General features: G+C 37.7%; 3 protein-coding genes across 3 annotated transcripts; 2 read left to right on the forward strand and 1 right to left on the reverse strand.

Moving 5' to 3' along the window:
* Window positions 1–54627: 54627 nt before the first annotated feature.
* On the forward strand, window positions 54628–191854 carry LOC149769595 (uncharacterized). The gene is made up of 24 exons (XM_089949829.1): window positions 54628–54949; window positions 59910–60001; window positions 65149–65304; window positions 69869–69942; window positions 77566–77766; window positions 79892–80095; window positions 80554–80760; window positions 86955–96047; window positions 108273–109110; window positions 112284–112431; window positions 115656–115802; window positions 124793–124857; window positions 127008–127172; window positions 131775–131903; window positions 138610–138808; window positions 144935–145027; window positions 148379–148480; window positions 151263–151464; window positions 151881–152126; window positions 154047–154199; window positions 158235–158270; window positions 178756–179174; window positions 182956–183130; window positions 185885–191854. Exons 3-24 carry the CDS (start codon window positions 65270–65272, stop codon window positions 186052–186054), a joined length of 13101 nt encoding a protein of 4366 aa, XP_089805955.1. The 5' UTR covers window positions 54628–54949; window positions 59910–60001; window positions 65149–65269; the 3' UTR covers window positions 186055–191854.
* On the reverse strand, window positions 191802–243434 carry LOC149769596 (bridging integrator 3-like). The gene is made up of 10 exons (XM_089949830.1): window positions 243310–243434; window positions 231598–231649; window positions 222747–222787; window positions 221079–221140; window positions 219694–219830; window positions 211254–211294; window positions 205751–205811; window positions 204570–204650; window positions 199530–199664; window positions 191802–196044 (listed from the first exon to the last, which is right to left on the reverse strand). Exons 1-10 carry the CDS (start codon window positions 243315–243317, stop codon window positions 195895–195897), a joined length of 768 nt encoding a protein of 255 aa, XP_089805956.1. The 5' UTR covers window positions 243318–243434; the 3' UTR covers window positions 191802–195894.
* Window positions 243435–278854: 35420 nt separating this feature from the next.
* On the forward strand, window positions 278855–283200 carry LOC149769597 (2-aminoethanethiol dioxygenase-like). The gene is made up of 2 exons (XM_089949832.1): window positions 278855–279158; window positions 280754–283200. The coding sequence occupies exons 1-2, from the start codon at window positions 278916–278918 to the stop codon at window positions 281234–281236; spliced, it is 726 nt and encodes a 241-aa protein (XP_089805958.1). The 5' UTR covers window positions 278855–278915; the 3' UTR covers window positions 281237–283200.
* Window positions 283201–283392: the final 192 nt, after the last annotated feature.

The raw sequence follows: 283392 nt of genomic DNA on the forward strand, positions 1-283392 counted from the left end.
ATGTCTTTTTCCTCAATCAGGCCCAAGGGAGAAATCTGCATATTTGGAAATAGAGACTGAAAGAGACCGGTAATTTTGCCAAGCGTCAAATCCTTTTGGATATTGGCATCCACAACTTCTGGTTGTGCTTTAACCGATGGCAAGTTGTTACAACCCGATGTCGATATGGACCCACTATGACCGATGTCAAAGCCCCGAGTGAAACCGTTGATTAGATAAGGTGTTGAGAGGGGGTCGAACACCTGTAACCAAAATTGAAGGCGATGTGGTGCAATTGGCGTATGTAACAACTTACTTGAATTGGGGGGGGGGGGCCGATGTGGTACTTTTAAGACCATTTTATGGGCGGTTTGCTCCGGATATTGCGATCCCACGAAAAAGCAAAGGCTTATTTTGTAATTCCATCTTTTGGGAATAACGTGGCATGACCTTGAAAGGCTGCATTACATTCTGTTTGCATGAAATAAATGGGTGGTTCCCAAGACAATTGAAACATTTGTGTTGGAATGAGCAGGGCAAACCAGCTGTACAGTTTTTTACCTTTGTGATAGAGGAAGCAGACCTCTTTGGAAACTTAACTCTTGGAGAATATTGATGTTGAGATTGTGCAATCCGGTGCAAGTCCAAATCCGGCTGCAGGTACAACTCTAAGTCAGTTGTACCCCATTCGGCTTCATAGCGACTTACCAGTTGACGGAACTGCTCGTCATATTAACGCCAGTTAGCTTTTAAGGTTAGAAAAGGTCATTACAGTTTCCATATGTTGCGACAAACCTGCAATTGATATAGAGCCAATGAGTAAGGGAAAGAGGGTTTTTCTTCTGACTAGAGACCAGTTTAATTCTGAGAGAAGCCTGGTTAATATCAATCTGCAACATAAAGGTCTTCTCATTCCTGTCAAGAAGAAGCATAGCTAAATCAATGCACTGGCATTCCGAAATGAGTTGTTTGACCTTATATGGATAACAGCTGTGATCTGAGTGGATGCACTAACAAATTTGGATTGGTTTTGACATGGCAGTGCCGACTGACTGGGAACGTTTATAGGGGTGCACAAAGTAGCAGTACCTATCAGTGTATTTTACACCAACGGTGATGTTGCCCAATCGGTCAAACACGTGGGCCTTGATGGTGTCAGTCACCTCTCTTGTTATGTTTTTTTAATCGCCTCAGCATGCAGAGATGATGAAGTGCCAGGAGCTGGAACTGAGGAAGTTCTTCTATGCCTGACATTCCTGGTGTCCACCACCCGCTGTACCCCCTTTGAAGCTTTTCATCGCGGATGCGCTCTTTTGGGTGCAGAATTCATAGGGTCTACCACCATCTGTACCCCCTTGGAGTTTTTTTTCTCTGTGGAGCCATTCTGAAAATAAAAAGGGGAACATAAAGCATCATTTACGTATTGTGAAAATAGGAGTGAAATTGTTACATGGTGTACAACTTGCATAAGTCATGGTAACTAACACACTAAATAACTGCTGTAAACACGACCAACTAGATACGAGTTATGAGACACACCAAGTAAGAGAAATTTGTAGCATTGAGATTGAAGCTAGTTGCCAAAATTGAGAACTGAATCGCCCAGAGGATGCAAGTGGAAAAAGATGAATATTAATGATACGATGCAGATGGAAAGAATCAAGTGGTCAGGAGCGACTTGATAACCGGCAGAGTGAAGGAGAAGGACCCTCTTGGGAACTAGCAACATTATGAGCATGTATAGTCGAGGTGGTTGACTCAGGTGATCTCTGGTCAACTTGATAACTGGTAGAGTCAAGTGCAAGTATTCACTTGATAACTTGTAATAATAGCATGTTTAGTCTTGGTAGAGCATAAACTCAAGAAAGGAAGAGTCAAGTGATATACAATGAACTTGAAAACTGCGAGAGGCACACCTGATAAATTGATATAACAGCAGGCAGAATTGAATTTGCAGACAAAGTTCCAGAAATATCAAATCAATAGATGCACGCTGAATGTGAAAACTGGTAGAGTGGAATTGGAGATAGTTGGATAAACTTGGCGACTTTTGTAATTCCAGCATACAGAGTGTGTCTAATGTATGTACTGTAGAACTGAAGAGTCATGGGTGTACTGACATTGATTATCATCTTGCCAAACTAAAGGAATGAGCTCCATACATTTTTACCTGAATTAGGCCCTGTTAAGGACAAGCTAGAAAACGTTCCGAAAAGCAGTCATTATATAAAATGTGTTAATATAGAGTGAAATAACGTAGAAAACAGAAGGAAAATGCAAAGATGCTTAAGGATAAGAAGCAAATACAGAAAATAAATATGAAATATGTTACGTGTTTAGGCTCGAATAAACAGTAACACAAGAAAGAGTGAAAACAGCAAGCTTTGAAAAATATAATAATTTACTTCCCTTTAAAAAAAATTAAAAATGAAAAAATATGAACTTACGGTTTCAACATTTATATCCAAAAATAATCCAATAATAATCCACGAATACAATTTTATAAGTCCTAATAATAATCCGACGAAGGATCCAAGATGGAAGACGATGATGTATGCTGTAACCTGTATAGTGTGTTGAACTCCATAGTTCCTTGTAGAAACAAGAAATATCACTCTGGTTTTGGAAGTCCGAATTTGTATAACAGCTGTCTTTGTTCAAGATTTTCATATGAGCACACGCATATCTCCAGGAAAAAAAGAATTAATCCTTTTGAATCCAAATAATCTGAAATAACTCGAAACCGGACAACAGTCACTTTCCAGAGTAAAAAATAAGCCCAACTGAGAATATTTCTCCAAAACAAAGGTTATATCGCATTCCAAAATGCAGTTTGGAAAATCCCCAAGTTGCGAAATCGAAAGGGGGGGGGGGGGTCACATGATCGTGTTTATATCACGTAGGCCTAACATGACCCTGGCGAAAACCAAATCATTTTATTCTAAGACTTAAAATTTAAAAAATTGTTTACATCTTAAACCACGTAGTCCCATAATTACCTCGACAATAAGCAATCGTTTTAAAATAAAAGTAGAACTTATTTACGTGGCTGCTACTAATGTTGAACCAAGGTCAGGATCTAGGTCAAAATTTGGTTGTTTACGAAAGAATGATTCAGGTCAACTGATTTTCTGGAAAAATATCATCTTTACTGAATAAATGTACATTAAAATAGCATTTAATGAAAACTAAAAGAATTTAAACTCACAAACAGTTAAATTAAAATAAGTATGTCTTGAATCAGATATAAGTAAATCAAATGTACATAATAAATATACATGTAATGAGAACTCAATGGATTCAGTCTTCTAATCTAACTTACAAATTTTCTTGCAAGCAGTTATGATTGCACCGCAAAGTTCAAATATCATTGCCCATTGTTTGACAAGTGCACGCCATCTGCCCGGAATTTATCCCTGCAATCCTTGCTTTCGATGGGGAAAGGAAATTTACCATTGTGTTCCCAGAATATCGTGTATGGATAGGAAGTGACTTCCGTCCTCAGAAATCCTTTCACTGACAGTGCAACGTTGAAATAATTATAAGGTGTATGACCACCAATAAGAAAGAATCAGTTTTCAACTTTCATGTAGTTTAATTCTTTCTAAACTTCTAGTTGATTTAGATTCTGGAGATTCTGGTATCATGAGATAAAATCCATCAAACGGATATTGATAGGCAGTGCTTGAAGAAATTGGACCTTAATGTGAAAACAAAATTAACAATATTAATCAAAAATAAATGTAATACATTTTTATAAACACCAATTGTAGTTATCAAAATCCTGAGACTGAAAAATTAACTGACATTTCTTATGTTAGCACCAAAACTTCCGCATATGGAAGGTGACTGCTCAGGATAAAGAAACTGCATCTTCCCATTTTTATATATTTCATATAATTTTGTATTTCAGGGGAAAATGAAAGAAAACGGCTCATGAAGATTATGCAGTAAATGACAAGCAAGTATATCGTGAAAGAAGATGAATCATTATGCTCCTTGATATTTGGATAAATGTGTTCTAGGATGAAGTACCATGAAACCGATGATAGTACACATTTTATAAAGGCAGTAAATTAACCCCCATTTGGTTAAAAAGATTTATTTGGCTTTTTGTATTGGCTTGTATGTACTATGTTGGGCTATAATATTGCTTTATATTGATTATAAGGAGACTGTTAAAAGTAAGACTTTAAAATAAAAATAAACTAATAAAATTATTCTTTGAATGGATAATACATTTGTATGTTAATTGTGCATGTTGGTTTATTTGTATGTTGAGAGAGAGAGAGAGAGAGAGAGAGAGAGAGAGAGTATGTTGCCAAAGTTGCGATATCCTATTTCAAGCTGAAAATTTGTCACTACATTTTTGACCCCCACATTTTTTATATTTGACTCCCAGCTGTGTCACCAATGTGTTTTTTCTTAACCCTCAATGTTACACCCATGGGGGATACACTGCAGTATACCAGATATGCATACTGCGTATACCAAATATGCATACTGCGTATACCAGATACACATATTGCGTATACCAGATATGCCTATTGCGTATACCAGATATACATATTGTGTGTACAGATATGCCTATTGCGTATACCGGATATACATATTGTGTATACCAGGTATGCATGTTGCTTATACCAGATATGCCTATTACGTATACCAGATATGCATACTGCGTATACCAGATATGCATATTGCGTATAACAGATATACATATTTGTTGAATGAAGAGCATGTATTCAATGTTACATCGATTTGACATTGGCATTTGGATCAGTATCGAGTCTGTGGAAATCACTAGATCACTCTGTGAGAATTTTAACATGACATTTTTGTCTATAGGAATTCTAACATGATGGGTAGATACATATACGCCTTATATCAGATAAGAACCACACTGATATTCACTTACATTGTGTCATCTATTCAGCGGTAATATTAAGGAATTTATACAATCAGCACATTGATAAAGTTTTGAAAACAAGCTGACAAGTCGTAAATTCAATGAAAAGAACTATATTTTTGCACGATTCCTGGTAATCATTACCGTGAAAGAATGAGAGAGAAATAACAAAATGTAATGTCAGAACGTGATGTATTATTTAAAAGAACATGTCATTCGCAACAAGCTCAATAACTCACCAAGAAATGAAGACTGATGATAAACAAAATTTAATTAAAAAGATTATGTACCGTGTGGTAACATTAAAAAGAGTATGTACCGTGTGGTAACATTAAAAGAGTATGTACCGTGTGGTAACATTAAAAATAGTGTACCGTGTGGTAACATTAAAAAGAGTATGTACCGTGTGTAACATTCTGAAGTTCTTTTTCTGTACATTGTTCTTACATTCTCACCTGTAATTTTGCAAAATGTACAACATAATAATTGTAAGATGGTGTATATTATTTTTGTAAGTGAATGACTTTTTTTGCAGAGATCTAGGTAACACAGAATAAACATTATGTCTTTTAGCTTGTAGCTATTGGTTGCCTAAATGCTGGCTTGTGTCGCTTACACTTGGTTATGTACGGATTTTCTGTCGTATATGTGTTCTTAGTGTGTTTGCATAGTCATTTCTTGTACACTATATTTAAAATCGACATGTATATAAATGGCATCTTAAGGATATATTGGACGGCCATTATTTTAACCATAATAACATCATAACACTGCATGTAATTGCAGAGTATATTATATTAATATATTGACTTCTTTGCATTTCATTTTTAATCAGAAAGGGTTATAGCTGAAGCGTGTATTGGCCAGCCAATACGTATGCGTCTTTTTTTTTATATAAATATTTGCATTAGATCCATACACAGATATACAAAACTTACGATAGTAATCACTATATGACTGATTGTTAAATTCTCATATTTTGTTTTTGCAGTCGATATAATAACTAAAATTAGTTAATGTTTCTTACTATATAATGCAACTCTAACTTTAAATAAAATGTAACTATATATATGTCTATGTCTTTTCATCTGTTATTTTCACACGTGTTCCATGAAAACCCCATGCAGAGGAGACGAACATACAGTTTAGCTATCTTCCTGAGGTGAAACGCAACAACAAAAATGAAAATTTGGTTCAGAATATGGTTTTAGTGGCCCTATTTGACAGTTCCCTTTTACGAAAGTGATAAACTGACAGGCAGACAAATACATATAATTACAGACAATATCACTAGGTCACTTATTTTGTCGCCTGCTGAATTGTACATAAATTATATATATATATATATATATATATATATATATATATATATATATATATATATATATATATATATATATGTCCTTAGGACAAGTTACAATTTATGAATTTGCCATAAAATTTATGTCGGGCATGGCTTAATGTTATTGTTAGAGAGACAGAAATAAGAAAACGTCAATGCTTTTGGGGGTAATTTAAAACTCAGAAGGCATACTTTAACATGCTGAAATCAGTGGATGAGTGTGTACGTGTGTGATTTGGATTTTTAACGTAGCTTTAATAATTTTTCAATCATATTGCCTCGATGTCTGCAGTGTGGCAGTTTATTGTGATGTCTAGTACTGGGGCATCATGACGCAGACACATAGCATCATGTACCACCTAGTCACATTATCCTAACACCAGGCTGACCAGTCCTAACACTAACCTCTTAATGCTGAGCGCCAAGCGATGCAACTGTTAGTACCATTTTTATAAGTCTTTGGTATGACTCGGACGGGGATCGAACCCACGACCACCCGCATCCGATGCGAAGGCTCTAACCATCAGTGGATGAATTAGGGAGGATAACCTGGTCGTTGTATGTCATTTATGCAAATTTTTGAGTTATATAAGACTTTGATAACGACAAACTTAAATATCGATGTTAGATACAAAACTGATATAAGAGATTGTGTGGATTTACATGGAAAAATGACACGAAGGAACTTATTCTTACAGTTTCAATAAGCTGATAACTGCGACAGCCATAACGAAGGACCGCATGGTTGTAATGTGCGGGTGTTACAAAGTCAAATTAATGTTTCGAGACATAAGTGATCTGCACTTGGATGCACAAGTTGGAATAGAACAAGCATTGCACCATTTCTTTTAACAATGTAAAAACGACCTAAAAAAGTTAATTGAGCTATCGATTTTAGGCAACTATGTGAGAACTACGGTGAAGACCCTGTCACAAACTTCAAGGACTATATACCAAAATCACGCATGAAACTGGATTACGCGCTTAATCCTTGTTATAAGGAATATGATATGAAAATGAATAGCATCGTTAGATACAACAATTTAAAGACAGCCAGTGACTCCCTTAAACTAGGGTTAATACCCTACTAGCAATACCGAAGTATTAAAAAATGTTATTCCAGTGACTCTTAAAAAGTCTTTGACAGTACAAGAAAATGCGTGGTTTGGGGGTGTGGGTGGGTGGAAAGAAGGAAAAGTGAGTAAACATTATGTATACATGAAGGACTATGGTGATGATTGTCCTTTATGAAAAGGTCATGGCATCTGTGTAAAGCACATCATCCAATACTATCCAAAAAATGGACGTTCAGGTAAAACCCATCATTCTTCTTGATACGACACGTGATAGTGAAGAGATGATAAAATGCAATACTGACCATGAAATGAACAAATAATGATTTATATTAATGGCTGCAAAAGATGCAGTAGTTTAATTTTTGTAATTGGTTTGGTGCCTCTAATTATGTTATCTGCTTTGCGTATACCCCAGATTTTAAATTCAAATAAGAAATTCACTAATGCAAAAAATACTACCGTAAAATGTTCACATTAAAAAGAAACAATTTCTATAGCGTTACAAGGCAAACTGTTTAAACACTGCCAACAGGCAATGCTGCTGCATGACTTTGTCTAACTCAAACCAATAATTACTATTTTGTATCAAAACTCTTCATTTTGTCGCACATAAATCGAATCGCTTTTATGTCCTGACGGAGAAGTAATTATTGTTGCATACATTTCTTTCAACAGGTGGTTTTTTTTAGCCTTTCATCTAGTAGTATTAATTTGTCTCAGACTATTGCATTTATGTTTTAGTATTTCTTTGAAAACTCTCCAAATCTGTTAGATGCACAACTAATTGCACTTTTTCAGCACTTTCCAACTCTTCTTGCAATGCAGTTTTGTTTTCTTTCTTTCTTTGCTGATGCCATATATAACTAGAGAATTAGTCAGTAGTATATGTAATATAAGGTCTGATCCCAACAAGCGATCTTCCACTGGTAAGTAACAACATTATATTCAATGTCACATTGTCATCTGCGATTACATCATCGTCCTGTATTTCACAATCCAACTGAGGACCAAGGGGATATCACTTATTGGGTCATTACGTCACATTACATATACTGCTGACATTGATTGTTTATTTGTGTAGTTTACATAAAATCGCAAGGGATTATTAATGAGACAACTGATGATAGTACAATGCCATTGGAAATGGTTTGTGTTTATCATATTATGACGATGACGCAATATTTAAAATCTCATCGTCCGGCTGTAGCCCATTATCTTCCCACTAACTACACACACACACACACACACACACACACACACACACACACACAGACCATGGAGACGCTTTTAACCCAGCAACGCTAGCCAGTCAAATATTAAGTGTCACTGAATAGAAAAAATCACTAGAATCTGCGACACAAGACTAATCGAGTTAACAACGGATTGGACTTTCATTCATGCAACTCCAACTGTAGAACAACCAAAGATCGTAACGGATTATGACAATAACATTTCGATAACAACACCGTTTAATAATCCTAATCTGGCGACAGCAGCATGGCCATGTGTTAGTTACCTAATTTCATCATCATGTACGTATCTTTTGTCGTCATAACAACTCAAACCGATTTATTGAAAGCGCACATGTACATCGACCTAATCATGATCATCTTGGTTCTATGTAACCCACCTGATAATGCTGTTAAATAATCGTCATGCATTACTCGTTTTTAAAAAAAAAAATCATATTTCTTTTCATTCCCTTAGCTTTTTTATGTTCCTGTCGGAAAGCTGTACTGTGTATATTTTAATTTTTAGTCCGACAAAATTCCGCGATTGGTACCTAGTACGTCCCATCCTTAAAGATTCCAAATTTCCGTCTTATTAACTGGATCATAAAATTCACTATTATGAGGATAACCTGAAAAGTCTATAATCTCTCGCGATCCATATATATTCGCGTACACATTTTCGGTTTTACCTCATAACAGAGATTAACCCTGTATGAGAAGAATAACTTGGTTCTGTTCTGTATTACGTTTTGATAAATCCGTAGTGAAACTCGTACATCATCAGTTTGGATAACTCGAGCACGGCAAATCAACAGTAGATGGATTTATTCAGTTTTATCATTGCCCTCTTTCTATGAATCGCAACTTTGTTATCATCAAATAAATTTATTGAGATGAAACACGGAGATGATACGAGTTTATCGCGACAATTTACATCATTTACCAACTCAACGTTGACATGTTTTTGTAGTTTTTCATGGTCTCCCCACCCAAAAAAAATAAATAAAGCTATTGTTTATCAACTTGAAGAAATTTTTTTCAAAATCCGACTTTGTTTCGGTTTGCCCTTGAGTATTTACTGGCGTCAACGAGATCCACCGCGTGAATATTATCCATCCCCTTCTGTTATTACTCTACGTCGTATAACGCCATTTTTCAGCACACGATAGGCTATACATTGCGGCCAGTATTAATGGTGGAGGAAGAACACGGGAAAACCCCAGAAAGAACAACCGACCTACGAGAAGCGACTGGCAAGCTTTCTTACATATCCACATTGGCTGAATCTGAGACTCGAACCGGCGCAGACAGAGGTGAGATGGCAGTGATCCGTAACGGAAAGCGCTTTAGACCACTCGGCCACTCGGGGCCCCACTTGGTTTAATCTCGCGGAGATCGTCTAATATAACTCGATCACAACTCGATTTATCGTCCAGATAATCACGGTACAAATATCGAGTCGCATCGTTGCAGCATGAATACGGTTATACGGTTCTTGCCCTGGCAACGGTTGGTGATTAGCATCAAGCTGCTTATGCAAAGGGTTATAAGGTCATGCATATTAATAGCCTGATACGGTCCAACCGCCATGACGTTTAGGGAGTTCATCGATGATCTCATGAGTATCTATTGCACGAAGGTTACGTCGTGGACATTTTATGCAGCGCAGCAACGTTAATCTCCCACTAGAACGAAATGTGATTCACAATCATTACAACTTTGAATTAATTAATTGTCAACGTTTTGACATTTATTAATCGTCAGCTGATGTAAATCATCAACCACCTCTATTCGATCTGGCAAACACCCATCGGCGAACTTTGCCATGAATTTCGACTTCTTTTTCCAGCAAACCACATACTTTACTTTGATGATACCTTGACCATTTTTAGATTTAGTCATTTTCTCATCAACGTTATCATCGCCTGGTGATAACATAAACGAATCAAAGTACTCAACATCGAGTTAGTTTTTATCGTGGTATAAACAAACCCAATGAGTTCCGGATCCATCAAAAAAATTCTCGATGTTTGCCACACAATATAGTCCGCGCGCCATCATACCTGGTAATTGATTCTTTGAAAATACGCCATCAGATCCTAGGTTTGTGAAGCACTGTTGAAGGCCAGTATCCTCTCTAAGATAGCTAACTTTGCTATGAGTGTGTTTTTCTGTCAAATTGTTACATGCTGAAACATAATAACATAGGAGGCAAGATAACTTGGGTTGAAAACATACTACTGTAATACAAAATTAATGTTGGATTAAACCTGTTTCAGTTAATTTTCTTAGTCACTGTATGGAATATATAATATATATACAATCATCCTCTGTTATGTAGACATGTCTAAGAATTACATTATTTTTCATAGTCAGTGCATATAGACATTTCCACTTGTAATAATTTTTATAACTTTCTTTTAGGGAGAACATTTTTCCTGAGACATTGATAGCAATCTCCTTTCTGGAAGTGCATTCAAGTGTTTATTATTTGCACAATGTCAAGAGGAACAGGAGCGGGGGGGGGGGGGCTGTATGAGTCGGAACATGCTTGTTCTCTCTAGAGTTTTTTTTAAATTATATATCAATTGCTTTTTTTACACTAAATTGTAAAAACAATACAATTCTCACGAATTGACATTTCAACCAAAATCTCCTTTCTTGTGTGCTCAGTAATTGTGATCGTTTTATGTGAATTTATCTATCAGGAAATTATTTTCCACTCGGACCTATTGCTCGACCGTGCAGCTACCTGAGTCCTACAATGTAAGACCTCGACCCTGATATTTATGTTCTGGGCGTAGATGTCTTGCAGCCGAAATAACGGCGCTGTGTAGCGTGTTTTGATACCGAATAACATCGAAACGACAAGGAATATCTCACACAACTGGTAGCCCGTATCGGTTCTTTTCTACAATTAAAATTATAATGTTTTAGTGTGACTTAACTTACTCTGATGTCCTTTTCCTAACAAATCAAAATTCCCACACATGCAAATGGACCTAGCCTAATATCAACAATTTGAACATATTCCTTGCAAATAATCCAATAAATTAAGTAGTCCTCTAATTTAATACTGAAAGTATCGAAACTCATTGTAGAAATAGTTGTAAAATCTCGTTTACCTTTATATCCGGCATTTTCGTTTAGATCGTCCGCCATATTAGTTCAAATAATGATTACTTCCGTTCTCAGCCTCGTTTGTTTGTGTGCCATATAAGGACATTGAGGCCTTATTTGGAAACGTAAATAAATCGTAGTAAAAATTTGGCACGGTTTGAGTCAGAAATTCTGCGCATTAAAAATAAATACGGTTTATTGGCAACTTTGAAATTCTAACAAGAAGCCATTATTCGCCAGTTGATTGATAATAACATAGCGTAGAATATCCAAATATGGTATGGCGAGCCTTACGTAGAAAAGGGGTCACGGCGAGAGTCTCGCGTTATCTGTCATGGCGGACACGGTGAGGTTAGTGTAATCATGCTAATTTATTTTATCGTGTAAGGGCTTAATAAATTCAAAACAAGCCAAACTTCTTTCACAACATGATTATACTTATGTATAGTCTGATAATACAAACCCGTTTGTTTGGAACACCCCCCCCCCCCCGATTTCAAAAACAAGAACGTTTACTGTGATAAAAAGTGCACATAACTAAGTCAACTGGATCATTGATTTATAATTTCTAACCTGACTGTGACCAGAATGGCACTAATGATGGCATCCCTTGCACCATTTCATGCTTAACGGACTTTCCAAACTAACACAGCGCCATATTGCGTACACTATATGCTAGTTTATTTCCATCAGACAACATAATGATGTAGTTCATCCTGTTCGGCAACTGCTGAATAGTTGCGTAAAATTACATAACCTTGAGAGTTTGGAATTATATCCCTCTGCATACATGAACATAGAAATTAAACCACTTGTTAAATCCACATGAAAATCAAATTTGTAGTTGTCATTATTTTTCATTGCTTGATTCGACATTTTAAATATCGGAAGCAGACGACTTATGTATGTACATCTGTAGTCATGTTACACCCCTTTGCTGAAAATGGACTTGTCCAGAAGCTGGAAATGGATCCGAGCATGTCCGTCTATTACACAGAAAACTTCCGTTAAGCACGAAACGCGCATAAGGGGGGGGGGGGTTTACAAACAAACGGGTTTGTATTATCAGACTAATGTAGATTTCTACACTGTTTGTTTTTCTGACTTTAGTGATGATTGTTTCATTTTTGTGCTTCATTGCATGATATGGGATCAGTTCGTAGCCTCAACTACAACAAATCAAGTTGAGGCTACGACATCGTAGCTAGTCCATTTGTGTGGACACCCAAAACATGAATATCAGGGTCGAGGTCTTAAACTGTTGGACTAGCATCTAACTTAGTCCGATAAATTAACCCTACAAATCCGTGTTGATACTGATGGATGAACATCAATATCATCACGAGTGAAGGGCTGATTTATCGGCCTAGCATCTACCTCTGCCATTATTGCTGTTTGTGAATAAGTTTTTTTCGTCTGTAAAGTTGACAGTCGTGCCGGAAGTTTACGTCACTAAGGACACCTTTATCGCTGAAGGACATAGAACACAATTAATTTTACAATATATTATCTACATTTGTTTCTCAGTACTGAACTTTCCACTGTGTATCAATCAATACAAATCGTATGTTAATCTAAAATACCTTCAAAGATGATTTCACGGTGAAGTTCTTGTCAAATGTTCACCGGCATTTTTTGAAAGGCTGGACTGTAAACAAACCAACGTGCAATGGAACACAGATTACACTTCCGAATCATCACCAAGACCTTATTACTCACTGTACACTGTCGCAAAAACACACACAGACAACAAACCATAAGTTCATATTCTAAAGAACAAACAATTGCCTATCAATCCATACCAAGAATGGTTTAATATAGCTCTTGTATCACCACCAAAAGGAGACAAGACAAAAAAAAAAAAAAAAAAAAAATTGCTCTAAAAATACACTGTGACTACATTCGTGAACCGGAACTATTAATTGTGATCTGATTCCTGAAGAGTCACAGGACTGAACCGTGCGGTAGGTGCGCAAAGTGCAACGGTGTATCAGATTTACTTACACGTTTGAGAAACGCTCACTTTGCGTAAGTTACAGGCATGAGTAGTGAAAGGGGTCACCCTACGTACAATGGGAATTAGCATTACAGGGACCCCTGGGTCACTCTACGTACAATGGAAATTTAACATGGCGAAAAATCGTGGGTCACTCTACGTACAAGGGGAATTTAACATGGCAATAAATCGTGGGTCACTCTACGTACAAGGGGAATTTAACATGGGATTTTTTTTTTAAAAATTTTTTTAAGAAAAGGGTAGGCAATGGAAAGGCTATCTCTTTTCGAGAAATATGGCTGGCCCTGAAAAGGGCCTTTGGGTTTTTCTTCTTCTTCTTTTATCTTCTTAACTTTTTCCAACATCTTCTTAATTTGTCCATCATTCCTTTCTTCTTTTTCTTTTCTGTTTCCGGCAACCAGTCCGGGTGGCCCATGGCCCGGAACTTCTCTTGGATTTTCATCCAGTTTGTGTTCAGTTTTTCGAATTCATCCTTTTTTCTTCTATTTTCTTCGTCTTTTCTTTCATTGGACCATTTTTCTTTGATCTTCTTGACCTCTTTGGTCAGCACATTCCTCATTAGTTCTTCAGCTTTCTTAAGTTTTTCTAACCCCCACTTTGCGAAACACCAATCTGTCCATTCTACAACGTCTTCTAAAAAGCACCTTGCACTTGTCACATGATCTATTGCTTCTTTTAACTTACCCACTTTGACACACGGTGGGTTAATTAAACCTCTGATTCTCTTCTCCTCATCCTCTATCATTTCTTTCACGATGTTTACGGCTAAGTGCAGGCTGTTTACTTGTCTTGACACGAAGTCTTTTGTCACTTCATACCTCCATTCCTGTTCAACCCTTTCTGCTACACTCAATCCATCTACCATCCAATACCAACTTCCCATAAGATCGTTGTATAAAGCTGAAGCTGCTGACATCTTCTTGTTTGCTTATTCCGTAGAATGAGCTCCAATGGCCAACACTGTTAGTTTTATACTGAAAGTGCGGACGTGATGGAAAACATCCCCCTAAGAAACATAAAATTGATCTTACCTAGATCATGACCCAACAACGCGCGGACGTGAAGGAAAACATCCCCCTACTTTTTCATTTCATATAATATAACCCCAACTATTCTCTTCACATACTCTAAGAAACCCATAATCTACTATCCACTCCAACCTACTTTATCACTTACAAACACAAACACACAATCACACAAACACTTACCCTCACATTTTTTAAAGAAAGAGTTAGTGTTTATATTCACACTACTCTACCTACACACATTGGCAAATCGATCGTTATTTCTTTTCTAGAGTATTGGGTAGCCCTGAAAAGGGCTGTTTTGTTTGGAACTTCATGGACACCTGGTTAATGGTGGCACCTTCCGGGCCTGGCGCCACATACACATCTTATCCCCCAGTTACTTTTTACCTTTTGGGGGGAGAGAGCAGAGGCAGGATATGTCGCTTCAGAATCCCAATTTTCGCTCTCTGGGATTTTGAAATTTCTTCTCTCCTTTTCCTCCTCCTCTTCTTTGTTTCTTCTTTCCTCTTTATATCTTCTTTCTTCTTCTTCTTTATATCTTCTCTCCTCCTCTTCTTTGTTTCTTCTTTCCTCCTCTCTTATCCTTCCCTCCTCGACAATGGCTTCCGCGGCCAGTTCATTTAATATGCGCCTGGCATATTCCAGATGCACATGAAGCTCCAACAGTTTCTCAAGTCTCGTGTTCATTTTTTGGTGTTGATCAATCAACAAGGGTAGCTGGACTGCCGAACGAGTTTCAATTTATACTGAAAGCGCGGACGTGATGGAAAACATCCCCCTAATAACATAAAATTCATCTTACCTAGATCATGACCAAAAAACAACAACGCGCGGACCTAAAAGAAACACTCACTCACTTTTTATGCTACCCATCACTATTTTAAAATTTTTTATAAATCACTTCAATAGACTATCCACATACTCAAAGCAATTCAATCTAACTCCAAATATACACCTCAAACACCAAAAAACATCATTTTAATCTACTATCCACACCAACTTACTTGAGCTCTTACAAACACAAACACACCAACACATACCCTCACATTTTTTAAAAGAGTTAGTGTTTATTTTCACACTACTCTACCTACACACATTGGCAAATCGATCGTTATTTCTTTTCTAGAGTATTGGGTAGCCCTGAAAAGGGCTGTTTTTTTTTTGTTTGCTATGGCATTCTTTTTTAGTTTCTAAGAATGCGATGTCCTCTGAGGATAGATTTTCTGGCAATAGGTCTGCTTCTTCGGAAAGAGAAGAAGAACTCTTTGGTGTCAATACGGCAATCGACAAAGCCTCTGTCAGCTTCAGGTTGTTGCTGCTGTTGTTGTTGCTGCTGTTGCTGTTGTTGCTGCTGTCTCTGAAGTCTGTACTTCTCTGTCCATTCTTCTTTTTCCCTGTTCATTTCTTCTCTGAAGAGCTCTTCTATCAGGTCTTCAGTGATTTTTAACATTCTCACATTCTCTATTTCTTCTGGCTTCGGTATCAGACTGTGTCTGACCCTATGCAAATTCACGTAGGCTTCGTTGAGCTTAGCTAGTTTGGAGCACATCTTCGTAGGAGGATGAGTCGACAATGGATGGTTAGACTGGGAACAAACCGGTTCTTAAAGTCAAAGCGCGGACGTGAAGGAAAACATCCCCACACGGTTTTCTAGTCTCAACGTTTCAGTGAGTGTCATGAGAGGGATAGTAAGAAATGAAAGAGCATCAATTCAACATTCTTATAGCTAAACAAACCACAAAGGCATTTTTTTCAAAACACAACATTTTTTATTCAAAAATCACTTAACACTAAACAACAACAACTCTAACATTTTTTAACAATAATCCAACACTATAACATCAAACAATTTTTTTCAAATCACAAACATTTTTTCTCAATTGACAATCTACTTTGAACAGGGCTGACAACGTTGTGAATGAAATTGTGATTTCCACTGTTGGAAATCATTAGGCCATTGATGGACACTACGTTTCCTAGCTTGAGACAAAAGATAAGCATAATGGTCACAGAACCATCGATCTACTTTCACATCGTTTCTAGCAGAAGAACGAGGATCGAAATGAGTCACTAAATGTTCTAAGGAATAGCCCAGGCTGCGATGATGCAGAAAATACACACAGTACTGTCCACACACCAAGGAATATGTGCCTTGTAATTTCACGTTATTGAATCGGGTGGTTTGAGCATTTCTTCTCATAAAGTCGATGATATCGTCTTCCAAAGGGGGCAATCCGTACGAATCGAAATATTCCACACATCCTTCTTGAGGAAAGTAGACGGCTACCCAGTGGGTTCCTGGGAGATGACTGTCGTCCGTGTTGATTACGTAAGCTTGATGGTCTTTAGGTTTGCGATGAGGGAGTTCATCTTTAGCACAGACGACAGGATTCCAAGAAGCCGTATACGAACTGTGGTTCAAAAGGTAATAAAGTTCCCAGGTATCCATTGTTTTGTGTGGTTTTTTTCTTCTTCTTCTTCACAGGTAATAATAAGTCGTCAATTCGATCCTGACTTTTTGCTTGAAAATGTCTGACGAATAAACGGTTATTCGTTCTGTTTCCTCACTCTGATTCAGGAGAGCTTCGATACGATGGATCTCTTGAGTGGTTAATGGTGGACAAGAATGTTCACGCAAGTCTTTATACCACTGGTGCAACACGTCTTTGTTCGAGATGAGACTCCAAGCTTCGTCCAGATACTCGTCCAATTTTTCTTCTTGACTTAACATCAGGCATTTATCGTGTTGAATTTGACTGGGATGATCGTTTTGACATCCATAGCAATTTTTCTTGATCAATTCCGTTATTTTGTCGACCAAGTGTTTGGCAAAACAGGAGACTAAATGGGCTTCTTGTTCTGGCCATCTCGACTTCATCATGACAATTTCTTCGTCTTTGCCTTGGGATTCTCCTTCCACGGTCTCCTCACATTCCATGTCCAAAGTTTCTCCACTTTGTAAAGAGGGATAACAGTCTTCCATGGCTTCTAGTAATCTAGAATGACTTCTCTCAAACTGTTGATTTCTATGGTATTATCGAATTCTGCATACAGGATGACGTTCACTGTGTCTGGTAGATCACTCGCAAACTGAAGTTCCACACGAATCTGGCCAGATTTTAAAGGGTGGAAATGTCCCTCGTCGCTGCCCTGGTCAGGAGTGAAATCAAAAGCCCACAAAGCATAGCCTCCGTCATATTCGTCGTACGTAATGCCGTGACTGGTGTTGGTTCCTAACTGTCCCGTGGCTTCGTACAGGGACAAGTACGATCTCAAGTAATTCGTCTTAGTCTTATCGGCGTCATTAAAGACAGGTTCGAAAGGCCGGGTACACAAGGTCTTGCCATCGCGACTGACTTCGATCTTGGACACTCTGTAATGTTTAAACTCAAAAGGATTTTCGTTGTAGACACCACTGAAAGCTGAATTCTTGACGATGCCAACAATCAAACGTTTGGGTAACTGTCCTTTGAACAGATGATCTTCGATCTTGGATCGGAGTCCAGAGGCAATGGTGAACGTTTTCACTTCCACGCGTCGTATGGGATACTTGGCGGTTGTTCTGCTCAATGTCTGACTGATGTCGTTACCTACTTTAGGTAACACTTCTACGCGACGCACGTAGAGTCTGGCTTCTTGGATGAAGGTTTTGTAAGTGGCATCACCAGCAGCCATCAAATGGAAAGCAGCACTACTGCGATTCAGTCTCAAGCGGATATCCACCCCGTTCAGCAAATACTTTTCTTGTAACCACATGTCCAAATGCAAGCGATCCATCAGTTCTAAACTACGACTTAGATGAATTTTCTTTCGTCGTTCTACAAATCCCGTTGGATTTGAAGCATCCCCAGCAAGTACAACGCCGTTGAACTTAGTCGCTTGGTCAGGTTTCCATACCACGCAAGCATCTAGATGAGTGTTCTTGGCTTCTTTTCCGTACGTCAAGAGATTTTCCAGGTACGCTCGATAAGGGTAAGTATCCATGCTGCTGCTGACCAGTTTGTTATTCAAGTACAAGTCCACTTCGCTAAACAAGGAATGCATGAAATTGTTGACGGGAGCTACTACATCATCATTGTCTATGGCAACGTTGTTCGCTTCGGTTACTTTGACTTTCAAGTACAGGTAACTGCTATTCAGATCGATGTAATCTTCGGGCTGTCCTTTGATTTCAAACTCGATGGGAGCAGAATCGGTCAGTGAGGAGACGGGATTAAATTCCACCCACTGGGATTCTTGCATCGTCATCATGGTGGGGGGCATGGCAAACAGATCCAGTTCCGTCTTGGAACAAGCACAAGACTCTCGGTGCATCATTTTTTTCTCTTTCTCAATAATCGAAAACGTCTAAGTCTCGAACGGTTCTTCTTTTCTTGGCCTTTCTCGCTTGAAGTCTGGTGAAAGGGTGTTTTCTTCGTCGTCTCTTTCTGCCTTGTCCTTGCTGAATGCCTGACTCGGTAGCGTGCAGGGCATTTATAGGTGTGTCTCGTCGGCCCAAAATGTCTTTGCCCGTTTGCAGCAAGACATTTTTGCCAGCCCTCATGAAGGCTTCTTTAGGGTTTTGTTTGTCGATGATGACATTTTGGAGAAATTCTTTGCCTTGCGTCAGTGCCGCATCTTTCAAGGCGTGCAATCCGCGTGTCACCATCGGTTTCAAGACTGGGGCCACCGAACGAAAGGCCGATTTTAACATGTCTCCTAAACCGTGTCCTCGCTGTCGAGCAACCCCTCGGTACACTGGATACATGACTTACTTACTTACGAGTCGTGAGAGAACCGTTTTCGAAAATGGAGTTTCACCGTGACTTTTCCTTTGGTGAATGGAATATTTTGTCCCAAATCTCCTTTTATAGTAATGTTGACCGTGTCCAAATACGACTTGCTGACCGGCAAATAGTGAGGATGGACAAATTCGCGGTGGACGTGGTAAGTGTTTCCACCTTCCTCGTCAGCGTTTGCGGCAGAATCCACTTTGAAAGGAATGACACGCAGTAACGGCACGGAGGTGTGTCCCACCACGTTGTATTCCACCACATCGGAATACACAAACATCAAATTCAGTCCTTGGTTCAGTTCTACCGGGGTACGAAAATACTTGACAAAAGTATCGTTGTCGTAAATGACAACTTTTTCTTTTAGTGTATTTTCTGTTTTTCTCCTCATCTTTACGTCACCACCCAACATGTCAAACAATTCATCATCAATAAAATGGAAACCCATGATTTTGTCTCCCTCAGGAAATTTGATCAGGAAGCGACGAGCTGTTTTGTGGTATTCCATGGTGACAGCTTTGGTCTTGACATTCTTAAAAGCTTCCCCAAACACGCCATTAAACTTGGTGGCTATGGTGTTGACCAAATGTTGACCACTAAAATAATAGCCTGAGGGAATGGACAACTCATAGTCGGTCCAATTTGGATTGACTTTGTTTTGTTTTTTATGGGGATATTTGCTATTGTCATTCATCCACTTTTTCAATGGTTCGTCATAAACTTCCACCACAAATTTATTTTGATTGGCAACGACATTGAGGACTTGAGTCGGGTGAATCATTTCTACTAAAGCCACTTCCCAATGGGCTTCGTGATCTAAGGGGATGGCTTGAGGTAATTGGCCGTGTAACAGCACAACGTGTTATTGGGAAACACCTCCATGGAACTGTCACTGGGTAAGGTTAAGTAAAATTGGTTTTGGTGACTCATAATTCCAGAGTTCTGTGGCTGTCCGAGGGGTTAGTGGATGTCAGAGGCGTGTCTCCGCCCAAAATGGGGTTTTGGTTGTGGTTGTTGTTGGAGTGGTGACTGGCACTGGCACTGGACACAACGTTCCCGTTCGAGGAGAATTTCAGGGAGGGATTGGGAAGCAGGTAACCGATGCAACTGCTCAATAAAATGGTCCACAATTGTTTGTCTCCTTGTTGCAAACTCAAATTGGCGATGGCTGCCCCGATGACACAATACACCACGAAGATTTGGCAGAAAAAGACGATTTGCGTTTTAGGCACACGTTCTCCACACCACACCCACAAGGGTTGTTTTTGTAAATCTTGCACAGAAGAACTAGGTGAAGAAGGAGTGGTCGACGTAGCTGCGTCTGCTGAGTGAAAGGGCATGATGGTCACTTTTTCTTTTTATAGTCGATGACTTGCGAAGCGTCGATCCAAGAATCGAAACTGGGTGGATATCCTTTCCAACGTACTTTGACTTCTTTGACACGTCGTTTGCCCACTTTACGGGTTCTGCGTTCGAGAATGCTTTCGATGTCGTACACGTCGTCTTCTTTTTTGGTGACACGTTGTAACTCGGGCAAATAAAACGATCCTTTGAGTACTTCTCCGTTCATGTCTTCCAATTTATAGACGGCAGGATGACGGCCATGCACTCGTCCAGTGACGCGAAACAATTCGGTCGTCCAGTTAGGTAAGTAACCTTTGTCGAAAGTGCGTTTGGTTTTGCCAATGCGCACCCAATCTCCTACGGTCAACTCTCCACTTTTCTTGGGGACAGCCCTCGTCGGGGACGTACCGAACAGGCGCTCAAACACCAACACTTCGTTGTCGGGAGTCACGTCTTGCGGGGCACGTCCGATGCTTCGATGGTAAGATTGGTTGTACGCTTGCACCAGGTGCGGTAAGATGTCGATGTACTTCAGAGTGTGGTGATGTGTAAAATATTTCCACATGCGTTCTTTCAAAGTGCGTTGAAAACGTTCCACGATGCTGGCTTTGGTTTCGGGATTCTCGGTGGTAAAAAAATGAATGTCACGTTTCTTTAATTCTTTTTGGAAAGCTTGGTTCAGAAATTCGGTGCCTTTGTCCGTTTGCCATCGAAGAGGGTGACGACCGCTTTGTTTCAACACCCGTTGCAGGGCTCGCACTAACTCGCTGCTCGATTTGGAAGTCAAGGGTACGACCCAAGCAAATTTGGAAAAGACGTCGATGACACAAAACAAATATTTGTAGCCACGATTGTAGCTGGCCAAATGTGAGACATCGGCTAAATCGGCTTGCCATTGATGATCGATGCCTTCCACTTGGGTGCGACTTCTGGCAAACTTGCGTCGAATGGGTTTGTGTAAAGTGTAGGTAGCTTGTTCTTGTAACCATCGTTGCACTTGAGGTAAACGGAGACTTTTCAGTCGCGTTTTGGCAGCACGATACAATTTTTGAACTCCTGCGTAACCTGCAGGATGGGAGGGATCGTAGTAAATGCTGGCTAAGACTTTTTCCATTTTTTTATTTTGTGTTGGTGTGTTAATAAGTCACCCACTCTTCGGTGATGCTACCTTGGGTGGGTCGAAAGGGTGGTTTGGAAACGGATTTACGTGTCCGATGGGCTACGGGAGTAGAAGTCGAAGGTAGTGGTGGTGGAGGTGGCAATGGAATGGCTTTGGTTTTCTTTTCTTTTTTCGCTTCTGGTTTCCCTTCTTTCTTTTTCACTTCTGTCGAAGGAGGCGTGGACATCATCTTTTTAACCCAAGCTTTCATTTCTTCTCGTTGGGGTGTGGGGGACGGGGTCAACAAGGATGCTGCAATCTTACTCGAAATGGGAGCTGCTGACGGTGTTTGAAACACTTCGCGCGTCTCTTCTTCCTCAGGTCTTTGTGGGGTAGCATCTCTGGTGACGGTTGGGGATGACAGTAGTGGTGGTAATGATGATGATGGTGCTGGACTTTTCATTAAGGTCTTAAAATCTTTCAGAGTGGGTAGAGCTGTTTCGTCTAAAGCTTTCTGGTGAAAGAGTTGCAGTCGTTGCAAGAGTTGACCGTACTTTTGCGATTTTTCTGTTTCGGACAAATCTTGGCGATCCATCAAGGATTGCAATTCGTGTTGTAACTGGGACATCTCGCTCAAATTGGGATTGGGAGGTAAATGCGGGGTGCGTTGTTCTTGCCACCGATGGTATTCCATCCATCGTTTGTAAGGCACTAAAGCTAGTTTTCGTCCTTCCATGGGGTTGTCAGGGGTGAATTCTGAGATCTTGGGACTTCCGAAGGCCTTTTTATCTTGCTCCCACCAGTCCTCCCAACATGGTTCCCAAGACTCCTTTCAGTATGGGGCCTAACAAGAGAGGTAAAATGCCTCCACGTTGGACCAACATCTTCTTTTTCTGACGAATGGGAACTTTCTTTTGAACCATTTTCCGAAGAACGTGACGATGTTTGCCTAAGCATTGTTTCTGGTGTTTGGACAAAGGGATCGTGCCTTTCAAAACGTTCAAACAACATTCGCACACGGTATCGATGACCTCTTTGGAGGCCGTTTGAATGAGTTTTTTTCGTAGGGGTGGAGAAGCTTTGGACAGGACAGATAACATATCCCCATGTTTGGCTAAACGTGGTGGTAGTCCTTTTCTTTTCTTTCCTTGGGGTTTTCTGGAGGGTGACATTTTTGCTTGTGGGTTCCGGGACATTCACCGAACAGACACTAACGTCGATGACTTAACACACACCCTTTTATCTTTTTTTCTGGGACTATCGCTTTGTCATAAAGGTGACAATGTTTTTCCTAAAATCGCCAAGGAATCCTCCCCTTTGTTGACGCCTCTTTTTCTTGGAACGACTGTGTCTTTTCTGAGGGTAACGTCGATGCTTGGCTAAGCACTTTGTCGGATGACGCGTCTGCCTTTGTCTCTTTCTTTTGTGGCTTCTTGGAGGTGACATCTTTTTACAAGTTCACTGATACCCCCGACTTGGTCACAGGTCTTTTTATACTGGAACGCGTCGCCACTGATTGTCTTTACGTTTTATCAGTTTGAGGACAGGCATGACACGTCGTGCAGGGGTACGTAACGGACTAAATCGAGCCAGTTCTTGCTTGGACAAATCCAGTAAACTTTGTAACATGCCCGATCTTTCATGGACTTTGATTTTGGGAGAAGGTACTTTGTGAGCAGCAGCCACTGCCGCTAAATGGGAGGGTCCTGCCACTGGGGAAGTTCTTTTGGGGGTCATCAACGGAGAAGTTCTTGGTGTGATCAACGTCTCCAAGTACTCTTCAGTTCCTGGTGACATCAACGGAGAAGTGGACAAACGTGAGGCTGACGGAGACGCTGTGGCAGGTCGTGGTTTGCGAGTGTAAGGTTGCGTCCTGGCCGAAGTGCCTCTCTTGCGACTAGTTTTCTTCTGTGGACTTTTCTTTTTCTGAGGACTTTTTCTGTTTCTTTTTCTGGGGGCTTCTTTTCTTTTTCCGGGGTGGTGGTGTCTGGTAAGAGGAGGGTCCTGCCACTGGAGAAGTTATTCTTCTTGGGGACTTGGTCTTTTTCTTTTTCTTCTTGGGGCTTCGTTGGACTTTTGTCTTGGGGATAACTTTGGGGGCATTAGGATCCCATCTTAAGAGTGAGCGAATGATGACCCCTCCTAGAGTACCGCTCCCTCCAGGTTTCAAAATGATTTGTTTTTTGGTTTGAGTGTCGATGCGGGGATCGGCCAGTTGGACCAAAGCGACTTTGTTTCGATCGAAAAAGCGTTGGGTTTGATGAGGAATCTGAATGATTCCTTGGAGTAATTGACGTGCCGTCACCGTGAACCATCTTAAGACTTCTTTGAGACTAGCTTCTAAGACACGGGCTCGTGTTTGTGGATCTTTTTCTCGACTGATGCCATACAAGGCACGAATCAATTTGACGGGAAGATGTGACTGAAGGGACGTCATGTTCACACTGTGTGAGACAGACGAAAAAGGGTTTGAGGTTTTTATAGATTTTTTTCATGGGGAGTGAAATGAAGTCGAGGACGGAGACGTGTACAGGACAGGCCCTCCGTCTTGGCACCAGTGGTGAAACAAGTGGGTACGAAATCGCAAATCCTCGGGAGTCGTAGGTTTCAAATCGACGAGTAAATAGGCGTGTGGCGTTTGAGTGGCATCGTCGTACGCCTGAGTCAGCCAAGGCGTTCCTAACTGTTTGGCTAAGACTTGCACTTGCGATTTATCTCGAGGGCTTTTAAACAAGACCACGTAATGCGCATTGAGACTGATGGTGCGATGGGCTTTACTTTGTTGAAACAAATTTTGGGTGATGTAAACGACACTGGCATTACGGTGATGCCCTTTGCGCGTGAACCACAATTTAATTTCTTCTTCGTCTTCTCCTAACATGTCGTCGAAAATGACCAAATGGGTTTGACGGGAGTCAGAGACGATGCCGTCGTCTTCTTTAGGAATGCCTTCCACAAACACGATAGAATCGCCTTGACTTTCTCGCAAGAGGCTGTACGCCGATTGCCACTCTTTGTAACACCACACGATCCGTTGAGGGGGCCGATCGATCAAATGATGTTTATGTTCGATCAAACGTTTAACGAATTCGGTTTTGCCTGAACCGCTAGGTCCAGCAATGAGCATGTTAAAGGGATGGCGAAGATACAAAGCCTCCCAACTGGCACGATCTAAGTGTTCGTCGATGACTTTGACAGTAGAGGAAGAGGGAGCAGAGACAGCAGAGGTAGCCATGGCGTCAGAAATGTCGACCCAAATTGAATGGATACAGTTCTTGTAATAATCGATGGTAATGATCCACGGTTTGAATATGGTCATTGAGTTCCTTCCACGGAATCTGTTGGATTACATACGACATAAGTCGTGGCATAGCTGCCTGTTTTTATAGTCTCTTTGTTTCGAAAAGAATACACGTACTTTCTAGCCAGTGATCTTCGTTCTCCAGTGGGGAATGTAAATCTTGCATACTGTAACCGAAACGTCAGAGTTCGATTAGAAGTTTCCTCTTCCGCTAAGTATATTCCACGTAACAAATGTTGGTAATCCTTTACCTCGTCTTCCTCAATGGGTTGCTCTAGGTGAATCTCGAAGTAACCAAAATGATCAACACGTGAATCATCGGGGGCCTGGAAGTATTGAACAAGGTCTGACCACTGAAACAATTTCTGACGAATCAGTTCTCTTATACCCTTCAGATACCAGTGGTTAAAGATCTGGTGACGTAACGGATGCAATTGTTCTTTACGTTTCACTTGTATTTTGACCAGCTCTCGGTAAATGCGTTCTCTCAACTCCACAGGCAAAGCACGAATGTTCTCTTGTAAAATATCCATGAATAGGTCATACTAAATCCTCTTTGGTCTGACACAAGAAATGTACTCTTTGCACAAACATGGTTTCACTTCAGTGTCGAATTTAAATCGTTGAGTCACTAATCTACACATTACAATTCGTTCAGAAGTTTCCTCTTTCACTAAGTTGACATTGTGTTCAAGATGTTGGTAATTCGTTAACTCTTCCTCTGGAATTCGATGCAGTACGTTTACAATGATGTAACTACAATCGTCCATACCAAACCAATCCTTTTTAAAACTAGAGGATCGTTGATCAATGTCTGTCCGATGGAACACTTTCAATTGAATCAATCCTTGTATAGCTTTCAGGTACCAGTGGTTCAAACACCGGTGACGTAACGGATGCAATTGTTCTTTACGTTTCACTTGTATTTTGACCAGTTCTCGATAAATGCGTTCTCTCAACTCCACAGGCAAAGCACAAATGTTCTCTTGTAAAGTATCCATGAACAGATTATTATGGTAAGAAGTTACTTCAATGTCTCGGTCCCACTAAGGGTAAGTAATGACAATTCGGTGACCATCGAGCATGTTCTACGTAGGCCGAATCTTGCGGTTCCCAGTGGTGAAGTGACACACCGCAACTGAAGCACTTGACTTTATCTCCTTCGCCCAAGTAGAAAAATCCGGCTCTGGCTAATTCTTCGGGGGTCGGTCCTCCCAGATACTTAGGCCATTTTCCTTTGAACGATTGAAGACGATTTTCAAAGTCGCAGTATTCCGACAAACGCACAGGGAACGAATATTCGTCTTTCACAGGTTCGTTTCGATGAGGGTTGAGTGACATGGGTAGGAGTTTGCTCAGGGCTGGATGACATCCGTAGGGGGGTAGACGTGAAGGTGAACATTCCCCTTTAAAACGAAACCCAGTAAAATGTCCAAGAGGACGAGCGGCATCACTTTCGCATCCCACAGGTTTGACACGCACAGCATCACTTTCCATGATAGGGGTAGGGGCACTAAAGTTCCCATGATGCTTTACGGCATCGCTCAGGTCACAAGGTACAGCATCGTATCCATCGCAAGGCTCACAATCGCACTCGTCTGCAAACTCCGTTACGCAATTACAATGGTAACCACATGGACAATCGCAGTTTCCTTCCGGACATTTTCCGTCGCAATGCCTGGGTCTTATCCATCCAATATTAGTCACACTAGAGGAAGATACAACTTTTTACAATCCCCAAACTGGAACGATGCCTCTTTCAAAGTATTCATCTTGTTCGCTCGGTCTTGGTAGTCACAATGAACTATCGATCTTGCCTAGGGTTCCTTTTTTATATACAGACCAATACCGACGTGACCGTACGGTAAGGTGAAATGATTGGGAAGTCGAACTCGCTTCTGGTATACAATTTGATAGACTTTTTCCAGGGGTCGACTGACGATGTGGTGAGTGGGTAAACGTACAATCTTGTTCGGTTGATAGGTGGTCACTTTAAAGTTTCCATCCTCTCCCGATTGCAAGGCTTCTTTCAATACCCCAAAGTTGACCACTCGACTGGTACGATAATTCAGAGTCAGTCCTTTCACTTTGCACGTCGTGTGCACTTCTCCTTGTTTGTCCCGGTATTCGTAGCCGTAATTTTTGGGACCGCCACTGACGAAACTTAGAATCTTGTCGTCGGGATGCTCGTCTGTCCAGGCTCCTAAACGGTCTCCTTCGATGTTAGGGTGATGTTGAATCGGGTGATGGATGTAAATGCAGCTGTCCGTGTCAAAGTACAGGACACGTTCCCCTAACAGTTCTAAAGCTTCGTACAATTTTAAGCGAGCATGGGCTGTCACGTAAGCCGCAATGATGACATTTCCAAAAGGGTCGTCTTGTACAAAGTCCAGATCTTCTTCGTAATTGACCAAGATCAAATTCTCTCGAACGACGTCCACGTGTTTCATGTATTTGGTTTTGTCGTGAATCATCTGGAAGTAGCGGGAAGGTTCTGTCAAATATTCCGTCTTGGGTAAACATGGTCGTTGTGCCATTTTACCCCACAAGCAATTTAACATCACTTTGGCAAACGATCGCCTGCCTTCGTTTTTCTCGATGTGGTCTAAAGTGATGCCTTCTTGTTCGTAGTATTTCTCTTTGAATTTTATTTGGTCTTCGGGAGTGTGACACCAGGAAGGATAGCCGCTGGCTTCTTGCTTCAGTTTCAAAAAGGCATCCACGTAGTCGGCGAAAATGCCTTTCTGACTGGGGTCACCCTTGCGGTATTGTTGTGTCTTGGGAAAGTGGCAAATTTCGTACACTTCTAACAGTTGATATCCCATGTCCAGAGCTTTGAACAATTCTACGCTGACCCAGGTTCCCGTCAAGGCCCGTTCTTCTTGGGTGTGCTGACAAGGCTGGTCTTGGTTGCACGTTTCGGCACAAGTACGGCACAATGGAAACATTAGTTTGCCTTGACAATGGTGAGGTAAGACGGGATGGTATAGGTTCGTGGGAGGCAAAACTTTACACTTGATCAAGCCTTCGTATTGTCGAATGTTTTTCAGGTCGATGTGTTCAGTTAACAATTGTGGGTGCCCTACAGGAAAGCGACAATATTTGCACACGTAGGGATACAGCGAACACACGTCCAAGTATTTGATTTCTTCTCCTTTCTCTTCGTCGGCTTGGTACAGCAAACAGGTGGCATTGGTCCTTCCTCCGTACAAACTATCCCTCGGGTTCAGCGGGTCCATGAACTGGTAACTTTCCACGAGGCGTTTAAACTCGGGATCGGTTTTCATACGGTGATCGTACTCGTGTTCCCACATTTCCACCACTTGGTATCCTTGCTGTTCTAACTTTAGGCGTCGCTGACAAGTGTCCTGGTACAAGTCTTCCATGGTTCGTTGCAAAAACTGATTTTTAGTGCCACGGTCAGGGTAACAGACGGGACATCCATGAAATAAGCAACCGTTAAACTCGTACACGATCTTGGGGTTTTCTAAGTCCCAGCCATCGACCGAATGCGTTCCGATGGTCTTTTCGCCCCCTCCGTTGCGGGCATGCTGAATCCACTTGTCTTCCTTGTCGCACAAGTAATGTAACCAGCGTAGGGCTTTGACCGAGTACTGACGCTTGACATAGTGGGTCGTTTGAGGGCTGATGACAGCCACGGTCTTTTCAGGCATGAATCGTTGTCGATACACTAAGGAACACGCTTTGGCAATGGTGCAAGCTTCTTTCAAAGGATCGACCCCTCCGTGTTCCATGAACAGTTCTCGAAATTTTCCACAGCAACGCCGTAAAATGTCCACGTCGGAACGACAATACTTTAGCATTTCTTCCTGAAAGTCGAAAGGGTCCGAGGCGTGAATCTGGTACCAAGTGTAGAAAGCGTCTCGTTGTTCGGTACGCATGTTGTCGGGGTCGTAATAGTGAGCCTCTGGTAAATGGGGTAGAACGGCGTGTTGATTGGCTTCCGTATTGAAAAAGTGTGGAAAATACCCTTTAGCCATTTCTGTCATTCCAAACGTTTTAGGCATTCGACTCAAAGGCATGGCCAAATAGCTCATCGAATCTTTAAACTGTACTTGTCCCACTTGCATGAAAATGATTTTGGCTCCGTTCAAAGTCACTTTAGGACGTTCGGTGCCATGTTCCGTATAGTATCTGAGAAGAAACTGTCCATCGTCTCCGGAGAAATTGTGAGCCATCACCGTGGCATGACGATGACAATCTCCGTAACGTTCGATGTCCTCTTGGCTCCACGTCTTGTCGACGGGGTCTAAGACCCATTGGGCAAAATCGGCTAACGTGTTCGGTCCCCGAACGATTTTTTCACGCCCTCCGGCAATCTTTCTGCAGTGAGGGCAATGACTGAAGATAGGTTCTTGAATGCACTTTTCGCACGCTCGATGAGCCACGCAGAAATTAGGAATGTGAATGCCAGTCTCTTGCATGCATTCGAAATCGAAAAAGATGAAATTGCCTTTCTTCTTGTGACCGTCCTCTTTCTCTGGTGGGGGTTGGTATTTTTGCACGTAACATTGGTGTTCCAAGTCCACGATGTGGTGACAAATGTGACATTTTTTCTTTCCTGAACATACGTGTGCCTTGGTATTATTGGTACGTATGACTTGTCCACACGCGGGGCACAATCTCAGCAGTTGACAAGCGCATTTCTTCTGTGAACCTTGCGTCTTCAAATGTTGTTGGTAACAGGTAGGGCTGACAAACGTGCGCAGACAAGTGGAACAAGGCACTGGTTCTTCGCTCAGACAGGGTGGAGATGCCAAACATCCTGAGCATTTCCATCCACAATGTTTGTGTTGCTCTCGATTATTATAACCATAGTCACATTTCTCACAATAATAAACATATCCCAGGAATCCAGTGATACTGGTAATGGTATCGAAATGGTCATCGTGATGATAAAGGTGAATGTATTTTCCGTCCTTAAAATCTTGGCCTCGAAACAATAGAGGCCCGCGCATTTCTTGAGGGTGCACTTTCAAGGTGTATCGTGGAGCTAGGACATCTTGCAATTTTTGCATCTCGGGAATGCCACAGGGTGTGTCTTTGGGCAGTCCGGCTTGTTGTAACAGGAGTTCTGCTTCGTTTCGTTGTTTGGCTCGGTCGGAACGTTGAATAGTGTTCCAGGTTCTTTTCCATTCTACCGTGTCGTTCTTGTTGGCATAGGTTCGTCCCACCACGATGGCACGGGCTAAACACATCTGGTCATGAGGGTTGTTAATTCGGACGAGACTCGTTTTGGTGTTGCGAAGGTCGTCCACCAATAACATCTTTTTGCGTCCTGTCCCTTGAGGAGGAGAGACGTGGGTCATGTCCAGTGTGGCTTTACCATCGGTGATGTCAAACTGATCATTAGATTGTTGTACGTGTTGAATCTTGTCCATGACTTTGGAAGCAGTCAATTCTGCAGGGGTGCTAAACTCGATCCAAACAGGGGATTTCAAACCGTCGTGTTGTATGGAAAGTCTCAAGCGATCGTCTTCTTTGGGTTGACATTGTCGCTTGAGTGCAGTGAGCAAAGAATCCCACACCTCGGTGATGAACACTTCTGCTTTCTCTAACGGCACTTCAGCCTTGAAATCTTTAAACTTCACCGTGTATTTGTAAGCCGTGGTTCTAAATTTTCTAGAGGAGCGCTTTTCCGTCTCTCGAATGGAATAGTACTTTTCAGGGTTGACAAAGGGTGGTGGACTTGGTTTAGAGGGTTCGGATTCTGGTTCACTCATGTCCTCTTCAAAATCACTGGCATGAATTTGTGCCAAGATTTCAGCCCTGGTACGAGGCGATAGATCACGTTTCTGCCTCTTACTTTCTTCTTCTTCTTTCTTCTCGAATGAATGGGATCGTTTCATCTTGAAAGCAAAAAGTCAAATGACTCAAGTTCAAACACCATAAACTACTTTATAGTCATAGCAGACCAGCGTATATAAAAGGGTGTGTGTCTTGTCCTTTCACTATTCATTTCACTCTCAAGCCGAGCACAACGATGGAAGAGACTAACCAGATGGAACGTTTCGTCAGAGCTTTGCGAGGGGTCATTAGAAAATTCTCTTCAGACCAGCCTACGGACTACTCTCCTTCCTTTAGAGATAAAAGTCAAGATACTTGCTATATCTGTCAGAAGAAAGGGCATTGGTCTTCAGAGTGTCCAGACCGTCAAAAAAGAAAAAAAACAGGGGATAAAAAAGACAAAAGTCAAGATACCTGTTATTATTGTAAAGAAAAAGGACATTGGTCTCCAGATTGCCCAAAAAAGAAACAAGAGGAGTCAGAAGAAAAGAGGAATTCTTCAGAAGAAGAAGAGAGGGATTCTTCAGAGGAAGAGAGGGATTCTTCTGAGGAAGAAAGAAGACAGGTGAAGAAAAAGAAACAGGAGAAAAAAAGAAGAAGGGAAGAAAGCGAGGAGGAAGAAGAGGAAAAGAGTGTGACGGTGAAGAAATTCAAAAAACAGAGAGACTAAACAAGGAGAAAAGAAGAAATCAATGAACTTTTTATTAAAGTGTTGTGTTGTGAATTGTGAATTGGATTGTAAAAAATGGATACAAGAATAAATGAATGATATAAGGTAAGTGTCTTTGAGTTGTGATTTTAAAATAAGAAGCTACACTCACGCACTCATACACAGACACGTACTATAAGGGTAAAATGGGTGAGTTTTTTTTTTTTGAGTTATTGGCAAATTGAAATTGTATTTCTTTTCGAGAAATGTGGGTGGCCCTGAAAAGGGCCTTTTTTTCTTCATGGTGTAGGGGTGAGTTTAAGCAATCAATTTTAACTGCCTTAAGCCTTTGCCACGGCCAAGGCCTACTTCTGGACTGCGTAATGTTGATGATGATTGGGTTGAAATCACTAAGGGTGGTACGGTAGGCTTAGTCACAGGGTTGACATGTTTGGCTCGGGAAGGTCGTATTCTCTTCGGTCGTGATAAAGAAGTCTGATACATTTGTTTCAGACTTCTTAACTCCGCTAAAATGTCCAACAGTACCGTGACCGTTTGATTTTCACCCTCTTGTTTCTTTGCTGCTACTTCTTCTTGCTGTTGTTTTTTTCTTACCTCTTCTTCTTGTTGCTGTTGCTGTAGGAGAAAAGCCTGTTCCGCTTCCTTTTGTCGTTGTATAAATTTCTCCAATTCTTCTTTCTGTCTCTGTCTAAAATTCTCCACTTGCGGTAATGAAGAAGGTAACGAAGGTTCCGGAACAAATTCTTGCGATGAGAGAAAATCCACAAAATCCCAATTCACCTCTTCTGAAAGTAAGTCCCCTTGGTTCCCTTGGGCGGTCTCCCCTGCTGGTGCACCCCACTGGATCGTTTTCTGAGTTTCCGTCATGTTGAATCACTATCGCATAGATTGACTGCACACAAGCGCTAGCGAATCTATATTGACTACGTGACGTCACAGACTGCTCTCTTCGGATTGGATGCGGGCTGACTGAATTCTGTAACGCGTGTTCGGATTGGTGAATGAACTCAATCCGTTTCAATCCTTCCTGTCCCTATAAATAAGCGCCGTTCACTGCATTGATTGACCTATTCTCGGAGCCTCAACATGTGGACCGACGTTGAATCTTCAACCCTTGTGTCAACAATGATGTTCAGGACGGACATGCTCATGTATGTCCGATCCAAGTGGACCGTTGTCCACAGGACCACCAGCAGCCTGTGGATAAGAAGAGTCTATATAGAGAGACAAGGTTGCCTCAAGAGGACTCTGATGTATGGCCCTGCTGTAAGACGAAGTTTGAGGACAAGAAGATGTCGCAAATGCCCTTTATGTTAAGGGCATATTAACATAAACCAAAGGCCCTTTTCAGGGCCAGCCATATTTCTCGAAAAGAGATAGCCTTTCCATTGCCTACCCTTTTTTTAAAAAAATTTTTAAAAAAAAAAATCCCATGTTAAATTCCCCTTGTACGTAGAGTGACCCACGATTTATTGCCATGTTAAATTCCCCTTGTACGTAGAGTGACCCACGATTTTTCTCCATGTTAAATTTCCATTGTACGTAGAGTGACCCAGGGGTCCCTGTAATGCTAATTCCCATTGTACGTAAGTAGTGAAGGGGGGCACTTTACGGTCAATGGGAATTAGCATTACAAGACCCCTTGGGCAAGATTACCGTCAAGGGAAAATTAACATGGAGAAAAATCGTGGGTAAGATTACCGTCAAGGGAAATTAACATGGAGAAAGAAAAAATCGTGGGGCACTTTAGCGTCAAAGGAAATTAAACAGGGTGGGCCTTTATAGCGTCAAGGGCTTTTACTAAAGTGGGCCTTTATAGCGTCAAGGGAAATTGAACATGGGATTTTTATATATTTTTTTAAAAAAGGGGTAGGCAATTCAAAGACTATCTCTTTTCGAGAAATATGGCTGGCCCTGAAAAGGGCCTTTGGGTTTTCTTCTTCTTCTTCTTCTAATTTCTTCTTTTCCTCCACCAAGTTCTTATTTTATCTCCTACACTCTTCTTCTCTTTCTTTTTTTTCTTCTCCTCCTCTTCTTTCTTCTTCTCTTCCTCCTCTTCTTTCTTCCTCTTTTCATTTACTTCTTCTTTTTCAATTTTTTCGTTCCATTCTCTCATCCTTATCCTTTCCTCTTCATCCTCCTTTTCCTCCTTTATTTCTTTCAACAGATCACTGATGATTACCTTCATTTTTCGTAAATTGTTTATCTCCATCTTCACTCTATGGGGACTATATGAGTAGTGATCCTCGTTTAGGTTAACCAACATTTGCTCAAACATTCCTAAATTGTCCATGACGTTTTGCAATTTTTCCATTTTGTTAAGGTGGTTTGAAGCCATCTTCTTTTTTTATTCTTTGCAGAATGGTTTGAACCACGAATACTGTGGGTTCTTATACAAAAAGCGCGGACATGATGGAAAACATCCCCCTAAAAAACATAAAATGGATCTTACCTAGATCATGACCCAATAACGCGCGGACGTGAAGGAAAACATCCCCACTTTTCTCATTTCATATAATCAAGCCCAAACTATACTCTCCACATACTCTAAGAAACAATAAAGAAACCCATAATCTACTATTCACACAAACTTACTTCATCATTTACAAACACAAACACACAAACACTTACACTTCCACTATTAATAAAGAGTTAGTGTTTATATTCACACTACTCTACCTACACACATTGGCAAATTGATGGTTATTTCTTTTCTAGAGTATTGGGTAGCCCTGAAAAGGGCTGTTTTGTTTGGAACTTCATGGGCACCTGGTTAATGGTGGCACCTTCCAGGCCTGGCGCCACATACGCATCTTATCCCCCAGTTACTTTTTACCTTTTGGGGGGAGAGAGCAGAGGCAGGATATGTTGCTTCAAAATCCCAATTTTCGCTCTCTGGGATTTTGAAATTTCTTCTCTCCTTTTCCTCCTCCTCTTCTTTGTTTCTTCTTTCCTCTTTATATCTTCTTTCTTCTTCTTCTTCTTTATATCTTCTCTCCTCCTCTTCTTTGTTTCTTCTTTCCTCCTCTCTTATCCTTCCCTCCTCGACAATGGCTTCCGCGGCCAGTTCATTTAATATGCGCCTGGCATATTCCAGATGCACATGAAGCTCCAACAGTTTCTCAAGTCTCGTGTTCATTTTTTTTTTGGTGTTGATCAATCAACAAGGGTAGCTGGACTGCCCAGTGAGTTTCAATTTATACTGAAAGCGCGGACGTGAAGGAAAACATCCCCTAAAACATAAAATTCATCTTACCTAGATCATGACCAAAAAAACAACAACGCGCGGACCTAAAAGAAACACTCACTCACTTTTTTATGCTACCCATCACTATTTTAAAATTTTTTATAAATCACTTCAATAGACTATCCACATAAGCAAAGCAATCCAATCTAACCCCAAATATACACCTCAAACACCAAAAAACATCATTTTAATCTACTATCCACACCATCCTACTTTATCACTTACAAACACACAAACACACAATCCTATACACAAACACATACCCTCAAATTTTTTGAAAATGAGTTAGTGTTTATTTTCACACTACTCTACCTACTCACATTGGCAAATTAATAGTTATTTCTTTTCTAGAGTATTGGTTAGCCCTGAAAAGGGCTGTTTTTTTGTTTTGCTATGGCATTCTTTTTTTAGTTTCTAAGAATGCGATGTCCTCTGAGGATAGACTTTCTGGCAATAGGTCTGCTTCTTCGGAAAGAGAAGAAGAACTCTTTGGTGTCGATACGGCAATCGACAAAGCCTCTGTCAGGTTCAGGTTGCTGCTGCTGTTCTTGTTGTTGCTGTTGCTGCTGTTTTTGAAGTCTGTACTTCTCTGTCCATTCTTCTTTTTCCCTGTTCACTTCTTCTCTGAAGAGCTCTTCTATTAGGTCTTCAGTGATTTTTAACATTCTCACATTCTCTATTTCTTCTGGCTTCGGTATCAGACTGTGTCTGACCCTATGCAAATTCACGTAGGCTTCGTTGAGCTTAGCTAGTTTGGAGCACATCTTCTTAGGAGGATGAGTCGACAATGGATGGTTAGACTGGGAACAAACCGGTTCTTAAAGTCAAAGCGCGGACGTGAAGGAAAACATCCCCCACACGGTTTTTCGAGCCGCAACGTTCATGAGAGAGATAGTAAGAAATGAAAGAGCATCAATCCAACAGTCTTATAGCTGAACAAACCACAAAAGCATTTTTTTCAAAACACAACATTTTTTATTCAAAAATCACTTAACACTTAACAACAACATTTCTAACATTTTTAACAATAATCCATCACTATAACATCAAACAATTTTTTCAAATCACAAACATTTTTTTCTCAATGGACAATCTACTTTAAACAGGGCTGACAACGTTGTGAATGAAATTGTGATTTCCACTGTTGGAAATCATTAGGCCATTGATGGACACTACGTTTCCTAGCTTGAGACAAAAGATAAGCATAATGGTCACAAAACCATCGATCTACTTTCACATCGTTTCTAGCAGAAGAACGAGGATCGAAATGAGTCACTAAATGTTCTAAGGAATAGCCCAGGCTGCGATGATGCAGAAAATACACACAGTACTGTCCACACACCAAGGAATCTGTGCCTTGTAATTTCACATTATTGAATCGGGTGGTTTGAGCATTTCTTCTCATAAAGTCAATGATATCGTCTTCCAAAGGGGGCAATCCGTACGAATCGAAATATTCCACACATCCTTCTTGAGGAAAGTAGACGGCTACCCAGTGGGTTCCTGGGAGATGACTGTCGTCCGTGTTGATCACGTAAGCTTGATGGTCTTTAGGTTTGCGATGAGGGAGTTCATCTTTAGCACAGACGACAGGATTCCAAGAAGCCGTATACGAACTGTGGTTCAAAAGGTAATAAAGTTCCCAGGTATCCATTTGTGTTGTTTTCTTCTTCTTCACAGGTAATAATAAGTCGTCAATTCGATCCTGACTTTTTGCTTGAAAATGTCTGACGAATAAACGGTTATTCGTTCTGTTTCCTCACTCTGATTTAGGAGAGCTTCGATACGATGGATCTCTTGAGTGGTTAATGGTGGACAAGAATGTTCACGCAAGTCTTTATACCACTGGTGCAACACGTCTTTGTTTGAGATGAGACTCCAAGCTTCGTCCAGATACTCGTCCAATTTTTCTTCTTGACTTAACATCAGGCATTTATCGTGTTGAATTTGACTGGGATGATCGTTTTGACATCCATAACAATTTTTCTTGTTCAATTCCGTCATTTTGTCAACCAAGTGTTTGGCAAAACAGGAGACTAAATGGGCTTCTTGTTCTGGCCATCTCGATTTCATCATGATCACTTCTTCTTCCACAGTCTCCTCACATTCCATCTCCAAAGTTTCTCCACTAGGTAAAGAGGGATAACAGTCTTCCATGGCTTCTAATAATCTAGAATGACTTCTCTCAAACTGTTGATTTCTATGGTATTATCGAATTCTGCATACAGGATGACGTTCACTGTCTGTTTCAGTGTTTCTGCAAACTGAAGTTCCACACGAATCTGGCCAGATTTTATAGGGTGGAAATGTCCCTCGTCGCTGCCTTGGTCTGGAGTGAAATCGAAAGCCCACAAAGCATAGCCTCCTGCATAATCGTCGTACTCAATGCCGTGACTGGTGTTGGTTCCTAACTGACCGGTGGCTTCGTACAGGGACAAGTACGATCTCAAGTAATTCTTCGCGTCACCAAAGTCAGGTTCGAAAGGTCGGGTACACAAGGTCTTGCCATCGCGACTGACTTCGATTTTCTTCACTAAAAAGTGTTGAAAGTTGAAAGGATTTTCTTTGAAGGCTCCGTTGAAGGCTGAATTCGAGACCATACCAAGGATTAAACGTTTGGGTAACTGTGCTTGGAACAGATGATCTTCGGTTATGGATTGCAGTCCAGCAGAAATGGTGAACGTTTTCACTTCCACACGTCGTATGGGATACTTGGCGGTCGTTCTGCTCAACGTCTGACTGATGTCGTTTCCCACTTTAGGTAACACTTCCACGCGTCGTACGTAGAGTTTGGCTTCTTGGATTATGCTTTTAGGAACCTTAGTAGCATCAGCAGCTATCAAATGGAAAGCGGCACTGCTGCGATTCAGTCTCAAGCGGACATTCACCCCGTTCAGCAAATATTTCTCTTGCAACCACATGTCCAAATGCAAACGATCCATCAGTTCTAAACTGTTCCTGTTTAAGATTTTGTCTTCTCTTGCCTCAAAGCCGGAATTGCTTCCATCTGTTTTGTCGAACTTGCCCGCTTCGTCAGCTACCCACAGCACGCAGGCATTGAGATGACTATCCTTGGCATCTATTCCGTACGTCAAGAGATTTTCCAAGTAGGCACGGTAAGGGTATGTATCCATGCTGCTGCTGACTAGTTTGTTATTCAAGTACAAATCCACTGAGCTGAACAAGGAATGCATGAAATTGTTGACGGGAGCTATTTCGTCAGCGTCATCTACTCCACCATTATCTTTTTCTAGAACTTGGACTTTCAAGTACAAGTAACTGCTATTCAGATCGATGTAATCTTCGGGCTGTCCCTTGATTTCAAACTCGATGGGAGCGAAATCGGTCAGTGAGGAGACGGGGTGAAATTCCACCCACTGGGATTCTTGCATCGTCATCATGGTGGGGGGCATGGCAAACAGATCCAGTTCCGTCTTGGAACAAGCGCAAGACTCTCGGTGCATCATTTTGTTCTGTGTTTCAATAATCGAAAACGTCTAAGTCTCGAACGGTTCTTCTTTTCTTGGCCTTTCTCGCTTGAAGTCTGGTGAAAGGGTGTTTTCTTCGTCGTCTCTTTCTTCCTTGTCCTTGCTGAATGCTTGACTCGGTAGCGTGCAGGGCATTTATAGGTGTCTCTCGTCGGCCCAAAATGTCTTTGCCCGTTTGCAGCAAGACATTTTTGCCAGCCCTCATGAAGGCTTCTTTAGGGTTTTGTTTGTCGATGATGACATTTTGGAGAAATTCTTTGCCTTGTGTCAGTGCCGCATCTTTCAAGGCGTGCAATCCTCGTGTCACCATCGGTTTCAACACCGGGGCCACCGAACGAAAGGCCGATTTTAACATGTCTCCTAAACCGTGTCCTCGTTGTCGAGCCACCCCTTGGTACACTGGATACATGACTTACTTACGAGTCGTGAGAGAACCGTTTTCGAAAATGGAGTTTCACCGTGACTTTTCCTTTGGTGAATGGAATATTTTGTCCCAAATCTCCTTTTATAGTAATGTTGACCGTGTCCAAATACGACTTGCTGACCGGCAAATAGTGAGGATGGACAAATTCGCGGTGGACGTGATAAGTGTTTCCACCTTCCTCGTCAGCGTTTGTGGCAGAATCCACTTTGAAAGGAATGACACGCAGTAACGGCACGGAGGTGTGTCCCACCACGTTGTATTCCACCACATCGGAATACACGAACATCAAATTCAGTCCTTGGTTCAGTTCTACCGGGGTACGAAAATACTTGGCAAAAGAGTCGTTGTCATAAATGACTGGTAATTCGGGGCTTTTTTTTGTTCTCCTATCTTCCTCATCTCCGTGTCACCGCCCAACATGTCAAACAATTCAGGACAAAATAAGAAAGACATGAATTTTTTGGACCCCTCAGAAAATTTCATCAGAAAGCGACGAGCTATTTTGTGGTATTCCAGGGTGACACTTTTTTGGACATTCCCCAAAGCTTTATGGAACACGCCATTAAACTTGGAGGCTATGACGCTGACCAAATGATGACCACTGAAATAATAGCCTGGGAGAATGGACAAGTTGTAGGTCCACGTTTTAGTTTTCTCATCATAGGTTCTATTGCTATATGTGCCAATCTTATCCAACTCCTCTTGCAATTGTTTGTCATGAACTTCCACCTTAAAATAATTTTGATTGGGAATGACATTGTGGACTTGGGTTGGGTGAATCATTTCCACTAAAGCCACTTCCCAATGGGCTTCGTGATCTAAGGGGATGGCTTGAGGTAATTTGGCCGTGTAACAGCACAACGTGTTGTGGGGAAACACCTCCATGGAACTGTCACTGGGTAAGGTTAAGTAAAATTGGTTTTGGTGACTCATAATTCCAGAGTTCTGTGGCTGTCCGAGGGAATATTAGTGGATGTCACAGGTGTGTCTCCGCCCAAAATGGGGTTCTGGTTGTGGTTGTTGTTGGAGTGGTGACTGGCACTGGCACTGGACACAACGTTCCCGTTCGAGGAGAATTTCAGGGAGGGATTAGGAAGCAGGTAACCGATGCAACTGCTCAATAAAATGGTCCACAATTGTTTGTCTCCTTGTTGCAAACTCAAATTGGCGATGGCTGCCCCGATGACACAATACACCACGAAGATTTGGCAGAAAAAGACGATTTGCGTTTTAGGCACACGTTCTCCACACCACACCCACAAGGGTTGTTTTTGTAAATCTTGCACAGAAGAACTAGGGGAAGAAGGAGTGGTCGACGTAGCTGCGTCTGATGTGTGAAAGGGCATGATGGTCACTTCTTCTTTTTATAGTCGATGACTTGCGAAGCGTCGATCCAAGAATCGAAACTGGGTGGATATCCTTTCCAACGTACTTTGACTTCTTTGACACGTCGTTTGCCCACTTTACGGGTTCTGCGTTCGAGAATGCTTTCGATGTCGTACACGTCGTCTTCTTTTTTGGTGACACGTTGTAACTCGGGCAAATAAAACGTTCCTTTGAGTACTTCTCCGTTCATGTCTTCCAATTTATAGACGGCAGGATGACGGCCATGCACTCGTCCAGTGACGCGAAACAATTCGGTCGTCCAGTTAGGTAAGTAACCTTTGTCGAAAGTGCGTTTGGTTTTGCCAATGCGCACCCAATCTCCTACGGTCAACTCTCCACTTTTCTCGGTGACAGCCCTCGTCGGGGACGTACCAAACAGACGCTCAAACACCAACACTTCGTTGTCGGGAGTCACGTCTTGCGGGGCACGTCCGATGCTTCGATGGTAAGATTGGTTGTACGCTTGCACCAGGTGCGGTAAGATGTCGATGTACTTCAGAGTGTGGTGATGCGTAAAATATTTCCACATGCGTTCTTTCAAAGTACGTTGAGAACGTTCCACGATGCTGGCTTTGGTTTCGGGATTCTCGGTGGTAAAAAAATGAATGTCACGTTTCTTTAATTCTTTTTGGAAAGCTTGGTTCAGAAATTCGGTGCCTTTGTCCGTTTGCCATCGAAGAGGGTGACGACCGCTTTGTTTCAACACCCGTTGCAGGGCTCGCACTAACTCGCTGCTCGATTTGGAAGTCAAGGGCACGACCCAGGCAAATTTGGAAAAGACGTCGATGACACAAAACAAATATTTGTAGCCACGATTGTAGCTGGCCAAATGAGAGACATCGGCTAAATCGGCTTGCCATTTATGATCGATGCCTTCCACTCGGGTGCGATTTCTGGCAAACTTGCGTCGAATGGGTTTGTGTAAAGTGTAGGTAGCTTGTTCTTGTAACCATCGTTGCACTTGAGGTAAACGGAGACTTTTCAGTCGAGTTTTGGCAGCACGATACAATTTTTGAACTCCTGCGTAACCTGCAGGATGCGAGGGATCGTAGTAAATGCTGGCTAAGACTTTTTCCATTTTTTTGTGTTGATTGGTGTGTTAATAAGGCACCCACTCTTGGAAGAGGCTACTCTTTTTCTCTTGGGGTATTTTCTTGGATTGCAAGGCTTTGCGTGTGCGACCGGCAATAGGTGTCGAAGAGGAGGAGGATGTCTGAGCGGGGGATATCGGTTCTTGTTTCACTTCTGTCTTCACTTTCTTTTTCTCTTGTGAGGAAGAAGGGGTGGCCATCATCTTTTTAATCCATCCAATTCTGGAGGTAGGTGGTGTTGTTAACTTGCGTACTTTTTCTGGTGGAGTTTGAAACCCTTCTTCTTCTTCTCCTTTTTCTGTCTTGGTCACGGGTACTGATGGTACTGGTACTGGTACTGGTACTGGTGATGGTGTTGGACTTTTCATCAAGGTCTTAAAATCTTTCAGAGTGGGTAGAGCTGTTTCGTCTAAAGCTTTCTGGTGAAAGAGTTGCAGTCGTTGCAAGAGTTGACCGTACTTTTGCGATTTTTCTGTTTCGGACAAATCTTGGCGATCCATCAAAGATTGCAATTCGTGTTGTAACTGGGACATCTCGCTCAAATTGGGATTGGGAGGTAAATGCGGGGTGCGTTGTTCTTGCCACCGATGGTATTCCATCCATCGTTTGTAAGGCACTAAAGCTAGTTTTCGTCCTTCCATGAGGTTGTCAGGGGTCGATTCTGAGATCTTGGGACTTTCGAAGGCCTTTTTATCTGGCTCCCATCAGTCCTCCAACATGGTTCCCAAGACTCCTTTCAGTATGGGGCCTAACAAGAGAGGTAAAATGCCTCCACGTTGGACCAACATCTTCTTTTTTTGACGAATGGGAATTTTCTTTTGAACCATTTGGCGAAGAACGTGACGATGTTTGCCTAAGCATTGTTTCTGGTGTTTGGACAAAGGGATCGTGCCTTTCAAAACGTTCAAACAACATTCGCACACGGTATCGATGACCTCTTTGGAGGCCGTTTGAATGAGTTTTTTTCGTAGGGGTGGAGAAGCTTTGGACAGGACAGATAACATGTCCCCATGTTTGGCTAAACGTGGTGGCAGTCCTTTCCTTTTCTTTCCTTGGGGTTTTCTGGAGGGTGACATCTTTGAGTCTTCAGGAGCACCAAAAGAACACTGATACCCGACTTGGTCACAGGCCTTTTTTATACTGGAACGCGTCGCCACTGATTGTTTTTACGGCGTATCAACTTCATGACAGGCATGACACGTCGTGCAGGGGTACGCAACGGAATAAATCGAGCCAGTTCTTGCTTGGACAAATCCAGTAAACTTTGTAACATGCCCGATCTTTCTTGGACTTTGATTTTGGGAGAAGGTACTTTGTGAGCAGCAGCCACTGCCACTAAATTGGAAGGTCCTGCCACTGGGGAAGTTCTTTTGGGGGTCATCAACGGAGATGTTCTTGGTGTAATCAACGTCTCCAAGTACTCTTCAGTTCTGGGTGTCATCAACGGAGAAGTGGATGAACGTGAGGATGCTGGAGACGCAGTCACTGCCGTGGCAGGTCGTGGTTTGCGAGTGTAAGGCTGCGTCCTGGCCGCAGTGCCTCTCTTGCGACTAGTTTTCTTCTGTGGACTTTTCTTTTTCTGAGGACTTTTTCTCTGTTTCTTTTTCTGGGGGCTTCTTTTCTTTTTCCGGGGTGGTGTCTGGTAAGAGGAGGGTCCCGCCACTGGAGAAGTTCTTCTCTTTGGGGACTTGGTCTTTTTCTTCTTGGGGCTTCGTTGGACTTTTGTCTTAGGGATAACTTTGGGGGCATTAGGATCCCATCTTAAGAGTGAGCGAATGATGACCCCTCCTAGAGTACCGCTTCCTCCAGGTTTCAAAATGATTTGTTTTTTGGTTTGAGTGTCGATGCGGGGATCGGCCAGTTGGACCAAAGCGACTTTGTTTCGATCGAAAAAGCGTTGGGTTTGATGAGGAATCTGAATGATTCCTTGGAGTAATTGACGTGCCGTCACCGTGAACCATCGTAAGACTTCTTTGAGACTAGCTTCTAAGACACGGGCTCGTGTTTGTGGATCTTTTTCTCGACTGATGCCATACAAGGCACGAATCAATTTGACGGGAAGATGCGACTGAAGGGACGTCATGTTCACACTGTGTGAGACAGACGAAAAAGGGTCTGAGGTTTTTATAGATTTTTTCATTGGGAGTGAAATGAAGTCGAGGACGGAGACGTGTACAGGACAGGCCCTCCGTCTTGGCACCAGTGGTGAAACAAGTGGGTACGAAATCGCAAATCCTCGGGGGTCGTAGGTTTCAAATCGACGAGTAAATAGGCGTGTGGAGTTTGAGTGGCATCGTCGTACGCCTGAGTCAGCCAAGGCGTTCCTAACTGTTTGGCTAAGACTTGCACTTGCGATTTATCTCGAGGGCTTTTAAACAAGACCACGTAATGCGCATTGAGACTGATGGTCCGATGGGCTTTACTTTGTTGAAACAAATTTTGGGTGATGTAAATGACACTGGCATTACGGTGATGCCCTTTGCGCGTGAACCACAATTTAATTTCTTCTTCGTCTTCTCCTAACATGTCGTCGAAAATGACCAAATGGGTTTGACGGGAGTCAGAGACGATGCCGTCGTCTTATTTAGGAATGCCTTCCACAAACACGATAGAATCGCCTTGACTTTCTCGCAAGAGGCTGTACGCCGATTGCCACTCTTTGTAACACCACACGATCCGTTGAGGGGGCCGATCGATCAAATGATGTTTATGTTCGATCAAACGTTTGACGAATTCGGTTTTGCCTGAACCGCTAGGTCCAGCAATGAGCATGTTAAAGGGATGGCGAAGATACAAAGCCTCCCAACTGACACGATCTAAGTGTTCGTCGATGACTTTGACAGTAGAGGAAGAGGGAGCAGAGACAGCAGAGGTAGCCATGGTGTGAGAAATGTCACTTGTGACACGAAAAACAAACAGGACAAGAGTTTATATACTTTTTTCAGAACACGTTTATTGAATGTTTCAAATATGAACGCGAAAGACAAAAATACATACAACCCAAATAGTGATGTACAGGAATATAAAACACAGCAAAGCGATCAAAGTGGAATATAAACAAGTGTCTGTACAACATGTTTTGGGTAACCAAGATGTCCTAGGGACAGTGTGTAATGTTCTTACAGTCTCTACATGAGGTATTGTCACACAAGTGTCCTCCCGGAATGACCTTTCAGGAATGTCCATGACAGTCCTGTCCTGAAGCGAGTGGTTGTTCTCGGTGACGGGTTCTTCTGGCACCGTCACTAACACAGGTTGAAAAGTAACTTTTTTCCTTGAACAACTCTTGTGCATACTGGGCCACTTCTTGGGTCCAAGCCTCAAAACCCCCCTTTTTCCAGTCACGAACATCTGTCCAATGAGGGTGTAAGTCACAAGCTACACACACATCGTCATACACGTCTTGGGTAGCTAAAAGTTGACGAATCTTTTTTTCCCGTAGAGGTCGAGAAGTATCCAGATGAAAACGCAAGGCTTTGAGCAAAAGGAGTTTTTCGTGACCATTTAAGGCCATGGAGGTGGTAAGTACTGATCGTAAAGAGTCCACAAAGAATCGGCTGGTAAACGAAATCCCAAAAAACAAGTCACTAAGACACACACCACTTGTCGTCCCAAATTGAATGGATACAGTTCTTGTAATAATCGATGGTAATGATCCACGGTTTGAATATGGTCATTGAGTTCCTTCCACGGAATCTGTTGGATGACATGTGACATAAGTCGTGGCATGGCTGCCTGTTTTTATAGTCTCTTTGTTTCGGAAACAATACACGTACTTTCTAGCCAGAGATCTTCGTTCTCCAGTAGGGAATCTAAATCTTGCATACTGTAACCGAAACTTCAGAGTTCGTTTAGAAGTTTCCTCTTCCTCTAAGTAGATTCCACGTAAAATATGTTGATAATCCTTTAACTTGTCTTCCTCAATGTATTGCTGTAGGTGAATCTCGAAGTAACCAAAATAATGAACATTTCGATCATTCAATAACTCAAAGTGTTGAACAAGGTCTGACCACTGAAACAATTTCTGACGAATCAGTTCTCTTATACCATTCAGGTACCAGTGGTTAAAGATCTGGTGACGTAACGGATGCAATTGTTCTTTACGTTTGACTTGTATTTTCACCAGCTCTCGGTAAATGCGTTCTCTCAACTCCACAGGCAAAGCACGAATGTTCTCTAGCAAAGTATCCATGAATAGGTCATACTAAATCCTCTTTGGTCTGACACAAGAAATGTACTCTTTGCACAAACATGGTTTCACTTCAGTGTCAAATTTAAATCGTTGAGTCACTAATCTACACATTACAATTCGTTCAGAAGTTTCCTCTTTCACTAAGTTGACATTGTGTTCAAGATGTTGGTAATTCGTTAACTCTTCCTCTGGAATTCGATGCAGTACGTTTACAATGATGTAACTAGAATCGTCCATACCAAACCAATCCTTTTTAAAACTAGAGGATCGTTGATCAATGTCTGTCCGATGGAACACTTTCAATTGAATCAATCCTTGTATAGCCTTCAGGTACCAGTGGTTCAAACACCGGTGACGTAACGGATGCAATTGTTCTTTACGTTTCACTTGTATTTTGACCAGCTCTCGGTAAATGCGTTCTCTCAACTCCACAGGCAAAGCACGAATGTTCTCTTGTAAAGTATTCATGAACAGATTATTATGGTAAGAAGTTACTTCAATGTCTCGGTCCCACTAAGGGTAAGTAATGACAATTCGGTGACCATCGAGCATGTTCTACGTAGGCCGAATCTTGCGGTTCCCAGTGGTGAAGTGTCACATCGCAACTGAAGCACCTGACTTTATCTCCTTCACCCAAGTAGAAAAATCCGGCTCTGGCTAATTCTTCGGGGGTCGGTCCTCCCAGATACTTAGGCCATTTTCCTTTGAACGATTGAAGACGATTTTCAAAGTCGCAGTATTCCGACAAACGCACAGGAAACGAATATTCGTCTTTCACAGGTTCGTTTCGATGAGGGTTGAGTGACATGGGTAGGAGTTTGCTCAGGGCTGGATGACATCCGTAGGGAGGTAAACGTGAAGGTCGACATTCCCCTTTAAACCCGGTAAAATGTCTAAGAGGACGAGCGGCATCGCTTTCGCATCCCTCAGGTTTGACACGCACAGCATCACTTTCCATGATAGGGGCAGTGAGAACAAAGTTCCCATGATGCTTTACGGCATCGCTCAGGTCACAAGGTACAGCATCGTATCCATCGCAAGGCTCACAATCGCACTCGTCTGCAAACTCCGTTACGCAATTACAATGGTAACCACATGGACAATCGCAGTTTCCTTCCGGACATTTTCCGTCGCAATGCATGGGTCTTATCCATCCAATATTAGTCACACTAGAGGAAGATACAACTTTTTTACAATCCCCAAACTGGAACGATGTCTTTTTCAAAGTATTCATCTTGTTCGCTCGGTCTTGGTAGTCACAATGAACTATCGATCTTGACCATAGCCCCCTTTTTATACTAGTCGCAATGCAGTCTCCAGCTTGTACATCTTTCCTTTTTTACGTTTTTTATGTCTTGTTTCGGAAGGTACCGTCTCTAAGGTACCGTCAACATTGTACCGTAGTGTAATGGGTGGAAAGGCCATATAAAGGTAAGGGCAGTGCGGAGACCATCGAGTATGTTCCAGAATAGCTGAATCTTTATAGATACATAGATCCATTCGTAACTTCAGTCCACAAGCGAAACACTGTACCTCGTATCCCAATCCTGACTCAGGTCCCAAGTAGACAAATCCTGTTCTAGCTAAAACATGCGAAGAAGGTAATCCTTCCCTATCCGCAGGCCATTTCTGAAACGTGTCCAATCGACGGGCACAATCACAATAGTCAGGTAAGAAGACTGAAAAATGGTAGGGTTTGAACTTGGAGTTCTCATCGGGTTTCTCACTCGATTCTTGCTGTGGTGAAGTCATCTTTCTGGTGAGTGGCTATCCTCTTACAACCAATGTTTTATACCAACGTGTCCATACGGTAAGGTGAAATGATTGGGAAGTCGAACTCGCTTCTGGTACACGATTTGATAAACTTTTTCCAAAGGTCGACTGACGATGTGGTGAGTGGGTAAACGTACAATCTTGTTCGGTTGGTGAGTGGTCACTTTAAAGTTTCCATCCTCTCCCGATTGCAAGGCTTCTTTCAATACCCCAAAGTTGACCACTCGACTGGTACGATAATTCAGAGTCAGTCCTTTCACTTTGCACGTCGTGTGCACTTCTCCTTGTTTGTCACGGTATTCGTAGCCGTAATTTTTGGGACCGCCACTGACGAAACTTAGAATCTTGTCGTCGGGATGCTCGTCTGTCCAGGCTCCTAAACGGTCTCCTTCGATGTTAGGGTGATGTTGAATCGGGTGATGGATGTAAATGCAACTGTCCGTGTCAAAGTACAGGACACGTTCTTCTAACAGTTCTAAAGCTTCGTACAATTTTAAGCGAGCATGGGCTGTCACGTAAGCCGCAATGATGACATTTCCAAAAGGGTCGTCTTGTACAAAGTCCAGATCTTCTTCGTAATTGACCAAGATCAAATTCTCTCGAACGACGTCCACGTGTTTCATGTATTTGGTTTTGTCGTGAATCATCTGGAAGTAGCGGGAAGGTTCTGTCAAATATTCCGTCTTGGGTAAACACGGTCGTTGTGCCATTTTACCCCACAAGCAATTTAACATCACTTTGGCAAACGATCGCCTGCCTTCGTTTTTCTCGATGTGGTCTAAAGTGATGCCTTCTTGTTCGTAGTATTTCTCTTTGAATTGTATTTGGTCTTCGGGAGTGTGACACCAGGAAGGATAGCCACTGGCTTCTTGCTTCAGTTTCAAAAAGGCATCCACGTAGTCTGCGAAAATGCCTTTCTGCGTGGGGTCACCCTTGCGGTATTGTTGTGTCTTGGGAAAGTGGCAAATTTCGTACACTTCTAACAGTTGGTATCCCATGTCCAGAGCTTTAAACAATTCCACGCTGACCCAGGTTCCCGTCAAGGCCCGTTCTTCTTGGGTGTGCTGACAAGGTTGGTCTTGGTTGCACGTTTCGGCACAAGTACGGCACAAGGGAAACATCAGTTTGCCTTGACAATGGTGAGGTAAGACGGGATGGTATAGGTTCGTGGGAGGCAAAACTTTACACTTGATCAAGCCTTCGTATTGTCGAATGTTTTTCAGGTCGATGTGTTCCGTCAGCAATTGCGGGTGGCCTACAGGAAAGCGACAATATTTGCACACGTAGGGATACAGCGAACACACGTCCAAGTATTTGATTTCTTCTCCTTTCTCTTCGTCGGCTTGGTACAGCAAACAGGTGGCATTGGTCCTTCCTCCGTACAAACTATCCCTCGGGTTCAGCGGGTCCATGAACTGGTAACTTTCCACGAGGCGTTTAAACTCGGGATCGGTTTTCATACGGTGATCGTACTCGTGTTCCCACATTTCCACCACTTGGTATCCTTGCTGTTCTAACTTTAGGCGTCGCTGACAAGTGTCCTGGTACAAGTCTTCCATGGTTCGTTGTAAAAACTGATTTTTAGTGCCACGGTCAGGGTAACAGACGGGACATCCGTGAAATAAGCAACCGTTAAACTCGTACACGATCTTGGGGTTTTCTAAGTCCCAGCCATCGACCGAATACGTTCCGATGGTCTTTTCGCCCCCTCCGTTGCGGGCATGCTGAATCCACTTGTCTTCCTTGTCGCACAAGTAATGTAACCAGCGTAGGGCTTTCACCGAGTATTGACGTTTGACATAGTGGGTCGTTTGAGGGCTGATGACAGCCACGGTGTTTTCAGGCATGAATCGTTGTCGATACACTAAGGAACACGCTTTGGCAATGGTGCAAGCTTCTTTCAAAGGATCGACCCCTCCGTGTTCCATGAACAGTTCTCGAAATTTTCCACAGCAACGCCGTAAAATGTCCACGTCGGAACGACAATACTTTAGCATTTCTTCCTGAAAGTCGAAAGGGTCCGAGGCGTGAGCCTGGTACCAAGCGTAGAAAGCTTCTCGTTGTTCGGTACGCATGTTGTCGGGGTCGTAATAGTGAGCCTCAGGCAAATGGGGTAGAACGGCGTGTTGATTGGCTTCCGTATTGAAAAAGTGTGGAAAGTACCCTTTAGCCATTTCTGTCATTCCAAACGTTTTAGGCATTCGACTCAAAGGCATGGCCAAATAGCTCATCGAATCTTTAAACTGCACTTGTCCCACTTGCATGAAAATGATTTTGGCTCCGTTCAAAGTCACTTTAGGACGCTCGGTGCCTTGTTCCGTATAGTACCTCAAAAGAAACTGTCCATCGTATCCGGAGAAATTGTGAGCCATCACCGTGGCATGACGATGACAATCTCCGTAACGTTCGATGTCCTCTTGGCTCCACGTCTTGTCGATGGGGTCTAAGACCCATTGGGCAAAATCGGCTAACGTGTTCGGTCCCCGAAAGATTTTTTCACGCCCTCCAGGAATCTTGCTGCAGTGAGGGCAATGACTGAAGATAGGTTCTTGAATGCACTTCTCGCACGCTCGATGAGCCACGCAGAAATTAGGGATGTGAATGCCGGTCTCTTGCATGCATTCGAAATCGAAAAAGATGAAATTGCCTTTCTTCTTGTGACCGTCCTCTTTCTCTGGTGGGGGTTGGTATTTTTGCACGTAACATTGGTGTTCCAAGTCCACGATGTGGTGACAAATGTGACATTTTTTCTTTCCTGAACATACGTGTGCCTTGGTATTATTGGTACGTATGACTTGTTCACACGTAGAGCACAATCTCAGCAGTTGACAAGCACATTTCTTCTGTGAACCTTGCGTCTTCAGATGTTGTTGGTAACAGGTAGGGCTGACAAACGTGCGCAGACAAGTTGAACAAGGCACTGGTTCTTCGCTCAGACAGGGTGAAGAGGCCAAACATCCTGTGCATTTCCATCCACAATGCTTGTGTTGCTCTCGATTGTTATAACCATGGTCACATTTCTCACAGTAATAACTGTATCCCAGGAATCCAGTGATAGTGGTAATCGTATCGAAATGGTCATCGTGATAATAGACGTGAATGTATTTTCCGTCCTTAAAGTCTTGCCCTCGAAACAATAGAGGTCCGCGCACTTCTTGAGGGTGCACTTTCAAGGTGTATCGTGGAGCTAGGACATCTTGCAATTTTTGCATCTCAGGAATGCCACAGGGTGTGTCTTTGGACAGGCCAGCTTGTTGCAACAGGAGTTCTGCTTCGTTTCGTTGTTTGGCTCGGTCCGATTGTTGAATAGTGTTCCAGGTTCTTTTCCATTCTACCGTGTCGTTCTTGTTGGCATAGGTTCGTCCCACCACGATGGCACGGGCTAAACACATCTGGTCATGAGGGTTGCGAATTCGGACGAGACTCTTTTTGGTGTTGCGAAGGTCGTCCACCAATAACATCTTTTTGCGTCCAGTCCCTTGAGGAGGAGAGACGTGGGTCATATCCAGTGTGGCTTTACCATCGGTGATGTCAAACTGGTCATTAGATTGTTGCACGTGTTGAATCTTGTCCATGACTTTGGAAGCAGTCAATTCTGCCGGGGTGCTAAACTCGATCCAAACAGGGGATTTCAAACCGTCGTGTTGTATGGAAAGTCTCAAGCGATCGTCTTCTTTGGGTTGACATTGTTGCTTGAGTGAAGTGAGCAAAGAATCCCACACCCCAGTGATGAACACTTCTGCTTTCTCTAACGGCACTTCAGCCTTGAAATCTTTAAACTTCACCGTGTATTTGTAGGCCGTGGTTCTAAATTTTCTAGAGGAGCGCTTTTCCGTCTCTCGAATGGAATAGTACTTTTCAGGGTTGACTAAGGGTGGTGAACTTGGTTTAGAGGGTTCGGATTCTGGTTCACTCATGTCCTCTTCAAAATCACTGGCATGAATTTGTGCCAAGATTTCAGCCCTGGTACGAGGCGATAGATCACGTTTCTGCCTCTTACTTCTTTCTTCTTCTTCTTTCTTCTCGAATGAATGGGATCGTTTCATCTTGAAAGCAAAAAGTCAAATGACTCAAGTTCAAACACCATAAACTACTTTATAGTCATGGCAGACCAGCGTATATAAAAGGGTGTGTGTCTTGTCCTTTCACTATTCATTTCACTCTCAAGCCGAGCACAACGATGGAAGAGACTAACCAGATGGAACGTTTCGTCAGAGCTTTGCGAGGGGTCTTTAGAAAATTCTCTTCAGACCAGCCTACGGACTACTCTCCTTCCTTTAGAGATAAAAGTCAAGATACTTGCTATATCTGTCAGAAGAAAGGGCATTGGTCTTCAGAGTGTCCAGACCGTGAAAAAAGAACAAAAACAGGGACTAAAAAAGACAAAAGTCAAGATACCTGTTATTATTGTAAAGAAAAAGGACATTGGTCTCCAGATTGCCCAAAAAAGAAACAAGAGGAGTCAGAAGAAAAAAAGGATTCTTCAGAAGAAGAGAGGGATTCTTCGAAAGAAGAGAGGGATTCTTTAGAGGAAGAAGAGGAAGAAAAAAGACAATTCTATTTACAAGAGGCAAAGAAACAGGAGAAGAAGAAAAGAAGAAGGGAAGAAAATGAGGAAAAGACGGTGAAGAAATTCAAAAAACAGAGAGACTAAACAAGGAGAAAGAAGAAGTCAATGAACTTTTAATTAAAGTGTTGTGTTGTGAATTGTGAATTGAATTGTAAAAAATGGAGAAAAGAATAAATGAATGATATAAGGTAAGTGTCTTTGAGTTATGATTTTAAAATAAGAACGTACACTCACGCACTCATACACAGACACGTACTATAAGGGTAAAATGGGTGGGGTTTTTTGAGTTATTGGCAAATTGAAATTGTATTTCTTTTCGAGAAATGTGGGTGGCCCTGAAAAGGGCCTTTTTTTCTTCATGGTGAAGGGGTGAGTTTAAGCAATCAACTTTAACTGCCTTATGCCTTTGCCACGGCCAAGGCCTACTTCTGGACTGCGTAATGTTGATGATGATAATGATTGGGTTGAAATCACTAAGGGTGGTACGGTAGGCTTAGTCACAGGGTTGACGTGTTTAGCTCGGGAAGGTCGTATTCTCTTCGGTCGTGATAAAGAAGTCTGATACATTTGTTTCAGACTTCTTAACTCCGCTAAAATGTCCAACAGTACCGTGGCCGTTTGATTTTCACCCTCTTGTTTCTTTGCTGCTACTTCTTCTTGCTGTTGCTGCTGTTGTTTTTTTCTTACCTCTTCTTCTTGTTGCTGTTGCTGTAGGAGAAAAGCTTGTTCCGCTTCCTTTTGTCGTTGCATAAATTTCTCCAATTCTTCTTTCTGTCTCTGTCTAAAATTCTCCACTTGCGGTAATGAAGAAGGTAACGAAGGTTCCGGAACAAATTCTTGCGAGGAGAGAAAATCCACAAAATCCCAATTCACTTCTTCTGAAAGTAAGTCCGAGTTCCCTTGGGCAGTCTCCCCTGCTGGTGCACCCCAATGGATCGTTTTCTGAGTTTCCGTCATGTTGAATCACTGTCGCATAGATTGACTGCACACAAGCGCTAGCGAATCTATATTGACTACGTGACGTCACAGACTGCTCTCTTCGGATTGGATGCGGGCTGACTGAATTCTGTAACGCGTGTTCGGATTGGTGAATGAACTCAATCCGTTTCAATCCTTCCTGTCCCTATAAATAAGCGCCGTTCAATGCATTGATTCACCTGTTCTCGTCGCTTCAAGATGTGGACTACAGTTGAGTCATCCACCCTTGTGTCTTCCATGATGTTTCGGACAGACTTGCTCATGTATGTCCGATCGAAGTGGACCGTTGTCCACAGGACAAACACCAGCCTGTGGATACGTAGGATCTACGTCGAAAGACAAGGATGCCTGAAAAGAGTGCTGATGTACGGACCAACAGTAAGACGCAGCCTAAGGAGAAGAAGAAGACCAATGCGGTGCCATTTATGTTTATGAATACATTAACATAAACCCAAAGGCCCTTTTCAGGGCCAGCCATATTTCTCGAAAAGAGATAGTCTTTGAATTGCCTACCCCTTTTTTAAAAAAATATATAAAAATATATAAAAATCCCATGTTCAATTTCCCTTGACGCTATAAAGGCCCACTTTAGTAAAAGCCCTTGACGCTATAAAGGCCCACCTTGTTTAATTTCCTTTGACGCTAAAGTGCCCCACGATTTTTCTTTCTCCATGTTAATTTCCCTTGACGGTAATCTTACCCACGATTTTTCTCCATGTTAATTTTCCCTTGACGGTAATCTTGCCCAAGGGGTCTTGTAATGCTAATTCCCATTGACCGTAAAGTGCCCCCCTTCACTACTTACGTAGGGTGACCCCTTTCACTACTGGCATGCCTTAACTTCTTACTTTGTGCTTAATTTACGCCAGTTTAGTGAAACAATCACAACATTATTATTGTTATATTTTATTATTACACAACTTTCAATAATAATAATAATAATAATAATAATGATAATAATAATAATAATATTGTTATTGTCTTAATGTTCCAAATTATTATTATTATTATTATGTCGTGAAAAACACTTTTAATGTCAGGTTGCACAAATATTAAATAATATCACCACGATTTAGATTCTTTTAATAATGAATATTAGAAATCGCCGATTAATCGCCGATCTTTCAAAATCTTTCAAATGGGGAGTATATTTTTTCTAACATTAATTCAGAAAATGCATATTTGAGATGAAATGTATAAAAATTAACAAAAAAAGTATTATTAAGAAGAATTTGTAAAAATTAGAACAAACAATATTGTCTTGGTCATATACGTACTGTTTTGTTTTTTTGTTTTTGTTTTGTTTTTTTAAAGGCTGTACAGCACGATTCTCATTTCTATGGAAATAGGTCAGCGTTTTCTGATACAGTCCTTAAAATTGTGTTATGATGTCAATAATTTACAGTCAGTAAAGTCCATAGTTGAATGAAACTAAAGGTAATGTACGATTGTCATACAAGTCCGAGTTTAGCATCGAGTCATGTATATTTTTTATGTTTTAGTGATTAGCAGACTGTTGACATCAATGTGATCAACCACTGCTGAATCATGGACTATTCAGTGATCATCTTTTGAAAATTACTAGAAATTAAATTTGTAAAAAATATTTAAAAAATGTATTCACAATCCGATGTCACTGAGATGTGGCAACAAACTCATCATGCTCACGATTAAATTTTCCAATGGTGTTCACTTTCTAATTTTTCATCCCGTATCGGGTTTTTGGAGATGCCATAAATTACGCGGGGAATAGTATACCCAGAATTCAGTGCTCTCACGCCATGTTCTAGATGTTTACGATACCCGTTCCAAATTTCTAGAACACTTAGCAGCATATACAATGATTATTTTACCGACTGCAGAATTGCATTTCAATATTACATGTTAGTTTGATTATTTGACAGTCAATACAGGTATAACATGGACGAACTCAGTGTGTACATATATTTGTAGCTGTTGCCTATATTCTCCCATGCTACCGGAAGTTGGTCTAAGTTTTGAGTAGGCACTGTTGTATGAGATATTGTACACAGGCACTTGATTGTGTCAGTTGAAAGATGGAAACGAATTAAAACACCATCACCTACCCCCAATAAACATAAGGTAACAAACTCACAGTCTTGCCTATCTAAATTGTCCTAAACATTTAAAACAAATTTCAACAATCGTGAAGACTTTCCAGACCTCTTATCCATGTACCATTTAAGTGCCTTGTTGATTTTTAATAGCCACACTAAACGAAGTTTATAATTTGCTTCTTGTATTGCCCACTATTGGTCATCGAAGCTAGATATCTGGTCTACTTAAGAGAAAACGAGACAGTTTGAACATTTCAATATGGAATACCCTAGTCCTACAATGTAAGACCTGGCACATATTTTGTTTGTTCTAGTGCCATGTCTTACTACCAAAATAACGGCCTTGTATAGCGTGTTAACCAACATCAGAATGAGCAAAGTTTCAGGAGTATCTAGCACACTTGGCACCCAGTATCGACACTCTTCCACTAATCTATGTGTAGTTAATATACTTATTGTGCAGTCTTTATCCTGGTGGAATGAAAATATGACACTAGCAAATGGATGTATTTTCATGTTCTGTTGACAATGACATGCATCTGAATTTGTTGCAATGCGATGGTAGTCAAGGTATGCCGAAGTATGTCTAAGTAGGTTCATGTGGGAGATATGTTTCTTGAACGAAACGAAACATTGCTTACAGTTCCAATAGGTATAATATATTTTTATATTTGTTTCATTAGAGAATAATATTTCAACTTAACCCGATTTCTGCATTCCTGGTTTTCATAGCTTTTCAGTTGGCTGAAATATAGACCATTGAAACGTGAAAACATGGCGTGAATATTATGAGTGAACGACTTTAATGACAACTACAACAGTGTGCATATATATATATATATATTTTTATGGAAATCGGTCAGTGTTTTCTGATACAGGTCTTAAAATTGTGTTATGATGTCAATAATTTACAGTCAATAAAGTCCATAGTTGAATGAAACTAAAGGTAATGTACGATTGTCATACAAGCCCAAGTTTAGCATCGAGTCATGTATATTTTGTATGTTTTAGTGATTAGCAGACTGTTGACATCAATGTGATCAACCACTGCTGAATCATGGACTATTCAATGATTATCTTTTGAAAATTACTAGAAATTAAATTTGTAAAAAATATTTAAAAAATGTATTCACAACCCGGTGTCACTGAGATGTGGCAACAAACTCACCATGCTCACGATTAAATTTTCCGATGGTGTTCACTTTTTATGCATATATATTCCAATGGATGAAATCAAACGTCGTAATTAAGAGAAACATATTTAGAGATGACAGTTAAGACTTAATTCATAGATGCAGACCTGCCAACCCTTATGATTTTGCCACAAGTCTTATGAAAATTACACTTAAAATATGGACTTAACAGCATAAAAGGAAAAACTACAGAGAAATGATCCTTGTCAAAAAAATTCGGATAATTGGTTCATCCATGTTCGATTTGGATCCGGGTTACATATTAGGATTAATGGAATTAGCCAGCGAACCAGACTGACTTTACAGCAGCACCTCATAAGCTTTAAACTGCATCTATTTTTTCATGTGAAGTGCCTGCCTCATCAAACTTTTGATTATATTTTTGTATATATATAAAAATGGCATCTAGCAAGCAATGCATTCTTAAGATCAGAAGGAAAGTAAGCCTCTTGAAAGTGTTAACAGTCAACACAGAAGAATAAAAAGGAATATAAAGATTCTTGTGAATTAAAGCAGGAAGGGACACAATTACATTTATTGTGAATTAAAGCAGGAAGGGGGACATGTTTATTGGACATCACCAATCAATTTGAATACATCTCATGGCAGTAGATATGATTGCCGTCGTCGTGTGAAACGGAAAAAGAATTTCCAAGAATTACATAAAGTTAAGAGATAGCAACACTCCATTGAGCCGCATTGGTTTGGAAATAAAGTTTGTGCAACTCTAGTAGTGGTAAATAAAGTCTAAGAGTACTTTACATACTTTTCAGTTAAACATAATGTCTATTGTCGCTGCATGTTTTGAATACTGAACTTTAATTATGTTTTCAGGCTTTACAGTAGCAGTTTATGATATTTTGTTACACCTTGCTGAAAATTGGACAAACATACGGTGAAAAAATCAATTGCCTTACTGAGACGGACTCGTTGGGGTTGGCAGGTCTGCACTTTTCAGTTGAACATAATATAATGTTCATTGTTGCTGCATGTTTCGAATACCGAACCTTTAATTCAGGGTTGGCATGTCTGCAGATGATGTAAATGAATCAACGCCATAAACAAAGGGTGTATTGTGGCAAGCTGATGATGACTTGGTGTGTGAGTTGTAATCACTATAACAAAATACAACCTATTAGTCCATGACTGTTCCCTTTCAGAAAAGAAAGGTTATCTGAAATGGTATTCACAAGACTTCTGCACTAACATGGCTGATAGTAGCATGTACATTACTCTGATTTACAGTCTTTAACAAATGGCTGGCATGACCCATAAAAGTCAGGAAAACCATTTGATACCCAAACTTTTACTTTTTTGCGTTGTTGTTTAAGCAGCCTTTATTTTTCAAGTGATCATAGCTAAAGAAGTAGGTGGCATTTGTCTTTTTTTTGCGACAAGGTTCTTATAGCAGTGCTGTTAAGAACAGGGTTAGGGTTAAAGGTGGCGCTGTACAGTTTTGTATTTTGCATAGGTTAGAATTTGGAAGAAAAAGAATTTCCCCGGCTTTCCTCTCTGGTTATACTGGCTTTTAAAAAGACCTTGTATGTCTTATATATAGTTAAAGAACTTTTAATTTCCTTTATTTTGGAGGGGCCTTGAGTGGTCTAGTGGTCTAAAGAGCTCACCGTTACGGATCACTGCCATCTCACCTCAGTCTGCGTTGGTTTGAGTCGCGGGTTCGGCCTATGTTGGTATGTGAGAAAGCTTTCCAGTAACTTCTCGTGGGTCTGTGGTTCTTTTCGGGGGTTTTCCTGGGTACTTCCTCCACCATTAATACTGGCCACTGTGTATAGCCTATCGTGTGCTGAAAAATGGCGTTAAACCCTACAACAACAACAGCAACAACTAGGTCAGTGGTGTTTATCATCCATCTCTGCAATCTTCAAACACAGAAGCCACACCAACACTATCAGCAGAATAAAAAGGATGTTTATTGTTTTATTCTGTTTTTGAAATTAGCAGGTAAATTGTCTTGCCCTGCTTTAGCCAGTTTGAGGTGAAAGAATTCCAGGGAGTCTTATTGTAAATATTGGAAACAAGATGTGATAATAAATCTGGAAAAGAATTTAATTTTTTTAATAATTTGCAGAAGTTGGAGATTTCAACAGGAGGGACTGGAAATACTCCTTATCTTGGAAGGAAAATCTTCATGTATGGGAGGTTCACCTGTTTGAATGTGTAATGTTGCAGCCCAAAACTATGGCAGTTGATGTGATATCAAGCAAAGCATAGTGAACAAAGGGTGATGCATGTGTTGGCAAAATGACCGACTCAATTGCGACCTTTTACTCAAGTCACCATTTTCATGGTCCCTGTGTTAAATGTCCAAAAAGGCTTCATATCTTCACCTACGTCCTAATGCCGTCAAAATGAATTAAAACAATTGTTTCAGACATATAAAGGGTATCAGCAGTGTATCCCCAGGAGTGTAAAATTGAGGGTACAAAAAAAACCTTGGTGTCAAAAGTGGGGGTCAAATAATAAATGTGGGGGTCAAAAATGTACTGACAAATTTTCATTCGACTCGTCTTTTTCAGATTGAAATAGGATATTGCAACTTGCACAACATACTCTCTCTCTTTCTCTAAACATACAAATACACCAACATGCACAATTAACAAACAAATGCATTTTCCTTTTAAAGAATAATTTTATTTGTTCATTTTTCTTTTAAAGTCTTTTAACAGTCTCCTCAAGCAATATTATAGCCCAACACATTGCATATAAGCCAATACAAAAAGCCAAATAAATCTTTTTAACCAAATGGGAGTTAATTTACTGCCTTTTATAAAATTTGTACTATCATAGGTTTCATTGTTCTTCGTCGTAGAACACATTTATCCAAATATCAAGGAGGATAATGATTCATCTTCTTTCTAATCAGTTACACTTGAACTTTAAGATCTTTCTTTTATTGCAGCAAAAGTTAAAAACCAACAAAATCTGCAATGACCCGCTGACTTTGTAATCCAAATAATGCATTTGTCTCTGCAAGTTTACTGATTTCTTTGTTGTGAAATAATGTCTTAGGTTATAATGTGTTCTCCAGATATTTTATGGCGAAAGATGGCAGATTTTTAAAAATTCTAAAATCTTGTCACCAAAGGATTATTCACTTTTGGAATCACGCAATCAGAAGTCACACCGGTAATCATAATGAATGTGCCATATTCCAGTCAAGGGAATTATTTTTTCCATTTTTCATTAAAGTTAGATCCATAGTTACTCTTTTGTGTCCTGCTTCTTTCACTTTCTTCGCTAATGCTTTTTAGTGCATGACGTTTTAATCTGGAGATCACTTTCTAGTGCAACAAGCCTTGAGGTTAAACATCTAGATGACAGCTTGCTGAGCTCAATGGAAATCGGAGAAGCTCGTGAAATTAGGGGAAGCTACTCCATCATAACATTGCCTGTGCTAGTCTGGTTCATTGTTTTATATGTTCCCTGCGTTGCACTTTGCTATACGAATAGAAGAGAGCAAGGCAGGGAGCAAACAAACCAGGGAACCAGTCAGTGCCTATACTCTAAGTATATATGATACCATCCATCGTCCAATACATTGGGTATTAAATAAATCCTGATCATATTATGAAAATCCTTTGCATCAAAAAAACGCACGCAACAAAATGTGTGCATCAGTTTTCTCCAGCGTGTGCCCCTGACACACAAATGTGCGTAAAGGGGAAACACTGGTATCAGTATTTAAAACATCATAACATTGTTTGAATTAGTGATTTATAATAAGTTATATCATTTTCCCAGTTCATAAATCATTTTGAATTCTTTTTTCAGATGTAAGGACTTGTGGTTCATCCTGAATCAGAAGAATGAAGGATGTCAAAAGCCGAATGGCTTTAAGGCAAGACTAGAACATCACAAATCAGGTATTGATTTTGGAGGCAAGACATTTGTATCAAAAGCTGCATTGTTGCTGTCAGTGTCATTCTTTGGATATCAGCATTCAGAAATTGGATGGCCTGTTCCCATGTTACATAAATACCTTTTAGTTTGATTGATCTTTTTGTTTCACACAGTACACTGTCATGGTCAGTCTTGTATTTCCTTTTGAAAATGTAATAATGTATATACTAGTTACTTGAAGCAAGTTTTGACAAATAGTTATTTAAATTGCAGCTTGACATAATATATGGAAGTACAAAAAGATTCATTGACTTCAAAGTTAAAGCATAGCCATGGGCATTATCAAGTAGACTTCTCCCTAATCATTATGCTGTCGGGCTGGCTTAAGATTGCTTTCAAAAGATTAGATTGACGCATGGTGTTGATTTCAAGGTGACTGATAATTCTAATGACAAAACATGCAAAATTTCTGTTGTAACTGTGTTTCAAAGTAAAACATGCTTGTATCAAATGATTAGTCCTATTGATTTCTCTGCATTCACTATAGACTTTGATAATGCCTCATTATGTCTCGGATGGCATATGCTGCGTTGAGGGTCTGTTGTCCTACACCTACAGTGATAGTGTTCCATGTCAGGACACGTTCCTTAATCTTGGTCCATTATGGCTTCTTGGGTTGGAGTGCTGTCATGGGAAGTGTATGTGGTGACATTTTGCATACATGACCCAGGCATCACCATCACATTCTGCATACATGCCCCAGGCATCACCATTACATTTTGCATACATGTCCCAGGCATCACCATCACATTTTGCATACATGTCCCAGGCATCACCATCACATTTTGCATACATGTCCCAGGCATCACCATCACATTCTGCATACATGTCCCAGGCATCACCATCACATTTTGAATACATGTCCCAGGCATCACCATTACATTTTGCATACATGACCCAGGCATCACCATCACATTCTGCATACATGTCCCAGGCATCACCATTACATTTTGCATACATGTCCCAGGCATCACCATCACATTTTGCATACATGTCCCAGGCATCACCATCACATTTTGCATACATGTCCCAGGCATCACCATCACATTCTGCATACATGTCCCAGGCATCACCATCACATTTTGAATACATGTCCCAGGCATCACCATTACATTTTGCATACATGTCCCAGGCATCACCATCACATTTTGCATACATGTCCCAGGCATCACCATTACATTTTGAATACATGTCCCAGGCATCACCATTACATTTTGCATACATGTCCCAGGCATCACCATCACATTTTGCATTCATGTCCCAGGCATCACCATCACATTTTGAATACATGTCCCAGGCATCACCATCACATTTTGCATACATGTCCCAGGCATCACCATCTTTTCTTCACGATGTGAATAAGAGAAATTGATTCTTTTCTTTGTTATATATCTTTATATATATATATTTTTTTGGCAGGAAAATTCAAGGGAATTTTCCTCATACTTGTTTCGGAAGATTTCAGACTTTTTTTGCCATCACAAGTGTTAGCTTTCATCTTTCTGAGCTGGACAGCAGCTCTCTGAGTACATGCTTCAGTAAATTTTCAGATTGGTCATGAGTCCAATTTGTATGGGCTTCCATCTGTATTTCATGATGCTGAAGGTTTGATTGACTTTGTTGATCCTGGTTGCCGCCTTTTTGAGTTGATGCCTGTAGTCACTTTGCTTACATTGCATGTGAATTTCTTCACCACCTCAGTGACCTCAATTGGTTTGTTATTCACTGTCTTGAGATCATTGGTCGATCTTTGTTGGTCATGTAGCAGAAGAGCTTGTGGGATGATATGTGTCTGTCCTTTTGTACAAATTTGTTATCAATACTGCCAGACAACGTGGAGTATTGCAATGAAATTTTACTCACATACATTCATCATGCAATGATCTAGTTGGTCTTAAATTGTCCTGCTTGAAAATTATGTTATTGTTATAAACCGGGGGCCCTGAGTGTTCTAAAGCACTCACTGTTCCGGATCACTGCCATCTCACCTCTGTCTGTGTGGGTTCGAGTCTCAGACTCGGCTAACGTGGGTATGTGAGAAAGCCTGCCAGTAGGTTCTCGTGGGTCAAGTGTTCTTCCTGGGGTTTTCCAGGGTTCTTCCTCCGCCAGTTATACTGGATGCCATGTATAGCCTATCTTGTGCAGAAAAAATGGCATTAAACACTACAACAACAACAGAAAATATTGTTATAAACCTGGATTGATGGCTATATCAACATGGTGCTTTTACTAAAGATATCTAACTCTGTTTAGCAGATCTTAAGTACAAAAAATAATACAGATCTGATATGCCACCGCTAGCCAATCCCATCTACGCTTTGGTGAATCAAGCAGACATTTGAGTGCTTTGTCCTGGTGACATCTATTGGATATAATAAGTATATGAAGTGCAGACAATATCCATCCACTGGAAATAAATATCCCACTGATAAGAAATAAGGATAATATAATGCAGAAATTCTGTTTCTAATTTTTTCCTTTGCATGTCAACATTTGTTTCAGGTTTTAACATCTTGAGTAGATTTAATATTGTGATATATTGTTGTCTTTCTTACTCAGTCTGATATGCATGAAGTGTCAAATTAACAATTTTTTAGTTCTACTTGTACACAGAACCCAATAATCTGCCAATGTATGATATTAAATAACTATTAAACTGTCGTTCCAAAATAAGATTTAGTAATATTTATTTGTAAATAAAATTATTATATGTTCATTCATCCTGCAACAGATTATGACGTTAATGGCGTTTAGAAATGGATAGCTTTCTGCAAACTTCTTTGCTACTGAAATTAGCTCTTTTAAAATGCATCAGTATTTACTTTAATCTGTGAATGAAATCTTACATAATTAAACTTGACTAAGGAAGATGAGGTGTACAAATCATCATAAATTGAAATATGTATTGAAAATGTATGCTAATCAGAGCAGACTCATGGCTGATATCACAGGAGCTATACATCATGTCATGTGCAGACCTTTTTCTGTTTATCTCTTGCACTAATTAGAACGTCCAGTTTTCATTATGCTTGGAGGAACTAATTAGAACAAAACCGTTTATCATACAGTTATGTTACACAGCTAGATAGCATGTGGTTACGGATCAGAGGTTATGTATGCTAGTAGTGTTGAATAGTGTGCTTAATATTAAAGGCTGTATTGGATTGAGTATACAGTACACAATGGTAAAGCAACTAAAGGCATGGCAATAGTTTTATAGCTAATTAGAAATAAAATATTAACTTTGAAACTAACGGCAAACAGACACATCAAGCTCAAATGTAATTAAACATTTAATTGTAATTAGTAGTATTGCTGACATTAACTCTGAAGTATTTCCCACATCGAGTTTACAGCAGAAGATATCATGTGAAGACACAAGATCTGGATAACATTTTTTAAAAAATATCCGTACCTAAATTCATACCCTACATTTTCTCCCTATTTTTCAGAACCGCACATTTATGTTTTAGCCCTACCATTGTAAAAGTTCGTAGCGGTCAATAATTTTTGTCTGGATGTTTTATGATGCGATTTTAAGGGTGCAAAGCATTCAATAATCAGGTTTGAACAGACTTGGTTTATCAGTTTACGTTTTAAATTTTATACGAACCATTCATATTTAATTTTGTTTGATTGAATAAATGCACATACACTTTAGGCCTCTTCAGGCTCCTCCATATGATTGGGTGCTGGACTTGTCTTGGCCACCAGACCATTTGTATGCACAGCATGAAACCATATTAGTCATTTCTGTCTGTAGAAAAGGAAATTAGTATGTATAAATTAACACACAAGTGGTCATTAAATGATCAGTAAATTACTTGCATCATAAATGGAGAACGAATCTGGAATGTCTTCTACACCCTTATATATGCTATCATTGGCTGGACATGCTTTCAAAATAAAATAATGAACATGCAATCGGGGGCAGGGGGGTAGAATTAGAAATCATGCAGGTCCCCTTATGCTGACAGAAATGAATAAATGTGCCTGCTAGAGCTGTCTCAGATGAATTCTCAATGTAAAGAATAAAAAGCCATGTGACTAATAAGAATTTATATACAGCAAGTATCATTTTGTGTTTATTCTTCACATCTTATATTGATATGGTGTCATTATGTGGATAAAGTATCGATTAATCATTTCTCCACTAATGATAAGGGCAACCAGGAGCAATTGGCTTTTGTCCCTCTGGTCCCCTGATCAGGTTTGCAGCTTGATACCCCACAGGGGGAGCATCCCCAAAACTATGTTCACATTTTTAGTTCATTTAATATAAACTACGAAAACTCTGTGATATGTGTACCACAGAAGCTAATTAAAAAGATTGCTGTCATTGAAGACTGTCACAGATGGTTTCAACACTCAACAGGTACAGTTATGAAATGTTCTTACCTTGAATTCTTGGAAATCTTTTTCGCTCAGTAGTATCAGTCCCATGATGGAACTGGTATTTAAACAGCATAATTCAAATGTTAACGAGGGCTGTATTTACATATACTTTTTGTGTAGAAGGCCTCAAGGGAGACAAGTTATTTAATGAGTTACCCTCTTTAAATAAAGACATTATTATTATTATTGTGACTGTTCAATCTGAAGTGCACATTCTAAGTGTGAGATATAAATACAAAAACATTGGATAGTATTGAAGCATTCTTACTTTGAATCAATGGACGTTATATGAAAGTAACAACTCGTTTTGTTTATAAGGAAAAGTTTTAACTTTTAATGTGCTTCCTACACATGTTGTGGGTAGCATGTGGACACTTTGGCTGAACAACCATACCAAGATGAGAAATAAACCAGTAAATATGGTACATCAGCTAGGGTTCTTAGGCACATGGGTGAGAATAATAATTATACCATTATCTTTAGAAAGCATCTTGATCAGGATAGAGTAAATTTGCAAAATTGGCGTAAGCCAGCTTACTGAAAAGGTGAACTGTTTTGTTTGGCAAGTCAGGTGAACAGTATTAGACCTTTTGGATCTGTTTGTATCTGTGGTCACCAATGTAAGGTCAAGTTCATTGGTTATGTCAAAAGTTGAATAAAATCTCAAAATTGACATTATCATGGAACATTTACAGTTTAAACTTTCTGATTACAGCAAACGGTGCCAATGAAGTGGAGCCATCAGCTCTATACAAGAAATATTGCAGACAGAGATGATGCTGAAAAGAAGGTCAAGGTTATAGAAACAAGAGAATTTAGGGATACCATAACTAGTGATGAAGGAAAAAAGATGGAGTCTTCAGGAGAAAAGGTGAGAAGCTTGTTGTAACTTGACTGAGACAGTAAGGTATTTCTAGTATGCAGGTTACAGACAGACAGTAATGTATTTCCAGTATGCAGGTTACAGACAGACAGTAATGTAATTCCAGTATGCAGATTACAGACAGGCAGTAATGTATTTCCAGTATGCAGGTTACAGACAGACATAGATTTATAATCTGTTTGTATGCCATTCTTTGTCTTGTAAAGATTTTTAAAAAATATACTTCCAAACAGACCACCTATTTTTCAGTGATTTTAATTCATCTATTTATGCCATTTCATTTGATCAGATGCAAGACTCAGCTTGCTCAGCAAGCCCTATGTTTTGCATTGTACGAATGTTTTGAAAGTGTTTTAAGTAGACAAGATACAAAGCAACAGGGAAGCTTGTAAAAGTGGTTAATAAATGACCATTAAAATATTTAAATCATACATGATGAACAAATCTGGAATATCTCCTTTATGTTGATGTATGTTATTAGTGGCTGAAAATGCTGACACGATGAAATAATTTGCATGGAAATGTGGGGAGATTATAGACCATGCGAGTCCAAACCACATTATATTAACTTGTAGAAGGCATGTGTGTGTTTTCAATATTTTTATTAATCTGACAAATGATTACCTTTGCCTTTGACATTTGTCTTGGATCAATTCTCAACAAGTAAAATGGCAAACAACTAATTCAGGCTGCAGAAGATTAAAGAAAATTGTATGGAGTTAATATTGTTTTGTATTGGTTCTTCACCACTTGTATCAGTATGGGTATCAGCATGGAAAAAGTATCAATGGATCAATATATTTATTAATCTTTTCACCCCTAGTCACCTGTCACTAGACCATACCCTTTGAGCAACAGGTTACTGGCTTATTATTATCTTCGTGGAGACAGGGAACAGTGATCTGTCTGATATCTCCTTTCTCTATTTTAATGTCCAGTCCATGTGGTGATGGAGAGTTCGGGTTTGCTTGAGAACAGAATTGAAAAAGGCATCTCTCTCTCTCTTTCATACACAATTTGGGAACCTGTCTTTACTTAGTAGCGAGTAATTTCCCTTGAGTATCATGCTTGCCTTGGTTTCAAGATGTGCTGGATATGACAGGCACAGGATGTGCTCAGTTCCTCAGTTGATGCCAACCAAAACTGAGTTCATCTGCCACTCTCCTCTAAAACAATAAAGAAGAGATTGATGATCCCATTTGCCAGGAAGGACATTTAATAGAATTAGTCCTGTTACTCGCCCGCTACTCACAACATAACATCTCTTGAATGAATGGTTATCTAAACATTGTGTTTTTACTGAAAGATTTCTTATGTCTAGATAGTCCTAAATTAAATCTGAAACCAATATGGCCATGATGGCAGCCATTTTGAAAATCTTGACATGGCTGCTCCTGATTGGAAAGTCATATCAATGTCGATTTTCACCTAGACTTCTTCTGATTTCTAGTTTGTTCAAATGAAGATGATGTGGCTTTGAAGGTCCTTGTGGCTGCTGTTGAGAAGATCTTGTTTTCAGTACTCCTCCTAAACGGATTGACCTGGGGTTTTCACAGAAGGTTTTATAAAATGAAAATGGCTGTAACAATAACTAATTTGAAGAAGAAAAAATGTGAAAAATATGAAAGATGGTTTCAGCATTCAACAGTTGAAAAGTAAGAAGTGGTCTTGTACTCGTGCAAGTTCTTTTCTGCAATTCACACGTTATTAATCATAAATTGGTAGGGGTGGGATACAGGAGGGGTTCGGTTATATTTATCTGAATAGTTACTCACCATTACTCAAATTTGGTTATTAATAGATTGTTAGCATTGCTTGTATTTGCCATCTAGTTAATAACATTTGACTAGGGAAATGGCTGTTCGCAGAAAATAAGAAGTCTTGCAGTAATGGTGTTATTCCAGTTGGTATCACATTCCAAGTTAATGCATTTTGTTGTTACTCAAATTGGTTTACACATTTTTGGTGTCCATGTTTGCACATAGCTGTTGTTCTGATTGATGTAGGAATCAGGTTTACACATTCAGCTTCATTTTTGTTACCCTGCCAGCAGCTTCAGCCATAATTGTGTTATTGCAGTTAGTGTTGGTGTCCACGAATTTCTGCAGTTTAACACTTTAGCAGCTACAGCCATGAAAACCAAAGTATGCATGGGTAACTTCCTCTAGGACACGTGACAGATATGTGATTTTTAAAGCCACACCCTATGATGTAAATTAACAGATGAAACCAAGTCACAGTCTAGGTTCTGCCTGTTGAACATGTTTTCCCAACCCCAAGGTTGCATTGTTGCTGAAGTTACTAATTATTGCTAGCATGAGTAGGTTGATGTTACCTACTTTCAGGTAAGCATACATGCCAACCATTATGCTTTTGGCGTAATCATTATGCTTTTTTCCACTAAATTAAGCCTTATACGTAACTGTTTGGGTTACGTATTTTCTGTATATCGTCCTCCAAAAAAATTAATAATTTGCTTTCTCATTTTTTTATTAACATCCCATTAATCCCACAGACCATATTTTAGAAAAGACGGCTTCTATGTAACTACGACATTAGAGTATGCTTGTCCGAAGACTTGCATGCACTTTCCTAACAGTATTATGTTCTATTTATACCAGTTGCCCTACTTCAAGAAGCAAGCTGGTTTCTACTTTTGACTTTTGACCTCAGTTTCTATTTATAGCAGCTGTATAGCTTAGGAGAGAACAGACTGGTTTTCTAACTTTTAATCTTTGCTCGCAGATTCTTTGCTCTAATTCAGAACAGAACCAGTCTGTAGGTATTTGGTGGTAAAAGTCAGATTTATTTTAGTTGATGCGTTTTAGAGCAAAAATATTTTTCAAATAATTTCACAGATGGATTAGGAAAAGACGAAAAATTGATTCAGAGACGAATACGTGAGTTCAACAATCCAGCATTCCATTTTAGGGATTTTCTTGCCCCTTGCAGGCTGCATGCAAAGGGTTAGAATACTGGTCATGGTGGTGAAACAAGAAACATTGAATTAGCTCGTTTACTAACTCCAGTACTGAGGTAGCTTCTTTTTATACAGCAGAACTAAATTGTGGACACGAATTTTGTAAATGCAGATGCAGACTTAAAATTGCAGAAGCCATGAAAATTGGGCCGTTCAGTATTGCAACAGACAGGAGTAGTGATTGTGATAAAAAGTTGTAACCAGTCTGTGTAAGAGACATTGACAACGAAAGGGCGAAGTCAGAGTGCTTTTCTTTCATTACCAGAATTAACAGTAGATTCCAATGGAGAAAACAATTTTTTATTTGCTTGATAATGCTTTGAATATGTTGGCAGAACTGTATGGGGTTTTCAGCTGACGCTGCATCAGTGATGACTGAAATTCATAAAGGAGTTACATAATATATTTTGAAAAATGTCCCCATCATTGTACATATCAGGTTGTCATATGATGCACCATGTTGCAGGAAAAGCTGCTGATAAATTAGAAGAACTGCTGAAGTATCAAGTTCGCACTCCACTCTACCTGAAATGTACTTCACATGGATAGAGTTGATTTTTTTCATCTTATTTCCCAGCTAAAAGACCCAGTAGCTGTAAGATATAAATTTCCTCCTCTTTGTCAGGGTTTGAAAGGAATTTTGTTTCTTGACCATTCTAATGCTGACTGAGAGAGATTGTTCAGTATTGTTCACAAAAATAAAACTGAATTCAGATCCAGGCTCTGTAACCCAGCACATAGTGCTTTACTGGTGTGCAGAACATTCATAATTTCAGCTGGTACGTGTTTTGAAATGAGAGTCAGTTGCTTTTTAAAGCTCAAAGTGTTATATACAAAAACTTGAAACAGTAATTGATGTTAAAATTCCAGAGGGATAAATAAATCATTTTGTACATATGCTCATTGAATTTGTATCATGTTATATGTGGATTACTCTTTTTTTGCTCGGATTGCTCTTTTAGTCCACTTGGATTACACTTTTTCCTTGCCAGGTGTTGGCATGTATGGGTAGAGTTAAGATCATTTAGTTAAGATTTAATGTTACTCTGAATTTATATTTCATTTACTGCAGGTTCTTTTCACATCGATAGAAAAATAAGAGTTAAGAGTTGCATTTTTTTTAAAAAATTTATACTGTGCTGAGTATCAGAGATGGTTGGCTGAGATGGAGTGAAAGTTGTTTTGGTTACCTGACAGTTATTTGTTCCTTTGCAATCTTAAGAAAATTATTGTTAAATTTAGGACACCAGTAGCACTTTGTATTTCATCTTCTCCTCGACTGGCAAGATCTGGAACACTTAGGTCTTGTGTATTATGCATTAGAAAGATATTACACTATTTACAAGTTTCATTTCTGTTTTGACAAAACCTTGAAAGGGTAAAGAAACATAATAAATGTTGCACGAACAAAGAAAAAACATTGCGTTATGTATGTTCATACTGTTGAAAGAGTTTATGAGTGCACAAAACTTGAACATTGTTAATTGATTGACAATGTGCATTGTTAAAAAAATTAAATCCTTCTTGCCAGTCCAAAGGAATTTGTGTATTTTTCACTTGCTTGTGTTGCAGGTGCAGGCGTAAGAAATATTTGCCAGAGGAAATTGAAGCCGGAGGGTATTTTACAGACACTGAACTGAATTACAGTAAGTTGTCTTTTGATATCATCATGCCCAGTACCTTAATGCATGATTATGAACAGCTAATTAGGGCCACACTCAATGCATGATTATGGACAGCTAATTAGGGCCACACTAAATGCATGATTATGGACGACTAAAAGAGACACACTAAATGCATGATTATGGTCAGCTAATTAGGGCCACACTCAGTGCATGATTATGAACAGCTAATTAGGGCCACACTCAATGCATGATTATGGACAGCTAATTAGGGCCACACTCAGTGCATGATTATGGACAGCTAATTAGGGCCACACTCAGTGCATGATTATAGACAGCTAATTAGGGCCACACTCAATGCATGATTATGGACAGATAATTAGGGCCACACTCAATGCATGATTATGGACAGATAATTAGGGCCACACTTAATGCATGATTATGGACAGATAATTAGGGCCACACTAAATGCATGATTATGGACAGATAATTAGGGCCACACTAAATGCATGATTATGGACAGATAATTAGGGTCACACACAGTGCTGTAGGTAGAACCAGACAGTAATCACGTCCATATGACTGGCTGTCCAAATTTTGGTGTTTGTATGATAACTTTACTAGATTGTTTTACCAAATTTGTCATTCTAATATTAACACCTTGAATGAATTGGATTTCCATCATCCAAAGTCATTATTTACAGAAGTCGTAGCCCTTGATGACACATTTGAATAGCAGTAATGCAATACATATACACACATGCCAACCATTACTCTTTTGGCATTCTCATTACTCCTTTTTTGTCACTAAATTATGCCTTACGCATAACTGTATTCGGATTATGCATTTTCGATATATCCCCCTCAGAAGAAAAAAATTATAATTTGCATTCTCATTTTTATTAACATCCCATTAATCTCACTGACCATATTCTAGAATAGACATAAGAGTACACTTGTCCAAAGACTTTCCTAACAGTATTCTATTTATAGCAGTTGTCCTATTTCCAAGAAACAGGCTGGTTTCTATTTATAGTAGCTGTATGGCTTAGGAGAGAACAGTCTGGTTTTCTAACTTTTAATCTTTGCTCAGTTTCTTTGTTCTAATTCATATCTGGTACAGAACCAGTCTGTAGGTATTTGGTGCTAAATGTCAAGTCAGATTTATTCTAGTTGATGCATGTGTTAGAGCAAAAATATCTTGAAAATAATTTCACAGATGGATTAGGAACAGACGAAAAACCAATTCAGAGATGAATACATGAATTACACAGTACAGTGTTCCATTCTAGGGCAGCTTCACACATCTTGCAGGCTGCGTTGAAAGGATTTTAATATTGGTCATGGTTGTAAAACAAAGAAACCTTGAATTAACTTGTTTTACTAACTCCATTACTAAGGTAATTTCTTTTTACAGCAGAACTAAGTTGTGGGCACAAATTTTATAAGTGCAGAGGCATTTTCTACCAAGTTCTTAATCGAACATGGACTACCCCTAGCAGTAAATGACTACATTGTTCCTTTGTTCAAACGAATGTTTCCTGATTTCAAAATTGTGGAAAATATGCATGTGTAAAAACAAAATCGTCTAATTAGGTGTTTAGCAGAAGACACTTCACTTAAAATTGCAGAAATCATGGGCTGTTTAGTATTGACAGACAGGATAAGTGATTATGACAGTGACAAAAAGTTGTACCCAGTCTGTGTAAGAGACTGCGACAACGAAAAGGGCGAAGTCAGAGTGTTCTTTCATTACCAGAATTAATAGCAAATTCCATTGGAGAAAACATTTTTTTAATTCCTTGAATGAACATAAGTTGGCAGAACTGTGGTTTTTTATAGCTGATACGGCATCAGTGATGACTAGAAATCATAAGGGAGCTGCATTCTGTATTTTGAAAAAATGTCTCCATCATTGTACATATCAGGTTGTCTATGCTATTTGATGCATCATGCTGCAGGAAAGGCTGTTGGTACATTAGAAGGAGAACTCCTGAAGTATCAAGTTGGCACTCTAACTGAAAATGTACTTCATGCAGACAGAGTTGATTTTTTTTCATCTTACTTCCCAGCTAAAATACCCAATTACTTACTGAAGATATAAATTTCCTTTTCTTTGTCAGGTTATGAAAAGAATATTGGTTCTTTACCATTCTAATGCTGAGTGAGAGAGAGTGTTCAGTATTGTTAAAACCAGTGTATCCCCCAGGGGTGTAAAACTGAGGGTAAAATTAACCTTTGGTGTCAGAACTGGGGGTCAAATAAAAAATGTGGGGGTAAAAAATATACTGACAAATTTTCATCCAACTCGTACTTTTTCAGCTTGAAATAGGATATTGCAACTTGCACACCATATGCTCTCTCTCTCTCTCTCTAAACATACCAATAAACCAACATGCACAATTAAATTTAACAAACAAATGCATTGTCCATTCAAAAAGTAATTTTATTAGTTCGTTTTTCTTTTAAAATCATTTTTTAAACAGTCTCCTTATAATCTTTTCGAAGCAGTATTATAGACCAACATATTACATACAAGCCAATACAAAAAGCCTAATAAATCTTTATAACCGAATGACAATTTACTGCCTGTCATAAATTGTGTACTGTCATCGGTTTCATTATACTTCATCCCGGACCAAATTTATCCAAAAATCAAGAAGGCTAATGATTCATCTTGTTTCTGATAAGTTACACTTGAACTTTAAGGTCTTTATTTCATTACAGCAAAATTAAAAACCAACAAAATCTGCAATCCCCCACCCCCCCGACAATGTAATCCAAATAAACGCATTTGTCTCTGCAAGTTTACTGATTTCTATGTTGTGAAAGAATGTTTTGGGTTATAATGTGTTCTCCATATATCTTGTGATGAACGAGGGCAGATTTGTTACAATTCTTAAATCCTGTCACGAAAGGATGATTCACTTATGCAGTCTTCGCAATCGCGCTATCATAAGTCACACCGTTAATCCTAGTACTAATATTAGGACCCTTACTCGTACCTCGTGGACAGCCACAACAAATCAAGTTAAGGCTATGACATCGTAGCTACGGTAATCCTAATGGATGTGCCATATTCCAGTCAAGGGAATTATTTTCTCCATTTTTCATTAAAGTTAGATCCACAGTTACTCTTTTGTGTTCTGCTTCTTTCACTTTCTTCGCTAATGATTTTTAGTGCACGATGTTTTAATCTGGAGATCGCTTTCTAGTGCAGCAAGTATTGAGGTTAAACATCAAGATGACTCTTGCTGAGCTCAATGGAAATCACGTGGGAGCTCGCGAGATATGGGGAAGCTACTCTGTCATAACATTGCCTATGCTAGTCTGGTTCCTTATAGAGGAGCCCAACACGGGGAGTAAACAAAGCGGGGAACCAGTCAATGTCTATTCGCGAAGTATACATGATGCCACCCTTCATCCAACGCATTGGATATTAAATAAATCCTGATTGCATTATGCGAATCCCTTGCGTCAAAAAAACGCACGACAACAAAATGTGTGCGTAAATTTTCTCCAGCGTCCGAAATTGTGAGAGCATTAAAATCGTTATGTATTTAATCTGCTGAAAGACAATGAAACTAATGTGTTGATGAAACTTGAGCTGGTACTAGCGATTTCAATAGCATTTCGCAAAAGCACACAGAATCTCACAACCGTTGTTTGCAAATATTGTAGAAAAAATATTAAGTAAAAGTCATATGCTGCTTGATATAAAAATGCAAAAATGAAAGAGCACGAAATTTATATTCATTCTGAGAGTAACTTCAGAGCTTTGTTGTATCACGTGACTACCACATTGACATGTGTGCTCTGTCACGTAGCGAACATAAGAAGCAGGGAACCAATCTACTCTGCTTGATGAATCAGACTGGCCAAGTTTGTTCTTCTTGTTCTTGAAATAAATATGTTGAAAATTATATGTTCTTTCTGGTTTTTACAAAAGGTATTAAACTTTCATTTAATATAATTAAAATTGAGATTTGATATGTAATTCCACACTCCATCCAAAATGCCTAAATGTGAAAAATGGGGTTGGAATATTCTGCTGAAACCTGGATTTGAAAACATTTGAATATCTGAGCTGAACTTTCGTGCAAAACTATTACACAGTGACATGTAGTTTGAAGCATTGGTTTCAGATCTTAAATGGAATGCAGGAGAAATTGGAAATTGTCGTCCCTTTTATTATATATTAAGAAATGATAAGAGCCCATGTATCAATATAGGCCTGGGGACTGGTTTATTGAACTACACGAAGACAAGTTGATTTTACAGACAATTCAGTCCTTGTTTATACAACAGTATTTAATTTTGAAGGTTTCTTGTCGAAATTTAAATCAATCCTTTTGTAAATGTCTTTAAATGATGGAATTTTTAATCAAATCGTCTTAAGGAGTTTAGGTTGGTTGAAAAATCTTGTTTGAGATTTTATTGGCACACACAATTTCAGGGTTAAACTTTCGTTACAAGATAAGATTCTAATCCTTTGCATTTATTGGGTTATTTCATACTGTGATAGGAAATGTTTACTTTGTATGACATGCACACATATTGCTCTTGAATTCTTTAGAATTAAAAGTTTGAAAGAAAACAAAATAACTTATGCTCATTATGTTGTTTCCACGTAGCAACATAATATAGGTCAGCAAAGTAAAGCTATAATTTATATATTGTACAATGAAATGGCTTTACATGCCAATTTATGGGAATATAGTCAAATTGTTTTGTGTGACTCATTTTCTGGTTTTCTACATAATCATCTTTTCTGACATATATGTTTTGGAGTCTTGAAATAGAAACATCTTCAGATACGGAAAATGCATATTTTTATAATCCAAAATGTTGTTTAATTCCATGCAGTAATGGTCATTTGTTAACCATGAAAAAATTAATTTCATCCTGGAAAAATCCTGGAAAAGACCTGGAAATTTATACTTAGAAAAGCATGGGAACCATGTATGTCCCTATATATGAAATTGTATTTACACTCCCTATTTCCTTTCATATCACAGACAGACAAGATGTCATGTAAAAGACTAAGCCTTCTGATAAGGACTTTAAAAGCCATCTCCATTCTTTAAATAAAATCGAAATCCATCTTTCTTACTCTTGTTGTTTAATAATTTTGGCACTGTTGGAGATATCTTCATGAAATTTGGTATGCATTTCTATTAGAGGTGAAACGAAATATATATCAATGGTTTTGATACAAAAGCAGAAGAATAAATACAAAAACATACCATATACAAGTTTCTTCAGTTTCAGTAGTCATTAATAATTATTAGCAGTTTGCCTTTTTATTCTTTAAATTGAGAATTCATCATACATGGCTGTAGCTGGCACATGCACTTATTTCTGTTGGCAGGAAAGAAAAACTTGACATCAATGAAGCACCAACCTACTTCAGATTAACACCGGGTGTCTAAATCGTGTGTTTCATACTCTTGCCCACAACCCATCTCAACTTCCAATTCCATGCGATGTATTAATTTAACCTGACGGCATGTCCAGCCACTGATAACATATGTAAACATAAATAAAACATTCTAGATTTGTTCTGCATGTAAGATTTAAGTATTTGACTGTCATTTAAGGGCTGCTTTTATGCAGTGTTTTTATGTTGCTTCACATCTTGCCCACTTGATTAGAATTCAAAGGCTATACTTATAGTATGTCACAAAGTGACATCTGCTGCATTCAGATCTAATTGTTTTAAGTCCAGGTAAAACCATAACCATGAATCAGAACTGTAGCTGGTTCACTGCATGACCGCTGAAGTATTGGCATCCAAACTTGATCCAGAGAGATACATAGAAACAGAGAAACTTAACACAGAAGTATTGGCATCCAAACTTGATCCAGAGAGAATTATAGCAACAGAGAAACTTAAAACAGAAGTATTGGCATCCAAACTTGATCCAGAGAGATACATAGCAACAGAGAAACTTAACACAGAAGTATTGGCATCCAGACTTAATCCAGAGAGATACATAGCAACAGAGAAACTTAACACAGAAGTATTGGCATCCAGACTTGATCCAGAGAGATACATAGCAACAGAGAAACTTAACACAGAAGTATTGGCATCCAAACTTGATCCAGAGAGATGCATAGGAACAGAGTGGCAAGGGGGCAGGTTGCAAAACAAAACAATTTATAGTAACCTTGTTGTAGAAGGGAAGTGGACACCAATAATTTCCTATTTTACTGACAGAAAAGACTAACAAAGCGTTTTCAAAGTATTCATGCAGTGCAAACAAAGGGCGTGGTGACCAAGATGAGTCCTAATTATGTTAATATGGAGCAACCTGAAAAGGCTTGAAGGTCAAATTAAAGTCAATGACAACTAACAGGTAGTGTGTTTGGATATATTTTTTTGAATTCTTGACCAGGACGAGAATGGCATTTGAACAGATGACAAGTACATGTCTCTAATGTGCATACTGGAAATACAACTTTTATGTCAACACATATAAAACGTCACCACCATAGCACTGGCAGATGTTACAAAGATCAAAAGACCATCAAGTTGATATGTGTATCAATAATGTATCATTGTAGGCTGTGTATCATGAATCATATAAATAATGTATCAGTGTAGGCTGTGTATCATGAATCATATAAATAATGTATCAGTGTAGGCTGTGTATCATGAATCATATAAATGTATCAGTGTAGGCTGTGTATCATGAATCGTAAATAATGTATCAGTGTAGGCTGTGTATCATGAATCATAAAAATAATGTATCAGTGTAGGCTGTGTATCATGAATCATATCAATATGCATCAGGTTATGTAAGATATAAGAATGGGCATAGTCATACTTACTGGTAGAGCATGTGGTATTCCATGAGGTCTTAGTGGTAGATCCGGTGATATTCCATGAGTATTAAGTGGTAGAGCAGGTGGTATTCCATGAGTACTTAGTGGTAGAGCAGGTGGTATTCCATGAGTATTAAGTGGTAGAGCAGGTGGTATTCCATGAGTACTTAGTGGTATAGTAGGTGGTATTCCATGAGTACTTAGTGGTATAGTAGGTGGTATTCCATGAGTACTTAGTGGTATAGTAGGTGGTATTCCATGAGTACTTAGTGGTAGAGCAGGCAGTATTCCATGAGTACTTAGTGGTAGAGCAGGTGGTATTCCATGAGTACTTAGTGGTAGAGCAGGTGGTATTCCATGAGTACTTAGTGGTATACTTAGTGGTATAGTAGGTGGTATTCCATGAGTACTTGGTGGTATAGTAGGTGGTATTCCATGAGTATTTAGTGGTAGAGCAGGCGGTATTCCATGAGTACTTAGTGGTAGAGCAGGTGGTATTCCATGAGTACTTAGTGGTAGAGCAGGCGGTATTCCATGAGTACTTGGTGGTAGAGCAGATGGTATTCCATGAGTACTTAATGGTAGATCTGGTGGTATTCCATGGGTACTTAGTGGTAGGACAGGTGGTATTCCATGAGTACTTACTGGTAGAGAAGGTGGTATTCCATGAGTACTTACTGGTAGAGAAGGTGGTATTCCATGAGTACTCAGTGGTAGAACATGTGTTATTCTGTGAGTACTTAGTGGCAAAAGGCAAGTTGTCTCACTTCTTTTCTTGACACATAGGGATATTTTTGTAATAAACATTATTTCTTTCAGCAATAACAAAAAGTGCTGCTTATGTCTGTAGTAGGCAGGAGTCACCATCCCCTGTCAAACCAGGAAAGAGGTCTAAGTCATGTGATAGGATATCCAGGAACAAGACATACTTATTGAATGATGTAACTTCCTTGAAAGAAAGTACTAGCCCTGAAAAGGGCAAGAAGGTCAAAAAGGGACTTGTCCATGCTGAGGATGGAGGTAAGTATTCCATGGGTAATTTCTGATAGATACACTTTGGAGGGACAGGGTTCCTACGCTGCCGGGAAAAAGTCTGGAGAAATGATATTTTTTTCCTGACCGTAAAAAGTCCTTGAATTTTGCAAATATTGACGAAAGTTGGGAAGACCACTGGAATTTTCCCCCACAACTTGATGCCCGAAACGATTTTGTAATTGAGTCGTAACTGAACTGATTGTGAGTTAAATTTATCGAGTTCTAACCAGAATATTAGGAGGTTGGCAGTATGGAACATTTGGCTGCTTGCCATAAATATATTTGTTGAGACAATCCAAACACTCAGTGGATAGACTTTTTTTTTCGAAGACAGCTTGATATCCATATTTTATTTTTCATGGCAGGTATGAAAACCAGTCTAGCATCACAAGATGCCAACATGTCATTAAAGCATAGCCACTTAGCAGATGGGCTAGCAAATTTAAACGTTAAATCGAGTTATATCTGCATGAAATCGATATGAAAATTATTTATTTTCTCAGAAATTGCAAGTAATAAAATCATTATGTCTTTAATCTGCTGAAAGTAGATAAAACTAATGTGTTAATGAAATTTGAGCTGGTGCTAGCAATTTCGATTGCTAGTGGCATGAGCACACAGAATCTCACAACCGTAATTTTCAAACATTGTAGAAAAAATATTAAATGAAAGTCTTATACTGGTTGTAATAAAAAAATACAAGAACGAAAGAACACAAAATTCTCTACATTTATTCCGAGACCAGCTTTCGGAGTTTTGTTGTATCACGTGACTACCATGTTGATATGTGTTTTCTCATGCAGGGAGCATACGATGCAGAGAAAAAAGACTACTCTGCTTGATGAATCAGACTGGTTAAGTTTCTTGGGACTGGTCTGTTTAATGGCTGAATACTTGTTTTATAATCACTTTGAAAATAATTGTCAATAAAGCATTTTTTCTAATGAAGTTGTAAATTAATCTGTAATAATTGCATTTTTTCTCTTCAAGATGCCCAACATTTGAAAAATCATTAACATTATTCCAACTGGTTTTGATGACCTTCACATGTGCATGAAAACAATGGTGTATTATGTCACTGAATTTTATTGTTCAGCAGTCTGGTTCATTGCATATTATAACTGCGTGTGAAGCAGGAAATCTTAAAAACAGGGAACCAGACTACCTGTGTATATACAACGAAACAAGTTCTTTTTTATGAAAATCTAGCAACATTTACTTCGTGAAACAATTGTCTACATAAAAATTAAATTTTTGTATTGTTAGTAAAAATATTTTGATACCATTGCAAGTGATAATGAAACTCCTCTCATCCTTGTGGATATCTCTAATACAGGAAATGAACTGAAATGAGTTTAGCCGACATATAACTGGCGCCACTAGATCTTAAGAATGTAGGATTTGCATAACTGTTTTATTCCACATCCATTGATACAAAAGATGTTATTAACATGGTTATACAAAGGAGGGCAGCTTTTAATTCAGTGCAGCAATATTTGTTGTTAAGCAAGTCCAATACCAAAACAGTAGACACTTGATTGGGTTCTCAGACATAGCTGTTATGGTAAAGTGACACATATGTTTGAATACAAGGGGCACATTGCAGTTATGATGATTACACATAAACCTAACTAAAAGATAAAACTAAAACACAAATGTCACTTGATAAAAAAACTTATTTAATTGGTTTTTGTTTATTAAAATACTACTGTCTCCAGTAGGTTTGACATTTTTATTGGTAAAAATTTTGTTGAATATCATTATTTACAGTGAACTAAGAATGTTGTTAGGAAAGAAAATATAACAAGATATATGACTTCTTATTAAAAGTTCATAATTTCATATTGTTGATAAAAATTTCACCTATCTACTGATTATCTTCAAATTCAGCAAATAGGGGTCAACTTTTGGGGTAATTTCAAGACAAAATAAAACTGGGATCTACACCTGACTCCATATTATAAGCTGGTTCACGAGTTGTTAGAGCACGAGTTATCAAGGGGATAGAAATGCGATCCGTGTCTGACCCTGCATTATAATCGGGTTCATGAGTTTTTGAGGGAATAGTGTACATAGGGATACATATAACAAGCATTGTTATCTATTTCAGCAGAAAGAAGTGCTGCAGATGTCTATAGTAGACGGCAGTCACCATCCCCAGCCAAAGCAAGAAAGAAGTCTAGATCTTGCGATAGGATGTCCAGGAAGAAAGACAAATCGGACTTAAAGAATCAAGAAGCTTCATTGAAAGAAAGTCCTAGCCATGATACTGGAGGGAAAATCCCAAGAGCACTTGTCCATACTGAGGATGGAGGTAAGTATTCTGTGAGCACAATTTGATATTTTCAGTTTCAAGGCAGCTGGTCTTGTCTTTGTTTTCAGTCGAGATTGTAATTTGGACTCTCTTTCTATCATGACGTAGGTTTTGTTTTGTGGGGTTTAATGTCGTTTTTCTGCACATGATAGGCTTATACATGGCATCCAGTAGATTTGGTGAATGAAGACCCCAGGAAAAAACAGCATCAAATGAGAAGTTTCTTGCCGACTTTCTCACATACCCATGTTGGTGCATTCAAGACTTGAATCCACGCAGACAGAGGTTATGATCTGTAAAGGCAAATGCCGCAGACCACTTTGTCACCCAGGGTTGTTCTTTGCATAGCAGTAGTATTTAAGAAAGATATATCTGTGTGAGAAAATTGTTGCCATTTCCCTAGTTTTGACTAGGAGTGACACTCATAGTAATATGTTATTATCTAATATGTATTTCAGAAAGAGGAAAAAGTGCTGCTAATGTCTGTAGTAGGCAGGAGTCACCATCCCCTGTCAAAGCAGGAAAGAGGTCCAAGTCATGTGATAGGGTATCCAGGAAGAAAGACAAGCCAGATTTTATGATCCAAGAAACATCCATGAAAGAAAGAACTAAAAATGCAAAGGACATGAAGGTCCAAAAGGCACTTTTTAACACTGAGGATGAAGGTACATATTCCATGAGTACTGTTCCATTAAAACATACATGGGACATGGGGAAGGTAGTTTTGAATTTGGGTACCCACCCTTAGGTGTTATTAAGGCCTTTCAGGACCCCCGAAAGGGGCTGTATGTGTGTGCAGATGAATTAAGATATATATATATCAGACCTGCCAACTCAAGATTTTGCCGTAAGTCTTAAGAAAATTACCCTTAAAATACAGATTTACAGCATAATCGCAAAAACTACAGAAAAATGATAATTGCCGAAAAATTTGGATAATTGGTTCATCTTTGATTTATTTGGATCTGGGTTTCATCTTAGAATTAGTGAAATTAGTCAGGGAACCAGGTTAACTTTACAGCAACAACCCAGATGCTTTAAACTGTACTATTTGTTCATGCAAGACATGGCATGATAAAAACTGTTGATTATAGAATTTTTTAAATGGTGTCCAGAAAGCGGTGCATGTTTAAGATCAAAGGGAACATAAGCTTCTAGAAAAGTGTTGATAATCAACAAAGAAAAATAAAAAGGAGTATTCAGATTCTTCTGAATAAAAGCTGGAAAGGACACAATTACGCTTATTTGACATATGTGCCAATTTGAGTATGTCTTCTGGTGGGAGATATGATTGCTGTCGTCATGTGAAATGGAAAAGAATTTCCAAGAATTATGTCAAGTCAAGGAATAGCAACATGGCATTGAGCTGCATAGGGTTTGGAACTAGAGCTTGTGCAACTGTACTAGTGGTCAATAAAGTGTACATGTACTTTACAAACGTTTCAGTTGAACATAACTTCGATGCGTCAAACATTTAATTACGTTTTCCAGCTTGACAATAGCAGTTATTGATAATCTGTTATGCCTTACTGAAAACCAGTCAGTCTTACAGAAAAAAATCAACTGCCTTACTGAGACGGACTTGTCAGGGTTGGCAGGTCTGAAATACTTTTATTATAATATTTAACAGGAAGTGGGGATTTTTGCAACATCATAACTTAGAAAACATTCATATTCATGGTTTATTTTTCATAAGTTTTATGTACTTAATTGTTATGATAACATGATTACTTTGAGAAAAATTTATTTCAACTCGTATGAAATTGTAGTCATTTACATAAATACATATGATTATGAAAAAACACTAAACCAGTAAGTGTCAGCACATATGAACTAGCCGGTGAATCATAAAAATCATGTTTGTGTGGAAAAGTCTCTGTTCAGTAACTTAACAAGTAAATTATTCCTTTATTTATTTATTTGGATGGATCATAATTGTCAATAGTTTTGGTTTATTATTTATCTGAGATTTGTTTTCTTTACACATTTTGTAATGACATGCAGAAGTCATAACAAAACTGTCAGTATGAGCTGTACTTAATTGTTCAACCTACAGGTATATCTATAAATTAAAACATTTCTCTTTATGCTTTAACTGAATCAGCAATCTGTGATTCTAAATTAATGATATGAATTAAGGTTTTCAAGTTGGCCACTGTAGCCATATAGCACAAGTTGTGTCCACCAGGTCACAGATTAGTGTGAAGACATAACCAGTAATTTAATATTTCAGTTGCAATTATATACTTTCTGACCCCCTTGAAAATAAACTCAATGATCTTGAGCAGCTACAAGGCATTAGCCATGATCAAATTTCCATCATTAAAAATGGGGCAAAATTCCAACTCAGTTTTTTACAATAACATTTGTTAGTATCTAAAATAAAAAAATTAAAATAATTTTGTAAGAAAAAGAAAAATTTCATTATCTTTTCCAATCCTTACATTAAAAAAAGAAAAACAGACTGCTGACACTTTTTGTCTCATCATCAATACTAGTCTAATAAGAGATGTTACACCAGGTGTAGGTAAGGAGCTGTCTGTTTATTATGTATGCAAACTGTAATTTTTCGACCCCTCCTCTCCCCCATTGATTGGTGTACTTTTTTCTATCCCCTCCTAAATGCGTACATACAGCTTTGCTTAGTAACATGTGACCATATTTGCATGGGTAGATCTCTGCTTTCAAAGCAACAGATGTGTTTATTCACCATATTTAATAATCTCGCTAATTCAGTAAATTTTGGAGTTACATATCTTTGATCAAATACGAACAGTACATCCTTTTTATTTGTTCATGGGAAGGGGGAAATATTAAAATTGTACACTGCAAATATTGTATGCAGATGACACAGTTTTGACTGTAATGCATCATCCTCACAACCAGAAAAGGACAGAGGGTCTCATCTCATTGGTTACTATTTACCTATCATTCATATATGTACTATATGATTGAAAGTAATGATATGGCTGAAAAATTGCTAAAGCTACATTAAAATCCAAATCACTCCCTCCCTCACTATATGTACTATAAAAAACTAAAAGGGAGGACACTTCTCCCTTTTAAAATCGATAAGGGGTATAAATGAATTAAAACACACTTGGTACCAAGGGAAGGCAGCTTTTTTTAAAATATGTGACAGGGTACTTTTTATTCACAGAATTCATATTAAAATGATAAGAAAATTCTAAATTGCATCAATAGGTGAGTACCCTACTTTAAAAGTACCTTCCCTGGGGGGCCCCGAGTGGCCGAGTGGTCTAAAGCGCTCTTCGTTACGGATCACTGCCATCTCACCTCTGTCTGCGGCGGTTCGAGTCTAAGATTCAGCCAATGTGGGCATGTGAGAAAGCTTGCCAGTAGCTTCTCGTGGGTCGGTGGTTCTTTCCGGGGTTTTCCGGGTTCTTCCTCCACCATTAATACTGGCCGCCATGTATAGCCTATCGTGCTGAAAAATGGCGTTAAACCCCACAACAACAACAACCTTCCCTGGGTCCCATGTATGTTTTAATGGAACAGACCTCAGTATTGTCTTGGATTTGTTTCATAATAAATTAAGTTCCTCTCACATTTTCTTTTATAACTTTGATAATTAAATTATTTGTTAAGGTTTACATAACTTTCTATTTTTGCCTCATTTAATTAGTTTTTTACTACAGAGTTACACCTGATGTGTGCATAGACAAAATCTAAACATGAAGTCTACCTGCTACTATGATATCATTGTGCTTAAAATTTTCGGAGTAAATGAGGCAGGATACTAAGCAGAAAGTTGTAATAAGCATTTTTTATATATACAAGCCACAACTGACCATGTTGTTACTAAATACTTGCATTGTTATGACCACCACCAATTAAAATAGAACTATTGCTATAACTTACCTATTAAGAATCTGAAGCATAAATATATATATAAAAAAAAAACATTTGACTTGGATCAACTAAAGTTGCTTTTTTAACTAGGTATGCATAATGTCATTTATGTGTAGAAATAATTGTAAGATTGAGTGATAAATTCCTTAATTTTGTTTCTTAATTTTGTTCTTAAACTTAAACTTCCTTTCCAGATATTGCCATTTATTACAATAGTTCCAATATTTATTTTAAACTGTCAGTAATTAAACATAAATAATGCAACTGAATCCATGAAACTAGTTAATTTAAAGTGTCACATTAGACAATTCAAACATACCAACGGTACTGCCAGTGTTATTATGCTCTTCAATGCTTCCGTTCTCAAAGAATCATCAATTAGATTTTTCTTCTAATTTTAAATGTTCAAATTTTATGAAGCTGTATTCCAAAACATAAGAATTATCTACTGGAACTGGATTTGGAATGATTGCAGTTTGGAGTTAAATCTCCAGTGGAGACTTCATTACACACAGGCATTCGTTATTTGTTTCTGTAAGTAAAGAAGAAAGAAAAATTGGCCAATACCTGTTCAATCAGTTTACACAAGGTAACTAATGCAAAATCCGCCCCATCACTAATTCTCTGCGCACCAGTCATCTTGTGTTAATTGCAAGAAGAGAAGAATTGTTGTTTTAATGGTTTTTGACTGATAGAAATGAGTTCTCCCACAACTAATTTTGCAGTAAATGAATGAACAGAATTTCATTTGCCTTTTACCACTTTTTGATAAGCTTGCTAAAAAATAAACAGAACTTACCGCTAAAGGGGTCACATTTCTCTAAGTCATGCTTTTAAAAAAAAAAAACTGCCATCCACAAGTCGACCGCTCCGATGGCCTAATGGTTAGAGCATCTGCCTCGGAGGTGGAAGGTCGTGGGTTCGATCCCCGGCCGAGTCATACCAATGACTTAGAGAAAGGGTAGTAACAGCTGCCTTGCTTGGCGCTCAGCATTAAGAGGTTAGTGTTAGGACTGGTCATTCTGGTGTCAGGATAATGTGACTGGGTGGACATCATGCTACATGTCTGCGGCATGATGCCCCAGTGCTAGACATCACTATAAACTGTCACACTGCAGACATCGTAGCAATATGACTGAATTTTTTTTAAAGCTATGTTAAAAATCCGAATCACACATACACACACGCCATCCACAAGTCCCATGTATGTTAAAATGGAACTGCCCTCTCAGCAATTTCTGACAGATCTAATTTGAGACAGCTACTTCCACAGTTGTTTTTTATTGAGACTATGATAAACTTTTAATATCATATGATAGACTCATTTTAATATCAGTAATACATTATCTGTCGAGGTTGAACAGGTTGTTGGTCATGGATGGAATCACTGTCATTCTTATAAAAAGGATTTATCCTCCTACAGAGGGACCCCGCGTGGTCTAAAGCGCTCACCGTTACAGATAACTGCGATCTCACCTCTGTTTGTGTGAGTTTGAGTCTCAGCCTCAGCTAACTTTGGTATGTGAGAAAGCCTGCCAGTAGCTTCTCGTGGGTCAGTGGTTCTTCCCAGGGTTTTCCATAATTCTTCCTCCACCAATTATACTGGCCACCATGTATAGCCTATCTTGTGCTGAAAAATGGCTTTAAACCCTACAACAACTACAACAATAAAATCCTCCTACAGATAAACCCCTATAGCAAGGTCTGGAAAGAATTCAAAACATAACACAGACCCAATCTGATGCCCCACATATACTATCGTTTCATCTTTTCCTTGGTTCCATTTGCATTTGCAACATTAAGTATTACATTGTTAAAATAAGTTTAAGTCCCCACCCCTACTTGAAAATCAAACCCTGGGTGATGGAGTGGTCTAAAGTGCTCACCTTTACTGATCACCACCATCCCTTGTAGGTTCAAGACTTGAGCTCAGCCAGTGTAGATATCTGAGAAAGCTGCTTCCCTTGGGTTGGTGGTTCATACTGTGGTTTTCCTGGTATCTTCTTCACCACCTGTCAACCAATGCACTTTTTGGCATAATTGTTACGTCTCCCCCCCTTACTCTTTAGAGTGTATATGGATCACACATTATTTGGTTCATCAAAAAATAAAATTAAGCAATAAAAAGTTGTTTTTGTAATTTTTATTATCATCTCTTTCATAGAATTACTTTCCTTATTTGCTATTTATAGGACTGGATATGACCCATTTCCAAGAAAACAGGTTTCGAACTCAAATGTTAACTTTGCCTAACAGATTTAATTTTTTGTGATAAGCTTATTAGTGAACCAGTCTCTAGTTTTAAAGAAATTGGCACTAGATGTTAAGTGAAATGCTTTATTGTGTGAGTTGTGGATGTTACATGATGGAAAATGTTAAGAGCACATGTATCTTTCCAAACTTCAAAACGTGAGATCAGAAAAAAAGGACAAATCAACACCGCTTTACAAACTTTAAAAAATAACATGAGAGTAATTTAATACAGCACTCTGAGCACCTGACCATGATCATTGTAGAATTCCAGTTACTGTCATCAGGGAAAGTTACAAATGTAGACCAGTTGAAGTGAGTGGTGAATATAAATATCTTTTGGGTATATTTTGTGTGTTTTCTGGTTCTAATCCATACAGATTTTTCCCCTTTGTGAATTGTGGCCAGCTGCAGAACCAGTTAGTAGTAAAAATGTATATTTTTTGTATGTGCTGTAATTCTGGCATGTAATGTCCAAATTACACTTTTTAACCCTTTATAATAGCAATAATTACTCTTACCTGGGTGGGGAGGCATTATGCTTACACTGGATGCTGAGAAATGGCATTAAACCCCAAAACAGCAACAACAAGAAACAAAAAATGCTACATTTCCTTCTTGGGGTAAGTACAAAAGTATGTGAGAGGTACATTTGCATGAGAAAATATTTCACCATTCTTCCCTTTTTGTGTTGGGAATTGGTGACAACTGTAATAAATGTTATTATCTATTTCAGCAAAAAAGGACAAATCAAGAGCCAAAGCAGGAAAGAGGTCCAAGTCATGTGAAAGGGTCTCTTTGAAGAAAGACAAGTCAAATTTTAAGAATCAACAAACTTCCATGAAAGACAGTCTTACTTATGTTAAGGGCAAGAAAGTCAGAAAGAGACTCGTGGGAGTAGTTGATGGGAATGAAGCATTGCCAGTCAAAGAAAGGCATAATTGCAGTCATTGTGACAAGACTTTCACATCTTTGCAGACTTTGAGAAAGCACATATTTGGAAAGCATCAACCATATTTAGAACATTTGTTTGGTGGAAAATTATATATGTCTGATGAAAATAAGCCAGAGAAGGGTGAGATTGATCGGCACTTTTTTGCTGAAGAACATGGGTTGTTAAATAATAAACCATTACGCAAATGTACTTATCCACACTGTGGAAAAACTTTCTTAAGCGCAGGTGGTTTATGGAAGCACCGTAGGAGTTATCACAATGATTCAGCCTCCTACAAATGCAAACTTTGTGGCAAGAAATATTTTTCTTCCTACGTTTTGAAAGTGCATGAAGTAAGTGATCATGGCATGGCGAAGATTAGTCTAGCTTCAGAAACTCTGTTAAACAAACCTGCTGATGGTACTAGTAAATCACGATCATCACAGAAGAAGACAGTACGATTCTTAATACCATCATATCATTCTAGAATAAAATGTGAGTATATTAAAAAGAAAATGCAAAATTTAAGAGGCATTCTAAAATTACCCAAAGGAGCAAAAAGTGCATCAGAAACTGCTGCAAAACAGTCATTTCATGAGGAAGTGGCATTTGCTTCCTCACGGCAACAGCCAGTGACATCTCTTGTCACAAATAAGGAAGACATTGTAGTTTCAAGAGAGTCTGATAGCAGTTGTGATAGTTCTGATGTTATGTCACCTTTTCAGGCTTTATTGTCAGACAAACGGCCATTCCTATCCAGTAAACTTTCTTCACAAAATCTTCCCAAATTCAGGAAGGACAATGTTGTTTGTTGCCATTCTCTCAAATCAGGCTCCAAATCTCCAGTAGGATCAGCAGAAAAGAGTGACAGTTGGTTGGAAAATTATGGCAGTCATATAATTCAGACTGGAGAAAGCTGTAGCCATGTTCCCTATGCATTGCCTACTTTTCACTCGGATCAAAAGTTTGCCCAGGAAGATGCAGATTCAAAGCCAAGTGCAGTTGGTTTTCAAGACTGTGTTTCTGGTAATGATTCTGAAAAGGATTCTAGTGGAACACCTGAAGACCTTGTGTCTATGAACTGTTCCAAAGAGGAGTGCTGTGGGATGACTGCTGTTTATACTTCAGATGATTCCAGTAGTGACAAAAGTCTCGCTGATCTGCAACAGGAACTAATTTCCATCAGGGAGTTCAGGTCTAAAAAAAATAATGGAATAAATTCTTCAAAATCTGGGACGGAGAATAGAACAAAAAGAGCAAGCAAAACAATTTTCAAAGTGTCATCTGAAGAGTCTAGTTATAATTTAGCTCTCGGTCAGACCAATTTTAGAGTAAATGATGCAGAAACCAGATCAAAATATTGGACAGCAGATTGCACAAAAAATATGACCAGGAGAGTTTTAAAAATATTGTCTAAAAAGTTGAGTCATAATTTGGTGACCAGCAAGACTGATTCCAGAGTAAAATCTGCAAAAGCCAAATTAGACTCTAGGACAGGGAATGTAACTAAATGTATGAACTTCTTAAATTCGTCAATGAATGAATCAAGTCATAATTTATTTGTTGTGCAAAATAGAGCTGCAGTAGAAAACCAGGCAAATAATGCAGTCATTTCAGATAACAAGTCAAAGAATATGAAATATGAAGCTGGTAAGAAAAACAATCATATTTCAAATGAGGTGAAACAGAGAAGGTCATCACAAAATAAAGAAGATTGTAATGTGAGCCTGTCATCAGCGGCCGACTTTAACAAAAAAAATTTGCCCATGGTGCATTCATTTGTGGACATAAAGTCTGGACATGTAAAAATTCCTGGAGAATATTCCCATAAACTTCCTATTGTTATGCTAAACAAGTTGAACCTTAAGAACTACGATCCTTTGCATATTTTCCATATTGATTTTGGAAATGGTGCTGAGTGTGCAGGTGTTTTGACAAAAGAGGAAGATATTGATTTGCAGCATGTGAAACAGAGTCTCAGATGTAATGGGTCACCACAGGACCAAGTTGAGGACAGAAACACTTATGATAGTTTGGATCTTGCACAGTCTTTAGAAAGTGTAGCAAGCCCCCAGATATGGGGTAGTGATGACAACAAAATTGATAAAGTCTCTGACACTGAGATCAGTAAAGATGTCCTACCATCAAATGAAATTCTCAGTAACTGTATAGTATTTACAAATGTGTCAGTGAAAAAGAAGAGTGGCAGGCAACCACACAGAAATGTAGTGTTAGCAAGTGGACACGAGACCCATAAGAATGAGCCAAAAGAAAATAAGAAAACAGATGTTTGTCATAATGCAAAAACTAGAAGGGGTTCAAAATCCCCATGCAGCAAGCCTGTTAGCTTGTTACCTGAAGCAAAGAACAGGAAAGATACAGACTGTAATAGAAAAGAAATAGACCCTAGAGAAACTACTGTTTTTATTAAAAAAAGCAGTGGAGAGCATAACTGGAAAAGTCAAGACGTGGCAACAGAGATTGTTTATGTTGATGTTGGGGCTGCAAAACATACAAAATTGGAGTCTTCAGGAGATAAAAGTCTTAATGATTGTATAGTAATTACAAATATGTCAGAGAAAAAGAAAAGGGTTAGGCAACCCCAGAAACGTGTAGTGTTAGCAAGCGGGCAAAAGACACATCATGTGGATGAGCTAATAGAAAATAAGAAAACAGATGATTGTCATGATACAAAAACTAGAAGAGGCTTGAAATGCAGCAAGACTCTTAGCTTGGAACCCGAAGTAAAGGACAGGAATGTTACAGACACTGATAGGGAAAAAAATGACTCGGGAGAAACTAGTTTTTTAAAAAAAACAAGTGGAGAGCATAACTGGGGAAGTCAAGACTTAGGAACAAAGTTGTTTTCTGGGACAGCAAAACAGACAAAATTTGAGTCTTTCCGGGATATATCACAAACTTCACAAAGCGATAGCATAGTATGTAATCAGACAGAGTCAAGTCAAGGGAAAGAAATTGACAGAAATACTCCCATCCCCGATGCAAATGAAACTTTAAAGACACCATACAGAAGTGCAGTGAAGAAAGATTACAAAATTAAAGCAGGAAAACTCTGTTCAAGAGTAGTTGTGACAAGAAACAAAAATGATGAGCCTGCTGAGAAAGTTAAAACGGTGAAAAAAAATATCAAAACTGGAACAGTGACCAACCAGTCTCAAAATAACTCATTAAAAGAAAAACCATTTGATGAAAATTTGATCATAGAGGAAAAACAAAATGCTACAAAGTTAAACAAAGTCTCATATAAACAGAAAAAGAATTCAAAGGATTTAAAATCAGTAACAGGTAGAAGAGACTCTGTCAAATCGGAGCTGTCAGAAATAACAGAAAATGATGTGGGGGAAAAAAGTGGCAGAAGGACTCGTTCTAGATCAAGCAAAAGGATTCATTGCAAATTCCTCACGTCGGAATTTATTGAGAATGATAGTTCAGATGGAGAAGTTGTGCTCAATTTTAATAAAAAAATGGACTCTAATGATTCTGCAGCTAGCGAGTCCAGTTCATTTGCATTGTGTGCACAAGACAAGAGTCGAGAATCAGAGAAGAAATTTCGAACTTTATTGGACTCTAGTGCAGATTCAGTTAATAGTATTAAATTCTCTGAAGAAAAAGAAGGTAATAAATCAGATGATACTTGCACTGTAGGCCAAAATTACACTGGTTCAAAAGTGTCGTCTGATCGTAAGGTGAAAAATAAGATGAAAAGAACTGCAGATTTTATTAATTCTTTGGGAAGTGCTACCAGCTTCGAAGAAGAAAATGATACATTATTGAGAGAAAAGAAAAGGAAGGCTGAAGACTTGCAATTTAAAGCATATCTTTTAGGCGTAGTTCAGCCAGATCTGGAGAAGACTGGGGACTGTGTGGCAAAGACTAAAGATTTCAGAGAAGAGATGGATTTAGCAGTGTGTACCAGTGCAAACAGTCATAGCCTAGAACCACAGCAGCCCAACAACATAAATAACGAAGCATATGGTATAAACGAAGACAAGTGTAAGGTGAAGGTGAATGCAGACAAAAAGTCTTTAAAAGTCACCTTGGGAAAAAATAAGAAATTTTCTAAAGACAACTTGAAATATAACAAGAAATCTTGTAAAGATGGCTCAAAATCAGGCATGTTCTCCCATAAAGATCTATTGAAAACAAACATAACTGAGATCACCAAGTCTACTAAGCAGGCAAAGCCCAAGTTGAGGGCTTCTCTTGAGATCTCTGCTTCACTTTTTACTCCCAAAAGGCTGAGGCAAAATAGCAACTCGAATCAGTCAAAATGTAAGAAGTCCCTTAGCAAAGTTCTTTACTCAGACAAGACTTTACACACATCGCATTCTTTGGCCCCTGAAGACTCAGCAGCAGAAGACTACAACTCAGAAACAGTGGGGAAAATTAATAATATGAAGTTGGACAGCATAGACAAGAATGCACAAAATGAGAGAATTCAAGGGCGATTGAGAGATCTATATGAGAAAATGACGAATGTTCACTTTATTAGCAAGAAAGAAGTTGTTAACTGCAATATATCTGAGTCAGCAAAAAACGTGGAGCACACATGCCTTGAAACAAAAAATGTGGATGAAGTTCCCAAAAATCGTAATGAAAATGCTCAGACAGAGAAAACTGGCATGCTTGATGAAAATTTAGAAAAGCAAAAGAAACCTCAGGTTACAAAACTGTTAACAGATGGAACTCAGCCTGATGATGGAGACGTGATTTGTGTTGAAAATATAGTTTGGAATGATGAAACAGATGGTTTATCATTATCATCTTCATCATTTAGAACTGATATCTTGGTCCCAAATATTAGCAATACTGAATCAAGAAAGAAATTGACACCTGTCTCTTCAGAGGAACCAGTTCCTGATGTGTCCCAAGAGAATGATAGTTCTGTGACTTTTGAAGGGCTTTTGGAAAAAGTGCAGCCTTTCCATCCAGAGGACCTTGTTTCTCTGGTGAATATAGAGGATCCAACAGTAATGGCTGTAAATGATTCAATTCAGCAGTCAAAAAGTTTCGAGTATGAGGATGAAGAGGATATGGAAACAGAGCTGGATTTGACTGTCTTGAAGCAGACAACACCAAACAAACAGACAGCACTGGATGGATTCACTTCCAGTGACCTTTTGGAGCTGATTTGCCTCAGTGACTATCAACTAGAACTGGTGAATCAAATATCTTCAAACGCTGAACAGGAAATGAGAGAGAAGGATGTTGAGAAGGGTGATGCAATTAGTTCCAAAGAAGGAATTTCCTCAGTACATACTGAAACTAATTTTCACTCAAATTCCACAGAAAATATGAATTTTAAAGAAGCAGACGTGTCCTTGCCAGAAGGTGTACTGTGTCAAAATTATATGATCAAAAAGCAAAATAATTTAACCATTCAGAATTCACAGGCAAAAACACCAGAAAAAGAACAGAATACAGTGATGTCTGCAAAGAGTTCTACTCTAAAGTTATTAAACAAATCAGATTCAGAAGCACTTTCAAACACTTGTCAGTCATCGGGAACTGATGAGGACTTACCAACAGATCTTGATGCGTCCAGTTCCTTAAAGACAAATATGGAAGCAGTCTTTCCTAAGAAAGAAGATTTACAGATGCAGAGAAACAAATCACAGATAGAGCACATTACAGAACCAAAAGGGGAATCGGTTCATACTGTCGCAACATTAATTCCCCAGGAAGGAACAGCTAAGAATGAAGAGGTTTCATATACAGTGGTGGCATGCTTGGGTAGGTACTCAGAAAAGTTAAGTCATGCTGAAGAAAATCACCAGCAATTCAAATCAACAAGCACCATGAAATGTGACAATGACCTAGCAGAAGAGACAAAAGGCAAGTCTCAGAAAAGAGTTCTCAAAAAGCATAAAATTCACAATGTCCAACAAATGAGGGAATATACTGATAAAGGCCAGGAGAGTTCACAAAAAGTAATTGAAATAAGAAAAAGGTCATTGATATCTGAATTGTTGTCAGGTGCCCAGTTAGTTCCTTCTAAACCTTTTACAGCTCAGCCATTGAGTCCATTGAATAAATCACAGGATAATTTACAATTATGTACAAATTCGTCAGTAGGATCTGTCAGGACAGAACATTCGTTAAATTCTACATCTAGTAATAAAGTCAACCGTGGAGCTGTTACAGAATATGCGCCAAGTTCTAGACACCATAGAACTCCAGTACTTGAAACCCAGGGGCTTACAATTGCAGAGCAGGTGGGGACAGCAGTGTTAACAGACAGTAGTGGTGATTTAAACCTGCTTTCATCATCATCCACTCCAACAGTTGAGCTTTATGACAACATAGTAACTGGAAGCACTGCAACAGACATTGAGGTTGAAATTGTTGACCCATCTTCTCAATACAGATGTGAATTATGTGGAAATGGTTATAAGAGTTTTGCACTCCTTGCAAAACACTTAAAGATACTTCACCAAGAGCACAATGGAAAGCTTGGTCGGGTTAAAAATGCAAAGTCATTTGCGTGCCACTTCTGTAAGTCAGATTACACAACCAAAAAAGCTATGTATGTTCACATGGAAAATTTTCATTCTGACAAATCATGGACACGCCCTCGGAAAAAAGAGAGAAGTGCTCAGATTAGGCATGTATGTAAATGTGGGCTTGGATACCAGCACAAGAGATTTTACAAGCAACATGTATTGCAATGTGCATTATCTTCAGGTGTTGCAAACATTGAAAACTCTGATCAAAAGACGGCAGAAGCTGCCAGGTGTTTGCAGGTTCAAGCTTTTCAGGATGGTAGTATGGAACAAGATTTTCATGAGCAAGCATCTAATTTTATAAAGAAATTTTCTGAGATTGAAACTGATTTTAATACTGTCTCTGATGTCATTTGTCAGCAATGTGGAAGCAAGTTTCTAAATTTAGAAGCACTTCTTAATCACCAGCGTTTCTGTGGCCAGAAGGAACCAAGTACATTATCTACCATTTCTGAACGTCCCATGAAAAAAAGTTTTAAATTGGCATGTAAGAATTATAGAGGAAAGACAGAAGTTCAGGCAGTTACCAACACACTGCCTTTAACTGAAGTTGGAATATCGTCTATCCTGGCTATTGATCTGGAAAACACTGAAGCCATGCCTCAAGAATTGGAGGTTATGGAACAAACAGATACGATGAAGCAAAAGGTCATCAATAGCTCTATTTCACATTCCTTTATTACAGAGAGCAATGAAAATAATGAAATCGGCAAAAAGAAGGAGACTTTGATGGTAGATGTATATGAATCATTTGTTCTGTTGTATAAGATTCCGCTGGGCAACATATTCAGTTGGAAAAGTTACAAATTCAAGAGGTGTGGTAGCAAAAAAACACAGTGCTGGAAAATGTGTAACAGGAAGGTTTTAAGTTGTAACTCAGTAGAACCCTGTATACACCAGTTTGGAAGTCATGATTCGAAGAAGACAGCTCTGGCTTATTCTAGAGAAGAGCAGGTTACTGATTTCGAGAGGGCCATTAGTAGACCAAGGGATAAAGTGGTAAAGGTCAAAAGAGCTAAGAAGAGAGATCGACAATCATCCAGTGATAGCATTCAGAGTGACCCTGTTGTAGAGAATAAGCTGTATACCATACGAGTGAGGTCAGAAGAGTCCGTTTCACTTGATAGCTCAGTTAAGTCAAAGTTGGCTTCATGTATTTTGAAAAAGAAAGAGATTAAGAAGAAAAGCATGGAAGACCCACTCCTTCATATCAATAGTAGTCATCAAACCTTGCCACCACTTTTACCGCCGACAATAAAAACTGATGTACAGAGCAGTTTCAAGTTAAAAAGTTTTAAGAAAACTGGAGCTACTGCATCCTCAAATTCAAGTGAAGATATGTTCTATAAGTCGCCACTCGATAGAACCTTTGGGAACAGCAAGGAAAAGACTTGGTCTACATACTTTGGAACTTGGGGTCATGCAAGACCTACAGATTCTAGAAAAGACAGGTTACTGAAGGATTTGGAGGACACAGGAATTTCGCTGCCATATAGTCATACTTCTCCAAAGGTATGTAAACCAGCACATCCTGGAGATTTGATGAAATTCAAACAAGAAAGTGATAATTTAGGCAGAACAAGCTTGACCGGTCTTCTAAATCGTTCAATGGACAGTGCATTTCAATCCACTTTGACAAGCTCCTCTTTGGACCATCTTACGAGATTTAAATTCAGCAGGATGCCGTTTATGGATTCGTTCAGGTCATGTAGTTTTAGAGTCAGTAGCCCATTAGAAGCAGATCTGTTTGATGTAAGTTCAATAAGTAAAGACAGCTCTTTGCTTGACGAAAAGGACACCTCTCTGGATTCTGCAATAGTGCCAAGTCCTTTGGCTGAGAGGGGGCGATGTCTGTCCACCAGTACAATGAAAGATGGTTTTATCTTTGAAGGTTCAAAACTGCCTGCATCATTCAGCCAAACAGTGAAATATGAGAGTCCCACAAAACCTAGACCAACAGGTTCTTTATTTGAGTTGGTTAATCAGAATTCCAGAGAGATATCTACTAATAAAAATGCTTTAGATCAGGAAATGAAAAGTGTTGAGTTAAAATCTACACATGAAGCTAATTCAGGGACACATCGGAAAAGATCATGGAAAAAGCGTCCATCATGCCTAGTTTCTGGCGAAGAAAATGATAAAAAACGTCGAAGATTGATAAGATTTAATATGGATGAAGACAGTCGTGATTCCATGGAACTATGTGAAACAACATCCTTGACTTCAGGAAGTGAAAGTAGTGGGAGAACTCAAATCTCAGTTGAGAAACAAACTGAAAAGATTTCAGTTGAGTTTCGTCCAGCACAGCAGGATTGTAGTGAAATTCAGGTCTGCAGCAACACATACCTGAGGGACAGTCTAAAGAACCAAGGTAAGAGTTGGTAATTATACAAGTCGTTACAGCCAAACCTGCTGTAGCAACCAATAAATGCCAGTGTATTAAATGTCATTTAAAATAGAACCCATTTGTACAAACCTGTTCTAAAGAAGTCTTTAGAAACTGTCCTGTAAGACTCTTTTCTAGATGAAAAGAACACTTCACTGGATTGTACAGTATATAAAATTGTATAGGTGCAGTACAGTTGCCATGGAACTTTGATGGCATACAATCCACTGCATAATTTTTTTAGCTCACTTGGATGTAAGGCCTGCCTGTTCAGCTTATCCACCTCATCCATTTTAGAATATAGCTTTATATTGTCAAAATCAGTTTGGTTTTTTGCTTCGTGGCACTAACACAAATAGGTTATTTAATATGAGCGAGATCTGTGCATTCACTGAGCTTGTTGACGTTCTGGACACCATATTTTATAGAGCTGGATACCACAAAAAATGTTTACTGCAGTATACCACTGTAAAATACATACATACCACAGTATACCCCAATTATATTAGGGACCCATAATTTAATGTTCTGGGGCAAGAACTCCACACTTTTTATGTTTAGTTCCATCTGTCAATAACTGGAAAAATTATCTTACTCGAATTTACAGTAATATAACACCGTGATTATATCCATGACTTTATTAGGAACAAAATATTAATTATCTTGAAATAACAGAAAAGAATATATTTCATCTCGAAAGAAAATCACATCCCTCCCAATAACACTGGACAACAAATTTTTACAAAAGTCATGTTACTGAAATAAAATTAGTCAATTCTTATCAATTTTTATGTGCTGAACACGAATATGACAGTCAAATTGCAAAATTGGCTCTAGTTTTTTTGTAATCTGCAAGAAATTAATGTTTACATAACGAAATGCATTCCAATAGTAAAAGGTCAACTGTAATAGCCTACCTATAAAAAATCAAGTCATTGACTACATCTTAGATTTCTTCGCCTGTCTCTTGTACAGCTGTTCGGGAGCATCTCTGAGGAGTGTCCAGCAGTAGTCAGCCAGCATTGTAGTGGACCATTTTCCCTGGTATCTTTGTTCCATTGTTGCGATATCTTGATGAAAACGTTCGCCGTGTTCATCACTAACAATACCACAGTTGCTAGGAAAGAAATCCAAATGGGAATGAAGGAAGTGAATCTTTAGAGACATATTGCAGCCAAGTTTCTTATACTTCATCAACATGTCTTCTACTAGTTCCTTATAGTTTTCTGCCCTAACATTTCCGAGGAAGTTTGTAGAAACTAGGCGAAAAGCATTCCATGCTTGTTTCGCGTCACCTTCCAGCAAGTTGTTGAACTGGTCATCTTTGAAAAGCTCTCGAATCTGAGGACCCACAAAAACTCCCTCTTTAATCTTTGCTTCGCTGAGTCGAGGGAATTTTTCATGCAGGTATCGGAATGCTGGCAAAGTCCGGTCAATGGCTTTCACGAAGTTCTTCATCAAACCTAGTTTGATGTGAAGGGGTGGTAGCAAGATTTTCTGAGCCTCAACCAGAGCTGGGTGTTGGATATTCTTCTCTCCAATGGCTACATTCTGCCTGTGAGTCCATTCCTTCCTCATGTAGTGCATTTCCCTTGCTCGGCTATCCCACTCGCATAAGAAACACATGTATTTTGTATATCCTTGCTGCAGTCCCATTAAAAGGGCAACTACCTTCAAATCACCACAGAGGTGCCAGCTGTACTTGTTATACTCAATGGAATTCAGTAGCTGCCTTAAGTTATCGTATGTCTCTTTCATGTGGACAGCATACGCTACTGGAATAGATGGAAGAATGTTTCCCCATTGTGCAAAAGCACAGCCTTGAGACTCAGTTTCGAAGAGTCCACAAATAGTCTCCATTCTTGTGGGTCATGAGTGATTTTTAAAGCATTCATGAGGCCATCAGTATCGGAACAGAATATCAGATTACTTTCCTTTCTGAAGAAAGGCTCCAATTGCTGGTGGCGCTTTCGATATGCAGTAATTGTGACATCTTCTTCTAGAAGATTCCATTGTTGGAGTCTTGATCCTAGCAATTCTGCCTTGTTCTTTGATAAGTCCAAATCACGAATCAGGTCATTTAGTTCTTCCTGTGTTATTCTGTGTGGGGTTGATGATGCACCACAGTGAAAATCTGGATCACTGCATGCTGATGGACCAGGAGAAGAACAGGTCGACTCACCTTTGTCTTCGTCAGATGAATCAAGAGAATATTCTGCTGGAGGTTCTGGAATAGGAAGTCCCTCACCATGTGGAACTGGTCTCAATGCAGACGGAATGTTTGGGTAGACTATTCTCGACTTCTTTCACTTCGTTATTCCGCCGGAAAGAGGAGGAACCAAGCAGAAGTAACAGTCATTTAGGTGGTTGCTTGGCTCTCTCCACACCATTGGGACTGCAAACGGCATTGATGACCTTTTGCAATTCAACCACTGTGAAAGCTGTGTTGTACATGTAGCACAGCATATATGCGGAGCCCAAGGCTTGTCTTGGTCACCAACCTTGCATCCAAAGTAAAGATGATATGCCTTCTTCACTTGAGAATTGATACTTTTCTTCTGGTTGGCAAATGTCACTTCCCCACAAATATAGCAAAAATTGTCCGCGGTATTAACACACTTTCGAGGCATTACTGTTCTTTATTGTACGTAAATGGATAAAATAATAAGTTTTATGTAACAGTAGCTTGAACTGTCTCGCACAACGTCTAAAATATTTTAAATGCTGAACCTATCTGATTGGGCTTTATATAGTACACTGCTTACGTCAGCTTCAGCAGCCGCCTGGCATTAGTATAATAGGCCTACACATGTATAGTACACTGCTGACGTCAACTTACTTCAGCAGCCGCATGGCATTAGTATTGCATTGCATCAGAAAATGATGCAATCAACTGTGGATGATGTGAGCATGATGGTATTATGCAATGTTACATCATTATTCCGGATGTTGCTGCAGTCCTACTGGAGAAATTTACACAGTGAAACATAGAAAATGAGGTATATGAATATCTTCAAAACGAGAGCCAATACAAATTTTTCACGGTTATATTCGTGTTCGGCACACCAAAATACTACAGATTAGGGCCTTTTCAAGTCAGTAATGATTTCACTGTTGACCAGTGTAATTAAATGGTCAGTGCCTTACATTAGATGAATTTGCTATGTGTACATTAATTGTTTTATAAGTTGCAGTCTAAACACATAACTAAAATGGGATGATCAACCTTACACTATAACTTATACCAGGGGTTGGCAACCTTTTTTACATAGCGTGCCACTTTTTTTCTGGATTAATTACAAAATGAACGAGCGCGTGCCATCAGTAAAAGAGTAACACTGTTAAAATTGAGATTTTTGGCTGCTCTTTGCGTGCCACAAAAAACCTCTTGATGTGCCACCTATGGCATGTGTGCCTTAGGTTGCCGACCCCTGGCTTATACATTGACCTTACATTAGATGAATTTGCTATGTGTATGTTAATGGTTTTATAAGTTGCAGTCTAAACACATAAGTAAAATGGGATGATCAACCTTACACTATACCTTATACATTGAAATACATCTTGCTTACAGTAGACAGCCTGTTGATAAAAATATGAAGTGTTGATACTGAAGCCTACAATTTTCTAGTTGATGTAATAGGCAGAAAAACTTTGGGCTATCAACATTTGGACGTGATATTTGACAGAGATAGCCAGTAAATATTAAACACACTCAACAAATGAGATAATATTTTATGGACTTGAGAAATTAGGCATTGTTCCGACAGAAAAGTGGTGCACTACTGAAAATTGAAGGATGATTTACAGTCATGAAAAGGAACAAATATACTCAACAAATTCACTTGAGCTAGTAGATAACAAAACCATAACATGTTGTTTAGGGTTTATTTGTTTGGGGGTTTTTTACCAAAAATTTTCTGTAAGTTGGATTTTGCCTAAATCTATTTCACAGTTCATTTGGCTGCAGCATTGGCATATGTGTCAGGTGTCAACATTGGCATATGTGTCAGGTGTCAACATTGACATATGTGTCAGGTGTCAACATTGGCATATGTGTCAGGTGTCAACATTGGCATATGTGTCAGGTGTCAACATTGGCATACATGTCAGGTGTCAACATTGGCATACGTGTCAGGTGTCAACATTGGCATATGTGTCAGGTGTCAAAAATGTGATTAAAGGATCATAAATAGAATTATATTTTTCACCGTTAAATTGTGACATCCACCCATTTTGAAGAAGAAGAAAAAATAATTTAAAAATGTTTTCTCACAAATAAAGGAAACACTGTTAATATCATTAGAGTCTTAAAATGTTCTTCTGGAATTTCTGTACAGTCCTTACTGATGGAAAATACCGACGTACCGGTACAGTGAAAAAATGCTTTGGTATATTCCACTGAAAAAATGCTGTGGTATACCAGTAATCCTTAGCACCACTTTTTTATGATATGATTTTGACTTCAAACATTTGCTTGTATTGCCAAGATCTTGGACAAGCTTGATAAAGGGCGAGATTCACTTTTAGTAAGTTTATCTTGCATCTGATTGGTTCAGCTTTTTAGCATTCTTGAAGCTGTTTGTCCATGCAGTTTCCAAACAGTCTTAACAAATGTATTGTCTAGGCCTGCTGACATTATGCATCTAAAGTCAACAATATAAAGTGGAAAATCATCTGTGATTTTTTTTGCACTAGAAAACTCCTAAATCTGAATCACCCCTCTTGCCGCAAGAGTTGATTATTATAGCCTTCAGCAGTCAGAATATTATTATTAGTTGCCTTGTTATTCTGTAAAATTGTAATCCATTGAAACATCATTTGCAGGCACTCATGTTTATTAGTAAAAACAAAAACGACTATTTGAAAATACCCATATGCTGTCTACAAGTGAACACAATTCTACCTTGAATTGTAACTAGACTCCTTTGGTCGATTTCAGAGCTACACTACCGCAGTGTATCCCCCAGGGGTGTAAAACTGAGGGTAAAAAAAAAAACCTTGGTGTCAGAACTGGGGTCAAATAAAAAATGTGGGAGTCAAAAATGTACTGACAAATTTTCATCTGACTCGTACTTTTTCAGCTTGAAATATTGTATTGCAACTTGCACAGCATACTCTCTCTCACTCTCTAAATATACAAATAAACCAACATGCACAATTAACAAACAAATGCCATTGTCCATTCAAGAATAATTGTATTAGTTCATTTTTCTTTCAAAGTCGTACTTTTAACAGTCTCCTTTTCAATCATTTTCAAGCAGTATTATAGACCAACACATTACATACAAGCCAATACAAAAAAACCAAATAAATCTTTTTAACCAAATGGCAGTTAATTTACTGCCTGTTATAAAACGTGTACTGTCATAGGTTTCATTGTACTTCGTCCTAAAACAAATGTATCTAAAAATCAAGGAGACTAATGATTCATCTTGTTTTTAATAAGTTACACTTGAACTTCAAAATCTTTCTATTTTGAAGCAAAGTTAAAAACCAACAAAATCTGTAATGACCCCCTGACTGTGTAATCCAAACAAACGCATTCGTCTCAGCAAGTTTACTGATTTATTTGTTGTGAAAGAATGTATTGGGTTATAATGTGTTCTCCTTACAAATTTTGGTGAATGAGGGCAGATTTTTTAAATTCTTAAACCCTGTCACGAAAGGATTATTCACTTTTGCAGTCTTCGCAATCACGCGACCAGAAGTCAAACCAGTAATCCTAATGGATGTGCCGTATTCCAGTCAAGGGAATTATTTTCTCCTTTTTTCATTAAAGTTAGATCCACAGTTATTCTTTTGTCTTCTGCTTCTTTCACTTTCTTCGCTTATGATTCTTAGTGCACAACGTTTTAACTTTCTAGTGCAACAAGCATTGAGGTTAAACATTAAGATGACATCTTGCTGAGATTGATGGAAATTGCCTGAGAGTTCGCGAGGTTAGGGAAAGCTACTCCATCATAACACTGCCTATGTTGGTCTGGTTCCTTATTTCGTATGTTCCCTGCGTTGCACTCCACTATACGAATAGAGGAGCGCAACACGGAGTAAACAAAGCGGGGAACCAGTCAATGCCTACGCTCGAAGTATGAGCGATGCCACCCCTTGTCCAATTCATTGAATGTTAAATAAATCCTGATTGCATTATGCGAATCCTATGCATAAAAAAAATGAATGGCAACAAAATGTGTGCGTCAGTTTTCTCCAGTGTGTGTCCCAGACGCAAAAATGTACATAAAGGGAGACACTGCTAACGGTTTGTTGCATGATGAAATATGTTACATTAATGATTGAATTCTCATTTGTGGTTATTGCTTGTTCTGGTCCAGGTTAAACAATAACCGCCAATCAGAAATCAATGTAGCTTATTCTCTGTGTGACAAATGGAAAATATTGGCAGAGCAAGTCTTCGCGGGTAAGTCATTAGATACATCAAGTACTTAAACAGAGATACTGTAAGGGTGTGCTATTGCATGAATCATGCAAAATTTTTACGAATTGTTGCACTTGGAGAACAGTGAAACATGAGAACTCGTGCAAATTCATTAAAAGTCCCACATGAAAATGTACTCTGCGAAGTATACAATTTTTATTTAATTGTTCTTGCCACATCTGTTTTTCTAATAGCAATTGTTCCACATCTGGGCTCTTCAACCACGATGTGAATCATTGTGAAACTTAATTTGATTAGCACAACATGCCCAGTAATAAGCATTATGGCGTAGTTTGAAACCATTCATGAACAAAGTTTTTCAAATGCATGTTTAAAATACGGACTACCTGCTAAACCCAAAATGTCTGTTTCCCAGCGTGGTTCATTATGATTTAATTAAGCAAATACTTGATGATGATATCGATGATGACAAAAAAATTTAAAATTATGAAGTATATCAGATTAATGGAGCTGGGAAAGTTATTAAGGGAGATACGAATGGGTGATTTTGAGCTCGAAATGGTGTACGAGTCATGAACATGCTGGACAGACAAAAATAGATGGCATTACCCTTTCATTGGTACAGTGCGGCCCCACTATAATGCGAATTCGGATATAATGCGGTGGTGGCATGGCTCCATAAAAAGTTTATCTTTTTGGGGAAGAGATTGTGTATGAATTTGAATGTAATACGATCGTGGTGTGGTTCCTGAATTTTAATTAGATTACATACACAATAACATTTATAACAGTGTTCGACTGATCAACTGAAATGAGTTCAGAGGTCTCGCTAGGATTTTAAAACTTGGAGTGCAGGACTCCCATTTTGGTAAAAATAGGAGTCCCACCATCAAAAGTTGCAGTCCCTTCTTTCCTACAGAATCAATACAGACGTGAATGCATCTATTTTTAGATGGAGAGGTTTTCGTAATCTAATCACTCACTATAATATAGCTTTATTACAACAGTCCATTGACGGGATCACAAATTTATGGCTTATTTATTTGCATACGTACTGGTAATAATTTTAGGCAAATAAATAGTATCTGATTTGATTTTTTTCCCCGTATTTTTGCAAATACGTGTTGAGTCAGAAAACAGCTTAGACCTTAAAGCGCATCTCGCGAATTCCACAACATAGTATTGTCCCACACAATTCTGACCAACATAATTTGCATTTTAAAGTTAAATCTTTAATAAAATAATACCTAGGTTTTGGTTTCAATGATTTGTATATTTTTTCTGAATATATTTGCCTGATGATTTAAGAAAACAGACAATCTAATGAACTGGTGCATCCCAGACTTAGCAAAGTCCGCCATTATTTCCCGTTAGGCCGACTGGTTCACTTACAGTTTCAAACAAATTTTATGACGAAATAGTGCATAAGAGGCAGTTAATAAATATCCAGATCACCGATTCTGATCTTAAAACACAAGTTTGTGTGTTTTATAATCAAAGGATATCATGCAGGAAATTGATAGTTGCTACCTTACTCGGAAAAGGGTTATGGGTCAGTCAGCTATCAAAACATAATGCTTGTGAATGGGCAAGAGTTTGTTTGACAACGTAATTGTTATGAAAACTTGGCCTAGCTACTGATGCCTTGATGAATACATTTTGCTACAACACTAGAACTAACTGAGCTAAGGCGAGAGGCACTTAAAAAAATATGGTATGGTCAGTTTATGTACCTTTTAAATAATCACAGGGCAAAGTCGTTTTCACTTTCCTAACAGAAGAAGGTGAAGTTTACATTTTTAGGCGAGTCACCCACTAACAAATGGCATTTTGTCAGTCTCAACATGTCTTGATTCTGAGGTCACGTGCACTGCTTATTCCGCTACATTCGGAAATGAACACAATAGCGAAAGCTAAAGTTGTTTATTTTATGTACTTTTATAAATTACCATATGTACATCTCTGGGTCTTTCTGCTTCTGAATTCAATCACTGTAAATATCAGTACATTTTCCCATCTGGCCACCAGTCAAAGCCTTTGAACTTGCTGCCCAGCTATTGCATCATGTTCTTTTTTATGTACTCTTATAAAATGGCAGCATGTATATACATCAAGGTGCTTTTCAGTCACTGAATTCTGTCATTGTAAATATCAGCACAGCTAACTGAACAACACATTTTCCAAACAGCGCAGGTGGCTGATACAGGACTGGCAAGTTTTTGAATTTTGCCGCGCACCTATTACATGCGTACGGAGGACTCTTGCCTCAGTGATTTTCTGCATCCTAGATCAAAAATTGGCGCCCAGATACACGTAATTAAGCATTTCCGAGATCTTTGGAGTTACCCGACATACGACTGGGGCCGCTGGTTCTTAAGCATGTAGGATTTGTAATCCTTATAACCTTTTTTTTTATTCCACCTCCTTTATTTGATTTAGAAGACACTACAACAAATGCTTATGCTAGTCTGATATCAAAACGTGTTCAGCACTTAATTAATTAGGTTCTCCAAGAAATGCTTGCGGACATAGCTGTTATGGTAGATTGACACATTTTATGTTTAATGAGAAGAGGACACATTGCATTTATGATCACACTTAAACAAAACTAAAGATGGAACTTTAACACAAATTTCAGTTGATGAAAATATTTAATTGGTATTTACTTTTTAAAGTACTGCCTCCACTAGGCATAAGTGATGTTTTCATTGATAAAAATTTCCTTGAATATTGTTAATTACGGTGTACTAAGAATGTTTGTTTGGAAAGAAAATGTAACCAATTTTATGACTTCTTTCTAATGTTGATATTTCATAATGTTGATTAAAATTTCAAGGTCCTATTTACTGTTTTTGATAATAAAATGAGCGATATATCAGAGTTTCCGTTACCAATTTTGACTGTAATTTTCTTCAAGTTCAACAAATAGAGATCAGTTTTTTGGTATATTCTGGTTTGAAAGATGAGATCCACACCTGACCCCGTGTTATAAGTGGGTTCGTGAGTTATCAGGGCGTGGTGTATCTGCTCAAGCTCATCACCATGTGTAAGTTTAAAAAATTGTTGAATAGGACTGGGTGTAGTCAGTAGTTTTCCTTCTTCGCTAACGAATACAAGTGCATGTGACTGCAACAGTCTTTTGCATTTGCAGGAAGTAAGATGTTATAAATTTTGTTGGTATTTAACCCTTTACCTCATACAACCGTCTTTGGACGCCTCTACAAGAGTCGCATCGAAGCGACGTTTGACGCTTCTACAAAAGTCCCATAGAAGCACCTTTTGACGTCTGCTGTAAACATCAGCCATTTTAAGCCGGTTTTCGTAGCGCCACCTTCGGGGAAAACCCCTTATTAGATACTACATTCATTTCTGTGAATGACAATTACGTCAGATCACGTGGTCACTGTTTATGTACTGGTCGATATCTGCTATTTAAAGTAACTGGGTCGTAATCTCCACTCTCCAAAATGGCAGTCGCGGATTTCATTCAGTACTTATGAAGTTTTCATGATTAGAATCACAACTATGAAAGATTCAATAACCTAGGTAAAGGCTCTGATATTGATATAGGCTGCAATTAGTTTTTATAAATTATCAAATTTAGATGACTTAGTGATGTAGACACAGATGAAAAACTTGTAAATTTCGAGTATGAGAAATGGCAGCTCTACGGTTGGTCACACGGCCTCACTGACATGACGGTGAACGAATTCTCTCCAGATTTTAAAGCACATAACAAATTCTTCCGTGATAAATAATTACACAGCTATAACAATCGGACTTTACTCTTAAATTGTTCCACATGTAATAGATGTGTACCAAAAATGTAAAATGGTTAAAATTGCTTTTAAACGTAACATACACTACATTGCTTAATAGTTCACAGGCAAGCTATGCATATGCGGTCGACTAGGTAAGCTGTGTTCTATGTACAGCGAGCTGCACTTTGTCACTGTGCTCTATGAGGTAAAGGGTTAACCTTATTACCAGGCCTGAATTCTGATTTTTTTTTGCACGAGGAAATTGCATTGTGTGTAAAACTGAGACACGAAATTGGTAATGAGATGTTTTCAAATCATTCATGTTTTACAAAACAAAGGGAGTTAAATGGAGCCACCATTAAATGGCCATGTTGGATAAAACTGCAATCAACAGGTAGTCTGTTCGAAAGTATTGTTGTTATCTTTTTATCAGTGAGAATTGCATATAAATATATTATTACTATATGTCTGTCTTTAGTCTTCATGCTGGAAATAGGACCAGAATATCAATATACATGAAAGGGCACCACCTACTTTCCAAAGATGGAAAGACCATCAAGTTCATATGTGTATCGATATTTATCATATCGATATGCATTACAGGTGTATCGTTTCACCCCTACAAACTACAGAGACCAAAGTTTTGCATGTTAACATATCAATGGAATTTATCATTTGTCATGTGGGTATTGACAAAAACAATTTGCAAACCTTTGAGTGAGTCTTTTGAAAATTGTGCTTAAAACGATCTTTCTGCTAGCTGTTCCATCAGCATGGAGAATGATGAATATCTATGCTTCAGAGCTAATTATAATAAGAAGTTGTATAGGTTTTAAAAGTTTCTTTGCATATAAAGAAAAACATTGGACTGCTCAGGGGGCCTAAGTGGTTAAAGCATCTGCCTCAGATGCTGGAGGTCACCAGTTCAAGCCCCGACCGAGTCATACCAAAGACTTTTGCAAATTATACTTACAGCTGCCTCAATTGGCACTCAGCATTAAGAGGTTAGTGTTAGGACTGTTTGGCCTGGTGTCAGTGATAATATGACTGGGTGGGACATGATGCCTCATGTCTGTGGCATTATGCCCTGTATATTTACTGGATGCTCTCCCCATACATTTCCAACCATAAAAGAATTTTTAAAAACTGCTTACAGACAGATTAAAGATTTTTTAATATTCTGACATATTGTTTCATTCATAATTAACATTAACCACTGGATGTTTTTGTCGTTTTCGTGTAAAATTCGAGTAGGAAACCCATTTTGAAAACTATTTCTGAATAAATCCTAAAACACCAACTTCCAGGTGATCTTCCAATAACATACTGCCTAGTTGTGTTAGAAACATAATTTTTCATTGGCTGTTTGGAGTTCTTTAGGTTTTTTTCTTCTTTTTTTTTTTTTTTTTTGTTTTGTTTTTGCTAAACGGACCCATTATTTTTGTTTGTATCGAGACCACTCTTTATTCCAAATGCCCATCTTATCCTATTTTTTACAAAGATTCATCTGACTGTTTGTATTTCATACCAGTTTGCCTTAGATCCGAGACCAAAAAGTCTAAAATCCAGACACAAAATCAGATTCTGACCACGGGCATATTTTGGGTAGAATTTTTTTTTTCTTCTGTATTTTTTAGTGCAACTAGAAATTCCAGATTATTTGGTATAATTGTAAAGCTACAACTGTCTACCTTTCTATAATACCACCCACTTTAGTGAATCATGCATGACCATCATGCTACAGAGCACGGCAGTAGGCTACTACCTCCTGCCACGTTAACTCATCGCCATGGGTTAATGTGTTAATAGTATCATTAACACTAACATGAACAAAACACTGAAATATTTGGGCCATGAGTGATTATTATAGTAGCGGTTTATAGGTATTTTCTCACAGTTGTACTCATTGGCAGTGGTCATGTGAACTTCGATATAACCACTGATCTGTTGTATGTAGTCCATTTTGAATTTGTGCACATGTAAATTATTTATGACTTCTTTCAAATAAACACTCCATCACCATTATGAAAATTTCCAAGATTTTGATTGCAGCACTTAACTCTGATGAGGAAGACTTAGAGGATTTGGACATTCGGTCAGCTGAGTGTAGCCAGATAGATGAGCTGGAGGAAAGCCTCATCTCCACCATACACTTCACAGCGTCTTCAAGTCATCCTGTCAGCCCTGTAAAGAGACCTTCACATGAAAGTGCTTTGAGAATGTGTAACCACACAACCAAATCCCCTCCCTTCAGCAGCAATATCAAGGTAACTGTTCAGGATCAGAATTGTAATATAATTGATGTTACAGAATCTCGGAAGTCTAACGGCCTGGATGACATTGAAAATTTTGAACCTGACTATGCAGATGACATCGAGGTATCATCGGTCCGAAATTACACATTGGATTCTGATGACATTGAGGTATCATCGGTCCGAAATGACACATTGGATTATGATGATTGTAGAGTCTCATGTTGTGAATCTGAGGGAAAAAAAGGACTTGATCAGGAACTAAAAACCTCCATGGAAGAAAAGGCTTCCAGCAACAATGATAACACTAAGGTATTACAGGGTGAGATACTCCAAGGAAAGACATGTAGAGATAGGCCTGAAAGTCTAGAATTTGTGACAGGGGTGAAATTGGATCTAAATTCTGAGGCTGGGGAGATTGAAGTTGTTCAGGTGGAGCAGGATGGAGGGGAGACAGACAAGGTAGCAGAAAATGTGGTAAAGTTTGATTGTGAGAAGTCATTGGTGCAGGAGGAGAAGACTGTGGAAAAGGGTCTAGAGTGTGAAGGAGATGATGAAGATGCTTTGTCAATCTATGCATCTTCAGAAGCCTCCTTCCTGGATGATACTGGGGAGGAAGAGGAACAACCTCAACTTCAGTAAGTGCAACTTTTTCATTTTCTCTATATGCACTTAAAGTTTTACTTTAATTTTTGCCAGGAGGTAGGTTACATGATTTACATGCGTCTTGCCTGCCTTATCTTGATCATACCAGCACAAGCTATCTTATCTGTTGCAAGTATGCACAGTACATGTACACTGTCTTATCCACATCTCCAGCAGAAATCAATCAGTATTCACAATAAAAGGTCCAATCACCAGGTCACCTCTAATAGCTTCACTCCTTCACAAAACCAGTTATAATAGCAGTTAATATTACCTGCTATTATTGCATTGACTGTCTTCACTATAGTAACTGATACCCTTTCCAAGCAGATTATTTTCTCTGCTAATTAATAACTGGAAATCGTAATTCCAGTTTGATACCTTAGTCCACTTCCAAAAATCTTTCTTCCTTTTTCCCTGAACTTGGTGGACTTCTGTATTTGCCTCTTTGGGTGCTCTAGATTTAGCATTAAAGACATATTAATTAATTCTTTTTTTATTTGTTGTATTTTTATTCTCCAAAGACCTTAGTTAATTTTCATGTACTTGTGTCTATTTTGAATTAATTTCAAGGTGCTTTGTATTTGTTTTGTTTTTTCTGGGGGTTTTTTTTGGGGGGGCGGATTATCTCTTTAATAGTAACTGTTGTTACGGTATGTATTAGTTTACCAATTTTTTTCTCTGGTTATTATATACAGGGTTCCCATGCCCTCTGATTTTTAAGGAGGTCTTGGAGTCCAACTGGAATTCATATTCAATGAAAATATCCTGGAAACCTAATTGAAAATTACTTTTATCACAAAATATAGAGGAATTTGATATTAAAAAGCTTTACATTGCAACATAGCGGTAATGTTTTTGTATATATTTCCATTCAGTATTCAGTATACCTGAAGGTGCGGGTAATTGCTATAAAAAAGGCATGCATCAGCTTATTGTGTAGTATATACCTACCTACCTACTTACCTATCTACCTACAGATGGTTCTAGTTTTGTTTTTGGACTATAAGGAGAACATTGCCATCTTACAGTCACTCTTGGAAGATTTTGCATCCAATATGTCACTAATGGATCATCATTTTGAGATGACTTTTCACCAAAAGACTAATGATGTTTTTTTGGTCCACAATGAAACTGGTGCCAACCTAATTCCCAGTAGGTCTCCACAGCAGCTAATTTGAAAATCTTGTTATTGCTGAAATGGCTCAGAGTTGGTTTCAACATTATGAATTTTAAAGGAAGAAATGAGCATATTAATTTTGCAAAAGCCTACTTTAGAACATCACACCCACTATTGATGAATGTATCTGTTATGTATTGTGTCTAACATTTGCCCTTGATTGTAGATTGTAAGGGTCATTTGTAAGCAGCATATTAAAAAGCTAACATATGTCCATGATTGTCGATTATAATTTAAGATAATGATAATTTGTAAAACAACATGTTTACTTGGATTTGAATTCAGGACATAGGTTTTTCCATTGGAAAAAGTATGGTCTTCCAGATTTTTTGTCAGTTGGTTTGATAAAGTTTAAGTAAACAGACCTGACTTAGTTTACAAGTTTTATGGAAATTTCCATAGGAAATGACCCAAGTCCAGGGCATTTTGTTGTGTCACAAGTCAGGTGACTGTCCGTATGTAAGAAAGAATAAGTGAATCGTTATTAAACAATTATTCATTCCTATTTTAAAATCAGTGTGGAATCACTTTTAGTTGTGTTCAGGTATAATTTGAGAGGAATTATTTATTTTAATTATCGTTTGGCATTACAAAGTATTCATTAACCCCTCATGATTTTCACCTGAAATGCGAGTAGGATACACATTTTGGGTCCTGGTTTTGAATACATCAAAATAAATACATGTCCAAGAAATTTCTGATGCCTAGTTATGTTAGAAACATTAATTTTCAATTGCTATTTTGCTCACGCATGTGCAGAAAGTAAAAATTGGTGCTTTTTTTTGGACCCATCATTTTCATGTCCTGGCTAATTTTTACTTGAAATCCCTAACTTATTCTACTTTTTCCAAAGGTTCGCCTATCTATGTGCAATTCAGACCAGTCTGCCTTTGATTTGTAGCCAAAAGGTATCAAATCTGGACACAAATTCTGATACTGACAACAAGCGAATCTTTGGTGTAAAAAAATCAGGTTTAAAAAAATGTTTTTCCCTTTGTATTTTGTAATGTGAGTAAAAGTCCAGATTATTTGGTATCCTTGTAGAGCCACGTCTGTCTACTTTTCTGTAATACCACCCGTTTTGTACATCTTAAATGACTTTGACGCTACAGAGCTTGTAAGTAGGGTACTAGTTCCTGGCGCACAAATGTGGCGCCAGGGGTTAATGAGTTAACGTTTTGGACTATTTTGGGATTATTGTGAATTCATTGAAAGACACTCTGGATTATATCATTGTGATACATCAAGACTTGGCACGTGAGCACATTCAAGACCTGGAATTCTTTTGGAACTATAGTTTTGGACTTAAAGAATATTTAGGATTATTTTGGATTTAATTCACAATACTATAAGTTCCTTTTAAACTTTCACTTTGTATTCTTGAGAATTTTACTAGTTGGTTTTGCTTTTTCTGTTGTTTTTTATTATGTAGTTTTAAGACCATAGAGTTGTAACAGTTTCCTTAGGATAAAACAGTTGAGAGATGATGTAGTATTTTGCCAATTTCATGTCCGATACATTTGCATTACATGTGCATTATCTAGAACAGAGTAAGATCCAGAATTTGTCAGGAGCACATTCTTGTTGAGTTTACATTAAAGTGGGACAGATACATTTGGGACAATAAAGTGGGACAGATACATTTGGACATGAACTGCATTGAGGGCGTGCCACCTTTGATATAATTTTGTCATTGGAGGGGATTGTGATTTATACAACAAAATTCTAATCGTGTTTTTAGGGACTTTACATGTGATACCATTATTAGTTTTTTCAATATACCTTTTTCAGAGTTTTTGCAACTTTGTGTTTTATTTATTTTCCTTTACTTCAATACATATTTAGTTAGAGTTTTTGAGTAATTTAGTTTACAGTTTTCGAACTTGACCTTTTTTTGGCATGATTTGGTCATTTTTGTGTTGTAAAACACTGCTACATACACAGTATACTTGTGTAAAAAAAAAATATTTTTTTTTGTGTTGAAAGATCCAGAACGCCATCTCCTGTGGAAGAATATACAAACAATAGAAATTCCCATGATCCCAAGGTTGTCACTGAACGGGTTGTGGAGGAACTAAAGGAAATCACAGAGATGAACAATGATGATCAGTCTGCGGTAACTTCTGACCTTCAGGTATATTTTTCTCAAGTAGTTCTGATTAAGAAACCTGAAAACTCATATGAAATCTGTATCACTATAATTTTAAAAAAAATGCAATTACTTTACATGATACACATGTTAGGGACCAGCTTCGCACTGCTAAAAGAGACCGCCGTAAAGCTGAGAGGTTTTGGCTTTCCACCAGACTCACTATTCATAGGCAGATCTATGAAGCCTCTAACAAGAATGTCACAGATATAGTCCATGCAGCGAAATCAGCCCACTACACTACTAAGATCGTGGAAAGTTCCAGCTGCAGAGAGCTCTTCGAGATTACTAACAAGTTAATGTCAAGGAACAATCTACACCACTTCCAACTACCTTCTCTCCAGTCGACCTTCTGGACATGTTTGCAAATTTCTTCCGTAACAAAGTACAAACCATTAGAGATAAGCTTGACACCACAGTTTCAGTTGACTCGTCATCACCATACAGTTGGGATACAGAATTTGAGTGGCAACCATTAGCAGCATTTGAACCTGTCTCTGTGGATTTCGTACGTATAATCGTGTTGAAGAGTGCACCAGTCATGTGAACTTGATCCAATTCCAACATCACTGCAGCTTGAGTGCTTAGATCCAGTATTGCCTTCACTAACTGATGTTATTAATACCTCTCTCTGATGTGGGGAATTCCCATCATTTTTCAAAACTGCCATTGTAAAGCCTCTGCTGAAGAAACCAACACTGGACCATAACGATTTAAAGAACTACCGCCGAGTTTCTAATCTCCCATTCATATAAAAAATGTTACAAAAGGTTGTTCTATCCCAGCTTGTATCTCATCTGAATTCAAACATTCTTTTTAGCAATGTACAATCTGCATATCACCCTTGCCACAGTACTGAAACTACTCTTCTAAAAGTAGTTAATGACATTCTCTCTGCATTGGATAGTGGAAAGATTACAGTCCTCACCCTCCTTGATTTGTCTGCAGCATTTGACAAAATAGACCATGATATATTACTTCACCGTCTCCAGCATGCATTTGGCATTCATGATACAGCCTTATTGTGGTTCAAGTCCTACTTGTCAACAAGGCACAAATTGTATCTGCAAATGGAATACACTCCAGCCCAGTTGATCTATGTTGTGGTGTTCCACAGGGGTCTGTTCTTGGACCTGTTCTCTTCATTCTATACACTCAGTCGCTCTCAAGTGTCATAGATCATCATCCAGTGTCTCACCAGTTGTGTGCTGATGACACCCTAATATACAAATCTAGCCACTCAGCTGAAGTTGATGCTACCATCCAAGGTGTAGAGAGGTGCATTTCTGATGTGAAATCATGGATGACATGTAGCAAGCTGCAGATGAATGATGATAAAACTGAGGCCATTCTGATCACAACACAAAGACTTTCTCATTCACATCCTTTACCTCAAGCAATAAATATCAGCAACACCAACATTAAATTCACACAATCATTACGAAACCTAGGTGTTACTCTGGACAGTATTCTCATAATTGCACCAACATGTCATGAACATATGCAAGGCTGCACATCTTGAGCTGAGACGCATCAGCTCCATTTGCAAATATCTTTCAATTGATGCACTTGTGTGTTCATTAGTACTTTCAAGACTGGACTATTGTAACTCAACTCTGTCTGGTTCATCTCAATATCTAATCCAGAAACATCAAAAAGTTCAAAACACAGTTGCTCGGATCATACTTAGAGTACCACAATCAGAGCACACCTCCCTGCTGCTCTGTACCCTACACTGGCTATCCATTCGATCTAGAATCAAACAAAAAATTTGTTCTCTGTGCTACGTTTCCCTGTCAGACTCTAGTCCAACATACCTATCCGACCTTACCCATGTGTACACACCAGCAAGATACTTATGCTCCTCTTCTGACAATCATATACTCATTATTCCCACTACGAAAACAAAGTCATATGGACAGCGTTCTTTTGCATACCAGGGCCCAGCAACGTGGAATGAATTGCCCACTGAACTTAGACACAAAGACATAGTGATAACATTCAAGAGTGCTCTCATTATATGTTGTCTAATGTTGTAAAGCGCTCAGAGCTTTTAAAGATTAGGCGCTATACAAAGTCCTCATTATTATTATTATTATTATTATTATTATTATTATATACTGAATGATACTGTCAAGAGACTGACACGGATCACCTTAGATGTACTTGATATTTTTTATTATGATGGCATTAATACATTGCTTACCTTTTATGGAGTCCTGTAATCTCGGTCCAAGACAACAAAAAAGGTATTTTGTTTGTTGGGTTTGACTAAGGAATCGGACTGGGATCATGTTCTTTTCATTTCTCTTGATTACTGCTTGGCAGAGAGAGTATTTAGTTTGGATTGGAAACTTGGCATCTTGGAAACATTAAGCTTTGCAATTGTAAAAGTATAGTATTAATTAAAATTAGTTTTATGCCATCCACCCATAATACATTATGGATTAAATGGACAAAACTGCAAATGAAATTCAGAAGTAAATTTGTAATTTGACCTGTATTAAGAAGTTAGTGCAAATATGATAAAGTTACATATGTGACAAGTTCAGACCATGACTGTCATTTTTCATATCTTGTTTAAGTATCTGTTATGCAAAAAGATTTAAATATAGGCAATTTTAAAATGAATTAATTTTTTATTTCTTTTCTTCAAATATTCAGCATTTAGGGATCTTGTAATACTAAGCCATATTTCAATTTTGTGAGTTAAGCTGCTGCCTTGCTTGGTGCTCAGCATTAAGAAGTTAAGACTAGTCGGCCTGTTGTCAGGATAATGTGACTGGGTGGGACCTGATGCTACATGTATGTGGCATGATGCTGCAGTGCTAGACATCAGTATAAAGTGCCACACTGCTCACATCATAACGATGTGACTCAGATTGTTAAAGCTATGTAAATAATAAAAAATGGAGAAAAAAAATACACTTTTGTGAATTATAAATGTTATCACACTGTGTGTATATTGGTGGTGTTTGAGAGAAGGTTAATGATTTTCTATCCATGATATCAGATTCAAAGATATTGACCAGGATGAAGAATTTGGTCTGCATGTAGAAAAATGTTAACTAGGACGTGAGAATGTTGGAATTTCTCAAATGTAAATGTTTTCAGTACTCATAGGTAAAAAAGAAGAATTGATCTTGTCTCAAATTTCTGGTAATTCGTTTTTGAGCATCAGTCCCAATTGAATCTTGTTTATTTTCCAGGTTAACATCTCTGTAAAGAGTAGCTCAGAGGATAGGAGACCCCGTTTTAATGCTGATCTATACCCTAAAGGATGCTGTTTCCATTTCCTGGCTCATGGCCGATGTCAAAAGCCTAACTGTAACTTTTCCCACAAACAGCCATCACAGGTTAGAGGATTCCTTTTAACACCAGTCTTGCAGAGCTGCATAGATTCGATCATTGAATCCTGGCTATATTAAGTGGAGTTGTAGATGAAAAATAATAAATTGGGTACACCTCTTACATAGTTTATATAGAGATGAATACATAAAATAGACTGCAACATGACCAATTGCATGAGTTGCCTCTGAAAAATTCAAAAGAGGATGGAGATAAATGAGTACAGTTGGGGGAGGGGGTTATAATTGCATTAGGAGTAATTGTCAGTAAATGGCTTTTTCTTCTTTGAATTCGTTTATCAGTCACATTACATTAGGGAACATGAGCCTGCTACATCACAAATCAAGCCCTACTAAAAGATGAAAATGTCTTTTTCTGTCATTTCAATAGACAAAGGACAGTAACTTTTGCCCATTACCTTCCTTTGGCACTGCCAGGCGTCGCTAGTTGTTAGCTTCGCTGCTGTACTGTAGAAGACTTGGCTTAACTTGGTTATTTTTCGCTTCCTCTGTTTGTAACAGAGTTGGTTTTAGCAAGTTATTAACATGCTGCATTTCTAATTTGTGCTTTATATTTTTCTCTTCCTGCGTAGTTTCACTAGAATGGTCAACTAAATATTTGAAATGCACAAGTTCAAGCATAGTCTATATGTTTTGAATGCAATGCTGATTTCAATTCCTTCGTTACTAACGGGGAATATATTTATATTAGCAAGTTAGTAACTTGATGATTACTAATTTATACTTTGCTTTCTGTTCTTGTGTCTTTTCATTGGAATGCCATCCTAATGCTTCTAAATGTTTACTAAATGCATGATATGCAAGTTCAAAACAATAGTCCATTTGGCATTGAAGGGAGGGAAAGATGAATAAGTCAAGGAAGACAACCTACAATTTGTTTTAAGTGATACTGACTCATTGGGGAGTATTCCATAATTTTAGGCTGCTTAGTGGGCTTAGGTCCCCCTGCATGTCTGAGCATGACCTTCAGGCCTGTAAGTTAGGCACAATATCGCTTGTACCAGATCAATTTGATCCACGTCCATATACCAATGCACCGTTAATGACCATCCAGCCAATGCTGACCGTCTTGCACAAGAGACCTTTTGAGAAGCTGGCCCAGCCAACTAGTTCATTGCTTGCCTTTGCAACTCTTTAGGAGAGTGTTTCCCAATTTTAGCAAGCCCGGTGTGCGCAAGTCCCCAACATATCTGAACATGGTATCCAGGCCTGTAAGTCCGGACACATGCTGTTTGTATAGGATCCATTTGATCCAATGCATAAAAAACCCACAGTGTCGCAGGCCGTCCAACCACATCTCTAGCCATTCCAGCATGGTCACCTCTTCATTGAATCAGTCTAGCATATGATTTAGGGGGATCTTGGTGACAGGTTCATCCTTCTGTCTATACCATCACTGACGTATCCTTTTAATGAAGGAGGTTTCGTTGAGAAATCTGTCCAGCTTGTCTATAGCTAATGGTAGCCAGACCATCTTTTATATCACCAGCTTCCAGGCTGACCATTCTCCAGGCAAATCCAGACCTGCCAACCTTTATGAAAATGACCCTTAAAATACAGACATGGAATAAAAGTAAAATCATGGAAATATGATCATTGTAGTAAAATGCAGATCATTGGCTTGTCCATATTCATTTGGATCTTAGTTTGAAATTAAATATTGTGGCATTATTTAGGGAACCAGATTAACTTTACTTAAAGATGGTTTAAATTAAAGTTGGGGAAAATCCGTGAATTTTCTGCCACCACTTGATGCCTGAAACAATCATGTAATTGAGTTGTAACTAAACTGATCGTGAGTTAAATTTATCGAGTTCTAACCAGAATATTTGGAGGGTGCAGTATGTATCATTTAGGTGCATGTAATAAACATATATGCTGAGTCAATCCAAACGCCCAGTGGATTAGATTTGTCTAGTAGAATTATTTTCAAAGTTCAGCACGATATCCATATCTTTCCTTACATGGAAGGTATGAAAATCAGTCTAGCATCACAAGTTTTGCATTGCTAGTCGCATGAGTACACAATCTAACAACCCACATTTTCAAATGCTGTAGAGAAAAGAAAAAAAAAATATTAAATGAAAGTCGTACACTGGTTGTAATACAAATACAAAAGCGAAAGAACACAAAATTTCCCATCTTTATGTATTCCAAAAAACTTACGGAGTTCTGTTGTATCACATGACAACCACATTGACATGTGCTCTCTGCTTGATAAATCAGACTGGCCAGATTACTGGTTTTTACTAAAAGTATCAGACTTTAATATCATATGATTGAATTTCTGTTGAACAATATTATAAAGAAGTTTGTTGTTGATATCACGTGACTAATAGACTTCCGATGTCGTCATTTAAGATTTGTGAAGTCATGTGACTAGTTAGGCAAATGGTGAGTACTGGGTCAGTTTTCATCTATGCTGTAGTTTCGTCTTGCCTGTCAGCAGATTAATGACATAACGATTATAATACTTGATATTTCTGAGAAAATAAATCATTTTCCTATTGATTTCATGCAGATATGAGTCTATGAAACATAAGTTTAAATTTTCTATGCCCTCTGGTAAGCGACTACCATATGTTGCTACCGCACAATGGCTGCAAATTCCAAATTTTTTATGAGCAGTTGCGATGATCCTGACCTAAATGTCCAAATATGACAAACGGGGTGGGAATATTCGGAGGAAACTCGGATTAGAAAATGGACTTCTGTTCGTTTTAAGCCAAATTTGTAGTTCAAATTGTTGAATCGCAGAGCTGAAATGAGAAATTGTCGTCCCTTGTATAATGTATTAAAAAACAATATGAGCCCCTGTATCATTACAGGTTTGGGAACTGGTTTAATGAATTACAAGAAGACAAGTTGATTTTACAGAAAATTTAGTCCTTGTTTATACAACAGTATATAAATTTGAAGGTCTTTGGTCAAACTTTAAATCAACCCTTTTGAAAATGTTATTTAAATAATGGGTTTTTAACCAGATCGTCTTAAGGAGATTAGTTTGTTTGAAAAATCTTGCTTGTGATTTTATTAGCAGAGTACTAGGGGCTGCAGCAGCTGCTGAGGTTAACTGCACAGCATCCTTTTCTTTTTTTGTCTGCCAGAAACAGTCCATGCAGTGCAAGTGCTGGACAAGATTTGATGATGTATAGTTTTTGGAATCCTTTCCACCATTCTTTGCAGAGTGTGCAATTTGCTTTGGACTCGTCCACTGCATTTACTTTGAAGTAATTCCAGATTGTGAGTCGCGCGCTGAAGCAACTCAGCAGCTGGGGTATCCAGGGATAACGTTGCTGGCACTGGCATGCCAATGCCAATGCTGCACAATATTTGTATGTCAGCGTTCAGCTGCTTCATCATGTGACTGCTATTCGTTGATTAGCAGAATTGCAGTACTGGCTAAAGAACAGATTAACTTTAGTGAGTCATAGTTTCGTAGTAGTTGGAAATTTTGCTAGCTATCTAATCTGCCTAGCTATCTGCTAATGTGTATGCAGGAAGTTCAACAGCCACACAAGGCCTCATTGGCTGGTTGGCTGCTGTGATTGGGATGAGTGCATGAATGGTATTGATAATTTGTTGTGTGCAGACAATCAGCGGTAGTTTACAGCAAGTTTGTTAAAAAGTATTTACTTTTAAGAATATATTTTCTTTCGATTAACCCCCAAATCAAATGTTTATACCTTAATTTCAACTATTTAATTCTGATTTAAAATTCAAACCATGTCAAGATGAATGTTATGATTGAATTTATGTTTTGGAAATTTGTTTACATCGGCACCTATTATTTTTGCTGATACTGATTATACTGATTGTTCTAATAATCAGCCCGATTATGAGTATGGCCAATTAATCGGTACAGCTTCAGTGAAATGGTAAAAAATGCCAAGAATTATGTAATGTTGAGAGATAGCAACATGTCATTGCACTGCATAACGTTTGGAACTGAAGATTGTGCAACTGTACTAGTGATGAATAAGATCTCTGTGTACTTTAAAAACTTTGAAGTTGAACATGTTTACCATTGCTACATGTTTCATATACCAAACTTTTTAAATACGTTTGACAACTTTACAATAGCAGTATATGACATTTCACCTGCCTTAGTGAGATGGTCTATTTAGGGTTGGTAGGTTTGCAAACCAGCCAGCAATCCAGTCAGTGCCGGACCTCCGTATGTTTACTGCTTGTCCACAACAGAGAGCTAATGATGATTTTGTTGGGATGGAATTGAGTCCTCATGCCGCCTGGTATGTCTTCTCCAGATCTGCAAGTAGACTCAGATTGAGCCTCGACACAGTGAGTGTGATGAAACTTCAGATCCACTATCCTTCGCATGATACTTAGATCAGACCTTGGAACGGAATAAAGTTTAGCTTCCAAGCCGCTGTTGAAGACATTTATAGGGTGTTGGCTACTTCAAAGTGCCCTCCACACCATACTGCTACTCTAAAGAATTGGTAGATCTTGATGAGGAGGAAGAGATTCTTTCCCAAATTGGCATGCTTTAAGGCAGCAGGCACCATCTCTCTGCACTTGAGAAGAATATAGTAGCTGTTATATGTCCACTCATTTGTTTTATAAGGTGGGCAAATATGCTCCATGCCATGTCAGAGCTGGTTCAGGATGTCTTTGCACCTTCTTCATTGTTGGATTTGGTCTCATTGGCACCTCTTAGACTCTACAGAGACACCCAGTAGTAACCACACTTGGGAGGTTACAGTCAGGATTGTTAGGATCATTGACCAGGGCTGCTCACCGTACCATGGCCATTACTTTGAATGCTTCACCTAGTTTAAACCGGATATGACATGTCGCATGTCTATGATCCATGTTGTGCAAACCTTGTCATACCCTGCCCATCCAGATGACCCTGTTTGGATCACTTTGTTTCAGAGGAAGAAGAGAGGAAGTTCAGATGCAGGCAGCTAGGAACTGCCCCTCTACTTCACCATTTAACTCACATAGGCATTTGGAACCACTCAGCCCCAGTAGTTAAGTGGCCTCAGGACAAGATCTTCTGTCTCATGTGCACCAGTATTGATCCCTAGGAAGCAATCATACAGAGATAGTAAGAAACCGAATTTTGAGCTCACTAGATCTCCTTATTTCTTTAGAAAATTGTTTCTGTAAGAACAGGGTGCGGGTGTGTATGAGCCAGGTCATTCAGAGGGTCTTGGGTTTCATTCATCAACAACCCCTCCCTCCCTTCATGGATGCACCATCAGATCTGGAGAAGGATGCCTTTCTACAGCAGGAGATAATAATTGCTCTTCAAAAAGTAAATGGAGCTTGTGCGAAGACCACAATCCCCTGCATTGTATTCAAGGCTATTTCTTTTTCAGAAAGCAAACAGTAAGTTGAGACCCATCATTGACTTCAGTCACCTCAACCACTTCATTGCGCCTCCAAATTCAAGATGGAGATAGTGAGTTCAATGCATCTATTGTTCTTTGGGATGAATATTTTGACATCCTCAATCTATCCACCCAATGTCACGAACATTTTCTCCGTTTTGTTTACCGCAACTCAGTTCAAAGTTCTCCCTTTGGCCTGAATATCAGCCCTTGGACTTTTACAGAGATTATGGATTATGTCCTCACCCTGTTCTGATCAGCTTCAATGACAGTCATGATCACACTCAAGATTTGATCATTACTGCGTCAGTGGGGTATCCCAGGTTGGTTGACCATGGTAATCCCACTGGTGAAGACCCAAGCAGAAATAATGTTATGTACTGACACAGTGCGCATGGTTGGGGTGCCCACATGTTAATGACTTTACTCAGTGGGAGCCAGGGGAACAGCCTGTACACATCATCCTAGAAATGAAGGCAGCCGTCAATGCTTTTCACTTCTGAAAAGACTGACTCATGCAGAAACGGTCGAAATTATGTCCGACAACTCCATGGTGGTTACCTATCTCCACAAACAGGGAGGCACCAAATCACCTGACGTGTGTTTGGAGCTGGCATTGGTGTGACAATTTCCATATCAGAGTACAAATCTGATTTATTCTGAGCAGACTCAAAGTCTTGCAAGAATTAAAGCCTTTCATTACTAGTTTCAGGTGGTTTGAGATGTTCAAGGCCCAGCATGGTTTTGATTACCAAAAAAACAAGGGATGAATCTGCTGTAGCAGATAGCGTTGCTGTGGAAAAAAATTCCCAGGTTTTGAAAACCATGATGAAGGTCATACTGTGGTCTCCCTCTTATACAGCCAAAATTATTAAAAGGTTTTTCTTGTCTTAAGAAAAGGCTTATTTAAACTGAATGGACATTAATAGTATTTATTCTTTATGCAAACGTGGTATGTGATCAGTTATTGTTGTCATGCACATTACAGAACCATTCAAAAACGTCATTTCAGTTTTGGTACATGCATAATTTTCTTTCCATTTGCTCCATTTTCCCACTGCTGCTGAACCGGTTATGATGTCGTTTATTGTAGTCTTTTCAGCATAAAATTGTTTTATTCGAGTCTACATAAAATCGCTTGGCAAGTCCTCCTTCCCCACCCCCCGATGTCGTTGAGTAGAATAACCTACTTATAAAGTAATATGTTTCTGTTTGCATGATAATATGTTAATGTTCGGTAATGATTTATTCAGATGTTGCTAACTGTATGCAATTTAATTATGCAGACAAAGCTTCATGAAGGAAACGATAGATGTATAGTCACATGATTTTTCAGTCTTTATCTGTTACGCTGTTTTGTTCAAGGTTAATTTCTCTGTGTGTGCTAATCCATAAAATCTATTTAGCCTATGCTGACCATGTTATGATCTTGACAATTACGTTCGGTTGTAATCATCAAAGAGAAGAACTCAACAGAAGTGTGAAGCCCAAAACTCTGTCACAACATTGTTGAGCACATTTCCTGTAAACATCAGTTTTTATAGATAATGATATAATATTAATCTTAGTGTTACGTGTACTTTAGTCACAGGAGGCTAACCATTCATCACTAAAATGCAATGAAATCTCGGAACAACATGAAATTATAGTACTGGTTGTCAGAGATTTCATTGTACTTGTTTGATACAATGTAAGATTCCTGTGCTTTAGCCAACACTTCTTTTAGTAACGGAAACCTGACATTGGGAGACTGGGCTCGACGGTAGAGATAATCTGATTACTTACCTTATAATATGAATGAATTATTAGTTCTGGACACATTTAAAATAAAAAGTGGCTGTTTGTGAGGGGAACATTTTACATTTTTGTACTATTATGTTAATAGCGTTTGAGGGGTGGCCATTCTCAAGGGGTACTTTTGAATGCAAATTCGTTAGTGCCAAGGGATTCTCACCGTAAAAAGCAGGTGGCCGCTGGTCGGGGGGGTGGGGGTGGCATTCAAGATGGGGACCAATGTACAACAAAGCAGGTTTTAAGCCCAGATGAAAGAGGTCTTTATTTGAGCCATATATTGGCAAAAATAGGGTGAGGTGGGTGTATAATGTTTAAAATTGTTGATGCTGTAGACTGATGTTTTTGCATATTTTTGTATCTGATTATAAAATGATGGTGAAATACTGCTTAAAGTTTATAAAAAATATTAAAGCATTTTGTCACATCACTACAATTTTTGTTATAACTTACAAGGCAACCTCTCAAATATACTAAAAGATCTGCAACATCTTCCATGTCAGAAGTGCCATTTTCATTGGTTCATATGATGAAATATTCAATAAACATCAATTTTGTTTCAGATTGGGCAGGAAATCTTGAAGTTTTTACTTTGTGTTCACGGCTAATGTGCAATAGTTGATACCAATGTAATTTCTGGTATTTATGATCATCGGATGAACTTGACTACAGAACATGTGACTTTCCCTCCATCTTTTCTCCCCACCTCTTGGAAGGGAAAATTGAGGCAAAAGTCATTGATGTAGTTTAATTACTCATTATATTCAAACAAATGGGATGAGGGTAATGTTTATAAACCACTTTTGGGGCCTGTTCAGGTGAAGTGACAGATTCTAATGTGACTATCCACATAAATTGCCTTGTTTTGACCCATTAAGTACTGGGATTCTCCAACATGCATTGCTATATGTTCCTTCCATATTTAGAAATCGTTCCTTATTCTTTGGCGAGATAATACATATTGGTAATAATTGGTGCTTTGAATTGCTTATATTCATCATATGGCCTGAGATTCATTTGCCACGGTATGTTTGGTCTAGTTTGCAATGCTACATAACTTATCTATTACATGTACTTCACTTCTTACGAACCAAATAATGTTTTTTCTATTTCATGCTTGTAATATAGTTTAAATAACGTTCAGTATTCTTATATGTTGATTTATGTCTTGATAAATATGCTGCATGGATTCTAGTACATGAAAACAGTACTTCAATTTGAGTTGAAAATAACTAATGATACCATTTGATGATTGGGCAATTTATTTCAATAGCACCTGTAAAAAAAAAAAATCAAACAGAACCGATACAAGTTTTCTGTTAGAACCAGAATACTTGACTGTAATGAATGTAAATAATGTCAGGCGGTTTCACTCTATATTATTTTGTTGATTCGTGCAGAATTTAAGTGCATTAATTTCTGTCTATTACTTTACAAAAAATGTGTTTGACCCATTCTGCTCCCAAACACCACAGATGTTTTTGGACAAGAGAGACAGTTCAGGGAAATTTTAAGAGACAGTTCAGGAAAATAAAAGAGACTGTTGAGGGAAATAATAGTTTTCCCAGTAGGTGGCTGGTGGAAGATAGTGTTTGGTCAAAAGTTCTAGGGACCATTTATTGATTTTTCCCATAACTCAGAAAAAGTTGAGACTGCTTTAAGTAGAACCCTTGTGTTCAGTATTTAGCACATTTATTATGAATTAGAAAATTTTCAAGAATAGGAAACAATTTATTTTCAACCTTAGAGAACAATTTTAGCATCAGGTAAAAACATTTATATCACTGTTGCACAAAAATAAGCAAGTATTTTCTTACATCTATCCAGGAAGAGATGCTGCAGCATTGTTTGAAGAAGATTAAGCTGCTGCGACATGAAGGTGATGTTGAAAGGTATTTATAGCATTTCTGGTTGACTGGTTAGTAGTTGAAAGGTATTGATAGCATTTCTGGTTGACTGGTTATAGCATTTCTGGTTGACTGGTTATAGCATTTCTAGTTGACTGGTTAGCAGTTGAAAGGTATTGATAGCATTTCTGGTTGACTGGTTAGCAGTTGAAAGGTATTGATATCATTTCTAGTTGACTGGTTAGCAGCCTGAAACATGTTTTTAAGAATGATCTGGCTTTTGTTTCATGTCTTCCGCATGTCCATGTATCCATTGCTATTGTGTGGCTTTTTGTTTCATGTCTTCCACATGTCCATGTATCCATTGCTATTGTGTGGCTTTTTGTTTCATGTCTTCCGCATGTCCATGTATCCATTGCTATTGGGTGGCTTTTTGTTTCATGTCTTCCACTTGTCCATGTATCCATTGCTATTGGGAGAAGAGAGGCTGTTACCAAGAATAGTATTTGTTTCTAATAATAGGAGACTTACTATATATAGTTCATGTGGCTTTTGATCTTGGAAAGCGAGGTGCAATATGTAAAGGGTAATATCTTGAATCCATCGAGGAAATTATTGATAGTGAACTCCTTTTGTATTATTTGATACCTAAGTAGCTGTTCAGACAGTGAACTCCTATTGTATTATTTGATACCCATGTAGCTGTTCATACAGTAAACTCCCTTTGTATTATTTGATACCTGTGTAGCTGTTCATACAGTGAACTCCCTTTGTATTATTTGATACCTGTGTAGCTGTTCATACAGTAAACTCCCATTGTATTATTTGATACCTGTGTAGCTGTTCATAAAGTGAACTCCCCTTTGTATTATTTGATACCTGTGTAGCTGTTCATACAGTGAGATTCACTTCAAAAGAAAATAATCATCTTGAGTGATTGAAAAAATATGTTCTCAAAGATTTTTTAATTAACTCTCTTTTGTTATAAAGAGGGGCCCTGAGTGGCCTAGCGGTTTAAAGCGCTAACCTTTATGAATCACTGCCATCTCACCTCTGTCTGTGTGGGTTCGAGTCTCGGGTTTGGCCAGTGTGGGTATGCGAGAAAGCTTGCCAGTAGATTCTTATGGGTCAGTGGTTCTTTCCGAGGTTTTCCTAGGTTCTACCTCCATCATTAATAGAAGCTGCTGGCAAGCTTTCTCACATAACCACACTGGTCAAACCCGAGACTCGAATAAAAATAACCTATCTTGTGCTGAAAAATGGCATTAAGCCCTATAACAATAACAATAACAGTTGTTATAAAGAAAGGACTTTAAACATAAAGCTGACATGGAGATGGTATTGGTTTTTGATCATAAATAAAGAAACTTGGTTATCAACATCTTGTAAGTTCTGTTCATCTTTTTGATCCTTGTTAATGTAGTACAGATCTCCCTCATGATAATGCAGTAGTCTGGGTTCAAAACTGCATTAAGTACCAAACCATATTATAACAGCATCAAATACTTTAATGCCATAAAGGGAGATTTTTTTTAAATAATAGTGTTTTGAAAAGGAATAAAGATACAATACTAAGCTTAAAGTTTTTTGTTCAACTGTTATTTATTATTATCACTTTGGTAATGGACTCCATGATGGTACTGCACTGTATCCAGAATCACCTTATAATGAAGCGTGTTGAAACAAGGGAGAGATATATTGCCCAACACTTCAAGCTATCTGTATTCTGAGTAGAATGATTGTTGAAAATGGGCTGCCATATTTGATACACATGTAATGATCGTATATTGTTTTCCTAGTCCATCCTTCTGTCCACTCTTAACTTTTGGAATTTGGAGAACTTTGTGACTTGAAATATAAATGAGGCTTTGTATTAAGAAGAACTTGATCAAGTTCAGGCCCACTTTGATTGAGAACTGTGCCATTGAATGTTGAAGTAGGTTCTCTTCCAAACCACTAATTTGGCATCCGTGCCATATGAATACATTTCTATTTTGTAATGTAAATAGCAATTCTTATGAAAATTTTGATTATTTACATCAATTAATTTGGATATTTTCTGATATCTTTACAGTTACCACACCTAAATTACCATGAACTATATTTTATATTTGGCATAACAAACCATTGGCATAAGTATGTACTAAAATTACAATACTTTGTCCAGTTTAAAAATAAGACATGTTTCTTTGTAGATTATTTACTCTGTATGAAGACTTTAGAAGCAAGGACATGGGCCATCTCCCACCACAGTTGCTGGAATCATTGTATCAGGAAGCTGTTTTGCGAGGAATGGTGTACCAGTCCTATAGCCTGCTTGAGGACCTCATCAGACACCATTGCTCTTTTGTTACAGACAGGTGGGGAGGGGGAGAGAGGATATATATGTTTGTTTAAAGGCACATATGCACATTCCTGTCTACAGTGTGGCAAGCAGAAGCTATGTAGCACAATTAGTAAAGGCAAGATAAAAATGTTGCAGATAGCATATATATAAACAACATCTGTAGTTTAGCTGGTGTCATTTAGCCACTGTTGTACAGAAATGCCATAAAAACTACTGCATAATACTTAAAGGGTTAAGACTTTCTCATTGTGGAATGCATCCCATGGCAGTCAGGTTGCCTCTCTTAGTTTTCTCTTATGACATGATGTATAAAGGCAGACCTGTCAACTCTTACGATTTTGGTTTAAGTCTTAATAAAATTACTCTTAAAATATGGACTTACAGCCTACTAGCAAAAACTACAGAAAGTGATAATTGCTGAAAAGTCCAGATAATTTGTTCATCCATGTTTTATTTGGATCCAGGTTTTGTCTTAAAATTAGTAAAATTAGTCAGGGAACCAGACTTACTTTACAGCAGAACCCCAGATGCTTTAAACTGCACCTATTAGTTCATGCGAAGCGCCTTCATGATCAAACTGTTAATTATATAATTTGAATAAAAAAATCCAGAAAGCGATGCATGTTTAAGACGAAAGGGAAAGTAAGCTTCTATAAAAATGTTAATAATCAACACAGAAGAATAAAAAGGAGTATTCAGATTCTTGTTAATAAAAGCTGGAAATGAAATAATTAACTTTCTTGGACATCATGTGTCAATTTGAGTATGTCTCGTGGTGGTAGATACGATTGTCATGTGAAATGGAAAAGAATTTCCAAGAATTATGTCAAATCAAGAAATAGCAACAAGCCATTGAAAAACATAATGTTTACTGTCATATCATGTTTCAATTAACAAATCTTTCAAATATGTTGTCCATTTTTACAATAGCATTATATGATACTCTGTTACACCTTACTGAAAATTGGTAAAACCTGGGGGAAGCCTGAGATGGTCTTGTTAGGGTTGGTAAGTCTGACAACTGCCTTACTGAGATGGTCTTGTTAGGGTTGGTAGGTCTGACAACTGCCTTACTGAGATGGTCTTGTTAGGGTTGGTAGGTCTGACAGCTGCCTTACTGAGATGGTCTTGTTAGGGTTGGTAGGTCTGACAGCTGCCTTACTGAGATGGTCTTGTTAGGGTTGGTAGGTCTGACAACTGCCTTACTGAGATGGTCTTGTTAGGGTTGGTAGGTCTGACAACTGCCTTACTGAGATGGTCTTGTTAGGATTGGTAGGTCTGACAACTGCCTTACTGAGATGGTCTTGTTAGGGTTGGTAGGTCTGACACCTGCCTTACTGAGATGGTCTTGTTAGGGTTGGTAGGTCTGACAACTGCCTTACTGAGATGGTCTTGTTAGGGTTGGTAAGTCTGACAACTGCCTTACTGAGATGGTCTTGTTAGGGTTGGTAAGTCTGACAACTGCCTTACTGAGATGGTCTTGTTAGGGTTGGTAAGTCTGACAACTGCATTACTGAGATGGTCTTGTTGGGGTTGGTAGGTCTGACAACTGCCTTACTGAGATGGTCTTGTTAGAGCTGGCAAGTCTGACAACTGCTTCACATCAACCAGATGTTGACTTCCAGCAATCCTTATTTACAGATCAGGAAGTAAAATCATGATACAGAGCAAGTAACTCATCTTTGGCTGGTATTAGAATTACTGGTCATCTTGTTAAATGTGTCTATGTTTTGAACACTGGGAAGTTTCACTGCAATGCCTGCTGACAAAATGTTCAGACCACTGAAGTGAATTGTTTTATCACGAGTTACACAAAGCAGAAATGGGTAGAACAACACCCTCAAGAGCCAGTGATTCTTGGGAAACTAAAACACCAGGCACATGAGCAAATTTGAGATAAAACTAGATTAGGGAGACGTGCGAGACCAGACTGCTTGCAGCAACGGGCATGTACAGAAACGGTCCATAAAGTTACAAGAGTTTCCCGTTTTTACATATTGCAGTGTAGGTGCTAGAAGTTCATATGCCAGCCCTACCAAATCAATGTGACAAAGAACTTGAGCTGAATTCCACGCTGTCTAAAATGTGTCAAAAATTTATGATGAACATCTTTGCTTAATTAAAAGATTTAGCATCTGGAGCTGAAACTGAACATTACTGACTAAAGTACAAAGACATGAAAAATTAAACAAACCTTGCAATGTGATCTCAATTGAAGAAAATGCAAACTACATGGAAAGACTTATAAACAACAGCCTATAATGGAAAATCAAGATCAAATCCAGCTCTAATCCAGACCTGCCAACTCTTACGATTTTGCTACAAGTTTTACATAATAATAACTTCTTGGAATAAATACACAAATTATGGAAATATGTTTGGGGTAAAATCTGGATATTGGCTAAGAACTGTAGTACACCAAAAACAGATTTTAAGTAACGTTACTGGCAGCAGGTTGCACTGTGCCAACACATTGTCTAGATACAAAATGAATAAGTATCTAATACTGGCAGCAGGTTGCACTGTGCCAACACCTTGTCTAGATGCAAAATGAATAGGTATCTAATACTGGCAGCAGGTTGCACTGTGCCAACACCTTGTCTAGATACAAAATGGATAGGTATCTAATACTGGCAGCAGGTTGCACTGTGCCAACACCTTGTCTAGATGCAAAATGAATAGGTATCTAATACTGGCAGCAGGTTGCACTGTGCCAACACCTTGTCTAGATACAAAATGGATAGGTATCTAATACTGGCAGCAGGTTGCACTGTGCCAACACCTTGTCTAGATACAAAATGGATAGGTATCTAATACTGGCAGCAGGTTGCACTGTGCCAACACCTTGTCTAGATGCAAAATGAATAGGTATCTAATACTGGCAGCAGGTTGCACTGTGCCAACACCTTGTCTAGATACAAAATGGATAGGTATCTAATACTGGCAGCAGGTTGCACTGTGCCAACACCTTGTCTAGATACAAAATGAATAGGTATCTAATACTGGCAGCAGGTTGCACTGTGCCAACACCTTGTCTAGATACAAAATGGATAGGTATCTAATACTGGCAGCAGGTTGCACTGTGCCAACACCTTGTCTAGATACAAAATGGATAGGTATCTAATACTGGCAGCAGGTTGCACTGTGCCGACACCTTGTCTAGATACAAAATGGATAGGTATCTAATACTGGCAGCAGGTTGCACTGTGCCGACACCTTGTCTAGATGCAAAATGGATAGGTATCTAATACTGGCAGCAGGTTGCACTGTGCCGACACCTTGTCTAGATACAAAATGAATAGGTATCTAATACTGGCAGCAGGTTGCACTGTGCCGACACCTTGTCTAGATACAAAATGAATAGGTATCTAATACTGGCAGCAGGTTGCACTGTGCCGACACCTTGTCTAGATGCAAAATGGATAGGTATCTAATACTGGCAGCAGGTTGCACTGTGCCAACACCTTGTCTAGATGCAAAATGGATAGGTATCTAATACTGGCAGCAGGTTGCACTGTGCCGACACCTTGTCTAGATACAAAATGGATAGGTATCTAATACTGGCAGCAGGTTGCACTGTGCCAACACCATGTCTAGATACAAAATGGATAGGTATCTAATACTGGCAGCAGGTTGCACTGTGCCGACACCTTGTCTAGATGCAAAATGGATAGGTATCTAATACTGGCAGCAGGTTGCACTGTGCCGACACCTTGTCTAGATACAAAATGAATAGGTATCTAATACTGGCAGCAGGTTGCACTGTGCCAACACCTTGTCTAGATACAAAATGAATAGGTATCTAATACTGGCAGCAGGTTGCACTGTGCCGACACCTTGTCTAGATGCAAAATGGATAGGTATCTAATACTGGCAGCAGGTTGCACTGTGCCAACACCTTGTCTAGATGCAAAATGGATAGGTATCTAATACTGGCAGCAGGTTGCACTGTGCCGACACCTTGTCTAGATACAAAATGGATAGGTATCTAATACTGGCAGCAGGTTGCACTGTGCCAACACCATGTCTAGATACAAAATGGATAGGTATCTAATACTGGCAGCAGGTTGCACTGTGCCAACACCTTGTCTAGATACAAAATGGATAGGTATCTAATACTGGCAGCAGGTTGCACTGTGCCGACACCTTGTCTAGATGCAAAATGGATAGGTATCTAATACTGGCAGCAGGTTGCACTGTGCTGACACCTTGTCTAGATACAAAATGGATAGATATATATAAGGAGCAGAGTATTTTTTATGGAGGCTTTCTGGTTTGCAGTATAATACTATTTAATCAAAGACATTTTAAAATGTCAACACTTTTGATTCACTAAACTTTTTCAAAAAGGCAGACAATATTTTCATTGCTTTCATATATGAAAACTAATTGGTATTCTGGTATATAATTTATTCAAAGAACAAAAATTAGCTACTGGATTGTTCTAAAATTCAAATGGAGTGGTGGAAGTCTGTTCTAACAGTATTGCATGTTTTGTTTATGTGTCAAACATTTTTTGAAAATTTCAGTCATCTGTGCATGATGTGGATGTTATATTCATGAACATTCGGGGTTTTCACAGAAGTTAATATACATATCTGTTTGGCATTTCCAGGGTGTGCACTGACTTCATCCGTCTTTGTGGATCTAATTCTCAGCATTTTGATATGGTTTGGAATATTATGAAGACGATGATGGCTTTGCAGTACCTGCCAGAGGGAGATGTTCTAATTATGACACTAAGGTATGTTATACAGTAGGTTGTATTGTGTGAGTGACATATATTTCATGAAGTGGGTGATGTTATGTATATTTAATTTGCCTGGTTTGTTAGTTTTTTTTTTTTTTTGTTTTTTTTTTTTTACACCATGGGTTATGTAAAATTTTGTTTTGTAGCTGACCTTGCTGTATTCAGATTTTGACAGGAGGAAATTATTTATTCTCTGGAAATACAAATGCCATATAATATTTTTGGAAAGATACATTAGCTGGGAATTAAGGTGAATTCAGACAAGGAAACCATGGATTATGTTAGTGTGATTTAACTAAAAACTTTGGCACATCAGTACAGTTCATGACATTGGTACATTAGTACATTAGAGACTACTGGCCACTAAGGCACATCAACACCTTGAGCAATGGAAGTTATTTGGAATAATGCTAAAGATATTCAGAACTTTATTCATTAGGAATTGTATTAGTAATTCTAGGGTTAATTTGCAATACTCGGCATTTTTTTTATGTATATATTTTCACTTTGTGATCTATGGAAATAAATTATTTGTTGAATTTTAAAAAGCTTGTTTCTCACTTTTTTTCTGTTATTTTAAGACCATAGAGGTGTGGTAGTGAAAATCTCTGTATTTTAATATTAGTAATTTTGTACTGTCACTGTTGCATTGTTTAACTTTTCCATATTGGAAAATATTTTCATCTGAAAAAAATTCCATCTCCTATTAGATTCAAAGTTATGCAAGTCTAGAAAGAACACAGTCCTAGTCTCCACTTACACCCACCCACCCATCCCATACACTTCATAGGCCTGGGTAAAGTAACCATCCCCTTCATTACAGAACCCATTTGTATTCTATCAAATTCAGTTATGCTAAAAAAAAAAACCCACTGCCTTCTTGCGTTTAATATGCATTCATGCATTCAAATCTATTTTTCTGAATTGTTAGATTGTTTACACCCTTGGTCCATGATTTATTGTCAGATAAGCTCTGTTATGACCATTCAGACACTTTTTCAAACTGTCTTGTTATATTTACTCTTCCCCCTTGGTGATTGGGTAGTTATATCTATACCTATTGGGTGGTTATATCTATTCCTATTGGGTGGTTATATCTATTCCTATTTTAATCAATAGTCCAATTATTGTTAGATATTTTGAGGCTTCTAGGGTAGGTATTGTTTTGCCATTCATATCCAGATTTATTTGGGACCTCTGTTTTTTGTCTGTATATTTTCAAAATATACCTGGTTTGATGGTACTTAACTATTGTTGTTTGATGAGTCTAGGATGTCACACACATCATTATTAATTGTTTAGGAAGTCTCACATTGCCCATTATTATCAGTACTATATTAACAGATAATTTATTGCTGCTGTTAAATTGTGTTCAGATAGAGGTTCACTGATTTATTATCATTATATTTATTTATTGTTGTTTCAGAAACTTTTGCTTTTGTAGGAATTTAATGCCACAGAATGTTGGTAAATGTGGGCATTAGAAAGCCCCTTGGAATACATGCACTGTTAGCTGTTCAAGCATATGTGAATGTATGGACAGTTGTCTGTTACATTATTCGTGGTCAGATGAGATATGGGACCTCACTTAAGTATCTGTATGAAAGGCAGACCTGACAACCCTCATGCTGTGACCATACGTCTTTCTTAAATTGGGGTCCTGGATGGCTGAGTGGCCTAAGGCTTAAACTCCACAGATCACTTACATCTGACCACTCTTCATGTGGATTTACTTATTGGATCAACCAATATGGGTACGCGAGAAACCTTTACAGCAGCTTCCTGAGGGTCAATGGTTCTTTCCAGGGTTTTCCTGGTCTCTTCGTCACAAAATATACTGGTGACCACATATGGCCTATCATGTGCTAAAAATGGCGTTGAACCCCCAAAATTACAATCACTTACTAAAACTTTCCTTAAATTATGGAATTGTGGAATAATAACAAAATTAGGACAAGAAAACGATTAAGGTCTAATCCAGATACAGGCATTTCTGTATTTGATTCTGATCCATTTTTTCTATTGGAGTCATTGGAGATGGTCAGGGAGTCAGAATCACTTGACAGGATTACCATGAACACTTTAAACTGCCCATCAGGCATTTTGCTTTTAGTATGTTTTGGAAATGGCATCCAGCAAATGGAAACGCTATGAAGGCAGAAGTGACAGCCTCTTAAAAAGTTTTAAATAGTAGGTATATACAGGAAGGATCAGATTTGGATTAGGAAAGGCTGCAGTTAAATTTATTGGAAATTACATTTTTTGGACATCATATCATGTTGATTAGAGTATCACTTATTGTGGGAGAGATGATTGCTATCACCATAGCAAAAAGACATTGAGCACCTTGCAATTTGGAACCTGTGGTTTCTGAAACTATACTGTAGATAATTAAGGTCTGAGGTCTGCATTATTCTTTGTGCATAGTACAGGAGATGATTGTGACAACATTGGTCTTTTGATAAAGCAGAAAATGAAGTATACCACCACTTCCTCTTGATGTCCCAAGCTCTCAGGTTGAGAAGGCCAAGAAATTCTCTCATTTTTGGAGAGACTTGGGGTTTGCCTTAGGCCCAATTTCCTTTTACTTCCAAATTAGTTGGTTGGGGCACTTTCTTGAAGGTTTTGTTGACAGGAGTTTGCTATGCAGCTTAAGTTAATGTTCATTCCTGCCTCAATACTGAGACCTGGCTCCTAAATCCTTCTCCTTGGAATCTTGGGTGTCAGAAATGGTAATTTCATTGTGGACCTGTGCTTACCTTCCAGTTAGAATGGTAGAGGTGCAGGAACTTAAGGCTGGTATTATGACTTTGTTCTCTTAAAATAAGTGACAGAAAGATTGAAAACCAACAAGTTTTGTAAAATTCAACAAATTATTTATTTCTCCAGAATACAGAGTGAAAATATTAAATGAACTTACAGTATTGTGAGTTAAATTCCAAACAGACCTAAAACTTCTGTCCATTTACAAAAGTATAGTTAAATTCCAAATAGACCTAAAACTTCTGTCCAAGTACAAAAGTATAGTTATATTCCAAATGAATTAATGTGTTAATGTGCCTTAGTCTGGTTTGATGTGCATATAGTATTGATGTATCAAAATGATATAATCCAAAATATCCTTCAGTGAATTCACAATAGTTCCAAAATAGTGATTTAGTCCTAAATTTAAGAACACTTTGTAATTCCAGTGAATAATTTGAATAAATACAAAAAATCCTTTCAACTGGATGCAACTAAAATTGATTCCTCTAAATACTGATGTTAAGACTAGGAAAGAGTAATTTTGAAATAAGAACATTTATATATAAAAAACTAAGACACAATTACAGAACTATGATTAGGGTCAAAAGTTCATTTACCCATCAAATAAATAAACATGATTACTTCTGTAACATTCCTAATTTCACAAATAAGATAGACCCTTGAATTCAACATCGGTAAATATGTTTACCTCCATATAATTTTTTTTATATATAATTTACAATCTGTCCTCAATTGCTGAGCAAGGTCATCCACACAATATATGCATAACACTAGGTACTTATTACCATAGTCTTTCATGTCCAGATGGTGGTGGGGTGGTGATAGCTTCCCATGCTGAAACGCATACTGGAAGCAGTTTCCAAAACCTCAAGCCATGCTTTGTCGATGTCCTTGATGCTGTCAGCAGAGTTGCTCTTTTTCGTGAGGGATGTTGCCCTGGACACTTACAAATTACTAGGGCTGATCTCTTGACAGCAGAGAACACCTTCAGAGGTCTCAGGACCAGAAGGACCCAAAACACTGGTCTCTTTCAACTGCTCTGAACCTTTCAAAACTGACCAGGAAGTGTGTTACTCATAATTTCCCCTTTAGGCCTTCAGCCAAGATTTTTTGAAGATATGCAGGCCCAGTCTAGGAAGCAACTCCATTTTAAGCCTACCTTATGTCTACCTGTATCTAGACGAGGTAGCAAGAAAGGACCATCAAGGAAGTAGTACATGGAATTCTGTTGCTGTTGACAGAAGAGGTGTACTTTCTAATACAAAATTCGCACTAGAAAATGTGTTAAATGAACAGTTTCCAGGCTCTAACTCACAATTTATTTTTTTACTGGTATCTAAAAAGCAGAAAATTTCAGTTGATTATCAATATTTCTGGCTTAAATAAGATTCTTTAAGAGAAACCATTTAAGATGGAGACCACAGCTTTAATGGGTTTTCAGAAATTGGTTGAACCACAGTGGACTCTTAGAATTACTCAGAGATTTGTCTCACTCCTGGTCCATGGTGACCTTGCTTGGTCTCTTCCCAACCTGAATTTGGAGCTAGTTCCATCTCAGGATTTTGTATACATGAGGATGAATCTCCTCACCAAAAGGGGATTATTTTGTATCCTTCTCTAATCGTGACCTTGAACTTGGCAGCAGACCCGGTTCCCCACAGAAAACTGCACTTGTGCCTCTAGAGGTTCTCCTTTGGTGAAATTCAAACTGCACAGGGATCCTCTGAAAGCTTGGGTTTCTCTAGGATCAGAATTTCACTGCCACTGGAGTTGGTTCTCTTAAGAACCGTACCAACTCTTTTACTTTTCTCATTAGCATCTGCGAAACAAAGGACCTAGCTTCATGCATTATCATCAGAGGTTTTTTACAACTTCCCTCGGTTACTCTACTCCAACAAAAATATCCAATCACAGTCTTATATGATGGGGATGATCAGGATAGTTGTAAATCCCCAATCACGGTCATATAAGCTGGGGATGATCAAGATAGACTCTTAAACCCAGTTAGGACTTCACTGTTTTAATTGTCTGTTTCTGCAGGGAGAAGGAATGATAGGAAGGGTCTGCTTTTTTTTTTGCATCTGCCATTTCAAGTTGGATTGTTCTCGTGACCAAGAGACATATTGGTTCCATATTTCATTTTTCAACCCCGTGAAGTTTGGGTTTTTCCTAACTTGTGGGCTTATCTAACTCATTCATCATTGGAGGATGTTATTAGAGCATCGATTTGGTAGTCACAAACTACTTTCTTCTCCTGCTTGTGATCGGTATTTGCATCACAAAACCTGTAACAAGCTGATGCCAGTTTAAGTGGTGAGTACTGGTGAAAATATCATTTTTATACTAGTTTGAGGTCATCAGCCTCCTACCACAGTGGCAAATTCAGCAAACAGTAGTGACAGGTAAACTATTGCTAGTATTAGAATGTAGTGTCTGTCTGTATCTAGTTTTTAACTTCCAGAACTTTCCATCGAATTGGAGGATTTGTTCACGTGGGGATTGTTTTGTCTTGAACTTTACATTGAAGCAATAAGGAACAGTTTCTTTGTTTTATATTTTAAAACAGAATGTGTATATGTACATGTTTGTCTGAAATGTGTGGTTGGGGAAAATAAGTCATCCATCCTGGTGAAGTTTGAGGATTTTAGTCTTACTAACTAGTGGAAACCCTGTGGGCACATTTATAACTTGCACCTTGTATTAGGTTGATAGAATGACCAAGATGTCATTATTGGGATGGGTGCAGTTGAAGGAAGTCATCTTTAATGGACACAAGGGAACAGAATTTTTTCCATTGTGATTAGGTGTCCTATGTAATTGCAATTAATTAAGGCACATTTATAACTTGCAACTTGTATTAGGTTGATAGAATGACCAAGATGTCATCATTGGGATGGGTGCAGTTGAAGGAAAGTCATCTTTAATGGACACAAGGGAACAGAGAATTTTTTCCATTGTGATCAGGTGTCCTATGTAATTGCAACTTGTATTAGGTTGATAGAATGAACAAGATGCCATTATTGGGATGGCTGCACTTGAAGGATAATCATCTTAATGGACACAAGGGAACGGAGAATTTTTTCCATTGTGATCAGGTGTCCTTAGTAAGGCAATTAATTAAGGCATATTTATAACTTGAAACTTGTATTAGGTTGATAGAATGACCAAGATGTCATTATTGGGATGGGTTTATTTGAAGGAAAGTCATCTTTAATGGACACAAGGGAACAGAGAATTTTTTTATTTTGATCAGGATGTCCTTTAATAGTAAGGCAATTAATTATTTCCAGTCCATTACCACATTATGCATAGAGGCAAACATTGTGGATTTCAGACAGTTTGGCCCCCTTTTACTCCATACCTGGATTGAACACGGGCTTCCACTGGAATATGCTAGAGGCATTCAAAAGTTATTATGCAAGGTAAGGGTTTATGATCTAGCCCTATATCCAGTTTGAGAAGAGCATGGGATTAACTGAATCATTCAAAGGTCCAATATACCCTGTCTGTAATGGATGCCAAAGGGACTACTTAAATTTGTCCTTTATTTAGATGTGTCCTATATTATGAAACCCACCTTGTTGGAAACTCAACAGAATTATCACTTTGGTGTCTATGTGCATGTCTGTACATCCATCATGTACATCTATGACACCTGTATTTACTTCATTATTAAAGTTGTTTTATGTGGTCATTTTTTTCAAGTACATTTGGCTACATAGTCATGCTACTTGGTATGTGCTATCACAAGAACAGTCATTAAACAAAAGTTGGTTCAGCATGCAGGCCATGGTCAACTTCTAGTTTACATGTTTGTTAAAAATACAAGAGTGACATTTAAATGTTAATCTTTTATGAAAGCATTTGTGTAATCAGGTTTCATTTTACCAGTATCAACTTTGATGACTCATTTTCAAAACTGTCTTTTGTTTAGGGGCTGTGTGGATCGTGAGGATTGGGATAAGCTATGGGAGCTTATGCTGAAATGCCTCGACTACAATGGCTTCATGATTCCAGTCACTTTCCAGGCTATGGCTCTACAGGCCTTTGTCCATCGACCTGGAAGATTCATTGAATATGCCTTCAAGTGGCTGATGGTGGAACCAGATAGTCTAAACAAACTTGATAAAGAGGTATGATTAAACATTCATTGATGCCTTCACATCTTCACACAAGATAGTCTTTTATTTTAGATACAGTAAGACATAATTTATGTCCTTGTAGCTTCATGCAAAATAAATTAAGATAGTAATTGTGAGCCCACCTAGCGATAAGAACAGATGAGTTCCTGGTACAGCCCAGCATTCTGTTCATGTCAGCTGTCCATCAAACCTTGCTTGTTGCAACTCTGGAGGCAAAATAGACATTTCTTGAAAATACATTTTAGATTGCCTAATTACAAGACCTGGAGTGCTTATGGTATGGCCCAGCATCCCATTTGGGTCATCCATTGATCAAACATTGCTTGTTCCAATTCTGGAAGCCATACTTCTGGTCTGATTTCAGTCTTTTGGCTTCTGTCATCAAGAATTGGATGTGTTTGATTAACATTGAGATCCATGCATATTAATGAGGTGATCTTACATTTGATTGGTTGAGGTCATATTGCACATCTGATTTTGATCGGATGTAGATTGTAGGTTTGTATCATTAAGATTTTAGAAAAATGGAAGATGAATATGATTCATATGCATTAATTAGGTGAACTTGCATATGATTGGCTGAGCATGTTCCACTCTAGAGGCTATATTTATTATATTTCTGATGTGTTTTTGATCAAACATGGAACCAGCTTCTGTCTTAAGGATCATGGACATTTTTGATAATGAGCAGGACCATGAATCTAATTGCTGATCTGTTACCACTCTTGAGTCCACATTACCATGAATCTAATTGCTGATCTGTTACCACTCTTGAGTCCACATTACCATGAATCTAATTGCTGATCTGTTACCACTCTTGAGTCCACATTACCATGAATCTAATTGCTGATCTGTTACCACTCTTGAGTCCACATTACCATGAATCTAATTGCTGATCTGTTACCACTCTTGAGTCCACATTACCATGAATCTAATTGCTGATCTGTTACCACTCTTGAGTCCACATTACCATGAATCTAATTGCTGATCTGTTACCACTCTTGAGTCCACATTACCATGAATCTAATTGCTGATCTGTTACCACTCTTGAGTCCACATTACCATGAATCTAATTGCTGATCTGTTACCACTATTGAGTCCACATTACCATGAATCTAATTGCTGATCTGTTACCACTCTTGAGCCCACATTACCATGAATCTAATTGCTGATCTGTTACCACTCTTGAGTCCACATTACCATGAATCTAATTGCTGATCTGTTACCACTCTTGAGTCCATATTACCATGAATCTAATTGCTGATCTGTTACCACTCTTGAGTCCATATTACCATGAATCTAATTGCTGATCTGTTACCACTCTTGAGTCCACATTACCATGAATCTAACTGCTGATCGGTTACCACTCTTGAGCCCATATTTCTAAACACATTTTTTAGACTTAACTATTGGCTGTTTAAGCCTATATATACATCAAGATCTCTTAAGATTTCTCTGATGAGCAAGAGCCACTAGTTTTAAGGTGATCATGCATCTTAAGGGCTGCTACCACTACAGGGATTTACAAACCTATTAAATGTCAGCTTGCCCAGGGCAATCTGACTGGAAAATTCAACTGTCCCCATGGAAAATCTGAGCTTGCCCCAAACATAATTTCCCAATTCAAGCAAAACAATAATATTAAATGTACTTTATTTAAACTTCTGATTTCTTTTTATCGTTATAGGCACATTAAAACCATTCACTGACAGTTAAGTTATAAAAAATATATTTGTAAAGAATACATATAGAATGTAAATTAGAAATAGACTGCAGATATAGTTAAAACAGCAGCAACAGACGTTCATGTATATAGAGGAGGATAAATGGATAGATAGAAAAAGTTTTGTAAATAGCTAGATCTGTATGTATAGAGGAGGATAAATGGATAGACAGAAAAAGTTTTGTAAATAGCTAGATCTGTATGTATAGAGGAGGATAAATGGATAGATAGAAAAAGTTTTGTAAATAGCTAGATCTGTATATATAGAGGAGGATAAATGGATAGATAGAAAAAGTTTTGTAAATAGCTAGATCTGTATGTATAGAGGAGGATAAATGGATAGATAGAAAAAGTTTTGTAAATAGCTAGATCTATATGTGCAAGAGATGGAGAGAATGAATACTCGAATGTAATGATTTATATTTAAGCCTGGTTTAGAGTCCACTATCTGCCGGAGGCTAATTTGGTGACCTGAAAATTGGCAAATCCCTGATTTAAACAAATGTTATGAGAAAATAAAACCATTAAGTTAAAATACAAATATATATTGTTTATTTGTCAAAAATTGCACATATTCACATTAATATGTCTGCACTAAAAAATGCAAGGCTGACTTTGACTACAAGATGGAATGGAAAATGACACTTACATTTGATGAAACAAACTGTTTAAAAAATATATTAGACAAAGCTAGTGTTTCTTTTTACTCAGACCACCAACTTTTTAAAAAAATCTTGTTTATTGTATTTTTACTTGCCCATGGGCAAGTGTCTTGCAAACTTGAGCTTGCCTGAACCAGATGTTAGCTTGTCGTGGGAGTTGGGCAAGTGGATTTGTTAATCCCTGCACTATAGAGACTGTCTTTCCGATTGATCATGATCAGACTTGGCTTATTAGTGCCAAGGCAGTTAGAGAAGAGTGCCATGATCAAGGACACTCCATGTTAGCTGACCCGATGTTAAGCTAAGACATGCTATCCCAGTGTTAAGAGTCAAGCCAAAATCTTTTGAGTCATCTGTCATGCTAACCACTCAGCCATCTCTGCTCTTGCAAGTTTTAGCTTTACCTTTTTGGAAGTTACATTTTAGTCTGCACTATATAGCCATGATTGTGATTGTGATTACATGCCAATAATTGCAGTTGCATCAGTTGATAGATGTGGGGAAGATTTCTGTTTGTCAGAACCTATCCATATGATCAGACCCAATTGTGTTTATTTCTGTATTAACTGTGCAGTGAACTGTGTTTTAAATGGAGTCATGTGCATACATATGACTTTAAAACGAAATAAAAATTGGTGGGTTTGTATTTTATTTTGAAGATTCAATAAATTGATTTGACAATATCAAATAACAAACCTTTGTAGCTTTTCTGAATATAAATAATTCATTCATTGACTCAACATTTGAAAAAAGGCTGGAAAACTCAGAATCTTCCAAGAAGAACATTGGGGCTACAGCACTTTCACTGTTGCTCATTACAAATGAATTTAAGCTACATGGATGTAGATATTGCAGACCTGACAACTTTTATGATTAAGCCATGTCTTATGAAAATTACCCTTAAAATATGGACTTAACGTCATGCAAGCAAAAGCTACAGAAAAATGGTTGTTGCCAAAAAAATTGGATAATTGGTTCATTCTTGTTTGATTTAGATCCAGGTTTCATATTAGAATTAGTGAAATTAGTCAGGGAACCAGATTAACTTTACAGCAGCACACCAGATGCTTTAAACTGCACCTGTTTGTTCATGTGAATCGTCTGCATAATCAAACTGTTGATTATAGAATTTTTTAAAAAATGGCCTCCAGAGAGTGATGCATGTTTAAGACAAAAGGGAAAATAAGTTTCTAGAAAAAAGTTAATCAACACAGAGGAATAAAAAGGAGTATTCAGTATCTGATGAATATAAGCAGGAAAGGACACAATTACGTTTATTGGACATCACTTGCCAATTTGAACATGTCTCATAGTGGGAGATATGATTGCCATCATCATGTGAAATGGAAAAAGAATTTCCAAGAATTACATCAAGTTGAGAGATAGCAACAAGCAGTTGAGTTGCATAGGGTTGGAACTAAAGTTTGTGCAACTGTACTAGTGGTCAATAAAGTCTGCATACATTACAAACATTTCAGTTGAATGTAATGTTTATCGTCACTGCGTCAAACTTTTAATTATGTTTTCCAGCTTTACAGTAGCAGTTATTGATATTTTGTTACACATTACTGAAAACTAGTTAGTCTTACAGAAAAAAATGTTGACTGCCTTATTGAGATAGACTCATCAGGATTGGCAGGTCTTGTGTTGGAAGAAGGGAGGTTCAAAGATTAACAGTTTGACAACTGGACTCACAGTCCTATAATATAAGACACCATCCCTGATAGTTACAACATGTGGGCTGGGTGGGAGATAGATACTGCCATTGTAATTGTCAGGATTGATGTCCTGCACTGGTTGACTATTTGACCCCCATCACTATAGCCATTTACCAATATTCTTAATCCATTTGTAAGTAGCCCTCGTAGGTAGCCTACACTGTTAATGAAAAAAATTGATTTAAAAAAAGAAAATTGGTTCCTCACATGTCTGGACAATAATAATTCTGCCAAGTTTCAGTCAGCTCATGAAAGCATTAGATCTAAGAGTCATGTGCCCATTGAAGAAGGCAACACATCCTTTGCTTTGAATATTGAACTTTTACCAAGAACACATGCGCCAATTTAGATAAAATATTAAGACCCTGCTGTGAAATGTTCAAAACCTTGGACTTCCATTGGTAGAATTGTTTGATAATGTTGCAGTTATGGATGGAGAATCCCTTGTTCTGTAAATAGCTATGTAGCAAAGTCCTGCAGCCTTTAACAATAATTCATACACTTTAACAAGGTTCTAAAAATGATTGGCAGTATCTTTGAAAAACAAAATAAAAATAAAAGCAGTAACAAAATTATAAAGACATGCAATTACAGGAGTTTAATGTCATCATTTTCTGAGTTTATCATGGTAAATACTGGTAGTTGCCAACTCACACAGCTTACAAAAAGCCGTTATTTGGTCCGCAAGTTGGTAACTGAGTTTATACCATGATAACCTCAGAGAAAACAACATTACACTCTTATCGAAACCTTGTACATACCTAACATTCTAATGGCTCTTCATGGTCTATTTTTGAGCAGACTTCTTAAATGATATTATATCGTCGAGACATGTGGATCCGTGCAGGTTTAGTAGGTAATTTTATGTTTTATTCACTGAGCTTGTTGACACTGGAGATCAAAATTTGCTCAAACTTGGTAAATAGGATATTTTCGTAGTTTTAGACGTGATCTGTAGCTAGTGAGATATGTGGATATTAGTAAGGTAGACCTGACATTCCTTACAATTTGACAAGTTTTATGGAAATGATTCTTAAAATACAAACTTAAGCATAATAGCAAAAATTAAGGAAATACAATTGCTGCAGTAATATCTGAATACTGGCTTGTCCTTACCTGATTCGGATCTGGGTTTCATATAATTACGATTCTGTCCAACCATCCATTAGCTACAATTTCATTTGCAACTGGAGTTCTCGACCATGCTCAGTTACCAGTCATTGTTGATGACTTGCTCTTAGGTTTAAGAAGAAGCTTGTTGATTTCAGATTTCAGTGGTCAGGATTTTTGTGGCTAAAAGAAAATACATGATTTCCACACAATAACAGTAATTCTGTATCGCAGATCTAGTCCAATCTTTGCGGATTGCTTTCACTTGGAGTAAGGAAGAAACCTATTAATGTTGGGGTCAAATGGTGGTGTTGCAACTTGAATGCAGTATAGTGGGGTTCCCACAATCTTTAATGCCATGTCTTTCAAAATCTTGACCACTCTGCACCTTTGGACACCGTTTCATTATAACATAAACAGTTATTTGCCCCTTTTTAAAGATGGGCAACACTGGGGACAGTGGGATATGTCCCTAGTTCACTGGATCCTGGGTTCAATGCTGAGCAGTCAAGGTCACTAACTGAAAGAAGAAAAATGGTTTTTGCATAATAACCTTTGATCAAATTTTGTGAAAGACTTGTACTTGATGTATCGAAGAGGCATTAAGATTTCAGAGTTGGAAAGCCAAAGGACATTGTCATCATGACTGAAAGTAATGAAGGTTTTGCAGAATAACTTTTGTTCTAAATTTCATTGTTTTAACTTTGTGGATGGATTGCACATAACTAAGAGGTTAGTGTGCTCGATCCAGTCACTAGAGGCAGGTCGAAATTTTGTCAGAGAAGCCGAGGTTGGCCACATATGCGTCCCCTTTAATAATGTTGTTAAACTCCAGACTAAAGTCTACATAAATGACTAATAAACATGAATACATAACATGCCATTCATGGTACTCTTGTTGCAGTTGCTGCTGAAGGTTGCGGGCATCTTTGATGAGTGTGGTCATAGGCCTTTAGCGGAAAAGCTTAGAGCTGCAACAAAAAGAAGTAGTCAACAGGTACAGTATATGTCTCGACTGTGTGAAAAGCTATCTATATTCTCCTCTTACTTTATCAGGTAAACTTTAAACTGATTTTTTTTGTGCAGAAAAGTCTCATTTTTCCCTACATATATATACAACTTCAGACAAAGAATGGCGGACAAGAAGTTTCCAAAGGTTAAATTATGGTTAACATTTCTCTATACACCATTATTACTTTATTGCTCCACACCATCCCAGTAATGTATCAAAATTTGCAATTCAAAGTTATTTGGTTTGATAAGTTTTTGTTTTTTTACTCTGACAGGTTTAAATAGTAGATTCACAAGTAGTTTAATAGAATTTTTAAAAGGACAATGGTCATTAGCACCCTGTGCAGGATGCCAACTGGTCAGTCAGAATTTTGTGGGGAACTAGAATGTGATCAGTGTCAAGCCCATCAATCATAGTGATTATTTGGTGTCCTCAGTATGTCAGTGTACGTTTGACCACATCCTAAATAAAGTTAATATTAATGTCTTTTTAGCTTCACTTAGCCATATGGCCAAGTGATTTTGTGACAGTGATTTGATCCAACATCAAATATTTGCTTATGTGATCAAGGTTTTGGATGAGTTCAATAATTAGTAAGATCCACACTCATATTAATGACTTGGTCTTGCATAGGATTTTAGCAGAGATTTTTACCACCCTATAGGCCATATTTCTGATTTTATTTTGATTGGACTTGGAATATGAACTTGAATTGTCAAAGTCATGGATGAGTGTGAGGAGTAAGATCTGCAGAGCATTGACAGGTTCAATAATTATCAAGATTCACAAGTAAAAATGAAATCTTGCTTCAGATTGGCAGAGCTTATTATCACTCGGAAAGCGGTACTTCACTTCCATTTTGCTCAGACTTAAATGTAGGCTTATATGATCAAGTTCTTGCGTAAATTTGATAATGTGCTGGATAGATGCATACTACTGAGGTAGTTGGCTGTGCTTGTTTCCATTCTGGAGACCATGTTTCTGATCAGACTTTGATTGATCTTGGAATCTATGCTTGTACCATCAAGATCCATGCATATTAATGAGGTAGTCTTGCATCCATTTTGACTCTGCTTGTTACCTCTCTGGAAGTCATAATTCTGATCTGATTTTGATCAGATTGGGAAAATAGGCTTAAATCATGAAAATCTTGGATGAGTAGAAAATTGTGAGCAAGATCATCCATATTATTTAGGTGATATTTTATGAGATTGGTTGAGCTTGCAAAAAACTTTGATATTTTTTTATCAAACTTGGCCAATAGGTTTATATCATCAAGATGTATATTGCATTTTATTGTAAGCAAGATCGGTGCATATTGATGAGGTGGTGTGACTGGTGAGACTATTACCACATAAGATTTTTTTTCTGACCTGATTTTCGTCAGACTTGGTATATAATATTGTATGATTTTTTTTTTGTTATATGCAAGACATGTACATACTTGTGTAGTGATCGAGCTTGCATCTGATGGATTATGTTGGTTGTGTTACTTCTTACCCCAGTTAGTGAAATTGCCAACTGCTATTATGTAAGTCAGGTGACTGTTATGTAAGTCAGGTGACTATTATGTAAGTCAGGTGACTGCTATTATGTATGTCATGTGACTATTGTACAAGTCCGGTGACTATTATGTAAGTCAGGTGACCAAAATCACACCCACTTGGGCTTCTTGCTTTAGATAAAGTGCAGTGTTAAAGTGATTACTTTTTACCTAAATAAAGATGGAGTCTCTGTATAAATTTGATGGATCCTAAGTATCAGACTTTAAGATCAATTTGTCGAAAGCAAAATGCAACTTTATTATTAATGATGTTCTTCTGGATTAATAGTTATGATTATCTGCCACCCCTACCCCACAATCTCCACCAGGAAGGAGGTGTCTGAAGACAAATTGATTTCATAGTTTTTGTTTTTCCTTCCAAGCATCATATTTGTCTTACCTATTATTGGAGGCCGAAGTCTATTCAAGTTGAGGCTGCTCTGTCCAAGGTCAAGGTCATTCAGACTAAAAATGAGTTTCCATGGCCTCGTGTTCATCAAATTAATGGTTGACTATTTTTAGCCACAGCAAGGTCCATGTTGATTTTGGAGCTTTAATGTCAAGGTCAGTTGATCTGACACTGGAAATTTGGGTGAGCCATTGTTAGTGGGGAAATGAGACTGTCACTGTCCTTGCAGTAAGGTCATTGTTAGAGGTTTGTTAAAATTGTAGTTCTTAGCTTTTCATTAGCCAGTTTTACTTAAACCCCATGATAGATTATTGTTGTACTTAACATGAATAATGATAAAGCTAAGACATTTCATTCTGTAGCAAGTTCACTTGCCCCTATGACATTGCCTTAAAGTTAGTCATCAACAGTTTGCATAAAGGTGTTGGACAGAAATCATCTTGATGTAGAATATTTTTGTATTTATATTAATGATGCCAATATGTCATTAAATATGGCTCGAGTTACAAATTCGTTTATAGAAAAACTTATGATGATCTCAAAACTTAGCTCAAAAGAATTTGATAAAATTTGATTGTAACAGCAGTGGTTCTGCTCTTATAAGACCATCCCTTCTGCAGTGAGAGGGTGGCCTACTTAGGGGGACAGTAGTTAAAATTTACTATTAGGGTGTCGGGTAAGATGGTCTAATGACTGGTTACCTCTTAAAAGTGGTCTTTCAAGGGACCACTGTGTCCTTTTATCAGGGTTCTAATCTGATCTCAAATATGGCTGAACTGTAATAGAATTTTAGGAATATTTCATTTAAGCTTCCCGATGACTCCAATTTCTTTGCCAACTGCTCTTGCATTGGACTTGTACATGGGTGTCAGTCTGAAGAGTAGTCTGATGCCCACTTGGGTGAACCTCATCCAGACTGCTTACCATGCCAGTATCAATTGGCGGTGGAATACATTCTTGTTGTGTCATGATGTTCAACTAAATTATTTTGATGTCAACAGCAAGAAGAAATTTTATGATCATGTATCACTTGAGAAAATCTTACATTTTTGGGGAATATGGTTTGTATTGTAAATTCTGATGTATACTTTAAGGATTTTACATAAGCTGTCATTTTGTGTACATTTTACAGCAATTTTACATCTTTATATTTTATATTTTTTATCTGGTACTTCATGTTTACTTTTTAGGGAAGATTTTATATTCCTATTTTTTTTCTGCAGTTCATTTTTAGTTTTCAAAGTTTATTTTACTTTATGCTGTGTAGTCACTATTGAGATGATGTGCCATAAATTGATATTGCATACATACCTAGATTCTTCTTAAATTAATTGTTCGTAACAATATATAATATAGCTCATAATATCACAAACAATGCCATTAGGTAAAATCCAGGAGTATCAGCCCAACTGAGGATGCCTGCCTACAGGACACCATTACAGAGATAGACAATGAAATCATGAAGGAAAACCAGCACAAAATACAGGTAAATGCACACATTGGTTTCACCTGTCTTCCCTAATACCATTATGTTGTACAATTCCAAAGATAAATGGCCATAACATAAAAGTTGTAACTCTCCCAGAAGTGAAAATTATTACACAATAAAGTTTTCAGATGCATCCATTATCAGAGTGGTTCCCAACCATTTTAGCTGTGACCCAAAATAGGCCACCCACAGTAGTGTGCAACCCTTGGGGCATTAAAAAAGCAACCAAAAAATGTTAGGGTGACCATTCATTACCCTGCTGAGAACAACCCACAACCCTAATTTGGATCATGATAAGGTTAGGAACTTCTGCACAAGCTCAAGAGGCTAATAGGAATGAATGAATTCAAGCCTTTTTCAAACTTTACTAGCTGGAAATAAATAGCTTTAATCCCTCTGGGTCTGAAGGGTTAGTGTTTGGGTAGCTTTGTATACATATGCATCTAATTCCATTTGTGATTAATACCTACAGTGTGCACTTAATTAACAGTTGTGTAAGGTTGAAGGTTGTGTAAGGTTGAAACTAATTATTAGAATAACTCCTAAATAATGTCCTAAACAATATCTGCATCATGTGTACATGAAGAGGTAGCTTCCGTTCAGTACTTGTCAGCTTCACACTGATGAACTAGATTACAGTGGTTTTGGTTACAAACAAAAGAATTCAAATACAGATGTGAAGTTCTTGGTCTTGTTAGAGTAGTCCAGTAACTGTAAAGATGGAGAAAGTAGTTCCTAATTTGTTGACAGTTGTCATCAGATTTTATAGGTTGACAAGAATAGATGCCACCAGTAATGTTGCCTATGCAGACTAAAAAATATTATTGCTCTGTGTTATTTACCATGTTTTCATATCAGTATAAAAACATTATGTATTTAAAATCAGTGCTGATATAAAAAATTGAAACATGATTAAGATCTAGAGCATTCCATAAAATTGGAATTAGTATATGAAAATATTAAAGTAACGTGGGTTTGGAGGTAATATGTCAGTGGCAGTAGAAGCAAAAAGTAGGCAATTGCTGTATTAGATTTAGGCAGGTAAATTACCTTGCTACCAGTACTTAGGGAATGACTCAAAATACCTTAAGGGTTTTCCTACAGGGATAAATTACAGATTGTTTCTAATCTGTTACAAGCACAAAACTTAGTCTTTTCATCATCAGTTCATCTGATCTTTGCCATGGGGTCCTTAACATTGTCATCTTGTTCACATTTTAAACCAAATGGGAGTTTCTTTACTAACGGTCAGAACATATGTGTGGATGAGTCAATGTTTTCCCCGACAACAGATGTGATGTAGTTAGCCATCTTTGATAAGCTTAGAAAAATTCCTTATATTTCTGTAAATTTGGGAGTTATATCCCTTTGAACAAGTATATGTAAGAGTTCAAACCTTTTTTTGTTCAGTTTATTTTAGAAATGTTATAGCGAGACATCACAAATATTGGATGCAGACGACACTTTTTTTACTGAAAATGAACTGTTATAGAAACAGAAAAATAAGTGATTAGTCTGTCAGGTCTGGTTTTAAATTTGAACAGGATAATTATGTTCAGGGCCACCTGACAACAAACAGATAGAAATTATAAATTGATGAATAAAACAACTAATTTTTTTGCATATATTATATCCATGATGCTTTTTAGCATTCCTGCTCACAGAGTAGAAGAGCTTATTGGATGGCAGGGTTGCATCTAGGACACGAAATTGTGCAAATCTTCATGTAAATTTAAGATTTTCCACAAGATTTTTAATCCTGAGCAGGCAGAATCGTGCAAAAAATTCGAATTATGCGGATTTTTTGGTTAAGAATGTGTTATTTTATTTAAATTTTTTTTGCTATAAAATTTCTGGTTGTCACTCTCTGCGAATATGTTTTACTTGTATAGTTGTAAATACATCACGTATTTCTGTGTGCCATGTGCTCAGTTCTGATTGGTTAATAAGAAAGGTCAGAAGAGCACGTTTGATACAGAGGCTGGCTTGGTGGGACGATGTGTCAAATGGCTAAATCAGTTAGAACTTTTTCATTATTTCAGCAGTAACAGTTCTAATAACAGTCAGGGTGCAGAAGTTTCACTAACCTCTTAATGCTGAGCGCTTAGCGAGGCAGCTGTTTTTACCATTTTTATAAGTCGTTGGTACTTGGCAGGTGTTCAAACCTGCCAACTCCCACATGGTGGATGCTCTAACCACTAGGCCACTGGAGTGGTTATTTTAGAGAATGATTTAACCAATAGGTGGCAGCAGTGTAATACAGGGTTTTTAGCAGCTTTCATTGGATGAGAAATGTTGGGGTCAAGAGCATTACACTTCGTAATTATTTTATGCATATTTTGAGCAAATGTGGGAATTTGTGTTTATTATGGCATGTGCCATCATTACATCAAATACTGTATATAGTTGATAGTTGATGCTAGCTATATGACAATTTAATGTATGCTATTTATTTTAATGACATTTATAATGAAGAAATCACATTCACTTCTTGCTACTATGGTTATTTTTTACGCCATTGATGGCACCATGTGCTGTGGCTTGCACACAGCTTGCATACATGCATGCACATGCACCTCATCTGAGAGCAGTTATTTTTTATTTATGCGAATAATTGATTTACGTCATAATCTCATGAGTGCATCTGTGGTGTTAAATCAAACATGACGTGTACACTCATTTGTCCTTGCAAAATGCTTTAGTATATAAATGTTCTGTTTGTGTCTTTTAAAATGTTATATGCAGAACACTAAGCTATCTGGATATTTTGTTTTGACAGACTTGTAAGCTGACCAGTAACTGGCATTACTTGGGACGCATCTTTGTTGATGTGTTAACTATGGAAACTCTTAATAATTCAATCCTGATAGAAAACTACACAGATGCTTTGGAGCAGAAAATCCACAGGCAAAGTGATCCTGGTTGTGTCGGAAGAGCTTTTAAAGAATTTATAGTAACAATTCTGACAGAATTTCAAGAAGGTACTGTATATACCTTATTAAAGCCACCATGACCTATGTCTTATGCTTTTTAAAATAAAGTATATTTTCTTTAAACATATTTATAACATCACTGTTTTTCTTCAAATCAGTTGAATTGGTATATTGGTGACAATTTATTTTCGTGGTTTACCTATTGTCTGCCTAAGACTCTTGATATTGTTGAATAATAATTAGCTTATTTAAATTAGCCACTGGAAAAAGTTATTTATCACTTAACTGGTAATAAGTATATTATCATTAATGATTCTTAAAATGTGTCAGATTTTTTTTAGCCATTATACTGCAGAAGTATATCCTGAAATGGTTTGTTCTGTCAAAAAGTCTTACCAAATTGGCAAATATTCTGTGCTTGTGAAAAGGTTTCTAATCTGTGCATGCCATTTCTTTTTAAACAGAAAAAAATGTGAATGTGTTTGCAAAGCTTGACATTCGTACTTTGTCCTGGATTGGGAATAATTTGCTCCTTGTGTGTTTTGACAACCAGCTGTGGGAGTCTGGGTATGAAGTTTTGTCCACACTTGTAAAGGCCAAGATCCCCTACCTTAAGTACAAGAGACATGAACACCGGAATATTCCATTTATCACCATCCTCATTTACCTGCAGAATAATGATTCCAAGGGAGCAATCGGGATTCTTGATGGTAAATTTCTGGATTTCTTTCTCTTGTTATGACTCAATGGTCTTAAACTAAGTAGCAGAAAAAAGCAAAAGCCAACATGTTTTGAAAATTCCACAACTGATTTATTTTTCTAGAATGTAAAGTGAAAATTTAAAAAGAAATTAAAGTATTGGGAATTAATCACTATAATTCCAAATTAATATTTCTGTCCAAGAATATTGGGTACTTTGTAATTCCAATGAATAGTAATTTGAACAAATAATTCAACCCAAATTAAGAAATGAATACAACAATAATACTGATTCTCCTTTAGAAGTTAGGGCAAGAATGAATAATTCTTATGTAAACAAGATTTTATTCCCCTCTGCTTGACCTAGGTCATAATTACCATTTTCTGAAAATACTGTTACTTTATAAGAAATTTCCATTCAGGAAGTTTGTATGGTCAGAATCAAGACTATCATTCACTCAAATTGAAGTAAGCATGTTTTCTAATAATATTGATCTAAATATTTAATCCACAGTGGCAGAGAAATATTTGCTATGTATTATATTATTTTTAAAAAAATTGTCACAAGTCAGGTACTAGCTTCTCGTGGGTCAGTGGTTCTTTCCGGGGTTTTCCCCGGGTTCTTCCTCCACCATTTAATGCTGGCCGCCATGTATGGCCTATCATGTGCTGAAAAATGGCATTAAACCCCACAACAACAACAAGTCAGGTACACCATTAACTTGATTTTGGACAAAAGTCCCGTATAAAACACAGATGTACATATAAAGAATTGCTAGTGTTAAGACTGGTTAGCCTGATGTCATGATAATGTGACTGGGTGGGCCATCATGCTACATGTTTGTCGCATGATGCCCCAGTGCTAGACATTATTAAAAACCGCCACAATGCAGACATCATAGGGATATGGCTGAAAGTTTTTTAAAGCTGCATTAAACATCAAATCATGCACACAATTAAGAAAAGCCAACAAACAATACAGATTAGATATACATAACACTTTAACTAGCTTCCACTTGTCCTCTGTGGTCGTCAAGATTAGATTATCAAAAAATTGGTTCCTTTCCTCACACTTTAGTATTCTGTATGCCCCCACCTTGTTAATGTCTTTTTCATTTTTTGGGGGGGGAGGGGATGTGTTCTGTTGGCTATAATAGTACCTATACTTATTTAGTTACATCATGCTTTAGAAATCCAAATGCCTTTCCAAAGACACTGAGGTAGTCAATGTGAGCTTCCGTGGGTGGATATCGAACCTGTGATCCTTAAATTATAAATGGAACATATAATTTTACCCTTGTCCATCTGTCCCATCCAGTTATGTCGCATTCCACCTCATCCTGTTCATTACAGATTTTGTTTCTGCAGAGCTCATGTTAGTAAAAAAATCGTATTTTGGAGGAGAGAATTTTTTTTCAAATGTTCCTATGACCATAGCATCGCTGGACTTCATTATATGATCTGTTTGTATTAGAGCTAGTGGTTGACTTTGCTAGGAACAATTTTGCATATGTTTTCATAGTGTGCTTACCTTTATGTCTCTAATGTTTTTTTCTGGCAGTCTGATTAAAAGATCTCCAATATATAACTGAAATTTGACTGGCATTAGTAAAAATACATGTTCTGATGATTTTCATGTAAACTTATTTTAGTAGCCTGTCATAAAAGGATTGCATGGGGGGGGTATAATGAGCAATAATATATCCTGAATAATATTTTCACTTCCTGCAGGCTGTAATTTGTTTTGGGAATTAGAAAGTCAGCGAAATATGACCTTGAATTGGTGCCTGTCAGTTATATGTGTTGATCAGCAGCTATTTACTTCAATTAGACTGTCAGATACACTTGTTGATCAAGTGCTATTAGCTTTAATTAGACTGGTTTTGCTGACAGTTAAAATTCTGCTTATCTTATCTATCTCTCACAAATAGCTGTGTGTTGGGACCAGTTTGAAAAGCAACATTCGGGAGACTGGCGATTCATGTTGGATGTCTTGATCAAACTGTTTCGTTATGTGCTGGAGGACAGGTCACATATCAGTGCTAGAAAAGTTCTGGTAGCTATATTGGAGCAGAGCAAGAAGGGTAAGTTCTCCATGTCAGTTTTTCTTCCTTTTTTATTCCCACTTTTGACAGAAAGAGGGGAGGGATTAAATTGGGTCATTTCATCTGCTGGTCTTACTTTTGTTTATCACTTTATCTTTATCCATTATTACTGGTTTTAAATCAGTTTTTTTTATTATTTAGCTTGATATTGATGAGACCTTGTCTAAACATCATTGTTTGCATGGTGTACCGTCATTTAGCAGAGTTGTCCTCCTTGATTGTCGGACCTAGGCTATTCTGTTCTCACAGCATCTGTATCATTACAAGTGAGGCAAAATAGCATTGTGAATTCCAAGAGATCAATGTTGTGCTGAACTGTTGATTTAAAAAAAAATTAAAATAATGAAATTTGTTATCATTCTGAATAACAAATGATTTTAAGGAAGTGAATATATGATAGAAGAGATGTGACTTTTTAACAGCAAACTTGAGGAAACCACTCTTGATGTAGACAAAGCTGGTGGGCATTTAGTCATAGAAAATCAGTTATGCTTGAAACAGTTACATGCATTCTTAAAAAAATATTGGATTTTGATTCAGCTGTCAGTGTGAGTATGGTAACTATGTACAGGTGGCTAGAAGTATGTATTGGACTTTGATATCACCATGGGGTTTTCACCAAAAGACTTGGATGTCTTGTTACTCTTAAATGAAAATGACTTTGATCTTGTAGCCAATAAGGCTGCTACAGCATCCTGAAAATCTTCTGTGAATGGTTGGTCATAGGGAATTTTTGACGAAAACTTTTTATTATAATGCCAAATTAATAAATGCAAATCGTGTCGTTATGGCATGTGATATGTCTGGCATGGCGGCTTTCTTAAAAACTTATTATCAATACTTCTTCTTAATGGATTATAATATATATAAATGGGATTTTCACAACAAGACTTACTGTAACATCTGGTTGGTCTTAAATGATATTCGCGCTAACCAGTTTTGTCTCTAGAATATCTTGTCATCATTTCTGTTCCTGAAAGGATGATCAAATTGACTTTTCTCTAAGACACTTCTCACTACAGGTGTTTGACCTCGATGAAAATGATATGAGTGTTACCTCCTAGTATATTACAGATCTTGTAACAGCTACTTCTCGATGGATGGCCATACCTACAACAACAATAAAAACATTCTTGCAATATGTAGTTTGTTTCTATATTAAAACAATGTTGATCTGACCACAAAAATGGTTGCTTTGCCAGCTGTTTTAACTCTTCATCCGTCTACTTTTAACTCTTCATCTGGCATAAATGATAGCATTGACCTGGGACTTGTTTTTAGTAGCATAAATGATAGCATTGTCCTGGGACTTGTTTTTAGTAGCATAAGTGATAGCATTGTCCTGGGATATGTTTTTAGTATCATAAATGATAGCATTGTCCTGGGACATGTTTTAATAGCATCAATGATAGCATTGTCCTGGGACTTGTTTTTAGTAGCATAAATAATAGCATTGTCCTGGGATATGTTTTTAGTAGCATAAATGATAGCATTGTCCTGGGACTTGTTTTTAGTAGCATCAATGATTGCATTGTCCTGGGACATGTTTTTATAAGCATAAATGATAGTATTGTCCTGGGACGTGTTTTAATAGCATCAATGATATTGTCATGGAACATGTATTTTTAGTAGCATCAATGATGGCATTGTCAGGGTTACATCTAGAACGCGTGATCGTGCAAATCCCCCCCCCCAAAAAAAAAACAGATTTCCCGCAAGATTTTTAATCCTGTGCAGGCGGAATTGCACAAAAAATAAGAATTGTGCTAATTTTTTCATGAAGAATGCGCTATTTTATTACTTTTTTTTTTTGCTGTATAATTCCCAGTTGTCACTCTTGGCGAATATGTTGTACTTGTATAGTTGTAAATACGTCACTTATTTCTGTGTGTCATGTGCTCCATTCTGATTGGTTAATGAGAAAGGTCAGAAGAGCACGTTTGATGCAGAGGTAGGCTTGGTGGGACGTAAAATGGCAAAACTCTGACACTTTTTCATTATTTTAGAAGTAACACTTTTAATAACAGTCAGAGTGCAGATGTTTGTCAAAAGGCACAATGACAGCAAACAAACAATTCCTCAGGCAAATTCCGTATCGGACAATGCTAGTGATGATGTGCGTAAAGATGGTGGCGATGAAACTAAGGATCCATTGAATGCCAAGAAAAAAAGTACTCTTTCAATTCAGACGGAAACAGAATTGACCATGGCTGAAAATGAATGAAAAAATTAGATGCTTTGCAGATGGTGTGTAAAAACTGGCAAAAACATTCTTTCACACTTGGACATAATAATTTCAGGACATCAACCCTTGACAGTAATTTGAATTACCTGCTTGCAAACAGGCGATTCAGGATTTGAAACTAAGTGAAAATCTTAAAACTACATGCATGGCAGCTTTCAGCTATGAACCAGAATCAATTATGTCATGTCAGTCGTTCAGTTAAGAGTTAACTGTTATATAAACTGTATATATACTTTCCCTAATTCATTTTGAGCATTGGACTTTTCATTAAAAATTATTTTTTCTCGTCCTTGAAAGGAAATTATGTGCTCTTCTAACTTTTTTTTAGAATGAATTTGTAACCAATCAGAATTGAGCATTTGACACGCAGGAAGTACATGACAATGTTTTTTAAGATTGGCCAGAACAGTGACACTTTTTGCAGTCTATGGTTTGATTCTTTAATGGTTAGTGTGTGGATATAATATTGTTATTAGAAAACAGAAGACATGATATGCATTTAATGCACTTATTATACTTGCTATTGCTCTTTTTGAATACATTGAAAGTTTTTTTACACCATACTTGAAGGCCCCCCCCATATGAATACATTGCCCCCCCCCTCCTTTTTTTTCTTTCTTCTTCATATTTAGTGGGGGCAAGAACCCACATTTATCAAATTCTAGTAGCATCAATGATAGCATTGTCATGGGATGTGTTTTTAGTAGTATCAGTGATAGCATTGTCATGGGATGTATTTTTAGTAGCATAAATGATAGCATTGTCATGGGACGTGTTTTTAGTAGCATAAATGATAGCATTGTCAAGGGATATGTTTTTAGTAGCATCAATGATAGCATTGTCAAGGGACATGTTTTTAGTAGCATCAATGATAGCATTGTCATGGGACATGTTTTTAGTAACAGATCATAGTATTGTCATGGGGACATATTTGAGTAACATAAATTTTAGCATCGTCATGTTTTACTAACATCAGGTGAAGTGCAACATTTTGTGTGTGTGTGTGTGCAACATTTTGTGTAATAGGGAGTTTTCATTAATGATATAACATATATTTCACTTTCAGAAAGATACAATCTCTGATTTGATTGGTGAATGAAAAGGTCAACAAAAATGTCCTTATATTGGTGCCCCTTAGATCAACAGGTTTTAATAAAGATGGCCAGTGCACATTTTTAATGTCACACACATTTGATTTGTATACAAGTCATGCATCTTTTTTGTTATGCACATTGTGATGTCATAATCTTGATGGCAATATTTTCTCAATGGATGAGATAAAATGTATTTATTTGTTGAAACCAAAATTCAAGGGGTGTGGTTTTTTTGGCGTTTTGTTTTCATGACTGATACCTGCAAAGTCTCTATACAGATACAGCTTGCACAGGCTGACCCTACTGTATGCCCATACTAATGTATTATGCTACTCGTGGATGTATTGGAGAACAAGGTAAACATACTTTATTAACCATGTCTTGAAGGCAGTATTGTAGGAGGGGATGTGTTAATATGCTAATCAAGGTCGCATTGGAGAACAAGGTACATATATTTTGTCAGCCTATTCTGAAGGGTATTACTGGAGGAGGAGCTGTTTTGTCTGCTGGACAAGGAGTACCTTGGGTACCATGGTAAAAATGAAACATTTTGTATTATCTTTTTTTAAATAATTTTCTAAAGGAAATGTTAAGTTTCTTTGGGGTGTTTGCATGTTTATAACTACTTTATGCTTATTGTTAGTTTGACCAGAAATTCAACAATTTTTTTTTCAGCCAGCAGATTTACAGTGGACATAAACTCCCACATATGTAAGTATCGTACTCCTTTTTTTGGTTCTGCTTGTGGAATTCCTCTTTTTGATAGGTATTCATTCTGACTGTGTAGTTGTTAATGCTTGTGGAATTCCTCTTTTTGATAGGTATTCATTCTAGACTGTATAGTTGTTAATGCTTGTGGAATTCCTCTTTTTGATAGGTATTCATTCTGTGTAGTTGTTAATGCTTGTGGAATTCCTCTTTTTGATAGGTATTCATTCTGACTGTGTAGTTGTTAATGCTTGTGGAATTCCTCTTTTTGATAGGTATTCATTCTGACTGTGTAGTTGTTAATGCTTGTGGAATTCCTCTTTTTGATAGGTATTCATTCTGACTGTATAGTTGTTAATGCTTGTGGAATTCCTCTTTTTGATAGGTATTCATTCTGACTGTGTAGTTGTTAATGCTTGTGGAATTCCTCTTTTTGATAGGTATTCATTCTAGACTGTATAGTTGTTAATGCTTGTGGAATTCCTCTTTTTGATAGGTATTCATTCTGACTGTGTAGTTGTTAATGCTTGTGGAATTCCTCTTTTTGATAGGTATTCATTCTGACTGTGTAGTTGTTAATGCTTGTGGAATTCCTCTTTTTGATAGGTATTCATTCTGACTGTGTAGTTGTTAATGCTTGTGGAATTCCTCTTTTTGATAGGTATTCATTCTGACTGTATAGTTGTTAATGCTTGTGGAATTCCTCTTTTTGATAGGTATTCGTTCTAGACTGTATAGTTGTTAATGCTTGTGGAATTCCTCTTTTTGATAGGTATTCATTCTAGACTGTGTAGTTGTTAATGCTTGTGGAATTCCTCTTTTTGATAGGTATTCATTCTGACTGTGTAGTTGTTAATGCTTGTGGAATTCCTCTTTTTGATAGGTATTCATTCTGACTGTGTAGTTGTTAATGCTTGTGGAATTCCTCTTTTTGATAGGTATTCATTCTGACTGTGTAGTTGTTAATGCTTGTGGAATTCCTCTTTTTGATAGGTATTCATTCTGACTGTGTAGTTGTTAATGCTTGTGGAATTCCTCTTTTTGATAGGTATTCATTCTGACTGTGTAGTTGTTAATGCTTGTGGAATTCCTCTTTTTGATAGGTATTCATTCTGACTGTGTAGTTGTTAATGCTTGTGGAATTCCTCTTTTTGATAGGTATTCATTCTGACTGTATAGTTGTTAATGCTTGTGGAATTCCTCTTTTTGATAGGTATTCATTCTGACTGTGTAGTTGTTAATGCTTGTGGAATTCCTCTTTTTGATAGGTATTCATTCTAGACTGTATAGTTGTTAATGCTTGTGGAATTCCTCTTTTTGATAGGTATTCATTCTGACTGTGTAGTTGTTAATGCTTGTGGAATTCCTCTTTTTGATAGGTATTCATTCTGACTGTGTAGTTGTTAATGCTTGTGGAATTCCTCTTTTTGATAGGTATTCATTCTGACTGTATAGTTGTTAATGCTTGTGGAATTCCTCTTTTTGATAGGTATTCATTCTAGACTGTATAGTTGTTAATGCTTGTGGAATTCCTCTTTTTGATAGGTATTCATTCTAGACTGTGTATTTGTTAATGCTTGTGGAATTCCTCTTTTTGATAGGTATTCATTCTGACTGTGTAGTTGTTAATGCTTGTGGAATTCCTCTTTTTGATAGGTATTCATTCTGACTGTGTAGTTGTTAATGCTTGTGGAATTCCTCTTTTTGATAGGTATTCATTCTGACTGTGTAGTTGTTAATGCTTGTGGAATTCCTCTTTTTGATAGGTATTCATTCTGACTGTGTAGTTGTTAATGCTTGTGGAATTCCTCTTTTTGATAGGTATTCATTCTGACTGTGTAGTTGTTAATGCTTGGGTGATCCTTTCTTAAGTACTCACAGATTAGTGGGAGAAACTTTGGCTGGTTCAGGAAATGAATAAAATTATGTAGATGAAATGGAAAGAAGGGAATATTGGACCCTGGATGAATATCAGAACTTGACTCTTATGTAAGTTGACATTGTTATGTTAAGATACACAAATTCAGGCTAATTTTTCTATGGAGTTTTATATTGTTTTAATAATGGGTACATATTCTTCTAATATAGGACAGTAATAAACCCTGCAATCATTTAATCAGTTTAATAGATTTCTTGTTCAGAAACAAGGTACACCTTTCCCTCAATAACTCACGCACAATGGGGTCCACAAACACAGACCGCACTAAAAGCGAGGCATGAGTTACTGAGGGACCTCCAGAAATTGAAAAAAAATCACTTTTACATCAAGAAAATCATTGGGGGTGGGGCAACATTAGGGAGCCGGGCTGTTTATTGACTGAATCCTCTTTTAAAATCTTGTTGATAATAATTTTTAATAACGCACTTTTTCTAATGAAGTTGTTTGTTATTCTGTTTAAATAACATTTATTTTCAAAATATCCTACATATGAACGATAGTTTCAACTGGCTTCAGCAACCATCACTTGCACACGAAAAAATCTGTCTATTGCGTCACTGCATTTGGTTTTCTTGATGAGTCTGGTTCCCATAGTGACATTTACTATTATCCTGCTAAATTGGGAGTCCACAGTGCAGGTAACTAGACTAACTGTTGAAACACCACCAAAAAAGATTCCTTTTTTTCAAAAACATGCAACATTTATTTCGTGAGACAATTGTCTACATTGAAACTCAATTTTTTTTATTGCTCAATTAGTACAATATTGATGTCGTGATTTAATGAATTGGAATTAATAATGAAACTTCTTATCATCCATGAGGATATCCCTAAGTGCCAGTTCAAGAATTCTCTGAAACTCACTTGCCCACAATGGTCCATATCTGTAAAATCAAGCTCTTTATTTTATGAAGGATTCGTTTCGCTTGGCTGCCTTATCTTTGATCAGTTATGAAAGAGTCAGTTAATTTAAGGTAGTTTATGTTACATGCACAATAACATTTATAAGTGTTTGATTGATGAAATGAAATGAGTTCACCTGACATACACCTGGGGCTGCTAGATTTTTAAGTTTGTAGGATTTTTGTGCCTTTTAACTTTTCTTATATTCCACATCCTTTATTTGATTCAAAAGTCATAATTAACATGATAATACAGAGGAGGCCAGCTTTTAATTCAGTGCAACAATACAACAAATATTTCCGGAAGTAAGTTATCAAAACACGGTCGGCACTTAATTAGGTTCTCAGAGAAACGCTCGCGGACATATCTGTTATGGTAGATGCATTTTACGTTTAATTACAAGAGGACACATTGCATTTATGATGATTACACAGTGTATCCCCTAGGGATGCAAGGCTGAGAGTTAAAAATCTCCTTGGTGTCAAAATTGGGGGTCAGACTGAGTACCAAAAAAACGGGGGGCAATTAAAAAAATTGTGCATCTCTGAAGCGCAAATGAGGGTAAAGGGAAACACTGATTACACTTAAAAGGAACTAAAACATAGAACTAGAACACAAATTTCAATTGATACAAAATTATTTCATTTGTTATTAAAGTACTGCCTCCACTCGGAGTGAGTGACATTTTCAATGATCGAAATTTCCTTACATATTGTTAATTGCAGTGTACTAGGAATTTGGATCACGATTTTCTTCAAGTTCAACAAATAGGGATCATTTTTTGGGTTATTTTCCAGTTTAAAAATGGGATCCACGCCGGACCCCACTTTATAAGCAGGGTCGTGAGTTATCAGGGCGCAAGTTATCGAGGGAGTGGTGTAGAAGACTTGGGTACCTCTAGTATATCATGAAGTCATGCCAAATATTGACCATATATACTCAACCATATATACTCACTTTTAAGTCAAGTCCAACTGCATACTGCACAGATCTATCACATAATGTGCCTGCAAATCTGGGTCTGTGCAGTTAGGAGGGAATAAATGGCAGAACAAACATAAACTCTGATCTGATGGCAGATTATGGTAAAGGCAGATCAAGGTCAGTTTTGTTTGCAGTTCAACTTGACTAGTAAGCAAGAATTATAGGTTACTGCATTTGTACGGGAAAATAGGAATGAGTTTTTCGGAATGAATACTGCACGAACTTGTGAGTGCAGTATATCCTTCCGACAAAACGAGTTCCTATTTTCCCATACAAATGCAGTAACCTTTTTATTATATGCTCCTTTTTTATTCAACCTAAGGTTTAATTATATACACAAAATACACTACAAGAAACAATATAAATGAATGAATGCCGTATTCCAAACTAAATACACAAGCGCATATTTGACATTACAAAATGACATCATTATTATTGCGCACATAGCTCCGCCCAGATAAATTTGAACTTAGTCGCACGGTCGACAAAACTTTCGAAAGAAAATGGCATGTCTAGTTAAAATTGAAATTTGCAGTCATATTGTGAATGAATGCACATTGCAGCGACTTTTCCATTTGATCTGGAGTGAATATATTTTGGTATTTTGTTTCGATTCGACGAAAGTTTGTGATTTTGGACTGGATTCATCTGTACAAATTATACATGAAATACATTGGATTGAAGTGGCGCTGGAGAAGCGTGTTTATGTCTGCAAATGTGTTTTTGTTTCTGTCACTGAATGTTTGAAAACATAACTTGGGGAAAATATGAAGTCTTTCAATTGCAATTTTCAAAAAGACACTATGGAATTTAATGTGTATTTCATTTTGAGTGCAGTAAGGAGGATGCAATTGCACTTATCATCGAAATTACAGTACACTTTCGAAATGTGTGATCCAGATTGAAAACCTATGACATGGCTCATGTAATTCGGATTTGCAGAATTAAGAAAAAACAGTTTGAGGAAATTCAGGATGTAAAACTGTAAGTATATTTTATTTTGCCATTCTTATCACCAGCTAAAGAAAACAGTATATGCCTTGTTATTTGTAAGGACCAAATCCGTCATTTATACAAGGTAGCTAGCCTAAATCCGTAACATTGTATCAACGCAAAATGTGAAGACATCGGGGGTTTTTTGCAGTCCACAAAACATGTTTTAGTTCATTCAGAAACAAATAAACAACCACAACGTAAAGAGCCACTTACTTGAGTGTACATGATTTGTTTACAAATCAAAAGTGCTGGTGTCTGAGTCCATTGTTTATTTACAAAATCAAGTAGTTCGTTTATTCACGTGAATGCTATATGTGTATTATCGCGCGCGTTCAGTATCGGGGAATATTGAACGATTCTGTCAATGTAAAGTTAACGGGGAAAAAATTGAGCATATAATAATATAGAGTATTTTATCAATTATATGAAGTCATACTGATTTGGTCTTCTTTATACTTTCTATGTAAGGAATGATATTCATAACATTTTCTTTGAATTGAAGTCACACTGACATTCCAATATGGTATTGAGTCAAACCAGATTTAAATTAAAATTGCGGGTAAGAGTCTTTCTGTCTTTGAAAGGAAATAACCACAGTACAGTTCAGGGTTAATGTGATTTGTACTTTTAACGTAGCTTTCACAATTTTTCAGTCATATTGCTACAATGTCTGCATTGTGACAGTTTATAGTGTAGCACTGGGGCATCCTGCTGCAGACATGTAGCATCATGTACCAGCCAGTTACATTATCCTGACATCATTTTGACCGGTCCTAGCACTGACCTCTTAATGCTCAGCGTAGCAGCAAGGGTTAATTGTACTGTAGTAATTGGTGTTGAAAAATCAAGTCCATCTTGTCTAGCTGGTCCTAACTGAAAATTGTGTGCAATCTGACATCTAGTATGGCCACCATGGCAGCCATTGTGTTGATATTGTGGCAGTCTTGCTGTTCATGAATGACTGCTCCAAACTGAATTAAACAATGCACCAGAGTCCTGCTGTTCAGTTGATGCTGGTGCAACTTATGCTTTTGGTTGTGGGATATATTTTTTCTTCTATATATAAAAAACAATTAGTTTGGACACAATGGTATACAAAAAAGCACATTTATTCCTATTCTTATATCATGAAGTGAAGTCCTGAACAAGAAATCCCTTCTTCCCACCCCCAGTTTCTGGTAATATTTATGTAACAATTGGGTTATCAGGGCCTTTCCATCATGAATTTTGTGATCCATTTCAACTTCATATTTATAAAAAGAGATTTCATTTCGGTGTATTTTTTGTCCATGACCGAGTTTGACCTTTAGAGATTATCATTTATGTTGTGAAGCTTATTATCTGAAATGGAGAAAGAGTTTACATTTGTACCATTTTTACCTTATGGGTATCCAACCTAATGATGTACTAAAGAGGGACGTGTGGTGTTATGACTATGGTCATAATCCATGTAACAGAAAGAAGCAAAACCAACAAGTTTTGTAAAATTTCACAATCAGTCTATTTCTTTTGAATACAAAGTGAAAATTTAAGAGGAATATACAGTATTGTGAATTAAATCCCAAATAATCCTAAATGTCCTTTCACAAGTCGAAAAGTATAGAATGTTCTGAATGAATTCCAGTAGTCTTGAATGTGCTGATATACCAGTATTCTCCATGTACCATAATGCTATAATTCAGGATGTCATTGAACAAGTCCTTAACAATCCCAAGGTAGTGTTTTAGTCCAAAAGTCAGTGAACACTTTTTAAATTTAATGAATAATTTAAATAACTCATCTCAAATTATGTCTGAATACAACAAAAAAATGAGTGAACTTGAAATGGGAACCAGTAATGTTTACCTGGTTTTCTTTATATACAGTCACCTGGCTTGTGGGGAATTCCCAGAATGGGGGTCATTTCAAATGGGAAATTTCATAAATTTGTAAATAAGGTCAGGTCTTGAACTTAAATTCAAGTAAACCTCGTTTTTAACAAAAATGACATAAGTCAGGTAGGCCAAGACTCTACCACCTTCAGTCACAAGCACATAAATCAAATATTCAGTGGAATATCAAAAATAATTTGTTGGATTACTTAACCAAAGGGAAGTCAAAGAAAATCTTGGTGAAACAGAATCCAATGATTCGAACATCATACACCAAAACAGCAGGAATAAGGCAAAAATTAAAGCACAATTTCTAATCAAACTGGCATAGAAAATGATTATCGTTAGAAAAGTCATAGATGTGAATGGTATGTAATCATTGTGTGAAGCACAGACAAACAAGCACTTTAAATGTAAGATGCACAGAGGAACAGTGCAATAGACTGGTATAATTCATCTGGTCATGTGACAGTTGTTTAGGCAAAAGCCATTAAATAGGATTTCGAGTAGGTAATACTGGCCTAAACAAAACTTGCTGCTGTGGGTTTTCATTCTATGTTGGTACTGCTCTAGGTTTTCATTCTATATTGGTACTGCTGTGGGTTTTCATTCTATATTGGTACTGCTGTGGGTTTTCATTCTTTATTGGTACTGCTGTGGGTTTTCATTCTTTATTGGTACTGTGTGGGTTTTCATTTTATGTTGGTACTGCTCTGGGTTTTCATTCTATATTGGTACTGCTGTGGGTTTTCATTCTGTATTGGTACTGCTGTGGGTTTTCATTCTATATTGGTACTGCTGTGGGTTTTCATTCTATATTGGTACTGCTGAGGGTTTTCATTCTGTATTGGTACTGCTGTGGGTTTTCATTCTATATTGGTACTGCTCTAGGTTTTCATTCTGTATTGGTACTGCTCTGGGTTTTCATTCTATATTGGTACTGCTCTGGGTTTTCATTCTATATTGGTACTGCTGAGGGTTTTCATTCTGTATTGGTGCTGCTGAGGGTTTTCATTCTATATTGGTACTGCTCTAGGTTTTCATTCTATATTGGTACTGCTCTGGGTTTTCATTCTATATTGGTACTGCTGTGGGTTTTCATTCTGTATTGGTACTGCTGTGGGTTTTCATTCTATATTGGTACTGCTGAGGGTTTTCATTCTGTATTGGTACTGCTGAGGGTTTTCATTCTGTATTGGTACTGCTATGGGTTTTCATTCTATATTGGTACTGCTGTGGGTTTTCATTCTATATTGGTACTGCTGTGGGTTTTCATTCTATATTGGTACTGCTGTGGGTTTTCATTCTGTATTGGTACTGCTGTGGGTTTTCATTCTATATTGGTACTGCTCTAGGTTTTCATTCTATATTGGTACTGCTGTGGGTTTTCATTCTATATTGGTACTGCTGTGGGTTTTCATTCTATATTGGTACTGCTGTGGGTTTTCATTCTATATTGGTACTGCTGTGAGTTTTCATTCTATATTGGTACTGCTGTGGGTTTTCATTCTATATTGGTACTGCTGTGGGTTTTCATTCTATATTGGTACTGCTGTGGGTTTTCATTCTATATTGGTACTGCTGTGGGTTTTCATTCTTTATTGGTACTGCTGTGGGTTTTCATTCTTTATTGGTACTGCTGTGGGTTTTCATTCTGTATTGGTACTGCTGTGGGTTTTCATTCTATATTGGTACTGCTGTGGGTTTTCATTCTATATTGGTACTGCTGTGGGTTTTCATTCTTTATTGGTACTGCTGTGGGTTTTCATTCTTTATTGGTACTGCTGTGGGTTTTCATTCTTTATTGGTACTGCTGTGGGTTTTCATTCTATGTTGGTACTGCTGTGGGTTTTCATTCTATATTGGTACTGCTCTGGGTTTTCATTCTATGTTGGTACTGCTCTGGGTTTTCATTCTATGTTGGTACTGCTGTGGGTTTTCATTCTATGTTGGTACTGCTGTGGGTTTTCATTCTATATTGGTACTGCTAAGGGTTTTCATTCTATGTTGGTACTGCTCTGGGTTTTCATTCTATGTTGGTACTGCTCTGGGTTTTCATTCTATGTTGGTACTGCTCTGGGTTTTCATTCTATATTGGTACTGCTCTGGGTTTTCATTCTATATTGGTACTGCTCTGGGTTTTCATTCTATGTTGGTACTGCTCTGGGCTTTCATTCTATATTGGTACTGCTGTGGGTTTTCATTCTATATTGGTACTGCTGTGGGTTTTCATTCTATATTGGTACTGCTGTGGGTTTTCATTCTATATTGGTACTGCTGTGGGTTTTCATTCTTTATTGGTACTGCTATGGGTTTTCATTCTTTATTGGTACTGCTATGGGTTTTCATTCTATATTGGTACTGCTGTGGGTTTTCATTCTATATTGGTACTGCTGTGGGTTTTCATTCTGTATTGGTACTGCTGTGGGTTTTGATTCTATGTTGGTACTGGTGTGGGTTTTCATTCTATGTTGGTACTGCTGTGGGTTTTCATTCTATATTGGTACTGCTCTGGGTTTTCATTCTGTATTGGTACTGCTGAGGGTTTTCATTCTATATTGGTACTGCTGAGGGTTTTCATTCTATATTGGTACTGCTCTGGGTTTTCATTCTATATTGGTACTGCTCTGGGTTTTCATTCTTTATTGGTACTGCTGTGGGTTTTCATTCTTTATTGGTACTGCTGTGGGTTTTCATTCTATGTTGGTACTGCTGTGGGTTTTCATTCTATATTGGTACTGCTGTGGGTTTTCATTCTATGTTGGTACTGCTCTGGGTTTTCATTCTATATTGGTACTGCTGTGGGTTTTCATTCTATATTGGTACTGCTGAGGGTTTTCATTCTATATTGGTACTGCTGAGGGTTTTCATTCTATATTGGTACTGCTGTGGGTTTTCATTCTATATTGGTACTGCTGTGGGTTTTCATTCTTTATTGGTACTGCTGTGGGTTTTCATTCTTTATTGGTACTGCTGTGGGTTTTCATTTTATGTTGGTACTGCTCTGGGTTTTCATTCTATATTGGTACTGCTGTGGGTTTTCATTCTATATTGGTACTGCTGTGGGTTTTCATTCTGTATTGGTACTGCTCTGGGTTTTCATTCTGTATTGGTACTGCTGTGGGTTTTCATTCTTTATTGGTACTGCTGTGGGTTTTCATTCTATATTGGTACTGCTGTGGGTTTTCATTCTATATTGGTACTGCTCTGGGTTTTCATTCTATGTTGGTACTGCTCTAGGTTTTCATTCTATGTTGGTACTACTGTGGGTTTTCATTCTATGTTGGTACTGCTCTGGGTTTTCATTCTATGTTGGTACTGCTCTGGGTTTTCTTTCTATATTGGTACTGCTCTGGGTTTTCATTCTATATTGGTACTGCTCTGGGTTTTCATTCTATATTGGTACTGCTGTGGGTTTTCATTCTATATTGGTACTGCTGAGGGTTTTCATTCTGTATTGGTACTGCTCTGGGTTTTCATTCTATATTGGTACTGCTGTGGGTTTTCATTCTTTATTGGTACTGCTGTGGGTTTTCATTCTATATTGGTACTGCTCTGGGTTTTCATTCTATATTGGTACTGCTCTGGGTTTCATTCTATATTGGTACTGCTCTGGGTTTTTATTCTATATTGGTACTGCTGAAGTCAGTACTAATCCAAGTTGTTTGTAAAGTTCTTTCAGAAGGCTTGTCATATTGTTTTTCAGTTTTCCTGTGTTTCATTAATTACTTTCAAAATTTAAAAAAAAATCATTTCTGCCAGTCATTTTCACCTGTACAGTTCCATTACACCCATGCTTGATACACATGAACACAATCAGAAAGGAACACATTAGTTAATATTTTGGAAAATTTGGATCAGGTATATGGGCCATGAAGTTACTTAGATGCAATAAATCACACAGTTACCTTTTGCTTAGTTGTTCTGAGGATGCTGCAGCCACTTAAAAAGTTATTTTGTGTAATTCTTATTTTTCAAGTAAGAGGACCAAATTTGTTCCATTGAATTTAGAATTGGCCCTGTTTTGGAAGTCCTAAAAGGAATTCCATTGAATTTAGAATTGGCACTATTTTAGAAAGTCCTAGAAGGGATGCTGTAGCCATCTTAAAAATCTTATTGCTACTCATAAATGGAAAGTTGTGTTGACAGGGAGAGGGGGAAGCACCAGAAGACAAATTATGATATCGAGTTGGTCCTGAATGAAAAAGGTGCCGATTAAACCTTAGACAGTGACACTGGCCAGTCCTTTCACAAATCTTGCTGAAATGAACCTTAAATTATGAAGTTTAAAGAACAATAGCAGAACTGTTGAAAATATGATTGTCAAATTCTAGATGTTGGTTTGTCATATTAGATCCAGTAGAATTGGTCAAGGAACAAAACAAACTTTATAGGAGTACCTCTGACCCTGAAATGGCCCATATTTTTCACACAAAACTCCTACATGATCAAGCTGCTACTCATTAATTTCAAGACATAACATCAGACAAATGATATTGAAGGCAAAAGTGACAATAAACTTCCTGGAATGTTTGAATAGTTGTCACAGAAGTAGTGAAAGGAATATTCAGAAGCTAGTATGCGAGTAGAAAATGCAACAGTTCAATTTATTGGACATCAAGTTGTGTTGATTGGAGTCTGTCTTATTGTGTGTGAGATGACTGCCATTGACACATGAAATAGAGGAAGAGCACAAATAATAACATCAGGTTAAGATATCTGGTAAGAGCCATTGAGCTCCATGGGGTCTGGATTTGACATTTCTCAATAATAATAAATAACACAAATAATAACATCAAGTTAAGATATCTGGTAAGAACCATTGAGCTCCATGGGGTCTGGATTTGACATTTCTCAATAATAATAAATAACACAAATAATAACATCAAGTTAAGATATCTGGTAAGAGCCATTGAGCTCCATGGGGTCTGGATTTGACATTTCTCAATAATAATAAATAACACAAATAATAACATCAAGTTAAGATATCTGGTAAGAGCCATTGAGCTCCATGGGGTCTGGATTTGACATTTCTCAATAATAATAAATAACACAAATAATAACATCAAGTTAAGATATCTGGTAAGAGCCACTGAGCTCCATGGGGTCTGGATTTGACATTTCTCAATAATTGAACTGGAGGTAATTAAGGTCTAGGCGTACTTTACATTGTACAGAATGTATACCTTCTCCAGGCAGTCTTAGGAACGTATTAAATACATGTTTTCCAAGTTGACAATAGCAGGACATGATATTTCATTACACCTTGCTGCATATTAGTGTGACTTAAATATTGACTGCCTTACTGCATATTAGTGTGATTTAAACATTGACTGCCTTACTGCATATTAGTGTGACTTAAATATTGACTGCCTTACATTGACTGCCTTACTGCATATTAGTGTGACTTAAACAATGACTGCCTTACTGCATATTAGTGTGACTTAAACAATGACTGCCTTACTGCATATTAGTGTGATTTAAACATTGACTGCCTTACTGCATATTAGTGTGATTTAAACATTGACTGCCTTACTGCATATTAGTGTGATTTAAACATTGACTGTCTTACTGCATATTAGTGTGACTTAAACATTGACTGCCTTACTGCATATTAGTGTGATTTAAACATTGACTGCCTTACTGCATATTAGTGTGATTTAAACAATGACTGCCTTACTGCATATTAGTGTGATTTAAACATTGACTGCCTTACTGCATATTAGTGTGACTTAAACATTGACTGCCTTACTGCATATTAGTGTGATTTAAACATTGACTGCCTTACTGCATATTAGTGTGATTTAAACATTGACTGCCTTACTGCATATTAGTGTGACTTAAACATTGACTGCCTTACTGCATATTAATGTGACTTAAACATTGACTGCCTTACTGCATATTAGTGTGACTTAAACATTGATTGCCTTACTGCATATTAGTGTGACTTAAACTTTGACTGCCTTACTGCATATTAGTGTGACTTAAACATTGACTGCCTTACTGCATATTAGTGTGACTTAAACATTCACTGCCTTACTGCATATTAGTGTGACTTAAACATTGACTGCCTTACTGGATATTAGTGTGACTTAAACAGTGACTGCCTTACTGCCTATTAGTGTGACTTAAACATTGACTGCCTTACTGCCTATTAGTGTGATTTAAACATTGACTGCCTTACTGCATATTTGTGTGATTTAAACATTGACTGTCTTACTGCATATTAGTGTGACTTAAACATTGACTGCCTTACTGCATATTAGTGTGATTTAAACATTGACTGCCTTACTGCATATTAGTGTGACTTAAACAATGACTGCCTTACTGCATATTAGTGTGACTTGATCAATGACTGCCTTACTGCATATTAGTGTGACTTAAACATTGAATGCCTTACTGCATATTAGTGTGACTTAAACAATGACTGCCTTACTGCATATTAGTGTGACTAAAACATTGACTGCCTTACTGCATATTAGTGTGACTTAAACATTGACTGCCTTACTGCATATTACTGTGACTTGAACAGTGACTGCCTTACTGCGTATTAGTGTGACTTAAACATTGAATGCCTTACTGCATATTAGTGTGACTTAAACAATGACTGTTTTACTGCATATTAGTGTGATTTAAACAATGACTGTCTTACTGCATATTAGTGACTTAAACATTGACTGCCTTACTGCATATTAGTGACTTAAACATTGACTGCCTTACTGCATATTAGTGTGATTTAAACATTGACTGCCTTACTGCATATTAGTGTGACTTAAACAATGACTGCCTTACTGCATATTAGTGTGACTTGAACAATGACTGCCTTACTGCATGTTAGTGTGACTTCAACAATGACTGCCTTACTGCATATTAGTGTGACTAAAACATTGACTGCCTTACTGCATATTAGTGTGATTTAAACATTGACTGCCTTACTGCATATTAGTGTGATTTAAACATTGACTGTCTTACTGCATATTAGTGTGACTTAAACATTGACTGCCTTACTGCATATTAGTGTGATTTAAACATTGACTGCCTTACTGCATATTAGTGTGACTTAAACAATGACTGCCTTACTGCATATTAGTGTGACTTGAACAATGACTGCCTTACTGCATTTTAGTGTGACTTAAACATTCACTGCCTTACTGCATATTAGTGTGACTTAAACATTGACTGCCTTACTGGATATTAGTGTGACTTAAACAGTGACTGCCTTACTGCCTGTTAGTGTGACTTAAACATTGACTGCCTTACTGCCTATTAGTGTGATTTAAACATTGACTGCCTTACTGCATATTAGTGTGATTTAAACATTGACTGTCTTACTGCATATTAGTGTGACTTAAACATTGACTGCCTTACTGCATATTAGTGTGATTTAAACATTGACTGTCTTACTGCATATTAGTGTGACTTAAACAATGACTGCCTTACTGCATATTAGTGTGACTTGATCAATGACTGCCTTACTGCATATTAGTGTGATTTAAACATTGAATGCCTTACTGCATATTAGTGTGACTTAAACAATGACTGCCTTACTGCATATTAGTGTGACTAAAACATTGACTGCCTTACTGCATATTAGTGTGACTTAAACATTGACTGCCTTACTGCATATTACTGTGACTTGAACAATGACTGCCTTACTGCATATTAGTGTGACTTAAACATTGAATGCCTTACTGCATATTAGTGTGACTTAAACAATGACTGTTTTACTGCATATTAGTGTGATTTAAACAATGACTGTCTTACTGCATATTAGTGACTTAAACATTGACTGCCTTACTGCATATTAGTGTGATTTAAACATTGAATGCCTTACTGCATATTAGTGTGACTTAAACATTGACTGCCTTACTGCATATTAGTGTGATTTAAACATTGACTGCCTTACTGCATATTAGTGTGATTTAAACATTGACTGTCTTGCTGCATATTAATGTGACTTAAACATTGACTGCCTTACTGCATATTAGTGTGATTTAAACATTGACTGCCTTACTGCATATTAGTGTGACTTAAACAATGACTGCCTTACTGCATATTAGTGTGACTTGAACAATGACTGCCTTACTGCATATTAGTGTGACTTAAACATTGAATGCCTTACTGCATATTAGTGTGACTTAAACATTGACTGCCTTACTGCATATTAGTGTGACTTAAACATTGAATGCCTTGCTGCATATTAGTGTGACTTAAACATTGACTGCTTTACTGCATATTAGTGTGACTAGAACATTGACTGCCTTACTGCATATTAGTGTGACTTCAACAATGACTGCCTTACTGCATATTAGTGTGACTTCAACAATGACTGCCTTACTGCATATTAGTGTGACTTCAACAATGACTGCCTTACTGCATATTAGTGTGACTAAAACATTGACTGCCTTACTGCATATTAGTGTGACTTCAACAATGACTGCCTTACTGCATATTAGTGTGACTTAAACATTGACTGCCTTACTGGATATTAGTGTGACTTAAACATTGACTGCCTTACTGCATATTAGTGTGACTTAAACATTGACTGCCTTACTGCATATTAGTGTGACTTAAACATTGACTGCCTTACTGCATATTAGTGTGACTTAAACATTGAATGCCTTACTGCATGTTAGTGTGACTTAAACATTGACTGCCTTACTGCATATTAGTGTGATTTAAACATTGACTGCCTTACTGCATATTAGTGTGATTTAAACATTGACTGTCTTACTGCATATTAATGTGACTTAAACATTGACTGCCTTACTGCATATTAGTGTGATTTAAACATTGACTGCCTTACTGCATATTAGTGTGACTTAAACAATGACTGCCTTACTGCATATTAGTGTGACTTGAACAATGACTACCTTACTGCATATTAGTGTGACTTAAACATTGAATGCCTTACTGCATATTAGTGTGACTTAAACATTGACTGCCTTACTGCATATTAGTGTGACTTAAACATTGAATGCCTTGCTGCATATTAGTGTGACTTAAACAATGACTGCTTTACTGCATATTAGTGTGACTAGAACATTGACTGCCTTACTGCATATTAGTGTGACTTCAACAATGACTGCCTTACTGCATATTAGTGTGACTTAAACATTGACTGCCTTACTGCATATTAGTATGACTTAAACATTGACTGCCTTACTGCATATTAGTGTGACTTAAACATTGACTGCCTTACTGCATATTAGTGTGACTTAAACATTGACTGCCTTACTGCATATTAGTGTGACTTAAACATTGAATGCCTTACTGCATATTAGTGTGACTTAAACATTGACTGCCTTACTGCATATTAGTGTGATTTAAACATTGACTGCCTTACTGCATATTAGTGTGATTTAAACATTGACTGTCTTACTGCATATTAATGTGACTTAAACATTGACTGCCTTACTGCATATTAGTGTGATTTAAACATTGACTGCCTTACTGCATATTAGTGTGACTTAAACAATGACTGCCTTACTGCATATTAGTGTGACTTGAACAATGACTGCCTTACTGCATATTAGTGTGACTTAAACATTGAATGCCTTACTGCATATTAGTGTGACTTAAACATTGACTGCCTTACTGCATATTAGTGTGACTTAAACATTGAATGCCTTGCTGCATATTAGTGTGACTTAAACAATGACTGCTTTACTGCATATTAGTGTGACTAGAACATTGACTGCCTTACTGCATATTAGTGTGACTTCAACAATGACTGCCTTACTGCATATTAGTGTGACTTAAACATTGACTGCCTTACTGCATATTAGTGTGACTTAAACATTGACTGCCTTACTGCATATTAGTGTGACTTAAACATTGACTGCCTTACTGCATATTAGTGTGACTTAAACATTGACTGCCTTACTGCATATTAGTGTGACTTAAACATTAACTGCCTTACTGCATATTCGTGTGACAAACAATGACTGCCTTACTGCATATTAGTGTGACTTAAACATTGACTGCCTTACTGGATATTAGTGGACTTAAACATTGACTGCCTTACTGCATATTAGTGTGACTTAAACAATGACTGCCTTACTGTATATTAGTGTGATTTAAACATTGACTGCCTTACTGTATATTAGTGTGACTAAAACATTGGCTGCCTTACTGCATATTAGTGTGATTTAAACATTGACTGCCTTACTGCATATTAGTGTGATTTAAACATTGACTGTCTTACTGCATATTAGTGTGACTAAAACATTGGCTGCCTTACTGCATATTAGTGTGACTTAAACATTGACTGCCTTACTGGATATTAGTGTGACTTAAACAGTGACTGCCTTACTGCATATTAGTGTGACTTAAACATTGACTGCCTTACTGCATATTAGTGTGACTTAAACATTGACTGCCTTACTGCATATTAGTGTGACTTAAACAATGACTGCCGTACTGCATATTAGTGTGACTAAAACATTGACTGCCTTACTGCATATTAGTGTGACTTCAACAATGACTGCCTTACTGCATATTAGTGTGACATAAATATCTGCAGTTCATGTTAAAAAATGGATTGTAACAGGATGAAAATGAATTCATCTAAAACAGAATTTATTCTATTTAGCTCTAAGCAACAACTCCAAAAATTGGTGACTTGAAAAAATGTATTGTGAATGATGAATACATTCAAAGAGCAGATCAAATCAGATACCATGGAAACGTCGCATAACAATCATATGCAAAACAGCAATGTAGAATATTCAACAAATAAAGAGCATTAAAAATCTTCTGACAAAAGAATCCTGTGAAAGTTTAATTCATGGACTAGTTATTTCATATCTGGATTATGTTAGCTCCATATTGACTGTCACAGGATGAAGCCGTGTTAGGACTGGATTAGTGAAGACACCCAAAGCAACTGCGTTAATAAGATGTTTATTTATGAACGCAAATTAAATATTAACACATCTGACACCATTTTAAACAAAAAGATAAGAAAAATTATAAAGTTCCTAAAGTTGGAACTATCAACAAAAAGTAACTCAACGAAAAAAAATGGAATTTCAAACAAACGTGAATTAAGTCCTATCACCGATCAACAAAATAAAAGTATATGATTTACACTCCAATATAAACAAAGTCTTGAATGTATCGTTCATATACAGATATTGAAATGCATGTAAATTTGCTTAGATAGCAATAGTGAAAATAACAACATGGAACACATAATATATATAATTATTGTGGCGCCCATTTGACGTCCAAGATGTAACTCCGGTTCCACTCGCTCTAGTCAAGGGCCAGAGAAGCGCCCATGCACGGTCTGCCCCTCTCAGTCTGTTGAAGGGTACCTCGAGAGCCCTCACATTTAATACAGACCCGATGGTCGCTAAGCCCTGGTCCGTCGCATCGAGAAAACCAGTACACACTTCTGAACCAATGTCACCAGACATAGCGTACACGTCACAAGAAACCACACAGAGGTCTGTGACTCCACATCAAACCATGTATAAGGCAGCTAAAATTATAACAACTAAACCGTGTAGTACATATGACACCTTTAAGTACTTCTGCATTGATATATGTTGCGCATGCGCACACATGAATTCGTTACTCATTCCATTAATCGTTCAAAGCATGTAGCGTATAATTAAATTTCAATTTGCCTGTTCAGTTACAACAAATAGCTAACTCGAACCCGACTATAGTATTTCTAATATGGCATTGTATAACCTAGGTATTGACTCTCTGTAGAATTTAGAATAAATTCTAAAACATCTAAAGTATGAAACAGTTCTGTCATATAAAACGAATAGTAATAAAGAATACTTAAATTTCATGACCTCTACAGCTGGAGATTTGCTCCCATAAAGGGGTAAGCTTCCTGACAAGACTCGTCGTAATGTAATTCGTTTATAGAGAATTTGCTCTATATGTATACTAGCTGTGACAGATATGAGCAGCTAGGTACTTAGGTTTTTCCGCTGCAGGCAATTTGCACATGCAGCATGGTTTGAGTTTCACTCAGTATTTCGAAATAACTAGAGCCGAAAAAAATATAACACCTTCGGGTGAAGCGGCAACAAAACCCGAGTACATTTTTGACAACATATACATATTGATATAACTCGTACACAATTCTGTGACATGCATGTGATCTAAAGAGGCTACAACGGGTGCAGAGCATCGCAGCAAACCTCATGCTTAACTCTAATAATAATTCATATGAATGCCTCAAAGAGCTACACTGGTCGCCCATTGAAATAAGGATAAAATATCAAGTCCTCATGTGTTCACTCAGAAAGGTAATTCACCACACTATTTCAAAAACATGGTTGAGCTACTTGTAAGGGTGAGAGAAGGTCTTTGACTGATGACATAGCTGTATGTTTAAAGATACCATTTACAGAAAGAAAAACATTTGCAAATCGTTCATATAGTGCAATGGCACTCTTATGGTGAAATGAACTTACAAACCATACAAAAATGTCCTCAGATGTGGATTAATTCAAGTCCAAGTTGAAAATGTTTCGTTTTGATAAGTTCTAGCAAAATAATTAGTAATTTGTTGTCTATCCACAACATTAACTACCAGCTTTTGTTCTTCAATAAGATTGGTAAAGCTTACATGTACGCACGTCTGTGTTTATATGTGTGTGTGTGAGTGCTTGTCAGTGTGTATAATCCTTTTATCATCAATGTACACAACCTCTGAAAATTGTTATCATAGATCATCCTATAAAGTTCTACTAATGCCAGTATGCCTCAAGCTTTTACATGTTTAATGTAATTATGCCAATATGCCTCAAGCTTTTACATGTTTCATGTTAATTATGCCAATATGCCTCAAGCTTTTACATGTTTCATGTTAATTATGCCAATATGCCTCAAGCTTTTACATGTTTCATGTTAATTATGTCAATATGCCTCAAGTTTTTACATGTTTAATGTTATTTATGCCAGTATGCCTCAAACTTTTACATGTTTCATGTTATTTATGCCAGTACGCCTCAAGCTTTTACATGTTTCATGTTAATTATGCCAATATGCCTCAAGCTTTTACATGTTTCATGTTAATTATGTCAATATGCCTGAAGCTTTTACATGTTTCATGTTATTTATGCCAGTATGCCTGAAGCTTTTACATGTTTCATGTTATTTATGCCAGTATGCCTCAAGCTTTTACATGTTTCATTTTAATTATGTCAATATGCCTCAAGCTTTTACGTTTCATGTTAATTATGCCAGTATGCCTCAGGCTCTTATATATTCCATTTTATAATAGACCGCTCCGGTGGCCTAGTGGTTAGAGCATCCGTGTCGGATGAAGGAGGTCATGGGTTCAATTCCCAGTCGAGTCATACCAAAGACTTACAAAAATGGTACTCACAGCTGCCTTGCTTGGCACTCAGCATTAAGAGGTTAGTGTTAGGACTGGTTGGCCTGGTGTCAGGATAATGTATCTAGGTGGGACATAATGCTACATGTCTGCGGCATGATGCCCCAGTGCTAGACATAACTATAAACTGCCACACTGCAGACATCGTAGTGATATGACTGCAAAATTATTCAAGCTAGGTTAAAAATCCAAATCACACACACACAGATGCACATTTTATAATAATACCAATATGTTTTACACTATGCTTTTATACATTTCCTTTTTAAGATGTGTGTGTGTGTGTGTGTGCGTGTGTGCTTGTCTGCAAGTATAATCTTTCATCATCAATGTACATCACTTGTGAAGATATTTAATCATAGATTGTGATACATCAAATAAAGTAATTGTTTTCTTTAAAATGGAATTCTTATCTTCATATTTCAGATTTTCAAGAGTATTTCAACGCTTTATTATACTGTTCTCTGAAAGTTGGTGATATAGACAGTGCTCTTGAAACATACAAACTGCACGAGAGGAGCAACCAGCTTCAACCGATTGACCCACTTCTGCTGCGTGCCATCGTGATTGGTCTTGTCCGTTCTCAGCATATGATTGAGGCAAAGGATTTCTTTGAACAGTGCAAAGCAATGCATTTGTACGAGAATCAATCAATTGTGAAACCTCGTAGGGTCAAACTCAATGTGACTTACAATCCAGAGGAGATTTACCTCAGTATTCATGACTACCTTTGCTGCTTGTACAATTATTGCTGTGATCAGGTGTATGAAAGGAAGACTCTGACACAGGAGGACTTGGATCTTGAAATACTTGTACAAGGAAATGTTGACCAGCAGTTATTCTCAGTAAGCAAATTTCTTTTTCAATTCAACAAAAGAAGACAATATTTCGGTCATGATGAAAACTTGTTTATTTACTGTGGTCATTTCAGTTTCTGTAATGACTTTCAGCAAGAATGTAGACATGAAAATTGTCAGCTAATTGGCTGAAATCTGCCAATTAGATGAAAAAGTCTAAATCTGTCTTACGAGCTACACCCAAAAATTGCTTTTGGCATCTGCACAGATAAAGCATATACATATGATTACCCTCAATGATTTCAACCATTCTTATAGGTGGCATTTTGGAGTTGGTACCATAACAAGGATCCCTGATTAAAGGGGCTTTCAGGAGTTGATATCTTACTCAATTGCACATTCTTGGTTAAGTTTTCTTTAACATGTTGTTGTTGTTGTTGTTGTTGTGGGGTTTAACACCATTTTTCAGCACGATAGGCTATACATGGCGGCCAGTATTAATGGTGGAGGAAGAACCCGGAAAACCCCAGAAAGAACCACCGACCCACGAGAAGCTACTGGCAAGCTTTCTCACATGCCCACATTGGCTGAATCTTAGACTCGAACCGCCGCAGACAGAGGTGAGATGGCAGTGATCCGTAACGAAGAGCGCTTTAGACCACTCGGCCACTCGGGGCCCCCTTCTTTAACATGATAAATATGGTTATACTTGTGAGGGAATTCATTTTGATCACCTTGGATCAGTGGAGCTGGAAGTAGAAATAAAAATGTTATTCAGTGGTAAACATTCCATTATAATGACTGTACATTGTATGCTGTCATATGCTGCCCACAGCAGGTAAACTGTATACCACATTCTCACCACAGTGGAATGATCTAATGTGTTACATTTTATTGGCTTGGTTTAAATTTTACATTCAACCATTTCACATTTCGCTTTTTGCATTTTTCAAGTTATGTCTCAGGTTCTGTTCCATGTAGAAATGTCATACTAGATGATTATCTCTCTTTGTGTCACACCCAAGAGTGCCACTGTGAGCTACATTTCATACTGCATTGTCTTAAGTTCTTTCATTTAGTAAATTACAGTGGGGTTTTTTTTGCATTTACTTCATGAGCAAATGGGGGGGGGGTGTATCCTGAATATATGCTGATTTATCTTGATTCTCGAAATTTGTGAAGGAATACATCATCATGACTACTACTTCATCATATAATTAAGTCACAGTGACTTGTATCTCACTGACTTTGGATCATTTTTACATTTTTATAGTTTGTGCTTTAATCATTGAACTAGACAATTTTTTTACATAATTTAGTACTACGTTCATACCCAACAGAAGGTCACTGTGGCTGATAGTTAACATTTTAATAGCTTAGGTTAAATTTTTGTATTTATTTTGTGAGTACATAGGTGTTTGGCTTGCTGTGTACGTACTGTCCTATCTAGAATCATGAAACCTGCATCTTAATGTGCACTGATGCTTCATTTCAGTAATAGGTCATTATAACTGATATTTTATGCTTCACAAATTTTGGGTTTCAGTTTGTTTTCATTTTTCATTTCTCAACACTTTTCATGATAGAATGATGAAATTGATGATGATTTGCATCTCTGTTCCTACCATGCAACAAGCCCCGAGTGGCCAAGTGGTCTGAAGCGCTCTCCGTTACTGATCACTGCCATCTCACCTCTGTCTGCGTGGGCTCGAGTCTAGGATTCGACCAATGTGGGTATGTGAGAAAGCTTGCCAGTAGCTTCTCGTGGGTTGGTGGTTCTTCCCGGGGTTTTCCTGGGTTCTTCATCCACCATTAATACTGGCCTCCATACATAGCCTATCGTGTGCTGAAAAATGGCGTTAAACCCCACAACAACAACAACAACAACCACCATGCAACAAAAGAGATTCATCATCATCTATATTTAATATTTTATCAAATTCGGTTTAGTTTTGGCATTTGTTCATGGTCGCATTTTTTACACCTACATGTTATATGCTTGGTTAGAATCATAAAAGTTGGTAAGTGGGTGCATTTTGATTGCATGGTGAGTGGCTGCATGCTACAAGTTATACTTCAATTATGCAAAAGATAGTCTTGATGTCCTATATTTCATGCTTCTGTGACTTTGTTGACATTTTCTGTTAAAAGTTCAGTTATTGAACAGCAAGACATTTTATATTTAGATAAAAGAAAGGTCACTGTAGCCGATATTTTATTCTTACTAACATGGGGTTAAATACGGGCTTGTGATCATTTTCATTCGTCTAGGCCAATATTCATCCCAGCGTACATAGAAGGCCCTTTCTAACCACAGGAGTTGAAAGTAGAAATAAATATGCTTATTCAGTGGTAAACATTATATAATAATGACTATACATTGCATGTTATGATATGCTGCCCACAACAGGGAAACTATGTAAATCGGTATAGGAATTAGATCCTTTGTATGTGAAGCCTCGAGGACCTGTAGTGGGTTCATATTCATGCATGAACATGTACTGCTTGCCTTTCACTCTAAGGTTACTTGAAGGGTGCAACTTTCTCCTAGTGAAATTACTTCTTGGGGTGGACAGTGATAATAGCATTTCAGTCATGTTGTGAGAACAATGATTTTAAACAAAATAATGCAAAAAAATTCAAATGTGTTGTGTTTACAAAAAAAAACAATTATTGTACCTCCATTTTCATATTATAGAAGGGAAAAATGGCCTTTTTAAATTGTTTTGTGTCTTATATCTGTTCAAAATAGGTAGATGGGTGGGTGATTGTGCAGCTTGATAGGTGGCTTATAAATATGTTGGCTTGATAGTGCCAACTGAAAGTTCAAATTTGAAAATGAAAAATGTTAAGATATAAAGAAAAAAGATTGCCAAAAAATTTCAATTACAAAGCGGCCATGAACACTAAACTCAAAATTTATTTTCAGCATAATGATGTTTACAATGGCTGCTGTAGATTATTAAAAATAGATTTGAGGTGTTGGGTATTTTTAATCTCCATTTATGATGATAAAATCTCACCAAATTTGAAGCAAGAGAATGGAAAAAAGAAGTTACACTGTCTTTTCATGCAAAGTTATCTTGTGTTCTTTATGAAATGCTGTAATTTTGTATAAATAATGTTGTACAGTTACATCAGCACTAGCAAACACCTGCATACAAGACAATCACCAGAATATAAAGACTAAGGGTTTTTTGGTCCAATTAATCAATAAATAAATACATATTTACCTTTATTTAAAATGTACCTGCTAATCAAAATCTACTTGCCTGGTCTGGACAGTGGTAGTTTTACACAGCTCTGACTGTATTTGTATTTAAGTTGGAACTTGGGGATACCCTGTTTACAAAGAAAATATTCAGCTTCATTGTGGAATCTGTACAGAAAATTCATATTCGTCTTCTTTATTTGATACAGGTCCTTCAGATCATATCTTTTGTCATTAATCTGGTCCAAATGATTTGTGATTTGAGAGTTTAACACCATTTTTAGATTTTGATAGACTGTACTTAGCGTGTATATTCAGTAGAGGAAGATCCTGGGAAGAAACGCTGGCCCAAGGGAAGCTCCTCTTGGGCTTTTTTACATACCCACATTGGTAGAGCCAAGACTCAAACCAGTGTAGATAGAGATGCAATGTGGATGATCTGTAAAAGCAGGTGCTTTGGACATCTCAGCCAGGGCCTCTTACTCAGGTCAATACACTGTTTGTAAGGTATAAAGTCATTATGACAACTATATTGTTTGATTTCGGATAATGACTTTTATCATTGTATATTGCTGCATTAGAGGTTAGTCTCAGCTGTTCATGGTTTTTGTTCTGTAGATGCCATATATCAGCGGAGCACCTCGGTCATACCACCTGGCAGTGAAGATGATCAGAAGGGTTCTACAGCTGGAGTTCAAACCACCCCTGGAGACGAATATTATAACACCGGATCTTATTCAGATTTCTCCAAGCTGTCTAGAGAAATATCTGAAGGAATATGATCAGAAATTTGGTAAGTTTTGGAATGGAAGAAAGATTACTGTGAGCTCACTGTATTTTCAGGGAGGTGCCAATTTTTGTGGATGCTACATTACATGAATTTTAGATCCAGCAAACAATGATAATTCTGTTGAACCAGTATGAATCCTTGCCCGATTCATGAATTTAAATGCACACCAAAATGAAATTGTTTACAAAACAAGAAAATTGATTTCCATGACTGTTGGCAAATTCACAGTACTTTTAAACTACTGTATATACATGCCTATAAGTCAAGTCCAACTATAAACTGGAAAGACCCAGATCTGCCATTACATAATGCATCTGTGCAGTTAGGAGTAATCAAGAGAAAACAGTATAGAACCCAATCTGCCATTGCATAATGTACAGGACTATCTGGGTCGAAGCAGTTTGTTAGGAGTAATCAGTAGAATAAAGAACATGGATAATGTTTTGGAATTAGACTTTGAATTAATGTGGTATTTACAAGGTCCATAATTATAAATTATTACATTCTTGATTCACAAGCATTGTTCCCATGCTACCAAGAAATTGGAAAAAGTCAGGAGAAATGATAATTACTTTCTGGACTGTGAAAAGTCCTTGAATGTTGAAAACAGTGATGAAAGTTGGAAAAAAAACAGGAATTTTCTGCCACCACTTAAAGCCAGAAACAGTTATGTAACTGAATCGTAACTGAACTCATTGTGAGTTAAATTTAATGACATCTAACCATTTTTTTTGGAGATAGTATGGATAGTTTGGGTGCTTCCCATAAGCATATTTGTAGAGTCAATCCAAACGCTTAGTGCATTAGATTCATCTAGTAGATTTTTTCCACAGCTTGATATCCTTATTTTACCTTACTTGGAAGATATGAAACCAGTCTAGCATCTTAAGTGGCCAACATGGTGGTGGCAAAGCTTAGTCGGTTCCCAGATGGCCTTTGTTTAAATTGTTTGTTAAATCGAGTCATACCTGCATGAAATTGATATGAAAATATTTATTTTCACCGAAATTGAGAGCATTAAAATCCTTATTTCTTAAATCTTCTGAAAGACAAGATAAAACTATGGCATTCATGAAATTTGACCTGATACTTGGATTTGCATTGATAGTCGCATGAGTACACAAATCTCACAACCCACATTTTTAAAGGTTGTAGCAAAAAATAAAACATTAAATAAAAGTTGTATACTGGTTGTAATAAAAATACAAAAATGAATAAGCACAAAATTTTCTATATCTATTCTGTGAATGGATACCAGGGTTTTGTTGTATCACGTTGATTTGCTCTCTGCTTGATGAATCTGACTGGCCAGATTGCTCTGACAGCGACAGGTTTCTTTTCATTGTTCTCGAAATAAATACGTTGAGAATTATGTTCTTTCTGGTTTTTACAAAAGGTATCTGACTTTTATTTAATATAACTCCATTTCAATCCTACCCACCGAAAGAGTGTCACCACTAGAAATGCATTCTCTGAACCAAAGAAGAAGCAAATTAAAGAATCTGTTAGATCTGAGAAGGATCTGACAATCCAATCAAACTCATTAAGATCTTTTTTTTAAGTCTAGAAAATAGGAATACTGGAGAGATCCCTGATACTTTCCCTCCCAGAAGTTATGTACTTCCAGCACTTCCATAAATATGTCTGATACAGTGGAATTGCTGGAGTTTTAATGCAGATATTGAAACAAGTTTTCACTTAAAATAACATGACACAGTAGACTTTTTAAAGAAAGTGAAATTGAATTAAAAAAATATCATATCCCTTTAGTTTTAAAAGAAATATTGATAAAGTTGCTAAGAGTGACCATCATAAGTAATAAAACTCCTCACAGATATATTGTTGGAGCCTTTAGCCACACTTTGTTAAGTATACTGCAATCCAATTACTCCAGTCATCAATCTTTTTCTTGACCATTTTATTAAAGGTAGCAGCACCTTTTGTTCTACTTGACTTCAGTGGCCACCATTCACTTTAGGGCTGTAGAAAGATCACTGAATAAGAGAAAACAATAAAACTTGTTTCAAAACAAAAGATTTGTCTTTTTAAAGCTCAATTATATACCAAACTGCATTCTAACCATCTGCAGTACATCTCTTATCTTCTCCTGAGCCAGTGACAATGTCTGTGGTAGTGACTACTTTTTAGTATTGACTGTTCTTCAGAAGTAGTACTCCCAAACCTCAAGGGCTTTGGCTAAAATGGAAATCAAACAATAGAAGATTGAGAAATGTTTCAGTGCCACTATGAATCAATATTAGCAGTTGGGTTGACAGTGGATCCAAAAACAATCCAAGTCAAAGAAAGCTGATATTCCACATGGTGGAAGTAACTAAGGCTAGAGTCATGACTCTGGTCTGGACCTCCAATTGAAGGAGGGAATTTTCACATTGGACTGGAAGGTAATAAAAAACAGGCAAGTACATAATAACAACTAGTTTTAAAAAATGACCCATCTCTTCCACTACCATCACGATACATTTTATTTTTCACAGAAAAAAGTGAAACATAGTCCAAAACTTCCAAGGCATTAATGTTTTTGGCAAATATTTTTTGGTGTCTTAAGACAAATGGTATCAAGAAATTATGATCAGTACATTTTTCTGCCAGAATTTAAAGATTTCAAATTAGTATACGATATGGAAGGATATCAAATTTGGGTACTAAATTATGCACTGGTCCAGTTGACTAATATAAGTGAAACATATTTGTCAAACACTGGGCATCTCTATATATCTCTGATCCCTTTCGTTGCAGGAAGACGTCAGGGTCTGATGTTCAAGAATGTACTTCACATGTCTCTGCCACTCATGCCAGCCCCAAGGGTACCAAGGCCAGGTCCCCGAGCCTACAGAGGCCGAAGGGGAGTGATTAGGGCAGAACCACCCTTCAGGATTGGTGGGAGGGGACACATTAAACCTATGTAGAAGATGCATGATTGTAAGATGAATATTCTGTAATGCTTACAATTGGCTGATGTCTAATATAACAGTATTAGTGTGGCAGATGTAGAATGTGATGGAGTTGAGGGAAAATGCCAGCCACCCAAGAATTAACAACCACTGATAGTATTAAACTTGCATCATGAGTGTGCTGAAATGTTAGCTATGATTACTGCAGATGTGTTCATCTTTGAGGGGAAAACCCAAATTTGGCACTAGTATGCATGGCAATATTATGGAGTACCTTTAAAAAAGGGAGAAAAAACCTGGAAGCAAGCGAACCTTTTCAAGAAGACGGAGACCAATCCTGAAATGAATTTAACGGTTCTTATATTAATTCACCCGATAAAAAGACAGCTTGCTTCATGAAGATTTATCTGTCATATAAAGAAATGAAGTGCATTATTTTCAATTGTCTTGAGCAACATATGCTAAAGATGCTCACGCAAGATGTGTATGGTGGATCTATTCAAAGGATATTATTAATAATTTTTAAAGCCATGTAGATTTTTCTTGGACAACTGCAGTAATTTGTGCATCACAGCCAGACTTGGTACAGTCTCACATTACGGGTTGTCCTGGTGAGTGCCTTAGTCTCGATGAGTACTCAAAAGTCACCCATGGGGCACGATCTTAAAGTAATAAATAATAGATGGATCAGGCAGTACCAATCAAAAATATTTACTTAATCAGATGACTGGTAGAACTGTCCTTCGTTGTTAAAAGAGATTAGATGTCAGAATATTTTACAGTGGCAAGATTTTCCTTGATATGAAATACTTACAGTATGGAACTGAAATAAAAGCATGCAAGATGGCTGCAAATTACCATAGTGGTATGACATAACTTGAAAAAGTCATTGCCTTACCATTTTATGTTACTTTTTACTATTTTACCTTGAGGAGACTATCTGCTATGACTTAGAACAGTGTTTTAAGATGTGAGCAAAGTTATCAAACTTTTGCATCTTGAGGACTAAATACACCAAGGTGCATTATATTTTGTAAATAAGGAACTCAGCAAGAAGATTATTAGCTACTGCAACAGAAAGAAGACACAACAGAAGTGGAATACAGCGTCAAAATTGTAGACTTGACAAACACAAATGAAGTGTCACTAGATGGCTGCCTTCTCAAATGCAGCTTTTTATAGGCAGAGTGTAGAATGTTATGACATCCATCTGTTACCTTTTTTTTTATTTCTGCACAAAAAACTTAAGTTCTACACTATCTGCCTTTACTTAGCTTTGCAGATGGATTGCAGGTGGGATAAGGAGGATAATTAACTCCCCATCACTCACACCCACAACCAAATATATTTCTGCAACCAAGAAATACATTTATGCACAAACCAGGACTAAACTTTGTTGATCGCATGTATTTGAAGTTAGGAAGAAACCAATCCATTTTGGGGGTCAACAGATCAAAGGTCAAGGTCTCTGGCATACAGATAAGACTGGTGAATTTTTTTTCTGCATTATGTACCTTCAGTAAGGTTTGTTTGCTGATTGGGAATGTAAGAGGCTATTGATTTTAGTCCAAAGTAACTGTGACTGAAGAAGAAAAATGATTTTCATGTAGTAACATTTAACTGACCAAGGTTTGTAAAGGGTATGCACTTCGGGCAGAGAAGAGGCCTGTTGAGTTTTTGTTCCAAGGTAAAGGTCATTGTGACTCCTTGAAAAAGGATCTGCAGAAGAAATTTTTTCTTTTTTTTCTTGAGCAAGTTCATTGACCAAACTTTGAGGATGGCTTTGCACTTAAAGATACTGTATATTTTTTTGGTCCAAAGGTCAATGGTTTTAATAAGTCTGTTAAGAAAGTCTATTGTTTAAGACACCATACCTTGAAGTCCAAATCTTTAGGTTTTATGTGAAAATCTAAATTCCAGTTGTATCAGTCTCTGTGAATGCCATACCTCTTCCACTGGATATACTTTCTACAGCAACCCAGGTGTTTCCTAATATTTTTGTCAGACTATATTTTTTCTTTTTTAAAATGGCCCTAATATCGCAATTTCTGCAGGGGAGTGTGTGCAATTGAAAGTCAATTACTGCATGACTGACCGTAAGTAAAGCCATGGTAAAGTGAATTCAGGTATAGTTTCTGGGATGTGGAGTAGAGTCTTAAATTTCCATGTACCTCTTCTGTTCATTTCACCTTATGACTTCAAAAAATCACGGCAGAAACTCTAGATTGTAATTTGTTAAAAATGAGGTACCCAGATTATATTTTTTTAAATCTGAATATGTACAGATGTTTAACAAATTGCCACTAGAAGAAGCGATTTAATGTTTGTAGTTTCTAAAACATCACTAAAACATGATAGAACTCCATGAATGAACAAGAGATTCATGTACTGATGTCTTGATAATGATCATCTGTTCTGTGCACAAAATAAAATTGTGTAATGGTGAGAGCATAGAGGCAATAAAACTAAAAAGGGGGATAACGTAGTGACCAAATGGGCATATAAACCATAAGACATACTATACTGACGGGGCTAACTTGGTGACCAAATGGACATATAAACCGCAAGAACATACTAAACTAACAGGGCTAATGTATTGTCCAAGTGTACATATAAGCCTCAAAAACATACTAAACTGACAGGGCTAACTTAGTGACCAAATGGGTATATAAACCTCAAGAACTTTGAGGCATACTAAATTAACAGGGCTAACGTAGTGACTAGATGGGCATAAATGTAAATATAATATGAGCTGTTCTATTTAAACATACATGGTACCATGGGGAGGCAGTTTTTAAAAAATATATGCCAGGATACTTTGATTTCACAGAGTTCATAGTAAAATGATAAGAAAATTCTGAATTGCATCAATAGGTGATTACCCAACTTTAAAAGTGCCTTCCCTGTTTCCCATGTATGTTTTAGTGGGACAGCCCTAATAAGATGTGTGTCTGGCTTCCTACAGCAGGAAGTGTTTTTACTTCCAAGTACATTTTATACTGTTTGTACTCGTATACACTGGAATGAATATGTACGTTTTAATATCTCTCAGATATGGAATTCAAATGTCCGTCCTGTTGAGCACACAATCTTGTGTATGTAGATAATCTGAAGCCATGAAACTTTATAAATGTTATGATTCTCAATCATTAGATGTGCATGTTAACAAATTTTTTGTAGGCATTATTGCCCCATTTGTCTAGCAGCTAAATGTAATGCAGGCCAGAATCTTGGGAACTTGTCTTACAGTTTTGTGTTGCTCACTCTTACGTTACTGTTGGCATCATCTAAAGATGCACACCTTTTTTTTTTCATTTTGCTTCCTCGAGTTTTGGAAGGTTAATGCCTGTTTTGACTTACACTAGATATATTGTACAATGGAATTTTGTGAATGCAGCTGGTCAGTTTTCATTGGGTCTCAGTGAGACTGATAATATGGTCATTGTTAGAAGATAGGTATGTTGACCAGTCATTGTATGTTGACCAGTCATTGTATGTGCCCGTTTTCAGACAAGTTGTGCACTTTTTCAACTTTTGACTCCTTTTCGTCATGGGTGTAATGGTTGGATGCAGAAGAAGCAGGGGTACATTTACGTGAACAAATTAGTAATGAGTCTTTTCATCAGCATTCCCACTACTATTCCAGAAGGCAGAACCAAGGACAGGGTTAGGGAACGGTACATTTGGGGTTGGAGCACTTGTGCATATATTTAAGAGATATAAGGTGGGTAGGGGTAGCTTTAAAAAGGCATAGGATATTGATAGTCTTCAGACTAATAGTATGAATTTTGGAATAGTATTTAGGTAATGGATTTTCAATTCCTTTTCACCATATATGATAATCATATAAATTTTTCCGTCATTGAATTTATGGGAAAGTGTGCATTTGTGTTTCTTCATTAATAGTGGAGCGACTTCAAAGATTGATATTTTTTTGTTTGTTCATTGTGTATTAACCTTAAGTGCCAAATTGCTACAGTGCATGTTAAATTGATAAAACATTTGTGAGGTAATTTGTAACAGATGATATTACATTGTCATAGCAACTTACCATATTAATGTGCTAGTCAGTACAGTTGATTGATTGCAATTGACAGCACAACTTTGACTACATTTTTTTATACAGTTGACCAGAGTTCTTAAATTGATAACAGACACTGAAAAGATGATAACAGAAGTTCCACTCTACAAAATATACCAAGAACTATTCTTCCAAATTATTATACTAGTCATGTAAATAAAACTTACTGCTATTTTGACGAGTGTCATCAATAATACATTTTAAGAGCAATATTCAGCTTCGGTGCTATCTTTGGAAGGTGGTCTTTGTACATAATCTCAGTATGTATGTATGTATGTATATATATGTGTCTATGTTTATTTTCAGTTTTATGTGTGAAAAAGCACATTGCTACCTCGTGCAATTTTTAAATTTGTGTTGGATTATGTACATTTACGTCGTATAATGCCTTGTCCTGTATCTGAAAATGATCTGAAAAATTAATGTCTTGTCCTGGAAGCAAAGGCATTGCGTACTATAATTTGCATTTCTGTTAAAAAGAATTTTTTTCCTGTAATATCCCAAAACAGATAGAATAGGATTAGTTGTAACACTGTATATCAACTTTGATTGCTGTCTCTATAGTTCTGCAAATCATGTTTACGAAAATAATGTCATACTTAATCAGGTATAACAGTAAATATTGTACCTGAATAGAATGCATTAGCCTTATTCATACAATATGTTAGGCTACATTATTGTCCACAAGGTGTTTTTGACCTAAATATGCACTTTATTATATGTTCCCACTTAAGTAAATGTACCTTTTATGCCCACACAGTTTCTAGTTAAGTCATCAGTATTAATCTTGTACCGTACCAAGGAGCAGCAGTGGCTAAGTGGTTAGCCTGTTAGACTTTAAATCAGAGCGTAGCTGGCTTGAATCCTTTTATTGGGTCAGCCAAAGTTGGCTGCCATGGTGTGTCCCTGACTTGGGCATTTTACTGTACTTCCCAGAGTATGATATAACCTTCATGTGTTGATGTGCATAAAATATAGCCTAAATTGGCTGCCGTGGTGTGTTCCTGAGTAAGGCATTTCACTTTACTTCCCTGAGTAAAACATAACCTTGACGTGTTGATGTGCATAAAATACAGGCTAAGTTGGCTCCCATGGTGTGTCCCTGAGTAAGACATTTTACTTTACTTCCCTGAGTATGATATAACCTCCATGTGTTGACATGCATAAAATGCCAGAAAACCAATTTAAATTATGTTTACCAGGAAGCTCATTAAAATAATTGTACCATCACTAGCTAATGAGCCACCATGTCTCCAGTGTTTGTAGTGGAGGATGGATAATACTGGAAAATTTTGTTAGTTGAAATTGCTTTTCAATAGCAATTTGCCAGAAGTAAGAAATGAAAGGATATCTTAAGAGACAACAGGGTATAAAAGATGTACAAAGTAAATGTAAACATTACTGTATGATAGAAAACAAAACAAAAATGGTAAAATTTGGACGTGTTATTGCCAATATACATTCAGAGAATTTCTTTTTTCTTTCTTTTTAAAGTTCTAATACACTTTAAACTAAGGAAGAAGAGAAATCATTTACGAATTTTTCTTTGAAAATGGTTAATGCTTTGACATTTATTTGTAAGCTTTATAATGTTTGTTGATTTTTCTGTCTTGTGTAGTCTTAGTATATGGCTTTGTAAATACTTGCTTTTATATGCTAGTGTAAAGAAATAGAACATGCATCAAAAGATATTTGTTTTATTGAAGAATTACAATAAAATATTTTAAAAAATTAGTGTTGTTTGTTGTTCCATCACTTTAAGAAAAAAGGATGTGTTACATATTGTATCTATATACCATTATTACCAAACAACAATAATAAAGACATGAGCTTTTTTATCAGAGTAATCCAGTTATTTCCTAACAGAACTTGTATTGCCAAAGTTTTTTTTTTTTACCAGGGTCAGTTTGTTTCTCAAAATAACTAATACACCCCAAGGCTTTACTTGACCAGGTTACCATAATAGAACTGAATTCCCTAAGGCTTTTATTTTACCCAGGTACCATAACAGAACTGAATTCCCTAAGGCTTTTATTTTACCAGGGTACCCTAATCAAACTGAATACCTGAACGCTTTTATTTTACCAAGGTACCCTAATAGAACTAAATACCCCAAGGCCTGACTTTACCAACATAGCCTAACTGAATGGTCTGATACGACATCCATCAACAATTCCTATTTTCATCTTTTCAAAACTGCGGTACCAAATTTTACCAATCTCAGCAGGTGCACATCCTAGTCTGAAAACGTTTCAAGTGATGCTGATCTGGCATCATCTATGACCAACATTACTTAAAATGGATAAACCTTTAATTTTATTTGACTAATTCATTACCTGTCACTGTTATTGAGCTTACCCTTTCTGAAAACTCATGCATGTATATAGATGAACTCTAGGCCCATACACAAATGCATCTCTTCATTCTTTTCCGGACAACATCGTGTCAACAGTGGAAAATTCTCAAGGAAGAAAAACAACTTTAGCAACGGTTTATTGCTGTTCAGGAACTCGTATTCATATTTCTCCTGATTAGTGACCATTATTCCTCAGTCCATAACTTGTCAAACATTTTTTTATATAGTCAAGAGATGAAAATTTCAATGTTTTTGCTCACTACAAGGCCCCTTTTTGTGGGGCAAGAATTACCATGCAGGAAGATGAAATTTTTAGCAAGTCAAAATTCACATGAATAAGATAATAAACGTTTTCAATCTCAGTTTTTACATTTAGCATAGGGGTACATGTTTTTTTTTTTTCATATTCATTGCTGTTGTTGAATGCAATGTGGAGAAAAAAAATGGGAGAAAGTGTTGGTTTGTTCCTGACTGGAGAGGAATTTCGCAAATACTAATCAAAGTCAGGGAAATGCAACAGCATTAGTTGCTTTTTTTGTGTTCTTGGCATAAAAACAATTTTTAAAAAATAAGTCTTCAATATGAAGTAAATTTATATCGTCAGCATAATGTAAATTTAGGTTGCATTATAATATTTTGCTTGTTGATGTACTTGTAGGTGTTACTGGAATAAAGGTTCCCTATGATTATATTGTGCCACAAATTTCACATTGAATTACAGTTCTGTTCTGTTTTAAAGGATAGGAATTGGCAGGCACAAGTCAACAAACATGATTACTGTATGCTCAATTTTTTCTCCATTGAATTTACCTTGTCAGAATCATGCAGTATTTTTCCTTACTACATGGCTTCATATTGCACTATACATCTAAAAATAGTACCATGTATTAGGAACTACTTTGATTGTAAAAAATGTATGCTCATATAGCAGATGCTTTAGCTTTTGGTTTCTAGATTTCTTTGTGGAGGAGCGTGTATGATTTGGATTTTTAACGTAGCTTCAACAATTTTTCAGTCATATCGCTACGATGACTGTAGTGTTATGGTTTATAGTGATGTCTAGCACTGGAACATCATGCCGCAGACGTGTAGCATGATGTCCCACCCAGTCACATTATTCTGACACCAGGTCGACCAGTCCTAACACTAACCTCTTAATGCTAAGTACTGAGCAAGGCAGCTGTTAGTAACAATTTTTTAAGTCATTGGTATGACTCAGCCGGGGATCGAACACATGACCTCCCACATCCAAGGCACATGCTCTAATCACAAGGCCACCGCAGCGGTCTAGGCCAGAAGATGATCTGCCTACAAGGTCTAAATGTAAAGTGGACAAGCTTCTGTGATTGGTGCACTAGGAGGTGTGTTCGAGTTTATCCTCTTCCCTTTGAACAGAAACAATCCCCAGCCTTACTACTAAGGGCTAGAGGGCAGGCCTATCCAACATATTAGAATTTCTAAGGCTTTGAAATCAGTTTGGATTTTCATTTTGCCAACTAATCGGTACTTCAAGCTGCAGAACTTTAAATTATCTTTGGAAATGGTTTTACAACTTTAGTGTGTTTATTCATTCAAATCACAGTTATATCTAGAACCACACATCTCTTTTTATAGGTTATATTCTACATATATATATATCATAGGTTATATTATACATATACATATCATAGGTTATATTCCACATAAACATGCTTAAACAGAGTGACTATTATTAACTCCTTATTTAAGCTACTCTGCTCTGCTTCAGGCAAGTGAGATTAGTACCCTAGGAATGATGTCAGCTAGAGTTTTTATTTTACATTGTGTTGTGTGGATAATTTTTTGTTGTAGAAAGTCCTTTTAAATACAACCTTTAAAGAACTTCTGAAAAAATATGATGCATACAAGTTGACCACATTTCACAGAAAGAACCCTGGCATGAATGTTTTCAAGTTAGTACAAATGATTATCAGCTATCCAATACAGCTATCAGTAATACAAAGGTAAAAAACCCCATTAAATGTCCAAGTATACCAGACCAAATTTCTTTGCCAAATGCACTCGCTTTCTGCCTTTTAGATAAATATTTGCCAGGAAAGCAATCTCTGGCACACTTGAGTATCTTGTTACAAGTACAAATGTCAGTTTCTCCAGAGTAAGTAAATAAAATGGGTAGAAAACACTTCTTACTGTTGACCAATTCGAAGAAGAATTTACCATCAGATTTTATTGAGGATTAAACACATAATAATGTGTTCAGTGCTGGAACCCTCAACCATTATGTTAGAACTCTTGAATTTATGCCATGTGCACCCATTTCCTAACCAAACAAGAAAGATCCATTATCCATGAATTTTATGGCAATGTAGCTCTGGTTTTGATTAACAAAGTCCTGCATTTACTACCTCTCTACTATCTAACAGCCTGTAATGTCTTTTCATTTTCTTTTTGAATTCATAAATAACTTGATTCATTTGCATCCAGAAGCACAATGCTGTGTACTTTTAAAAAAAGTTATAAACAGTTTGTAAATCCACTGTAAATATTAAATTTGATAAAAGAATGTTGCTAGATTGCATATTAGGTACCATATAAGAATAAATTTCCTCCAATTAATGATCTTGGAAAACTCGGGATTTAATTTTCAGGATTCATCATGTTGTGACACTCATTTCACTACCAAAGTGTAATTGTGGTTTACATATCTGGATTCTCCACCTGACTACAAAGTAATACAAAGAAATTTACGCAGGAATTTTCAATAATAAAAATCATGAAATACATCTGTTTGGGAGGAGAGTCTATAAGCTATACCATTTATACCAGTGACAGCTCTGAATGGCATGGGAAATGCAAACACGTGTCACCAATATGTCTTCTATTTCTTCAGAAATTATTAAACAGATGTATGATACATTTTAAGGAATGTGCATTCAAGATACTGTTAAATATGATATTGCTGTTATTGGAGTTTACCATTACATAGCTGCCCATTTTGTAAAATAGATTTATCCGCTGCAGTACAAATCTGGGAAATATCTTAGCAGGACCTTTCACTGCAATTCTGATGTACTGTCAATAAACAACACTTGAGGTTCCCTTCAAGAAAAATGAACAATACTGAACAATCATAGTGGATTCTGTAGATAAGATTGCCATGAGTGACAGTACACAGCACACAAGACCATTGTCTTGGTCTTCGATTTTACAAGGCACTAACTTCTAACTGGTAAGTTCCAATACATTGTTACAGAACACAATCTCCATTGTTTTTGATCACTGAAACTGTCCACACTATAACACTGGAACTCCTCAGCAGAGAGTGAGCTGGAATTGCAGTACACAACTGTTCACTGTTTGCAACCAGTTGACATTAAAAAAGGCATTATGGCTTCAATACACGAGCTCCATTTAGTCTGTAGAACCGAATCATCCTGTGTCAATCATCCACAGTAAGAGAAAGCCCTTTGATTTCAGTCAGCAGTTTTTTATTGTGTTCTTTACATTCTTCAAGAGTCTGGTTGGTATTGTTAGATAACTGGCTGAACACGTTACTGTATATTTTAAAGGTTTCTGAGTTATATGACACCTGCAAATAAATCAGGAAATTAAAAAAAATATTGACAGTTCATGACTTTAACAAAATTGTCTATTAAAAATGACAAAATTCAAACTTATCACAGCATGAAGGAATTGAGCAGCATGTAAAAAGCATATTCTATTTAGAAAATATTTAAAATAAATTGGGGGTAACAATAAACAATCCTATCATGTGCAGCAAAAAGTGCGAGAAAGTTCAAATAGAATTTTGGTTTCAAGATCTTCCAAAATGTATTAGTGTAAACCTTTGTGGTTTCTAGGTATTCTTGATGATGCATAGTGAATTCATATGCATATCTTGTGTGCTTTAATAATGTTTGCAAAGAAAAGTTATTTTCTATTTCTTGAGTTTCACTATTATTTTTACACCTGCTTATAATTATAAAAATTGTACTTCATTGTACAAGACTCATTAAGTCATGAAGCCTGACAATTTATTAAATACCACATGAACAGTTTTTACTGTAGCCATTCAGGCAAAGTGAATAACTGACTTTCAACATTCATGACTAACTGAATCCTGTAAATTGTGAATCATGTAATATGTGAATATTGTAAAATGTGAAGTTAAATTCTTAAAATGTTTTAACCAGAATTGTTTCCATTAAAATTACAGTGAAGTCTGCCTGTAAATGATATTCAATGGTTAAGCCTGCACGTACACAACATTCAATGGCCACAAACATTTGTGTTTATAGGTTAAACAACACTGCCCTCTATAAGCAAGCACCCTTATCTAGGTAGTGTCCACCCTGGTGGGTTTTACTGTCCTGTTCAACTGCAATACCAAATTCTCACGACTGTAAACACTGCACTCGATTAATTTGCAAACATTACACTAGCTTGGGAAAAGAATGGACAGGATAAGATCCTTTAAATTACAGAGATCATATTGTTCTTATTATTTTACACACTTGTATGCCACGTCTCAAAATGTAAGTCTTCAGTAAAGTTAAAGAACTTTGCAAATCAAAAATATTCATATATGTAAGTTGTGGAAATAGTTTCCACTCCAGAGTTACAGATTATCCCACAAGTCAGGAATAAATGAAAAAATAAATAATGTAAGTTGAGAGCTAGTACTGCCATTTTTAAGGAATGGAAATGTAGTTCCAGTTCTAGTCATTATATGAAAGAATGGAAATGCAGTTCCAGCAGAGCTAGTACTGCCATTTTTAAGGAATGGAAATGTAGTTCCAGCTCAAATTATATGAAAGAATGGAAATGCAGTTCCAGCTCTAGTCATTATATGAAAGAATAGAAGTGCAGTTCCAGCTCTAGTCATTACTCAAATGAATGGAAATGCAGTTCCAGCTCTAGTCATTATCTGAAGAAATAGAAGTGCAGTTCCAGCTCTAGTCATTACTCAAATGAATGGAAATGCAGTTCCAGCTCTAGTCATTACTCAAATGAATGGAAATGCAGTTCAAGATCAAGTCATTGCTCGAATGAATGGAAATACAGTTCAAGCTCGAGTCATTACTCAAATGAATACAGTTCCAGCTCTAGTCATTTTCTGATGGAATGGAAATGCAGTTACAGCTCTATTCATTTTATGAAAGAATGGAAGTAAAGTTCCAGCTCTAGTCATTATCTGAAGGAATGGAAATGCAGTTACAGCTCTAGTCATTATATGAAAGAATATAAGTCCAGTTCCAGCTCTGGTCATTATCTGAAGAAACAGAAATGCAGTTCCAGCTCTACTCATTACTCAAATGAATGGAAATGCAGTTCCAGCTCTAGTCATTATATGAAGGAACAGAAATGCAGTTCCAGCTCTAGTCATTATCTGAAGGAATAGAAATGCAGTTCCAGCTCTAGTCATTATTTGGAGGAAGAGAAATGCAGTTCCAGCTCTAGTCATTATCTGAAGAAATATAAATGCAGTTCCAGCTCAAGTCATTACACAAATGAATGGAAATGCAGTTCCAGCTCTAGTCATTATCTGAAGGAACAGAAATGCAGTTCCAGCTCTAGTCATTACTCAAATGAATGGAAATGCAGTTCCAGCTCTAGTCATTACTAAAATTAATGGAAATGCAGTTCCAGCTCTAGTCATTACATGAAAGAATGGAAATGCAGTTCCAGCTCTAGTCATTATATGAAAGAATGGAAATGCAGTTCCAGCTCGTCATTATATGAAAGAATGGAAATGCAGTTCCAGCTGTAGTCATTATCTGAAGGAATAGAAATGCAGTTCCAGCTCTAGCCATTACTCAAATGAATGGAAATGCAGCTTCAGCTTCAGTCTTTATTTACACAAATGGAAATGCAATTCCAGCTCTAGTCATTATATAAAAGAACAGAAATGCAGTTCCAACTCTAGTCATTACTCAAATGAATGGAAATGCAGCTCCAGCTCTAGTCATTATGTAAAAGAATGGAAATGCAGTTCCAGCTCTAGTCATAATATGAAAGAATGGTAATGCAGTTCTAGCTCTAGTCATTACTCAAATTAATGGAAATGCAGCTCCAGTTCTAGTCTTTATTTTCACTAATGGAATTGCAGTTCCAGCTCTAGTCATTATCTGAAGGAATAGAAATGCAGTTCCAGCTCTAGTCATTATCTGAAGAAATAGAAATGCAGTTCCAGCTCTAGTCATTATCTGAAGGAATAGAAATGCAGTTCCAGCTCTAGTCATTATCTGAAGGAATAGAAATGCAGTTCCAGCTCTAGTCATTATCTGAAGGAATAGAAATGCAGTTCCAGCTCTAGTCATTATCTGAAGGAATAGAAATGCAGTTCCAGCTCTAGTCATTATCTGAAGGAATAGAAATGCAGTTCCAGCTCTAGTCATTATCTGAAGGAACAGAAATGCAGTTCCAGCTCTAGTCATTATCTGAAGGAATAGAAATGCAGTTCCAGCTCTAGTCATTATCTGAAGGAACAGAAATGCAGTTCCAGCTCTAGTCATTATCTGAAGGAACAGAAATGCAGTTCCAGCTCTAGTCATTATCTGAAGGAACAGAAATGCAGTTCCAGCTCTAGTCATTATCTGAAGGAATAGAAATGCAGTTCCAGCTCTAGTCATTATCTGAAGGAATAGAAATGCAGTTCCAGCTCTAGTCATTATCTGAAGGAATAGAAATGCAGTTCCAGCTCTAGTCATTATCTGAAGGAATAGAAATGCAGTTCCAGCTCTAGTCATTATCTGAAGAAATAGAAATGCAGTTCCAGCTCTAGTCATTATCTGACAGGATTAATGGCAAAGGTTTGCAACCTTCTTGATTTAAAGTATTGATTCAAAGGTATTGATATTTATGGCAATTGATACATTAACGATTCTAGAGCTGTGATTGGTGAACTTGCTAGATTTGCAATCAGAACTCATGTCCAGATGTGCCATTAAAAGACCAAACAGACAAATTCATGTATAATTCATGTCCAGATGTGCCATTAAAGGACCAAACAGACAAATTCATGTATAATTCATGTTAACAATAGACTGGTTTCTGGTACATAAGATTCCATACCTGGGACTTAATCAAAGCCTCTAAGCAAGATTCAAAATATTCTATCCTTCCCTCGTACAGCTTCGGAAGGTCCTGCTTCAGTGCTGTGTCATGCATCAGGAACTCATCTCGGGCCACCTCCAGTGCCTTGCGACTCTAGAAAATATATTGATAAAGTACAATTTACAAACATCATTCCAAATATGTAAATAATTTTACATGCTTAAATTTTGTTTTTGGGATATGAAATTTTTGTGGATTTCACAACTGGTTGTTGCCAAAACATTTGAAGAACAGCCACAGATGAAAAGTACAATTATGGATAAAACCTTAAAAATAAATCTACATTTTTCTTGCTTTTTGTAGAATATGTGCAGATAAAAAATCCACTTCTCATGTAAATGTTTTATTCCAGCCAACTTATCAAATTATCTATATTTACAGCTAAAATAAGTGATTTAAATTCTCCAAAATGTCTCACTGTAATTTACAGTGTTTAATGATCCCATTGCAGTTATATGCAGTTATCATTCTATAATCAAATGAGCAGCCATTGATGTAGCATTGTATTTATTACACAGTCATTTCAAGTACAATAATGGATTTTGTGCAATATACAGTCAGAAGTCACTATGAGGAGCTTTCTCATTAGGACCGACTACTTGTTTTCTTTCCAAGCATTTTACAATTGATCAGATGATCACAAATTCTTCTAATCACTAACAAAGAGGTACTAAAATATATCACTGAGGCAATCATTTGAGAAAACAAGAGGGAGAAAAAGAAGAAGTAATGTTGAAAATAAAGTCATTCCCATTTATAGCATAGATAATTTTGAAGTAAAACATGAGAACTTCATTTAACTTTTGCTTTAAAGATTTTTAATGAGAAATAAGAGCAACAAATAGAAATTAGCTGATAAGTATCACAAATGGCTGCCCTCACAAGATCTAACTGGCTGATAAGTATCACAAATGGCTGCCCTCACAAGATCTAAAAGTGGCTGATAAGTATTGCAAATGGCTGCTGTCACAAGCTCTAATTGGCTGATACATATTGCAAATGGCTGCGGTCACAAGCTCTAATTGGCTGATACATATTGCAAATGGCTGCCCTCACAAGTTCTAATTGGCTGACAAGTACTGCAAATGGCTGCCCTCACAAGATCTATTTGGCTGATAAGTAATGCAAATTGCTGCCCTCACAAAATCTAATTGGGTGATGCACGTTGCAAATGGCTGTGTGTGTGTGTATGATTTGAATTTTTAAGGTAGCTTTAAAAAAATTCCAGTCATATTGCTACAATGTCTGCAGTGTGGCAGTTTATAGTGATGCCTAGCACTGGGGCATCATGTCGCAGAAATGTAGCATGATGTCCCATCCAGTCACATTATCCTTACACCAGGCCGACCAGTCCTAACACTAACCTCTTAATGCTGAATGCCAAGCGAGGCAGCTGTTAGTACCATTTCTGTAAGTCATTGGTATGACTTGGCTGGGGATCAAACCCACAACCTCCTGCTTCCAAGGCAGACGCTCAAACCACTAGGCCACCGGAGCAGTCCAAATGGCTGCCCTCACAAGATTTAATTGGCTGACAAGTACTGTAAATGGCTGCCCTTCCAAGATCTTATTGGCTGATAAGTATTGTAAAGGGCTGCCCTCCCAAGATACCACGTCATTTGCATGCTGTGAATGTGACCCACAGGAATCAGACATTCTGTCTTTGAAATGGGCCTAGAATTAAAAATTACCCCCCCCCCCAGTCATGGGTTTCACCTGGCATACTAATGAACTGTACAACTGTGTGTGATCATTATTGGCTAGACTATGAATAACAAGTCATACTAATGAACTGTACAGCTGTGATCATTATTGCCTAGACTACAAATAACAAGACATGGGTATCGCCGACATACAGTTGTACAGTTCATAACTATACCAGGTGATACCCATGTCTTGTTATCATAGTCTAGATAGTAATGATCACATACAGTTGTACAGTTCATAACTATACCAGGTGATACCCATGTCTTGTTATCCATAATCTAGATAGTAATGATCACATACAACTGTAGTTCATAACTATACCAGGTGATACCCATGTCTTGTTATCATAGTCTAGATAGTAATGATCACATACAGTTGTACAGTTCATAACTATACCAGGTGATACCCATGTCTTGTTATCATAGTCTAGATAGTAATGATCACATACAGTTGTACAGTTCATAACTATACCAGGTGATACCCATGTCTTGTTATCATAGTCTAGATAATAATGATCACATACAGTTGTACAGTTCATAACTATACCAGGTGATACCCATGTCTTGTTATCATAGTCTAGATAGTAATGATCACATACAGTTGTACAGTTCATAACTATACCAGGTGATACCCATGTCTTGTTATCATAGTCTAGATAGTAATGATCACATACAGTTGTACAGTTCATAACTATACCAGGTGATACCCATGTCTTGTCATCATAGTCTAGATAGTAATGATCACATACAGTTGTACAGTTCATAACTATACCAGGTGATACCCATGTCTTGTTATCCATAATCTAGATAGTAATGATCACATACAGTTGTACAGTTCATAACTATACCAGGTGATACCCATGTCTTGTTATCATAGTCTAGATAGTAATGATCACATACAGTTGTACAGTTCATAACTATACCAGGTGATACCCATGTCTTGTTATCATAGTCTAGATAGTAATGATCACATACAGTTGTACAGTTCATAACTATACCGGGTGATACCCATGTCTTGTTATCATAGTCTAGATAGTAATGATCACATACAGTTGTACAGTTCATAACTATACCAGGTGATACCCATGTCTTGTTATCCATAATCTAGATAGTAATGATCAAATACAATTGTACAGTTCATAACTATACCAGGTGATACCCATGTCTTGTTATCATAGTCTAGATAGTAATGATCACATACAGTTGTACAGTTCATAACTATACCAGGTGATACCCATGTCTTGTTATCATAGTCTAGATAGTAATGATCACATACAGTTGTACAGTTCATAACTATACCAGGTGATACCCATGTCTTGTTATCCATAATCTAGATAGTAATGATCACATACAATTGTACAGTTCATAACTATACCAGGTGATACCCATGTCTTGTTATCAGTCTAGATAGTAATGATCACATACAGTTGTACAGTTCATAACTATACCAGGTGATACCCATGTCTTGTTATCCATAATCTAGATAGTAATGATCACATACAATTGTACAGTTCATAACTATACCAGGTGATACCCATGTCTTGTTATCATAGTCTAGATAGTAATGATCACATACAGTTGTACAGTTCATAACTATACCAGGTGATACCCATGTCTTGTCATCCATAGTCTAGACAGTAATGATCAAAGACAGTTGTACAGTTCATAACTATACCAGGTGATACCCATGTCTTGTCATCCATAGTCTAGACAGTAATGATCACATACAGTTGTAGAGTTCATAACTATACCAGGTGATACCCATGTCTTGTTATCCATGGTCTAGATAGTAATGATCAAATACAGTTGTACAGTTCATAACTATACCAGGTGATACCCATGTCTTGTCATCCATAGTCTAGACAGTAATGATCACATAGTTGTACAATTCATAACTTTACCAGGTGATACCCATGTCTTGTCATCCATGGTCTAGACAGTAATGATCAAATACAATTGTACAGTTCATAACTATACCAGGTGATACCCATGTCTTGTCATCCATAGTCGAGACAGTAATGATCAAATACAATTGTACAGTTCATAACTATACCAGGTGATACCCATGTCTGGTCATCCATGGTCTAGACAGTAATGATCAAATACAATTGTACAGTTCATAACTATACCAGGTGATACCCATGTCTTGTCATCCATAGTCTAGACAGTAATGATCAAATACAATTGTACAGTTCATAACTATACCAGGTGATACCCATGTCTTGTTATCCATGGTCTAGATAGTAATGATCACATACAGTTGTACAGTTCATAACCATACCAGGTGATACCTATGTCTTACAGTCCATGGTCTCAACAATAATGTTATCTGCTTAGTTCATAAGTATGCCAGGTGATAACTGTTGCTGTTCATATATATGCCAGGTGATAACTGTTGCTGTTCATATATATGCCAGGTGATAACTGTTGCTGTTCAATATATGCCAGGTGATAACTGTTGCTGTTCAGTCCCAATCATAATAATAACAAACTGTCTGCATAGTTCTTAAATATGCTAGATGATACCTATTGATGTTGACAGTCACAATAATAATAATCACAAACTGATTGCAAAGTTCATAAGTGTGCCAGTTTTTAATGAAAAATGTCAATCTCCGGTTTTACAATGAAGTTAAAAACCTCCCTTTTATGCTGGCAAACATTTGTGATCTTCACAAACTGTGTGGGATCTCTGTATTACATCATAACATAAAGATAGGCACATGATAAAATCTATCTCACCATGTGATCTCTGTATTACATCATAAACATGGGCACATGATAAAATCTATCTCACCATGTGATCTCTGTATTACATCATAAACATGGGCACATGATAAAATCTATCTCACCATGTGATCTCTGTATTACATCATAAACATGGGCACATGATAAAATCTATCTCACCATGTGATCTCTGTATTACATCATAAACATGGGCACATGATAAAATCTATCTCACCATGTGATCTCTGTATTACATCATAAACATGGGCACATGATAAAATCTATCTCACCATGTGATCTCTGTATTACATCATAAACATGGGCACATGATAAAATCTATCTCACCATGTGATCTCTGTATTACATCATAAACATGGGCACATGATAAAATCTATCTCACCATGTGATCTCTGTATTACATCATAAACATGGGCACATGATAAAATCTATCTCACCATGTGATCTCTGTATTACATCATAAACATGGGCACATGATAAAATCTATCTCACCATGTGATCTCTGTATTACATCATAAACATAGGCACATGATAAAATCTATCTCACCATGTCAAGCTTGACCACATTCTGTCCTGTTCTTTCTCTATCCTGGTATTTGTTAACTTTGACCTGGCACCTGTTGTACTCCTAAGAATGACAAAAGCATGAGTCTTAATTTTGTCTCAAATTACTGAAGAATTAAGATGATGTTATCAGAAAACATGAAAAAGTAACAAGAGCATACAGATATGAAAATAACAATAAAAAATGAATGCATAATGTTCACATAGACAATTTGCATCAGCTCTATCTCACTAATTACCATGTTAAACTTTTTGTTCTGAGTTTTGAGTTTGTAAGCTGATAAATTCTAATGGGAATTATTTGTCATTGCAATTTGACTGTAAGATCTCAATCGTTACAATTTCTCAACTGATGAAATTACTCTCTATACTCATCATCATGCATTTGATATTACTTTAAATGAGTGCTATCAATATTATAACACTGAACAAGTCCAAAATCATGCACTGTTCTAATGTCTATGTTGTTTTAGATAGTGCTACCTCAGTCTACAGATTACACTAAATATGATGACAAAGCAAGGACAGAGCTAATTGTTCCTGGTTGACTGGATCTCACATCCTTTTTGATTTACCATCCTACCATAAAAACCCTTCAGATAATTAACAGAATATAGAACAGTGGAAAAATTAATACTTACAGTTCTTATCATTGCAATTGCATCAAACAAGAAACTGCCCCCATTTCCGTCAAATAGACTTTCCTTTATATGTGAAGTCTGTATTATCATTCCTAGTGTGAACTGTAGATGCTAAAAAATTTTACATGAGCGTAAGAGGTATGAAAATCATGCAATTTATAAGAGAGTAGTACCATGACTGCATGATCTTCCAGGGTACATATAATTTATAAGAGTGTAATAAGAGTGTAATACCATGACTGCATGATCTTTCAGGGTACATGCAATTTATAAGACAGTAGTACCATGATTGCATGATCTTCCAGGGTACATATAATTTATAAGAGTGTAATACCATGACTGCATGATCTTCCAGGGTACATGTAATTTATAAGACAGTAGTACCATGACTGCATGATCTTCCAGGGTATATGCAATTTATAAGACAGTAGTACCATGACTGCATGATCTTCCAGGGTACATGCAATTTATAAGACAGCAGTACCATGATTGCATTGTATTTCTTCCATCTGCAGAAACTTGCCTGTAAACTCTGCTCCCTTTTTTTAATTGCACTCTGGACATTTGGAAATATACTGCAAAATCTGAAACAAAGCAATTAACAGAAATAATATCCTTATTTCCTTCATTTGTAAAAAGTTTGAATAATTTGTTATTCATTAGTCTAATTGGAATAATGACTGGTAAAAAATTGTAATTAAGTGTAAAATTTCCAACTGTAACTTTTCTGATTTGCAAATTCACTGCACATATCTGAAATACTACACTGTTTTATCTTTAGTTCCTCCCCACAAGTACTAAACAAAACCATAAACACAAACTTTAACCTAAACATTTTCACATAATCTGCCACAAAGAATCAATGAAACAGGGTAACAAATTGGGATTTGGCACATGCTATTTACCACACACTAGTGAAATTCAAATGTACCTTTCCTTTCTACAAGCAAATAACAAAATATTAAGCACAAACTGTTACTTGCTGTCAGCATATATCTTATCCAACCTCTAACTTTTCCACCATAACTGCCAAAAGCAATTATTATAGCAAAAGTTAAAAAGGTACTGAATAAGGTTTAACTCAAAGCTTTTTACCCATGAACTGCAAAAAAAGATCAATAAAACGAGGTAAAAAATAGTATTAGGAAAGGCAAATGCTATTAACACACAGCAGTCACATTTAATGCACAAATCCTTCATCAGCGATAATCAAAACCTTTAACACAGACTGGAAACTATGGCTACATCTACTGATGCTGTGGTAAAAAAACAAAGGTTCAGTAGTGCATGAGGACAAGTTAAAAACTGGATGAAATATGGATGACGGATAGATGACTGGATGATATACACAGGGCCAAACTAAAAGGTCACTTGGCCCTAATGTCAGGTAAAAACTGAAAATGGGCAAAAGTGGAACATTAGCTGTAGTTCTTTGAAAAATGTAATCAGTGTCACAGAATTATGTATGGGTTATATCAATATGCATATGTTGTCAAAAATGTACACGGGGTTTTGTTGCCGCGTACAGCTTCACCCGAGGGTGGTATATTTTTTCGGCTCGAGTTATTTCGAAATCCTGAGCAAAACTCAGACCCCTGTACGTGCAAATTGCCTACAGTGGGAAACCTAAGTACCTAGCTGTGCATATCTGTCACAGCTAGTGTACATATAGAGCAAATTCTCTATAACAAAATCACATTACGCTGAGTCTTGTCAGGAAGCTTACCCCTTTACAGAAGCAAATCTCCAGCTGTAAAGGTAATGAAATTTTCTTTATTACTATTCGTTTATATGACATAATTGTTTCCATACTTTAGATGTTTTAGAACCTTAATTAATGTTTCAAAAAGACTTGTATCTGCAAACATATTCATTGAATGCAGTAGCTAACGAGCAGGAAACATATATTTATTCTAAATTCTACAGAGTCAATACCTAGGTTATACAACACCATATTAGAAATACTATAGTCTGGTTCGAGTTAGCTATTTGTTGTAACTGAACAGACAAATTGATATTTAATTATACGCTGCATGCATTAAACGATTAATGGAATGGGTAACGAATTCATGTGCGTGCATGCACAACATATATCAATGCAGAAGTACTTAACCATGTCATATGTACTACACGGTTTAGTTGTTATAATTTTAGCTGCATTATACCTGCCTTATACATGCCGCCATGCCTTATGCCGTGCCTTATAATGGTTTGATGTGAAGTCACAGAACTCTTGTATGGTTTCATGTGACATATACGCTGTGTTATGGTGACGTTGGATCGGAAGAGTATACTGGTTTACTGGCTTCGCGACCATCGGGTCTGTAATGTGAAGGCTCTCGAGGGATCCTTCAACAGACTGAGAGGAGCAGACCGTGCGTGGGTGCTTCTGGCCATAGACTATAGTGCGTGGAACTGGAACATCTTGGACATCAAATGGGCACCACAATAGTTATATAGTGTTCCATGTTATTTCCACAATTGCATTTCATAATTTCATTCATTCCTATTGTTATATCGTTATGTGAACGATCGATAGGTTCATAATTTCATTCATTCCTATTGCTATATCATTATGTGAACGATCGATAGGTCATAATTTACACTGCTTTTCAATATCGTTTTATGAACGATATGTTCAAATTTACCTGCTTTTCTAAATCGTTATTTGAACAAAACATTCATAATTACATTCTTTTCTAAATCATTATTTGAACGATACATAATTACATTCTTTTCTAAAACGTTATTTGAAAGATACATAATTACATTCTTTTCTAAATCGTTATTTGAACGATACATAATTACATTCTTTTCTAAATCATTATTTGAATGATACATTCATAATTACATTCTTTTCTAAATTGTTATTTGAACGATACATTCAAGACTCTTTATATTGGGGTGTAGGTCACTTTTATTGTTGATCGGTGATAGGAATTCATGTTTGTTTTGAAATTCTATTTGTTAAATTCATGTTTGAGTTTTTTTCCCGTTGAGTTAATTGTTGTTGATAGTTCCATGTTAGGAACTTTATGATTTTCTTTATCTTTTTGTTTATAATGGTGTCAGATTTGTTAATATTTAGATTGCGTTTATAAATAAACATCTTGTAAACACAGTTGCTTTTGGTGTCTTCCCTAATCCAGTTCCAGCTCGGCTTCATCCTGTGACAATCAGGTCATCCAAGAATGAATATAAATATGCTTACCAAATTTCATGTCGCTTCTGCATAACTGTACTAACAAGAACTTTGTTCAAAAAGTCAAAAATGTATTTAAAAATGGGTACAGTCTATCTTAAATGGTTTTTGTTTAATAATGCTAACACGTTTTCTGTCAAAAATGTTCAATAATGTGTAAAACAAGCACTGTAACAGCCTGAAAATCTAATTATGTCCTTTAATACTGAACTTGTTATTTTACAGGATTATAATCAAAAGGCTACTCATGTGGTGTGTAAATTTGTTTCCAACTTCATCGCTTCATGAGCTCTGTATAATATGAAGTTCAATTCTTACGATTAAGTCTAAATGCAAACTCCACAGACCAGGATCTACCACTGCATAATACACAAAATCTTTTTGTTTTCAAATAGAATTGCCACCTTAAGTTTTATTACCTTTTGCAACTTTGACTATTGATATTGCAAAGAGAGACACGAGTCAACATCATCTAATAAAAAATTTTAGGTGTATTTTTCTATTAATTTCCTACGAAAAAGTGGGCCCAAGAGGGCATTCTGGGTTAAGATTTAGGGGACTCAAAAATAAACAATTGTGGGAAACCCACAACCTTATGCTCAATGCACATTATTGCAGCTGGACTCAACTTGAAAGCCAGTACATAAAGTAGACAGAAAAAATATAACAAGAAACAAATAGTTGATTTGTATTGTAACTATTGTTTACCAACATTGTCAAAGTAGTTCCTTTCTGGAGTTATAAGCTAATAGCTAGTTCTCTGGATCACATGATGCAATTGAAATGTTTCTTATAAAGGCTCGATAAAAATGTGTAAATGTATAATGATGACTGTAACGAAACATCTAAAAATGTTGGGCTATAAGTTTCATCGTCCTTGTGCTACAACACCAAATAGGATTAAGGACTGATATATGAATGTCTGGCTGGACAATAGAAAAACCATTTGCTATCACAACAAAAGCACACAAATACAGACAGCATGACCTGATTTCCCATTTTATGGACTGGTCACAAAATATAAATTTCACATTTAGTTTCATCAACAATACTTACACAGGACACACTCTATACAGTAATTCTACTGAACTAGTTGCCACACTTAAACACATTTTTATACAGTAATTTTACAGACCTAGTAGCCACACTTCAACACTGTTTTGTATACAAAGACTGTACAAACCTAGCCAAGCTTCAACAATATCGTAGACAGTAATTTGACTGACCTAACAGCCAAGCTTTAACACTGTTTTATATACAGCCAATATTGTAGACAGTAATTTGACTGACCTAACAGCCAAGCTTTAACACTGTTTTATATACAGCCAATATTGTATACAGTAATTTTACTGACCTAACAGCCAAGCTCTAACACTTTTATATACAGCCAATATTGTAGACAGTAATTTGACTGACCTAACAGCCAAGCTTTAACACTTGTATATACAGCCAATATTGTTGACAGTAATTTGACTGACCTAACAACCAAGCTTTAACACTGTTTTATACACATTAATTTTATGGATATAATAACCAAACTTTTATATACAGTGGTGCTGCTCAGGAATGGCCCCCTGACCAGCGGCCACCCACTCTTTATGGCCATATGTGTCCAATATTTAACCATGGTAAGGTAAGTAATCTGATTATCTTTCCCTATGTGAGTTTTTCACTATTGAAAGAAGTGTTGGCTAAAGTACACATACCACAAATATTATTATATCATTAAGGCCGACGTTTACAGGAAATAGGGTGAGCAATGTTTTGATAGAGTTTGGGCTTCACACAGTGGATTTTTTTAAAAGTGACAATTACGACAGGACGTAATTGTCAAGAATATAACATGATCAGAATAGAAATGGGGTCAGCAATGTTTGTATAGAGTTTTGGGCTTCACATGACAAGACTATTTTTTGTTGTAATTGACGATTATGACTGGATGTAAATGTCAAGATCATAACATGGTCAGATAGGCTAGGCTAAATATAGATTCTGGAGATTAACACGCACACAGAAATTAACTTTGAACAAAACAGGGTACCAGACAAAGACCAGACATTCATGTGACAGTAATTGTATCACTTCCTTTGGAACAAGGCATTTCATTTGCAAAATTAAACTGCAGTACTGTACAACTAGTAACATAGGAGTAAATTGCTGCAAAACTTTAACATGTCATCACATGAACAAAGAAATAATACTTTAGAAGATAAAGTATAAGTTATTCGACTTGACGATAATGGGTGGATTTCACCTGCCAACAAATTTTGTTTGGAGACTCAAACAAAAACGATTGTAAAAGATAAGGAAAATATTCTGTAACAGTGGAAAAATGGAATAAATGGAAAGAAAATTATTTTAAATACAAAACAATAAATGTACCAAGATTTATATAATGTTTTCGAATGGTTTTCAAATGTGCAAACCAACAATACCCCACTCACATTCTGCATCTAAGAATAAGAACTATTAATTTATGTTACCTTGAAATAACTGTTTTTAAGACAAGAAGAACATTTTAATAATTAATGCTACTTTTAAATGAAGATATTAACTGATTTAAGTTGTAAGTAAATTTCCTACTATATACACATATATATACATATACATTTCATCTCACAAATATAGTCCCATGTCTAGAAAGGCCACCCATCTTATAAGGCCGCTTTCCCAGTGTAAAAGGGGCGGTTGTATAAAAGGGGGACCACTGTACACTAATTATACTGACCTACTAGCCAAGCTTTAACATTTTACATCTCCTTTTTACATAAAAACACAACAATGGAGTTAATTGATGTAATTAATGTGTCAAATAAATACTTACTTTTTCATTGGCTCTACAACAGTCCTCTGAGCATTGGAATTCTGAAATAAAACACAAAGGCTTGGTTGTTAAAATAGGTCATCTTGACCTAGTGTTTGAATGTTATCGAGATTACCAATATTATATAAAATTTCTTTTATCTTGTATCTATGTTTTGGTATCTATCATGTTAAGCAATACAGCTTGATTGTCATTTCATCTGCCAGTATAGGATCATTTTATTTTTAGATAGGTCTGGGTGACCTACATTGTCAATACTAGGGTGATAATCATTCTTGAATGCATATAGTTAACTTGCATTACAATGATATTTGTTATAAAAGAATATTAAATAATTATCAGAAATGTTGGTACACACTAATAAATGAGAATGTTACTATGGAACATATTTAAATGCTAACACAAACACTGTTACTATGGAACATATTTAAATGCTAACGCAAACACGGTTACTATGGAACATATTTAAATGCTAACACAAACACTGAATGTTACTATGGAACATATTTAAATGCTAACACAAACACTGACTGTTACTATGGAACATATTTAAATGCTAACACAAACACGGTTACTATGGAACATATTTAAATGCTAACACAAACACGGTTACTGTGGAACATATTTAAATGCTAACACAAACACTGACTGTTACTATGGAACATATTTAAATGCTAACACAAACACTGACTGTTACTATGGAACATATTTAAATGCTAACACAAACACTGACTGTTACTATGGAACATATTTAAATGCTAACACAAACACGGTTACTATGGAACATATTTAAATGCTAATACGAACACTGACTGTTACTATGGAACATATTTAAATGCTAACACAAACACGGTTACTATGGAACATATTAAAATGCTAATACGAACACTGACTGTTACTATGGAAGATATTTAAATGCTAACACAAACACTGATACTATGGAACATATTTAAATGCTAACACAAACACGGTTACTATGGAACATATTTAAATGCTAAAACGAACACTGACTGTTACTATGGAACATATTTAAATGCTAACACAAACACGGTTAATATGGAACATATTTAAATGCTAACACAAACATCGACTGTTACTATGGAACATATTTAATTGCTAACGCAAACACCCATTGTTCACATGAGTGCAAATTACAAAAACAAACTGACCATTACAACAAACCTGATCCAAGTTTGCTCCACATGCTAAAACTTATTGACAAAAGTTTACTTACCTATTTGGATTTATGATCTACCTATGACACTCTGATGTGGCTGTGTGCACATCATGTCTATCTATGACATTCTGATGTAGCTGAGTGTGCACATCATGTCTACCTATGACACTGTGATGTGGATGTGTGCACATCATGTCTACCTATGACACTGATGTGGTTGAGTGTGCACATCATGTCTACCTATGACACTCTGATGTGTCTGAGTGTGCACATCATGTCTACCTATGACACTCTTATGTGGCTGTGTGCACATCATGTCTACGTGTGACACTGATGTGGCTGAGTGTGCACATGTCTACCTATGGCATTCTGATGTGGCTGAGTGTGCACATCATGTCTACCTATGACACTCTGATGTGGCTGAGTGTGAACAACATGTTGTCTACCTAAGATTCTCTAATGGTTGCATAAGTCTACCTTTGACTCTTTGATGTTACTGATTATGCACATTATGATCTAATTATGACTCTGATGTGGCTGTGTGCACAACATGTCTACTTGTGGCTGATATTGCTGAGTGTACACAACATGTCTACTTGTGACTGATATGGCTGAGTGTGCACAACATGTCTACTTGTGGCTGATATGGCTGAGTGTACACAACACGTCTACTTGTGACTGATATGGCTGAGTGTACACAACATGTCTACTTGTGACTGATGTGGCTGAGTGTATTCTGGCTCAAATTGGAAGGAAGAGGTGTTTGTGTGTGCCATAAATTGTCTCTGTGTGTTTCAAGTACTGCTTTTTGCATGGCTGCTGTTCTCGACTTGTCCATGGAAGAGATTAAATGAGTTATGACTCTTGGTCACCAACCAATGATAATTTATTTTGGGCTACAAAGCTTGGTTGTGTCAAGAGAACCACTGAACCTTCCGATCTGAACTGAAGAGAGCTCAGGTCAACATGTGACTTGCTTATCCTGCACGTGGAAGCTAAAGCTATCAGGAAACATGACTTGAAGTATGACAGTGACTTCATCAAATTGTGGGCTAGAGTTCTGAATGAATTTGAATCAAACCATGTTAAAACTCAGGACTGATTATATTTGGAAACATAGACCAAAAAGGGTTAAAGATCCGATTGGCTGATATCATGCCTGCCAAGATGCTGGAATGTGTCCAATGTCATGGGATGATAGACTTTGAGAGACTGGGGCCAACTGTTTCACCTCCCAGAGCCAGAGAAAAAAGTTGGCCAGTTGAGGGATTGAGGCACACTAAGGCATGATGTTGTTGGTATGTCACCAGTCCCTGAAAACATGCCACTTGTCCTCGTAAGCCTTTATACTGGAGAGGCCTTTATGCTTTTGAGATTCTCAACACAACTGAAGGTTTAAACCATTTGTCTCACAAGGCTGTCCTGATAAAAGCCAAGTGTGTAGAAGAGGATGACAGTTCAGGCAGGGAAGGACCACCCATGACTGTCATTGCTGGAGAAGATTTGGGTTGGCCAGAATCTTCCTCAGCAGCAGATGTATTGCTAGAAGAAGTAGATCAGTGACTTTTATGTTCATATGGAGATCGTCAAACCAGTGTAGAAACTGCTAAATCTGAACACACAGGTCAGGTGATATGGTGCCTCCCTGTTTGAGAAGATAGGTCAGATCTAATGAGAACCATTTTGTCTGAGAGTCAATGTTTACATAAATGAAATGCACTGGTAGCTACCTTAATTTCTGGGAAGTTGATTTGTAGAGGCTGTTCTCCTGGTTCCCACTGGCCATTGACAATAATGAAGGCCTGCAATAGGTGGGCACCCCAAATGTGCATGCTAGCATCAGTACATAACGTTGTTTTCGCTTAGGGCTTCTCCAGCAAGATTACCATGGTCAGCCAACCTGGGCTGCCCCACTATGCAGGGCTTCCTTATCCTGCATGTGGAAACATGACAGGTGTGATCATAACATCTTGATTGGGGGGACTTGAAAAAGGCTGCCATTGTGCTCGCAATGTCGGCATAAAAAAAATTGCCAAAGAGGATCAAGTCTGCTGAAGGTGCAACAACATCCAGAACCAGCTCTGATAGACATGTAACACATCTGTACACCTTATAAAACAGATGAGTGGACATATGAACAGCTGCTATATTCTTGTCAAATGCTGGGAGATCAATACTAAAGGTGTCTGTCGCCTTAAGTCTGTCTGACTGGGGAAAGAACCAGGAGGATGGCATCTCTTCCTCCTAATCTAGACTCATATAGATCTACTGATTACCATTAGGGATGGAGGGCATTCTAAAGGAGCCTACACCCTATAAATGTCCTCAATGGTGGCTTGAACGCTAAACTTCAGTCCATTCCATGGTCAGATCTGAGTATGATGTGAAGGATTGTGGATTTGAAGGCGTTTCGTCACACTCACTGTGTATCAAGACCCAATCTGGGTTTAACTGCTAATCTGGAGAAGACATACCTGGTGGTATGAAGACTCAATTCCATCCCTATGAAAACATCACTAGCTATCCCTTGTGACCAAACAGTGAACACACATAAGCCTGGCAATGCCAGCTGGTTTGCCTAGTAACTGGTTGTACTGCTGGTGCTATAGAATATGGTTTATCATTGCTACCTGCCGCTCCAAGGGCCTAGCTGGACAGACAGGTTTCTCAATGAAATCTCCATCATAGAAAATGTATGTTGTTGGCGGTATGGTTAGACAGACAGATCTGTCATGAAGATTCCTGTAAATCATAGTTGACTGGATCAATTCAATGAAAAGGTGCCCACAATGGAATGGCCATACAGCCAGTGATGGTTGGATGGACAGCAACAGTGTTGTTTTATTATGCATGGGATCCAATAGATCCAGTACAAACTCCATGAATCCTGACTTATAGGCCTCAAGACCATGCTGGGACATACAAGGGTTCTAACACTAATGGGGTTGCCTAAAATTGGGAAACACCCCCCCTCCCAATGAGTCAGAAATGCAAGCAATGAACCAGTTGGCTGGGCTATCTTCTCAAATGGTTTCCTGTGCTGGATAGTTGGTGATGGCTGGAATGCAAGTAATGGTACAGTGGATCCAACTGACCCGGTATGAACCCCATGCGCTCTGACTTACAGGCCTGAAGGCCATGCTCGGACATGCAGAGTGGTGGGGCTTACGATCACTGCCCTGCCTCAAATTGGGGAGTACTCCCCACTGAGTTGGTATCACCAACAATGAACCATAGGTTGCCTTCCCTGACTTATCCATCTCTCTTTCCCTTCAATGTCAAATGGACTACTGCTTTGAACATGCATTTCATGCAATTAGTCAATCTTTCTCCTGAAACTACACAAGAAAACAAAACAAAGCACAGATGAACAAATCAGTATGTGACTAACAATCTAATACAGTAGCTGAGAATTCCTCCGACCACATATTACAGATGGTGTGTATCACAGACAGTGTATACTTAGTATAAGCAAAACAAAATTCATGGTAGACTTCCATGCTCTGAAATTGCATATATAGCATTAAATACATTCTGCTGAGATGACACAAGAAGAGAAAGCAAAGAATAAATTAGTACAATCAAACCTGTTATGAGCAGCCTCTGCTATAAGCAACCACCTGTAATTTCCAACCACAATCGTAATGCACAGATCGATTTTATTATATAAACGCTGTCATGAGCGACCACCTGCTGAATGCAACCAGCTACCACGATATCTTGGCAAAATATGAATTCTGACACTGCTATAAACAACCGCATCGCAAAAACAGGGATAAATTCCACCGACCTTTATTTACTCTCTGTAACAATGACCACTTATACCAGTCTAAAAAGAAAAAAGAAAAATATTGGCTGGCTACCAATATCTGATATTTTTTAAGTATGTTCATAGTGTTTTATAGTTTCTATTGTAAACCAGACTAAAGTACATGTAGATTATTCCAGACTGCACTAAGCCTAATCCAAGCTTTATCATAGCTAGTACCCTTATGTACGAGTAGAACCCAGTATCCATATGAACAACCATACTGCGAGAACATAGACACCACTGACTTATATGAAATCATTTGTAACAATGACCGCTTGATTAGTAATGATTGTTCTGATCAAAAACAAGCAAAAAAGGAAAAGGATTCTGGTTAGTGGTGATAGATGATACAGTCCATAAACAAGGCTAATACACATGCAGCAAATTGCAATTTAGTACCAAAATTAATGGTGTCGCGTATATTGTTTGTCTTTAGAGTTAATCCATATTGCCTGGGGGTGAATAAGGTCTTTGTATATTAAACCAGCAAGAGAGAATCATTTGCGGGATTCGATTGATAGTTACAGTGATTACATCCCAATCAGCAAACTGTCATCTATTCAAGTTGATGTGACCAGGTTACACACTTTGTTTACAGAGTTAATCCCTGTATGTCTTCTTTAAATTAAGCCACTGACTTTTGTCTCTGAGTAAATGATTCTGTTTCTGGCTGAGATAACTTTCTTTTTTTAAAATGAATTGTTAGATATGCAATGTACATGTATAGATTTTTTGTACTTTCCCAAAGCCCAGTCAAAACCATCTTTATCGTTGATATTACAACTGAACACTTAGTACCTTAATAACAATGGGTGAACCTCCAACTAAAAAGAGACAAATTTTAATACTGGAGAAAGTAATTATTGTAACTGAAAGAAGTGAAAAAGAGCAGACCACTCGCAAAATAGCAATCTGAACGTTGGTAAAAGAAATTTAGGGTGTTATAAAGGAAAAGGAGTAAATCAGAAATGATTTCATATGCTAATAATGTGATATTCAAATGTAAATGTGATTTCATGTTTAATGATCGAAGTATATCTTTATTGCTATAAAATTTTGTTTTTATATGAATGCATACAATATTTTAGCAAGAACTATTAATAAAAAATAGAATATATGTACAGTGATTGTGGTTATTTTTCTTTAAATTGTTCTGAAACTGGACCTTGGAAACTAGTCTCTTTGTACAAACCTGTTATGAGAGACCACCTGTCTTGTGAGACCATTTTCTGTTGGCAGAAGTAGCAGTCTCCCATAACAGGTTTTATTGTAATTCATCAAGTTACTAACTTGCTAATTTAAACATATTCCCCATTACTAATGAAGGAATAAAAAAAGACAGTGTTGCACTCAAAACTTATTGACTATACTTTGAATTTATGCATTAAAAACTATTTAGTTAACCATTCTACTGAAACTACACAAGAAGGGAAAAACAAAGCATAAATTAGCAATGCAGCATGTTAATAACACACTACAACCAACTCCATTATGAATGAAGGTAGTGAAAAATTCAAAGTCATGCTAACTCATAATGACCTTGCAGAGGTCAAAGACAGGGTGGTGTGATATAGTCATAAAAAGGCAAAGTCATTAAAGGTGAAAAAGCATTCAGAGTCAGCAAAAATTGAAAAACAAAGTATAAAACCTGCAGCAGAATAACTAATCCACACAACATATCCAAAAAGGAATGTTCAATTATAACACAAAATTGGCTTGGATTATCGGTTATTAAACTGTACGATGTGATCAGTACAATAGCAAAGCTAAAAACTTGTGACACCTGGCAGTGCCAAGGGGAAGTAACAGACACGAGTTATTGCCCTTTGTCTATTGGAATTAGACATGAAAAGACAATTTTTGTCTTTTATTAGGGCTAGACTCACACAGTAGTGGACTCATATTCCTATCATATTGTGATTGGGGAACATATTCAATGGAGACCTGATATTGCTTGCAACCAAGTTAGTCATCATTACATGAGCCAACTTTATAAGTCTGTTTATCAGAACCCTAAATATTCAAACCACCCTCTGAAATGAACTGAAACCTTTGTTTACTGACGTTTTCACACGACAGTTGCATAACTCACATATCCAATCACATTAATGGAGTTAAAAATCAAATCAGGACAAGTCACTGTTTCAAAGTAACTTGCTTATGTAAAATATTTGAACATCATCGAACTCCACGATTACAATGATTTCTGAAAAGTTATCTACAGTTCTATATGTTTTATAAAGTACTCCCATATTAATGTGTGTGTGTGTGATTTAGATTTTTAATGTAGCTTTAAAACAAAATCAGTCATATCGCTACAATGTCTGCAGTGTGACAGTTCATAGTGATGTCTAGCACTGGGGCATCATGCCACAGACATGTAGCATGATGCCCCACCCAGTCACATTATCTTGACACCAGGATGCCCAGTCCTAACACTAACCTCTTAATGCTGAGCACCAAGCGAGGCAGCTGTTAATACCAATTTTTTAAGTCTTTGGTATGACTCGGCCAGGGTTTGAACCCGCAACCTCCTGCTCTAAAGACTAGGCCACTGGAGCGGTACTCCCATATTATAATACTGTCCATAAGAGTCATGGAGCATACTGCCTTACAGTGAGACCACCTTTTAATGAAGTACATGATAAACAAAGAACCATAGAGTATACTGACTTCTAGTGGGACCACCTATTAAGTACATCATACAGTACTACCTCATTTTAATGATGTCCCAGAGAACCATGGAGTACTGTCTTATAATTATTAGACCTTATAATGAACTACATCATACAGTACTCCCTCATTATAATACTGTTCATGCAAACCACTAAGTATGCTGTCTTAAAGTGAAACTGCCTTATAATGAAGTAAATGATATGATGCTCCTTCATTTAAATGCTGTCCTAGAGAACCATGGAGTACTGTCTTATAATTATTATACCTTATAATGAACTATATTATACAGTACTCCTTCATTATAATACTGTCCATGCAAACCACTAAGTATGCTGTCTTATAGTGAAACTGCCTTATAATGAAGTACATGATATGATACTCCCTCATTATAACACTGTTAGTGAGAACCACAACACTGCCTAAAAATGAAGTACATTATACACATGATTCTGCTACCACTTGATTAAATGGGATCCATGAACACACTTGCCTTATAAAAGGAACCATATAGTAGTGAGCATCCTTATAATGAGGGTATGCTTTATATAAAAGTTGAGTTAATTCAAAGGATTTTTGTTGGACATATCAGAATAATGAGAGTGAGTAGAACTTGATGAAGAAAGATTTAGGTACTGTAAACATCAATAAACATGTGCATGCATGAAAGAAAGTCTATTCACATACATCTGCCATTTCTTCTTCGAAATTGCACATTAGTAATTGAGTAGAGTGAAATGTTAATGTTTTTCTCTATAAAAGTTATGCAGTGAGATTACCATCTCCATCCGATATCTCTCTAGACTATCAAGGGCATGGCTCCATTGTTCAATGTGAAAACGGAACTCGTCCTCCTGCTGGTTAAGCCCGCTAATTGACAAGTCCTGCACTATCTTGTGCTCCACTTTGGACAGGGCTGAAATGTCACCACAAAGCATTTCATACATAAACTGAAATGGTCTAATCTTATGATACATAACCAGACCAATTATTTCATACATAAACTCAAGCTCATAATTATAGTCTGCAAGTTCACTGACAACAAAATTAGAATAAAATTTCCATAATTCTCTAGTTAGGTATCCTTGTTAGTCTGCTGGGAGAAATTCTCCATCAAATATACTTGTATGGTGGCCACCATATATATCATGTATTGAAAAATGGTATTAAACAACATTATTATACCAGTAACAACTCAGATGCATCCCAAGTATTTGATGTGATGTGGTCATTATAATATAGTCAATGACACAGATCTATACTAAATGTATCAAATCTGATGTTAACATTATTATACCATTAATGACTCAGATATACCCTAAGTATCCCATCTGATGTTGACAGTATTATACCATTAATGACACAGATATACCCTAAGTATCCCATCTGATGTTGACATTATTATACCATTAATGACACAGATATACCCTAAGTATCCCATCTGATGTTGACATTGTTATATCAGTAATGACATTATAATATCGGTAATGAATTAATGTACTCCAAGTATCCAATCTGGTGCAGACATTATTATATCAGTAATGAATAGATGCATTCCAAGTATATAACTTGATGCAGACATTATTACACCAGTAATGACTTGGAGGCACTACTCAGCAAGAACAGAAGTAGAAACTGGAGTATTCACAGTATTTGGTACCAATATCTGTATCAAGGGGAGGTCACTCTATCAAACCACCACCTATGTGGGCAAATAGCTAAAAAGCTTTAGCCTAGGATTGCTGGATTTACGAGGTAGTAGAAAATCTCCTAAAATATTATGATTGGGTAGCATATCTGAAGTAGAAAAATACATAGTAACAATACTGTATACATATAAATAAAGATGTTGCCAAATCTATTATTACTTGTACATTTTCATTCTATTTGAGTATACACCTAAAAGCTGTTTCTGCATCATTTTAAGTTCATTGCTATGAATGCCAAAATAAAAGTCTCCTATGAAACTGACTGTTCTCATAAGCATGCCTCATACATTCAGAAAAGACGGTCAATACTTGCATGACCTTATCAACTCTTGATAATAGATTAATGGCATGGACATACAACCGAGTGAGGACGGTATCCTATTAGTACTCAATCTGACATGTTTTTAACCCTACAGATTTATCAGCTAAAAGCACTTCCTGATGAAGTCTCCTACCATTATTTGCCTCCACACATCTTTTCATGTCCTTGTACAACTTCCTGCTTGCTTCATCCAATCTGGAAAAATATAATATAATAGTATAAATTAAAATATGATAACAATATAAGTAAAAATAAAATAAATGTGTAAATAATGTGACAGTATAAATAAGAACAATACACTGAAACCCTAAAAAGTGAAAAACCTTGGGACCAAATTTTCTGTGTGGATTTGGCAGGCTCTCAATCTCTGAGGTTTACATAGACTTGAAAAAAATGTCTTTTTCTAGGTGCTTGTGAGAAAAGAGAGATATAGGGAGTACAATTATGAGAGAACATCAGTGTATGTTTGCATATGAGTGCACAAAATTAAGAATGCTGTTGGTCTTGTTTATAAATACATTTAATGAAAAATGAGCTAAACAACCATTTCCATTAGTAGAAATTCAACACTAAAAGAAGTATTTTGATGAAATCAATTTCCATTAGTACCAATCTGACACTAAAAGAAGTCTTTTGGTGAAATCAACTTCCATTAGTACCAATTTGCCACTAGAAGAAGTCTTTTGGTGAAATCAATTTCCATTAGTACCAATTTGACACTAAAAGAAGTCTTTTGGTGAAATCATAATGCTGATATGACCAGCCACCCAGAAAAAAGAGAGATAACAACAATTTCAAGATGGCCATTGCGGCAGTCATATTAGAAGTTGAATTGGCACAATTTTCATTTACAACCAACTAGTGAAGCCTTGAAGTGAAACCCCATTGCAATATTACTTTTCGTTCTGGTGGATTAGAAATAATAAAATGTATAACATGGTCACTGTAGCAGCCATATAAGACATCAGATCATCATTTAGGACCAACCAGACATCACAAGAAGTCTTTTCGTGAAAAACACCATGTTGAAATGACCATCCTTTCAAAAGGATCAGCAATAACAAGATTTTCAAGATGGCCACTATCACAGCATTACTGGGTGTCCAAGAGGCACCATTTTCATATAAGACCAGCTACATATCATACGAAGTCTTTCAGTAAAAATAACCATGTAGAAATAACCATCCCTTCAGCTGAAGTATAGATAATAAGATTTTCAAGACTGGTCATATTGATTGTCTGAGCAGCACCATTTTCATTAAGACCAACTAGATATCACAAGAAGTCTCTTAGTGAGAGAGAGCGTCATGTCGATATGACCGTCCATTCAGGAGGAGTAACACTAATTAGCTGACCATTACATACAAATATAAGCAAAGGAAGAAACACATACTGCAAAGAATATAAATACAAGAAATACACCTACTAAACAATTAGAAGCAGCTTTGAATATATTTTTATATTTTGTCTCTTCCAAATCCTTTGAAGCTTCTATTGTTAAAAGGGTACCAATTGTTTTGTTACCAATTTTAAATTATCATGAGTAACAATTATCATTGATTTTGTGGTTATCATAAACCGTAAATTAAAAAACCCAACGAACAATGATCCTGTTGTGGAAACATTAATACATCTTCCTTCTCCTACCATTTAATTTCAGTAACAACAAAAAAATATAATCGTTATCAAAACCATAAAAACAACTAATTAAGTCCTAGTATTCTGGTTCTTTATCAAAGTAAATTTTAACAGGAATAAAATAATCCAGTCATTTAGTTACAATACATCAATGATTACTTACTCTTCAAGTCTTTTCACTTCCCTCTCTAATTCCTTCTCTGCCTACAACGACAGAATAAAGTGCAGATTTGAGTACAATGCATCCAAATGAGCTTTTACCTTGGACAGCATAATGATCAACAGACATGAAAAATACATTAAATACATTTTCAAGGTGTTTTTTGTTGACAAGAATGACTAATTAAAAATGATAGAGAACACTTTTTCATTCATCTGAATAAGAGCTTTCAGTAGTGAGAGTCCCTGCTTCCAGAAATTCCACTTTATGGTCCTAAACTTTCAACAACCAAAAATCTGATTTAATTTCCTAGTTTGAAGAAATGCATGCAAGGACCTAAAGTTCTTAATTCTATGGCTCTGAAAATACCATTGGAATAATTATTTTTCATATAACAAGAGACTCATTTTTTTTATTAAATTACCTTTATTTAGCTAGACTGTACAACACTTTAACACAGATCATAATATAATAAAACTTTATCATGGACCTTAATCTGGAGTGTGGACAGATGGACATTCAGACATGCACAAAAATGCCAGTTTCATTGCTATATAGAGCTTCCACCAAGGCGGGCTATAATAAACCACATCCTAAGCATTATAGTCAATATAGTTACCTCAGTGGTGTACATACCCTATTTTTCTTACAATCCTGTAATTTAAACAAATATAAACTTCTGATAAGCATGAAATAATGTATTAAATCATTTCAGTGTCAAACATTTAAAAAAAATTAAAACTTCAAAATGTGCCATTTAAAAAATTTCAAAAAATTTCTTGTTGTTAACCGAATCGATCTTCAATTAACATAAAAGTATTCATCATCAGCATTCGACTGTCTTTAAAATACAAAAGTGAAAATAATGAGTTACGTTACCATGACTACTTGTCTAAAACTATTTCCAGGCAAAAGAGCATGTGACCCAAATGAAAACAAGGAGAGTCATATGAACACACTGTATGCTTACAGTCTAGGGACACTAAGTCTTGTTTTCAACACATCCATGCCACAGCATGTAATCAATACCAATTTAAGTCCATAACAATGAGGTTTCCCAAAAACCAAACAAACTGGAAGAGAATTTTGTGGTAACAGGTTCATTGCAAATAGTTAGTAACTACAAAGAACACAACTTAACTAGTTAAAAACTAGTTTGGCATAAAATGCAGCTACCGAACTTAATATCATTTATATAAATCCGCAACATATAGAACAAAAAAAAAAGAAACTCCAAGCAACAGGTTAAGATTGGCCCCGTACACAATGTGATAAAAAGATGATTATATGTAAATAAAAGAAATTGTTCTCATTCAATGATTTTGTATCTGAATTTTGAGTGACAGTCAATTGGTACATGCATGTTCACGCAACTATAATTACCACTAACGATAAGGCATCACACAAAAAGCTTGTAGCATGCAGTCACTCATCTAATTCCTATTCAGTTTTACAATATGAGTTAAACTGCTGAGGGAAATATATCACAGTTTGCATTATCAAGTTAATGAAATGGAAACACTACCCTGGAGGAATTTGCGGATGCTTGATGATTCTAGCTTTACAGCTCTCCCTCTTTATAACATGTCAAATTTAATAACACACATTGTTATAACATGCCAAATTTAATAACACACATTGTTATAACATGATTCTGGAGACAACAAATACCAATATGGACCCACGACCAAACCTCATACCAATGTATAACAATATGAGCCAAAATAAAAAAACAATGTAAAGCATAGTGTTACATCTTTAATTCCTTTTCAAAAAACTTATTTAAACAAATTGATCATTCCTGATATACCACAGCTCAGTATACAATGCTGTTTTCAGTATACAATATACTAGTACCCTCAACAAGTTTCATGATTTTAATTTATAACAGTATGTATTCAGGGTGCCAAAAACCTACTTGGTCATGAGCTAAATGCAAAAACTTTGAAATATAGGTCACAATGACCTTTTGTTACAAGCATTTGATACTAAACAAGATGCATACAATCATATAGTTTAATGATTCTTGCATGAACAGAGATTAAGAAATAAACTTAAAATTCCTTAAACCAGTCCCACTAAAAGACAAAAATTCAAATTTTCTGTCAATATCATTAAACAATGGCAATAACTCTTGCTCATTACCTCCCCGTGCCACATCTAGCTGTAGCTCGATTTTAAGTTCAGGAAAACAGCAATGAGGATACTCACATAGTGGGGTTGCTGGAAGGGTTTTAAGTAATGTGATCAGGTAAATATTCTCAAAGAAACAATTACTAGAAAAACTGGTTTCTCCTTTGAATACATTTCCCAATCGTATTAATGTTAGGAGAATAAGTTGTTACTGTTTTTGTAGGGTTTAACGCCATTTTTCAGCACACGATAGGCTATACATAGCGGCCAGTATTGATGGTGGAGGAAGAACCCAGGAAAACCCCAGAAAGAACCACCAACCCATGAGAAGCTACTGGCAAGCTTTTTCAAATACCCACATTGGCCAAATCCGAGACTCAAACCCACGCAGACAGAGGTGAGATGGCAGTGATCTGTGACGGACATCGCTTTAGACCACTTGGCCACTCGGGGCCCCCAGGAGAATAAGTAAAAGGAGGAAGGAATGCTGAGCATTCTCCCTATGCTTTGGCTATCTTTCTAGAGAAGAAAGATTGGATTCTCATCATGAACTATCCAACAAAAAACAACACAACCTATGATCACATGACCTATGACACCTTTATCAGGTTAAGAAGGTGATTACTGAATGTCAAAATTCACTAGTGAATCCAGCAAAGCTAAGAGGCTGTGCTGGTTTAATTGTGTCTGGTGTTCATATGTGCTGCAGCCACAGGACACACCAGATTCAAGTTTTGTCTCTGTGGAACTAAATCCCCCAGTTATAACCCTGAAAAGGTTGACTCTGCATGTCCACCAACAGCAATGTGTCTTGGATTAAAATGATGCATTTGAATGTATGACTCACACAGATCACTCTAATTTCATGAACTGAAATCCTCATGATACAACTGATCTTTTGAGACTTTAGAGTGTATAACCCACTTAAGCCATGAAGATGGGGCTTGTGAGGTGATATCCAGCTTTCCTGACTTCATGGGAAGAAAGAGTTGTTTGCAGTTGCCACAACTTGTCTCCATGTGCTTCGGGTAGTGCTGGAGGGTACAGACAGGATCTTGCATGGCCACTGTTCCTGACTGATCCACAAACAAGAGGTAATGTATGACAACTCTAATTGCCCACTGATGGTAACCAGTTCTTTGCTACAACGCCAGTTGTGTTTTGAGGATCAACAAAAATGATCTGAACTGGAGATACTTAGGGTCGACTGAAAGGACTTGTAACTCGCTCATCCTGCATGCTAAAGCTATCAGGAAACAGGCTATGTACAATAACATCTTCAGCAAGGTCTGGGATGACATCTTGCATTTATCTGAATTGAGTTATGTTATGACCAAACACAGATTCTATTTTGGAAACAGGGTGAGGGGTTTTGATCTATTCAAATCAAAACTGGCCAGCAGATCTGATAGATATTTTTTATGACTGATATCTCCTCTGCCATCTTTTTCTCCTTGTATTGCCAGAAAAATAATGTCAGCAAATTGCATGACTGATGTACTCAAAGGAACAATGTTATTGACTCTGCCCCAGTCTGTGAAAACATTCCATTTTCCCTCATAAGCCCTCAGAATGGAGGTCTTTATTGTCTCAAGATTCTCTCCACATCTAAAGGCCTAAATTCTTCTCCAACAGAACTGTCCTGACATGAGCCAGGCTTGAAGGAGACAATGGTCCTGGCAGGGGTGGAACACCTGTGACAGTGTCACTGTCAGCTTGTTTCTTTACTTAGTTGACTTTTGCAAAATCCATAGCCTATACACATTTGGACTAAATGGCACACACACTAAATGGTACTGATGAAATACATGTTGTACATGCAAGGTACAACTCATGCGTGTTCACAGATCTGGCAACACATGTCAGTGGCAAGGGGAGGTAATGGGCAAGCATTTTGTGCTCTGTCTATATGATAGTCAAAAAAGACAAATGGATTCAGAAGGTAGCAGTTTTATATTCCTAATGTTAATGTGATCACAAAATATATTTAAAGGGGAAACAAAATTGTTTCTACTTGAACCTAATATTGCCAATAAAAATTATGTTTGAATTTGTAAAGGTTTCAGATTTTTCATAGGTTTTACTATATTCTTTATTCTACACAGAGGTGGGTAGTAGATATCATTTGTCACTTGGGGCAGCTCTTTTGGAGAAGACAACATGTGGGTGTGGCAGCCATCTATGTACATGTGAATTCATATATTTCCATTTTAAAAAATGGGGTAAGGCCATAGTCACCCCAGTTCCAACACAAGTATACTAATGAACTTCTTAAATATGGTTTAAAACAACAACAAAAAACAAAACTTTTGTTATGAATTGGGACTAGAATTATATTAGGACATACCACTCCTTTTCTCCTTTACACACCACTTGACAGTACATCATTTGTATACCACACTCCATCTTTGTTTGTCTTTAAATTTAAAAAGATAATAGAAAATCTTCACATTTATAAAAGATAAGAAAATGTTTACACATACTTTATTTTGACCTTCATGTCCTTATTATAATGAAATGATAGTGAAACATTTGCATTGTGAAACCTTCACATTGTGAGACCTTTGCACTGATTGAAACTTTTGTTCATTACTCACAATAGATAAATTATACAACTCTGCTCCTCCTATATCTGTAACAGAGGAATGACATTTTTACCATGATTATGTTTTCTATTTTTGCAATTTTAAGGGAATCTGAAATTTGTATTTCAAATTTAGAATGAGGAACAAAACAAAACCACCCCGTCTATCACAGAACCAAATTTCACCAAGGAAGTCACTTCCATAGGTAGCAAAGAGTCAGGGCCTGGTTTCGCTAAACTTCCAAAATTTTCATCCTCAAGTTGAGTGTTACAATATCTTTCTTACATTGCTTGGAAATGATTAATGTTTTAATAGAACATTTAGAAGGTATCAGGGATTACAAAATGCATGTAATCAAATTTTCAATTTCCCTTAAAGTAAGTAGTCTTTCTTTAAGCCTGAGGAAATTTTCATGCTTTCTTCATGTTTGAGGAATTCCTCAACTTTTTTTTCAAGAATAGAAGGGTTTCTGTAATGAATTTTAATGCATCCTGTCTGCTATCCCTCATCTTCACTAGCCAAGGTTCCGATAACCCCACCTACACCTTGGTGGACCGAACAGCTGTATTGGTGCTTTGTCCTAGCGACATCTATTGGATTTCATGTGTTGCCTCCCTTAGTATGTAATGCCACCTAACCAACAGCTAGTCTGCAGTTTCATAAACAAGATAATATCATTTGGAGGAAAAGGTCTAAGGATTTTATTGTGACCTAAGGAATAGATACACTGCTGTTCATTTTATCTCAAGTGCAAAAGCAGTGAATGGGAGAGGGATCAGTTACCAGAGAGGTTCAGAAAGGGTTTATATACCAATCCTTGCATAGTGTTAGTGCCAGAATAGATATAACTGTCTAGTTTGAAAATTAACTAAATCATTGTATCCCCTACATGCTGTGTTTATCTGCAACTTTTGTGGGAATGTAGAATGGGCCAAAATTAACCAAATCATTGTATCCCCTACATGCTGTGTTTATCTGCAACTTTTGTGGGAATGTAGAATGGGCCAACATTAACTAAATCATTATATCCCCTACATAATGTGTTTATCTGCAACTTTTGTGGGAATGTAGAATGGGCCAAAATTAACTAAATAATTATATCCCCTACATAAAGTGTTTATCTGCAACTTTTGTGGGAATGTAAAATGGGCCAAAATTAACTAAATAATTATATCCCCTACATAAAGTGTTTATCTGCAACTTTTGTGGGAATGCAGAATGGGCCAAAATTAAACAAATCATTATATCCCCTACATGCTGTGTTTGTCTGCAACTTTTGTGGGAATGTAGAATGGGCCAAAATTAACCAAATCATTATATCCCCTACATAATGTGTTTATCTGCAACTTTTGTGGGAATGCAGAATGGGCCAAAATTAAACAAATCATTATATCCCCTACATGCTGTGTTTATCTGCAACTTTTGTGGGAATGTAGAATGGGCCAAAATTAACCAAATCATTGTATCCCCTACATGCTGTGTTTATCTGCAACTTTTGTGGGAATGTAGAATGGGCCAAAATTAACCAAATAATTGTATCCCCTACATGCTGTGTTTATCTGCAACTTTTCTGGGAATGTAGAATGGGCCAAAATTAACCAAATCATTTTATCCCTATACATGCTGTGTTTATCTGCAACTTTTGTGGGAATGTAGAATGGGCCAAAATTAACCAAATCATTATATCCCCTACATAAAGTGTTTATCTGCAACTTTTGTGGGAATGTAGAATGGGCCAAAATTAACTAAATAATTATATTCCCTACATAAAGTGTTTATCTGCAACTTTTGTGGGAATGTAGAATGGGCCAAAATTAACTAAATCATTATATCCCCTACATAAAGTGTTTATCTGCAACTTTTGTGGGAATGTAGAATGGGCCAAAATTAACCAAATCATTATATCCCCTACATAATGTGTTTATCTGCAACTTTTGTGGGAATGTAGAATGGGCCAAAATTAACTAAATCATTATATCCCTTACATGCTGTGTTTATCTGCAACTTTTGTGGGAATGTAGAATGGGCCAAAATTAACTAAATCATTATATCCCAATACATGCTGTGTTTATCTGCAACTTTTGTGGGAATGTAGAATGGGCCAAAATTAAACAAATCATTTTATCCCCTACATAATGTGTTTATCTGCAACTTTTGTGGGAATGTAGAATGGGCCAAAATTAAACAAATCATTTTATCCCCTACATAATGTGTTTATCTGCAACTTTTGTGGGAATGTAGAATGGGCCAAAATTAACCAAATCATTATATCCCCTACATAAAGTGTTTATCTGCAACTTTTGTGGGAATGCAGAATGGGCCAAAATTAAACAAATCATTATATCCCCTACATGCTGTGTTTCTCTGCAACTTTTGTGGGAATGCAGAATGGGCCAAAATTAACTAAATCATTATATCCCCTACATGCTGTGTTTGTCTGCATCTTTTGTGGGAATGTAGAATGGGCCAAAATTAACCAAATCATTATATCCCCTACATAAAGTGTTTATCTGCAACTTTTGTGGGAATGTAGAATGGGCCAAAATTAACCAAATCATTATATCCCCTACATAATGTGTTTATCTGCAACTTTTGTGGGAATGCAGAATGGGCCAAAATTAACCAAATCATTATATCCCCTACATGCTGTGTTTATCTGCAACTTTTGTGGGAATGTAGAATGGGCCAAAATTAACCAAATCATTATATCCCCTACATGCTGTGTTGATCTGCAACTTTTGTGGGAATGTAGAATGGGCCAAAATTAACTAAATCATTATATCCCCTACATAATGTGTTTATCTGCAACTTTTGTGGGAATGTAGAATGGGCCAAAATTAACTAAATCATTATATCCCCTACATAAAGTGTTTATCTGCAACTTTTGTGGGAATGTAGAATGGGCCAAAATTAACCAAATCATTATATCCCCTACATGCTGTGTTGATCTGCAACTTTTGTGGGAATGTAGAATGGGCCAAAATTAACCAAATCATTATATCCCCTACATAATGTGTTTATCTGCAACTTTTGTGGGAATGTAGAATGGGCCAAAATTAACTAAATCATTATATCCCCTACATAAAGTGTTTATCTGCAACTTTTGTGGGAATGTAGAATGGGCCAAAATTAACCAAATCATTGTATCCCCTACATGCTGTGTTGATCTGCAACTTTTGTGGGAATGTAGAATGGGTCAAAATTAACTAAATCATTATATCCCCTACATAATGTGTTTATCTGCAACTTTTGTGGGAATGTAGAATGGGCCAAAATTAACTAAATCATTATATCCCCTACATAATGTGTTTATCTGCAACTTTTGTGGGGTTTGCCGGAGGCAACGAATGGAGGAAACCTTCTGATCTGAATTGTGGCCAATATTATGTTAACACTGACGTCTTTGACTTTTTAAATGAGTCTTCTGAGTTTGCATTTAGCGATTAAACCCTGTTTGCATTATCTTTGTTTTGTATAGCTTTTTTGAGGAGGCCTGAACTTATTTGGCACTATATAACCTGGATTGTGTTGATGTGGCATCACACCATATACAGAGTACTGTGTACATTGCGACTGCATGCTAATGATAAATAATATCACATTAGGTTCTACTACAGTGTACACAGGGTGTAATTAATTAATTAATAAGCTGACCTTCAAAGACAATGCCATTCTAGATCAAGAAAGTAGGGAATTTAATTACGCTTAAGCTATAAATAAAATAACATACATGTAGGTCTCTGCATGATCTTCAAAATTGAAAGCCCAGAGCCATATTTCTTCAGGACAAGCTAGTCAAAGTGCATCTAAAAGGGACTTTCATTGCTCAGTCCGGCATCTATGAAAAGTGGACTTATATTGGTGGCAATGCCATGCTACTTGAATGCTTACTAATACATCTATGTAATGTGGACTCCTAGGGGTGGCAATTTCAATCTACTTCAATGCTTACCAATACACGTAAAGTGGACTTTTCATGGTGGCAATGCCATGCTCCTTGCATGCTTACCAATACATCTGTGTAAAGTGGACTTTTTGTGGTGGCAATTCCAAGCTACTTGTATGCTTACCATTATATCTTCAAATAAAATATTTGTCGAGAAGTCTGAATAACAGTAACTGAGCAAAATACTTACAGCTTTGGAAACCACACTCTTTTTGGACACTGCATGCCGACTGAAGGGATTCCTGTCAAGATAATGATAGAAGATATGAACAATATGGTATGAACAAATTTCCATTTTTGTATTTTTTAAAGTTCTGCAGCAAGGCAGTGGATCTCTACACACTGATGATCTCCCATGATATGCAAAGAATTCATGATAAACAAGACTTTGGGATGCTAAATTTCCAGGTACATGTAGCTGTCAAAGAAGTCTCAAGTTACAAACAATAACTGTATTGCCTAGTGACCTTGAAATCAGTGGCATGCATTGGGACAATCTTTGACAAAATGACTGTTTTATGAACTACGTGTGAAGGCTGGAATTTTTAAAAAATATATTCTTGTTCTGCTTTATAACACCAAACAAAATAAATCCATTATATTAGCTGAAACAAAATTGGGAAAATAAATAAGTAATATTCACATAATCATATCTGTATGAGAAAATGGGAGACTGACATTGACAATTACTGCAAGGTGGAACTAACACTGACAGTATAGGATTTACAGATTATAAAAAAGGCAATGATGTGTTTGATGAATGTGAAATATATAAATGTGAAATAAAGGTCTGACGCAAACTGTAGTGATATCATAGATTATAAAATTTGCAGAACATAAAGCCTTACTTTCTGAATAGCTCTTGCCCATTACCTACCCTTGGCACAACCAGGAGTCACTAGTTTTGAGCTAACCAAGATACTAACAAGGTTGCTCGCATGGCAGGGTGGTTGGGAGGGTTTTTAGGTAATGTGATTGGGTAAATTTGGTAAAAATTTGCTTTCTCCTTCAAATATAATCAAAAATCACATTATATTAGGAGAATAAGTAATAGGAGGTAGGGAAGCTGAGCAACCAAACCCTACCATAGGTAACTTCTATTTTAGAATAGCCGATTCTCCATGTGAATGATAACCCATTCTCCTAAATTACATAAGCAACACTGCCTGGGGTCCCTTGACATGTGACCCTAACAAACGGTGAAAAAGATGAATACTGAAATCTTCTTACCTACAAAATTTCACTGGCAAATCCAGCAAAGCTAACAGGTTGTGTTGATTGATCTAGTTGGATCTGATGGCCATCTGTGCTGCTACCACCAGACCAACAAGATGTAAGGTTTTTATCTGTGGTGCTAAATCTTTGAGATTAAAACTTGAGAAGGCTGATTCTGCATGCCAGCCAACAGCTTCTATTATATCCTAGATCAAAACATCTCACGTCTGAACACAAGGCTCACAGAGATGGTTCGAAGCTTCTGAGCCGTAATCTTTGTGAGGCAACTCTGATCTGGTGATACATCACTACAGTGAGCATTAGACCCATGTCATGCAACAAAGCAAAGGCTTGAGGGGTGATATCCTATATCCCAGCTTTTGTTGGAAGGAAGAGGAGTTTGCTGACATGCCACAAATTGTCTCTTTGCATTTCAGGTGGCGCTCTACAGTTTCATATTTTGCATAGGGTTAGAATTTTAAAGAAAAAGAATTTCCCTGGCTTTCCTCACTGGTTATACTGGCTATTTAAAAAAGACCTTGCATATTTTAGGCATAGTTTAAAGAACCTTTAATTCCCTTTATTTTGGTGTATCATTGATGGGTGTAATATGGGTTATAGAGTATACAGCTTAGCCTTACTTAAGATGTGCACCTTTCGAAAACGTGCTAGCTCCACTTGGTCATTTTCACTTCAGAGGTAAATTGTATAAAAAAAAAGAGCCAATAACTTTTTTTCCATTTTATATATTTGGTAATTCATTCATTGCACTTTCAGAATGTGGTATGGTCTAGTCTGGCAAAATTAATTTTCCTTTTTTTTAATAGCTGCTATGGATAGTGTACTTTAGACTAATTCAAGCTGACTTTTTAGCACAAGGGAGCAGTCATTTTAGTTAGCAGTGTGCTAAGATCAAGTACAATTTCCAAAAAGTACAATATCCAAAGAAATATCATCCACATTACATTAATGTAGCATACAGGTATGCCAACATTCTCTCTATTGCACATGTTTTAGATGCAAACAACTTCACCATATATAAGTCACTCTCTCAAAAATACATAATAACTGGTGAGCGCCCTCCTTAAAGCAGTGCTTGAAAAAGAGCAAACAGGATCTTGCATGGCTGTTGTTCTTGACCTAACTATGGAAGAGAGTGAGCAAGTGACAACTCTTTGGTGACAGATGGACAGTAACATATTGTGTCTACAAAGCCTGGAGCCTGGTTGTGTCCAGAGTACCACGGAACACTCTGATTTGAACTGAAGAGAGTATGGGTTGTCAGAAAGGGCATGCAATTCATGCCATGTGGAAGCTAAAGCTATCTGGAAACATTTCTTGCATGATAGGAACTTGAGTGAAGTGTGGGCTAGAGGTTCTAACTGAAATGACCCCTCCAAAATGGCACCCATACATGTTGGTTGGGTAGCTAGCGAGGTGATGGGACAGTTCCTGAGCTGCCTGCCTCCAAACTTCCTCTATTCTTTCTCCAAGAGTAATGGTGGCCCAGAGAAGGTCATCCAGAAAGGGAAGGTATGACAAGATGGAGCAATGTGGATCGCAGTCATGCAAAACATCATATCAGGTATAAATTGGCCCAAACCATCAAGGTATTGATCAAAGTATGGTGAACAATCCTGGTCAATGAACCTAGCAATCCTGGATGCTGTCTCCCAAACGTGACTATTGCCTGCATTGAGGTGGCGCTCTACAGTTTCATATTTTGCATAGGGTTACAATTTTAAAAATAAAGAATTTCCCAGGATTTCTTCACCGGTTATACTGGCTATATAATAAAGACTTTGCATATCATAGGTGTTGTTAAACGAATTTTTAATTCCCTTTATTTTAATGTATGATTGATGGATGTAATTTAGGTTCTAGAGTATACAGCTTGGGCTCACTTAAGATGCGCTTGTATAAAAAAACTGCACTTCCTGGACTTCAGAGGTAAACTGTAGTAAAAAGAGCTGATAACTTTTTTTACTTTTCAGATATTTTGTAATTCGTTCATTGTACTTTCAGAAGCTGCTATTGCCTACTTCAGCAAAATTCATTTTCCCTATCTTAATAACTGCTAAAGTTAGTGTACTTTTGATTAATTCTGGTTAATTTGTCAAGCACACGGGAGCATCCATTTAGTTTTACTGTGTGCTTCGATCATGTACAATTTCCACAAGTACAGTATCCAAAGAAATGTCAGCCACATTACATCAAAGTAGCATAGTGGTATGCCAATATTCTCTCCATTGTGCATGTTACAAATGCAAACAACTTCATCTTACATACATCACTCTCTGAAAAGTACACAATAACTGGTGAGCGACCCCTGAGTCTGAAATGTGCCAATGGAGCCAAATCCAAGATGAAAGATGCAGCAACAACATCCCCAATCGAGCACATTTTGTCCACCATATAAAACAGACGAGCTGAACAGCTGCTATATTCTTGTTAAGTGCCAGAGATCAGTACGAAAGGCATCTGTCACCGTAACTCTAGCTGAGTGGGGAAGGAACCAGAAGGATGGCGTCTTTTCCTCATTGTCAAGCTCTACTGATTCTTTAGCATTATACTACTGAGTAGCAACAGGGGGTGGAGGACATTTCTGAAGTAGCCAGAACTCTATCAATGTCCTCAACGGTGGCTTGAAAGCTTAACTTCAGTCCATTCCATGGTCGGATCTGAGTATGATGTGAAGGATGGTTGATTTGAAGGTCTATCATTACATTCAATGTGCATTGAGGCCCAATCTGAGTTTATTGCAGATCTGGAAAAAGCATAATAGGTCACATGAATTCCATCACATTGAAAACAACACTAGCTCTCCCTTGTGGACAAGCAGTGAACATTTGAAAGTCTAGTACTCACAGAATCGCTGGTTGATTTGCCCAGTGAATGGTCAGCCTGGAAGCTCGTGGTGAAGAAGATGGTCCAGCTATCACCAGTACCGGTTGCTCCAAAGGCCTGACAGATTTCTTGTCGAAATCTCTGTCATATCATGGTTAGAGGGACAGATCTGTCACTAAGATCTCCGTAAATCATAGATCATTAAACATATTAAATGAAAATATCTCCATGCTAGAATGACTGGATGGCTGGTTTCAGTTGGACAGTCAGTGACAGTGTGGTTTTATTATGCATTGGATCCAAAAGATCCAGTACAAACCCCATGCATCTGGACTTACAGGCTTGAAGATCATGCTCTGTCACATGAAGTGACTTATGCCTAAAAGTGGGAACACTGCCTAAAAGTAGGAACACTGCTCCAATGAGTCAGAAATGCAAGCATTAAACTAGCTGGCTTGGACATCTTCTCAAAAGGTCTCCTGTGTCAGATGTTAGGTGAAGGCTGAACGGTTGGTGACAGCTGTATAGCATGTGATGGCTTGATGGCCAGTAATGGTTTGGTGGTATAATGAGGTGGATCCAATGGATCCAGTACAAACCCCATGTACCCTGACTTGCATTCCCGATGGCAATGCTCTGAAATTTGAGGGATTTAAGCCCACTAAGCTGCACAAAACTGTGGAACATTCCCCACTGAGTCAGTATCACCAAAAACAAAATGTAGGTTATCTTTCTTGTCTTATTTCATCTTTCCTTCCCTTTAATGCCATGTGGACTATTGCCTTGAACATGCATTTCATGCATTAGTAGACATTTCTCCTGAAACAACTCGAGAGAAAACAAAGCTGATTAGTAAATCAATATGTGGCTAACTAGCTAATACTGTAGATAAGACTTTCTCTGACCACGAATTACACACGCTAGATGTTACAGACACATAGTATATACAAAACAAGATTCATCGTAGACGCTAGATGTTACAGACACATAGTATATACAGAACAAGATTCATCGTAGACGCTAGATGTTACAGACACATAGTATATACAAAACAAGATTCATCGTAGATTTCCATTCTTTGAAGATGCATTATAGCATCTAATGACATTCTGCTGAAATGGCACAAGAACAGAATGCAAAGCATAAATTAGTAATCATCAGGTTACTAACTCACTAATATATATATATATATATATATATATATATATATATATATATATATATACACACACACACACACATGTATATATATATTAACCTTTACCAAAGGAGTGATCTAAAAAGCCAATGTTACATTAGAAAATTACATACTATGCTTTGAACTTATGCATCCATGTATTTAATTGACCTTTCTACAAAGCACATAGAAAGGAAAAAAACGAGCATAAATTAGCAATGCAGCATGTAAATAGCTCACTAAAACCAACTCCAGTTATAAAGTGAGCAAGCCAAGAAATGTCAAAGTCACGCTAACTCATAATGACCTTGTGAAAGTCAATGATAACATGGGTGATGTGGTCTTAAAAGTCCCTAAAGCTGACAAAACCTATCAAATGGGTAAATAATATAAAAGAGAATGTATACAACCCACAGCAGAATGATTAATCCACACAATAAATCCAAAAGGAATGTTTGACAAGTCAAGTAGAAGACAAAATTGGCTTGGACTGTTGGAGGATAAATTGTACAATGTCATCCAGTACAGAAGCAAAGTTTAAAATCTAGCAACACCTAGTGGTACCAAGGGGAGGTAATTGGCAAGAGTTATTGCCCATTGTGTATTGAAATAGACATTAAAAGATGATTTTCAACTTCCAGTAGGGCAAGATTCACAAGGTAGCAGGCTATTTTTCCTAATGTAATGTGATGTGGGAACATATTCAAAGGACATGCTATAATGGTCCACATTCAGCAGAAACTTGTAATATTATAAGTGTCTGTCAGTGTTGGTGCATATATAACCGAATCAGTAGGCTACACACTAAATTGCATTGATCATAGTAAAGCAGCTTTTATCTGTTTCAGAATTATAGGTCTTGTGCTAAATTTATGTATTTGAAGATGTTTTGCTAATCACAATATATATTCCAATTAATTACAGAAGATCACATTTATTATGGCTAATAAGGAAGAGTGCATTTCATGCCTTAGACTTTACTTCTGTACAAGCATTAGCCCTTTCAGGCGCTACATATGGATAGCAGGATAACTTTAACCCCATGTGAACATTCCTCATTTTTATCTCATTTATTCTGTTAGAAAAATATTGATAGCAAAATTTCACTGCAAGTAATAATGAAGTTCTCATCCTTGAGGAAATCTCTGAGTGCTAATTCAGGAATTATAAGTTCACTACAAACTCTGGAACTAGCCTCAACTCTGGAACTAGCCTCACCATAATGAACCATATCTGTGAAACAGCTTTTTATTGTACTCATCTCACTTGGTTGTCTTTGATCACATCTGTGAAGGAGTTGGCTAATTTATGGTACTCTAATTATATTATTTATACAATAATATTTCAAACAGTGTTTGATTGATCAGTTGACCTGACACATGACCCTGGCTGCTATCTCTTATACAGGTATGATTTACATGCCTTTTTATTTTTCTCTCATTCTACCCCATTTATTTCATTTGATACAAAATAAGTCATTAAAATGATAATATGAAGCAGGTCTGCTTTTAACTGAGTGTAACAAAACAATAAATGCAAACACTGCCAACACTTAATTAGGTTATCACATAAATTCTAGTGGACATAGCTGTGACAGTAAATTTAAATTTTACATGTCCAAATACAAGACAGCATACTGAGATATACTTATTAAAGTGTTGCCACCAGTTTGCATTTGTGACATTTTTTCACTGACCAAAATTTCATCCAATATTGTTATGTACAATGTAATGATACTGTTGTTTGGATATAGCAAAATTTATGACTTTATTAAAAGTTAAGAATTTCTTGACAGTGATTCAAATTTTCAGGTACTATATACCATTCTGTCAATAAAACGAGGGATATAACAAGGCTTAAGTAACCAATTTTCACTATTTTCTTCATATTAAAATATTAGGGGCCGATTCCTTGGGGTTTTTTTTTTAGCTTTTAAAAATGGGATCCATTCCTAAGACACAAAAAAACATGAAACTGATATCCAAAGTTTTATTTAGAGGAATCATTCTGACGCTGATCAATTTTGTGATGACTGTTCTGCTTTACTTAGTGTGTTGATGACTGTTCTGCTTTACTTAGTGTGTTGATGACTGTTCTGCTTTACTTAGTGTGTTGATGACTGTTCTGCTTTATTTAGTGTGTTGATGACTGTTCTGCTTTACTTAGTGTGTTGATGACTGTTCTGCTTTACTTAGTGTGTTGATGACTGTTCTGCTTTACTTAGTGTGTTTCAGAAGTAGTCAACTGGTCAATACCACCAGGGAAAAATTTAACCAAGAAATATAATTGGCCTTTTGTATATTTTCAGCCTATGTTTTTTTCATATATATTTTTATACATCAGACTGTTGTTTTACAAACACATCATATTAGATATAGGTTTATCTCTCCTTATAACCAGACAAAGATATACCCTGTCCTGCTACCCAAATGTTACTTTCAGATAAGACCTTCTATTATTGGAGCAGGTCATTTTGAGGCAACATCATTTGTACTGGGATTGGAATTTACCTTTATCTCATTCACATTTTCATGTAAACAGAACAAAGCCACTTTTCATGTCATGTATATACAGTATCCCACAGCTGCACCTCTGTAGCACACGACATGTCTGTGGTTGGAATTACCCCCAACGGTCAGAATTTGACCTATGTACCTGGATGTGAGTCACCATTTGGTTAAATCACCATGCTTGTTTATCCTACCCATTTACCTAGCTGAATACTGATATAGGTAGCTGGAAAAAACATACCCAAATCAAATATACCAAAGCCAAAATCTACTCGAGAAAAACAATGTACTCCAACCAAAACATACCCAAGTCAAATGTACACGAAACAAACATAACTCAAAATGTACTCAAGTCAGAATAAACCAAAGCCACAGCAAGTCAAGACCATGGGATTCAGACATACAAGAATTGCAAATACATTTATATTAATGCCCCAACAAATGTTCCACCTGGTGCCACTGTTCTAACACCTGTTGCAACTCTGTGGTTTAAAACTAAGTAACAAAAAAGAACAAAAAAGAGCAAAACCAGCAAGTTTTGTAAAATTGAATATGTAATTTATTTCCCTAAAAAACAAAGTGAAAAATAAAAATAACTTACAGCATGGTGAATGAAATCCTAAATAGTCATAAATGTTCTATCAAGTCCAAAAGTATCAAGTAATCCAAATGAGTTCCAGTGGTATTCCAAATAATGTTCACTATGGTACTAATAGTACTGATGAATCACAACAATATAATCCAAAAATGTCTTTAAATGATTTCAGTTTCTCAAACAACAATATTTCCAAGTAATCCAAACACACTGCAGTTCCAAAGAATGATTGAATTAAATTAATCTAATCAAGCAAACATGACTAAATGTCTTCCAAGACTGATATTATTACAAGGAATAATTAATCCTTAAATAAACATCTTGTATATAGATAACAAAGTCATAACAAAACTGAAAGATGCATATTCCTTCTAGAGTGATTTGAACTCATAAACAAGGTCAGGTGCTTACACAAACCAAATTGCAATCAGGTCAGCTTGGCCTTTCAAGGACTAATGTCCTGAAGTCAGATTCCATGATGTTTACTTGGATAATAGAACTCAACCTCAAATCAATTAATGAACTTACACATTATGATTACAAAAATGACCTCTTCTTTTTAAAGTGCAAATCTACGTTCACAAAGAATACTGCCATTAAAATAAATGTCATTAACTAAAAAACCTTTACAAACTTATATGATAAAAATAATAAACATAATATAGATATACATAACAAACCTTCAAGTAATCCTGCTGCAAGATGATCGTCAGCCTGTGAGCATTTTATGAGAATTAGCCATCATACAAAAATCACAACAACGTAAGTGGATAAATTATGATACTGACAACATCATGTAATCTCAGTTCAGTTCTGTAACAAATAACTGCTTAATGGATATTTAGCCACTTCAACAAGTTTCTGAGAGGGAACTGCAACTTTTGCTGATGGGATTCCGATTTTTACCAAGTTAGGAGTTATGGGCTCCTAGTTTTAAAATCCTAGTGAGACCTCTGGGCTGGATTATTGCATGTGTGTACTCATATATCTCACTTGTCACTAAGTTCAAATCTGATTAATGTAAAAATTTCATTTTGTTGGAACAAGTTAATTCTATTGTAGCTACACAAAAGAAAATTATTACATATTACATTAAGATTAAAAATGTACAAATGTAGTGTGATCTACTTGTTTGGAAAGTTTATTTAAATACTGCTGACGGCTGATGTAGTACAAAATTATAATTTATCATAATTTTGGTCACAGATGATCAGTCATAAAGAAAATATTAACAGTTAAAAGAAAATATTGTCATGATGAAAGAAAATTGATAATAAAACATAAACTGATAGGCAAAATGTAATTTGTTGCAAATGCTCCCTAATTATAAATAGTTAAATAAATATGACATTAATGAATGTAGGTGCATTTACTCATCTTAAATTAAATATTAATTGCTTTTCTAAAATTTAATGATAATATAGTTTGGCCAAAGTTTATCTGATCCAGATTGCTGACTGGTCTGCACATTACATGTCAATAAAAAAAACTCCTAGACAAAAATTACTGACTACTATGTACTTTTACAAAGATGGCCAGGTTCTAAGTTGGATCATAATAAAAGACATGTAGGAGTCAAATGATATCAGGGAAGTACATTTTTTGTAATACACCAGGAAGTACATTTAATTTAATGCACAGGGAAGTACGTTTAATTAAATGCACATAGCTTTAATTGTGACATCAGACACATATGTCTTGGAAACAATTACGCATATTTGGATGCAATTGTTTTATCTGGGACACAGAAAATCACTTATGCAGGAGTCTTCTGTACACACGCAATAGCTAGTTGGCAAATTCAAAACCTCGCCAGTATTGCTTCAACCACATGCTGAGTGTGAAAACGTATTGTTCAATTAATCATTTTAGCTGTGCTGATATGTACAATGACATAATTCAGTAGGTGAAAGGCCCCCAGATGTACATGTTGTCATTATAAGAGTACATCAAAAGAACATGATGCAATAGCTGGGCGGCAAGTTCAAAGACTTTGAGTAGCTGCTAAGAGGTGGGAAAATGTACTGATATTTACAGTGACTGAATTCTGAGGCAGAAAGATCGAGAATATGTAGTGCATCTGACCTTGAAATCAAGACATGTCAAGACTTAGACAAAATGCCATTTGCAAATTTGGATAAGTAGTTGGGTTTAAACTGCAAGCTGAAGAAGATTGTAATGAGATTCAGAAGAGTGTTGAAGTTGCTAGAACTAATAGTTTGGAAGGAACAGCAGCCAAGTGTAAGAAAGTGGGTGATGCCTGGCTTAGTGTTTGGAATTAGATCTTTCGTTGGATTGACAAAATTCAGTCTTATTCTAATGGACAGTCAAGAGCTATGTCAGTGGTGTAAAGAATTTGGAAAATTAAACTCAATGACAACCACTGTTTCTTCTCATTGGGACATTTAGTTTCTTCAGGTATGCCCAATGTGATAATGGGACTGCAACTTTTGTTGGTGGGTCTCTCATTTTTACCATTATAGGAGTCCTAAACTCCTATATTTAAAATCCTAGCAAGACCTCTGACACAAAAAGATATTCAATACAGTTTGTACTCAATCTCACCTTTAGGTTGAATTGGTCCAAATGAGGTCCACATACTTTAACATGGATTTTGACATATGTATTTCTTGGGGTATGTATATAATGAAATTCTAAAAGGAATATAGATATATGGGGATCAAAACAAAGTGAATAATCACCACTTAAACATATGTGTGATCAAATTCTAAAATAGTCAGTACTGAATGCCCATATGACTTTCACATCAGCTGTACTCTTTGAAGCATGCAGCATGCAAACAGAGCTGAATGTTTTTTCATGCAGGTCTTTAACAAAACAAACATTATCTGTCAACTCAATATTAAACAAGCATCTAAGTGCCCTTTTGTTTCAGAACTATGTCACTGATAAACTGCATAGATTATCAGGCCAAAGCAAAGTTTCTGTAAATTATTATGGTTTACTGTATGCCAATGACAATACACTTCGTTTTTTTTTTTCATCTGGCTGGATGAGCTGCAAAACAGGAAGCAATTCAACATTTTTATTTTGAATCTATTGCATAAATCAGTTGCGTTTTGGTACGGTAACGTTTTGGCACAGTAACGTTTTGGCGAGAATATAGTTTTCCTACATGAGTACGTTTTTCAACCAGTACGATTCGGCTTTCATATATGTTTTGATTGGGGACTACATTTTGGTTTAGGTTCGTCTTGACTAGAAATCCAGATTCGTCTAAAACGCTTCAGAAAACAATGGCTTCAGCTAAAATCAGAATATTTAGGATAATAACGGAAGAAACTAGTGGTGGAAGGGAGAGTGGCAACTATATGTCTACATTGATAAAGGTTCTTCCTCCACCACTAGTCCCTCTGTTTTCCAAATTCCTTGAAGTACAATAGGGCCAACTGTACTGTGCACAGCTATTTCATAAAGAGTGCTTCGCTTTGTCGTGGGTGTTTCTTTTCACAGAGTTAAATATTTGGCAATCTCAGACGAAGCAATACGTGAGGACAAGTATGTATTAAACATCCTGTCTTCTTCAAGAATACGTACCAACTCATTTCTTTTATATTCGATGTTAGAGTACCAAGCTGTCTCCGTCCAAGTCCCTATTTGTTGTTATTTTTGCTGGGCGACAACTTGGAATAACGCAACAATTCCGAATTCCGAGTTTCTGCGACCTTTCTTGAGAAATTACGTGAGCGTGAGAATATATATTTGAAACCGATGCATTGCAGCATATTCAATCATCCTATGACCATATTGATTCCTTTTAAATTTTTAGAACATTTTTCGAAAAGCCAAGAGGTAGCAGCAGAGGGGGCGAATCCGACATTTTGTCCAATCGTTATTTTGCTTAATTAGTACTTTCTGCACTCAACGGATCCGGTGTAGTCAGCGCCTGGTAAAAAAAAAAACGACGTCGTCGTCGGGGGATCGTCCAATCGTCATTTGGTTTAATTAATACCTTCTGCGCGCCGATCCCAGCGTCGTCAGCGTCCGGTAAACACAGCGACGACCGCGTCGATGTCATTGCCCCCCTGCTGCTAAGGGGCTATTTACAATGAAAATTATTTACAACTAACCGAATATTTGGTCAAGTCCAATACGATATCGTGTCCGAGGATCATGTAAATTTATCGTTACAAATCCATGTGGGGTCGACTGAGCATGACTAAAAAAGTTTCGAAAAACATTAAAGTCCATGTCACCGCCGCACCATGTCTGCCAAATATTTCGTAGCGTGTGTGTATCAACGCCGTTGAACACAGCAAGAATATTACAGTTATCTCTGATTACTTTTGGAATCTGAGTGTATCGTTGAGTGACATATATCACGTCAGTGTTTTTATCGTTGAGTGACATATATCACGTCAGTGTTTTTATGCCTGCCTCTGGAAAATATCCTAGCTGGGTTTTTTTGATTGTCTAACATAACATCATCGTACACGACTAGATTGTTAACGTCGCCATCAATATCATCAATACCTGGTGCATCATTGATATCTTTAATAAACTCAATAACATTTTTTTTAGCGATCGCTGATGCATTCTCGTTGAAATCTTTCAACACCTCGTAGCATCGTTGATCATCTACGCTAGGAGCAACCAAATACAACTTATCCCACTTCATCCATCTCATTATTAAATTGAGTAACAATTGCGTCTTGCCGGATCCAGATGGTCCGATGATAATCATCCGGATCGAGTTTGGTAACGCTGCAACATGCTTAACTGGTTCTCTTGTTTTAGTTGCCGAAAAATCAATTATATTCATATCTCTATACATAAATTATGGATCTATATTGTGTGAAGTGTAGAGTACGTACTGGCACAAATGATATGACAACCGCTACAACAAGAAATAACAGATCGGCCCTTACTGGCAAGTGTGCACAATGCGGTACAAAGAAATTTAGATTTATTTCTATTAGACCCGGAGATGTTTTAAAAAAAAGCGAGGAGGTGATATTGCAGCCAAGTTATCAAAACTCCCCGGAACCCCGTGGGCAAAGTATCCAGGAGAAAAGCACCTCCCAGGATATAGCTACTGTGGCCCCGGAACACGATTAGATATCAGACTCGATGATCAAAATCAGCCCAAACCCGGTGAGTATCCAATAAACGCTATCGATAAGGCGTGTCATGCTCATGATGTTGCTTACAAAAGTAGCGATCTGCAACAGCGTCATATCGCGGACGTAAAATTAATTCACGCGCTAAATGCTATTCCTGATAAATCCGTCAAAGAAAAATTGGCCTCATGGTTGGTAAAATCGGCTATGAAAGGTAAATTAATGATTGGAGGCGGAGCTTCTCGCGCTGGTAATTGAAAACGCTAGCGTTTATAATAACAACATGGAATCCATCTATTATTCTCCGAGAGGATACTGGAAGGGGAAGGCCGCAATTGGTAAGCTTGCAAGCGCTACAAAAGTAACGAGGGTCACTGCGGCTAATTGGTTATCCAAACAGGCTATATGGCAAATTTATCTACCACCGCCTAAACAAATCAACTTTTCGCGCTTTGATGTCAGCGTACCTAATGAAGTTCATCAGGCTGATATACTATTTCTGCCGCATGACAACGGTTACAAATACGCGCTAACCGTAGTTGATGTTGCGAGTCGATACAAACAAGCGGAGCCGTTAAAAACAAAGTCAGCAACTGAAGTAGCCGCTGCGTTTAAAAGAATTTATCGAAGAGGTCCTCTGCGCTGGCCAAATCTACTACAAGTTGATCCCGGTAGTGAATTTCGCGGCGCTGTTTTATCAACGCTGAAACATCATAGCGTCGCAGTACGACGAGGTCATACTGCGCTACATCGTGATCAGGCAATTGTTGAACGATTCAATCGGACTCTTGCTGAACGGTTATTTGGATATCAATACGCGAAGGAATTCATCCAAGAAAAACGATCTCGTGAATGGGTCAAAAGGTTGCCAGGCGTAATTGCAGCGTTAAATAACGAGATTACCCGAGCAATCAACATGAAGCCCAGCGACGCGATTAAATACGAGTATATACCCGGAAGATCAAAAATAGATAGCGTTTCCAAGCCGATTCTCGGCGATGTTACCGTGAGATATCTATATGAACCAGGAGAGCTTGAAGGCGGTAAAAAAAGAGCTACTGATCCTATTTGGAGTGTTACCACACATAACATATCAACGATAACACGATCAACTGGTAGACCACCGATCTATAGACTGGATTCAACTGCCCCACAGCGCGGATTTACACGCGAGCAACTACAAGTGATACCTGACGATACTCAATTACCCCCGCGTGGTCTTAACTAGCGCCGTTGCGTCTATTACACTCAAGACAAGTCAACCTCACATTGTTTTTGACATGACCGAGACTGTTATCGATCCTGTCCACGGTAAATTGGCGAGCGTCTTTATCCGAATAGCGCCAACTCATTACACAATTACAACTCGCGCAGTGATTATTCTGTTGTTGTCGTAACGCAATTATTAATTCGGCATCAATATCAAAACGCCGCTGTTTTTTTTATCCTGTTGGCGGTAACCCGAGAGTTTTCTATCAATGACGCTTGCATCGATGATGTCGTTGTCGTTGGTGACTCCGTCACTGACTCCGTCAATAACAATTCTTCGAAGCTGATTTATCCTCCGTACTCTGGACACTGCAAGATAGACTAGATTTGACCATTCGATGCGATTATCAACTATCCAAACAATTGTGTCCGTGATGGTTAGTCCCTGCGAGGAATGTATTGTTGTTGCGTATCCTAGCGTCCACGGGGATTTATCAGCACGTAGCGCGTCCTCGACGACGCTGATATCAACGAGCACAATATCATTCAGCACGAGAATTTGTTTTTCTGTCCGGCCCGGGATTTCAACTTCAATGTTCTGCCGCCGTGTATCCGCGGGTCTATAACATAACGGCACTGGACGCGCTGGAAACTTTTCCTTATGCAACGTAAACAACTTCCGCTGAAGTGTGTCCCTGACTATCTTTCTACTCGCTACAATCAAATCGTTTGGTCTCCATGTTTCCCAGAATTCATTTAACGGCGTTTCCGGAATCACCTCGCGGATTATTTCACACTGAATTCTATCCGGCTGTAATCTGATTAATTTTTTAACCCCGCGCAGTTGTTCATCAAGTGCTCGGTAATCAGTATCGGTTTCTTCATAATAGTCCACAAAATTCTTTAACCAATCATGTGGACCCTCGCCGACAAATGGTGGTGGTTGGCCATGGTCGCCACACATGATCACCGCTGTATTCGCGAGCAGCAACCAATCAAGAAACATTTGTAAAACATCTAACGAAACAGTACATATCTCATCCCAGATGATAACCCCAGGAATAAATTTTTCACCCATTCGATCAGGAGTCCACTCACCGCCGCTGTATCGAAAAAAGCTGTGATAAGTAACGGCGTCAACATTTCGTTGTTTTATCTCTCGCGCTAGTCTATGGGTCGGTGTAAGCACGATTATACTTGCCCGCGCTCGAAATAATTCAATTGCCCGAGTCGTCTTTCCCGACCCGCCACAGCCGCTTAAATAAACTGTTTTGTGTCTACAAATTGGATCAGAACACGGTGGTGCATTAGACCATTCTGATAAATTATCACCGCGTAAGTAGTCGTTCTCAACGGTGACATCCGCTGACGGGGAATAATCGCGTCGTATTTCATTTTTAATTCTCCATGTACCCCAACTCTCGTCCGGACTAGTAAACCCGGCTACGTTTTCCTTATACGCTACGTCAACATAAAACGAATCAACGGCTACTCTAACCGCGGTATCGGGAAATTTATTTATCATCGAGAATAAATTGATAGCGGCATAACCCAGCATAGACGCCCTCAAATGCGGGTATGCTGGGCTGTCTCCATCGCTGTAGGTAACAACTGTACCCAACCTTGTTCCATTGGACAAGAAAGCTGTTTTGCAGTTCACGTATCTATTTTTTGCCACTGCGTCCTTGATTACGAAATCATATTCTGCGTCATCTATAATCAGCCGTGAGCAATATCGTTTGTAGTCGTGGTTTTTTCCACCTTGTGTGAACTTACCAATTATTCTTCTACCGAGATCTTTTGCCTCGCGGTTTCGTTGGTTAAATATCCTCCTGGACCATTCGATGATATATTCCTCGTCGGCATCAATGTTTTTTCTGGACTCGTCAATTATGCTATCTAGACGCTCCGGTTCTGGTAACCAGACTTCAGTCTGTGCCCGGTATGATATAATCGCGTCACTGACAATCAACGATACAAGCATGCTACAATCAATCATATACCGTAGCAGCGCTATTGGCAGCCACTTCTTTTCAGCCATGTGTCTACCGATCCAAATATAACAACAGCGATGAAGTCCTGCCGCGAATTCAAATGATACTATGCGAGCGAATCCGGTTAAATCAAAATCAGGCAGTGGTCCATTAATAGCAACACGAGTCATTTCATGTCTGGGGTGTCCAAATCGTTTGAAATACTCAACGGCGGATCCATACCCGATAAAACTCGCTGGATAACAGGCAACCATATCAACGGAAATCATAGCGTCGCGGTTGTATTCAGTGTTCCATAGTCCACCGTGATAATATTCCAAACAACTGGATTGTACATCCGGTAGAAATTCCTTGCGCGTTGGTCTCCACGCATTTTTCCTTGCTGCAACATGAGCCGCAACCGATGGAATCGTAAAACAATTTGTTAGCAGTTGTTCATCATGCTCTTCAAATTCCATGGCGGTTTTTTTCATCTTGTTGTGAAACGCTTCAGTGCGATATAATTCACCGTTTGGTCTTACAAACTGATCAAAGGTATCCATGTCGTTTTCAGCGCTGCGAAGTAACCACACTGATACAGGGTCGTTTTTACACAAGCAGGCAATAGCATCAAATAGTTTCCTCTCCGCGAGAAAACCATCCCGGGAGAATTCTTCTCCTAAAAATTCTTCGGGTATATACTTTACTGTTCTATCCCGTGGAAATATTGTGATCGCGGGCGTCCATGCGTGTTCGTTATGATCAATAATTTTGATTGGGGTCCCATTTGATTTGTACTTTGATTCGTATAATACTTCACCGGTTATCGTTGTAACGGTTATTGGAAATCTCAGCGATGTTTCTAATCTCGCTATGTCGCTGATGGTTGCTCCACGCTCTTTTACGGTTAGTTCCCACTGGTTGATTTTGCTACGTCGTAAATCAGTCAATTTGTTTCCTCGACACGCATTTGTAAAATGCTCTATTACTCGTTCTGCTACACAATTTATCCCCGTTGACTGTTTCATTGGTTTCAGTTTTCCGATATCAGGTTTCTTATTTAACGGGTATATTCCATAAACAACTGCTGTTTCAGGATACGCTCGTTCATAGTATGGTCTGTCAATTCCGGTTAACAGCCCCGGCTTGGAGTCGCGGCTAACAATGACTGTTTTCATGTCGCTGAGAACTGGTTCAAATTTATCACGTATGATCCAATTACCTGATTCCACCCGGACAATGAATTTTACTCTGAAGAAATACCTTTTACCGTCAAGTTGTGATATTATCGTTGCTGCGCGGTTGTCGTTCATGGTAGCATCAACAACGCCATCAATTCGAAATGTTGACCAACTATGAGATGCGCCATCACGCTTGAATTCATCGATACAATCGCGTATTTTACTCAACAGGGTTCTATCGTTTATTAACGCTTTTGGTGTGTCCTTGAGGACTCTATCGAGATTGAACTTAATATTTTTCCAGGGCTTAATTGCTGCCAATCTCTCGAACTCATCCATATAATTAAAACAAGTATTTAAATGAAAGAATATAGTATAATGAATAAATGCAAATGGTTGATGATTGGGTCGACAACCCCGTGCAATAAATCATGTAGAGGTGAATTCTGCGGGTATCATTTACAAAGCGTTCGTAATGGTTCTCTTGGCCCCCTACCGTGCTTGGTTTGTCACGTCGGTGTAAGAGGAAAATCGCAGTTGTGTATTAATTGTGGCGGAAAGCGATACAGGGAACTAAAACGCTATTATGACAAGCGAATTAAAAACGCCGTCATTGACCCCACCGCCGACTTTGTCATCAAAACCCCCCAAGACTATGTTGAAAGATTTATAATTAAACCAAATAATAAATTAGACAAATAGTATTATTATACAAATGGACCAAGAATTTCAGCCGCATCCTGTGCTCGTCAGTTACGAGGCATCTCGCGACGGCATTGTTAGAAACCGCAAACTGAAGAAGCCGGTTGGTACCGTAAATAATCACGGGTATTTGCAATTTGGTGCTGGAAAGAAGACATATTTTGTTCACAGAATCATCTATGAATGTTTTCACGGATTAATCGAAAATGGACTTGTGATTGATCATATTAATAATAATAAGACTGATAATTCTCTTATAAACTTGCAAGCTATCTCGCAAAGTCAAAATACCAAAAAAGGCCAAACCGGTAAATACTCAAAGAAAGCAAAACCCGTAAAGTCATTTGATACAACAACTCACGAGGAAAAAATATTTCAGTCGATGAATGAAGCCAGTAGATACTTTGACATTTGTATCGCCTCAATACGAAAAGTAGCAGAACGAGTATATCAAACAGCAATCTCAAAAAAGACCGGGCATAGAATTCGATTTTCATATGTAAATATCAGCGAGTGACGAAGTCACCGGCGCCTATGGCGCTGACGAAGTCGCCATGACAATAAATTGTCCATTCCGGAAGAAAACAAAGTATGAACACCTCGGGATTGATACACGGGGTTTCATTTTTTTTTATTTAAAAACAAGATGTTCTATAAGAATAATGAATATCGAAGACATCAATAATATATTAGCCGAGATTTCAAAATTAAAAAATCAAGGAATTGAATTATCTGATGGTCTCGACAGTGAAAAAATATTATCCGATTATGAAATTATTAACGAACAATCGAAACGGGGGCGTTTTACCCTGGCCCGCGAGTACTTTTTTATAAAACGATTGCAACATACGATTAATGAAAACTTGTACCACAATGACGCAAATGCATTCATTGGACTATTTACTGCCGTTGAAATAATACGAAAAAAACTTGGACGTGTTTATGAACGACGCCGGGAGATTTCTAGTAAGATCAAAAACATTAGAAGGATTATAGACGGAGCCTCCGATGACACACTGGGCGAGAAATTAGAAATTGCTTCGCAATTGCAATAATGGTAGGCGAATCACTTACTACTCGGCTAGCCAGAGAGCGGCTAGCAGCGCTTAAAAAGTTCATACCGTTACGAGACAGGGTCCGAGAACAACTTCAAACGCGACAACAAATGCAAACCGATTTTACTGTTGGAAGCGAACAACTCTTTGCCCCGGTAACTAAAGCGACCAAAGATGTTACGGCGGCAACTGTGCCCGTCCTCGATGCGCTTGAAAAGATATCGGCAGAGACAAAACAAACAAAAAGGTCTTTAGAAACACTCCCTGCAAAAATAGCGGCTGCTACAACACGGAGGCCACCACCACTCGCTATAACCGAACCACAAGAACCCTATGTTACAATGACCGACGAAGAAGAATTAGGCGCCACCGCAAGAGAACCAGAAGAAGAAATACCAGAAGAAGAAATACCGGAAGAAGAAATACCGGAAGAAAAAGAGGAGAATATACCCCGTATTGTACTCAAGAAGAGCACAATAGATGAAATTAGAGGCTTCAGCCATGAAGAATTAATTAATTTTGCTGCCAACAATTTTGCTAAGAGCATACGAGATAAGAAGCATATCAATAGCGGTTACGAGAAAAATATAAAGTCGTTAAAGGATTGGACAAGAATGGTGTATTTAGCGAGTAAATATAAAGATGCATTACCACTGCGTGATAATAAATATATAATATTCCACAATAAAGTAAAAAGTATAAAACCAAAAAAAGGAAAAGGATACTCTGTTGGTAAAGAATCCTACGGCGTTACCTGTCCTGGTAGTGTTCTCAGTGATATATCACGGCTAGAGGTACTAATTGGAGGAAAACGAACCGGAAATAACTCTCCGGAAATAATCAATGAGGCCGCTGATATTTGCAAGCGGTTATTTGCAGGCGGTATTATGGACATTAATGCATATCGAACGCTCATAGACGAACTCGTGGATGATTAAAAAAATTATAAAATTATAAAATTATCGTTTTTGTTAATTTTTAACCGTTTTTTGACTGTTTTTGACCGTTTTTTGACTGTTTTTGGCCATTTTTTGACTGTTTTTGACCATTTTTTGAGGGCAAAAACCCAAGGAAATCATTTAGAGAAAATCGATGTTTTTCTGAAAAATCGAGAAAAAAACGACTATAGGCAACAAAAAACGACCAAAAATGACTAAAAATCAAGAAAAAAACCAGAAAAAAACCGGATTTTTATCGAGGGCAAAAACCCAAGGAAATTTTGATAAAATTTATTCCGGTTTTCCACACGGCGGTGGGGGGGGGGTAATCAATCACTGGTGATCACAATCACTGGTGATCACAATCACTAATTGGAAAACTGGTGTTTTTAATAAGGATGATCATACACTACAACCATGATAAACCAGTACTCGTCTACGTGGTAAACTCGCGATTGCCTGTTTACCGCGCGTACTATGGAGATGGTCTCGGTAGCACCATTGCGGGGTTATTTACAAGAATGGCTCCAAAAGTAGCGCCGTTAGCCAAACAATTAGGAATGAAGGCTATTGATGTTATTCGTGATAAGGGTATTAGTGCCATTGGAGATGTTGCCGGAAAGGCGCTTTCAGCCGCGCGGAACAAACTAATGTCATTGGTAAAATCCAGGAGAAAAAAACAGATGCCATCAACGACAGTGATGCCTGCGAATGTCAGTAAAGTAATAAATAACGCCGTGGAAGAAAAACTAGAGTCGTTGGCGACTTCGCCATCCGCCGATGCGGCAACCAACGCGCTCATGAACGCGATAGCGGGGAGTGGTCTACGACGAAAACGACGTTGATGGATTTCAATTGAAAACACCGACATGAATAATAATAAAATGTTTGCGCGAACCGCTGACCCGCGTTTGATATGGACGCCCCAGTGCGCAGGGATGATTCTGTCCGTGATTATCAATATTATTCTTATTATGCAGCGCAACCTGACCTACGATCGCGAATTGAACTTCAAGTCCAAGATACCAGTAAATATTTTTTGCCGTGTGAAGCGTTTATCGAAATTGAGGGAGAACTCGTGACAAATGCCGCCGATAATGCACCATACGCAGATGACCATCGTGTTCGAGTTGGCTTCGTCAACAACGGTATCATGGCGTTATTTGAGAGCGCCAGATATCTTATTGACGGGCGAGAAATTGAATCAATAGAACGCGAGGCTGATGTTGCAACGACGATAATTGGGTTGGCGAGATAATCGGATGATTATACAAGATCGGCGGGCCCATCTATAATGTTCGCAAAGGACTCCACCGATAACGCTGACCATCTTCAGTACGTTAACGTGCTGGTGGAAAGAGATACCGCAACTGACCCACAGGCTGAAGCAAATAACCCAGACCGCAGAACAAGACCAGGCGCTAATTTCAATATTATAAAAAGTCTTAACGATAATTACAATATGGGATTCGCAACACGAGTAGGGATGTTGCAAGGACCACGCCGAAAGTTTTCATGCGCGATTCCACTCCATCACATATTTGGATTCTGCAGAAATGTTAGAAAAGTCATCTATGGGGCTAAGCATACAATTGCCCTGACGCGAAGGGGCGATGATAACAATGCAATATGGCATGCTGCTGGCGTCGCTGCCGGTAAAGTCATTTTAACTAAAATGGCATTGTGGATGCCGGTGCTGACTCCATCAGTTACCACGGAAGCACGATTGTTAGCATTTATGGAACGGGGGGGGGGGGGAAATCGTTGTTGAGTTGGCTAGCGGTAACAACTGATGCTAAAGAGGATAACGTCGCCGATACGTTTACATGGCACTTGGCATCAAAACAGGGTGTTTCAGCCCCGCGTCATATATTCATAGCGCTACAGAATAGGGAACGATTGGGCAGTCAAGAACGCAGCCATATGATATTTGATCGATTAGGAGTCATGGAGGTTTCGCTGAGAATAAACGGACAACAGGAACCATCCGAGGATATACAGCTTAATTACGGCGACAACCATATCGCACGTGTGTATCATCGATTGCTGTCATATATGGGCCGTGATCAAAACGTCGACACTGGTTTGCAAATATCACAACTTGATTTTAAAAACCTGTATCCGATTTATTACTTTTCGTTGGAACATCTTGATTTAACGAGACAATCCGTCGTTGATATACACTTCCGAGCTCGTATAGCCCCGGCTGGTGCCAATTATAGAGCGGTTGCTGTCATTCTCAGCGATAAATCAATGCTGCTAGAAGGCGTTGGTGGACGAATGAGAATCGTTGATGCGCCAGTGGAAAACATGTAATTGAAAGCATAAACGCGTTTACAATAAAATGTCGTATAGTGTCGTCAGTGTAGAGTTGACTGATGGTCAAGTCAAGAAATTACGATCAAAGTCGGCTAAACAATGTGGAACCACAATAACGCTGAAGCCGTCACAGATGGCAGGTGGTAATCATAAGATATCGTTGACGGCGCGTCAAATAAAACATTTCAATAATGCGATGAAGAATAAAAAGGGTGTTCAAATAGATTTCTCGGCCGCAGCAATTAAAAACATGGAAAAGACCGGTGGGATATTTCCGCTGTTAGCTGCGATTCCGGCATTGATTGCCGCGGCCGCACCAGCAGTGGCTAAGGCGGCGGCGTTAGGAGCCGTTGGTACCGCGGCGGGAATGGCATTAAAGAAGGCAACCGGGAAAGGCTACAAAAAAAACGACCCGTGGCCGGAAAGGGTCTAAGACTACCGGGAACCCCGTATTCATGGTACTCGGGGAAGGGTCTAAGACTACCGGGAACCGTTTAATGACTCAAGAGTCTATGACTCCCATGTCTAATTTTGATTTAATAGATGCCGCAAACGCGTTAGCGATAAAAAACTTCAGAGGTGTTTTTATGAGGGATCAATTACCGACAAAACCAAGGAATATTGAAACCGGTATAATTAACCTTGATAAATCCTCCGGAGCGGGGACTCATTGGGTTGCATACGCAATTGATCCGCGTGCGATCGTCTATTTTGATTCATACGGGTTAGCCCCGCCAAACGAGTTCATGCGGTATATCCGGGCGTGTTCAGCCCGGGCGTGTTCAGCCCGGGTTTTTTATTCCACGCTGCCAACACAACAATTAAGTGACCCACCGATATGTGGCCGCGAGGTATTGAACGTACTCGCGGCGATTTCATCATCGCGGAAACCACCTCATGTGGTTGTAAACGAATACACTAGTGGGGTCGTAGAAGCTCAACGGATTTTAGAGAATAACATTTACAATAATAATGATTGATATTTGGGGACGACCGGTTTCGGCGCTGAAAAAGCCCACGGAAACGCCCGCCACCGATGACATAAAAAAAACTAATTGAGGATGAAATCGCTGATACGTTGAATTTAACCAGTGTTGACCCGGGCGAAATAGTTGTATTTCAAGACCGCCAGGGTAAATTGAAATCCAGTAATGTGTCGCTGGATGACGTTTTAATACGACAGCGTGATGCCGCCGAGGGCACTATCGCGTTGTATACCGGCGACGGACGACTCAAACCGGGTGAATCCATCTTGACGATAAATGGAAAAATAAGTACACTTGGCGACAATTATATAACCATGTCAAATTCGTTAAAGGGTTTACGTAGTGAATTTAACTTGCATGAAGAACAGTTCAGGTCGATGCTAACGTATTTCGCCGATGTGCAAGACATTGTCGATAGTTTTTTTCGGGGACCCCCGACGGCAACCGAACCGAATTATGTAATGATAAAAAATGCTATTTCGGAGCTTACGGCGCTGTCGGCCAATTTACCCCCGTTGCGAAAAAATGTTAACAGGATCGATGACAACTTTGATAAATTCTTTGGTAAAAAAAATACCAAGCCGGATGAGATTACAATAACTATAAATGATATCACTGCGTATGGACAGGAAATAAAAACAATCAAAACTGATGTTGCAACAAACAAAAGGAGTGTAGACGCGCATGAACGGGAAATAGAAATAATCGGCGCTAATGTTGCAACGATCATAAATAATGTAGACTCGCATGGACGGAAAATAGAAACAATCAAAACTGATGTTACAACGATCATAAATAATATGAGCGCGCATACACAGGAAATAGGAATAATCAAAACTGATATTGAAGCGAACAAAAAGAGTGCGGACGCGCATACACAGGAAATAGGAACAATCAAAACTGATATTGAAGCGAACAAAAAAAATGTAGACGCGTATTGGCGGGGAATAGGATTAATTAAAACTGATGTTGCAGCGAATAAAAAGGGTATAGACGTACATACATATGAAATAGAAACAATCAAACTTGATGTTGCAGCGAACAAAAAAAGTATGACCGAGAATACACGGGAAATAGAAACAATCAAAACTAATGTTGCAGCGAACAAGAATAATATAGACGCGCGTTGGCAGGAAGTAGGAATAATCAGAACTGATGTTGAAGCGATTAAAGACGGGCTACCGAGAGTAGCAGAGCAACTCGAAAAAATAAAAACCCCTCATGAGAACATCATCAACACGGTATACACAATTCGGCATGGATCATTCGATTGGACTCCTACACAGAATACAGTAAATATTACCGCAACTATTAAGGGTATTTATCGATTGACACTGGTTTCAATGATGCAGTTTAATATATTATCGTCGAGTTCATCCGGGTTTAACAATACAATATCAACAATTATAGACAAGAACGCAACTGAACTGTTTACAATTTATGCCGTTGATAGAAATCTAGCCGGGGCAAACATCACATGGTATGTGGAATTTGTAGCGAATCTAAGTAATTAAAAACACTAGCTCTTTTAAAATAAAAATGACCACCAAGGAAATTGAATCAGAGGTATCACCGACGTCACATCAATATCGATTCGATACCGCAAAAGAATTTTCCGCGAACTTGAAAACGCTTTCCGAACAATACCGTGCAAAAATAAAAAAAATACCGCCGAAAAATAACCGCCATCGACGCGGTCGTGTACTCGGTGTCGGGTATAGTGGCCGGTACCGGCGTCGTTTTATCCACGGTGACCACGATAGCCCCGATCGCTGTTCCAATCGCCGTCTCCGCGATGACAACAATTGCTGGAGTCGCCAACGCAATCACTAGGAAGATATCATCGTGTTTTCAGAAAAAACTCAACGAGTATACAGTAAAACATCAAAATAGTATTTGACGCGTACTCGAAATTATCCGGGTTGATCTCGTTGTCAGTTGATAATTTGTTCGTATCCGATGTTGAATTCTCCACGATGGTCCAGTTGTATAGCTCCGCGATGTCAAAAATCGAGGATTTTCAACTGGAAGCCGGAACCACCTGGTTGTTGAAATTAGACACTAAAGACAACAAATAATAATAATGTCGCTGAACCCCGAAGGGTTTCAATTACTTCAGCGGATCGCGGAGAACACCACTCCGGTACAAACAAATATGATATCGATAACGTCAACGAAACCCGAATTCAGTGTGAACTTCCCGTCGCCGGTTCCAGTGAAGGAAATAGCGCTGGCAAAATTGCGAGTATATCACAGTTGGCCTAATATTCGAGCGGACGCATTTAACGGACAACAACCTAATAACTCGCTGGTTTTTGCACGGACAAATAAACCCGATGGGACCCCAGACTGGGAGGAGGTTACAATACCAACTGGGTCATACCAAATAGAACAAATCAATAAAGAATTTCAACGCAGGATAAAATCGATCACAGGAAAGGAATCAAAAATCGCTATTACGGTTCATGAACCGACGTTATCGTCGACGATTGAAATAAGCACACCGGGGTATATGGTTGATATTTATAACAGTTCAATAAGAACCATACTAGGATGGCCTGAGAATCCACCTCATAAAACCCCCGCGGACAAGCAATCGTATCATGATATTAATCCCAATTATCAAAAAGCAGCAGAGGGGCTGTACAGACCGAAACTTTTTGCACAATAAACCCCTCCAGGAAACTATTCCTCGATAGAGGGCTTATTTCGACGAAATAAACCCTTCTATTCAGAATACAGGACAAAAAAAAATGTCCCCCGAAAACTCGAAGAGTTTCCAGGGACAAACTCGTTGAGTTTGCACTGACAACTTGGGTTACTTCAATAAATCTGAAACAGTTTCCGTGGCGGGGTCGTTATTGAAAAATCCATGGGTCGGGTCCATCCCCTCTGCTGCTCTGGGAAATGAGTTTCCAAGGAAAAACATTTTTATGTTGCAAATAGTGTATCAAGTCCAATACGGTATCTTGTTCTGGGATCGTGTAAATTTATTGTCACAAATCCGTGAGGTTTTCTTTGAGCATGACTGAAGAAATTTTTAAATTTATTTAAATCCATATCGCCACCACACCAGGTTTGATGAATATTTCTCAGTGTATGTGTATCAACTCCATTGAATATCGCAAGAAGATTACAATTATCCCTGATTACTTTAGGAATTTGTGTATAACGCTGAGTAACATAAATCACATCAGTGTTTTTGTGACGTCCCCGGGAAAATATTCTTGCGGGATTTTTTTGCTTGTCCAACATAACATCATCATACACTACTAGGTTGGTAATTGATTCATCAAGATCCTCGACGCTGGGGGCTTCTTCGATATCAGTGATAAATTCAACAACATCCTCACCGTCTTTACTCAGCGCGCTTGCACTCTCATTAAAATCTTTTATAACGTTATAGCATCGTTGATCATCTACAGATGGAGCTATCAAATACAGTTTATCCCATTTCATCCACTTCATTATCAAGTTCAGCAACAGCTGTGTTTTACCTGAACCGGATGGCCCAATTATAATCGCGCGGATAGAGTTTGGTAGCACTGAATTATGCTTAACTGGCTCTTTCTTTTTTGTCGCAGAAAAATCTGTAATTTCCATTTGTATATAAAGAATAATAATTATGGATCTATATTGTGTGAAGTGTAAGGCACGAACCCCTACGAATGATCTAACAACCATTACAACAAAAAATAACAGACAAGCACTTTCTGGTAAGTGTACGCGATGTGGCACAAAAAAATTTAGATTTCAAAAAAAAAGCGAGAATTTAGCGGAGGTGACATTGCAGCCAAACTTGGAAAGCTCCCCGGAACTCCCTGGGCAAAGTATCCCGGAGAAAAACATCTCCCAGGATACAATTACTGCGGTCCAGGGACCCGACTAGATATCAGACTTGATGAACAATCTAAACCAAAACCGGGAGAGTATCCGATAAACGCTATCGACGCAGCGTGTCACATACATGATGTTGCTTATCGAAGTAAAGATCTACAAGACAGGCATATCGCGGATGTGAAATTAATTCATGCACTAAGCGCCATAAAAAATAAATCATTTAAGGAGTCACTCGCTAATTGGTTAGTAAGGTCAGCGATGAAATCTAAATTAGTATTAGGCGCTGGATAATTAAATAAAAATGCAAGCGATTTATTATTCCCCAATCGGATACTGGAGAGGTAACTCAGCAATTAATAAACTCGCCAACGCGGCATCAGTAACACGCGAGGTTGCCAAAAATTGGCTATCAAAACAAGCAATATGGCAAATCTACTTACCACCACCTCGACAAATCAACTTTGCACATTTTGATGTTAGTGTGCCCAATGAAGTTCATCAGGCTGACATACTATTCCTGCCTCATGATACTGTCCGTAGAAAAATATACAAATACGCGCTAACAGTAGTTGATGTTGCCAGTAGATACAAAGAAGCAGAACCGTTAGCGACTAAAACAGCGTCCGAAGTCGCCTCTGCGTTTAAACGAATTTATCAACGAGGACCTCTAAACTGGCCACGATTATTACAAGTTGATCCTGGCAAGGAATTTCAGGGCGCGGTGTCATCACTGACAAAGCAGCATAACGTTACCATACGACGAGGACATACTGAAATTCATCGGGATCAGGCAATTGTTGAGCGATTTAATAGAACACTCGCTGAGAGATTATTCGGATACCAGTACGCGAGGGAATTCATTTACGATACGAGATCTCGTGAATGGGTTGCAAGACTGCCAAACGTGATAGCCGCACTGAATAATGAAATTACCAGAACAACAAACATGAGACCTGTAAATGCAATCACAAAAAAATATATACCCCGCGTCAGTGAACGCGGACAACAGCAACAAAATGTTTCAACGCAGCCAGGGACGCTAGCGTCCCCACTGCTGGGTAATGTCACCGTTAGGTATTTATACGAACCAGGCGAACTAGAAGGAGGAAAAAAAAGAGCAACCGATCCCACATGGAGTGTTACTACACATAAGATATCCAGCATAACCAGATCAACTGGGAGAAACGCAATCTACAGATTAGATTCGACTGCTCCTCAACGCGGATTTAAACGCGAGCAACTTCAGGTGATTCCCGAGGATACACAATTACCACCCCGATCACTAAAGTGATCCGCACTGAAGTGATTCAATCATTTAAATAACTGCAGCAACACCTCTGCGTCGGTTACACTCAAGACAGGTCAACATCACATTTTCACGTGTATGACCGCGACTGCTATCTATTCTATCTACGGTGAATTGCCTTGGGTCGTTTTTCGAATACTGCCACAGCAATAAACAATTACAACTCGCACAGTGATTATTCTGCTGTTGTTGTAATTGTATTACAAATTCAACATCCAAACTTTGTTTGGGATCAAACTCTCTACCATTTTTTTTGTCGCTCTGTTTGTAACCGGCTAATTTCTTTCTTATTGTGTCATCAGCGATTGAGCTGTCGTTGACAACATCATCTAATACAATTCTTCGTAACTGACCTATCCTTCTTACTCTTGACACGGCTAAATAAACTAAATTTGACCACTCGATGCGATCATCAACAATCCAAACTGTTGTATCTGAAATAGTTAGTCCCTGCGAACTGTGGATGGTCATAGCGTATCCTAGCGTCCACGGGGATTTGCTCATTTTCAGTGCCTGTTCAACAGCATCAACATCAACTGTGACAATATCATTTAATACTAAATTCTGTTTCTCCGGACCCGACGCAGTCAGGCGCCCTGTAATATCAACATCAATATTCTGCAATCGCGTATCAGCTGGTCTATAACACAACGGCACTGGCAACATGGGAAATTTCTTCTGATGTAACTGAAATAACCGCTGCTGAAGTGTGTCCCTGACTATCTTTCTACTTGCCACAATTAAATCACCTGGTTTCCACGTTTCCCAAAAGTCGCTCAGCGAAGTCTCTGGAATTATTTCACGCATTATCTCACACTGGACTTTATTGGTTTGTAGCCTGATCAGTGCCTTAAACTCTTTCAGCGTTTCATCGAGTGCTCTAACATCGTTAGTTATTTCCTCATAATAATCTACAAAAGTTTTCAGCCACTCGTGTGGAGATTCACCTGTAAATGGGGGTGGTTGACCATGATCGCCGCACATCACCACTGCGGTATTTTTCTTTAGCAGCCAATCCAGAAACTGTTTTAATGTATCCAACGGCACAGTGTCTATCTCATCCCAGATGATTTTCTCGGGAATATATTTCGTTCCCATTCGTTCAGGTGTCCACGTGCCGCCGCTGTATTTCAAAAAACTGTGATACGTGCACGCGTTAACATCCCGTTGTCTCATCTCCCTGGCAAGTCTGTGTGTGGGTGTTAGCACAATCATGTCAGAGTTTCTAAATAATTCAATCGCTCGAGTTGTTTTACCAGAACCACCAGGACCGTTCAGATAAACTGTTTTGTGTCTTGTAACAGGATCGTGCACCGGCGGCAACAACGAAGTTGCCCCCGACGAAACCATCGAAGATATTTCTGCGCTGCGATACTCATCCTCGATTTCAACATCAGCCGATTTACAATATCCGTGTAACATTTCATTCTTTATTCTCCACGAGCCCCACGATGGATCATCCGATATAACATTATCCAACAGCGCTGAGTGTTTTTTATCAATATAAAATGAATCCGTTGCAACTCTCACTGCGGCAACAGGGAATCTATTGATCATCGACAACAAATTTATGGATACATAAGCCAGCATCGAAGATCTCAAATGTATGTACTGAGATGATTCTCCGTCAATATAACTAAAAACAGTCCCTAGTTTTTCCCCGTTTGACAGAAACACATCTTTGCGGTTACAGAACATGTTGTTCGTGGCTGCATCAGCGACAATAAGATCCAATTCAGTCTTGTCCATGATTAATCGACTGTGATGTTGTTTATGATCATACGCTCCACCTTGAGTGAATTTCCCTATTATTCTTCGTCCTAGATCTTTTGCTGTGCTTTCATCATTTCTGAGTTTGCTTTTAAGTACTTCAGGAGCTTTCTTGATGATAGCGTCGATAGAAGTTTCTGGATATTCTCGTGACCAATCTTCGATGACTTCTTCTAACGTAACCGGCGTTGGAGTTGGCAACCAAACTTCGGTTTGACGACAATAACATATAATCGCTTCGCTGACCGTCAGCGACAACAGTATTCGACTGTCAAGCATGTATCGCAATAACACTATCGGTGCCCATCGCTTCTCAACGAAATGTCTGCCAAACCAAACATAACACACAGGATGTAAATCCTTAGCGAATTTAAACGACGACACACAAGCAAATCCGGTCAAGTCAAAATCGGGTAAAACACCGTTGACAGCTACTCTTGTCATGGTATTGCCAGCGTGGCCAAACCGTTTAAAATATTCGCTGCATTCTCCACGCCCAAGGAAACTTCCTGGATAACACGCCGTCATGTCCACGGATATCATACCGCGGTGATCATACTGAGTATTCCACAAACCGCCGTGTCCGTATTCGACACAGCTCTGCTGGATATCAGCAAGAAAACTTTTCGGAGTTGGTCTCCATGAATTTCGTTCCCGGGCTACATGCGCGACAACACCCGGGACAGTAAAACAGTGTGTCAGTAACGTATCAGTGTTGCCAGCATGATATTTTTCTGCGAGTTTTTTCATTTCCTGCTGTAACGCCATTGTTCTGTATATTTCCCCGTTGGGTCTCACAAACTGATCATATTCTCCATCTTCGCTACTTCTGAATAACCACACAGACACTGGATCGGTTTTACTTATCTGATAAATAAAATCAAACATGCTCCCAGAATTGCTTTGCAATTCCGGATAATACTTCACAACACGGTCTTGCGGAAATATCCTAACCGAGTCAGTCCAGGCGTGACTGTTATGATCGATAATAGTTATTGGTGTTCCACGGGAATTGTATTTACACTCATACAATACCTCACCGGTTAACGATGAAACCGTTATAGGAAATTTTAGTAATCGCTCTAGCTCAGCAACATCATTTATTGACGCTCCTTTATCCGCTACTCGTGTCGCCCACGCTGTTATTTTAGTTTGTCTTAGCGGTGTTAGGCCGTTTCCTCGCATTGCATTTTTAAAATGTTCCATTACTCGCTCAGCTACACAATTCAACACCGACACCTTCATCGGTTTGAGTTTATCAACGCGTGGTTTCTTCATCGGATAAATTCCATAAACAACTGCGGTCACAGGATACGCTCTGGCATAATATGGTATATCAATCCCAACAAGTACTCCCGGTTTTGAGTCTTTACTTAACAGAACGGTTTTTCCACGAACGCCTCTGGCATCAAGAACAGGGTCTAGTTTGTCTCTGATAATCAACGTTCCCTCGCCGACTCCAACAATAAATTTTATCTGTACGAAATATCTTCTATCGTCGAGATACCCAATTATGTTACGCGCGATTGTATCGTTCATGGTAGCATCAATGATACGGTCACGAGAAATGCTCGCGTTTCCGAGGATAATTTTATACGAAGACCACGTGTGTGCGGCACCATCACGACGAAACTCTTCTTTGGCATTCTTGATAACACCAATTACCTCTGCTAACTCTCTTCGTCGTGGATCAGCGGTTAACCGGTCAAGATCGAATCTAGAACCTGATATGGGTTTTATTCTGGATAGTCTTTCAAAACCCATTATTATAATTAAGACAAATATTTAAATAGACAAATATATTATATGATGAACCAATGCAAGTGGATCAAACTAAATTCATCAGCGCCGTGTAGCAAACCCTGCAGAGGCGAATACTGTGGACAACATGCTCAACAGGTCCGCGGTGGGAGTCTAGGACCGATACCGTGTATCAGATGCGGCATTGGAGTACGAGGAAAAACGCAATTATGTTCAGCGTGTGGTGGAAAACGCTATCGAGAACTAAAACGGTATTATGATAAAAAAAATCCAGACTGTGATAACGCTCTCAAATGCGAGCGTGATTACATAAATAAGTTTTCAGACAAATTATGAATTAGACAATGATTTGCTTATAGTATAATGAATCAAGAATTCGTCCGACATCCAACTATTCCAAATTATGAGGCAAACCGAGATGGCATAGTGAGAAACTACAGGCTGAGGAAACAAGTTGGTACAGTTGATAATGCTGGTTATTTAAGATTTACTGTTAGGAAAGGGAGGTATTTATGTCATCGTTTCATCTATGAGGTTTTTAACGGAGAGATCCCTAAAGGCCTTGTCATTGATCATATTAACGGGAACAGACTTGATAACAGTATTGAAAACCTTCAAGCGATCACTCAGAGCAAGAATACCATACGAGGAAGAGTTAAATGTAAAACAGCTATAAGAAGAGCAGTGAAATCTGTGAATGTTGAGACTCGTGAAGAAATAATATTTCAATCAATGAGCGCAGCCGGTAGGTATTTCGGTATTTGTCCACCTTCTGTACAGCATGTCGCAGATGGGATCTACAAAACAGCATTTTCAAAGAAGCTCAAACAGAAGATTTCATTCTGTTATATAACTCTTATCGTTGACACAAACGACGATAACTCCTCCGAGAGTGTGTAACGCTTTGCAGAGTTGTCGTTGCTGGTCAGAGGATTTGCTCCCCCTAAGAAAGCCACCTTGATAAAATATTTTATCGAGTTCATAACATGTAATCATTTATTTACCGTAGAATATATATTTTTTTACAAACAATATCCTCGTTTTACTGAATATATCCGACTGTTTTGCTCTTCTGTGCTTGTTATATGACCGCGCTTAAGAAAACATACAATTAAAATATTTTAAACAAGTCCCGCCCACTGCTAGAGCGAATTTCCAACTCGCAAGTAACAGTTGGGTTATATACGAAATCGCTCCCTAAGACCTTTGGGTCGATCGAAAGTCAGCACGCGCAAGCAAAACCATAAATTTAATCCGCCAATGGCGGGTGTCTTTTGTGCACCATCCAATGGTCGATTCAATGGATGGTTTTGCTCTGCTGCTGACCGTAGAAAATGACCCACCTGTGTATGTTTGTGTCGTCATAGGATAAGGTCTTAGGATAAGTTAGGATAAGATTACATGTTCATTGTGCCTTTACTTGCTGTCATACTCGAATCAGAGGTTAAAGGTTGTCTGTTCTGTACCGTCTCTTAGGATAAGATTACATGTTCATTGTACCTTTGCTTGCTGTGATACTCGAATCAGAGGTAAAGGTTGTTTGTGTTGTCAAATAAATGTTTGCCGGGCCTGCTAGAGAACTCGATCCTAGAAGCCAGGGCTGTCTCGTCTTGTAAATAAATGTGCCTCTGAGTCACTTGGCAGTCAGAGGGGTCCGTCCTTAGGATAAGTTACGTGTTATATGTTTGTCCTTGTCAATTCACTAAACACGTCCTCTTGAGCCTATAGAACGTTATTTGACGATCTAGAGGCTCTTGCAGGGGATAAAGTGTTTCGTGTTACATGTTGTATTGTCATGTCGGAAGCAGTCCTCGTGGGGTTCTAGAACGTTATTTGACGATCTAGGCCCTTGCAGGGGATAAATGTTTCCGACTGTCTCGTTTTGTTTTGGAAAGCTAGCGTTTCTCATGCAAAGTGTTTCTATTAAAAATATAAAAATATATAATAATATGAATCACGAAAATATAAATACCATACTTGTTGAAATTAAAGAATTACAACAGCGAGGTTTTAATATTTTACTAGACACTGAAACAATTATGTCAGATTTTGAATCCTTGAATGAGCTATCACGCTTGGGGAAGAACAATCTCCCTGCTCGTTATAGGTTCATTAAGGGTTTGCAAGATCGTGTTTACAGATCACTTGCCGGGATAACTGAAAATCAGGTATCTGAATTTATTCCACTGTGCCGTGCAGTTGAGAAGATTCGTCTTGGATTGTCACAAGAGTATGAGACTCGAAAATTAATTAGCACCAGGGTGAGACGGTTAAAAGGTTATATAAAGAATCTAGACACGGAAATGCCTTGCATTTCTGACAAAAATACTAGTGTTTCTGACTACGAGGCCGACAAGGAAGTATAAACCGCATAGCGTGTGACTCACAGCACAAAGTGAAAGTAGAACCTGAGAACGCTAGCGCCCCCCCCCCCCCGCTTGGAGTGTAAAGCACATTTCCACGGGTAAAAAAAAAAGTGTATTATTTTTTTTGCCCTTGGAAACTCAAAGAGTTTCTCAAGTGAAGGGCGCTTTCAGATTTTCAGGATTTGCTTAAGCGTTTCAACATCAATACAGGAATGAGAATAGTTCATAATCTGTTCTCGTTGACACCAAACTATGATCATATGATTTTGCTGTAGCTCTGTTAATTATGACGGAGTTAACAAGAAGTCTTCGTCACCATACACGTCAATAACTATTTTAACGGGGAAATACTGTTCTGGGAATGTCTGTATTTGAAATGCGGTTTTTATTGCCTCGTAAAGAATTTGCTTATCATGAATATGAACTCGTGCATGAATGTACTCGGGTTGATACATTATACACAACCGTTTTTTTTTAAATGCGTGCTAGCACTTTCAACGATAACTTATGCTGGTTTTGATAGGGTATTTGCACGATAAAATGACGAAAATGGATCAGTGCAGAAAAAAAAACTATTATAAATATTATGGATCCCTTGACTTAGGACTTCACCAGTAAGTTTATACTAACAGTCTCGTCACGCAGGTCCAACAAATTCCCCCTCTGGTCGGTGAGTTTGAAATTTATCGTTGACAACCACGGGTTATGACACCGTAGATAGACCGGATTGATTGGTTCTTGCACAATCAGAAAACCAGGGGGGTCTCTTGGTGTGAACGTATACAGGATAAACCCCTGTTGTGCCGTCGTAGTATCTGATGCGCTGTAACTGCCATCGATGACGTCACATACAAGATTGACCGCAATAACATCTGTGATATTTACGATCCCGGGTGAGATGTGTCTGCCATCGGATGCTGTACTGTTGTCGTGCTTGAGAATAACAGGTTGTGGTTTTATTCGTTCGTACGCGGCAAGAATATCTTCGAAAGATTGATCGATGAGATCAGAGACTGATTTTCTCAGCTCGGGCACGTTATATCCAGGAAATTTAAAATCTGAAATATCATTCACTTGAATACCATATTTAATTGCAAAATCTGCTCTGGCTATCTGTCTATAATTATCATCGATATAGTCTTTAAGATCCAGTAAAGCCTGAATTATTCTTAGATTTATAGTTTCCATGGCCGATGCGAGTTTGTTTAGTTTTTCTATGGTTGTGATAATATTATCACGCGGACTTGTTAAATCAGAAATATAATCTTGGAAATATACTCGCAGGAGTTGTAGCTGTTGTTTATGTACTAGATTGATCGGAATAAATAATTCAGATTCTATATCATCTAGACGGTAAACACGGAGCTCCTGCCCCCCCTTAACACGTGGAGCTTCTATACTCCAAGTATCGGGCATTAAAGTACTTTTTCTTGCTAGTAATTGATCTGCAAGGAGTAAATAATAATTGTACTCGAGGTCGTGTAGTGCTTCTTTATAGGTCATAAAATCCGATTTTTCAGGTTTTGGTGGACGAGGTTTAACCTCGGGGGCCTTTGGCCATCCTAATAATGTTCGGATTGAGCTGTTATAAATATCCACGGCGTATCCTGGCGTTGAGATTTCAATGACCGCAGACAGCGTTGGTTCATGAGCTGTTATAGATATTTTGGCTTCCTTGCCGGTGATTCGTTTTATTTGGCGTTGTATCTCATTATTGATTTCTTCGATCTGATAACTCCCAGTGGGAAGTGTAATTGTATTCCAGTCAAGTTCACCCTGTTCGCCGGAGTCGGCTTTGCTTTTCCCGAACACGAATGAATTATTTGGCTGCAGACCACCAAATGATGCCGACCTAACATTGGGCCAGCTGTGATACACACTGAGCTTTGCTAACGCGATTTCACTCACTGGAATTGGAGTTCGAAAATTAATACCGAATTCTGGTGTCGTCGAGGACACTGAGATCATTGTGGTCCTTACCGGTGTTGTGTTTGTGACTATTTGTTGAAGCAGTTCTATTGACATTATTTATTTGTTTAGTTTTCAAATAGTCATTGTACGCATCTGACATTAGTTTGAATTCAGAATCTGATATCGTAGCGTCGCTACTTTGCACGTCTAACGATGATGATATCAGCGATGATAATTTCTGATATGCGGTCGTGGCTGTATTTAATTTTGTCGTGTAATCGTGTAATTTTGTGTTAGCACATGATGATATTTTTTTGCTATGATGCCGAAAACTCCAGCTGTTGTTGTGGCCGCGGAAACACAGATCGTGGCGGCGACTGCTGCAGTTACCGGAGTGACCGCTGATAGTATTGCTCCGGCAGATGCAACAACGGCAGATACTGAATAAACCATAATATCCAGCACTGTTATGCGGCGCTTGTATTTTTTTACTTTTTGACTAGTTACTTCGATGACAGTTTTTAACTCAGATTGCCACTCACGGACTTGATTGTATCGATATTGTTGAGCATCTGGCGTCGTTGACATTATTCAATTACGCGGTAACCAATTGAGGCGTTGCAGCGACGAATTCCAAACAAAACCAGTAAGATGTTGCTGTTAAACTATCGTCCTCGGCTTCAAGCATAAATGTTTCCTCGGTTCCGCTGTTTAGTATTACAGTGCAAACCCCGGAATACTTATCGGTGGAATGTCTCCAAGGATATGTTGTGAAGATTTCAAATTTAGCGGCTGAAAACACAGACAACCTGTAAACACCGGTGGCTGTTGCTGTATATTTGATAGTGTTATTTTGTCGTGACCATGTTGCGAATCCCGATGATACCGTGAATACGATGTTGGTGATATGCCCCGGAGTAACTCCAGTGGGAACTTTAATCAAACTGGTTTTGTTAACGATATCAGGAATACCCGATACGATATCCTGCTGTGTTTGTTTGATCGTGTTAATGTCGGTCTTTACATCAGCGAGTTTTACATCGACGACTGGAGGAGTCCCAAAGAACTTATCCACGACCTCATCAGTTTTTACGAAGTTTCTTCGAAATCTTGTAAACGCGCCCACGTGAACATCATGCTCTGCACGCAGCGTATTTAGTTTACCGTTGACGATGTCCACGTATTGTTTGTTTGACGCATCCTGGTCGGATTCGGGATTCGCTAACGCGGTTATTTTGTTGCCGCTCATGCTGAGTTCGCCTGTCATCGTGTCACCGGCTTTTTTCACACATTTATCAACACCTTTATCAATACTGTCTTTGATGCTTGCGATTGATATATTCGAGTCCTTGATCCGGCCGCCATCACTAAATGCAACGAAGTTATCCTTGGTAGCTCCAAGAACTCTGCGAATTATATCATTCCACTTAATGTTGCTCGTTCTTAGTTTTCCTTGCCTGTCTTGGAAAATAGCAACTTCATCTGGGTCAACTCCAGCTATATTCAAAAGATTATCGACTTCATCTTTGGTCGCATATTTTGAGAGATCAGCATCTGTGCTTGGTTTACCTCCTCGTGTGAAAGGTCTTCCGTAAATATCCACCATTATTCTTATTGCTGTTTTTCAAATGCTAGCATTTCTCGATGCGGTATATTCATACACTACTTTATGAGGAGGAGTTGCTGGATTTCTTGAGATTGCATCAAGAACATTTAAAACCTCCCTCCCACAAATGGGCGGATCAATTAATGTTTGTGTTGGTAACGTCGACTGCCACACTGGAACATTAGAAAATCTGCTGACATACTTGAGAAACTCAACTGGCGGTGCTAAACCGTACGAATCAAAATAGATAATTCCACGTGGATCGATCGCGTAAGCAACCCAGTGAGTTCCCGGACCATCTTTGTTGTCGAGATTGATAATGCCAGTTTCTGGATTATTCGGTCGTTGCGGTAATTGATCTCGCATAAATACGCCTCTGAAATGTTTTACACGCAATTTTTTAACAGCATCGAGTAAATCAAAATTGCTCAACGGCGTTAGAATTTTTTTGGATACCATGATGGTGGAGTTCCTGGTAGTCTTAGACCGCGTCCCTTTTTTTTCTTGTATCCTTTTCCCGTTGCCTTTTTTAGTGCCATTCCAGCTGCAGTTCCAACTGCACCGAGTGCTGCGGCTTTTGCTACGGCTGGTGCTGCCGCGGCAATCAACGCCGGTATTGCTGCGAGAAGAGGAAATATTCCACCGGTTTTAGTCATGTCCTTGATAGCTGCAGCAGAGAAATCAAGTCGGACACCGGTTTTTGCTGTTAGTGCCTTATTAAAATGTTTAAGCTGAGTATTAGTCAACGACAATTTGTTTGGACCACCAGTAATCTGATCTCGTTTTAGTGTTATTGATGTCCCGCACGTGCTTGCGTTCTTTGATTGAAATTTCTTCGTTTGACCGGAAGTCAAGGTGACATTAACATGACTGTATGACATTATATCCTAAGTTTGATTTTAATTGCGTTACATATTCTCGATTGGAGCGTCGATGACCCTCATTCGTCCGCCAACACCTTCAAGCAGCATTGCTTTATCGGAGAGTATGACAGCAATCGCTCTGTAACCACCAGCAGGAACACCTACACGAGCTCGGAAATGTAGGTCGACAACAGATTGTTTAACCAGATCAAGATGTTCCAGCGAAAAGTAATAAATCGGATATAAACTCATAAAGTCTCGCTGTGATATTTGCAGGCCAGTGTCTACATTAAGGTCGCGCCCCATAAATGACATCAGACGATGATACGCGCGTGCGACACGATGATGTTCGAAATCTATTAATATATCCTCAGATGGCTCCTGATGCCCATTTATTCTCAACGAAACTTCAGAAACTCCAAGTGTATCAAATACCATTGGATTTCTTTCCTGGCTATCTGTTCTAGCACGGTATTGAAATGCAATGAAAATATGTCGTGGTGCTGATACTCCTTGTTGCGATGATATATGCCATGTAAACAACCCACCATTATCACCCTGAATAACGTCTGTGGTTGTTGTTTTCCAGGATAGCAGTGATTTACCGCCCGTGTCCATGAAAGACAACAGTCGTTGTTCTTCGGTGATTGACGGAGACAACACTGGCATCCACAACCACAGTTTAGTTAGTATTACCTGACCAGGGGCAACAGCAGCATCTCGCCAGATAGCGTCATTATCATCAGGTTTTCGCACAAGTACAACTGTGTGTTTGGCACCGAATATGACCTTGTGGACATCTCTGCAGAATCCAAAGATGTGAGACAATGGAATCACACCTGAGAACTCTTCATCTCCACTTAACATCGATCTACGTGTTGCAAAACCCAAATTAAAATTTTCGTTCATCGATGCAACTGCGTCACCGGCATTATTCATTGTTACATTCCTGTTCTCGGGGCTGTCGGTTATATCCTTTGCAAACATCATTGATGGTCCGGCTGATCTGGTGTAATCATCCGAGTATCTCGCCAACCCGAGAATTGTTGTGGCAACGTCGACGTTATCATGAATTGTTTCAATTTCTTTTCCATCTATCATGTAAATAGCGGATTTAAATAACGCCATGATGCCGTTGTTAACAAATCCAACTCGGTCGCCGATTCCGTAGTTAGTGTTATCATTCTTTAAAAGCCTACCTTCAACTTCGATGAAGGCCTCAGCGGGCAAGAAGTATCTACTTGTATCCTGGACCTGTAGTTCAATTCTTCCGCGTTGGTTAGGATCACGTGCTTCATAAGAATAATATTGAAAATCACGTACAGAATCATCTTTAAGTACTGGTTTGGACATATCAAACGCGTCATTGGATTTTCGTGCAAACATTATTATTATTTGTGATGATCTAATTAAAATGTTATCGTCACCGGAAACCACTACCAGCTATCAAATTAGCAGTTACACTATCTTGCAACGCTTTGGAGGTAATTCCTGCTGTTGCGATCTCAGCTAATTTCTGATTTACGGCCTTATTTACTACGCTACTAACATTTGCCGGCATAGCTTCAGTGGATGGTAGTTTTACTGGCACCAACCTCTCGACTGGGTTTTTTTTTCGTATCAGCTGTGCTAGTCGATCCTTGATTGATTGAAATGCTTTCCCGGCAAGACTACCAACAGTGCCAATGGCTTTATCCTTGACAACATCAGCGGCTTTCATCGCGAATTGTTTTGCTAACGGTCCAGCTTTCGGAGCGATTCTTGTGACTAAATCCCTAACAACATCACCGACTCCATCTCCGTAAACAACCTCGTATACTGGTAATCGTGAGTTTACTACTCTGACACTTCTTGGTCTGCGAAAAGAATCGTGTAGTATCATTTTATTTAATTATTGTTTATCTAACTGAATTTGCTAGCAAATTTAATTATTAGTCGCTGTGGTAACCGTCTGCGAGTTCATCAATGAGCCCCCGGTAGATGCTGATATCCATGATGCCACGCTGAAATAGTCTCTGACAGATATCTGCGGCTTCATTTATAATTTCCGGAGAATTGTTTCCGGCACGTCTTCCTCCGATGAGAACTTCCAACCGTGATACATCATCGATGATATTATTAGGGCAGGCAATAAAACCGGATCCTAAACCCTCCCCTGTTGATGGTACAATTCTTGGGGATAAAATGTCTTGAGGCAAACTTTCAGAAGATGTTGTTAAGCTAATTATCGGCGACCTAGTTTGTTTGAATTTTTGGCCCCGCGGACTTCCTTCAGATGCAGCCTCGTATTCACTTAGCGGAGTTAGGTCAGGATCTATTGCTCTTCGCCGTGAAGGATATTGTTGTCGTTCTGTGTGTTGCAACGGTGATTTTTCTTCTTGAGGTTGCGATGGTGGAATTTCAAGTTTACGTATAGCATCTACAAGTCTATCGTATTTTGTATCGTCCCTGCTGATTTGTTTTTTATTTTCACGTATACGATACGAATATTTGATAAAATTATCATCTGCCATAGAACCGTGTTCTGGGTTTAAAGACACATCTCTTCTAATCAATCCTAACAGTATTGTCTCAGGTAATTTCTCTTCTGGTACATTTTTAAGAAGTTCAATATAATCCGGCGTAAATCTTTTGGCGGGGTCAGTAATTCTCCCTGTTACTCGCTTACCAGCAGGTACTGACACAACAACTTCATCGGGTGGAGGCGGGGGGTTAAGTCCAGCTGAAATATCCTGTAAAATTTTCCTTTGCTCTATTAAAGCCTCTTTGGTAACAGCTGCGGATTTTTCAGTAGCTTTGGTCACGGGTTTAAATAATTCCTCCGTAGTCTCTGCAAAGCCTTCCCGTGCTTGCTGTCTTAGTTGTAATTTTTGTCTGACACTATCACGGACAGGAAGAAATTTCTGAATTGCTTCGAGACGTTCTCGAGCTAATCTAGTCGTATGTGCTTCTCCAATATTTGCCATTATTTATTTGTCAATGATTTAATTCCGCTAACATAAAAATGTTTTTCCTTGGAAACTCATTTCCCAGAGCAGCAGAGGGGATGGACCCGACCCATGGATTTTTCAATAACGACCCCGCCACGGAAACTGTTTCAGATTTATTGAAGTAACCCAAGTTGTCAGTGCAAACTCAACGAGTTTGTCCCTGGAAACTCTTCGAGTTTTCGGGGGACATTTTTTTTTGTCCTGTATTCTGAATAGAAGGGTTTATTTCGTCGAAATAAGCCCTCTATCGAGGAATAGTTTCCTGGAGGGGTTTATTGTGCAAAAAGTTTCGGTCTGTACAGCCCCTCTGCTGCTCAAAATAAATTGTATAATATGAAAAACGCGTTATTACCCAGTATATTTGCATTTCAAGACAGGAATAACATGCAATGGTATTTTCAGCATGGGGAAACTCCTAAATTGCACACCACATTCGTAATTAGTTTAAAGAATATCACTGATATGTTTGCCGAAATTAATCATTATTACCAATTACAACTAGAACAGCTACGAGAGACAAAAGCACAAAAACACGTTGAGGTGTTAAATCAACTTATATCAGACATGGAATATATCAATGAACGAATCGTTAAAGTAATATCCGATAGCAGCGATGATAATAAACAAAAATTCCTAACCGAGTATAATATCACAGAAGCCGATTTACCTGATTTCAAGTTTCCAGGATACAACGCGCCAGAACTAAGAAAGTCTCTTAATGATTTTATCAGTTCATCAACTCATATCCTCAGACACGATAACGGAGATGATGGTAGGCATATTGCTCCATACAACGTAAATATCGCATCGGTGATAGCAATTAATCTAGTGTGTGATGCTATCGAAGGGAGTTACCAGGTGGATACCAATCAATCAAATCAAGCTCAACAGGGATATATCCTTTATTCATTTTCACCAACAGCCCCTCCGGGATATTTAATCGTTGAGGATCCGATTAATCCGGTCTATATGCGATGCCATGATCGGTTTTTAACGAGAATTAATTTTAAACTCACCGATCAGTCAAATAACCCAATTGATCTACAGGAGGAGGAGTTAGTGATCACTCTGCTTGTAAGATCATTGTAAATAACTCCTTAGCAGCAGAGGGGGCGATGACATCGACGCGGTCGTCGATGTGCTTACCGGACGCTGACGACGCTGGGGATCGACGCGCAGAAGGTATTAATTAAACCAAATGACGATTGGACGATCCACCGACGACGACGTTGTTTTTTTTTTTACCAGGCGCTGACTACACCGGATCCGTTGAGTGCAGAAAGTACTAATTAAGCAAAATAACGATTGGACAAAATGTCGGATTCGCCCCCTCTGTTGCTGAGGTTGCCAATTGATATAATGCGTTAGTTATTTGCAGATTTACATTGACAAAGTAATTCACATATATACAATAATTACAGCAGATGATTTGAAATTGTGTTTGTAAACCACTGTTTGTTATTGTTTGTGAGCGTTTAGTATTTTGGTGTTACAGAATCAGTACATTGATGTACAGTGGCCATATACATGTTGTTTTGTGTGGTACGCATGGTGAGTGAGTAGTACGTGAGTTGCTTGCATTGAACGTGTCTAACACGCAACCACCGATTACATTAACAAGTTCCTTCACTCCTCCAACGACTTTCCACGAGTCGACTTCAACTTCTGAGTGCAATATGTTACTCAATACTTTGCAAATTGTATCAAAGAAAATGACTATTGCACACCAAAATACTATACGGCACTGGTAAGTTTTTAATTAAGCTACATTGTGGTAGTTTTTATTTAATAGTTCCGCGCTTTATTATTTTATGAATTGTCCGTGTGTATTCGTTTGCTTATAATTATTTATATATTTCATGAGTATATGTTGTAGGCCTTCATCTTTATGGACTTCATCTTCATTATCTTCGTCTTCTTCATCTTCATGGTCTTCAAGTCTGATTAAAGTACATTAACCCACGGAGATGTTATTATAATTATTTCTCCCGAATACTGCTACACCTATTATGTTTGTAAAATATATATGCCCCCACTGGAGAGTGCTGTTAATACAGTAGTGCTAATAATGTAGTTCTGAAATGAATATCCCATGACCTGCTTTAACAAAATTTAGTAAAGTTTTTGTATGAGAAAGACTCATCTGGGCATGAGAATGAAATGTTGACCTTTGACCTGTCAACAGTCTTATCGATTACTCATTGTTCAGGATGGGAAAATTGGATTCAAGACATAGTTTGTTGATTTCACTCATTTTTCATTTGTTATTTTCAGAATTCAAGTGAATGATACAATTTTTGGTTCAGGTTACAATAATCAGACTGTTCCAAATCCACTTAGTACAAGGATAATTGATCTAGTGCTGTTTCCCAAGGTAAATCAGAGGAAAAGCAACAACTTATAGTCAACATTTTTATTACATCTTCAAAGAATTAAATACATTTAATGGAACCACTCTGTTGGTGAATGTTCTTAGCTACATGCTGTCCAAAATTACATCTTTTGTATTTTTTTTTTAAAACTGTGTCAGATATAAATGTTTATCCACATTGTCTTAGTTTCTTCCTTGGATTACGATCAGCTTTTCATTACCTCTATAAGTGTAATATTGTATGTGTGTTGTGGTGGGGGTAGTGGAGGAAGGGAGAGGTCACTCACTGTACATCTTGACATGTATATTTATATATTGAATGAAGTACAAATGGACACCTTAGATCACCTTTTCAAGTTTCATAAAATATTTTAAAGCAATTTTTCTTTTCTTCTTCATCATCTTCAAGGTACTCAGATATAAATGGTAGAAGATCTGGAAGACTGAGTTCCCGACATGAAGTCATCATTCAGGACAGTTGCATAAAACAATTATTTCCTAATTTGTACATTTCTTGCTGGTTGTTATTTATAAAGCTGTTAATATGAATATGAATAAAATCAACACAGCTTTTAGTTTATCATGTGTACCACGTCGTAAATGATAATACTTACTTGGACTCCAGTGTAAAATTTTGATTAAGACATTTCTCACATTTAACCCTTAGTAGAAATAACACTTATCACTATGAAATAAGATATATGGGGTGAAGGTAACAAACCTTTCTGGACCCTTATTATCTTCTAATATCTATTTTATGCAACACATCCCTTCAAACCCTTTCCTACCCTTAAAATAGTCTTTTACGAACTGACAGATAATCATCATGCAATGAATATGACTTTGTAGAGCAATATTAACAATCCCTTTGGATCTTTAATACTTTGAAAATTTTATTTAGGTTCTGAAATTGCTGTTAAAAATATGACATGCATGGATCATGCAACAACATGGAAGGGTCTTCATAACTGGAATATAGCTCTGCTTACTGATAACAGCAATCCTTGTATATCTTTCCCATCATTACAACAATCTCTATATACCTTTCCTATCTTCACAACAATCCCTATATACCTTTCCTATCATTACAACCAACCCATGTATACCTTTCCTATCATTACAACAATCTTTATATACCTTCCTTTCTTCACAACAATCCCTATATACCTTTCCAGTCATTACAACAATCCCTGTATACCTTTCCAATCATTACAACAATCCCTGTATGCCTTTTCTATCATTATAACAATCCCTATATTGCTTTCCTATCATTACAACAATCCCTATATACCTTTCCTATCATTACAACCAACCCATGTATACCTTTCCTATCATTACAACAATCCCTATATACCTTCCTATCATTACAACCAACCCATGTATACCTTTCTTATCATTACAACAGTCCCTATATTCCATTCCTATCATTACAACAATTTCTACATTGCTTTCCTATCATTACAACAATCCCTATATTGCTTTCCTTTCATTGCAACAATCCCTATATACCTTTCCTGTAATTACAACAATCCCTATATACCTTTCCTATAATTACAACCAACCCATGTATACCTTTCCTATTTAGTCTGATAAATCAACCCCATAAATCTGTGTTGATAATGATCGACAATGTTGTATGTCAGATATCTTCTGTGCATAAAAATATGCAATTTTGCTGCATGCAAATCATTCCGGAACAAATCTGTGTACACTTTAGACATACCCGTAATTGGTAACAGCCATATCAAGCGCGAAATTCAAAATGGACACAGGACAGATGGTTGTGCTATTCCAGGTGGATTTAGAAGTCACCAAACATATGATTTGCTCATGAAATATAATCTACATGTCACCAAAAGAATCCTTCAGCCAACGGTAGCTGCACAGCCATGAGAAACACCAGTAAGTGTATAAAATATACACCGATTTGTGCACCCAAATCTGGATGCAGATAATTGCAGTTTTTAATGAATATATGATATCAGCACCTCACCCAAAAATCAATATCATCATGGGTGAAAGGCTGATATATCGGCCTACTTTCCTGTCATTACGACAAACTCATATATGCCTTTCCTATCAATATCCTTTTTAGGCCTAAATGATCAAAAAAAATTAATGCCACTGAACAAATAAATTAAAGGAAAAAAATTAATGCACAGAATTTATCTTAAAAAATATTCTCTTTAGGTCTAAATTCCCCAAAGCAGCATGCAGACATTATGCAACAGTTTGTAGTAGGCTTTATATCCATGAAACTTTAGTCCACAGGGAGAGTAATGGCCCCATTCCTAACACTAACCTCTTCCACAGGAAAAGAGTAATGGCCCCATTCCTAACACTATCCTCTTCCACAGGGAGAGAGTAATGGCCCCATTCCTACCTTCAAACCAGTCTTTAAGACTAAATTCTGAAATTTTCCCTTCGTCAAACAGCTAGGAGTGGAATTCATTACTATGAAATATGTTCTTGCAACAGTAAGATTTTCTTCATCAGTGACCAGCTATTTCAAATAGTTACGTGGAACACTCTTAAATAAAATTTTTGTTTCAGTGTTTTCCAGTGAAGTACTCATAACCATACTTACTGCAAATGTAATAATAAAAGTAATATTCTATCTGAATGTGTGATACCACCACCACCACCATTACCATCAAAAGAAAAAGGTTCCCTGACTGAAAACCATTGACACATGTCTCTTCTTTTCTATTTATCTATCTTCATATTCTATATATATAAAAGAAAATATATATAATAAAAAAAAATTCAACCCAAAAAAAAAAATCAACTCAAATGACTTTAAAGGTCACGGACCCGTGACCAATAATATTCTTAGGGTATACTATAAGATATGTCACTTCCGGTGTAAATGAAAATAGACACACCGAACATTCTGTCTGTATGTTTAGGTAGTCAGTTTGCAGTGCTTGTTTAGAATGACTGCGCTAATTCAAAAGGTGGCACAAGCCGCATACAAATTATTTTCTCTTCTGGGACCTGGTGTTAAAATCAGTCCCCCGTATGAAGGATTATCTGAGGTTGCCCGACTTTTTAGTCAGCTTCGGGAATCGGATGTTTTTGAACCTAACTCAAAGTTGTTGTATAGTGATAAAAAGTTACTTCCTGATACAGATAAACACGAAGCTCCAGTTACTTACGTTCCCATTTGGGATGATAAGGTAGTGTTATAATTCGCGCGCCGTCCTGTTCATTTGTACCCCTCTACCGATTTTAAAACGAAAGGCATCAAGGTGCACAAAACTTAGTCATTTCATTCACTGATTTATAATTTCTAACTCGACTATAGCCTGATCTCACCCATGCAGATAATACAACTGTGTTACTTAAGAAACTCCTGTTTGATTGAAAACACCAACAAGTTGACAGAGTTTAGGAATCCATGGCAACAATCAGGTTAGAACTTGTAAATCAATAAATGAAATAAGTTTTGTGCATTTTGTTATATCCTTAAAGCTTTTTTATATTAAAATCAGTAGGAGGTGGGTTTACAAACAAAGGTAGGGTTTGCAAATACTATAGTAGCTTTCAGAGGGAAAAAAATAGAATTAAGCCTTTGTTTTCACAATGATCTGAAGGTTCATCATACCACTTAGTCATAACATGTATTTTGATTATATGAAGTATAATGTACACAAAAAAGCTATATATTTCAATAGATTCCTTCATTAGATTATGGTAGTTATTGATAGGTAAAGAAAGGTATTTAATAAACTCTTACTGCAGCAAGAATTATTCCAAGGGAACCTAAAAAGACAAATATTAGCATGTGGAGATCTGCTACATTTTTAAGTTAAGAAGGGGTCCTCATGCTCAAAAAAGGAAGGGAACACTCAGGCCCCAAGAGATATTGTTAACTAGTCATGAAGAAATTCTTTTAGTATTCATGTTCATAAATTTATTAAGTTAAATGAGTCTGGATTATGTTATTTAAATTTGAGGATATGTAATAAGGTTTACTGCAACTGTATTGAATTATCCAAACCTCGCAAACAATATCCATACGTCACAAAGTCCATGACATTCATACACCAGAGTATCCATACTTCACAAAGTCCATTACATTCTTTATACCACTGCATCATTCTTCACAAAGTCAAGTACATATTTTTACACCACTGCATCATAATTTACAAAGCCCATGACATTCTTACACCAATGTATCCATACTTCACAAAGCCCATGACATTCTTACACCATTTTATCCATACTTCACAAAGCCTATGACATTCTTACACTAGTGTATCTATACTTCACAAAGCCCATGACATTCTTACACCTGTGTATCCATACTTCACAAAGCCCATGACATTCTTACACCAGTGTATCCATACTTCACAAAGCCCATGACATTCTTACACCAGTGTATCAGTGTATCCATGCTTCACAAAGCCCATGACATTCTTACACCAGTGTATCCATACTTCACTAAGCCCATGACATTCTTACACCAGTGTATCCATACTTCACATAGCCCATGACATTCTTACACCAGTGTATCCATACTTCACAAAGCCCATGACATTTTTACACCAATGTATCCATATTCCACAATATCCATAACATTCTTTTTACTATTGTATCATTCTTTTACACCATTCACTTCAGTAGTAGTTTCTTTTGGTAATATTGCTTTTAATGATGGGTGCATATTTAAATGATGAAAAAACTCACTCCCCAAACCTACTTACTCCTTACTGAGTATATACAGAATGTTTATTTATCTGTACTGTACAACATCAATTTTTCTTGACAGGTACTGACCATATGTATGTTTATACTGAAGAAAGGATCTCGACTGCCCATGCATGACCATCCCAATATGTATGGATTTTTGAAAGTCCTGCATGGCTCTCTTACCATAACAAGTTACAGCCCCTGTCTTGATCCCAGCCCACCACTGCCACCAAGTCTTGCAACTAGGTTTAAGTACTTGAACCAAATTATGCCAGTGAAGCCATTGGGGAAGAAAACCATCTCTGCCGCTGATGATTGTGCAGTTTTAACACCCGAGTCGGGAAATTACCATGAAATAACAGCTGAAAGTGGACCAGCAGCTTTTATTGATATATTGGCTCCACCATATGATTCGGATGATCGACCATGTACGTACTATTCAGTCATACCAAACCAGAACTCAGACAGTGATGTTACATATTTAATCAAAGTCCCTAGTCCACCTGACTACTGGTGTAATGAAGAACAGTATACAGGACCTGATCTTCACCTACACTTTTAGTTGTCCTTTTACTTTATAGAATTGTATCATAGTGCAGCTTAAAGACGTGCATGAATGTGTTGCTAGTTCATGGTTTTAATTATCAGTAAGACATGTATTTAATAGGAAACTGTTTGTTTTTTGATGCATGATAGTAACATGTAAAATGATACCTATGTGTCCCTGCATTACTCACCAGGTTCAAATTGCCACCAATATTAAACATGGCTGCACTTAGCACTAACCCATTTACAGAAAAGTCTGTGACAAATATATCTGTGAATTATGCTTGTACATTAGTCCCCTCCACATGCTGGGCACTATTGTATTTCACAGACATGCATAGAAAGAACTCGTTCTCTCGCTTATGAAAAGGTGTTTGCCAATTTAAGGTAGCTCAGTTATTGTCCATGGAGTAACTTTGTGATCATTTGTATAAACCTATATACTTTGTTTCTTCTTCATTTTTTACAGTCGTATCAAGATGGCATTATTTAAGGTTATATGCACAAATAGACGGTTCTAATACAGAAACACATTTGTGTTAGTTGTTCAATATTAAGTTATGGTTTTCAAGATACAAGACTCACTGCCTTTGTTTTTGGTAAAAAATTTATGGACAACGTGTATGTGGACTATCAGTCCATTTAAGGACAGCTTTTCTTTTCATTAACACGATACCCATGCTGCAGTTTGTCACTACCTTGTATATGAAATTTGACTGATTTTGCTCATTATACATGTATATTATTTTTAGGGTTGAAAATCATTCGTGTTTTGTTTACTTTCACACACTGTAAGGAGAGGAAGTGAAGAAACTAAATCTATTTCCTAATGTGTTTGAAAATCTGTGGATGTTGGTGGTTATGGAGTGTTAGTTTGATAATGGGGTAACTTCAGGGTAGATTGTCTATGCTTAATACATAATGTGCACAACTAAAATCACCTCAGGGAATGACACACATAATAATTATGCTTCATTCAATCTATAATACTTTGGATAATATTTGTTATACAGTTAATTAACAATTTTTGTTAACTTTTTGATTGTTTTAAATCATGGTACTGGTAGTCTGTTTTTGTCAAATAAGTACCTCCTGTTTATCTAAGGATGATATGATTATAATGCCATCAATATATGAAATAACTTTTTGCATAGGTATATGTATATCTGAACTCTTTGACAAGTTGGACATATACATTAACGTGTTGCAATGTCAGTCTTTTATATAATGAATAGTAAAAACATTATAGTACAGTTTTAATAATCACAATAGCTGTCCTGTAAAAATGGACATAAATCAGAAGTATAGTCTTTATGTTGTGAAAAAATGATGTGATCTCAACAAGACCCAACAAACAATGATTAGTCTATGAACCACTATGTGATCTCAACAAGACCCAACAAACAATGATCAGTCTATGAACCACAATGTGATCTCAACAAAACCCAACAAAAAATTATCAGTCTGTGAACCTTTATGTGGTCTCAACAAGACCCAACAAACAATGATCAGTCTATGAACTACTATGTGATCTCAACAAGACCCAACAAACAATGATCAGTCTATGAACCACTATGTGATCTCAACAAGACCCAACAAACAATGATCAGTCTATGAACCACAATGTGATCTCAACAAAACCCAACAAAAAATTATCAGTCTGTGAACCTTTATGTGATCTCAACAAGACCCAACAAACAATGATCAGTCTATGAACTACTATGTGATCTCAACAAGACCCAACAAAAAATTATCAGTCTATGAACAATTATCAGTCAGATAAACAAGACTAAGCATTGATCCTTCTATGAACTACTGTGCGATCTCAACAAGACCCAACAATGATCTTTTATGGAATCACTACCACATCCTAGTCTGCAAAATTTAATTACTAATGAAAAATCGTTTTTTCAAAGTTGCAATTTTGGGGGACATACAGGACATTAAATTCACAGTACAAGTTCTTCATGTAATATTCATGATGTTTTTCTAGATTTTTCTATCAAACTTCTCATCTGCAATTTCACTTCAGTACTTTGGTGTCATTTCAATGGTACAAGAAGGATTCATGTTTTTGATTGGGAATCCTACTTAAATTCATGTTTCTGCTAGATGCATGGCAATACACAGTGCTAGAAACTTATTTTGTGCTACAACTGTCATGTCATGGTG

The sequence above is a fragment of the Sinohyriopsis cumingii genome, unplaced genomic scaffold, assembly GCF_028554795.1.
Source record: "Sinohyriopsis cumingii isolate HCF-2022 unplaced genomic scaffold, ASM2855479v2 utg003568l, whole genome shotgun sequence".
In the NCBI taxonomy this organism is placed as follows: Eukaryota; Metazoa; Mollusca; class Bivalvia; order Unionida; family Unionidae; genus Sinohyriopsis; species Sinohyriopsis cumingii.

Coding starts and splice junctions, on each gene's coding strand:
- LOC149769595 (XM_089949829.1), top strand. CDS start 65,270: ATGAAGGAAAAAAGATGGAGTCTTCAGGAGAAAAG. Junction 65,305..69,868: donor TGGAGTCTTCAGGAGAAAAG/GTGAGAAGCTTG, acceptor CTTGTGTTGCAG/GTGCAGGCGTAAGAAATATT. Junction 158,271..178,755: donor GGACATAAACTCCCACATAT/GTAAGTATCGTA, acceptor TTCATATTTCAG/ATTTTCAAGAGTATTTCAAC.
- LOC149769596 (XM_089949830.1), bottom strand. Junction 205,812..211,253: donor GTTGTAGAGCCAATGAAAAA/GTAAGTATTTAT, acceptor GCTTTGTTTCAG/ATTTTGCAGTATATTTCCAA. Junction 199,665..204,569: donor ATGTGGTCAAGCTTGACATG/GTGAGATAGATT, acceptor TATATTTTCTAG/AGTCGCAAGGCACTGGAGGT.
- LOC149769597 (XM_089949832.1), top strand. CDS start 278,916: ATGACTGCGCTAATTCAAAAGGTGGCACAAGCCGCATACAAATTATTT. Junction 279,159..280,753: donor TTCCCATTTGGGATGATAAG/GTAGTGTTATAA, acceptor TTTTCTTGACAG/GTACTGACCATATGTATGTT.